Source organism: Syngnathus leptorhynchus, chromosome 18 (assembly GCF_054491065.1).
Source record: "Syngnathus leptorhynchus isolate UIUO chromosome 18, UIUO_Slep, whole genome shotgun sequence".
Classification (NCBI taxonomy): domain Eukaryota; kingdom Metazoa; phylum Chordata; class Actinopteri; order Syngnathiformes; family Syngnathidae; genus Syngnathus; species Syngnathus leptorhynchus.
Genome location: NC_141212.1, coordinates 6,186,791 through 6,467,282, shown reverse-complemented (window position 1 = coordinate 6,467,282; position 280,492 = coordinate 6,186,791). Strand labels below are relative to the sequence as shown.

Sequence of the window (280,492 nt, the reverse complement as noted above, 5' to 3'; positions counted from 1 at the left end):
AACATCTGCTATAGCGTATGTGTAAGTGTGTGTGTGTGTCTGACTTTCTCACTGCAAACTCATTGATAATCAGTTAAGGTGGGATCTATTAAGTTCACTGGTAGTAGTCTGCCATGCACTATCATGTGTTTGTGTGTGTGTGTGTGTGGGGGGGGTAATGAAAGGCAGGTTAAATTGAGGACCGTATGAGCCTACCACACTACTAGTGCTCCCTCTAGTGGCCGGGGACCATTACTTTCTCTCACTCACTTTCTCACACAGAAGCTTGACACCTAATCATTCATTTCTTCTCAAATGATAAAAAATGCTGCACTGCGAACAATTTACATGGTGAGAGCCCTTTTTGTTTTGGCGATAATCTAAATCTGGGATTATGCAGAGCCTGGGCACATCCTGCTGGGAATGAACCATCCAGAGGCACAATATTGGAAGCAAGCTAGTGTGATAATTACAGCAAAACCTATACTGCTGGTAGCCTCCAAGGACAGAAGTGACACCATTAGTAAGTCCCAACTTGCCTCATTGGAGCTCAAGTGTATCTATAATGAGGCTCATCATTCAGGGTGTGAAACAAATGTTAGCGATAAAAAGGAAGATAGAGTGTCATGAGATATTTCCAAAGTCTAATTGGGAAAGTTGCAAAGTCTGCAGCTCATCTGGCAGAGGAAATTAATAAATCAAACAGATGAAACCGACGAGCTTGAATTAGAATCCAAACATGTTTAACAGTTGCCTTCAGATATGAAAAGCAAGCTGCATTTAGGTGACGCTTTCTTTGTTTGCAGCCTCCCAGAATCAACACAACTTATTTTCTTTTGTGTGCCACGCATTTACTTTGCCATCATTAGGTTGCTCCTTTCATGCCAATGAACCTTGTTTAAATTTGAATGTGAATTTGAATTTTAGAGGATAAATGAGGGGAGGGGAGGGAGAAAGAAAGTGGGGAGAGAGTGAGGTTGTCAGTTGGCTGTCTGTGTTTAATGGAGGTCCCTGGTGTCGCCCTCAGGCTCCTTCACTTCACAATTAATGGAGGATCTCTCTGGGGAAAGCTGTGCTTCTCAATAACACCCCCCACACACCTACACTCACGCAAATACACGCACACACGTCTAGTATTAAACCTTCTGGTTTAGCTGAACTCTGCACCGTAGCCCCACCACTGAGTAAGAGCACTGTACCCACAGCACTGGCTGTCGGTTTATTTCCAGCGAGCCTGAACTGTTTCTACCAGTACCACCAGACACTTGGCTTCATATACACACAAGTTCTGGAAGTGCAAGTGTAGTGTTGAGATGCTATGGAGATGAGAGGGGTAAGAAGGATTGGAAGGAAGGAGCGAAATGCTTTTCCTTCAGAACTCAGACTTGATTATGTCTCTGCTCTGATCTGTCCACTTTGTTTTTTTTTTTGCTCGTCTCTCAGTGTGTGTGTGTGTGTGTGTGTGTGTGTGTGTGTGTGTGTGTGTGTGTGTGTGTGTGTGTGTGTGTGTGTGTGTGTGTGTGTGTGTGTGTGTGTGTGTGTGTGTGTGTGCGTGTGTGTGTGCGTGCATACAAGGTTACACTGCAAAGTTGAATTTTCACGATTATTTTCAACAAACAAGACATTAAATTACCAACACTTATTTTATATCCATAAAAGTTATCACTATTACTACAACTGTTTCCTTTTAATCGTGTTTGATTTTATTTAAAGTTTAAAGTCCAATATTAGAAAGTTTTTAATATTAATATATTATGTTTGGCAGTTTTTTAATGAGGCTATAACAGATTAAAGGAATTTTATTCGTTTCAATGGAGAAGGATGGTTTTCAGTTACAAATACAAACAACAAACAAATACAGATACCAAAAAAGCTTTAAAAAACGTTCCATCATTTTCGTACAATATATGGGATCTATTTTAGAGCAAAATGACATGCTGCGAAATATTTCATATTCAAACCCATGACATAACAGCACGTGTTCAAGATATTAACGGGATTAAACAATTACCGTATCATTTTCTTCATCTTGTTTTGTTGTCCAGCATTTTATTGTAAACGGATTACAACATATTAAATGAATCCAAAGGAGACAATGGCTAGATTTGATCTATATTAGCCTTAATTCACAGTAAATCCCTCCAGTCAATTATTTTCTATAGCGTTATCCTCATTAGTCTCTCATCTGAAAAATGCATCTACACAAACAAAAATATGTAGGGCATATCCAGACTCCACACGGGTAGGCAGGAAGAAGACGGCCACCCAAGAACCTCAGAACAGAGTCAGTCGTGCTAACAACCTATTCCTGATTCTTGATTTGAATTTGAACGTGCTAATAATAATAAGCAAGTTGTATGAATAAAGTTGACTTCTACCACCCCTCCCACCATGGGCATACAGTCACTGCTGATTGGATCGTGTTCCTTCACCTGCATATAGCCACTTTTTGCTCTGCATATTCATCCAACCACTCATAAATATTGATGAACTGGCATCGGGCGCAGCGGTTGCCCAGTGGCTGCAGGGCATTGTGGGAAATTAGCCACATCACTAATTGTGATCCACTGCCCCTTGAGCATGTCAATCAAACTCAGGAAGGATACTTTTGGGGGCACCTGTAGCTCGGAATATGTATGCATGAAGTGGCGGGAAGAGATCGAGGGAGAGGGGAAGAGTGAGTGCGCCGGTGTGTGCGGGCACATCCAGGGCCACAAGACCACACCGTTGTCATGGTAACCTCCACCATCAGTGCACATGAGGCTCAGGCTCTTGATATCAGAGAGTGATGGAGTGAGGCTGTATGAGAAATGAAATGAGCTATCCATCCATCCAAATCCATCTATCCATCCATCCATCTATCCATCCATCCATCCATCCATCCATCCATCCATCCATCCATGCATCCATTCATACATCCATCCACCCATCAATCATTGATATATTTTAGGGGACAGTGTGTCGAATTTACTGTCAACTAGTGGTAGATTAACAGAATGCAACAACCTAAATTGGAAGCACATGGTGAAGCACGTACACTATGGAATCTCAGACACACCCCAAGCAAGTCTACTGCCAATCTTTTCAGCAAAGGTGCAACCAAAATCTTTATCCTAACCCTAACCAAGCAATAAAGTCATTTTACACTTCATCCTTGTACTTTTTGTAATGCAAACACAGCAATTCTACTCAGACTGATTTTCTTTTTTCATGTATAATTTTTTTTTATGTATGTAGGGCAACATGCTGTCACTGTCTGTAGTTTAAGCAAAGACATGTTAAAATATAGATACATTTAATTATGCATGTATTATCCACTATGCGTGCATATCAAAAGGTATTACCAAGGAGAGCGTCATATATTTATACACTGTGCATAGTTGTTTCCCCTCTTTCTATCTTGTACAAAAATCAGATCCAGAATTGCACCATGCGTATGGCAAGGCGCTTAAAAACAGCAAAACATCTTGTAAAGATGTGCCAAAATTCCCCGCCATCTTGCATTTCTACCACTTGATGTGACTCCCTTTGACATATCATATTTGCCGTTATTTCACCACGTTATTTTTTTTTTTATTTCCTCCAAGAGTGCCTTGATGAATTGCATATAGCTCTGTTTGGAAATGCAAGATACAAGAGTGTATTGCAGGTGAGTGAAGTCATTAATATTTCCTCTGTATCAATATCACTGGTGGAAGAGTGTGTGCAGTAAAAAAAAAAAAAGTCGATGTGTGTCGAACGCGTGCTTTAGATTGACAGGTGGATGATCTCAGTGAGTAGGGCACCCCGGGATCGACTGCATAATCAGGGAGACAAAGGAGCAGAGGAAGAGATGAAGAGAGAGAGAAAAAGAGAGTGTATGTGTGTGTGTGTGTGTGTGTGTGTGTGTGTGTGTGTGTGTGTGTGTGTGTGTGTGTGTGTGTGTGTGTGTGTGTGTGTGTGTGTGTGTGTGTGTGTGTGTGTGTGAGTGTGAAGGGGGGATGAGAGAAGCGCAGAATAGTAAAATTCCCAGCGGGTTGAAGGGGTTGTGTGCTCTCGTCTCTGTTTATTTCCCTGCATCCGTTTGAAATGGTTTGTGTGTATGTGTGTGTATACCAACTCCAGGCCTGTGCCAATGTGTGTGTGTGTGTGCGTCGATGTGTGTGTGTGCGCGCAAACCATCAGTGTGTGTTTGTCAGATGTTTGATGGTTTGCAGCAGTAAATGGGTTCATTGTGAGAACGGCAAAGGTTCCACATCGGGAGACTTCCCAGGTAATTACACGGGAACAGGCAAGTAAAGCGCACAGGTAACAACACAGACTTCCTCAGCTCAAAAAGCCACCTCCTTATACGCACTGATCCATGTCGACTTGTTTTGTGGCTGTAATGTGGCTGTTTGTCTTGCCATGAAACAGCAGCTCTGTGATCTCAGGTGAGTTGGCGTGCGCACAAGCAAGTATCCACGGAGGTTGTTACGCAGTAAACAGGTTTATACGGCGGTGCACTGACTTAACCAAAGTCAATAAATAAAAAACAGCAACTGGAAAACTGAAAAGGTGAGTTGCAGTTGACCAACACCGCTCTTGGATACTCTTCTAGCTTTTATTCATTCTTTGTTTATCTGTATTTGTTGCGCAATATTTGTTAATTAGCACAGTAGCCAATGGTATTGTGGGATGGGCAGATTATTTTGGGCCCAGTGCCTTTTTAATTAAGCTCTCCTGAGCTAAATGTACCCACAGAGGCTACTTAAGGGCCTCCTAAGAGTCCTCAGAGTCCACTTAAACAAGCAGTGCAGCATCTAATATACTTTAAAGTCACCCAAAAGTTTTGATTGGAGTGCTGTACATGACTCATTATTTATTTTCTGACTGTTGGCTGCAGGTAAAATAAATATACGTCATCTTACAAATGATTGGCTGAAACTAAATATGTACATAAAATCTTTGGAGGTGCTATGGGCCTACTTTGGAGGGCTTATTTCAGTTTCTCAAAATTAATTGCTCACCTCTGATTTGAAAATATAGGAAAAGAAATACACACTGTAGAATTGAGATTGGCATTCAAGTGATCTAGAGGTGAGCATGTCTGGCTCACAGTTTGAGGTTCCGTGTTTGAATCTTGCCACCGGCCATCCTGTTTGAAGTTCTCTTTTTCTGGTGGGGCGTTCACGACATACTCAGTTCTACACTAAAAATTGTCCAAGGATTTGAATGTGTGTCAAATGTTTCCTGTTTCAACCTTGCATCATGTCCAGCTGGCACGGTACTGAAAATAAATAGTAAAACCGCATAATCCATGTCAAGATTCAAGATTCAAGAATTCCCAATTTTTATTGGCCATGTTTGAGCATGCCAAACAAGGAATTTGACTTTGGTACATATCAGCCTCTGTACAACATTTAGGTGACGAACAACATATAATATGTAAATATGTCTTGTCACCGTGGGATAGTCGGAAATGCAATCTCGATCTCTTTGTGTGTCTTGACGTGAAGAAGTTGACAATAAAGCAGACTTTGACTTGACTTTTGACATGTGAATCTACCATGTCATGTCTACCATGATATCGCAAATGATAATGTTTCTCTACAATTACAACTTTTTAACTTGATCAATCTATGTTGACAGCACAGTGATCAAAGAGGGTGGAGAAAAAAGAAACAATATTGAGCTCATTTGGTTTCTACTCAAGGTCAGTTGTGAAGAACATCATTTCAGGACATATTCATGTGGTCATGTATCAATACTCTTAATATCAATGTATATATTTGGACTATCAGCTCTTTCTGGGCTTAAACATTTCTAAAGACAAAGTGGCAAGATCAAGTTATGCCCCCTATAGACTCCTGCTTCATTTTGCTAATTCAAGATACACAATGCACAGATATTACAAAACGTACACAACTAAAGCTCCAGAACCTGCTTACATGTGTAAAATCGCAGCGGGTGTGTGTGCGCGTGTGTTCATGGATGTGTGAGTGAGGATTTTGAATTTTGCACCAGGTTGATCTTCCCCCCAGGTTGCACTGCCAAAGTGGCGCACTCTGCTGGTTGGGACGTGAACAACAGAAGAAAATGTAAAGACTTCCCACAAACTATATTGACAATTCTAAATTTCAAACGTAAAAAAAAAAATCAATTTAATTTCAGTCCTGAACAAAGTTCGTTTGCTAGCTCATAAATCTGTTATGCCTTATGTCGGATCACTTGCAATTAAAATGACATTAGCATCGCCATATGTTTCAATTTATTGCATTTCCGAGCAAGTTCTCTGCGTAAATCAATAAAGTGGAAATGTGTTATTATAAAATCTTACTACCAACTATTGTGTTGCACAAGAGCTCTGTTTTGATAATCACTTTGCCAGAGATGCTCAGTAACATTGAACTTGACTGAAATATAAGGACTTGTGTTTCTCTGCAGTTTTACATCACTGCAAACTACAACCACGATAAAGAACATAAGATGTCAATAAAAAGTTAGCATTATAATTTTAAATCTCACGATTGCATTTGCTTTCCCCCACATAGCTGGAAAGTATCCCTTGAAAAATAAATAAATATATTTGAATGAGAGAAAAAAACTCGTTGCGGTTCATTTCAAAATAAAAGTGAACGGGAAATTTTGGAAAGACTTGGCTTCCGTGTGATCTCGGGCAGCACTTGAGAAAATTCTGGCAAAGAAAAGTTAATGAGCATCGATCCACGCACAAACACGCACAGACGCACGCGCATCAGGCCCACTGAGCCAACAGCTGCTGAAGTTAAGTTATAAGATCAATTTTATAGCATCGGTTGCTGCTTGGTGGCTGTGGACGTCTATTAAAAAAAATATTGTTCATCAGTGACCGTGTGGAAGAGCGTCGATTGATTGCTTGGATGGCGATTTTAATTAGCAAGAAATCTAAATATTTTATTATTATCATGATTATTATTGTGATTATTATCGTGATTGTTATTATAATTATTATAATAATAATTATGATTATATTATTATTATTATTATTATTACATGTTATTATTAAGCAGAGGGATTATGCATGTCCAATATGGTTACTGAGCTGTCCGTTGGTGGCAGATTGGCCTTCGCTGCACTATTTCAGCAGCAGCTGACACGTGTCTGCCCTCTATGAGCCTCTCTACTGACTTCAGGACTAATTACGCACACAAAGAACCACAATTAAATGCACTAATTGGCAACACAAACCAGCAATGATACCCCAACGCCCATTTTGTTGTTCGTCTTTTATTTTAAAAAGAGATCCATGTGAAAATAATATCAGTTTGACTCGACACTGTGTTTTTATTTGTATTTTTATTACAAACGAATAAAGAACTTGGCAGACAACTCAAAGGTTTTTTTTTTAAGGGTCAATAAAGATTTTTCCGTCTTTCTCTATTGGGCAATCTGTTTCTCCCTGACTGTCCATTTGCCAACGACCACCTGTTTCCTGCCTCCACACCTCACGCACTGCATGCATGGGCAGAAATTAATTTGCTGCGAAACAAGGCGCTGACGCCCCCCAGCACCCCCCCCCCCCCCCCTTACCCTCTACAAACTGACAAGTAAATCCCTACAATTAGCAGATCCATATTAGCATATTAACCTGTGCTTCCAGTCCGTGGCGCATCCTTTATCTAGGTCAGACACCACTTCTCTTAATTGCTTTTTATTTTGGAGGACAAACATCTTCTGGGCCGTTTGTTTATGAATCACGCCATGATTACATGCCGGTCGTTATTTGACTGAAAAAAAGATTCGACTCCGCATGCACACAATCTTGCAGGACTGATATAACGGACGCTCAGAGCCATATGAGCAGGATGAGTGATTAAAATGAAAACAGACTCGAAAAAAAAACGACGCATGCGCAGAGGCAAAACGGCTCCAACTTGGTTAATTAATCAACAAGACACCATTTGTTCATAGCCCCTTGATTGGGACATTTGCACAATAAATTTATTTTTAGTTTAAAACCAGCAAAAAGAAAAATGTTTAATATAGAAAGTCTCCGTGACATCATTATTTTTATTTTATTTTTATTTTTTTATCTTAAATCAACATGCCTCCTGCTGGTCATTGGTCTGTCAAATCACTAGACGCGTCGTGGCAGAAAATTCACACCTGACCTCTATTCTTGTATTGTTTTCTGACACTTGCTCTAAAAATATATCAACCAACCCCTCAGCTCCCGGCAAGAAAGCAATGGGCTGATCAAAATTCTCGCCTCTGGGCTTTACTGCGTTTTGGGCCTTTCCCTGCCTCGTCAAGCGGCAGATGGACTGGCTCCTGTCCGGAGATCAGTGCGCATCTGGTGCATGCAGCGCTTGCAGCCCACGGTATAGTAGGGCCACTTTATATAAGCTCGTCTAGATTTTAATTCATTTCAATTTTCATTTTTGCGCAGGGCGAGTTCGCATCTATTTATTCTAGAAAGGAATAAAAATCCAAATTACATCAGACTGATCATTGCTCTTTTTCATTTGCTGTAGGCCCTCTTCACAACCCTCTCTCTCTCTCACTCATCAATTCTCATTCATTCATTCATTCATTCATTCATTCATTCATTCATTCATTCATTCATTCATGCCTTCGTGAAGCTGAGGTTTGATGCTGAGCCTGGAGGGTACAGGAAAAAAACAACAACCTCGAAACATTAATTAAAATATTTAAGGCCTTGAGAACTTTTTTTTATGATACTATTGGAGGCGTGTTGCTGATTCAGACGAAATTACAGTTTAGTGACGTAACATGAAATATTGCAAATATACAACACAATATGGGACGAAGAAATTTAAAAATAACATCGAATAAATCTTTTTAACTGTTCATGTTCAATTATTATTGTGTATTTACGACAACGGACAGTGTGAGAGGCGTGCATGCAGGAACAGATGGGATCGAAGGCTAAATAGTTGCTTAATTAAAGTGCAGAGTCAATGGTGGCGTCTGGGCGCCAGCAGTCTGCACTTTTAATAATATCACATGAAGAGTGGCTTTTACAGCTGACTAGCAATCAAAACAAAACAAGTCTGATTGGGGCTTATCGTCACTATACTCTCTGTCCATTCGCTGTGAATGGAAGAATGTGACAGTTAAGTCAGACGGTGGATGTTCCCCCCCTCCCCATCTCCTCCACAGTTGCTTTTGCTCCTCTCCAGGCTGTGGCCGCGAGCTTTACCTTCTCGCGTTCACGTTTTGTATTGCTGTTTCTTCCTAGGCTGCCCAAGGGCAACGACTATAGCTATAGGTGGTGTTTGTACTCCTTAAACAGGCTGCAGATATCACACGGTGCACCGATGTCTCATATTAGCCTCTTTATTCGAGTGGGACGTGTTCACCGGTGATTTTTAACATCGTCATTTACAAGGTAAAAGTCAATGAAACGAATGCAAAGATAAGAAAAAAAAAGACTCTTATCTTGTCAGGGTTTCTGTATTAACATATCCTTGCAAGAGCAGCACGACCACCCCGAGGGCGCGTGCACAGGTGAGTAAAATCACGAGGATATATAGTACAGAAGAAGGTCACCGGATTTATCGAAAAAAAAAGTCATAAAAGCAATTCAATATTAACAACAGTGACTAAAAACATAAATAATCACGAGTTTTGATTGAAATTGGAGCGGAAATGACAAAAATACAAAATACATGTAAAGGAAAATAAAAATTGAATCCAGACACACGGGTAAGAAAAATCCCATGCAAATTCAACAGTCAAAGCAATGTTGAAAATGAAAACATTCAATCGTAGTTAAGAAAACATGTTGAAAGTCCATTACAAAATGATTTGTGTTCTCGTAAAAATCAACGAATGTTTATAGGATATATGCCTAAAATGCACTCCTTTTGTTTGGAAATTCGCGTTTAAATGAAACAAAAAAAACAATACAAATATTTTTAAACGCGCAAAAGCATAATAAATCCATCCCCATATCAAATTGTTCCATCCAAGCTCTCTCCGCATATCATTTTTTTAACAATCAAAACTATTTTTTATTTCCAACACAAATATGCAAATATTCGATATAATGCTCGAAAGTAAACTTACATTTTGGGGGGGTTGAAAATCCGCACGCGTTTGTCAAAATAAAAATACATTAAAAAAAAAAAAAGAAAGCTGTTGATATGGGGCGGAAAGCAACAACACGGTGAAAGCGAGCAGAGCACCAAGCACAAACGGGTCAAAAATGGAAATGTCCGCAAAAAAAAACCGGAGGAAATTGTTGAAAGCAGCACGTGCTTCCTTATCAAGGCGAAGATACAATATTTATTCCCGGTCTCCCGGGATGCCCCACTCCGTCTATTGTCCTCCCATTCCTCAGTGCTGATGCTTAATTTTCAAAACTTCTATATTACCAAGGGACCTACGACATCAGCCGAGAAATACCCTGCAAGTACAAAATCCGTGAGCCAGCCCCGTCCGTGCAGAGGGGAGACGCTCGCCTTGCACCAGCTTTTCCCTGCCCTTACTACCCACACACAGAGCGCGAGGGGAGACTTTCCCATTTATCGCACATTTTGGGGACTTTAACACCTTTTTTTGCCATCGTTGGAGAGGAGCGGGGGGGAAAGCAACGGGTTACTTTGGAGAAACACACAATGTCAGCGACCTTCCCGGGACTTGTCCACGACGCAGAGGTACGTTTCTTTATTTACTTCGAAATGGATTCAACTTAAAGGGTATGCGTAAAGCGGATTTGGGAGGTAAATATATTTAGGTCTTTAAATTTTACAAAACAAATTTGCAAATTTAAACAGCTAAACAGTTTTTTTTTAAATGCAGGAGTTCCCCAAGAAAATATATTTTATCAGTATGTGGATGACGGAGTGGTATATCTTTCTCCGTATATGTTTCTCCATTGTGAGCAACTGGGAGCAGCATGATATACTAATATATACATTTTTATTTGAGTTTTTTTACGCGGCGACAAACTTGCGGAAAAAGAGAGGATAAGAAAAAAGCAGATGATGGCTCCAGTTGCGACGGAGCGTTAGTTTGCCTCCCGGGCGTGCAGGTGACATCTTCAGGTGGTTTAAAAGCGAGAGGGGACGCGCTTCGAGAGTGAAGGCTGTGTTTTTTCGGAATGTGTTTTTTTTTTTTTTTTGCAAGCCAGTGTGAGAAGACAGCTTGCTGATGCTAAATGACACCGTTCCCACAGCCCGCTTGTCTTTCTTATCCCGCAGATACGTCACGACGGATCAAACAGCTACCGACTCATGCAGCTCGGTTGCCTGGAGTCCGTGGCCAACTCCTCGGTCGCCTACTCCTCCTCCTCCCCGCTCACCTACCCGGCGCCGGCGGGCACGGAGTTCGCCTCTCCTTATTTCTCGGCCAACCACCAGTACACTCCCCTGCACCACCAGTCCTTCCACTATGAGTTCCAGCACTCGCACCCGGCCGTGGCCCCAGAGGCCTACGGGCTCAACTCACTCCACTCGGGTCAGTACTACCAGCAGATCCACCACGGAGAGCCCGCAGACTTTATCAACCTGCACAACGCACGGTCGGCACTCAAGTCGTCGTGTCTAGACGAGCAGCAACGGCGGGAGCTGGGCTGCCTCGACGCTTACCGGCGACACGACCTGTCGCTCATGACGTCACACGGCTCCCAGGCCTACGGCGTCGGGATGCACCATCCGGACCAGAGATTGCTACCTGCTGGCGGCCTGGGCCTCCCTGCGACTGCAGATGACCTGCAGGTACCTGCGACTTCCATTTTTTTGCATCCCCCTCCCACCAACCAAAATCATCACATTTACTGCAAACCACTCTACCAACCGTCATGCAAAGCTTTTCGTAAACGTTAATCGAGGCATATTAGAAATTTTTTTTTCATTTAGCCTAGTCCAATCAAAAACAGTCAAGTGTGGTCCAATGCATACTTCAGTCTGACATAGCACCTGTATATAGTATTGTGCAATTCAATTGTTTTTATTGTGGTCTAGTTTAGTCTAGTGATCCAGTCTAGTCTCGTCTGGTACAGTGTAATGTGGTATAGTTGTAAAGTGAGATTATTCATGTAGGATATACATAAAGCAAATAAAGTCCTGCCTGTCATAGGTAAGAGTCTAACAATACAATATATAATCAACTCTTAAATAGTCTATAGTTGGGTAATCAAAATACATGTTAACTATAGTACAGTCCAGTGTAGTATGGTCCCCCCCACCCCACCCAGCACCCGTGCCCCACTGGCCTACTATTATCATCACCCCCCCACCTCCACTACAACCATAATTCCAAATTATGAGTGGGAAGGAGGGCGCCAGATGTCTGCCAGTCTGCCGACAGCGCTGGGCCCTTCGTGCGTCTTTGGAAGCTGGTGAGGTCTATAAAGAAAAGAGAATAATGCTGCATGCATATCATCTCGAGATCATTTGCTTGCCAGCAAGTCAGGAGGGGAAACCGAAACCGAACGTGACCCTACAACAAGTAAATGTCAAGTCTGCACGGGACTGTGCCTCGGAAAGCCAGGCGTCTTTTTTTGAAAGGTTAATTGACTGGCAGTCTATACAATCCTCGTCAAATCCGCCCTTTATTTTTCCACACGCACACGTGACCTAGATTTTACATAATTCTTTTGGATGTAAAGTAGTGGAGATGAAAACTGCGTGTGCGTGCATGTGCGTGCGTGTGTCCGGCTAGCTGTTGAGGCGAAGAAAAGCGGCTAGTTTCTCTATTCTGTGGTCAAGGGCGGATTAAGGGATCGGGGTTGAGGACACAATACCCTGCTTGAGCACCATAAAGCACCGTAGTTTATCCAATTACAGACTTAACGTCAATCAACTTTGTCACTTATGCAGCGACATCTGAGCTGATTTAAACAAGCTTCTAGTTAAACACGTTGCCAAATTATTTCGACTGCGTTAAGTGTTTTTGCCAAAATGCCTTTTTTCTTCATGGTTTTTTTTCTTTCTTTTTTTTAATTAAAAAAAATGAAGAAAAGTAAGCCTTCAGTGGATTATGATTAAAATGTGACACGGATGCATGAATGGAATTGTATGCAGGTATTTATTGAACTCTTGAATCTGACTTTGACCTAAATATAAATATATTCGTCCACGTACGTCATAGCAGCATTTGAAAATAATTTATATGAGCATATCTTTTTGTTATACATTTATTTAATTTAATTGATTTCTTATCTATTTATTTCTGCTTAAATTACACCCTGTTTTTTTTTTTCGTTTTTACTGGGAAGTAAAGCTCATATTGACTGATGGTATAAAACCAGCGCAGTTTAGGTCCTTTATCGGGTAAAAGAAAGAACCAAAGGGTCCGTGAACCTGAGCTCGCACAAGGCGTGAACGGAACAGATGCGCCTGTATGGTTCCGTGGAGCCCACTGTCATCTTTTGAGCGCCTTAAAGAGATTTTCATGCCGAACAAAAGCATCTGCCACACCTTTCCCCCGTCACTAAGCTAATTCATGCAAGACCTCTGCGTTTTGTATATTGATTTTATAATCACTTTAGCTTCGCAATGGAATAAAAAGAAACAGAGCAGGAGCTGGTTTTTATGTCTAGCCTACAATACTCCTCCCCCCCGCCCCCCTCCACCAAAGGCGAACTACAACACACTCGCTTTCCCCCACTTTATTATAATCGGGGAGTTTTCTGCGTGGGCGCGGGCCTTGAGGCTCGCACGAGGGATTAAGTGTTGCTGAATATAAAGAGCGTGTTCTTCTTTCTTGATGACACTGTTGATAGTGCTGATCTGGACCAAAATGGCGGCGCTCGCAAATGCACATAGATCTACAAGTTTACAACAGGATAACCTGCAGATAGTCAAAATATATAGATTTTATTATTATTTTTTATCTAAAAACTGATATGACCTTCCCTATCCTTGTTAACCTTTATAAAGTTAAAAAAAGCCTCAATATTTACCTTGTATGTGCTTCATATCTAAAGACATTGCAATTAGTCATTCATAGCTCTCATTCAGTGTAATGTTTTATATTCGTTTAATTGCTGTTGCGATAAAAGTCACGTGCATGTGGAGTTTTTAAAAAAATGTATTTATTGAATTTCACTTTCACTAAATAAGTCCGCTTGCCCCAAATATTTTAAAATCACAGTATGTTTATGGTACAATAATAACAATCATTAAAAAAAGATACGTCTATTTTTTATGACATTATATGGATCCGATGCATTTGTTTTTGGTAAACTGCACATAGACAATTTAACTGTTGTCTCCTATAGCAATCAAATAATGCGCGCAAAGTGATTTTGAGCATCCCATCCATGTTAATGAGCGCGTCTCCACAGGGCTCCGTGGAAGCGCAGTGTGGGCTTGTGCTCAACGGCCAAGGGGGCGTCATCCGGAGAGGTAAGACCCACTTCCACTTCTCTGTTCTGTTGTGTTGTATTGTTGTATACCCCAGGCCGTGAATACTCACTTTCAGACACGACAAGACAAGACAAGACAAGAGAGCAACCAGACAAACACGCCGGAACACAACCCACTCGTGTGCTGTCAGCATGTTATGCACATCACTTGTAACCGTGTGGATACATGCTGCTTCCAATTTCCGGTCTGAAATCACTTTAGAGTCACTTCGTGGCCGACACATTGAGATGATCCCCTTTATTTCATGCTAATTGATTGATCACATATTTATTTAATACGCGGAATTAATTAAAGGTGTTACATGTGGACACGTGGGTCTTGCATACACACACGCGAATGTTATCAGATATAGAATCGGTGATGCAATTCAAGATTAAAAATATAATTCATTGTAGGGATCATCACCAAGTAAATCAAATCAAATTACAACGTAAAACCATCAAAACCATCACAGCATTTGGTGCACTTGTATAATTATTTTATAATAGGCCTACCGAATGAGACATTACCAAATGTTTACCTTTTCAAGGACAGTAATTTTTTTTTTTCCTATGGACAAAATTCGATTTGTTGATTTTTAAATGTTTTACTAATTGTGTGATTTCATGCTATTTTACATTTTGACGCCACAGTAAAACGTGATTGATTAATTTTGGTCACCTGAAAACGATGTTGGCACGGCAAGTTTTTTTTTTGCAGACCAAACTAAACAAATTCGGTCATGCTGTTTTTTTTTGTGGGTTATTGTTATACATACCGATTTATTTAGATGTTTTTTTTTTCAGTTTAACTGCATTTGTCATAAATAAGTCTCGGTTATTTTGTCTGTGTTTTTGCAAACGTACGGAGTTGTTTGCGCGCATTTTGCATTGCAAAAGATGCTGTTTTTTTAAGAGCACGCGCGTTTGTACGTGTGCGTGAGTGTGTTTATAGTCAGACCGTTGTGCTTTTCTATACGGAGAGGAAAGCGGCGTGTCTCCAGTTTAATTTTTCATCAGGCCTTCTTAGGTGTTGGGGCTTTTCTGTCGGATTGACGCGGGAATCCCTCCGCTATCACATTCGGTTAATGGTGCGCAGTATTTGGCCCTGAGCTCAGCCGCCGCAACCATCACAACCAATAATCTTTGCTTTAGCTCGCACTCCTGTATCGATAGCTTCTCTCGCCTCGGGCGCACGCTTTGATATGCTAATGAGGATCGGGGCTCCGGATTCAGCCGAGATCATATTAATGTTGTTCTTTCTGACTGCGGCTTTGCGGGCATGAATATTCACATAATACCCCCCGTCCCCCCCTGCGCCAGAAGAAAATCAGTCAAGAAAGGCGCTCGCTATACTTAAGAGTCGTCTGCGCTTTTAATCACCCTGCGAGGCCCACTTCCGGTTCCGAGCATGACATCACCACTTTCACGCGCTCCAGTTACGCGCTGTCAAGCAAGTCACGCGGTCTTGTAAGAAGCTGTAAACATTGTTGTTAAACTATGAGAAGAATGACATTTGGCCCGTGTTCTTTTTCTTTAATTTTCGGCAAACTGGTTTTAAAACAGGCGCTTGATTCCGCGTGTGATCCCGCCCGCCGCTCGCGCCGCAGCCCGAGGCTACTCTCCGTTGCTTAAATACCGTTATCGCCTCTGGGCCCGCACGCTCCACTCGCTGCACTAGCAGCAATAGCTCGTTTCGATTGCCCTTGGCAACATAAAATACAAACTACTTTGTATCAAAACATTTTTAGGGGAATTAATACGATGTGAACCCGAGGCTTTCAGAGGCGCGCGCCCCTGTCAGGGCGCGTGAATCTGACAGACAGGTCACATATTGTGGTATAAAGGAAACGGACACTCCCGTATCCACAATGTCGCTGTCCAGGTACTGAAATACAATTGTCGCTGTGGTTTTAAAAATGGCGGACTTTCTGTGGCAAGGAAAGTAACACAGGCTGGTGCATTTGTGTGGCTGGTGAATAATATATTTTGAGGGCTAAAATGTAGGTTAGAAAGGCTTAGTTGGTGGCCAAATATGTCCACGTTGGCCGCCCCGAAAAAAGACTGGCGTGGGCATCTTCGCCTGCAGCCCTGTTCTGCTTGGCCTAAATGGAATCTTTTCTTCTAATTCCATCACATCATGGCCTGATAACAAAGCGACACACCCCACTGTTAGATTTGATAATGAGGCAGATGAATAATAGAATATAGCTGACAGTACATCAGACAGCAACCTTGCGTTTCAGCTGCTTGGCACGTTAGTTTAAGTGAAAGTTTATTAATAATAGGCGTCCTCAGTGAAAGTAGTCAATATTTTCGAGGAGGAGAGCAGTGAGACTTACTCAGATGCAGTTAATAATGTGTAAGAGCCTTCGCTAGAAGGATTTATTAACACTTTTACAAGCACAACTTAGTCAACTTGGTGGCGGGGTTTGTTTGCATTAAAGCAGACAGCTCCGACCTACAAATATTAGTCTGAAGCTCAAGTGCACATGGAAATGACATTTTAATGATGAGAAATGGCTTTTAAACTCTGCATCTTGGAAATGGACAGTATATATTTACAGTTGGTGCCAGCAATTCTTATGTTTAAAATAAATAAATAAATACAGATCAAACGTTTAGTAATACTAATGTGCCAATGATTTGAAGAAAGACCCCCCAATTTTTTTTTTTACCTAAGCTATAACTGGGTTGACAGCCCACTTAACAATTAATATCAGATTTTTTTTCAATTTCAATGATTTTCCACAAGCTACCAAGTCAATATGACCGCATAGGTTTATCTTTAGAATGATGAAACTAAAAAGACAACAAGTCTTGAATTGCATGCTTTTTTAACATAAGAGTAATTTTAAATAATACATGCAGTGCTTAGTTCACTGAGTTATATTTGTCATTACATTTGCTCAAAACCTTTATTGTTTTGGCTCTCTGACTTCAGCAAGTATTGTATTTAAAGTCATGTATTTTTTTGTAATATCATTGCTCATAATACATTTAATTACCAATTAGCCTATTTACAAATGTAAACTTAATGTGATCATAGCAAATACACACAATTTAATTACTTTCTTGTAATGCATTCTTTTTGATGAGCAGTACACTTTAACAAATGTTCTACTTTCTGTCACAGTTAAAAAAAAAAATAAAGTTGTTGTGATATTTTTGTTCTAACAAATTGTCTTGCATTTGCGTGCAGGGGGAACTTGTGTGGTGAATCCGACAGATCTATTCTGCTCGGTACCAGGTCGACTGTCACTCCTCAGCTCCACCTCTAAGTACAAAGTCACCATCGCAGAGGTGAAAAGAAGACTGTCACCACCAGAATGCCTCAACGCCTCTCTTCTGGGTGGAATACTGCGCAGGTTCGTACAAAAATCACATCAATGTGACAGCTATATTACTTTTTGGAGGTGGAGGACTCAAGACACCACTTGCATTGAAGCCAATGAGATCCAAAAAATGATAATAAAAATAATAGGGATTGTTTTTACTGCTTTTTTTTCCAGACCAAAAGTAAATATTCAGTCTCAATGCAGAGTACCGATATTTCTTGTATTTTCGGCAAATAAAATGTCTTTTAACACAATGACAGAAATTGTGAGCCAAAACCACAGATGATGATTTCACCGACATGTCAAATTACCACAGTATAGCGTCACCTACTGCAGAGGAGGACTCTAACTGGTCTTCATACTTGCCCATCCTGATAATACCTGTCAGAATGATGCAATGTAGTTCCACACCATCATATTATAAGCATTATGAGTGTCAATTGATCAAACATTTCCTGGACATACAGTATACTTTCCAGACACACACTCTGCTGAAGCACTGCGCTTCAATTATGTTGAGTTAGAGGGTCCATAGTAATTGCGAGAGATTGTAGAGCACTTTTTAGACGCTAATCTATCTAATGAACATTGAAGAGCGTTACATGAGTCTTTGTAGAGCTCAGATAAAAGAGAGGATATGCTGGTAGGGAAATATTCACAAAGACTATTGGTGAGTCTGAGCCAAACCATGCTAGGATTAGAGGAACCAGAGGGTCGGCTGTATTATTGATGGGGTGGAGAGACAGACGGGCAAAGAGGAGACAGGCTTTGAGAAATGGTCAAATAAGGTGACTAAACTAAAACATGAGGAAGAAAAACAACAATGATAATATACAGCTCTGTGCAATGTCAAACAAAGTATTGGCAAATATTTTAGACACTTTTCATGGGATCAATATATATATCAGGAGATATATTTTTTGCTCATGTCTCATTATATAAAGCAAAGCTTTTTTTGGAAATTAGTACAGTTTGATGAATTTTACTTCAAACACGATGATCTGCATCCATTAGTAGGATTAGAACTAAGAAAACCTATATTGTCACATTTCTACAAGGAATAGAAAATAAAAATGACATTGATCTAAAATAGTGTGTACCTAACTAAAGATAAATGCGCTAACAACAGAGAAGAAGCTCAATGGGAATTACAAAGTGAAAACGCATTAAATATGCAAATGTGCTTGATTAAAGAAATGACGGTTATCCTCAAGGTGACATATTATAATTTATTCAGCCTTTCATTTACTATAATCCTGTTGTCATAATAAAATGAAATCTTGTTCGCTATATATTACTTTGTCAATATTGGACTCTTGCAGCTAAATCGAGTTGTATTTTTTGGAACAATTCCCAAGAAACCGGAGGTCCAAATATTCTAAAAATATGGAAGACGTGATGCTAAATTTGTTGACTCTTCTACAGAGCCAAGTCAAAGAACGGCGGCCGGTGTCTTCGGGAGAAATTAGACCGTCTCGGCCTCAACCTGCCAGCAGGACGGAGGAAAGCTGCCAATGTCACACTGCTCACCTCCCTGGTGGAGGGTGAGTTAGTTTTGATGTTTTCATTTTCCAATGGAGCTTTTATCCTTCCCTTTTTGGTCCGCATCCCTCTTATCACTCTGTGATGTGTATATGCAGGAGAAGCGCTCCACCTGGCAAGAGACTTTGGCTACACCTGCGAGACAGAATTTCCCAGCAAAGCAGTGGGCGAACATTTGGCCCGACAGCACAATGAGTCGAAAGAAACCAGCGCACGAAAGAAAATGGTTTTGGCTACAAAGTGAGAACACACACACACACTACTCCACCCATGTACACACATAAACCGTTCATGAAAATATGTCCCGCGATTGCAGAATGTAAACAAAGCCGTGCGGGTGGTTATTTCTACCAAGATACAAAAAAACATTAGCAGCTTTTTGGATGCCGATTCCCTGAGTCATTTCTTTTATTTCTGTCAGGCAAATCTGTAAGGAGTTCCAGGACTTGTTGAGTCAAGATCGCTCTCCATTGGGATCCTCCAGACCGACACCAATTTTGGACCTGGACATCCAGAGACACCTTACACACTTCAGGTAACAAACACTAATGAAAAAAGATTTGTCGTCACCATTGTTGCAGAATTCATGTTTGGTCTCCATTGGGCCATTTGCCATTTGGAAATGTGGCAACTCTGCAATTTAGTACATTAGGGAAGAGAGGTGGGGGGGGGGGCTCTTAGCAGAAAGGTCATGTGTGATGTCACCCTTCAGAAAAAGGTTTAACAATCTCCAAGTAATGAACATAATACTAGCAAGGGACTGGACTCAAATGTTAGCACAGCATGCAGCTGCTTGAAGTAGCTTATCTGATCTTCTACCACAGGGATAGACAACTTAAATAGGGGGGACATCATTTTTCTATGACTATTACCGGGGTCCTTACATTTTTTCTATCCTCTTCTCCCCAATAGTCTAATCACCCACGGTTTTGGTACGCCGGCTGTTTGCGCCGCTCTCAGCACTTTCCAAACAGTCCTGAGCGAGATGCTCAACTACCTGGACAAAAACTCAAGCGGCAAAACAAGTGGACCAACTGATCAACAGATTAACAGCGGCTCGGAAAAGTCGCAGCTCCGCAAAGCAACCGAGCCCCAGAGCAAAGACGGGAAAACTGAAAAGACTGAGTAGTCCCACCTGCCTGGTCCCCCGTGCCTTGAAGTTGTGTGTGCGTGTGTATGTGTATATTTATTTCTTTTATTTATTGATTGATTTATGCACTCATGATGTACACATGGACATTCTACCATCAGTGTGCCATTGCGGGGTTGGTAATTGCTCAATACACACATCCACTCACAAACACACAGCCATAAAAGGGGTTTGAAGTAATTTGAATGTGCTGAATCAATATAAAACCACAAGACTTGACTTTCCTCTGGTTTATCCAAAACGGGGTCACCAACCTTTATGAACATGAGAAATACTTTTTGGGTACTAATTATTGTGAAGGGCTACAAGTTAGATACACACTACTAAAATAACAGATTTTATCTATGTGAAGATACTGTTCAATAATTGTTCACAGAATATGCAACATTTTATTTCTATACATTTCTGCAAATGTTTACATTTTGAAATGCTTCATTCGAAAACATTCCAATGAAATCACCATCACAAGTGAGCTCCTTTTAAAAGAGGCCATTGGGCAGCTCATGTGGTCCTTGCCCACCATGTTGGTGACCCCTGACCTACAACTATAACCTTCTTTGATTGGCAACTTTCTGAAGACAAAATCCATTGCAACACAACAAATGAATTGTTTTGAGAGCATTTCCTTGGCTTCATTCTGAATTTCATAATCCGTGGTATAGCAAGCAGCAGAGAATATTTTTACCCATGAGCCTGGTATGAAGCAAAAGCATGTTCTGATGAGAAATTAGTAAGATTTCTTACTCAATTCTTTTGAGAACACATTGAATGTGCCAACATGAGCTATAGGCTACGCTATGACGTGTGAGTGGAAACATTTTTTTATGAGTTGTTATTTATATGGGGGGGGGGGGGGGGGTGTAAAGTGTGAGATGGGTCCAAGTCAGCCATTTTGTAACAGTGACTCAGCAATCACTATTTCCTGTGCATGTCCATGTCTACCTTTGTACACTCTCGGAAAACGGCAGCTTTAGCCGACACAAGCTCTACGACTTGCTCATGAACATTTGTAAAGATATATATAAATATTTAAATAACTTTTCTTGTAGGATTTGGACTATATATATATGTTTAACCCCTACATTTGAAAAAAATGCTGGTGTTCAATAAATACAAGTTGCTATGTGTTCTATTATTTACTCGGGCCTCAATATGTTGTGTATGCAAACACGGACACGCACACAGTGAATCTAAATTAACAACGAGTTCAAAGTAAACAAATTTAACTCATTCATTCATTCTAGTTTCCAATACTGACATTAAATCTAAAAACACTCTTCGAAATGATGTGCGGTGAGGAGCTACCCATGTTCAAAAGCTTGTTTTGCTAGCACGTGCACTCATGTTTGCTTTCATGCTGAGTGATTTATGTCAACTTAACTGTTGAAATAAATCTAAAGAAAGAAAAAAAAAGATTAAACAACGGCATCTCCATCCCACCTTTGTAGATGGTGTTTACTTGTTAGTATTCCAGTCATTTGAAAAGGAGGTCACACGCTCTATACGTGGCATTAAAATACAAAATCAGTCACATTCACAAAGATGCCTACACTGGTTTGTCACATTCACTCAATATCGGAAAGCTTCAAGTGGGAAAGTGATCTATCAATAAAGACAGTGATGTGTGAAGGAAAGATGTGCCGTGGGTGTCGTATGCTACAAGTTTGCTGCTATTGTTAGATTTCATGCTGCTACACAGATATGGCAGGAAGGATTAGACAGAAATTCTTTCAAGTAATTTAAGGACAATTAATTTGTCACAAATAGTCATAATGCTACTCAGTGATAATACGGAAGAATGATTTTTAAAATGTGCATGCACAATGTGATGAAATTCTGATTTTTAAGAGTTTTTCAGTCAGTCTTTGATAGAAGCGTCATTTATTAAGTTTTAAAAGTTACATACTTTTATATTATTTCAACGTTCATATTGTGATGTTATTACTCCCCATTTTATAGCCATGTTAACAATTCATTGACATTTTTTAACCAAATGATGAAGTAAATATTTGATGATTAGAAAAAAAACAACAACTGGAAGTATGTTTAGCATTGCTTCATTTTGTTCTAAACATAATAATGAGCACACGTTTGCTTACCTTTTTCTTTGTTGTCTTTGTTGCTATTTGACTTCGACAGGAAGGTACAGAAGAACTCGTCTTCATAGCTTGCGGGGTTTTGCTCATTAGATCAGGTTGTTCCAAATATGTTCAAAAAAAAAAAAGAAAGAAAGCTCTTTATTCTGAGATTCTTGCCCAGTTAGTCGAAATGTGAAATTGATTATTTTTCATGTTTTGCAGCCTTTATTGTTTAAATGTGGGCGTTCTATATGTATTGATGTAATTTAATAGAACTACAAAAAAAATGGTTTCATTTTTTTAGTTGTATTAAATTACATCAACGGGCTTCCATTTATTGCACATCGTGTTAGCCACCTGTGAACAACACAACCGACATTCTGCTCATGGAGATGGTCTCAATTTCTCAATACTGCAATATCATAAGTATTACATATCGCAGAGGATAAAGAATCTATGCCTGGACGTATTGTTATAGTGCCAGTCTGCATAGTGTTTGTGCAAATACCCGTCCTTTAAAAGTTTACAACACAGAAATATCCAGTATATGAAGCAAAGCAGCTTTGATGGTTGTAGCAACTCACATGAGAGAACAAACATCAACAAAGAAATATTAAGATTCAGACAATATACACCCCCTCCAACACACACTCAAATATTGCATGCAATACACTAAGTAAAAGGATGTTTGTTGTTATGTGTGTGTGAAGAACATATAATCTCTGGAGGAAATTTCCCTGCTGATTATAATCATAAGCAAATCAAAATCAAGTGAAAAGAGAAAAACAACTCATTGAAATTCTGTAAGTGCACTTTAAAATCAAATTAGGCTGAATGTAAATCACATGAATAGTTAGTTAGTTATAATTAAATGTATTTTATCACATGATGCAATTTTCTTTTTATTACTACTCTTTCTTATTTTTGTTAAGAACAACTCAAGCAAATTTAAGCACCTTTTTAGATTGTGTTGACTTGACGTCTTACTCGTGGTCTTTTACTGCCACCTAAAGACCAAATTATGAACTGCATTACCTCTATTTAAACAGCACGATGTACTTGAGTTACTGAAAGGTGCTTGAATATTATTGTAAAATCTTTCATATGGTGAAACAAAGAGGTGAAACCCTTTTTAACTTGCTCCCAGTTGAGTTTCAAATAAATACAAATGCAGCCGACGGGTATGAATACAACAAAAAAGGCCAATGAGTTGCATTCTTGCGCCATGTGTGGTATATGTTATGTATGCTGATACATCGTGTGTCAAAGCCCTTCAGGATAGCAACACAAACATGCCTCCAGACTTCCAGACTGTCAGGACATCTGTCATTGCTAACAGTCATATTCTCCTTCTTAGTGTGCGTGCGTGCGTGCGCGCGCGCGCGTACACGTCTGATGGAAAGCCAGACAAAAGCGGATGACTCTTTCTTTGGCAGCAGGTCATTTCAAGGCAACGGCACAGGCTTTACTTCTAAAACAATGTCAAAAAGGATGCCCTATCCGTGGTTCAGTTTTATATGCCAGTTATGTTACGTGACATCAAATACTCCTCCACTAGATGGCAGGGATGCAAGGAGTAATAATTAATAATTAACCTATACACTATCATATTTTGTTTGGAAATTATAAGCAACCACTTGGTACCGATAGTTGCATGAATATTGTTTTACCACTAGATGGCACCGTTTATACACGTTTAAACAAAGGAGTGTTGACTGTCGGGGAATGATACTGCGAATTCTATTTCTTAATCTTTCATTTTTAATCTGTCCGGAGCGGCATCTGCCTCAACTCTGTGATGAGATAGAGAGATAAGTTGTTCTATTTGTTGCTGCAGCTTTGTCTCCTATTCCCTGGGGGGTATCCAAACTACCAAAACATCATAAATCAATATAATTGGAGAGGAAGATGATGTGTTGTTAATCTGTCACTATGATGTCTAATAATAACGTTTCTACTAGGGGACAGTAAGAGAATATCACAAAAATGTTACATGAATGATGCTGACCCATGATGAATGCAGATGAGAGTGCAAAGGGTCACAAGTAGTTTGAGTGAGATGAGTTAACATCTGACGTGAATAGGTTGAGGGCCATGAGCTGAGTCTACGCTCATCTTGTCACTTGCAGTGACTCCAAATCACTTGCTTCTTTAGACGTGAGGTGTATTTTACACAATTTTGCAATAATCAATATCCACCTATCCAAAATATATTCGTGAGAACTAGGGACTAAACAGTATAGAAATTCTTGAGTTTATATTCCAATTAATTAACACTTAACAAAACCGTATGTTACTGTCACAAATATGAAACGTTAGTGCCACCTACTGGCAGACAAATTACCTCAACACAAATCTATGACTCAAGGTATCACATATAATTTAAACTTCTAATAATGCTATAAATTACTATAAATTGGATGTACCAATTAAATAGAAGATACAACAATAATTGTATGCGGGGAAAACATTTGTCCACTTGTATGGTTAATCACTAAGAACATTAAAAACAAATATTTGAATTTACTGAATTTTTACAGTTTGGTCTTTGGGGAGCTTTTACATGTTGTTGCAAGTATAAATACATGCAATTGTTCATTTCAAGTGTTTTGTTGTTATTGTGGAATTTTAGTGAGTGTTTGTATACTTTGTAGTTGTCATGCTACCGCTATAGTCTTTTAGAGTCTCTCTGGGGCTTCCCTGTTCATCAAGTCTGTCTTTATGAACAGGGAAGGGGGTGAGATGAGGAGAAGGAGGGAGCAGAAGGGAGAGGGAGGAGGGAGGGAGAGAAGCAGGGAGAGAGCAAGAGAGGCTGAGGGATGTGACACTTCTTCCTCTCTTACATTCGGTTTACAGACAGCGGAGAAGCAGCGACCATGCTGTGGAAACTAGTTGAGAATGTCAAGTATGAAGATATTTACGAGGTAACGTTGACATCCTTGCTTTTTGAATTTTGCTGAAATGAAACTATTAATGTGGGATTTGTCTACCAGGTGTTTTCAAGGTGCTGTAACTTATAGGCCTAAATAATGTCATGATCAAGAATGGGACCCTTAGGGTGGCATTTATTATTTTTGTGTTATTATTATAGTGTTCATTTGGAACGTGAAAGAAATGGGGGGGCGGTGGCACAATTTGAAAAACTAAGGATCTTTATAAGTAAAATATTTTTGAAAAGAAATGGGTTTTAATGGAATGAAACATTGTATTTTCAATTCAAAGACAAGAGTGAAAAGTCTAATATGGGCTACAACATCAAAAGTTATCATAAAAGCCAGTTCAGGCGTGAGATGCATGTAAATCATCTTGGCTTTTATCCCAGAACTATAATAGAAGAAAATAGCCGAATTGCTGCAGACTGAGAGGCGAAAAAAAGGGCCCCTCGGCAGAGCCCAGTGGGAGAGCCTTGTCTCGTGCCGCACATGGCCTCTCTCCCACGGCCACCGGAGTTTAAGGGAGCGCCTAATGTCATTAAACAATCCCGACGCGGAGGCCATTGTGTGAGTTTAGTGCACCTTTTGACTCCTGACATGGTTCACACGAGCCCCCCACGCGCCACGGAGTGCATGAATCGTTTATTTGGGATAATTGGTTGGGCTGACTTCCGTTTGTTTAACTTATCTTGGAAGGTGCATGTTGTAGCTGATGAGGTTTTATTGTGTGGTCATGGAGATTCACAGCACAGAGAATAAAAAATATATATATCGTGTTTGTCGCTATTGCAAATGAATCCGGCTTTATCGCGATTGGTCGTTCGCTCCAAAATCAGGTTTTTATCCAGAATGACTACCTTGATTAGTTTCTACACCTTTTTAAATACTACAATATTGAAATATAAATATTTGTTTAGATGCAATTTTAAAAGTCAGTTTGTATAAGAAAATGAACAGTTTTCCCAGATTTTCATTGTCACTTAGAAAAACGGGTTCCATTTTAAGCCCTCAACTGATCTTTGAAGGCTTTGGTAATGAGCCAAATATGTGCCAACAGGAGAAGATAAAACTCATGGCAAAAGGTGGCGAACCATATACTTTCGGCCTTACTGCCACCTATAGGGATAATGACAACACCAAATAGTTTTTTCAAAAAAATTGTAAATAAAATGTTTCAAAAAGTGTGAAAGTGTTTAAATTTACACAAGTAGTTAAATTATTTGAACACATGTATGGTCGCTCCATATTGTGGATTTTCACTCATTTCAGGTTTCAAAATTTACTCCTGCAAAAAAAAAAAAACGGTATTTGTATTCTCCTAAACAAAGCGGTTAAAAAATGTTCCCTGTGCATCTCAGAACGTCACGTGATGGCGCAAGATGCTTCACTCATGGTCATGTGTCGCATTAATACAGTTTTGATGTAAATCTCAGTCATGAATAACAATTACACGGGGGAGGGTAAAGGGTGTGAAGGTGGGCAGCTCGCTCATATTCGGAGAGCGGGAAAGAGAGAGAGTGAGAGAGAGAGGCAGAGAGAGGGGGGGAGAGAGAGAGAGAGAGAGAGAGAGAGAGAGAGAGAGAGAGAGAGAGAGAGAGAGAGAGAGAGAGAGAAAGAGGAGAGTCAGCCCCTGGAGGTGTTTGCAGCAGCATATGCCCGGGCTCTTCTGGACTAAAAAGTTGGCGGTTCGGCTGGATTTGTTGTTTTAGTGAGGCTGACAGCGGTTTTCCAGATGTTAGTCCATTCTTACTGCACTGCGGTGAGTTTTTGCTCATGGTTATTGTTTGTGGTAAATGTATTTGTTTTCAGGCTATTTTTTTTTTAAAGTTTCTAATTTTCTGTGCTCCATCAAGGACCGTCATGACGGTGTCTCGAGTCACAGCTCACGCCTGTCCCAATTGGGTTCGGTATCTCACGCGGGGCCCTACTCCAGCGCGCCGCCCCTGTCCCACGCACCATCTTCGGACTTCCAGCCTCCTTATTTCCCACCGCCCTACCAGCCGCTCGCCCACTACCAGAGCCAGGACCCCTACTCGCATGTCAGCGATCCGTACTCCTTGAACTCTCTGCACCAGAGCCAACAAGGCGCATGGGGGGCGCGGCAGCGGCAGGACGCAGCCGCGGAACGGATGGACAGCTCGTCTTTGTTGGCCCAGCCTCGGGCCTCGCTGGCGCAGCTACCTGGGCTGGACCCACGGCGGGACTACGGTGGGGTGAGACGGCCTGATGTGCTCCTGCATGCCGCTCATCCGGGACTGGAGCCCGGTATGGGGGACGGACTGTTGCATGGACTGCACGGCATGGAGGATGTTCAGGTGAGTCGAAAGTCAATTTTTCACAATGCGTGATTAATATTTTTTATTTCTGTTCTATTTTTGTATTTTTTTGATTTGTATTTTATTTTTCCAAGTCTATCAATCATTATTTTTTTTCTGCATGGAATTGTTGCTCTGTTAAACGACGAAAAACAACTAGTGTATATGCAACACTGACCCAAAAAATAATAATACTGAACTCTACTTATTTTACTTTAATTGCCAGAATCAAAAAAAATTTAATTTGTTTTTAGCGGGATCAGAGGTCAGTGAATGAGGTGCACCCTCAGGGTTGACCTCTGAAATAATGCAGCTGTGGTCTGACCCAAAAGGGCCTAAGGCTAAGAACAGGACCAGAGTCTGTTGTAAAATAAACCACCATCTTATCGACTATATAAATATCCATTACTTGAATTATATTTGGGCTTTTTAAAGTTAAACCGTGAAGTATAAAAAATGCACTGGACAGGAATAAATGCATTAGGCAATCGTTTGAATAAATTGTAGGAAATTGTGTTTCTCCTGTTTATCTATCGTTTTATTTGTAAATGTAACCTAAAGGGATTTTCACGTTCATTGCCAATATTTTATTGTTGTTAAAAGTCATTTTCATTTTGTCTGGTGAAGTTTAGTATGTGATGGCATTCGCTTAAAAAGCCCAAGGCTTAATTATGTGTGACGTTTAAGTGGGCTATTACAGCAAGAACTGTCAGTATAAGACAAGTTTGTAACGGTGGTTTGTATGTGTCTTGATACTGACAGACTATTGACGACACCAACGGAACCAACATACTGGATCAATCTGTTATTAAGAAAGGTAAACTGCATGTTGATATGTACATTATAAATGTTTTTTGTTTTTTTTAATGATGGGTGCATGGCTTGAAAGTGAGTTATTGGGCACACATGCATTATCAAATATATATATATATATATATATATATATATATATATATATATATATATATATATATATTCTATCTAACTTGAAAATGAATAAACAGCTGGTATTGCATGACTAATTTCTAATTGGTGACATTCTAAATTGGAGACTACATATATTGCATAGTGAACACCTCTGAAATAACCCTGAAATCTGTTTATTTACATTGCCGTCAGTGCTTTAAGTGTACCTAATGGGGTGACCAGTGAATGCTGATTCAGGCACTGTATTACTGGAACGCATTAAAATGGAGTTCCAGTGGTAAAAATGAGCAGTTGTTCCTGCTCAGTGGCTCCAGGATGGGGAGGCTGTAAAGCGGGATAACGACCCCTGCTCCCCCTGCAGAGCGCCGCTGACAGGCTGCCACGCATGCAGGCGAGCCGCTGATGATGCGCAATGATTCAGTCGTGGGATGTTGAGTGACTGAGCTCCCCGCGGGGCATTTAAGCCGCTGATGTAATAAATGGCACCGCTCACGGAGATCTCGTGAGCTCGTTTAGAGCTAATCTGCTGTATTATCCCCTGTGGAGCTATCAAAAAAATAATAATCACACTGGCCACGTGCATGCATGCATGCGTGCGTGCGCCTGGTTGGCTGCAGCGGCGTTATTTTAACGCCTAGTGTGAGCATTAGCATGAATGGAAATAAGAGCGCCAATTGTTGGTAAAATGGCCGTGCAAAAGCGGGGAGATGGTTAATACGATTGGATCAGTAGCCAGAACTTTGCACCTTTGGCCTCGTGAACGTGCTTGAGAAGATTAAATGAATTTCAATCTTGCGCCAGAAATGATGACCAATACTGTAATACTGAAGACCCAGCATTAAATAACATCACACGTGTTTTTTTTTTTTTATTTGTGGAAGAACGGTAGTGAAAATTATGCTTAGACAAAGCTTAGAATAATGATCCGTTTTGATTGACACGCTTAGCGCTAGTTTGCAGCATTGAGAGAATATTGGGTTATGCTGGCCAAAATATTATAAACAGCTTTTATTTGTAGTTTTGTTGCATTTTCAAATAATAATATACACGTGTTTACTTAAGACAAAAAATATTAGAACAGTTTTCACGCACCTAAATCATCCAAAATTATTATCTGAGGGCGATGCACATTTTGAATCAAAACAGAACGTGGTTTTTATTTATTTATTTATTTATTTATTTATTTATTTATTTATTTATTTATTATATAGCTGTATTGAATGTCAGTCATGCTAAATCGCCCATTGACTAATATAATACTAAATGCCCCTCTTTTAGTACCCATGCCACCTAAGAATATCGGTTCGTTGATGCTGGGCAAAGACGGCCTGATCGGTGGAGTCAGCGTCAACATAAACGAACTGTTTTGTTCGGTACCGGGTCGGCTGTCCCTGCTCAGCTCCACCTCCAAATATAAAGTGACCGTTGGGGAGGTGCAGAGGAGACTTTCCCCGCCCGAGTGCCTCAACGCATCCTTATTGGGGGGCGTGTTGCGAAGGTACAAGCACGCACGCACATTACAGCTTTGCACTTCTATGCAAATCTCATGCAAACACTTTGAGACGCACACACACACGCACAAAAATCACTTCCCTCATGGCATGCTTGCTCTAAAAGAAATACATTGCGCATGCAGTGTTATTCCAATGTTTACATTATATTCCTCGATATTTTTTGACAGAGCAAAGTCCAAGAACGGTGGGAAATGCCTGAGGGAAAAACTAGAGAAGATTGGACTGAATTTACCTGCTGGGAGACGCAAGGCTGCAAATGTCACGTTACTAACGTCACTAGTTGAAGGTGATTATTATAATCATTATTTTAAATTTAAAGGGCTATATAATATTTTTCCTCACAAAGGGCGTGGCCAGGCAGTGGTTCCAGTTGCCTGATATGTGTTGAGAGCCTGGGGAGGGGAGCCTGGGATGCTAAATCAATTTGATAAAACAATTGAAGCAACAACAATAATAACAATAATAATAAAAACAATTATTTTAGATTTCATAGTTTCTATTAGCATTGTTTGCACATTATGGGGAGAAATATTATTTTAATAGTTGAGCAATTTCTAAAAACTATTAACTAATTAAGATAAATTCTGCAGCTAACATAGGCTCAACATCTTATTGTGAATTGAGGTGAAAATGTTTTGTGCGCAAATGCCCTGCAACTTGATGAATAGCAATTCATTACAAACTAATTGCAAACCCAAAAGTGGGCTTTTCTTTGACTCACGGTGGGTCTCCCTGTGCAGGCGAGGCCGTGCACCTTGCCCGAGACTTTGGCTACATCTGCGAGACGGAGTTCCCCACCAAAGCCGTGAGCGAGTACCTCAACCGGCAACATGCGGATCCCAACGAGCTACACACGCGGAAAAACATGCTGCTGGCCACCAAGTGAGTTTGATGGTCCATTTGATAGGATTCTCCCTTGTCGTTTAAGCCTACTCTGGTGTATGTTTTTTTTATTCTGAACAATTCGAATTTGAAACATTTTTTTGAAGAAAATAAATATCTTCAAGTCAATAATTAATGCCAATATATTTGTACCTCAGCCCAAAGCAGTGGGTGCTCCTACACTTGACTGTCCCTCCACAGAGAAACATATTGTTGCTATTTAATTTGAATGACATTACCTCACACATTGGGGTGAAAAATAGGCCATTCATCACCTCCAAATGGGGGGGTTTCTGGTTGAAGGAATTAGTGAGAAATTAAATCCTCCTTTCATTTTCCAGGGCCCTCTCTTTGGTCCTCCTCTTAAAGGATGGCCTGAGGGAGCATAGCCTGCTGTGCGCTACAATATATAAGCCTGGTTCATTCTGGCGCAGTGAGCATGGCAATGACATTTGGATATGAGACTTTATTCATCGTTCTAACCCGGAATAAAATCTAATGTTTGATGATCGAAAATATCACCAGTTAATGCAAGAATTCCGTTTTAAACCTCATATTGGCTACCCCGGATAGCTCTAATATTAAGATATTTTATTTCTGCCAAATGTCAGCCCAAGATTAGCATTATCGGTCTTTAAAAGATTCATTTGTACAAAACCTTTCAGGCGGTGATATGTTTAATGTTGAACAATTAGAGCTCACTGACATTTGAAAATATAAGCTCAGGTAGTCAATGCATGTTTGACCCTTTTTCATGTCTTTGAGGCAATATATTGTACTCGTCTCCATGTAACGTTACTTAGAGTAATACATTTTACAAATACAATGTCTATGTCAGGCATATCACTAAATATATTTAGGATAGCAACAACAGCAAAAAAAAAAAAAAAAAAAAAAAAAAAAAAAACTTGGTGCTTGGTATGGCTGATGTGCTCACCGGTGGATGTTTGATGCTCAGATGTGAACGTGCTCCACCACCGTGTGTCGGTGGTGCCTCTTAGAAATTCATTATTTATCAGTGAAGTGTTTCAAGTCATCAGAAAACAACAGTGAAGGGCCTAAAGTGTAGCCCGGGGTGGAGACTTCTTCTCTCTACTCAACTAACCCCAGCTGGGCTCGGCCTGGACCGCCTGTCACTCATTTGCTGCAGTGCTGCCCTTAGGCCTCTATAGCGAGTGTGTGTGAGGGAGGGAGGGAGGGAGGGAGGGGGGGGGATGCTACAGAGATCCCTTGAATATAAATTGGGCCCAAAGCTCAATGAAAAATGATGTGTTTGAATTTAACAAGGTGTCTAAAATGAGATGTTAAAAACCTATCGCCCCGACCTTAAGGCCTTCAAATATACATCCTTTGTTGTGCCATTATTTTTGCTACGCAGGCATTATTATTTGGGGTACAGCAAAAAAGGTTGCCCTAATAAAGGTCAGATGAAATTGTTAGCTGTCTTAAAAAAGCGCTAATAAAATAAAAGCATAAGAGATTATTTTTGGATCATGTGGATTATTTACACAAACATTTGAAGGTGATCTAGATGTGATCATCACATCCCTCCATGTAACATGGACACTATGACATGTTCGCATGTGTCAAATCTTTCGAGCAGATGCATAAAACTGACCACAATGCAATTCGATATTATGTTTTGATAACCAAAGCAATAAATAAGGCAGCAGATAACAGCTAATGCGCAGTTTTTGTTTCGTTTTGATTTTTTTTTTTTTTTTTTTAAAAAGGTCTCCAGAGAAAACATACTAGATGAAACATTAGACACGTCGTGGCAAATTGTCTTCAAGTACAAAGTAAACTGCTGCATTTAAACATGAAGGCAATGTCACAAAACAGCATAGGAGAAAAATGCTCAGCCTGGCATATTTTTGAACATAAAATCAGAGTTATCTTAAAAGTGTGGGGGAAATGGTGTTCAACTTCCAATTTTTCCATATCACAATTTCTGTTGCCATTGTCTTTGATAAATGGGTCACAATATTGGCACAAATATTGGTTAACTTTAGCCAGTTAGAAGAATTGTGGCAATAATAGCTAGTATTGCAGGCCTTGTCAAATATCATTTTTAGTATTCTATACGTCCAGGGCAACTGAAAATTGAGTAGCAGCGGGCTGCAAATGGCCCCCTGACAGCAGTTTGGATACCTCTGCCATAGTGGATTGACTCCTGAATATCTAACTTCAATAAACGTTGAAGTCAACGATGACCACTCTCACAGCAGTGCAGCCCTCCCTTTCTCTGAGCCGCATAGGACTAATGCAATTCATGAAAATAGATGATTTTAGGTAGGGGAAATAGAGAGAAGCAAAACTTGAATTAGCACCAATCTGTAAAAGATCTCCCTTCCTAACATGTCACTGCATTTCTTCCAACAGACAGCTGTGTAAAGAGTTCACAGACCTGCTGGCCCAGGACAGGACTCCCCTGGGCAACTCCAGGCCCACCCCCATCCTGGAACCCGGCATCCAGAGCTGCCTCTCTCATTTTTCCTTCATCACACACGGTTTCGGTTCACCTGCAATCTGCGCTGCGCTCACAGCCCTCCAAAACTACCTCACCGAGGCACTCAAAGGACTCGACAAGATGTTCCTCAACAACCCTCCCAACCGTCACGGGGACAAGGCTGGTGAGAAAGAGGAAAAACAACGGAAATGAACCGGACGGGACGTTGTTACTTGCAACTTTACGCCACTGAGACTGACGTGCCGCTCACTGGCCTGCATGAGGAAGGAAAAGGGAGGAAGGAGTTCACAGAGGGATTGTTCATCTGCATTACCTTCTTTCACTCCCTGAGGACACGTTGGCATTCCATCCATTTTGCTCCTCATGCCAGCATCAGACTGGAGTGCTGTGTGCAGCAACAGACATTTTGTGTGCGCTTGTGTTTGTCTTCATGCAACAAAAGCATTGTGAGTATGAAGGTTATCTATCGATAAAACAGATTTGTCCGGTTACTACACACAAAAAGAAAGGAAAGGTGTGTGTGGGGGGGTGGGGTAATTTATGTGTGTACATATTTATTTATATTAATTTAAACGGTTGATTTTGTAAATATGTGCCAGCTATTTTGGAGTAGGCCTATTTATTTGTGATTTGATCTTTGTGAGTTGCCAGAGGGTGGGTGTGCGGCGGGGGGATATAAGAACTCATCCAATGTTTTTCTGTTCTTATAGAGCTGTTGTCATGGTGCTGATGATGGGTAGACATGCTTTGAATTGTCCTGTGCTTTCATTTCTATCACATTGATAATAAACCATGTGTTTTATTATGAGTGGTATGCTGTGGGCACCTTTCCTCCATGAAAACGCTGACTGCACTATTTATAATCTGTATTTAAAACATGCACTTCTATCTTTCCGACTGGATGATGTTTTAATTCCCTCAGAAAAGAAACGTTTTGAAAATGAAATCTAGGGAGCCAAAAAATGCACCAAAAGAAAGGCAAATATATTGGTCATAGTCTCTGAATATATCCCACTAACAAAGTTCAACAAAATTAGCACCAAAAAAAAAACGGTCCGTTCACGTGAAACTATCTGCTGCATTTTTAATAAAATTGAAGAGGAAGAAAATATCACAGAAACCTGTGATCTACATACCAAAATTATATTTGTAGCAGCTGATGCAAAACAGTGAAAACGAAAAAAATATCATTTGTTCACAAAGTTTGAATTACATCTATTCAGTAATTTCAATGGCTACATTTGAGGTGCAAATTTCTATTTTGGAAACTTATTTTCCCCAGGGACCCAAAGCAAGCCTTTTACCAAACAATACAACAATATAAAATAGAAGAGAAAATGTGTTTGTTTTTGTTAAATAATGTGTATAGAAGTAAAGTATTTTCTTGTAGAGAACCAACGCTAAACTGAATAATAGAATGAATAATAAATAAATAAATAAATAAATAAATAAATAAATAAATAAATAAATAAAATGACTGATTTTATAGATATTTTATACTACACAACCTTATGGTCACTCATTGAAATCATAACAAATTTCCAGTTCTGTAAATAATAATAAAAAAAAAAGGATACATGTTCTGAATCGTTCTCCACTCCAAATGTTGATGTTACACAAACTATAATAATTTTAGGTTAGCTTAATATTAGTATCACTAACATTACTGTCGATCAGAATTTTTTTTTTTTCACCCAACACTGCTATACTAGCATCTTATCAAGTGTTCTTTGCACACGACAGCTATTTTAACTACAACACTACCAAAATTGCTACTGGTAATAATAGACCAGACACTGGTATGTCATCATGCAAGGAAGCTGCAATGTATTCCAGCGCATGCACACAGCAGGATGGATTCCAGCGAGATAATTGGCTGCATTCTGGAGGCCTCTCACTCGCACGTGCGTAAGGGGAAAGGAATTGTGCCTTGGGGGGGGGGGGGGCTTCAGTGTTGCCTATCTTCTCCTATGGTGGCTATCTTGCAATGTACTAATGATGGGAGAGCACGTGACAGCGCTGGTTCGAGCAGAGCGAGATTTCGAAATCAGGCTTTTTTTTTTTAATAAACGATCCACATTGGTAAAAAAACAGTGAGATAGCAAGAGAGAAGCGAGGGAAAGGGGAGGAGAGAAGGAGCGAGTGATAGAAGCAGCCTGGGGCTTAGCGTGACCCGTGAAGTAGAACGTCGTGTGACGCAGGTGCAGAGTTCAGAACCTGCACGTCCGCGAGCAATTCCCGTTCAACAAAAGGAGAAGCTATTGAGAATCAGTGGCTACACAACAAAGACAGGGTGCCATGTTCTTCGACTGGACTTAACATTGCAAAGTGACATTTTCAAAGCCTTGGATTTTATTTCTTTTTTTTTTTTTAGCCCAACACTGCATTGCTTGATCTATGTGGTGTTTAGATAACTAGATTATAAGCATAAAGTATATTGTGCATCTTCTCTGTTTTCATGAAAATGTCAAGGTGCAATACTTTAAGGTTGAAAGTGATCCAGCTGTGAAAACCTGAGTCCATAACAACTCAGCCCATCCATGTACGTCTTGCATCCTGTGTCGCCCTGTCATTTGGACAGAAAGTGAGAAAGCACTTTGCCATCAGCAAAGCCTTGCAGCTCTTTGTCACCTAACGGGCTGTAAAAATCTTTATCCCACACGCACACACACACGCAGGTTATCCAGCATGCAGACAGCCAAGTGCAGGTCGGGAGTAATTCCTGCTCACAGCACTGTGCTGCAGGCTGTGAAGGCGCTGGATATTTCATTATTCATTAATTTACTGTTTAACAAATCCTGTCATTACTGAGCTAGAGCTGATTTCTTTCTCTCACACATGCACAAAGAAAAACACACACACACACACACACACACACACACACACACACACACACACACACACACACACTCACTCATAGTAGCGGGTGTCAGGCGTTGCAAATCGGCCTGTTTGATCCTGGCCTTCTCAACAAATGTGTGGAGAGCCATGAATAATAAAACGCAGAGCTTTGGTGGAACGAGCAAGCGTGACACTACCGCGCAAAAAAAAAAAAAAAAGCCCTTTAGCATGCAGCAAAAGTCCGCTGGGGCCCGCAATAGACGCCCGAGGTTCTTTATATGTAAAGACAAAACTAACAGTTGGCACAAGTGTGATCGATATGAAAGGCAAGGCCCCCCACTCACGCGGAAGGTAAGAGTGATTTTTTTTTTTTTCGCATAAAAGAAGGTTAGCACAGCTGCTGTGTATTTTATTCACTCGTAACATTAATGACACATGAATGTTTATGTGTTTGTCGCTGGCTCAAGTCGCCACAGGAAAAAAAAGAAACTGTCTTGTTAGGGTTGTGCTGTTATTGCAGCAGGTTATTGGAGCACCAGCATGTTCAGAGTCATGAAAATGCATTTGGTGCTAAAATAACAATAAAAATTGATGGATTATTAATACAACTGTGATATGATGCATCACATTAAGAACATAAAAGTCAAACATACAGGACAGCTTTATAGAGATCAGAAACACAAAAGAAAGCGCATCTCTCAACAAATGGCCTTCATTATTTTTATCTGGAATAGTTACATAGGTTTTATCGATGAACCATTAATCATCTTGGGCATAAATGGGATGGGGGATAAAAGCCAGAGACACTGAAACACTCAAAAGCACAAGTCTGTAGTTAAAACCTTGAAAGCGTGACACTCAAAAGCCAAAAGGGAACTGACTGACATTCCAAGGAGAAAGAAAGCGACGGGTAGCTCAATGTGCTGGCCCTCACGTACACCATGACCTGTGGGTGGTCACCGTCATTAACACGTGACATATGTAGAGCTGACGAGGAGTGGCTGGAGGTCGTTCGTGTGTCTGCAGGGCTGCGGGGCCCGGGCCAGCCCGGCTGAGTCGAGCAGCTAATCGGTGTCTGCCGTTGAGACGCAACGTGTGGATCAGTATGCATGACGGACAATGCGCATGGATGGTAGCTTAGGGCAAGGTGTGGGTGGGACTTATGGGTGGTTGCTGTATTGGGAGAAGGAGGGCGGGCGGGGGTTTGGGTAGGGGGGCTAGGAGGGATGCTGGCAGTCAGACTCCCTTAAGGACTGTTTGAAGATATTAAGTTGAAGTGACACAGTCGCCACTGCTGCTGCTGAGGCAAGGCGCCTTCTCCAGACGGCTCAAGGTCACAGAGGAGGACACGCTCCTGTCACCAAGCCACTAATGCTCATTTCGACATAGCAACATAAGTACAATCGTACCAACATACCAGCAACAAAAAAATGACAGATTGTGCCATTCAACCTTAAAAAGAACAAAGACTTGATGTGCTTTGTATCAAATCCATTTGGCTCGTGTCTACACTCAGAATGTTATCACCTAGTCATGTGACCAGTTACAGATTTTTCCAAGGAATGTACCTGTTGCATATTTTACCAAAAAGTAGTAACGTTACAAGGATGACAACAGTGCTTAAAAGGTTCATGTTGTCATTTGACTAACATTTATTTCCACGTGGAAATACGAATATGAATACAAGTTATGCCTTTACAACTGTGCTTGATAGTTGTTACAACACCCTCAGGAAACACCCCCCAACCTCTTGTACCCTTAAACAAGACAGCAGTCATTGTCATATCATAGCTTGTCACGCCAAACAGCCAACCATTCTAGGGTGTTCTGATTCACATTCAGCAAATCAGCGTTGTTCAGGTTGCATGATAAGATATGCTCGATGGTCTGAGCGCCCTCTCCTTCTCGGAGGTCAGCGGTGGGCACAATGGGGATGGGTCCGCCCTGCTTTCCAAATTTCCTCTCCAGACTCTCCTGCACAGACATGAGAAGGTGGTAGGCTAATATGTTCTCAAAGCTGTTTAACAGGAGAGGGAAGAGAGGAAAAACGGACGGACGGACGGACGGGCAAGGGATGCGTTTAGGTGAAAGTAAGGCCAGTCTCGTTGAACACCTTCTCGATAGCGTTGACGTAGGCGGTCGTCCGCAGGTCCAGGCCTAGGTTTTCATGATTTCCCTGCTGGATCTCTCCGTGGTGTAGGCCAAGCCGGAGTGCCACACTCACACGACTGATCCGTCCCCAGATTATCCTTTTACCACCCACAAGATCGCAATTGGTTGGACTGTTTTGGTGTGTAATGTTAGGATTGGTCTCCTTACGGATTAACAGGGCCACGACGAGAACATTCCTAACTTGACCCTAAAACAGCAGTAAATAAAAAATATGGATCAACTTACAACTACGTTTTTTAGGTGCATTAAAAATAACCAGGCACCACTGCCATCTACTGTGGAGAATGTGCAATTACACTATTTTAATTAGTCCCCCAAAAAATGATGTTCCCCTGGGTCACACGCACATTGCCCTGCACCGCCCTTGGGCAGCCCTCCCCAGTATTTGAAAAGCACTGCTCTAAAGTCACACAAAAACAAACAAACATACATTTTCTTTATACATAAATTGCAAAAGAATATCCACACTCAAAAAAAGGGTATTAAAATTATAATATAAAAAGAGAGGATGACTATAGGCTACAGAAAATTTGTTTTGCCGATTTTGGCCAGTCCATATTCAAATCAGGAAGCGTCCAGAGGGGTTCCATGGTCACTGCATTGTCATGTGATTTTAAAACCACACAGCCATTCATCCATTATCTGTATCGCTTTTCCCCACGGGGGTCACGGGTGTGCTGAAGCCTATCCCAGGAGTCATCAGGCAATAGGTGGGAGACACCCTGAACTGGTTGCCAGCCAATGGCAGGGCACACAGAGACGAACAACCATTCGCACTCACATCTACGAGCATTTTGGAGTCATCAATCAGCCTACCATGCATGTTTTTGGGATGTGGGGGGAAATCGAAGTGCCCGGAGAAAACCCATGCAGGCATGGGGAGAACATGCAAACTCCACACAGGGAGGGCCAGATATGGAATCGAACCCGCACCCTCCGAACTGTGAGGCTGACATGCTAACCAGTGTGCCACTAAGCCGCCACAACCCACACAATTAAAGGTTGTTGTTGTTTTTTTAATAGTAATAATTAAATATCCATGCATATATCCTGAGCTCCATCCAACCCTCAACCCGCCTCCACCTGGCCCAATATTCATCCACCCAACAATCCCTTGAGAACTGGCGGTTATTAGATGTGCTTATTGTTTGAGGAATGCTTGGGTCAAAGCAATTACAGACAAACAGGGATGGGGGGGGGGGGGAATTCATTAAGGAATTATTTCCATCCTGCCAAAGGGTGAAGTATATCAGTAGCAATGTGATAATGCCAAATATTTAGCTGTAGTACATCAAATTAGTTGGAGGAGCCAAAAATGCTAAACTATTTAGATGCTACTTAGCTCTGATTTAAGTGTAAAGAAACATTCTCGTACTAACACAAATGACAATACTTTAAAATCTCAACTAGGCCATCGTGACAAGGCTAAGAACATTAAAAGCAATCAAACCTATTTTTCAGTCTACAGTCTTAGCATGAAAATGTTTGAAGCCGCACTTAATTGATTGACCCTGTTAAGTACCCCCTCAGAGCCTACTGGCATTATGAATTGATTTACTTTCAAAAGAAACATTTGCACGGTTCCTCTTAATCCCTCCTTTTAAATAAACAGAACGCTTGTGTCACTGGGGATGGAGGAGCCAACACAAACGCTCGCTGTCCATTAGTTTACATTTTAGTTTAACAAGTTAGGTGTTGATTTGTTTGAGCAAGAGTTTGGGTTGAGAAATCTTCCACAATACACCAACATGAAACCAAGTCTGTGTCAGATCAATTTAATCTGCAAAATCATATCAAATCAACGAATCTAGCTTTCCTTCTTGTCCGTCCTTCCGCATTATAATGTAAATGCATTGCAAACAGGTAAAGCGTGACCACAGATTTGGCAACAAGAATTCTGGCGAGATAAGAGCAGGGGAGCACGTCTGATCATTTGTTATCGAAGAAGATGATGAGAGGGGAGTTGGGGGGGGTGCAGTGTATTATCTGCGGTGTTTTCAGATATAATAGAAATTCATCTTTGGCTCACAGACTGCGTGAAAGAGAGAAAGAGTTTGCCTCGGGGCAATGGAGGTCTCTGCTCGGTGTCTGAACAAAATGCCTAGTCTGATCGAGTGAGCAAGGCCGTGAACCGACCATCTGCCCCTATAGCGTTGAGCCCAGCCTCATAACACTTTTAATACTCGCTGTGTGCATGTGTGTATGCTTGCATGCATGCGTGCGTACTAAGGCTAGACAGGGATATTAGCCACCAGTCCAAGTCCGTATGAATACACAGGAAACAAAAAAACCGAATTTCATCGTGAGAGAATTGCAGCACAATTAATAGAATTTAACAGAATTCATATTTTTTTTCCAAAAATACGAAGAGCGTTGTTTCGATTAACATTGCTAGCATAATCAAGTAAGTGTGTGCAAAATCCAAGTTAGCCGGGTGTGAGACAAGGAGACAAAAGGGGACACTGGTGTGGCCAAAGGGCTCCTTGGGTTACCTTGGACAGCAGCACAAGGGCTTTTCTTGACGTCGACCAGAGAGGACAGGAGGAGGCCCGGTCGTGACACTCATCGCAACTGAAGCCTCCATCTGTACTGGTGTCTCCCCACCAGTCAAGTAGCCAAACACACACATAGGCAACAATGCGGATGCCTCTAATTGATTGTGACAGTGCTCACATTCTGTTAGGCCCCACAGTGTTTTTGCATGTCACTGACCATAACCCAAACATACACTTCTTTAAAGGAGCTACACCACAGGACATGGGGCGTGGACACCCGAGGAATACCACAAGACAAGGGTGTGGGGAGGGTGTCCAAGGGAAGGAGAACACATGCCTGCAGGGTCATGTCGTATCTTCAACATTAGGGCAAAGTCAGGGGCTGCGTAGCCGGTGGTAACAAAGTAAGCGACAAGGCTAGACTCTGCACCGGGCCAAAATATTCATCATCCTACATGGATGCTTCTCTAAGTACAAATAACTACAAGAAAATGGAGTATGGTTGAACAATATTCATGGGCAAAATGAAAAATATTTCATGGGATCATTAAAAAAATTGGTTCCGATAATAAAGCAAAAATGTTAACCATTTAAGTTATGAAGGGGAATATGTCATGAGTTCAAAATTATTCAGTTTGGTTTATTTAGTAAGGTAAGATAAATTGAAAGTTAGTACAGTCTAATATCAATTTAACGGACTTATTGGGGTAAGGGGTCATCCGTCAGTACACTACAGTACTTTTTTCCATGGCCTAAAAAAAGAAAAAAATACAGTGCAAATTTGTTTTGTACTTTTTTCATAGCCTACACTTTTTTCCTAGCCTACACACAAGAAAAACTTCAAAATATTGAAAAACTTTATCCAAAGTTTTTGGGAAGATTATGGCATGTATCTGGTCTTGTTTGACTTTTTTTCCACTTCACTTCAGGTTTGAAAAAAAATTTTTTAAAGTGTGCCAAGAACTTGAAAACAATAGTCTGTCAACAACGCAAAGACAATGGCGCTAATAGAGCGAGAATATTTTCCAGTGGCAACAATAGGTTATTCTTATGAGTCATTGCACATACACACAAACAACCACACGCAAGGAACAGATTGGGCTTGACTGACAGCTCTGACCTCAATGTGCATATTTCTGCTACCCCTCAAGGCACAGGCACACCAGCGCACACACAAACAGACAAACACACCTTGCAATTGTCTGTTCAAATGCTCAAAACCTTTTATGCATGCATTGTATGCATGTGCTTAAGTATCAATTTAGCCATACAGATTTTGTCATTTGTGTTGTTTAGGTGAGGCTGAGTCAGTTGCTATGGAAAATGCGAAACGCATTAAATGTGATTTAAATGCATGACACTTTAAGTCAAGGGTTGGCAAACTTTTGGAGAAGGAAGGAAAAATCTTTCCAAGGACAGGCCAATTAAATATGTGGTAACTACCGTGTATATCCCTAAGGACATAGTCGTTAGATTTTTTTTTTTTAAGAACTATTTTAACCTAAATAATAAAATGCTCTCATTTTTGGCAGGTTGGGTATAGCACACCATTTGACATATTCAAATTTTTATTCATATTGTTTCGATGGAAAATCACGATTATATCCTGGCTTTTTAATTGGCCTAGGTATGAAGGGCAAATTGGTTCACTAGTATTATTGGCCTCCTAGTCCACATCTATGCAGCTTTTTAGAAATTTTGTATGACATACGATATGACAATTTATTGCAAATTATTTCGCAGACCCACAGAACCCATTTTGAGAAACCCTTTTTTAGGTTACTTGAGTAATGTTTTTTTTATTGACATTTTCAAACCATTATATTGGGGAACCATCCATAGCAGAAAATAAGCTAATTTCACACTTAATGGGTGGACAGACCCTCCTATTTGTAGACAAGCAACAAGTCAATCTTCCATTTCATGTCCCATCTAATATTCAAAGTTGAAAAGAAAAAAAAAAAAGGTAATTTTTTACATGGGGCCATTCAAAGACGAACAGATGGCAGCAGTGACTCGATTTGTGCCTGTTATTTTAGACAAAACTTGAGAATATTCCCACTTCGTTATCAGGAAATCATATTTCATTTAAATGAATTGACTTGGCCATAAATATATTACCTACCCTGATGCAACTGGGATGCAAATGGTCGATTTGAAACTTGCAACAAAAAAAAAGTCCATTATAGCTTGACACACACACAACATACATACCAAACAAACAAGCAGATAACAGAGGCTGTTTGGTAGAACGTGGTGTCAAAATATAAAGCGAGAGGAGGGCTCACCATCTTCTCCATTAAGGCTGACAAATTCTCCCTGCTAATTTGCGTTTGGTTAATTAACTAATTACTAAGGATGTCTGAGGGCGAGGCTGTCTGTCAGCCTGTATCAGTAATTATTTTCATTGTTTTAATTAGACTCACACAGTTCTACATTCAATTCCTTATCCCCCTTCCAAGTTGCTCCACCCAGGAATGCTACATGACAAAAATGGATGCTCTCAAAGTTCCATCAACTTCTCATGTTGCAGCATCTAGATTTGGTTTATGATGGCAACAAATCATTTTTTTCTGTTGGTTCAAAATCTCAACATATATCAGCGGTCCAGAATGAATTGTGTACAGCCTTTAGGGTTCCACTATCCACACAAAATAAAAGTCGCATGTACAGTTTACGTCGATCAATAAAAAAGTGTGACAAAGTTAATTGTATGAAGCCTAATGCACAAGAAACAGCAGTGATTGGAATCATAACTCAAGCCAAAATCCCCAGGGCTGAATGTTGAGCACTTAACTTACTTGTAACACAATTAGAAGGCCGCTTTTAATTATTAGTAGGATTTCCTCTAAACTAACAGTTGCCACTGTGATCAATAAGCCATTTCAAGCAAAAAAGTTTTCCCATTGAAAAGAGAGCCGAGCATTGTTTGAGAGAAACAAAAAAATATTTGTGAGTGATAGCTTCATCTGCCATCCTTGGTCATTATTTCAAACAATGTTTGTTGGACGTGTGCCTCAAACTCTTTGCCTTGTCGAAAATAATGAAGGGTTCTTTTGCTCAAAGACACAAAAAGATCAGTCAGTGTAATGTAATCAATATCAAGGTCTCTATGCTTTCCCTTGTACAAACTAAAAATTGGTACTCTCAGAGATCAATGCTTCTAATAGTTTTGCTAAGACATTATAGAATTGCAAAGTATTCTATCTAATGCTGTTAATTTTTTTTTTTATAACCTGTGCAACAAAGGATGCCAATTTAACGTGTTCCATGGTCAGTTAAACATTAACATTTAAATATGTATCAAGCAATAAAACCTACAATTATGGTAAACTCAGATTTTGGTACACATTTTGTGTTTGTGTGTGTCGTCGCCTTTTTACAGCTTAAATGTTTCGTGGCAGGAAAAAAAACTTGCCCGCTCAGCAGTTTTTTGTCCTGGGTCAGAATGAGGCAGAAAGAGAGCAAGTTGTAAACAGTAAGCAGATCTCTGGCAGAGAGGCCAAACAGCAGATTTCATCCAATGAAGCCAACTTTAGAAAACGTGCAGAACTAATGAGGAAGCCGAACACACACACAAAAACACACACGCACATAAAAACAGGCATACCATACACACAGTGTCTGAGCATTTGGAGGCCCCCGGGCCCCGGGGCCAGAGCAGCCCAGATACCTGATGGGAGCAGGGACATCAAAGCTGCAGGATTAAAGAGAGGAGAGGAGAGATTGCCGTAGGCAGGAAATGCTAACTTATTATCCGCTTCCCAGCTAATCCTGTTATCTACAGAATATAGCTGTGTTTAACCCCCCCTACACACCTCCCTCTGACAACACACACATATGGCATACACACACAGAAAGCAGTGTTTTTTGGGTTCAACAGTCTCCCAGAGCGCCCTCTGGTACCACTTGGAACCCCGAAAAACCATCTGCTTGTGAATCTTTGTTGAAAATAATGTCAACGTAGGAGAGCATATTTGGCCAGAGAACTTAACCCAACAGCTTGGTTTCTAAGTGCACGACAGTTTTCACAAGCTTTGAGGTGACGTAAGAAATATTCTGGCAGACATACTTTGGGGGGGAGGAACCAAAGTCCAGTTGTGGCTCAAGATCTGCGAACCGTTTGTGTGTCAAGATTGTATGCCAAAACCTTTAAAAGTTCTTCACACCCACAATGTGTTGACCTTCACCTATGACCTTCACAAAATGTCCTAACATGCTGTACAGCCATACGATTACTTTAACATATGCCAAGTATGAATTATTTACACCCAAAATACATTTTTTAAGGTTACAGTCTCTTTGACCCGTAACCTTAAATTCTAACCTTTTTGTCCAATCATATTCTAGAGGCAGATACAACAAAATTCCCTTCTGGTAGATATTCATAAGGTAAAATGCGAGGCCACAGTGACCTTGACTTTTCACCTTTGACCGCTAAAATCTATTTAGTTCATCATGTGGGGGGGAGGGGTCAAAAGTGTGAGTTTGTGTCAAATTTGGGCAAAAATCCCTTCAGGTGGTACGAAGATATGCACACGCTAGAATGGGACGGACAGGCAGACGAATGGCTGGACAACCCGATAACGTAAACCCCCTGCAGCCTCTGATCCGTACAGAGGCGTAAAAGTGCAGAAAGGAAGAAGCTAAAATAAGTGAAAGTCAAACCATATCATCTTTATATGAATGGGCTACTGTAAAAAAAAAAGAAGAAGAAGAATACACTCCTCTAATGCATGTTGATGAAGTGAAATTGTCATTAGGCTAATCAGCGCTAAACTAATTGGGAGTCATGGACCCTCCCTATCTACTAATTCTAACCCTAAACCCTAGCCCATATCTGCGAGCAAATAGTGAAAGAGCTCGTGAAGGAAAAAAAAAAAAAAAAACGAGTGAAAGAGTTGAAACCCAGAGTGAGGTAACGAGAGGAAGAGAGAGATGAAGCCTAATTAAGAGTGCTGGGATTTATGCAAATGAGGCTGTGCTGATATGGTAATCAGAGCCTGCAGGGCCGTAACAGGCTGTGTGTGTGTGTGTGTGTGTGTGTGTGTGTGTGTGTGTGTGTGTGTGTGTGTGTGTGTGTGTGTGTGTGTGTGTGTGTGTGTGTGTGTGCGTGCATCTAAGAGGCTGACAGCTGGCTGTGAGGAAGGTCAGAGCCAATCAGGCTCTTACTCTAATGCTCACTGCCCTCTGGCCACTCAGCCATCTCTTTCTCGCTTGTGTGCTCTTCTTCTCGCTCGCTCTCTTCTCTTCTGGGTGCTTCTCTACCGAGCGCCATCATCCGAAGCACTCCTTCTCGCTTGTCTCTCAGAAAGCATCTTATTGACTGCAAACACTCAAATGTGTCACGTGCATTGTACCGATGCTGTATTGTAAATTACATGGCAGGTTAGGATCTGTTTGTTTCCACCAATAAGTATTGTGACAATTCTCCATGTGAATTGATCAAAATAGGTTAGCAGGATTATAATAACTTAATTAGTGACTTATTTCCACAAACGTTATACATCTATAAAAATATTGATATATTCTTCTGGAACAATTTATTACCTAAATTAAAATTGCTTGACTTGACTGAGGATTATGCTAATTCTACAATGCCAATGTAAACACAATTGTCTATCCCCCCCTTATGTGATCTCTTACCGCGTAGTGGCAGTCAAGAAAAAAAAAAGTTTCCTGATGCTTACGTGCCCTGTGATTGGTTGTCAACTACTCATCAGTACACCCGAAAAACAGTGAGCATAGTCTCCAGTTCACCAAATAAACATCCGATTCGAACTGCCTTAAAGCTCAATGCCAGAGCATCATTAACACATTCGGCATCACTTGTGAATAAAAAGTTCCCTCAGTTTTCATTTGTGGACCTCACAAGAGGATATATAATTATTAATTGTACACACACACACACACACACACACACACACACACACACACACACAGTGAGAGATTGAACACATACACACTCATCCCAAGGCCATACGGTCATATCACCACATCTGAATGTAATCCAGTTAACACAGTGTCCCAAATGACTAAATTAATCAGAGAAATACTATCTGGCTCATCTCTTTCCACTGCTTTGATGTGTGCACGCAAACACACATACACATGCTCATTTGAGTAGAACAGTGATCGAGCTGAGAAATGACTTTACCTTCTCACATAATAAGACCCCAATCCCATGGAGGGGAGCCTGTGAGATACTAGCAATGCTCCGACAGCCCCAAGGCCTCGGAAACACACAAACACACACTTCCGAGTGCAACAGATCAAAAAAGATGCATAGTTTCAGAGCTGCAGATAGATAGTACAAAAAAAAAAAAGAAAACCAAGCACAAAAGAAGAATCAATCCCTGTTTTCCATCCAAATGATGCTATTCTTAATTGGTGACATTACTTTGTAGGATGCTTGTGCTGCTCTTATCTTGATGGCGGATGTTAAAGCAACACAACAAAGGTACTGCGATTCACGACATCAAAGAAAGAATTTTGCATTTGTCTTTAATAACGGCTTATATTATCACTGAATGTGTTTTTGAGGCAGAGTTGGAGAAAGTTGAAGACAGTATGAGAACGTCAAGTTTCAAGTTTTGCTTAGAACCAAGCAGCACTATAAATTGCTTAAGGCTAACTAAAAAGTTAGCGTGTATGTTGGCTGGTGATCTAAGGTCATAAATGCAGATTCACAGTGAACCTTAAATACAATGGAAACTCTAAAACCCCAAGTTGTAGAATTTAGAGGGGCTCACAACGGGATTGAAAGTGCAAATAAGGGTAACATGTTATAACATGGGTAATTGCCTTCAAAATTAAGGATGGATAGTTTTATTTTTGGACACAGCACATCAGCCAGCAGATTCAAATGTTTGTACAAATGCCATCAGGCATCAAATATCTGGTGGGTCAGCATTTCTGTGGACCTTTGCCATGCCATTCAGTTATCCATCCATCCATCCATCCATCCATCCATCCATCCATCCATCCATCCATCCATCCATCCATCCATCCAAAAACATATTAGTCAATTTAAATTAATTTTATTATATTCACACTATAGCAGGAAAACAACAAGACTGAGGAGTGATTGTTTATCATATGTGAAATAAAATTCACACATATCCACAATTTTGTTTTGGACATTTCGTCCATGTCTGAACAGTTAGTTGTCTGCTCTCTGCCATGTTGAAACGTCAGCGTCAGTGACAAATTTTAAAGGAATGAGAAGAGCCGCTTTGATTGGCTGTGATCAAAGTCAGCAGTGATCACTCCCACATCAGCGCAGACCTCTCAGATCCAATGGAGCTCTTAATATTAATCAACAGTGAAAGTCCAATTATTTTAAAAAATTGTGCAGCTCATCATTTAGGCAACCAAATTTGTATGTCAGCTAATAATATGTATTTTTTTTTTAAAAATGCACGTTACTGTTGACACTGAATCGAAACTATAGAATGACAGTTGTCCCTACAGGCTATTAGCATTGTACCCCAATCCAACATCTCCCAACCGATTTGGGTTGATTAAAAAGAAGCATGTTAGCGAAACACGCTGGCTTTGAGCTAAAGTGCAATTCAGTGGCTGGAACCTCCATTAAAATAATGAAAGCAATAAGAGCAACAACAATTTCAAAACCTTTGGAAAACATTTCATAAACCATCAGGAGCCAATTAGAGGAGCCAGCGCAGGCTTGCTTGTGCTTTGTGTACGGATGTATGCGTTGGGTAGTAGAGCGTTGCAGCGCCCAGCCCGGTTGTGCCCCGCAGGCCCGACCTTCTAATCATTATCTGTCTGTCTTATTACGCTCCAAACCGGGCCACTCTTAAATAAAATATGCAAAGGTTTCTTAAATGATGACCCGAGGCTGCGCGCGCCGCCGCTGCTCTACATGCTGTTAATCTGAGAAATGCAAATTCCCTTCGTCTCACACTCGCCTTTATTAACTTTTTTGAATTTAAAATTCCACGAACAATGAGTTCTGTCAGCTTCTGAAATTATATTTTCTCTGCTCTTTTTATGTGCGCACGGAAGCGAGTTTAGAGCATGAAATTACCAGGGGAAATATGAGTGGTTTCATCTCACCCGCACAATTTAATTGGCTGCTTTGCAATTATTAGTTTTTTGCTGCTAAACTTTTTTTTTTTCCTTTATTGTTGCTGTTTCCTTAAAGTGGTAGCTCACAACAGCATTTTATTTTTTTCTGTTCGTGTGTATGTGTGGAAGGGGGGGGTTTCAATTTCCACCACTCAGTTCGCTGGCACCTCTGATTGGTCAATTCAAAAATATACAATTCAATGTCAAAATCTGGACTTCATTGATGCTGAGCGGAGATCAGAGATGCTATTACATTTTGGGGGGGAGGGGGGCTGAATTGACCTCACATTCAAAGTTCGTGAACTTCAGATTACACACACACGGTCATGCTTTATTCATTTCTACCATCAAAAATAATCCCCCTTCTCTCCTGAATATTTCCCCTCTCACATGAAAGATACAAGCTAAGGCCATAGAGTCGGTGAATTTAGGTGAGTCTACATCTGGTGATTGACAGACAGTTGATGATGTCACTTCCATGGCAACAGGTCAACGTGTGTGATACCAAACTGACAGTTCACTGCCCGGAGAGCAAACAGTTTAACTGATGTACACAGCGACACACACACACATACACAAATGACAGGTTTATCTACCATGTGATATTGTTGGTATTGAATAATTCAATGATTTTATCATGCGCAACCACAACAAATGACTTAATTATGCTAATATGGGCCGGAAACTCCAAGCTAGTGTGAACGCGAGTGTCAGTGTATGTGTGTGTGTCAGCAGGATTGACAGCGGCCTACGGGCTTCAGCACTGAAACGCTGAGCTGGAATTTCACATCCTTATCCCCAAAGCCTCAGGACTCACACACATTCATGAAGGTTTTTTTTTCGCACACATTTTCACTAACATACACACACACCTCACACTGACTTGAGTTCATTTCCTGAAGACGCTAAAATTCTTAATGAAATCTACACAACATTAATGTTATGATTTGAAGCAACATGTTATGCATTACTGCTATCACTAGTGGCAATTTAAATAATAATAAAAAATTATTCTAATAATACTAAAAATACTACTAATAATAATAATCGTAATAATGATAATGGTAATAATAATGTTTTCAAAGTCCATGTTTAAAAAAAAAAAAAATTTATTGTTCTTCACTTTTGTAAAAATAGGTGTTGATTTAGAGCGCGCACACACACAACCATTCAACTACTTACAAACAAAACAGTTCTTCAAATGTCACTAGCTCCCAATTCGATTTGGTTTATTAGTAAGAGGGTGAACACCAAGAGTTCTGGCAACTTACAAAAGTTCAGTACTAAACTTTTAATGAGACAACCATCCAGCCAAAATTTGAACCTAACAAGCCAAATATTTGGAAGAAAACAAATGCACCTATTGAATACCAGCGGATGTCTATTTGTGTGATAACTTTGTTTGTTTACAAGTTAATCTTAGATGAGGATGAACAATAGTGGTTGAGCGATCTATCTGAAAAGTCTCTTATTAGAATACCAACTTGGGAAGTAAGGGTAGCGCAAAGAAACACACACACACACAAACACAAAACAACTTGATCACCTCTGCCACATGCAACAGACTTTTCTCCTCCTTCCCTTTCCTGTTGTGCCAACTAACGAGGCTAAAAGGCAGCGAGTCAACAACACGGTCAGACGGGGAAAGTCTTGAAAAAAAAAAAAATAATAATAAAAAGGTACGAGCAGGATGAGCTTCTTGAAAGTGAATATTAAAAATGGTTTATGCATCTGTGTATAACTGGAATCACATTCAATAGCAGAATAATCAATATCTCTTGATATCTTTAAAAAGTCCTTTCATGTTTTGTTTCGGTTAGCTCATAAAATGGATGCCTTGCAGGAAAAAAAAAAAAATAATCTGTCCCGTGTTGATTAAAACACTCTGCCTGTTTGTATTGTTCCCTCGATGCCCTCATTAGTATTTACAGAGTATACATCACCAGCAAAGCCCAGACAGACACTCTATTTGATGGAGGCCATGAACATTTTTATGGAAAACAGCTGTATTGAATCTGTTCCAGGCCTTTTTTCTACCTCATGAATGCAATTTCCCATGCTGCACTGCTCCAGGCTCCTGGCACATCTCAGAGGTAGCACGCTCCCTTTTCTCTCTTTGTGTCTTTCTTTATTGCCTTCACACACCTTATTGCCATTCGCCAATTACCGACACGCGTTTTGGCAACAAACGTACCATTAATTGAAACATTTAATTAGCATTAAAACCAGCAGTAATTAACCGCTTTTCCGCTGTGCTCTTTGAGCCAAGCTCAAATTCTATTAGGCGGCTCCTGACTTTTCCCCACCTAACACTGAATTTTTGCAGAATCCACAGATGTGAGTGTGTTTGTGTGTGTGTGTTCGTGTTCATGCACACTCAGGGCCCCAGGTAAGGAGCCTCCGTGAGGAGTCAAGCACCAAGGCCAGGCCTGCTGGGTGCCCAAGGGAGAAGAAGAAGAAAGCCGTTTGAGGAGAGATGTGAAGATGAAGGAGGGGAGGGGGTCAAAATAGAAGGAAAGGCTTGAAAGAGGGAGAATAAGGTGGGAGGTGAAGGATGACTGAGAAGGGAGGAGAGAAAGAGTGACAGGGGGATTAAAAGCAAATGCAAAAAGAAGAGGTGGTGTGTGTCAATGAAGACACACACACACAGCTTGAAGACAAACAACCGTACATAGTGTGTGTTTGCACAAGACTGTGTGTACGATTGTGTGAGGCCTACTTGGAGCAGAAGCAGGGGCCTGGATTAGTGGCGTTTGCCAGGGCTGGGGGGCAGGATTAGCAGGCTGAGCTGCTGTCTGATGCCGCTCTGCCACCACTAATGGCATTATTAATAGGCAGCTAAAAAATTCATTAAAAAATCCATTAAAAATAAATGTGTTTTACATAAGACTTTGCCTCAGGTACAAGAGAGGAGGGGGCTGAGGCAGGAGGGAGAGAAAGGGGGACAGTAAACGTGGAGGGGGGGGAGATTGTTAGCTTTGAGGTCAGATAAATATCAGAACCCAAATACTGTGGATACAATAAACACACAAACACTTGTCTCACTCGCAAGATGTTCGATGCGGAGGAAAATGGAGATGAACCAACAAGATCAAATATAATGATCTCTTCGACCATTTCAGCATTAACGTTAAATAGGAATACTTCTACTAAAACAAATCAAAATTTTAGTATTAGTATTTTGTGATTGTGTACTAATTAGAATACAAAATAAATTAGTTTTCAGTCATATTTGGCAGGAATATGACAAAAAATATACACGCAGGGAGTGAGAGTTTAGAAAAGTATTGTTCCACCCATAAAAAGAAGCCATGCACGTTATATCCAGCGAATATCAACATGATTTATTATGGCCACGTGATCACAATTAGCGACTCTGTAAAAAAGCTACTGTAAATACCTATGTGGAAAAAAAAAACTGCCGAGTGATGATGCAGGGTTCATCATTTGGATATAGCGATTTCAGGCCTATTTAGAAAATGAAAATCAACCATTTCCCCCTCGAATAGACCATGCAGCCATTCAAGAGTTGTCCCGAATTTCCTAATAGCCATCAAGATAATATGTGACTTAACACCTAGCAAAACACTTAAAAATAAAAAAACAGGCCCAATTTGAGCACATCACCCAAAGAAAATCTGTCTCTGGATTTGGAGTCAAGGTTAGGATAAAAAGTTCAAATAAGTATGAGAAATAAGATGTGCGCTATCATGCTGCTCAATCGAGAAACGCGTCTGATGCAAGCTAAGTGCAAGCAGCTTCTGCGTGTAAAATCAGAAGCCAAACATTGGATTTTCATGACAGCACATAAATAGTTTTTACTCAGAGTATGTATTTGAACTTCTCAGGTATCAGTCATCATCCACCATGGAGCACTTGTATAGCCAAGTGAGGGAAAGATTAAGAATATGTCAGCAATTGGAATCGCAATCCATGGTGAGGGGGAGAAAAAAAAAAGTTGTGTCGGATTTGGGGGGCTGGGGAAGGGCATAATGTAAAAGGCAGGAAAAAGCAGCACCCGCTGAGCAGAGAGTCAGAACCCCAAGTCAGCAACATTCACACTCAACGCAAACATCAAACATCAGCCAACACATGCAACAAGACACTTTGATCTCGGCCAGACTCCGGCAGGAAGCCGGCATCTTTCGAAAATCCTCCAAATGTAAATTAATTTACGCGAGAAAGGGCCCCCAAAGCGTCGGTGTGCATCCCAACAGCAACGAAGCTTGAACCCAAACTTAGCCTACGGAGACACTTCAACCCTGGTCGGTCAATCTCAATTTAGCTCACCATGCACAGTACCAATTTGAGTTTCACACTGTCTGCACACTCAGCACTTTATTTTGTCAACTCTTTAAACTCACAGGCCGTTTGCAATATGTCAGGATAGAGGAGATAAATATTTCAAGAAAACAATACCTTGCATTGTAGCATGGTGGTGGCTGCATTATGCTTTGGGCCTGTTTTTCTTCACTTTACCTGAGGCCTTAAACAAGAGCCAAGGAATTATGAGCAGCTCCAAAAAGCAGTCAGTGCTAGCTCAAAGCTATCAAACTTCTGCTAGAAATAAAAAATATATCATAAAAACCTTGCTAGAGCAGATTAACTTTATTGGAGTTCTTCTTTAACAGGTGGCAGGTGAGTGCTGATGCTCATGTATATTAGTTTTAATCTGATTGGTTGATTCTGAACATAGCCACATCCCAAAAGGGTGTGCACAATTGTGAATACATTATCTCAGTTGTTTATTTTTCTAGAATTAATTGTATTGTTTTGTTTGTGTGTAAATAAAGTTTATTATTATTATTATTATTATTATTATTATTATTATTATTATTATTATTAGACTGACATCGTATGAAACAGCCCCTGTTGCCAGCATTAGCCAGTGCCCGCTATAGACTGGCAAAACCCATTTAATTTTCAAACAATGGTTTAATAAGCAAAAATGACCACACAGTTTCAATATAAGCAAAAAAAAAAAAAAATGTTGATTATCTAAACTGACAAGCTACTCATTGGGAAATTAGTTATTTACTCTACTGTATTCATGTTTTTTCTGAAACCAAGTAAAAATATAGATTTTGTTTAATACTCAATTACTTGAACAAATTTGCATGATTACATATTTTTTATGTGGTTTTAGTAACACTGTTAGGTAAAAGTGCAAGTGTCAAAAGGAAGACCTCAGGTCACATCACAAGCGGCGGTGTTGCTCGACGAGCTGTCTAAATATCCTTCCAACCAAACGCGTGCCCTCGGCCCAGTGACATGCTTGTCTTTGCCCTGTCAGTGTAGACGATCTGGAATATATGAGCGCAAAAATCTTCTCCTTCACACCGAGAGACACGTCGCATACGTACGGCCCTTGTCCCTCCAACCTGCCTCGAGGTCCTATAATCTTTTTACAATGTGTTGAAACAGAGCAATAAATCTGTTAGCTTACAATCTAATTTCCCTGGCCTTTTCCGGGAATCCTCATAAACTTTTGGCGCCCCCATTAACAGCCCTATTGAATCAGAGTGCTTAATCTGCTTCCAGGTGAGAGGTCAGAAAATGAATGCTTTGATATCCATCAGCGTGACGGGAGCAGAGAAAACTGGGTGAGGGAGAGCGCTGCGGAAAAGGGCAGCGTCTTTTCCCCATAGGTCAATCGCAGCCAAGAGAGTCAGTCATCCTCTTTTTTCCTCAGCGTGGCTCTCATTTTCCATTTAATATGGACATCCAATTAATGTGACCGTGTCTGAGGCAGCCTGCATTCTGATGAATTATTGCCCATCATCCTCCCTGTTATAGTCCGATGAGACAAAAAGGAAAGGAGATAGGAGAAGGTGGAAATGAAAGGGATATGTGCTTGCTCTGTAGTATGGCTGTATACATGTTCTTGGACTACTTGGTGCAATGACAAGGAAGTTTTTTAATTTTCCTTTCGAAAAAAAAAAGTCATTAAGAAATAACAGATTAAATAAAACAATAAAAAGGAGGGAAAAAAAATGAATGGAAAGAAAAGGTACCGAAATTGACCAGTGGATGGCAGCATAGTGAAGAAAGAGAAGTAATAAAAAAAAGAAAGCTAGTTTAACAATTAGCTTACTTTACAAAAGTGATGCCACACCTGAGCTGTCCTTTATATTGTTGAGACACAAATAATTTTCCCATAATTATAATATGATGTCTCATCTCCATGGAGACAGAAGACCTTGTAATCTAAATGATTACATTTGAAACCAAATACTAACCACAAGGTCAGATAAGGTTGGCTCAAGTGTGCCTGGTGTTTGTATGTTCATCCAACCAAACCATATTAGGTTAAGGCGGGATATTAAACCTAGACAGCAGCGCCTTATTGTGGTCACAGCACCGGGGATTTGTCATTGTCATTTGTACCTATCATTATCCAATTAACACCGTGTCGGCCCACAGTCAAACACACATTTTGTGTGTGTGTGTGTGTGTGTGTGTGTGTGTGTGTGTGTGTGTGTGTGTGTGTGTGTGTGTGTGTGTGTATGTGCAGAAATAAAACGTTCAAGGAATGTTTTTGTTGTCTTTTGTTGTAGCTGTCAGACAAAAATAAAAATGGCCAAGTTAATAAGCAACTTATCAAAACAGACTTTGCCCACATCTGTAACATTTTAAAGGACCAGTCAAATGTGCAATTCATTAAATATTAATATCTATGAAGAGCTCTGCAAATTCCCCTGCTCTGCTCTTAATATGTTCTCCTTATTGCATGAATCCAGGAAATACTTCTATTCAGAGCCCTCTGATGTTAGAAGCTTTCTTATTAAAAGTCAGAATTTTTTTTTTTTTTTGTGTCTGGATTTGTCAGAACCTTCAGAAAGGAGAAATCACAGATATCAAGTCACCATAATAACAAACAATGAATTCTTTGTAACAGAAAGACAGCCCAGAGTCACTTCATTTCAATGTCATTTTTATTTTATCTTCAAGGGTCCAGACAGGGAATAAATCCAAGGGGAAGGAAGGTGCTATGGATTTCCTGCTGGAGAAACATGTCAGCAACTTGGTATGCTTCCACTTCTTCCAATTTCACTTTCAGACTTTTCAAGACTACTTTAAAAGATCTGAGCAGCCATTTTGTCTTATTTCCTCAAACTCCTCATTCAGTGCTTTTAGGAGTCACGTCACGACTAGTGATTTGATAATATCACGGCAGTCAGAGATGAATATATGGAACGATTAACAACCAATCAGTTTGCTTCTCCCAAATATACGCAAAGTATTCTGGCCATAAAGGAAGATGTTTCTGCAGCGTTTGCGTCTGTAGAGATGTGTTTTAAAAGGCATAATGTTCTCTGACATCCCACAGTTAAAGTATCATAGAAGCAGCATGATCGCCCTTGGCGAGTAGGAAAGAGACTGCCTGGGGCCTTTCGCTTTGGGCAAGAGTGTGTGCGTGTGTGTTTGTGTGTGCGTGTATGTGAAGGGGGGGTGTTCAACATGCAATATTCTCAGTCATCAGCCTAAACAGTTAAACAGGATGCTCATGGGAGAGAAAAAGAAGGACCAAGCAGACGGTTCTCAGTCGCCACACGGCATTACAACCCAACACTGTGTCGGACTCCTCCTTTAATGAAGGAGGAAATTAAGAGCAAGGATGAAAGGAGATGAAGAAATCCTTGCGATAAGTCGACTCTTGTTATCACGTTATGCTTTCCCACTAGCTCCCCCAACCCCCCCTCCTCCTCCTCTGGCTTATGTGGCCGCCAAGCACGCTGCGATCTCCATTAGAGGCGATGCCGTGAAGCTTTGCCGCATGATGTTGAGACCATTGCTGAAATAATCAAGCTGATTTATAATATTCTCTGCTAAATTATTCAAATGGTTCAGGCTCAGAAGTTTCAGTAAATTGCTGCCCCCCCCCCTTTTTTTTTCTTCCTCTTGAAGCGTTCAAGTGCGAGTGGTAACAATGTGCACTGCCAGCTTCTGCAGGCCTGCGCTTAAGGTCTGCTCCTTTCTAATTAGCATAGACATTTTTCCCTATACCAAAACAATTAAAGGTGGACGACAATACTGCAACATACATGACGCCGAGATGATAATTATGTTGTTTCCTAGGTCAGTTTGGATCATAACTCAAAACGCAATACAAGCGAAATTGAATGAATATTACCCAAGATTTAATTAAAAGCAAATAAGACTGTTCGGAAATTATTTTTGTAACGCAAATTCAAAAACTTTTACTTCAACTATTCTGGATGACTTATCTTCCAACATGCAGGAATTTGTATGTTTTGATTGCCTGGGGTAACTACACAAAAATGACATGCCCTATTTCCATAAATCTTTAGAGACGTTGCAAATGGGCCAAGGATGATACTTTTGCAAATTGTTCAAAGATGCCAGCTTGGCATTTAAAATCCAGAAGGAGTATAGGCCACACCTTCTCAGCCACCTCGGAATGGAAGTCTTTCCAAATTCAAAAAATATTATGACTAAAAGAATAGTAGTGGCATGTCAGCGCCAATATGCAGTAGCAAGTGAGAGGACAGAAGGGTCAGCATATACTCGAGTATCACGGTGCCTTATGTAAGTCCACTCAGCAGATGAAGTCATTTCACACTCGTCTGTGAGTGAAATGAGAGCTCCGTGATAGCGTCCGACTCCGTCAGTGGAGCTTTTGATCTTGCCAAGCAGCGCAGAACCGATCTTCTGTCTGACTTTCTTAGAGCAAATCAGTGCCGGACCATTGGAATTATTCTGTGTGTGCCTTCGAAATGCTGCAGAGCAAAGAGTTCAAAGCTGAGGGGCCCGGATAGGATGAGCTACTAGTCAGGATGATGTCAAATCACATCCAGAGAATTGAATGTTTTTATATCTTCAACATGACCGTGGAGAGGTGTAACAGAACCCTCGCAAGTGATGAGACAGACCCGACCACAGAACACGTTTTTCTGCAACAAAAGCAGCCGGGAGTCAATCACCCCAACCTTCAGTCCCAATTTTCTTTCCCTCGTGGTTAATCCCCCAAAGTGAATCCCACCCCCCCTCTCCCAAGCACAACTGTGTTTATGTGGCACCAAGAAACATGCAAGCAGGAGAGTTGAGCCATGAATCATAACTATTATCATTAGGTTAAGCACCAGCCAAGCCCAAAGGCACTTGGAGCTCTCTGTGGAGAAAGAGCACTTTAAATGAGCCTGATTGTTATTATTGTCCTCCAAATGAGCGCGATTAGTATTGATGTCTAAATGAGCATCGAGGTTATTATTGCCTCACCGATTATTGTTATTATTGTGGCGGCTTTATGAGGGGAACGCTTGTCCTCGCATCGTTCACTTTTAATTCCACGGGCTGCCTCTTTAACTAACCGCAGCGCCACATGGTGTATTATACATACATATGTGCACATGCACACACGTGGACACAAACATATGCATTTCTACGTTAATCTCACTCTTAGTTTAAAGCGGTGAAAAGTCAATACATGGAATAATCTTCAAAGCAAGACCACCATCTAGAGGAGTCAGAAAATATTACAAGTGCTTCATGAAGCTTCATTAAATCTCTAAGAGGCTATTGCTCAACCACCACTTGTCTTTGTTTCATTGTCCCTTAAAATCTGTCTTGACATCATTTCAAACCGACTTTTATGTCTTTTATGACTTTTAAATACATATGTATTTATGTACAAAATATTGCTTGAAAATATTTTTCAATTTTTAAATGCTATAACCAGAGGGGCATTGGATTTAACGGGTTTCTATTAGATTAGAGTTACTTTTAGGTTGGAGGGCACACGCACGTGCATGTGTTTTGTACGTGCACTTGCATGTGTTTGCGTGTCATGGCAACTGTCAGATCTGTTCGCCGATTGGTGAAAATGACAAGCTCACAAAGCGCCGTGGGAGGAGAAAGGCGAGGTGGGATGGCTGGCTGTCATTCACTGCCAATCATAAGCCAAATCAACAACTGGGCCTCCGCAATCACACGAGTCAGCACACATACACATGCACGGGAAAAAAAACACAAAGCTCCAACCTGTAAAATATTTCAGCATTCTTTTAGAGAGACAAACACACATTTAAGTTAAAAATCATCGGCTGCTTGGAACACACATGCAGTGACTATGACACACACACACACACACACACAGTCACAACTCTTTACACAGACAGACATTCAGTCTGACAGAGTAATTATGACGTCCCACTCAAAAGGAGCCCAGGGCTGAGAGGTGAGAGTTATTGATCCCACACAGGAGGAAATTTATCAATGTCCAACCATTCAGCTCTGACAGGAACCCAATCCACTTAGAGCACAATGTTCAAACTGTTTTAATACCCCCCCCCCTACTTTGAAACTTTGGAAGAAGAGCACCCAGTGCAAAGAAAAGCCTGTGATTCTTTTCCATTGTGTTGTTGATGTTATATTATTATGTTCAAGTCTTTCAACATGTCAGTTAGTAAGATTTCATTGCTCCTGAATGGCCTCTAATGATTTCCCCGTGATGAGGACATCGTGACATTTTATCAGTTGGTGTTGGATCAACAGAGTAAACAGTGGTGACAGACTGAATGAATTTATTGAGATGTTGTTGCAGAACAGCATCTTCAATTAGTCCCTGCGGTGGTGTAGAAGTCTTTCTAACAGTTACCAAGATTCATCTATTTGCAAAATATAAAAAGCAGAAAATGAATTCATAGTATTATTGCATTCTAAATAAAATAATTAGATAATTATACAAAAAAATGAATGATAGTGATGAAGGAAGCCCCACAAAAATGTGTCTAGGTCATTCATCTTCCCTTCTATCGAGTCCTGCGTCGTCCGAGCACCCGTGGACATCTTGCCGCACCCCGAGGTGATGTCCACACCTTCATTTTTCTCAGACAATGAGTGGAATCATTTCCCCCTTATTCGCACGCCTCTCCATCATTATCGACACACAATTATTGATCAGGACCTCAACGGGTAAATTAGTCAAACTTTTTTTTTTTTTTTTTTAAAAGATGTTGATGCAGGTTGTTTACACTACGTGATCTATTCTGGAAATTCTCCTGTCAAGTCCATCCATTAGGTGAATGCAGACGAGCAGCCCTGTTCCTCAAGGGGTTCCCAGCACTGCGTCAACATTAGTTCAAGGAAGCATCCGGGTGAAATCTACAACACTGAAGTTAGAGAGCCAAAACAGCTGCCTCACTTTTTTTTTTTTTATGTTTGTCCCCGAGGCCTATCCTACTAAAGAGAAGTAATTTGGCTTATCTTATCCCAGAGACCTAGCAGCTGCTTTTTTATTCTTTTTTGTGAGGTCTTTTTTCTCATTTAGTCCAACAAAGATTGTCCTCATAGATTGACCTTCTCTTGTGCCCGCAGGCCGTTGCCCTCATGCCAGTAACTAGATAACACACTCTATCAGAGATTTGAAAAAATCATTGGGAAAGCAGTGGTGCTGATAGTGGCATCAATCCTAACCTGACACCAGGCTGGGTCAACCATTTATCTCCGCACACCGCCTCTGGTCACAACGGCGGCCATCTTGCGCCGCTACATCCTTCTTTAATAACCTTGACCGCATCTCTTTGCAGATTGAGAGGCACGACGACACTCATCGCGCCGGCTTTTGTTTGCCTTTTAACCCGAGAAAATCCCAATCTTCTACACGTTTTGAAACGGACGATCAGATTCCGCCACGCACACGCGAGTCCAATAAGAAGTCCAAACTCACAAACTCGTTAGCTTTGGACTTAATGGTGGCTCCACTGGCATTGATTCCCTTCGGTGTGTGACTTAAATGCTTCTATATTGGTGGAGGGAGATTCCCAGAGGCCTCCTAGAGCTCAGATCATTGTTTTTCACTTACTAACAATGAACTTATGATCAGAGCGCTGCAAGGCGTTTGAAAAATGCCCTGTAGGATCATTTAAAAAGTGTGTGTGCGCGCGTCTGTGTTCGAGGCAGCGGCAGCATGTCCGAGGCTCATCTCGATGCTCGGTGCGATGAGAGGGGAGGTTAAATGGGGCGTCATCAATCTCAATGAAGTGCAATTATTTTCTCACTTATTAATCATTGCAGGCTAATAGCTAGTGGCAAAGCTACGCCTGCCATTTGTCAAACTTAGCAGATTTCTGTAATTTTGTTCTCCCCACCCCCACCCTCCACTAATGTTTGTGTGGACGTTGGCAGATATCTATGGAGGGATGCAATAAGTCTGTGCCTCAAAGTGTCTATCGCTTACCTGCACCGCCCCCAACTAACTGAACTTCCTTCGCCATGTGAGTGATTCTCTCCATTTCAGAGCCGAGTGACCATTTCATGGTGAGTGGCTTTATTTGCAGGTTGCAGCATAGACTGACTGTGGACATTTAACTTCAGTAAAACCCACATATAGATCCAACTCTTCATTTGTTATATGGTCTGTATTTTTATTTATTTATTTTTTGCTTTAAGATGTGGCAAATCACATCCAAGTCATTAGGCCCAGTGTGAAGAATATCAAATGCCAAGGGATGATTTGCCTCTGCATGATTGTTTTTTTACACGGATGTCCAAAACAGAAACAGAAATTTTGAAAAATGATTGATGGGTATTATGAACAAATTGGAGTGCTAAAGTGTGTCCCACCTCTCACTATTTCGCACATAGTACTTGCTGTGGCAGTTTTGTTTGTTGCTGTCCCGTGAGCTTTTTTTTTTTTTTTTTTTGAATGTGAAGTATGTGCCTTTGCTCAGTAAAGGTTGGAAAACACAACAAAAAAAGAGAGCAATATTATCACAGTCTTGTGGACGAGTTGGGTGTGACTGTGACAACTCAACAACGCAGTTGGAGTGCAGCACTTGAATGGATCAAGTGCTGTTATTGAGCGACATCTAGTGGTAGGATAATGAACTGCTGGGACCCGAACAACAATATAATACACGTGACTTAGTGTAGTATGAACATACACGAGCGCACATAGGAGTAAAATTACTGTAAGTGCTGTTGAGACTTGCACATTTCACCACATAAAGTGTAGATTTTTTTTTATCTTCAATATTTCAGTAGCTCTATTTTTTTCTGTGTCGAGAACTGAATGTCATGATGTTTTCAGGCTTGAGTCGTTTTCCTTCAATATATGTAAAAATGTGGTAAAATTGGGTTAACATTTTGTTTTGCAAGGCATTTTTTTAATCATGTACAGACAGCACTTATTCATATACAGTTCTTATTCTTTTGCAATTTGGACATTAGACTGTAATACCATAGTTTAACCACAAGACGTCACCCCTGAAACAGGAATGAAAAGAACTAAGCTAAACAGAACCTGTTAAGCTCATGTTTCAAATATTGTCCACACAAATTGCATCGTTTCATCCAATTTAGTTGCAATAATATACAGTTAAAAGGCGAGAAATATTCTCTGTTCGCTATTTATACATGTTTCTCACTAAATAATTGATTATCTAGCTATAATATATTGCTATAATCTTAAATTTGAATGACACTGGTTAAAAAATAGACACACTTTGGTTAAACTTTCCCAAATTAAATAACTGGTTTGTTTATGTTAATATATTTGTTGCATTATTTAGATCGTTTTTTTATTCTAAATGTTTCCTACCTTTTCCATGATTTACTCTCATATTAATATTGAATATTGATTTTTCTTTTTTGTTTTGGATGTTCGAAATAAAGATATCAATCAATCAATCAATCAATCAAACGGTTGCTTTATCAACATTACTTTCACTTGGCAGTTTTTAGAGATGCGTTGCCATGGCAAACGCTCCAGTTCAGATGTGCCTTTGCTTTCTCGAGTGGTCCCAGTGTCCCCGCCCACATCCGCGATGTTTTCAGTCGTTGCCTCCGCCCACCGTACTGCAAGTAGACGGAACTGAAGATAAACACTGTCACTGGTGGGTGTTGGACTCCTGTTTGGTGTTGCTTGTATGGATCGTGCATTTCATGCACGACTTTAAACGTCGAATCAAGTTGCCTTTCTGCAGCAGCTTTGCACAACTTGGATCTGTCACGAAAGCCCGGGGGCAGTAAGATGGTTGTTTGTCCGCTTCTTCAGTAGTGTTTTTGAAGCAATCGCCGTGACGTGCAGGGTGCAACATTTTCAGCATGACTTTGCCCTGCGGCTAATTGACGCGTTAAACTTACGCGAGACTTGCTGTGCAGGTGTGTGGCGCCACGCGTAAACTGACGTGCGTAACCGCAGGCTGTCTCTCCATGGAGATCCCTCAGCCGCGCTGTTCTTCTCGATCAACGCCATAAGAGACATCGAGATGAATCAAGAGCAGGAGGGCATTTCTTTGCCCGTGCCTTGCCTTGGGTCTTTTCCCGCCAGAGGGGCTGATGTTAATGGGGACAGCACCGGTGCCAACCGCGGAAGTGCTACATCGGGTGTTGCGGTTCCTGCAGCCGGGACTTTCTGGCACGAATCCGTGGTGACAGGATGTCATGGGCACAGCCACACTTCCGGGAGCTGTGCGATGGACGGTGACGGTCTGCTGTCCACGAGCAAGTCGTGCAAAAGCAGACCGGTGAGTGTCGCCTATGTGTTGAACAATGAACCGAACCAACAGAACAATGCCGAGTGCATGGCTTTGCAATGCCTCAAGCAAGCTTGTGAGACAGTTGGTAGCCAACTGGAAACGATCCACTTTGGAAAGCTGGACTTTGGAGAAACCTCAGTGCTAGACATCTTTTACAACGCAGGTAAGGATGCAAGTTTACTCCAGTGATGAATGCATTGAGATGCTTTTATGCGATTTCAACTTGTTTGGTGGAAGGGAAATGTCATTCATCATGACTACTTGGTGCTGGAATACTTTCCATGTCCAGTCATGGGTGTCAAAGATCACACCTTTGCTGCATCACATCTTTTCCTGGAAGATGGACGCCTGCTTGACTGGTTGCTCTGGGCTCAGCAGACAACTTTGCATGCCGCTACTTGCAACCGTCACGTCATGTACAAAAGTTGTTTACTGCCGGTTGAATGCACGTGAATTTCAGCGAGCATCACTAAAGTTTGTCATTTTGCTTCCATGTTTTGCTTTTTCAGGTCTTGTGTAACCTCAAAGGTGTAAATTCCAGAAAAAAAGTCTAATCTCCACAAATTGATCATAGCAGTTTGAGTATTGGGTTTTTGTCTGGTTTTAGAGCACAGGTGACAAATTCAAGACGTGGGGGCCGGATTATTATTATGGTGACATACCCCCGCCTCCCGCCCCGAAAATAAATAAAATAAAATGCAGTTCAATAACAATAAATTTCTAGTCAGTCTACCATTCCAGTAACTACACAGCATTGGCGTCATAGCACTACTTCTCTGGCCAAACAAACACAGTAGGTTCACCTTTTTTTCCCCCCTCCCGTTTGTTTATCTTGTTCTGAACTTCAGTGGAAATGTTTCACAGTTCACACGGGAGTGCCAAAGCATTTTTCCCAGAAATGTTCAGTATCTGCTCGCACACAGTGCCGCCTCTTCCTGCACGTGTGTACAGCGAGTAATGAAAGCTCGGCACAGAAATCCTGCAGCAGGTTCCCGCCCAGACGGCAGCTGACTGTTAATATGGAGAAAAGGTGTTGGTCTCTCAGTATCTGGGTCGTGTCGTGCTGTGGAAAAGAAAAATTTTGGCCGGGGGATTGCAGTATGGGGATGCACAAGAAAGTGAAAGTTGCAAAAGATTCATTGCAGCACATTTCTTTCAGCTTCTGAAATCTCATCAGCTGCCCCCCCTGCTAAATTGTTTATTCTCTCTTGTTGACTCTGCAAGCTCATTTGCACATCAGGTGAGAGAGCATGATATCAGAATTAGGACACTCGGTCAGAAACTCCTCAAAATCTCAATACGCTCTCACCCAGAAGGAACTAACTTTTCACAAATCGGAAGTAAAGTCTGACATCTTTACTGTTTTGTTTTTTTTATTTCACCATCCAATGTAGTTTAACGGGGTATTGTCAGACAAGCTGGACTTGTTGTAAGGCCAGCTTTCACTTACCACAGTTTCAATCCCCTAAGCGCCGCTTAGAAAAGGTCGTGGCAGCTTGCCAACATCTTACAGAAACAGTGTCGAGTGAAACTGCTGAGTCATGATTGTGCACCGATAAGGTGACTGGCATTGGCGACTGGTAGACTGGCCGCATTTCCTGCATGATTTTATTTAGTTTTGTAGATAAGAAGAATGTATCAGGTGTCAGCAAGAACTTTTGATTCCGATTTAAAGGTAGCTGCTTTACTGACAGTCAACGTTTTCAGTACAAGAGGTGATCGCAGTCGAGAGCACCACACCCGTTATTGCAATTCCTGGAAATTTGGCTGAGAACTTCGATGTGACTGTCTGAGGTTCTATTTCCCCCTACAAAGAAAACTCCTTTTTTGAGTGTGGGAAACAATTTCCAACAGAGCACGGAGACAGTAAATCCTCTGTGTATTCAGGGTGGGACCAACTCCAATGCAGTGACTTTCACCTCTTTCTCCAGTAGCCTTCAAATTAAAACCCTCAGCGGCAAATGAGTGACACGGCTGAATCTTTCACAGTGGTTTCCAACAGTCGCCATGGTTACAACATCCTCTGTTCTGGTCCAATGTGCTTAATTATAACATGTACTTTAGTCAAGCAATGCGCTGACAAAATACAGGCCCACACAATCGGCCCACCTGAGTGACTTCTGTAGATGTTTTTTGTTGTTTTTGTAGTTGACGTGCTTTCAGTGGTATAATTACTAGTAGGTTAGGTGCGTAATGTACCCAGAAAATGATCACAGGAATAAAATGTGTTGTTAACCAACACGCAACAATTATCATCCATGCATCTATTTTGATGACCTTAGAAAACCTAATGGTAGCCTGAGACGATTTTTTTTTTTTTTTTTTTTTTTTTTTTTTTTTTTAAACATATTTCCATGATTTATTCACATGGCAGTGAGGAGACTGCGCGTGATCTGGTGCTTTAATAGCTGACAGAGTGCCTCAAGTTACCCCGCTGCCTTCTCTACACAGCTCTCTATTCATACTGCCATGTCGGCTGACACAGTGGCATTCATTCAGATGATTTGTCAGATAATTAAGATATTACAAAGTCATCTGAATACAGAATGTTCAAATTTTATCCTGCTGAGAAGACACAAGCTTTGACTCTTTCGTCAAAGGCATCATAATATTGTGCAAGAAATAATTACTTTTGGAGTTTTATCATGTTGGATATATTAATACTCGGGAATGCAGTGTGTTAAGATGGTAGCCTCCCCCTTTCAAGAAATGCTCCACCTCTTCACCAGCAGTTTAGTTCCTGCTGGTTCACCTGACACTTGATAATATTTACCTGACCTGTTGATGCAGCACATAAGAATTCACTTGGAGAGGAATGTAGTACTGGGCGTATTCATGTTCGTTCACAATATGAAATAAAGGAAAGGAGCCATTGTCTTATTGGAAAGGTTTTGTGTTTTGAAGCCTCTTGGTCCGCGACACCAGAATCGATAGTTAACAAAACCCTGGCAAAAGGCAGTTTCAAGCTATTGTCGCCACTATTTACCAACCCTGACCCCCTTACCCTTGACTAAATGAAGTCCATTTTAGATCACATATTCCCTCTGGGGATTTCCAGACATGTGAAATTAAAGGTCAAACATACTTTCCAAGATTCAATTCCCATAGGAAATGATTGAAAGAGAAACATTTGTTACAGGGTCAAATGGTCCACCGGCATTATAATAAATCACCTTTATTAAGTTTACAATGTGTCAAATAGCATTTGGATGTTTAGACCACAGTGAATATAAAAGTGTAGCTCAATTGATGCCATTTTGTAATAAATCCTAAATTTATCCTGACCGTACCTGCTTGTCTCTATCAGACATCGCCGTAGTGGAGATGACGGACGCTTTTCGCCAGCCGTCACTCTTCTACCACCTGGGAGTCCGAGAGAGCTTCAGCATGGCCAACAACATCATCCTCTACTGTGACACCAATTCCGAGTCGCTCCAGTCTTTGCAGGTAGGCACAAACGTCACACATGCACCCGGAAAAAAATAAAAAGTCGTTTAATCACGCACTCGGATATTAAAGGATATATTTGGGGGTGGCAATAGGATTGTGTTTTGTTCCAGTGTTATTAATTTTATGGAAGCAGATTAATTTTAGAAATATTTTAGAATGGAATTATATGTGGACTTGTTTGTTTTTAGCCTCAAGAGGCCATTGTGTCCTCAAATAAAATCATTTTTTCTAGTCTTACTGTTAAAGAGTTCAATTTGAATGTCTAAATTTGTTTCTTTTGTCATCCATCAGGAAATAATTTGCCAGAAGAACACCGTAAGTCTTCTTTGATTTTTTTTTTTTTTTCAAACCGTCGCACACACATAAGAACATAATACATGTGCAATCAATTTTTCCACCAGAAAAATTAAATTGACTTGTTGAGCAAAATGATTCTCCCCGCCCCCCCCAAATCGTGATTTAAGTGTAAGTGAGGAAGTGAAAGGTCTTTCTGCATAAACACTGACTCATACGCAGCGGGGTGAACTGATAATCACTCAAGTGTAAGCTCTTTTACATGCACTTGCTTTGCTTTTGTTTGAGCCCTTTAGCAGTTTGCATGGAGAACTGGAAGTATTGACTCTTTGGTTTTTGATCATTTATATTCATCTTCCCTTTTTCATTCAGAGACAATATTGAGAAAAATGAAACCACATTGCGTTGCCTTGAGTCCGAGATGCATCATTGCTTTTCAAGTGCTTCACGGCGGGCCACGCCTTCCTTTCACTTCCTTCTTATTCTAATGCCAATGTCAGACAATAGCATATTAAAAACGTCAGGAAAACACACCCACACTCCCTCGCACACTCGTGCTTAACCAAATATTTGACATTCTGTAGGTCCTTGTGTCTTAAGGACAAATAGATGTCCTGCCACTTTATCTTTATTTTTCCTATCTGTAAACACCACATGTGCTTGAATCCTCTTTGTTTATTCAGCAGAGTCAGCCCACAAGCTAGAGAGAAGTTCAAACAAATAGAAGCTACTTCTTCTATGTGGTCAATGTGTCCTTTTGTCTAGACTGAGCGCACTCGCCACATTCTTGTCCAATACCACGGCAGGAAAAAAATAATTATTTTCATCAGGTGAGGAGCAAGAACAGTTCCTAACTGTTGTATATTACTTTTGGAGGAAAGTTGCTCAAGTTGGGGTTGCGGTGACTGACTCAGACATCTCCACCCTGGTCTGCTATACTCCCGACTGTTTAGACTGCACCTTATAAACACTCAATTGTGTGTGGAGGTCTTAGCCCGAGCCTCACCTCATTTCCTTAAAGTGTCCTAAAGTGGGTAATTAGCTCAGACTTCCTCAATGTGGCCCCTTTTCAAAGAGGAGAATGTAATCTTTACCTCTCAGATGGAATGTTAGTTGCAAGTGGAAAAATGAAAGTATTTATTCCATGGAAATCTCTGTTGGACTTGCCATGCCATGGACAAGTCAAGATTGTAGTTGGCCTTTCGCTTGAAAACAGCGCGACTGTAATCAGTGGTATAAGAAATGGTTGGAAATAAATCCAAGTGTAAAAATAATTTTAAAAACACGCCACTTTGGAGTGACCTATATTTTAACATTATAACTTGATTTTTGCAAGTGTAAAAAAAAAGTTAACTCCAGTAACAATGTATTCTAAAAAAAAAAAATACTCAATCATAATCTTATTTTCCTAAGAAAATCATATCTTGGTTAATCTCCTGTTTATCTTGTGCCAATAGACTTGCTCAGCCAACTACACCTTCATCCCGTACATGGTGACGCCGCACAACAAAGTGTACTGCTGCGAGGGCAGTCTAATGAAGGGCCTCACTGAACTGATGCAGCCCAGCTTTGAGATGCTGCTGGGGCCCATTTGCATGCCCCTTCTGGACCGCTTCATCCAGCTACTCAAAGTCTCGCAGGCCAGCTCCCAGTAAGTACCACAAAAAGGCTGCCATGTGTTTCTTTGTTGTTGTTGGCATTGTTATTGACAGTGCTAAAACTGACTGATCCATGTCTTATTGCACCCCCCCTTCCTCCATCTTCTCACAGTCAATATTTTCGTGAAACGATTCTAAGTGAGATTCGTAAAGCTCGGGAACTCTACACCGGACCAGAACTGGCTTCCGAGCTGGCCCGAATACAGCAGCGGCTGGACAATGTTGAGTGTCTCTCGGTGGACATTGTCATAAATCTGCTACTGACATACAGAGACATTCAGGTAATTGTCTTTTTTTTTTTTTTTTTTAAATGCAGCAGGGTCCAATTGTGAGCACCATCTGCATCTTGTTTTTTTCTTTTCATTTTTTACCTTGATGTCTCGGCAATGTCATTTACCGACCAGCTCCTTACGCTCTGCGCTCAGTCTCATGAATCATTCACGGTAACTGCGAGCAGTGAGGTTGCACTGAATTATTAAGCACACTTTGGGTATAGTCAACTTCAGACTAACAAAAACGTGCTAAGTGTTGCACAAAGTGTTGCTGAGAGTAAGACAGATGATATCTATATTGTCCTCGGATGTCAAGTGGCTCATAATGATTGTGTCATTTATTTGTTGTGTAGGACTATGAGTCGGTCGTGAAGCTGGTGGAGGCCTTGGGGAAGCTGCCGACCTTTGACCTTGTGGCACATCCACATGTGAAGTTCCACTATGCCTTTGCACTGAATAGGTGAGTTAGCATATGGACAAACAACCCAATTAATGCCTCTTAATTGACATTTTTTCACTTTTTTTGCTATCCTGTTGTATTTTAATGTAGAAAAAAAATTATATTATGCTTATGTGCTTTTGTCTTGTGTTTTTGCTAACAGGAGGAATCAGCCAGGAGACAGACAGAAGGCCCTAGACATCATGCTGCCCTTGGTGGAGACCGAGGAGCAGGTGGCCTCGGACATCTACTGCCTGGTAGGGCGGATCTACAAGGACATGTTCCTAGAATCGCATTTCACAGACACTCAGAGCCGAGACAGCGGCACACGCTGGTGAGTGAGACGGCAAGACGACACAACTAAAATAGTCGTTTATTTAATGCGTGTAAGTTCTGGTTTTATATTTGCTTATTAGTTACACTGCATTATAGTGGTGCAAGATTTTATTTGGAATAAATCGATATTTTGTACAAGCTGATGTGAGCTAACTCTGCAGTAGAACGACGGAAAGAAACAACATGAAATTGTTGATGGCTGTCGAGTGGGAATTGCTTTCATATTGGTTCAGGTATTACAGTTAGTCCCATCTGGCTGTTATTGGCCTGTCACTACACGGCAGCGCTTCCTAATAACCTTCATACCCTCCGATGAGCATATTACTCATGAAATGAATGCTGTTGTCGTTTTGGGGCCTCAACTCAATATGACTCTAATTGCCATTTTTCGAACAAAGTGTTTCACAAAGCTCCAGGAGCCATGTAAAGTCATCTGTTATTTCAAAGAAAACATGCTGAGGAATTTAGACGATGCATATCTTGGAATAAGTGTGTTTATTAAAGTTATTTGTCCTCATCTATCAAGGTTTAAAATGGGTTTTGAGTCGGAGCCAACATTACACTCTGGGATCAACTACGCTGTTCTGCTCTTGGCGGCTGGACACCAGTTTGAGACTTCTTTTGAGCTTCGCAAAGTTGGTGAGTAGACATTTTATGATTGTGTGATTTCAGTCTTGCTAACATAATTTGGACATCATCTTGTTGCAGGGGTGAAGTTGAGCAGCCTGCTTGGTAAAAAGGGCAGCTTGGATAAGTTGCAGAGTTATTGGGATGTGGGTTTCTTTTTGGGGGCCAGCATCCTGGCCTGCGACAACACCAGGGTCATCCAGGCCTCTGAGAAGCTCTTCAAACTCAAAGCGCCTATCTGGTGAGAAGACACATACTGCAAGACCAAAAAAAAAAAATACACACTTTTGGGCTTCGACCATCGCAGGTGTCTGTGATCTGAAATGTGCTCCATTTTTGGTTCCGAGAGCTTAGTTGCCATCTGTGTGCGAGTATGTGACTTATTTAAGCATGGAGAAAATATCACAATAGGCTTGAATCATTGTGTGAACAGAAGTCTTTAGCTCTCTATATATGTATACATTGATTTCAGGTATCTTCGTTCCTTGGTGGAGACCATATTGATCTATCAGCAGTTCAAGAAGCCCCAAGAACAACCAGCCCCCAAACTGGAATTAATGGACTTCTGGATGGACTTTCTTGTCGAGGCGACCAAAAAAGATGTTTCCTCTGTACGATTTCCTGTAAGTGCAGCCAGGCGGAAACCACCTTGCAAAACTAACGATGTCATATATAAAAGTGGTTTGTATTCTTTGGTCAGGTGTTGATATTGGAGCCGACTAAAGTCTACCAACCTTCATATTTGTCCATAAACAAAGACGTGGATGACAACACGGTGTCCATCTGGCACGTCACTCCTGACGACAAGGTCTGGTTGATTATTTAAATCGGGTGTCAAACTTATTTTTGTCACGGGCCACATCATAGTCATAGTTTTTTTTCAGTGGGGCATTATGACCATCAACGGCTTATATTATATACAGTATCGGCCACGCAACAAACTGATGAACTAGTTTTGAAATCAGAGGCAACTAAAAACTTCAAATATTTGAAAAAGATGAATGGTACTAATAATTTCCAGCATTTTAAAAAAGTGACGACAATTTGTAATTTTAGTATTGACACATGAAGTCTTTGCAGGCCACAAAAAATTATGTAGTGGGCCGTATCTAGTCCCCGGGCCTTGAGTTTGACACCTATGATTTAAACCATCGCTATATGTATGGTTTGTTTCTCTTAGAGTGTCTCATAGAAGCAACTTCTCATATTTCAATACTTTATTGCTTAGTTGCACCACAGAGACATCCCACATCAGCTCTCCCTCACCTCATTTTGCTTACCCTCATTATATCCATTTCCTGAAGCTAATGAAATAAAATAACCGCTAATGTGTTTCATTAACGAAAGATCGATCGACCCATTTTTGGATAATGCCAACGGTGTTCAACTACTCTAATGCAGCTTTCAGCAAATTGTATTCCACATGGGACACTGTGATTTATTCACAGCGGGAAACTGCGCTGATGTTTTAATCGGTGCATCATTACCGTGTATGATATGTTCTGCAGAATAAGGGGATTCACGAGTGGAACTTCAGCGCCACATCTGTGCGAGGTGTCAGGTCAGTGTTACAATTGTAGGCTTTTGTTCAAAACTCCACATTATCGATCTTACACAACCTTATTTACTACTTACCGTATTTTCCGGACTATAAGGCGCACCTAAGATTTTCTCAAAAGCCGATAGTGCGCCTTATAGTCCGGTGCGCCTTATATGTGGACAACATTCCTAAATTTAAACAGGCCCGAAGTATTGTGTCATGAAATCAATCATAAGTGGCCCGCTGAAGACTATGGATCATTATTTTGTGATTATAAAGTAATTTTTTGCATCTGAAGTTGAAATAAAAGTGCTAAAATGGAGAATGATTTGATTTGGATTAAAAATCTGACATGGTGCATTAATGGTGTGCCATATAGTCCGGTGCGCCTTATATAAGAACAAAGTTTTAAAATGGGCCATTCATTGAAGATGCGCCTTATAGTCCGGTGCGCCCTATAGTCCGAAAAATACGGTAATTAGAGTGTGCGGATGTACCTAAATATATCGACCACGATTACACATGTATCATACATATGTACTATGTCGGCTACATGACTGCAAGAAACATTCGGTTTAATTCCCAGGCACAGATGTGCACATTGCACTTATGTCCCCCTTTCATACTGCGGTCTGCTTTGGTGAGGTAATAAGTTCCCAGCGTCTCGCTTTTCCACCATTCTCAGAGGAATTCCATTTTTGTACTGAAAAGTGCAGAGCTCACATGTTGCTAGGGAACGACTCCTTGTCAGAGCCCACTCAGCCTGTAGGAAGCCAGTGAGACACAATAGCAAGCTATCCAAACACATGTAATGTGCATTTAGTTTTGTCTGGATGGGTACCGGGAGTCTCTTTACATCTGCAAGGCACAAACAGGCTGATGGATGATGTCATTGACTTACCACGTGACTCATATCTGCTCTCATGGTAATATGTTGACTGTCTCTCCTCAGCATCTCCAAGTTTGATGAGCGTAGTGCTTTCCTCTACGTTCTCCACAATGCGGAGGACTTTCAGATTTATTTCTGTACGGAGATGCACTGTAAAAGGTTGGTGGTAGGATTTCTAGAACACACATAAACAAAAACTATATATTCAATAAAGCATTTTTTCATTGCATGAAGTTAATGGCAATTTTCTAGTTTTCTAATTTCTACTTCCTCATTGTCAAGTAACTAAAATAGGGCACCCGATACCTGTCACACATCGATACTTTGAAATAAGGCTGGTATCTTTAACTATACCTGATATTGGTAAAACGTGAAAATTAATTTTCTAAAATGATGCAATATTGTGGCCAATATAGCAGAGGTGCTGTGTACAATCAAATTGTCTTGCTCATGTAATAACAATCTCCACTTGAGGCACTCATGTCAGCTCAGCCCTCAGGTGCTACATTTCACACAGCCGACACACCTTGCTTCATTTTGCTGCTGAACACCGAAGCACTGAGCGTTCAGACATTTCCGAGCACCGTGATGTGGCCCGTGAACATCAATGAGTCACGCCTGCTGTTGTCATGGCGCTCTCCTTTGAATAATAGAGCGTAAAGAAGTGATTGTGTGACAGCAACGTGGTTAGAAGGAAGGTGGAGATAGCAAACTGTGTTGACCCGTGCATATGTATGTGTGTGTGGCATGTGGGCCGGCATGCACACGTGCAGCACCTACATGCAGACCTAGCTATATGACAATGTGCTAAATCCCAGGTTGTGTATGGTGAGGGTGTTAAGTCTTGTGTGGGAGGTGTGCTTGTAAACATACTTTAACACCGTCTGGATAAAAACATCAGCCAAATTACTCATATGTTCAAAATTAAAATGAAACAAAAGTGGAAAACCTTTATTGTCAACATTAATTAAAAAAAGATGATGATGCTACAAAGGCACTACGTTTTATATATATTTTTTAAATATTTATTTTTTATTTTTTTAAATCTGGGAAAATGCAGTCTATACACAGTATAGCAGCAGTATAAATTTAATTTCTTCTTTAGTGATAATAAAATGAAAACAATGACAACAGTCAGACAAAATGGCTCACTAGCTTATGTGATATTAAAAAACTCAATCAAGACAAACAAAACTAATACACCCAGATAAACACACATTTTAGTTTGCAGTAACTAATGTTTGGACTAAGCAGGCATGTCTTTGTCAGGTTCTGCGATTTGGTCAACAGCATCACCGAAGAGGCGTGGAGAGGTCCAGATGAAGGAGATTGTGATACTGACGCCTTGGAGGTGAAAAAGAGCATGTGTTTATTGCTGTTTCGAAATAATAAGCCAATATTTTTTTACTCATCTGATGTATAAATTTATCTGTGCAGTACGACTACGAGTATGACGAACACGGTGAGAGGGTAGTTCTGGGTAAAGGCACATTTGGAGTTGTGTACGCAGGTCGAGACCTCAGCAACCAGGTCCGGCTAGCCATCAAGGAGATACCAGAGAGAGACAGTAGGTGAGACATTCCCGCCACGGACCAGTCTTTTCTTATTTAGCTCTATTACCGCTTATAGTCATTTGGAAGTTTCCCTCTGAAGTGAAAGTGTGAAGCCCAGATCAAGAAAATGTGTCTGGTGCTTTGTGGCTTAGATTGAGCTAACATGAGAGACTGCTTTGAGCAAAGACTTGCAGCAGGCAAGCTCCCAGATTGAGCGATGGCATTGGCATACTGATACCCTCACCATATGTCTTGGCAGCACAAAGTAATGAGAATGTGGCTGAATAATTCAGAAAGGGTGCAACCTGACAGACTTGGTGTGTTGTTAAAAAAAAAAGCTGCCATGTTCACTTTTTGTTTTTAGCTTGTTTACATGTTATCTTAAAAATGAAGATTACCATATTTTCCGAATTATAAGGCGCACCTAAAAACCTAAATTTTTCTCAAAAGCCGACAGTGCGCCTTATATATGGACCACATTCCTAAATTTAAACTGGCCCGAAGCATTGTGTCATGAAATCAATCATAAGTGGCCCGCTGAAGACTATGAATCATGAATCAAAAAGACTAAGGATCATTATTTTGTGATTATAAAGTAATTTGTTGCATCTGAAGTTGAAATAAAAAAATAAAATGGAGAAGGATTTGATTTAGATTAAAAATCTGACATGATGCATTAATGGTGCGCCTTATAGTCCGGTGTGCCTTATATAAGGACCAAGTTTTAAAATGGGCCATTAATTGAAGGTGCGCCTTATAGTCCGGAAAGTATGGTATTTAAAAGCTAATATGTCAACATTATGTCACCTGAATTATTTTTTTCTTGTTTCCAGGTACTCACAACCTCTCCACGAAGAGATTGCCCTTCACAAGCACCTTAAGCACAAGAATATTGTCCAGTATCTCGGCTCCATCAGTGAGAACGGCTTCATCAAGATCTTTATGGAGCAAGTGCCAGGAGGTAACAAGGCATTTGACACCATCATAGTGTTTGCACTGGTAATGATGATCATCATAATAATTGTACAGTGGTCCCAAATTGCTGTATAAACATAACCGAGTGATGTATTTGTGTTTTTTAAGATCTGCTCTGTCAGCTAAAAATTTTATATAAAGGAATATGGTAGTCATTTAGTCTGTCCGTTACAACTTTAGTAGTCAGCCAACAAAAGCAAAATCACGTTTTTCCATTAGATTCTCATAGTCTTTACAAACAAACCAGCTGTAGAATAAATGTTCCACACCTTATGATTTCATTATTTATTTTGGGAAGATATAGATGAGGTGTTTTTATTGGCTCCCTGATCCCACAACAGCTGTGTTTAGCCATTGTGGCAAATTGGCAGTAATAAAGTTTGTTGGCAAGATGATCAAGGTGCATTTGTTGATTTTTGCTTTTGACTTTTACGAGTCAACACCTTCAAAAATATTCTCAACTATTGCTTCAAAGTCTTTTATTTTATGTGCAAACGGACCCCCCTATCCCCCAAAAAAGTGCAATTTTTTTCACGACGACTCTGAACCATGCTGCTAAACTCAGGTTAAAAAGAATAGACTCATTCTTCTTGCATCTGCTGTGCCTAGGGAGTCTTTCTGCCCTGCTCCGATCCAAATGGGGCCCCTTGAAAAACAACGAGCCCACTATAGGCTTCTACACACGGCAGATCCTGGAGGGCCTCAAATACTTGCATGACAATCAAATTGCACATCGGGATATCAAGGTCATAGATTATTTGCAATACATCCACAGTTTATTGTATCTCACTAGACTGGGATTTATTCTTCTCACCGTGTGTGTTTGAAATCCTCAGGGTGATAACGTGCTAATCAACACCTACAGCGGCGTGCTAAAGATATCCGATTTTGGCACATCGAAGCGCTTGGCTGGGATTAACCCTTGCACTGAGACATTCACAGGTAAGCACGGACTCATTGTGACCTCTCCGTAATCCTAATTTAAAACATGATCATTAAATATTGAGCAGGATTATGCAAAACTGTTTGGTAGCTTTTTTTTGTGTAAAAAAAAATGAAGCATATTAATAATTATCCTGATGCACAATAAACCTTAATGGACCCTGACGTGAGTAAAGGAAAAGGGACTTTACCTTGAAATGGGGCAGAGGTTGTTTCGGAAACAGGCCGGTCCCTTTTTTTTAGGTGACGTCTGCTTTAAACGAGCCGCCGCCTGTTTCTAGCACAGGGTGTACTCCTCAGAGCAGTAAATAGTCAGTAAGCTATTATTAGCGCTTCATTGTGCTTCGTTCAATGACCATGTTATTTCTGGAAGTAACCGTTCTTGCTGTAGGCTTCAATAAAAGCCCCTTTCAAGCTTATTATAACAGTTTACAAGAACATGCGCCAACTCCCCATGATGTCATTTAGAGGGAACCCAAACAAAAAACTCAAAAGTATCTTTTGGCTGCAAAAAAAAAAAAAAAACATGATGTTATTTTCTATGAGGGAATGTTTTCCAGTGTTTTTTTTTTTTTTTAAAGAATATTTAAAAATAATAATAAAAAATAATAGCTACAATTCTGATGGTGCCATACTGACTGGCAGTAAGAATAGCACCTTTACCAAGGTGGTCTTGTGGTTAGCATGTCTGCCTTACAGTTCTGAGGTTTGGATCTCGGGTCTCGGCTCCAGTCTCCCACATTCCTAAAACATGGCAACCAGTCTAATGTCTTACCCAAATCTTCTGGCATATTCTCCAACACATGAGCGCAAGCCCTATAGAAAATGGCTAGATGGATGGGTACCATGGCAACCGCATCTGAATCTTTCAACTCGTAATATGCTACTTTAATGGCCATTTTATTATTATTTTTAGGTACACTACAATATATGGCTCCGGAGATTATAGACAAAGGTCCTCGTGGCTACAGCAAGCCAGCAGACATCTGGTCTCTGGGCTGTACTATTATCGAGATGGCTACCGGGAAACCTCCTTTCTATGAACTCGGGGAACCACAGGCTGCTATGTTTAAGGTAAGAGGCAACAACAGTATTTGACTCACAAGGTTTTGTATACAAACAAAGGACAAGCTGATACATGTTGAGACTATTTCTTAAACATACAGTAGGCAGCCATCACAAAGAATGTAGTTCAACTTCACTTTTTTTAACCTACAGTAAGATACCACCGCTGGATTTGCAAAATACAAATTTGCCGTTATGAGGTGTTGGTTAAACAAACACACATGACGCGACAATGTTTTCCACTCCCCGTCTTTTTTTGGAAACACTGACGTTAATGAGCCGCTTGCCAATTGTACGAATTGTTATTCCAGTGCCAACATTGAGGACAGCACAGTGTAGTTCTTTAAAACTCGTCTGGAACGCATTATAGCACAGCCATCTGAGATTGAATCATGGAATATTCCATACGTGGATTTGGCTTGGAATTCTAAAGCTAAATGGCTCATGAAGTAAACAAGAAGATTCCATAGTCTGCTAAGGGGAAATTCCATGTCGAATGTGAAATATGCTCGGATTTTATTAAATCTTGTCAAAGGTAGAATAAGTCACCAAAAAAATAAATTCTTGTTGCGGTATTTCTTCTCTCATCCCTGTGGAATGTCTTACTGCTAATCACAGGTCAAGATTCCTCAACAGCAACGACAAGACATTTGAACACACGTGTTGCCAAGAAAATCTCGTGCTTGAACTTTCACTGTTATTTATCAGCCACATAGCCACGTTTCACTCTGTGTTCATGACACTAGGCAAATACTTTGCCATGAAGGGATTGACCCTCTCAGGCTTTGTGTGTTTGTCTGTAGGTCGGCATGTTTAAGATCCACCCGGAGATCCCAGAGTCCATGTCATCGGAGGCAAAGGCCTTTATCGTGCGTTGCTTCGAGCCTGACCCGGACCGCAGAGCCACCGCCTTCGACCTGCTCACAGATGAGTTCCTCACCGTCACCAGCCGTAAGAAAAGGAGTAAAAGTAGCTTTGCTGGTGAGTATATTTTTCACAGTTTATTTATTGAACTCCACACACATAATAATCCCCACAAACAAAATGAATCACATGATGTTGAGATTAGTACAAGAAGATTTAGAGCTTTTGCCTTTGTGAACACATGAAAATATTTTACACAAATCAAGTACTCCTTTCCGCTGACATGTATTTTGTTCATTTCTTCTACAGCTCTTTCACCAGGTACAGGTGAGTGGCTCACTTTTTTGAATCATGTTCTTTTTTTGGTCCAAAACAGAAAATAATTGTAGTTGCTTGCACGTGTGTGATGCTGCACGTGGCTCTCGACTCTTTTATTTGCAGAATATCTGCGCAGCATTTCCCTGCCAGTGCCCGTAGTGGTCGAGGACACCAGCAGCAGCAGCGATTATGGGTCCGTCTCCCCTGACAACGACCTCAACACCAACCCCTTCATCTTTAAGCCCAGCGTCAAGTGCTACAGCGAGCGAGATGTCAAGGGGCCCCGATCGCTCTTCCTCAGGTATGATGAGTCAACCCACATTGTTGTTGCTGGCTATTATATATCAAAATACATAACTATCAATTTGTTTGCTCTTTCAGCATTCCAGTTGAGAATTTCGAGGACCATAGTGCCCCTCCATCTCCTGAAGAGAAGGATTCAGGCTTCTTTATGCTAAGGAAAGACAGCGAGAGGCGAGCCACCTTGCACCGGATCCTGACCGAGGACCAGGACAAGGTGGTGGCCAACCTAATGGAAGCCCTTTCACAGGTTAGTTATAAAATTAGATGCATGCTCGTAAAATAATACTGATGACTAAGTCACACTGCTCCGGATGTTTCATTGAACCTGCAGGGATCAGAGGAAATGAAAATGAAACCTCAGCACATTTCCACCCTGGTGGTCAGCCTGGCTGACTTTGTCCGAGTGGCTGACAGGAAAATCATCGCCCGCACGCTGTCTCAACTCAAGCTGGAGCTTGACTTTGACAGCACGGCCATAAGTCAGCTCCAGGTCGTACTCTTTGGCTTTCAGGATGCTGTAAGTAGCAGAAACATGATGAGAGGAATTATATCAAGGACTCCATTTTAATTGTTGTCATTTTACATGAGCAGACTTTCATGTTTCAGCCTTGAAGTCAGACCAGAATAATGATTAAAAACTCTTTAAGGGCGGCAATAAAAAGGGTAATCTGTCAAAAATAATGATGCCACATCTAAGAAAAGGTCTTTCTGCTTTGCCTCTTATAAATGCTGTACTGCCTGATGGATCACTTTTAGTGTCTTTAATAAATTATAGAAGAATGTCAAAGTGGCCCTTGCAGCCTACTTTAGTTTCTTTTTACAAAGAAAAATGATAGGACATCACTATTATGAAGATTCAGCATTGCATAAGCCTGTAATACTGTAATGTTGGTGCTCTAATGCCCCCTGTTGGTTGAAAGAAAAAAATGACAGCAGAAAGAAGACTGGTAGCTTATTACTGAACTTTTGATGTTTTTAGGTGAACAAAGTCTTGCGAAACCACAACATCAAGCCGCACTGGATGTTTGCCCTGGACAACATCATCCGAAAAGCAGTGCAGACCGCCATCACCATCTTGGTGCCAGGTAACGACATTGCTGTCTAACAATTAATTTGTCCTATTAGGCCTGACCTGCCTCATTTTATAGAAGATCTGGAGTCAGTTTGACTTAGGAGACTCGTCACAATCAAAACTACGATTGAACCGGTTTAACTGGTTCGTTTTTTTCTTCAAGCTCCCTTTCTTCTGTGCTGTGCCTCGACTTGCAGGGAAGAGCAGTTTTTCTGCCGAGGTTTACATAATAGTCTGCAAAAGCAGCGTGAAACCACCTGAATGTCCTCACATTTTGGTTCGAGCAGCACATTCAGTCTGTTGAATTGAAGCAATTCTTCAGCGCTTCCTCTGTCTCAATAGGAGGCTTGAGTTCAAAACTTGACAAAAGTATCGGGAACTCGTGGAGGCTGCCGATACCAGTCATCGATACATTAGCAAAAAATGTTTGGCGCATCGGCATCTACATCAGAGAGAAAGGTCATTGGGTGAAATGAAATGTATGTATTTCAAAAGTATCAGTTATTGATATCAGTGAGTACTCAAAGTATAAATACTCGCACTAGTATCAGTCTGGAAAAAAAGTGCTGTGGAACATTCCTACTAAAATATTGTAAATTGTGTACGTTTGTGTTCAGAGCTGAGGCCTCACTTCAGCTTGGCCTCAGAGAGTGACGCGCCTGACCACGAGGACGTCGATGACGAGGAAACTGAGAGAAACCCGGCGCACCAAAGACGCCCGGCGCAGGTCTCCAGTCAAGATGAAACGGTGGTTACTTCGGGGGTCAGTACACTCAACTCTACTGTCTCCCACGAATCCCGTAACGCACAACATTCCGTGAACATGGAGCTAGGCAGGATGAAGCTGGAGACCAACAGGTTACAATCTGCTGTGGTTCTAAACATCAACGTGATAGTTTTTTTGTTATGCATCCTGATGTTTCCTCTTAATTGTGTGATGTCAGGTTGCTGGAACAGCTCCTGGAGAAGGAGAGAGAATATCAGGCCATCCTTCAACAAGTTCTGGAGGAACGAGAGCATGAGATCAAACTATTGCGACTGCGATCTCACACTACAGGTAAACAAGTCTTCTGTCACGTCGTATAAATAAAATGGATTCATAGAAAAACTTTAATCTCCAGCAAACATCTCCACGCCGACATGTGGTCCAGAAACGCGTATGGATCAACCTGCCAAAAAATGTGAAGAGAAAGAGCTGAGCAGCTGGCTGAGGCTTTATGGTGCAGACCAGGACTCCATAGATGTGGTGTGGATCAAATTTTGCCTTTATGAAATTTGAATCTCATGCTTTTGTTGTAGCTTCATGATGTTTTGTGCTTTAGATCCTCGGTGAGGAATACACACTGAATGACATCCTCCACAATGTCACAAGAGAAGATCTGAAGAGTCTCAGACTAAGGTAGGGCACCAGTTTATACATCCATCCATTTTCCTACAACAAGTGCTACTAATATTATCCTAGCTAATTTCTGTACACTAAAAATCTTCGTCTATGTCTTTTTGTCTTGTGCAGAGGCGGAATCTTGTGTAAACTTTGGAAGGCCATCATAGACCACAGACACAAGCCCATCTGAGGCCTTAAGTGGCGGCAACCACTCTGAGAAGCCAGCACACCTCAGTATTCTCCTCAATACCTCAGTATTTATTTTTAGAACAAGAGTCTGTGTTTGCAGCTTTCCAACCTCGCTATACCCTTTTTTTCTTGGTCGGGTGCTGTGATCGTTTTGAAAATGTCATTTTGTCAAGTGCCACTTATAGCGTTGACCCGCCTTACGGACATGACAGGCATGTTACAACAACGTGGGAGTTTTATTTTAAACCTACAACAATTGTTCTTGTCTTCACGTGACGAAACGTTTACATATCTAGTGACTGACTGTTTGTAAATTAAGCCTGAGATACAAAAATACCACATGAAAAGATTTCAGATTTGCTTATCTACAGTTATATTGTTTCACTGTGGGTGCAGCATCCATTCTATTTTGTTTATTATTTTTTTATCATTTAATTGTTTTGCAAATGTGAAGGATGTAAAGGCATGCCTTTTATTTGTTTTTCTTTTATTGAGACTAATTTAAATGGCATTTATTCACATTTCACAAATATGTAAATATGGAATAGCTAATATGTGAACATGCATAAATGTACTAGATATAACTTGTAAAGTTTTTCCACGTGGATTGGACCGTCTATACTTGTCTATAATTGTTGGATTTTCTAATGTGATAAATTATGGCGATACTAATTACAGCTAAATACCGTGTCTGATCTGCTCACTCTTTCTTTAGTTTTTTTTTGTTTTTTCTTTTATTTTTCGCCTTACTTGAGATGTTATCATTCAATCTGCAGTTTCTTAGAAGGAACTTGTGAAAGGAAAACAAATTTTAAATCTGCATACTGCTGACCTATATTTTAAATTTGTCAGAAACAATTGTGTCCATGTTGTTTCATATTTAACATAACGCAAGATGTGTTGTATTGTTAAAATAAAACTTTTCATTACGTATACGTTGCATATTATGTAGTGATGTACAGTTGTCACCATGACAACGGCAGATTTCTAGCATTGTCACAATTCCCTCCCCCTGCTTGTGAAATACAAAATTCAAGGCACGACTGGATGTAGTAGGCTGTGCGAGTGCTTTTTCCTCCTCAGTCCGGCTCGTCATCGTCTGGGCTGTCCATCCTGATGTGTCTCACAGCAGTGAGGAACTCAGGGAGTGGTCTTACATAAGTAAACAAGATGGCTGTGATGCAGCATCACCGCTCAGCAAGGTTCACCTTCGCGATTTCGCTATTGCTGCTACTGCTTCTGTGCATCTTGCAGCCCATCCACACTCGGATTTCGGCTATATCGGACTTAAAATCCAAAATATCAGGAGTGGAGGAGCTACTGGAGGAATATCGCAAGCAGCTCCAGCAGGACCAAACGTATCGGCCGATAGAGGTGGCCGACTCCTGCGTAAGCGACTTCAGATCGGCTCGGGAGAGCATCATCCGGGCCAAGGCCTCCATCGAGCAGGGGGCCACTTTTCTCATGGCTCCGGAGCTAGTGTACACCTGGAGGGATTGCGTCCACGCTTGCTGCGCGCAGCCTCACTGCACCGTGGCGGTGGTCCAGGAGGAGCCGAGGCAGGCCGGGGACAATCTCAACTGCTATTTGTTCAATTGCACCTATAAGAGCCAAAATGTCTGCTCCTTCGCTCCGCAACCTGGTTTCGCCTCGCACAGCCGCTTGGTGAACGTCACGCTACCTGTCTCGGATGATGCACAAGGTGGGACACTCATAGTAATCCCACACTTTTAATTCTCAAAGTTTGATTACTTGTTTTCAATAGTTGTGAAATGTTTCTCTCGTTTTTATGCAATTTTAATTTTCCATTGTAAAGTATGGTAAAATATCTCTTATAAAATATGACCTGGGTACGACCTATATAGTTCTCACATTATCTGAACATTCATGAACTGCTAACTCCAGTTTCTAGATTACACTAACTAATGTGTTAATGATTGACTTTTTCAAGTTGGTCTTGCCACCTTATAAACAACATGACCACGAGCTGGTGTTTTTGAAAAAGAATGCTTGTTTTGTTTGTATTCTTAAGGAAATAAATAACTAAAATGTATGTTACAATACACCATAAATTAAATAGCATGTGTTGGAACCATCCAAACTATTTTTGTGTTGCAGAGGTTGACGAGCCCCCTCGCTGTGATGCAGGACAAGACGTTGTAATCCAGCTGCCCACTGACTGGGCGGTTTTGGACGGTCGTGACAGTGTGGACGACCGCGGGATTAATAGCTTTGATTGGACTCTCGTTAAGGGGGACCCAGCCATCACTATGAAGGTCAGTGACTCTGCAGATGTGAATTAACCGAATTTCAACATGGGATATAAAAAGCTTTAAAACAGAAGAATAAACACACAGTTTGCCTTTGCATTGTGCGGAGACTCACTCCGCATCAGGTTACATTTGTTCGCTTCTGTTCAGTCAACAGAGAGGCTTGTGGCCAGAGCTTCATAACGCATGGCAAAAGAGATAAAGAGTTTATTACAAGGTCAACACGTTCTGCTTTTCATGAACATTAAAAGTCCAAGTAAACACGTTAGGCTTAAAATACAAAGCCCAAAGAGTCATATGTGGATTTGTTGTGTGTTTTGCAGACGACTCATCCGGGGCTTCTGAAGATCACTGGCCTGCAGGAAGGTGTCTACACGTTCCAGATGACTGTTACCGACACATCCGGTCAAAAGACATCTGACAATGTGTCTGTTACAGTGTTGGCACCTAAACATCAAGCAGAAGGCAATGATTTCACTTATATTTCAAATTAATTTGATATTCAAGTATCTCGTCAAATTTATTTGTATTGTTTTGTTGACAGTGTGTACCGGCCATTGCTCAAATTACCAGTTCAAATGCGATGACGGCTGCTGTATTGACATAACCTTTGCCTGTGATGGGAAGCAGCATTGTCCAGATAGATCAGATGAAGACTTCTGCCCAAACTGTAAGAAAACACTCATATTTCCTTCCCCAAATGGAATTTTGAGGTATGAGAAGGAGCCACTCACTTTTTGATTCCTTGTTTAGTTGATGCCAACAGGAAGTCTGTGACCCACGTTGAAGGTCTGCCAATCCATCAGGTTCCAGTGACACACACTGTGGATAATTCTGTTCTCCAGACTGGGTCCAGGAACACCAATGACAACAGTAGATCTCAGGACAGGAGAAGGGTCACTCCTCTACCCAGTCTGCAGCAGGATTCAAACAATCAAGGTAGGTGACATGGTTTTATTGTCGAACACATATAATTTATAATAGCACGACTTATTACAATAGCAACAATGATGCAGCTCTTGTACTACAAATTATTAGATTGACTATTGTTTCGTGTTTATCCACACACAGAAGCAGATGGAGTCCATGTCGGCAGCCACTGAGTCATGGCACTGAGCGCTTAAATTCATTCTGCATTCCATGAGAAAACAGTTCTTTGCTTGCACACTTGCTGGGCCTTGGAACAAAGCGTCTCTGTCCCCTTCTGCCATTCGATCCCTGAATGAGGACATAAAGCAAAAAAAAACAAAAACGCATTTACCGTAATCGTGTTTCTGTCTCTGTAGATCCATGTTCCACCGCTCCAGTTGTTGGACCTTGTAAGGGCACTTTTGCACGCTGGTACTATGACCATGAAGCAGGAGAATGTAAACACTTCCTATATGGCGGTTGCCAGGGCAACCATAACAACTATCTCCAGGAATCAGACTGTGTCAGCGAATGTATACAAAAAAGTGAGGAGAGGCTTTCATTTTTTTAAAGACGCCTTTGTTTTTGACTACATTGTATTACTGATATGAGTAAATATTTTTTGTTTTTGGCATTGTTGTTTAGGTCCAGGTTTTAAACCAGCTACTGTGGCTCCTCCTATCACCAAGCAGACTGAAATAGGTACTATGGGTTGTTTCTGATTTTCAGAAGCTATCTCTTTTATAAGGCAGTTGTCATTTTAATTTTTTTATTGTACTTTTTTGAAGCTGCTCCTAAGGTCTTACAGAGCCAAGAGAGTGACATCCCATTTTCCAAACAATTTCCAGTTAAGGGAGGCCATCCGGTCCCTGAATCAGGTCAGAACCTGGTCAGATGTGTTTCATGCGTCGTGTTTATCTCTAACTTGCATCCCCCACCTGCTTCTCTCCTCTACCAGGTGCCATCCTTCCACTGACTCTGGGTCTGATCATCACCGCCCTCCTGCTGCTCATGATTGCCTGTCGCCTGAGACTCGTTCGCCACAAGCTGAAGAAGGCACGGCCGCTCACCACGGAGGAGTCCGACTACCTCATCAATGGCATGTACCTGTAAACACAGAATCTCTTGACAATTCTAAGCTGGGAAATAGAAAGGATGGAGCCATCAGAGCTGGACTTTTAAAAGTTGCACTGCATTTTTCCTGTAGCCTAACGTCTGTTATTAGTTTCATGTGAGCTTGGAAACGTCCCATCCTGCTCTTCTTCTATGCCTGATTGCTTCTAAACTGAAACTGATCCGAAGGGACACAAAGCCACTGACATATTTTGATGATTTTGAGTTTGTAAATGGATGAAAGCATTGGAATGTCATCTACTGGAACTAAATAAATATAGAGTTGATCACTCATTTAGCTCACTAAGTCCACTCTAGTTCATCCCAAAGGTCGTTTGGTTAAGGTCAGGGCATGAAAGAACTGAACTCATTTGGACTTGTTTTCATTTTGGCAGACATATTTTCCTTCAATGGAGTCAAAGATAATATATTTTTGTTTGTATTAGGGATGGGTGAGTACCAATAGCAAAAACCAGTACCAGCATCATTTTACGGTATCAGTGCTCGCAATACCAGTATCGTCCGCCCTATTGTGGTTAATTTACGATAAGGAACTAGAAAATCACCATTCAAAATAAAAATTATTTTAATTCCAATAATACAAAAGTCATGTAATTTTAAGAAAATTGATATATTGAAATGTAAAGGTCATTTTAAAACTATATCATTGTTTTGGGAGCAAATTTTACGTATCAAAAGTACTAATGGTATCGGTGCTTGGTATCAGTATCGATGACTCCTCAAAAACTCATTCTGGTACTGGTCTGAAAAAAAAGTGGTATTGAACATCCCTAGTTTATATTTTACATTTTTTGACATCTGTACAAAAAATAAATTGTGCCATTTTTCTGCTCGCAATGTGAAACTGACCTGTGGATAGAAATGTAGATACACCGAGTAGTGGATTGGTACACTAAGCTAAAATAAAATAGTCAAATACTACTCCTTGAACTCTGCAATGCATCCTTGCAAAGCTTCATGGGTATGTATCATGATCATATTTTACTATACTCTTACTATACATGGGTCCTGCCTGAAAACAAAAACATCCAAAGCCAAAACACAAGCTAACTCTTTATTGTCATATGCCATTCCAGAAATCATGACAATCATCACTCAGTTCACTCAAAATAAAATGTGCTTAAACTTTTTTCCCTCAAGACATTCATTTAAGACAGCTTGTTTTGGCAAAGCAGTGTCTGTGAAAAATCACCAGAGGGGCTTGCATTTGATGTTTCTCGGAAGCGCATCTTTGCCATGCACGTATTGGTGTGAATGGTCCGTTTTCTTTGGATGGAAACCATTTGCCGGTATGTATGCTGACTGCATCGCTAGGCTGTAGTATAAGATGGTCTTGAGTGCTGCAATTATTTGGGGCTCATCAGCTAATACTGCAATCAGTGTCTGAGTGGGAGGGGAGGGTGTGTGACAAGCTCATCTATCAGCAGAGGAATTGAAACTGCAGTGATGTGAATCACCTAATAGACTCAGGCTTTAAAGTCCAACATTCTTTTTTTGACGCAGAAATATGATACTATGTGTATATGGCTGACTGCATTCAAAATAAGGAAACTACAACAAAAAATGTTATTCAGGAATTGAACAAGGGTACAGCTTAAAGCGTTTTTTCTCTCCCTCTTCATTGATACTCTTTAGTCCATCAGGCTTAGTGAATAAACTTAAATAAGTAGTTTTGTTATGCTTTTGGAATTTGCCCCCCCCCCCGTCTGTGTTTCGGTCCAGGTTTGATATTAAAAAGGTGGCTTATGGACTGTCTTCCTGTTCAGAGTTCATCCCTGCAGGAAACACAAGTTTTGGATGTTAGACAAGGTGGAAAAAAGGCTAAATAACGCTTTGAAAAATTAGCTATAAATATGAAAATGTACATACAATCCGACCAGTTGGAGTGTTGTCTACATCTCACAGAGCAGAAGATCAAATAAAAGATAGTTGCCACGTTCCAAATGATTATTCGTGGGGGTCATGCTCACTAAGCCCAAAGACAAGCCTTCACAGTGTTGCTTTTTTTTTCCCTTTCAAGTTTTGTTAGCCTAGCGGGTATGATTTACCCACCGATGTGTGAGTTTTTAAAAATAAAAAAACAAAACAAAAAAAAGAGCGAGGAAACGTGCAGCTACTTGGCATGGTATGGAAGAAGCAAAATATGTCAGCAAGCAGCAAAAAGCAGCCTCTTGTGCTCCGTTGCCTGCTCCAAGCCATGCCCATTTCACCTTTTCCGCTGTGAGAAGGAGAGGGTGGAAGGGAGGGAGGGGGGAAGAAGGGAGTCACTTCCACCTGGACCACTGCTTGTCTTTGTCCGTTAAAGGCACATAGATCACCCCCATCAGGGGTTTCATTTTGGTGCTGCCATCCTCCATCTTGTCGTATTGCTCTAACATCTGGTTCCCCCCTGCCGGGCCTACGGGCAGAATGAGACGGCCACCGGGCTTCAACTGGTCCAGGAGCTGTGAAAGGAAGATTTGTGTCTGGATCTTGGAGGTTCTATCAGACTCAAGATTTCCAACTCTGACTTACAGCTTGGGGGACCGTTGCTGCTGCTGCTCCAACATGGATGGCGTCATAAGGTGCCTCTTCTGTGTAGCCCAATCGTCCGTCTCCGACTGAAAAAAAAACAGACGGGACAATTTATATACGCGTCGTCTTCTTAGTTCATTTGACGTTCATTAGCACACAACCTTTTAGCGTTACTCTTCCCGACGTGATTAAACTGGGGTCGTCTTTATTCACATTGGTAATAGCGTCGTCAACCAGCTCTTTAATGTGGTCAATGCCGACAACTTTCCCTTCAGGGCCTACCTGTGAAGGGCAAAATGGGATGCTGCTCATGTGTGGCACAATTACAAGCCAACGTTGCATTTTATGTGTGGCTCACCATTCGTGCAAAGCAAACAGAAAGGATTCCGCTGCCGGAGCCCACGTCCAGGGCTTTAGCACCCTCGTACAGCTGCTCTTGTAAAAGCTCCAGGGCATACGCATGCTGAGTGGGCACATAGAGACACAATTGAGTGAGCTTGTCTCAAGTAGATTCAAAAGGGCTTGTCACAAAGATAAGCTAAGGTCAAAGGTCTTATTAAGATTGACTGGGTGAACTCATACCATATGCGGGGCGCTGATGGTTGCTTGGAAGCCTTTTTTGGTTAAAAGAGAAGCATGTATTTGGTTAGTATATTTATTTAAGTGATTTGATTTCGATACTCCAGTAGACATACCTATTGACTGCGGCGAGTCCATATAAGGGTTACATCTAGAGTAATGAGCCCGGTCTGTCACCAGCATGACTTCATAGACCTTGTCGGACTTGATGATGCCATTTTCTAAAGATGCAAAATGAAGAAATACTTTACATCACATAAAAGCAGAAAGTTGTTCAATCGGATGTCAGTGAATAATGTAAAGACAATAGAATTTATTACGTCAATTAAATGTACTCTTTGAATGGATGGAAGAAATGTTATATACTAATATGGATAGTCACATAATGACAGCAGAAACTTTTCAGCCACCTGATGTTTGCACCAGGTATAATATAATACGTTGCCATATATAAGGTTAATTCAGCTCTTGTATTGAATGTCAGTAGACAAGGTTTGGGCAACATTAAGCCTATCAGGGAACCAAATTTGATGCAAAAGTATCCATCCTCATTAGTAATAATAGTAATAAATCTTGTGATGTTTCGAATTAATTAAATGTGTCTTGGCTCGATAGAGGTTGGAAAGTAGAGCACAAAACAGCAACTGAAAAGATTTGGCATCACTGCAATACAGACTGCAAAAGAACATACTGTGCAGGTTTTCAGCTGTCAGTGTCATTCAGGCAGGAGTCAAGTGGACGTTACTTTGATAGCATCAGTGAATGTGGGCAAAGTGCCTGCCTGGTTGGCTATACTCTGCAATCGTTGCCTCCTCCAGCGTCCCCAAATGACGCACATAAAGCTAACAAGCTAAGTGAACCAAACGAATAACGCCTAAAAGAACGATTAGTGACCTTGAATAGCCATTTTTTTGTGTTATGTGTCCTCTACTACGCAGGCGTGCGCCATGCAAAACGACGGGAGCGTGGTTTGTTGGAAAGGGGTGGAGAAACGTAACAACATGCAACTTAGCATAGCAACCAGCTAGCCCCCACTCGTGAACTAAACCTCCAAAATTAAAGCGGCTCCAGGCAACACTGGCGTTTGCCATAACTAGCTGCTGCTGTCCCAAGCATGCAAACTTACTGCGCAGGTTGTTGACGAGTTCTGCATGGCTAGCTCCTCCAGATTTCCACGCCATTATTAGGCAGACTTTGCGGGCTAAGTAGACAGCAGCCGTCAGTGCCGCGCCTGCGCCAACTGTTTTGCCGAGGAAGGTGGCAACCTCTAAAGCAGACGGAGCTGCCGATACGTCACCAGACATTCACGGTGAAGCTACAGCGGGGCAGCTCGTCTTTGAGGCAATATGCTGTAGAGTGGTGTCATTTCATGAGAAATAAATATTGAAATATATCCCTCTTCTACGAAGTTATTTCCACGTCGCTCACTCGTTCGGTTGAGATTTACAGATGTAGTGGCGATTATGACCGCTAGGGAGAGTGCTACTCATAGGTGATTTCTTCGCTTGGAATGAAGTTTGTCCTAATGGAAGTTCCGTAGCGTAACATTCGGTGGAGCGGTTGAAGCTCATGTGTTTGACGTTGAAAGCTAAAGCTAACTACAGTTAACGTGCATTTTGAAAAAAAAAAAAAAGAAACCCTAACTATTCTGCTCCAATGGAAAGTAGTAGTGCAAAATACGTCTCTCAGAAAATCAGTAAAGTCAGATGGCGACCGGTATCGCGTTCGTCTCTTCAGGAACCCGAAATCTTTGCGACTGGCTCTTGGGATAACGAGGTTAGTCGTTTTATTTTTAATAACGTGAGTGATTTTTTTTATATGTCGTGGTGTTTAACCACGAACTAGATGCGTTTTGTGAGTGTCAGAGCTGTGTTCGTGTTTATTCGTATAATCGTCACTCAGCTCGTGTTGAAAATGTAATCAGAAATCCAGTTAGTGTTCAACCTCTGGTCAAAAGAAATGTTTTTCATTGGATCTACTCCAATTGTGTCACATTATATTCTTTCTTGATTTTAAAACGATAACTCTGTTTTTATAGGACAACACAGTGTCTATTTGGACTATTGGAAATCATGGATTTTCTTCTATGGAAGAGGGAGTCGACTTAGACCCGAAGCTATTGTGTGAACATAAGCATGAGGGAGATGTTCTTGATCTTCAAGTAAGTTGCTCATTTACCTTGTCTTTATAAGCCACTGGATCTATTCTGTCTTAATGTAGCATGACACCATTTTTTCAGTTTCTAGACCAAGACAGATTCATCACAGCATCATCAACCGGAGGCATTACCATATTCTGCTACAACCATAACAATCAGGTACAAATATTATTGATGGAAATACAATTCAAGTGCTCGAACACATATTGCATCATATGGCCATGGAATGTAGAGAGTAAACTCTCAGGTCAAACTATGGGTTCCAGATACTGGTTAATGTCGGAATTCTTCAGATTTTAATTTTTTTTTTTTTTGCCCACAGGCACTATCCGTCTCACGCCAGTGGGCAGAAGCACATCATTACCCTTGCGACAATGCCCCATGTACTAGTGTGGTGTGCAACACACCCGAGATTGTTTCTGTAGGTGAAGACGGCAGGATTATTGTCTACAGAGCTGACCAGGAAGCAATCAGTCGTATCATAGGTTAGCTCCAGAATCCGGTTCCTGCTCTGCGCGCATCAATTCAATACTGTACATTCTTTTGTACATTTTCTAGAGAATGCAGATAGCAGCACAATTCACGCTGTGACTTACTTGAGAACAACTGAGATCCTGACGGTCAATTCCATCGGCCAACTCAAGATGTGGGATTTCAGGCAACAGAACAACTCCCCGTCGCAGATTCTTTCCATGTAAGATTACACAAGTCAAAAATGTAGCATCAGTTTATCATAACAGATGGATATAAAAATAGCATTGTGATTTCAGGTCAGGAGATCTAGTCCCCCTGCACTGTGTGGACACACATCCAAATCAGCAGCACATTGTAGCCACGGGAGGCCAAAATGGAATGCTCTATGTTTGGGATGTCAGGCAAAGCAACACGCCATTGTCACTCATGGAGGCGCACTCTGCTGAAAGTAGGATTATTTTTTGTTATTCCATTTATTTATTTTTTTATACTTGTGGCACTTTTCATTTCAAATGTATTCAATATTATTGTTTGTCTGCAGTGTGGGAAGTCCACTTCCACCCAATGAACCCTGATCATCTGTTCACGTGCTCAGAGGACGGATCACTGCTTCATTGGGAGACATCAGCTTCAGACATGCCAACCTTCTTGCAAGGCAAGTCTGATAAAGAGTGGACACTGTGTTTTAATCTTTCTCTGCCGTAGAACGTCTGCCATGTCAGCTCGACTCATGTTGTCATATAATCAACCTCAGAAAACTATATGAACCCGAAGTTTTAATTGTTTTTTCCAGGTGCTAGAAACAACAGCATGGTGTCCCGCAGTGCGATGGCTCCCGCTGGAGGCAACCAGTCCCTCATTGACGCATGGCTCAGCGGAGACTCGAGTAAAGGGCGTCTGGAGACAACTCACATGCTGCCCAGCCAAACGCTGTCCGTAAACAGTTTGGATGTACTAGGACAATGTCTCGTGTGCGGGACTGATGGAGAGGCTATTTTTGTAAACAGACAGATCCCAGTTTAGAGGCTTTTCAAATCATGTTGAATCACAATGCATATTCATTTGTGAAATTCCGTGGTGCTTCCTGAAACCTTTGTTAATCATTCCCTGAATATTTTACATATTTTTGTATAAATGCCAATTCAATACATTTTGAACTAAATAAATAAACTTTTGTGATTTATGGCATTTTTACTTTTCACATTTCAGATTTTTTTATCTTATTTAAAAAGAATTGACACTTCCAAGTCATTTTATTTATACTATTATTTACAAAGTATTGCCGATATTACGAAAACAACCAGCATCCGGGTACTTTGTGAAAATCTCTTGTTCAATTCTTGTCACTTATACGTCCTGGTAGACTTTCAAAGTAAAAAAGTTGCTTAACGAACGGACTAAGCAAGTCCCCTAAAATGTAATTACTCCTTTCAAAACTACTGAATAATTGTATGGTTTCAACAATGTTTGGCTCGATCATATGCTGAATTGCTGGATCAGTTTTCATTTGCCCAACCCTTTTATCTTTAAAATAAGCGGAAGTGTTTTGTAATTACTTTGTGCAACTTGTTCCCTGTACTTGTCATTCAGCTATCCCAGGAATTCAACAGCAAACGCTATCAGCTAGTTCGCCACAATAAGGACATTTTGTTCAAACCTTCTTACTCGTTGACGGTACATTATTATTGATCGATTCAACAATAAAACTTTATCTAGGAAAGGCGCCGTTACTTACACTGGTGAGTTGTCAAGCGCGGCCGGCCAAGCGATTTAATGCAATTTGTGCTATTGCGAGCTAACATGCTAAGTACTCCGCAAGCCGTTGTTGCATTAGCTGAGCAGCAACACACATAGGCCGCGATGCTTAGCCTACTGTTTGCTTACTTAATTAAGTCATTTTGCAGACTTTGTTGAATTTTGTGATCGATGTGATTTACTATGATTTATTGATTACGCTTTTGATGCCAGATCATGCGCGTAGTGGCACTTAACCTTGTATTACCAATGACGTCAAAACAGATTCAGGCTCTTATTTTGTGATACACATTGTCCTCGGTTTTCACTTGAAACGGCATATGCTTGAGTCAAATTAGTTATTTCGCATCTAATTAACGGTGTTTGTGTGTTCTCTGCATCCCCTTTGTCCAACCTGTTGGACCACTTGACAGATGCTCTGAATGCCTCATCACGGACGGTGCACTCATGTCAGCAGTATACAAATGTGAGCTCGGTCTTTAACAAGACCCCCCACCCCACCCCGCCCCTTACGACCTTGGCTGCATCCTACACGGGGTGTCAGCTCCTCTTCAGCTCCCTCGTCGTCTTCGTACATGCTCTTACATGAAGAGAGGAGAGAAACCAGAGGGCTACAGGCAGATGCGACCCAAAACATTCCCTGCCAGCAACTACAGTGGCAACAGCCAACATATGCTGCAAGAAATCCGGAACAGCTTGCGAAACCTGTCGAAGCCCCCCGACCCACCCAAAGTGGACTTTAGCGGTAAAATGCTTCCAGAAGACCTAAGGCAACAGGGTCGCTCCTTCAATCCCAAGAACCCGCACCATAAGGCCTTGAGGGAGATCCGTGAGTCCCTTATGCCTTTCGCCAATGAGACCAGCACTTCAGCAGAGCTCAACAAACACATGGCGATGGAGCCTCCATTCGCTGGGTTTGAAGAGGTGTGTATTCAGTCAAGAAAGATTTTCACATTCTGCACGTACCGTAGTGATTCATAATCACAAGCTGCATCTTGTTTTTTGGAATAGCTATTTGAAGTATGTTCAGAATGACAAGTATGAAGATGACATCAAGTGTTATCAGTTCTATCTTCCTTTTGATGAAATGCATAAAGTTCCCGGATAAGCATTGAGTAACGGAAGCAAGGAAATGAATGCTGAAATGTGAGATAGTAAAAATTGGATTCAACAGTTTGATCAAATTCATAGTTAATGTCCCAATACCATCAGTTGTGTTATATTGACCCATTTAAAAGATTTATTTTCCTATGCTTGTGCAGACCTTTGGTCACAGTATGGGGACCTACCAGGATTCAATGAGGGAACAGATGGTTGCCACCAACCAAAACACCGCATGCCTGAAAGCCCCAGGTGAGTGAACGTTCAAGTGGGCTGCCATTTTATAAATGCTTTATGTAAAGAATCCATAGAAACAATAATTCTTCATGTGCACAGGCGCTCCTCACATTCAGCAGTCCCTACTGAGGAGGCCTAGCTGGAAAGGCTCGAAAGAATCCCTCGCTCCTCGCCATGCCATGATGTACCGCTCAGAAAGTCCCGGCCCCCCTTCTGCGTTCCCGCAGGGACACCCCGGTAGCAGCCAGAGAGTCAATCCTCCCCTGCCGCCTCAGGTCCGGAGCGTCACGCCTCCTCCCAACCGCGGGCCCATGCCTTCGGCGTCTTCCTGGGACAGCAACCCGTCGACCAAGCGCTACTCTGGCAACATGGATTATCTAGTGCCTCGCATCTCCCCGGTGCCTCAGGGGGCCTGGTCTGACGGCTATCCCACCGCATCGCCTCAGAACCAGCGTGGGATCAGCCCAGTGCCTATGGGCCACCAGCCCATCATCATGCAAAGCTCGGGAGGAAATAAGTTTACCTTCCCTTCAGGCTGGTCTCAGAATGGCTCAGCTCAGGCAGACTACATGGCAGGAGGCAGCAGGCAACCGCCTCCCCCCTACCCGCTCAACCAGAGCAGCCGGCAGAGTCCCACTGACCAGCAGATGCAGGCCGGTGGGCCCGCTTCTTCGCCGTCGTACGTCAATGGCGGGAACATCCCCAATCGGAACAGCCACAATCTTGATATGTACAACATCGGGCCTCCCCATTCCTGGTCTCAAAGCCTCCTCGCCCCCAACCAGCCGTCTTCATCGGGCAGTAGCAGCAACCAGGATCTATCTCCGTCATGGCAGCACAACATGCTAGTACGCTCCAATTCCTTCAACAGCAGAGCAGCCCATCCTGCCAGCTCGCAGCCGTCCGCCACCACCGTCACCGCCATCACGCAAGCTCCCATCCTGCAGCCCGTCAAAAGCATGCGAGTCCAGAAACCCGAACTGCACACGGCCGTCGCCCCCACGCACCCGCCGTGGATGCAGCAAGCAGCTCCCGCCGCCCCCGCTTACCCGGAGCCCTCAGTCCCCGTTCCTCAGATCCCCGTCGTCGCAGAGGTACCCAGCTACCAGGGACCCCCTCCGCCCTACCCCAAGCACCTCCTCCAACAACAAGCTGCACCGTCACCCCCGGCGTACGACCAAGGGGCAGGTAAGCACAGCGCCAGCAAAGAGGAGCCGGCTGAAGACGAGAGCGCTCTGGGGGAGAAAGTAGCCGAAGGTTCAGAGAGCAACGCGGTGACAGAAAAGGAGAAGAAGCAGATCACCACGTCACCCGTTCCCGTGCGTCGCAACAAGAAGGACGAAGAGCGCAGAGGGGAGTCGGGTCGTGTGGCTTTATACTCCCCGCAGGCCTTTAAGTTCTTTATGGAGCAGCATGTGGAGAACATCCTGAAGAACCATCAGCAGCGTATCCGGAGGAGGAAACAGCTGGAGAGTGAGATGCAAAGGGTGAGAAATTGAACACAACCAATTTGTTAAAAATAAAACATCTTTTCCTGCTGCTATTCAACACTTTCCAGTCTTTGACTTCCTTTGCTGTTTTTCTCGGCCCTTCTTCCTCCCCCTTTCTCTTCTTGCTGTCACTAACAGCTGAGCTGAGAGGTAAAAGTATCTGATTGGGATGTACTCAAACACACACTCCTCTCACAGAGCCATGTTTGTTTTGCATGCCCCTTCATGTCTTCCATTTATTTTTATTTTTTTTATTCATCTCAACTGCATTTTTGTTTTGAAATACAGTGAGCCTGTGTTAATCACATATTGGAATATGTTTTGGAAAACATTTTGCATTATAATTCCACAGTGCCTCACTTTTACTCTGCGGCATGTACATTTGTCCAAATACGGCAACAAATATGCACGCTTCGAAGCTGTTTGTGCACGCCTGGTTAAAATTGACTTTAAAAGTGACTCATAACATTGAAACGCCAATCTAATGCGAGGAACACTTTATTGCCGAGTGTATTTTTTATTTATTTATTTTTTTACATTTCTAACTAGTAATGCATGTGTGTTCCTGTGTGATTATTTTGGCCACTTACTGACTCGTGACTCTTGGCTGCTTAGGTGGGCTTGTCGTCAGACGCCCAGGAGCAGATGCGTATGATGCTCTGCCAGAAGGAATCCAACTACATTCGGCTCAAGCGGGCCAAGATGGACAAGTGCATGTTCAAACGAATCAAGACCCTGGGCATCGGGGCTTTCGGCGAGGTGTGCTTAGCGAGGAAAGAGGACACGGGAGCGCTGTACGCCATGAAGACCCTTCGCAAGAAGGACGTGCTGCTCAGGAACCAGGTGGCCCACGTGAAGGCCGAGCGGGACATCCTGGCCGAGGCCGACAACGAGTGGGTGGTGCGTCTCTACTATTCTTTCCAGGACCGGGACAACCTGTACTTTGTCATGGAGTACATCCCCGGCGGGGACATGATGAGCCTTCTCATCCGGCTCGGCATCTTCAAGGAGGAGCTGGCTCAGTTCTATATCGCCGAGCTCACCTGCGCCGTGGAGAGCGTCCACAAAATGGGCTTCATTCACCGCGACATTAAGCCAGACAACATTCTCATTGACCGAGACGGACACATAAAGCTCACCGACTTTGGCCTGTGCACTGGATTCCGCTGGACTCATGACTCCAAGTATTACCAGAGTGGTTAGTATCAGAGCTTAGTAGGAGTTAGCAATTTTTTTTTTTTTTTTTCTCCCTTGAGTTGTTCAGGTTATGTTAATGGTGGAAACTGCAACACAAAGCATGACGTCAAAGCAGAACAACATTTTGTGTGACTTGTGTTGCAGGAGACCATGTAAGGCAGGACAGCATGGATTTCAGTAAGGAATGGGAGGATCCAGCCAACTGCCGCTGCACGGACCGTCTGAAGCCTCTTGAGAGGAGAAAGGCCCGACAGCACCAGCGTTGCTTGGCTCACTCGCTAGTGGGGACGCCCAACTACATTGCACCTGAAGTCCTGCTCAGAACAGGTACTCTGCTCCACTTTGGGAAGGCTTGAGTTGGTCTTCATGACTGATTGATGGGGAATGTCTGCCTTGTCACGTAGGATACACCCAGTTGTGTGATTGGTGGAGCGTGGGCGTCATTTTGTACGAGATGGTAGTCGGGCAGCCTCCATTCTTAGCGACCACGCCCCTGGAGACGCAGTTAAAGGTATGTGGACCATCGGTGTATATGAAGACAGACAGGCCGAGATGTTCCTTAGTGTAATGCGGTATCTGTCGTCCATCCAGGTGATTAACTGGAAGAGTACCCTTCACATCCCCCCGCCTGCCAAACTCAGTCCGGAGGCGTCGGACCTCATTGTGAAGCTGTGCCGTAGCCCCGAGGACCGCCTCGGCAGGAACGGCGCAGACGAAATCAAAGCCCACCCTTTCTTCAAGACCATCGACTTCTCCAACGACTTGCGGCAGCAAGCGGCGCCCTACGTCCCAACCATCGCCCACTCCACTGACACGTCCAATTTTGACCCCGTGGACCCCGAGAAACTGTGGAGCGGCGACAGCGATGGCGAGGATGACCTCGGCGACACGGGCTGCTGGTTCCGCAATGGCAAGCACCCCGAGCACGCCTTCTACGAATTCACCTTCCGCCGCTTCTTTGACGACAACGGCCACCCGTACAGCTGCCCCAAGCCCATTGCGTACGAAGGCCTCAACGAAGACGAGGCGGATTCCGAGGGACCCGAGCCCGAGGCGCCAGCTCAAGGCAGAGATCTCGTCTATGTGTAGCAATCTGGACGTGGTAGTGATGCTTGCTTCCTGACTGGTACCGTGGTAGGACAGTGTGTGTAATAGGAACTGCTCACATTTTTTTAGAGTCGTCTTAATTGGAAGATGGAGCAAAAGCTTTTTAAAATTGATTCATATTGGTCATCCAGTTAAGTCAGTCATCAGCTAGTTGCTGTACACCCATATGACCTAATTTGGCATAAACTTCCCTCAAGCTATTTTTTTTTTTTTTTTTATTGGCTTCTCAACTGCTTAATTTATTGACAAAATCCCAACTGACACAGTTCACTTTTAGTGTGGGTACTTTGATTAAATCTTTATTAATTTATATTTTGACTGGCTGTCGCTACTGGGACCTTAGTGACGTACGTGACTGGTGGATGATTAAAGTATTGATTGCTACATTTATTCATTGCGGTGCCTTTTTTTTCTTTCCCCACCAAATAGTTAATTCTCAGACTGGCATTAAATGTGTATGTAGAAGTAGACCATTGATTGAACTACAGTAGCTTTTTGTTTTATTTTTCTAATTTATACCCATATTTATAAATGAAGTTGTACACAGTTGATGTAAATAATTATTTTCCCTGTCACTTATGTTTTGTCCCCCTAAGGGCAGGCCCTCTTCAATGTTCACTACTGCTGCCTTTTACTTATTAGTATTGATAGTTTTTACTTTATTCTCATCTCATCCAAAGCACTAAATACAAGCGTTTAGTCATTAGACACGTAGAAAACACTTATTTTTTAACTCAGAATGTAGTTTTTTTTTTTTTTTAGACTTAATGGAGATCATTGGCCTTCTGCACTGGCTTTGTGTAGTCACACAAGATTGATAATTGTATATTTGTGTGTATAGTTGCTCTTGAGAGGTTACATGTATGGGAAGAGGGTGATCAATAAAGAATGTTGAGAATGAAACTTAACACATGCAAACAAACAGTATTGTATTATGAGTGGTGTGTCAAAACGTGAAAGCCAGACCTTTAGAGATATTAAAGGCCACGAGTTGGCTGTCTCCTGTTCTTTGCATTGTTTGTCTGTCAGGCTTCTTCAAAAGGAGAGTCATTTTGTTTTATTAAACAACGGTTAATTTCTTTTTGACAGTTGAACGCTAATTGAAACATGTTCGGTTGAAAAAGTCACAGTGACAGGCTTGAACAAATGATTCAACAATAACTATTACTGAATTATTGCTATTAGAATATTTTTGTCCAACTAGAATAACCTAGAAACCAATTGTGAAACAGATTGTAGAGATATGTTAATGTGCATTCCTGGACACTTACACGTCATGTTTGACTAGTATTTATGTTTGCAAGGTTCAATTAGACATGAGACTTAACACGACACTAAAGACAAACAAGTTAACTTAAACAAGCTTATTTTAATGGATCTGCAAAACTGTTTGAATTTCCAAAGAGAACTTGAGAACCTCTCGCCCAAAGTTACCCAGTGGCATACCTCATAATGTTACAGAAACGCTTCCAACCCAAAGAAATCTGCATGCAGGAAACAAACAGTAACCCAAATTGGAAAAAGAAAACCAACAACAAAATCTGTCAAATAAATCATAAAGGTAAAAATGAAACATTGAAAAACAGGACATATAATGCCGTTCTCTTGACCGAAGGAGAAATTCAAACGCTTCTGCATCAGCTCGATTCCGCACGGGGAGCGCAAACTGACAACGATTTAGTAAAGTGTAATTTCGATGGGTGGGTGTGGCTCCGCCCATGACACAGCCCCGCCCCTGTCTTCCATATAAGGCACAGGACAAAAGAAATCCCCGCATTACAAAAAGAGCTCGCCACAACCTCTGTCACTTGGTAACAATTGTAATTGAGCAAACACTTGGGGGAGACAGACGATGAGTGTCCAAAAAGGGCCGCTGTGGGTGGGGAAAAAGGGAAGGGGGGGGAAGAGCTGAGCTCAGGCCAAGGAAATATTACAAATATGAGCTTGTCTTTTCAACTTTTTTTTTTTTTTTTTTTTTAGAATAATCTTTAAAACAAAACAACAAGAAACATGAGTGGAGCTCATGAGATGGAGAGTGGAAAAAGATGAAGGGACAGGGGGTTAGCTGAATGACGAATGAAGTGTTTTATTGTTTAATTCTGATCAAAGAGTGAGTGTGCAAGAAAAGTCATGAGAGGGGGGGTTAGAGGGTAAGAGAGTTAGACGTTAGAGAAAGAGAGAGGGTGTGGTGCGTGCGCGTATGTGTGCGTGTGTGCGTGAGTCGGTGCGAGTTGTTCAACTGCAGCACTTGCTCTTCCAGCCCGTCCCTCCGCTGCCGCTGGTGATGTCCACATTTTCACTGTTGGGCTCCTTTACAGGCGTCTGGAAGACACATACAATCATTAACGTGAGCAACAAAAGGTGCTTATGATGCATTGGTGCCAATTGATTCGCTTATCATTTGCTAGTTCAGACAACAAGTCTACTTCCTAGTTACGCTCTTGTGACTAATAGGAGGTGGAGTGAGTAATATCATGAGCCTGTGGATTCAAATCAAACGTACCTTTCTGAGAATGTCTTCCGCTAACGTGAGGAAGGCCTTCTCGATGTTGATGTTAGCCTTGGCGCTGGTCTCAAAAAACCTAATGTTGTGCTCCTTCGCAATCTGGGTTGACGACAAGAAGAGCAAGTAAGAAAGACCGCTGACCTTCAAAAGGGTGCTTGTCCAAAAATAAAATGGCGTCGTCAATCTTCAGAGTGGAGCACAGTATCAGGTAGCATTGATTCCCATAAATACCGGAGGTGGGTTTTACTAGATTCAAATCCTTCAAACCAAATTTCGGGTGGGGTTTTTTTGCGGCTTATTGAAGCCCAACAGTGTCTTACCTGCTCCCCCTTGGCTTTTTGTACAACCCTCTTGTCCTCAATGTCACACTTGTTGCCTAGTAGCATTCTCTCAACATCCTCATTTGCATGCTGAAAACATAAAAATAGTGTTAACGTCAATTATTTGGAATTCCCAAATGGTAGCATGAATTTGTTAAAGTACGACCATACAGATCTGTGGCATTTCTTAAACACTGTACACTTGCAAGTCTCACCTCATCAATGTTACGCAACCATTTGCTGATGTTCTCAAAGCTCTTGCCGTTGGTGATGTCATAGACCAGCATGATGCCCATGGCGCCTCTGTAATAGGAGGTGGTGATGGTGTGGAACCGTTCCTGCCCCGCTGTATCCCTGGATAAACACACGTTCAAATGACATCCTCTTAATAACAAGAACTAGGATAAGAGAAACCCTCCATTACATAAAATGGATGAAAAAAAAATAGAAACGTCTCTATGAGGGAGTGATGTGAATAAATAAGGTGTGTCAGTTACAACCATTTCCTTCCTGCAAAGAGCAAGCAACTCAATATACAAAATTCTACTCTCTACCGAAGGCCATTGTTATTACACACTCTGAAGATATGTCACCCTATTGTATTTTATTGTACTTTAATTACACTGGACACTAGAAGCAGAGAATAGTCATATTCATTTTATGCCCTACAAGAATACTCCTGTCAAGAATGAGGAAAAAAAAAAAAAAAAAAAAAAAAAAAAAAAGAGAAGCAATTATAAATGTTGCTTCACATTCCAATAATGTCTTCGCCCCAATGTGGTAATCTGACAAGTCACGTTGAAACTCGCATACACACACGCGCACAGAGAGGCTGCCCACACGACTACACTCAGCTCCCCTGAAAGATGGAAAATTTGTCGACATTCATCTATCACTGCTTGCAGAGAAAATCCTAGCTAATAAAATACAGATTTTGGGGACTTTCATTTGGTTAAACTCATAAGATTCTAAGATTTTCAAAATATGTTGTTTTCATGTTTTTACAAGTGCAATAACATAAAGCTGAAAATTGTGTGACTTTTTTTTTTTTTTTTTTCCTTCTATTGTTGTAGCCACACAGACATGTAACGGAAGATGTGGGTGCTCAGGTTTATCTCGACAACACTGGCGTATTGTCTCGAATGACTGCGACCTTCTTAAAAGAAGGTCAAAGGAATTATTCATACAGGAAATGTCAATTGTGCATTTTAGCAACGCACAAAACCATGTAGTGTTGTATATGTATGGCATATTCATATCGATATGAAAATAGGCTTGATATAGAGATATGAAATATTGTCCATATTGTTCAACCCAAAAACAGAAGATCCGGAAAATGTTTATGTGATGATACATCAATTCAATATCATTACTTGACTATGTGGCCAATGTGGGGAACTGAAACAACACTCTTAAGTGGAATGTTATAGGTCAAGCAAAGTAAATGCATAAAAATGTCAAAAACAGTTCTGCTTTTTCACTTCCCGACCTGAACTACAGCAGCTTGGCATAATTATGCGCCAGAAGTTTTCATGAAGCAAGCCATCGAATTATACCGCCTGTCTGTGACACACATGCGCAGTAGCGGTTCATCTGGGTCATCCGTGATGTTAACAGAAGCACTGTGGCGGTGTCACGGCTAACTGACATTAGCAACAGCAAAGGTTACGGCGCATTTCTCCCAAAAATATGAATGTGAGGCAAACTTGACTTTCACTGCACTATTTTGGTGGAAGAAACGTAATTGTATGTTTACTTACACCTATGCAATAAGTGACTCACCAGATCTGTAATTTGATCTTCTTTCCTTGTAGTTCCACAGTTTTGATCTTGAAGTCTATTCCTATAAAAGAAACACATTTATAAAACTTAGCCACCCATTTCAAAAATGGCCCTCACACATTTGCAAAGACTGAAGATTTGGTACAACATAATAGCTGTATGATCGTGACCACAATATTGAGCAAAGTAATTCAATTTTGGATGAGTGTTATTCTTCTGGAGGGGTCGCGAAGCCACAGGAGGGACAGCCGATGACTTTTGGCCCACAAGTGTTGTTTTCCTGTCCAAAGAACTGAGCTGTCACTTCAGCTAAAGCAAAAAAGATTGTGCTCGGTTTACAAGTTCAAGAAACAGCTGTGCTCTTTGAGGGGCAGGACCACAGCATAATGAAGCGAGCGGCTGCCAAAGAGTGACTCACCCAGTATTAAGCACGCCCCAGAGAGGGCGGAAGGGGAATAGTTGGGGGTTCAAAAAACGGGGTCGAGGAAGAGGCAAAATGTAAACATCCGAAAAGTTGTGCAAATTTAAAAGTGACCAAATACGAGAAACCGAGCACACCGCGCGAGTGAGTGAGCCCAAAGAGGAAAAACGTGGTCTCGTAGTGACTAAAGTGGTACAGCAACCGCATCTGTTTAGGTTGCTCGGGAGAATATTGATCAGGTCGACATCAATAATAAAACAACAGAATGCACGAGCACAGTCGGCTGTTTAAGCTCTACAGTATGTGCGGACTCAACTTTTAAAAGGATGTACAATGTTCTGTGTCGCTATCTAATTAAACAGAAATAAACTCGACCGAACAAGACCAACGGCTGGCTATTCAGAGGCCTGGAAATAAGGATGAGTAACTAAAGAGAAGGGGGGGGGGGGTTTCCACTGAGAGTATTTTGAGAAGTGCCGCTGTATCTGTGCCATGCAACTAAACAAAGAACTACACTCCAATTTCTGTTTCAGTCCAGTGCGTGGATTTGAAAAAAGATGCAGGGTTCTATAAACAAGGTGCACCCGCCATTGTAATCCTTCTGTTTGTATAGGCATCGATATGATGCTCCAACTACCAACCGAGAGGGGACTGCAGTTTCCTAGAATTGTACGACTTTTAATGGTGAAGGAAATTACCTTCATTGATATGTTGTTTTCTTCTCTGTAAAAATAAGTCTGCACACAATTGCAGACCTTTGGCTGATATGGGCATGACAGTATAATTGCTGGTATTGGGACAAAACCAGGAGATTCTTTTGCAGACAGACTTGCACATTATAAATCAATACGACCACATTCCTTATAAAATGAGTGATCTATATTGAAAGATTTTGTTGTATCAACGGTGTAATACCATTCGTAGATGCCAAATAAAAGATCCATGGCTGTCCTTTGAGCAGAAGCTGCAATTGAGATACATTCAGAGGAACAATCATGAGATAATATAGTATGAATATGTGTCATTTGTACCTAATGGAATCCACAATGGAATCCAGAGAGGTCCGTGTTTCATTCCAATAACGTTAAGCAATTAATACGCTGTAAATAATAAAGCATTAGCGACGATATGTCACTGCTCCTTATATAATATGACAGCTCAAATGTATATGGCGATTGCCCCGTTGCCCCCACTAGCCTTGTTAGCTTGCAATGTCACAAATGACAGCTTATCTAATTATACATTGCTTAACAGTCAGTCTTAACCAAAACAAGTTTTATGGTGTGTTTATAATGTCCCCGTCACCTCGTGCAGGGGTTATCTAAGTTTAATAGTTTTCCAAATTGCACAACTTGTCTCCGGGCTAACCAGTGCAGGCCTGGGCAGTCCGGAGCAGGCTAACAGCGCGATGGCTAACCAAAAGGACCTGCAAGTCAAAGTCAACAAAAGCAAATCGACGTGACAATACTGTATTTGTTGTTGTTGCTTACCTATGGTGGAGATGAAGGTTGTGTTGAAGGCATCGTCAGAGAAGCGGAACAGCACACAGGTCTTTCCCACGCCCGAATCTCCGATGAGAAGCAGCTTGAATAGCAGGTCGTACGTCTTCTTAGCCATTGAAAACTGTATGTACCCGCTCCGATACACACACAAAAAAAACAAATCGAACACGCCTATGTGGAGTCTGAAGCCAGTTCCGATGCCAACCTGATCACCAGCCCCGGTTTTGACAGTTTGCAACCTGGGATTTGTTGATTAGCTTTGACAAGCTACTTGGCTAAATACCACCACAAAATAAAACGCGTTAGAGAAGTGATATTCCAAAAGTCCAACTGTTTCCCCCTTGAAAGCGAGAGAAAAGGTAGCGACAACGTGAGATCGTCCCGCACGATTCCTCTTTTCCACTTTCTTTTCTCCCACACAGTCGGGACAAAATGGCTCCTCTCTACACCGACTCACTCTTTCTTCATACTAACGGCGAGCTAATTCAAATTCTCGGCACACCCCGTCATTCCAGTGCCCAGCTTCCAGCTCAACCGAGAAACCTTCGAATGGGAATTCAAGGTGAAAGTGAAACAAATTCACTGACTGCAAAGTTAGTGAGGATTTTTTTCCCGGAGAGATTAGGAACTTAAAGTAAGACGACCGCCGTCGTCTCTGGAATAGCAGTCAGCACGGCGACACCCTACATGACAGACACATAATTTGACCGCCCAATTTGGTCAAAAACCTTCTGGATTTGCTAACACTGCTGTCATTCAAGTGTATACCCAAATATGATTGGTAGTTTCTGCGAACACGGAGCGTGGGCGTGTCTTACAGTGACCGAAAGGGCAAACGGCACTGGGCCAGTTGCTTCGACATTTAGGCTCAGCCTCTAGTCAATTTCAATGGGGAAAACATGTCCGACGACCCAAAATGGCCGCTAGTTTCCGCGGCGTTCTCTGGGTGTGATTCATTTTTCATGGCAAGTTTGGAACTGATGCGGTGACTCTCCCAGCTGTGAGTCAGGCCAAGTGATGTCATAATTAAGTGCTTATGCTTTTACGGGCGTTTCCCCACGTATCCTCTCGGAATTAAAAGGTAATTCACCCTGTTTAACTATACACGTACTGATATTGAAAGCAAGCATTACACACATTTATTATAATAACAATACCATGTCACGAGTTGGCGTTGTGTCGAACTTTTTCCCCTGCTTTCCCTTCAGACACTCCTCCAAGAATGCAGAGTATGTCATTGCCGCCAAGTACAGACTTGACAGGTAAAGAAAAGACATACAAACTCATCCAAAAAACTAATGTTAGTGTGCTGCTGTGGCAATAAAACAAGAGTCTGAGATTAAGATGCAGTGGAAACTATGAATACTGTAAAACAGGGGTGTCAAACTTGTTTTTTTTACGGGCCGCATTGTAGTCATAGCTTCTTTCGGAGGGCCATTATGACTGTCAAACCAAATAAATGTATGAGCACCTCATATTATATCCAGTAAAAGCTATAAAACACACTGACAAATAACTCGTTTTAAAATCAGACGAGTAAAAACTGGTCAAATATTTAAAAAAAAAAAAAAAAGATATTGAAAGTGAAGACAATTTGCAATTCAAGTAATGACACACGAATTTAATGCACAATTGGTCTTCGCGGGCCACATAAAATGATGTGGCGGGCCGTATCTGGCCCCCGGGCCTTGGGTTTGACACCTGTGCTGTAAAAAATACTTGTTACATTGGTTTTAAGTCAAGAACACTAAGCTGTCAACTCCTTAGTATGACCAGTAAAAGAACTATTGGATTCGTCCTATTTCAATTTAGGCGGGATTGAATTATGTATATATAACAAGCATCACATATGCTTTGATTTGACCACCAATAGTATGCTAATCAAAATGTACATGGCATTTATGTTTGTTCTATTTGTTTATCTTCACTCTGTACTCTAACTCCACAGTTGATCCTTGCTCTCACTGATAAATCATGTCTGAACACAGATATTGTCCATATCACACTACATTCTTCACTTAGCTGCACAGGCCCTCGGGGATCATCTCGCACCGCTTGAATAACAGTGGTAAACAAACATTCATAGATGGTAATTTTTAAGACCGGAAGGCAAATCTGTCAAGTACACTAGGTTGCATAAGTTTCTTTGCTTTTAATTTATTCAAACATTATTTTATAATGTACACAGGAACATGGTGAGATTGCAGAGGAAAATGAATGTAGAAACAAATTTTTCCATTCAGATTTTTTTTATTACTCTTAGTTCATCACGATATTTATTTTATAATAAAAATAAACATAACGAGTAACAGTAAATCATTTGTATCCTTTCTTGAAGTTAATGACACAATACTAATTAGTTGTAACACATTTTTAATAACATTTATAGTAATGCTGTTTGTAACGTCCTGCTTTACATCTGACACAATGCAAAATTCTTGGGGGTGTTTTCACCAAGTTTCTTAAAAGAAATATCCCCAAACGTCACCCGCACGTGCACCTGGAAAAAAAAGTATTTTTGTCTCTTTTCAAAACATTAGTTTGGTGTAGGTCAGCATGTGTTCTACAATTCTGTCACTAAATGTCGTTGTTAGGCCGTATTTTAACCACACCGCGGTGAAATTATTAATTTTACGCGTCCTCGTTCTATACTCATTTCGTGACATCATCTTATTTTTCTTTATAAAAGTCTCGAAATATATCACAAAATAACACAGCAATATTCTCGTGTTTATACTTACTATGACTGATTAATATTACATTTATAACACCTTGTGTTATATATTTTGTTATATAGACAAATAAGCATACATATAATAAATAATATACATTTGTTTACTTCATATAAAAAAAAAACATCGAAGAAGCTGCTGCGTGATTAACTACATTTCCCATCGTGCTTTGCTCTACTCCGCAGTGATATGGGGCGTGCAGCTCGAATGACTGTGCGCGTGCGTGCGTTCGCGTAGCCTTGTGTGCGGGGGCGTGCGCGTCTACGCGGGAGGAGGGATCTGTCTCTCGGAGACCCACACCCGAGCACCAGACGGAGCATCATTGAACGGACGGACTGACTGAAGGATGTGGATCCCACTGGGCGTGTAAAAAGAAGATATGAGCGAAATATCCGTCTTTTTGCCTTTGACACCCTGGGATTTTTTGGCTTCTAGTGTGGACACGTAGCGGCAATGGAGCGTCGAGCCAACGCGTGAGAGCTGATATCATTTATGCTAATTTAACAGACAGTTCGGACGATTGAGACGATAGGATGGGCATGCTATGCTTGTTTATTTTCGCTGAAGAAATGATCATGATGTCGTGCTGAATGTTGTATTAATGAGAAGAAAACATATGGTGACACAAAGCTAGTAACCAGGAAGGTTTTGTTTTGTATTTCAATTTATTGTCATTGTGTGACTTGCAACAACAAGACGCCAGCCATGTCAAAGAATAAGAGCAGTGAGTCGGTTAAGGTAGTTGTTCGATGTCGACCTCTGAACCGAAAAGAGGAATCCAACGGTCCTTCTGGGGGGATCGTCCAGATGGACCTGCGACTAGGACAGGTGATCCTCAGGAATCCTCGAGCATCACACAGTGAACCCCAGAAAACGTTTACATTTGATGCTGTTTACGATGCCAATTCCAAACAACGAGATCTGTACGATGAGAGCGTCAGGCCTCTCATAGATTCTGTGCTAGCTGGGTTCAATGGGACCATATTTGCTTATGGACAGACCGGAACAGGGAAGACATACACCATGCAGGGGATGTGGTTGGACCCAGAGAAACGAGGCGTGATACCCAACGCTTTTGACCATATCTTTACGCACATCTCACGCTCGCAGTCTGATAAGCAGTACCTGGTCCGGGCGTCTTATCTCGAGATCTATCGTGAGGAGATCCGTGATCTGATGGATCCCAACCACGCCAATGCTCGGGGACTGGAGCTTAGAGAGAGTCCGGAAACTGGAGTCTATGTCCCGGACCTCACTTCTTGTGTCTGCAAGAGCATCAAGGAGATAGAAGAGGTGATGAATGTGGGAAACCAAGCCAGGGCTGTTGCGGCCACCGACATGAACGAGTATTCATCCAGGTCCCACGCCTTATTTCTGATCACAGTGGAGTGCGGCCAGCCTGGTCCAGATGGGAGAAAGCACATCCGGGTGGGGCGCCTCAACCTGGTGGATCTGGCCGGCAGTGAGCGGCAGGCCAAGACAGGCGTCCAGGGGGAACGCCTGAAAGAAGCGGCAAAAATAAACCTTTCTCTGTCCGCGTTAGGGAACGTGATATCTGCGCTTGCAGATGGCCGCAGTGGCCACGTGCCGTACCGGGACTCAAAGCTGACCCGCCTTTTGCAGGACTCACTGGGCGGTAATGCCAAGACTGTCATGGTGGCCACTCTAGGCCCTGCTCCTCAACACTACGACGAAACTCTCACCACTCTTCGCTACGCAAATCGAGCCAAGAACATCCAGAACCAGCCTCGAGTCAATGAGGACCCCAAAGACGCCCTCCTCCGAGAATTTCAAAGTGAGATTGCTCGGCTCAGAGCTCAGCTCAACCACAGGAAGTGGAGAAGCAAGCAGAAGAAGGAGCGGCTGGACGACGAGGGTTCAGATCCAGATGGGGATGAAGACACCGAGTGTGAAGAGGAGGAGGAGGTGGAGAAGAACGCAGAGGAGTATGTCAAGCAAGAGGAGCAGCGTCTGGAGAGGGAGAAGGAGGCCATCAGAGGAGATCGATCACTCCTGGCTGATGAGAAGCAAAGGCTTCTTGGCGAGAAAGAGAGGATGATGGGAGATCTTCGCAAAGAGCAAGAAGCCACTGAGCAACTCACTGCCAAGTACAAGGTGAGAATCTAGATCTCTGTATTGATCTTAAACATTGCGAAATCAATGTTTCAGTTTCTCTACGTTTCTCTCATATGAGGTAATGTGGGAATGTCCTCTGGGGTGGAGTGTAATGAGATCCTAATAATTCCGCCCTGAGTGTTTCATTTCTGCGTCAGGCCTCTTATATTCCTTCCCATCACATTGTCCTTCAGAGCAGTGCGTGCCTAATAGCGCTGAACCGTATCAAATCTTCTATGATTTCGCTGCACAGTGCAAGTTCTCATGTTTGATGCTGACTGGATGGCTGTGCTGAGTGCTGTCAGCCACGGGAATCAGCAAAATTCTCCCTCGCCTCGAGGGAGAAGATGATTGAGGTCAAGTATTTCCTCTCCTTACATCAGTGTCCCTCAAAACATTGTTTATCCCCGGATACCAAAACTTGGACGTTTTTGTTAGTCATGTATTATACTATGCTTGTTTTCTGTCAACAAATCACAAGTCATTTCTAGTTCAATAATCTGTTCTACATAAAACATCACGTATACCAATGTTTACCAAGCGTAGTTTGCATCCTGCATCTCTCAAACTGAAAATTGTCCTGACAGAGAGCACTTTGGCCAGGAAGCAGCTGAATCTATAAATAACCAATTATAGATAAGATCAAAATGCAATGCAATTAAGTCCCCAGCTCTTTGAACACAACAGGGCAACAAACTATAAAGTAGGTCAGGAGCAACCTTGTGAGTCATTTGGTATTCCTGCAGATGGTTTACTCCTGAAGTAATGACAATTTATACAAACATGTCATTAAGAGTACAAAATAAAATGACTGAATGCTCCGTTTATACATAATGTGGCCTTACAATATTAAATACTTTAGAGATAAATGTCTCTGGTTTTGACAAACACTTGGGCCTACCATTATGGAAAATCCCAAGGCACTCATAAATGATTACTGACCTAAAGCCTGTACAGTACTCTCCTCTGTAACAATAAGCAGCCTATCAAGAGGAAGGAACATGCATGAGGGAGGTCAAAACTAGAATCAACCCATTAATGGCGGGCATTGAATCTGGTTGAACAGGACACACATGCACACTCACATCTTTTTATAGCTGTAACATGATACAACAGCACAGCACTGTTTCAATTCATTCCAAAGAATCTCTTTGCAAAGTTTGCTGGTTGACTTATGTGTGAACATAAAAGTTTGAAACTAGTAGTCCGGTCCAGGAGGGGAAGTTGCTTTTTTTTTATTTTTTTTTTATTTTTTTTTATTTTTTTTTTATAAATATTGTTTGTCCTCACAGAGATGGATGGAAACAAACGCGCACACACAGAAGACAAAGGCAGCTCCCCTAAACAAAGAGGCTTTTTGCAAAAGCCTCATCGCTTTCTCTCTGAAGGACTCCACTGTACCCATTACACAAGTGTTTGTGTGTTTTCTGTTTTCTCGTGTAATTAAGTGGACAGCAGCACAGTGTGGTATGTGCAAGTTCACAGACTGTATACAGTTTAAACACACGCGTAATTGTTTCAAGCATAAAATGTGGGCTCCCCTTTTGGTTCCATTTTCTTTTTTCATTTTTGCTAGTTTGCATTTGAGACCTAGCAACTGTGATATCATTTTCAGTGGACAGCAAGTGACAAAATGGCCGCCCTTGGATGGATTTTGATGTAGTGCTATGTAGACTTGATTTACAGTGATGAAAAGTAATTTGCTTCTGTACGAGTAAGAGACTTTACAGTTCGCATATGAGTCGTGAAGCAAGATTAATGAGGTTTTTATTGATGCGCCCAGACGATGTTTAATTCATCATGCTGGAGCACAGCTCAGCTTGTTCTTGCTTAGTGTGGCATCATGGGGCTGTTCGGGCTGCCCACAACATCAGCCCAATAAAATGTATGTGCGTGCAACTATTTCTATACAGGCACTTTTAAAAGTCATCTTTTCACAATATGTCCCCTTAAATGTAGAATACATCTATCCATTTCTTTAAATTTATTTAAAAAAAAAAAAAACAGAGATGTGCTGTGTCATTGCATTTTCAAGGAAGTAGCTACGGGGATGTTAAAAATGCATTTGATGTATTTAAATATTGATCTCAGGCTTTTGTTTCTCTATCCCAGGCAATGGAAAGCAAGCTGCTGGTCGGGGGAAAGAACATCATAGACCACACCAATGAGCAGCAGAAAATGCTGGAGATGAAAAGGCAGGAAATTGCGGAGCAGGTATGTGTCTTTGCAGAATGTAGCGAATGGCTGCAGATTGTCATTGTTGTTTTTCTCCAAATGCTTCCAGTTCCGCAATGAGAGGGAGATGCAGCAGCAGATGATGGTCCAGGATGACGAGACGCTGGAGCTGAGGGATACTTTTACTTCTCTTCAGCAAGAGGTTGAGGCCAAAACCAAGAAACTCAAGAAGGTAGACAGTTCGAACCCTGGATCTTCAATGAACCTCCCTTGCATGGGTTATTTTGTAGGAGGAACTTAGGCATGAGGAGAAAATATAAACGCTCAGCTTTCCATTTCTTCTGACACCAATACCCCGCGAGAGGTGACCAAATTACAGCCAGTTGGACACAAATGCTTGAATATTCTCCTTTCTGATTCTCTGTTTATAGTTGTACGCCAAGCTCCAGTGCATCAAAGCTGAGATCCAGGATGTAAATGACGAGCATGTGAGGAGCCGTCAGGAGCTGGAGCAAACACAAAATGAGCTCACTAGAGAGCTCAAGTTCAAGTAAGGAAATAGTGTAGCTCGCTTTGATAATCCGAATTCCATGTGACATATATTTCAATAATAAGCGTGCCATTCTGACATATATCCTCTCGAGTCTTACAATGTGTTAAAACTCGATATTAACGTTGGCACATTGGTTCTACTCATTTTTGTGTAGGTATTTAATCATTGAGAACTTCATCCCTCCAGAGGAGAAGAATAAGATCATGAGCAGAATGACTTTTGACGCCGAAGAGGATCAGTGGAAATTCCAGCCTCTGGTTCCTGCTGAGAGGTCAGTGTTTTTAAATAGACGGATTGACGCCGCACACATATAGAATACGACCTATTTCTCATTGATTTCTGATTTCGCTCTCCACTTCCTCTCCTACATAGCAAACCCCTACAGATGAAAAAAAGGCCACCATCTGCCGTTGGATACAAAAGACCAATCAGCCATTATGCCAGGGTTGCCATAACAGTGGGCGCTAATAACAGATTCAGGGTAAGCAAAATCGGATAGTTCTAAAATGCAAATGTTAATGGTCATTTTAGCGTGTAGATTAAGTTTATATGAACGTGTGTGCGTGTGTTTAGGCTGAGAACATTATGTTTCTGGAACTGGACAAGAACCCACCAAACACTGCCTCACTGGCTCGCTTAAGGGACCCGAACCAAAGCTCTCTTGTGGACAACTTTCCTACTAATGACAGCGGCGTTCACAAATCTAACTCTTGGTAAATCGAACAGTGACGTAAAATATCAAATATGTTTGTTAAGAATTATTTTATTATACTTTATAGACATAGTATATGTTATATACAGTATATATAATTAATTCATTTTGAAACTGTACAAAAAAAACATAACTAATATGCACTTAAAGTGGTGCATTAGCGCTTAATGGTAATATCTTAATATACTTACCTGGTGAGTGTCAATTGTTTAACGTAATGCAGCTAAATGAAATTATTTGGGATTAGCCACCCCATCACTGTTCCAGCAGGCTGTAATCTCATTGTTCATGGACTGTATAATCTTGTTAACCTGTGATTCCGATTTTCAGTCATTTCTTTTTGTTGTGACATATTTTAAATAATCATTCCTGTTTTTGTAGGTGTCAAAACCTGAAGTCTCTCACTTCTTCCTCTTCTAACGTTTCCCTTTCGGCTTGTACCACTGCTATGTCTGCATCGGCGCAGTGAAATGCTGAAGCTCTTGCAGCGTGTGTTTTGATTATTATTTATTTTGCTGCGGAATTTGGTGCTGCGATATACAACACCACCTCTGGAGCAACACAAAAAATGGTGAGTGAAGGACGTTACAAAGCTCATCAAAAGAAACAAATTTAACCTTTGTTGCATGTGAGGGAGCAAAGACAGTCGGAAATGTCTGTGCGTGTGTGCGTGTTTGTCTGTCACCAAAGTGGCTTCTATCCTGTATATCAGTGTACATATTTAATGTATTTGTGTCTTCAAGGTTTCAAATGAAATGTCATGAATATGCATTCCTACAAGGAAGTAATGTCCATGTGTCATTTTTCTTCATTCACTGCAAAAGGTATTCACCTGTTGTGTAGTGGGTCAATTAAAAATAGTCACTATGCGTAATTCAAAAGATAAATATGCCTTAACATTGAACGAAAGAAAAAATTATAGGTCGAGTCACACGTTTTTACACACTTCATGAGACTGGCATGTGACCAATAATTTGATTTAACATATTTATTTCAGATCAAGACTTCGTAGAAATTCAGGCAGATCTACTGGCAAAATGTTGAAGGAAAATAATGTTATATAAATCCAGTACTGTACTATATTATTGTTCAAAAATAGAATATTTATGTCTAAAAATAATGAACTCTTATTATTATCTGAGGCAGAATTATTTTATTTCCAATTATTTCAGCGAGTACCCTTATAAGGGTTCCAACAAGCCGAACAAATACAGACCAAACTCGATTTTGACCGATGCTAATACAATATTTCCATCGGTTTTAACCATTTGCAGTGGAGATCACAATCAGAGCAAGTAATTGACCCGCTTTTGTTTCGCAAGGCCTATTGAGGCTTCACCCAATTTCACATTCATGTACGTAGGTTCCATGCAGTTTACCTTTAACGAGAGAAATGGAAATGAATATTGTTGATATGAAATGATTGTGGTGCCGTGTGTGGTGCAAATGCAAACATTTGCACCTTAATATTGCATTAGTAAATGAATGAATTTTGGTTTTAAACATCAGAGGAAGTCAAGTAAAACTATTTGTCAGGGTAGATTTCTTTCATGAGTGACACATATCTGTCCATTTGTTCTATTTCATGCATCTGTAAGAGGAAACCATTTACATTAGTGTCGATGGTAAAGGCAGGGTGAATGTGATTTAGGACAAAAAAAAAAATATGTGAATAAATATGTCTTTGTACATTGTCTCTGTGTACAGTATAAACCTTGTAATACATGTGTCGATTAAATCCGTTTTATGTCGGCCTTGTCAAATATTATATGACTATGAGAGAGCTGTGGGGGAGGAAGGAAGTGACATACCGATGGGGGGAAAAAAAAAGGCTGGGGGGAGGGATGGAAACAGTGAGCCAAAGACAATCAGGAAGTAAGGAACGACTGTTGGAGGAGGTGGAATACGGAGACAGTCTCCATGGTAACCTCTCAGTTGAGGAATGGCTAGTGGAGTAGGGGGAGTGGTCTAATATGTATCTATAATGGATGTAAAATAGCAAAAGCCAGTAATGCTGAGCTCATCTGTCTGGGTAAAAAAAAAAAACATGAATAAAAACACTGACACAAACGTTCATGTATTTTGCTATTTCATCAAATGTGTTTAAGGTTTTTTTTTAACCCATGTAAGACATATGATTGGAAAATCTGTGCCATTTACATGTAATCCCTCATTCAGCTACAGAGTGGCACATGTATGTCTAATAGCAGGTCAAGCTGACAGTCTGGTGAGTGAGCATTCCCCCGTGAAAATTATTCACTCACTTTTATCAATATCTAATGAGTTTTTTGATTATTAGGACAACAAGGTTTACGCGTATATCAACGTAAGGAGCTGTTTTTCATCGAATAAGCCGTCTTACTGAGCTCTGGTAAGCAAGGCCTCTCCTTGGTATGTTGATGTTAAGCCTCAATGCTAATATGCTATTATAACCCAATTTATCTTAACTATATCTTGGTAATGAAATTGATTAAAACCAACCGAAATCCGAGGTATATTAAACGCTATTTTATGATGTATCATGTTTTTTTGTGATAAAATGAGTATAAGTGAATGTGAGTTGATCTTGACGCTAATTGATGGCTGCTAATTGTGAAGCTAACTAAGCTAAAATGCTATTATTGATATTAGTTGATTCAGTTTGGTTTCATAAAAGCATTTAAATGTACACAGCTCACTAAAAGTGATTTATTTCAATATTAAAATGTGAAATTTTAATGTTTTCAGATACATTGAAGTTATGATAGTCTACAATATTTTTCATAGGTCTATCAAATGATTTTCTAATGATTAACATCACTTCATGCGAGTCATGTTAACTTGTTCAACTCTCCAAACCCTGATGAGTTTGGACTACCACTAAGGTTGCTGCATGTTCTCGTTATCTTGAGTTTACTTTGTGTTCTGCCACTTAATTTACATGGCCTGCCCTGTGATAGGAATTGATATACATTATAATTGTTTTGATCAGGTCATGGGTACTATAATTCAATTCAGTTAAATTTTTACTGTAAATAGTCATATTTTTAGTGATGCACCATGTTAGACCAAAAGGTTTATACGGTACAGCATAGGTTCTTCCAAATGAAAATGAAAAATTGGTACTGCATCATTTCCTTAACAGAATCGAAAATCAAAATGAATGGTAATGGTGAATCGACAAGCCCCTGTGAATCAAAATCTGAATCTGAGTGAATAATTAACACAGAGAAAATCTTACTTTTAGACAATTTATTTATCAATATATTATGTGACATCAACAATATTATACATTTGAATATTAAACGTACATGTGATGTCCTCAGTCCACCTGAAAAGTTGAATAGGGTGAGTTTAAAAATTTAAATAACATTTAACATTTTGTCTTCACTGATATGCAAGTAATGTCTTTAGTCAACCTCTTCAATGGTGGGCCCCTGGGCACCGGTTTGAGCCTGCCCCCCACAGCCTCCCGCAGGCCCCGCCCCCTGGTACAACTTGCTGATGATTGGCTGACACACTCGTTCCAACTCCTTTTGCTTATGATGGAACTCGTCTTTCTCTGCCAGCTGATTGCTCTCCAGCCAGTTGAGGGTCTGCTCGCACTTGTCCATCACTGTTTTCTTGTCGTCCTCGCTCAATTTAGCTGCCAGTTTCTCATCCTGCAGGCTGCTCTTCATGTTTAAGGCATATGACTCCAGACCATTCTTGGCAGCGATCTTGTCCCGTTGCAGGTCATCCTCAGCTTTGTACTTTTGGGCGTCATCCACCATCTTCTCAATCTCTTCTTTGCTCAGACGGCCTTTGTCATTAGTGATGGTGATCTTGTTCTGCTTGCCGGTGCTTTTGTCCACCGCCGACACGTTCAAAATGCCGTTGGCGTCCACGTCGAAGGTAACCTCGATCTGCGGCACGCCTCGCGGAGCCGGCGGGATACCGCTCAGATCAAACCTTCCCAGCAGGTTGTTGTCCTTGGTCATGGCTCTCTCACCCTCAAAGACCTGAATGAGGACACCCGGCTGGTTGTCGGCATAGGTGCTGAAGATCTGAGTCTGCTTGGTGGGAATGGTGGTGTTGCGTTTGATGAGCGACGTCATAACTCCTCCGGCGGTCTCGATGCCCAGCGACAGAGGGGCCACGTCCAGCAGCAGCAGGTCCTGGACGTTGCCCGAGGTGTCCCCTGTGAGGATAGCGGCTTGTACAGCAGCACCATAAGCCACCGCTTCATCTGGGTTAATGCTCTTGTTCAGCTCCTTGCCGTTGAAAAAGTCTTGCAAGAGCTTCTGGATTTTGGGGATTCGCGTGGAGCCACCAACCAGGACCACATCGTGGATCTGGCCCTTGTCCATCTTGGCATCCCTCAGGGCTTTCTCCACTGGCTCCAGGGTTCCCCTGAACAGGTCAGAGCACAGCTCCTCAAAGCGTGCCCTGGTGATGGATGTGTAGAAATCAATGCCCTCAAAGAGGGAGTCGATCTCGATGTTCGCCTGGGAGCTGGAGGACAGTGTCCTCTTTGCCCTCTCGCATGCTGTGCGCAGCCTCCGCAAGGCCCTTTTGTTCTGGCTGATGTCCTTTTTGTGCTTCCTCTTGAACTCGGCCACAAAGTGCTCCACCATGCGGTTGTCAAAGTCCTCTCCGCCCAGGTGCGTGTCTCCGGCGGTGGATTTGACCTCAAAGATGCCGCCCTCGATGGTCAGGATGGACACATCAAAGGTCCCGCCGCCCAGGTCAAAGATGAGGACATTGCGCTCTGCAGACTGGCCTTTGTCCAGACCGTAGGCGATGGCGGCCGCCGTGGGCTCGTTGATGATCCTCAGGATGTTCAGTCCGGCGATGATGCCCGCGTCTTTGGTGGCTTGCCGCTGAGAGTCATTAAAGTAAGCAGGGACCGTTACCACGGCGTTGGACACTTGCTGGCCCAGGTAGGCTTCGGCAATCTCCTTCATTTTAACCAGCACCATGGAAGAGATCTCCTCTGGGTTGAAGGCCTTTTCCTCCCCTTTGTACTGCACCTGGATCTTGGGCTTCCCTCCATCAGAGACTACCTTGAAGGGCCAGTGCTTCCTGTCTGCTTCTACAACCGGATCATCGAACTTCCTTCCAATCAGTCGCTTGGCGTCAAACACCGTGTTGTTGGGGTTCAACGCCACCTGGTTTTTGGCAGCGTCACCAATGAGCCTCTCGGTGTCTGTGAACGCCACGTAGCTAGGTGTGGTCCTGTTGCCCTGGTCGTTGGCGATGATCTCCACTTTGCCATGCTGGAAAACACCGACACAGGAGTACGTGGTGCCCAGGTCGATGCCAATCGCAATGCCTTTCGCTGAGACCATTTTGTTCAGGAGGCTGTCAAGATGCTCACTGTGAGGAGAAGATTACAGCCACACATTAAATTGGATAGTAAAACTTAAGTGTTTTAGGAAGAATAAAAGTTTCAACTTACACTCTAAACTGCTCTGTGAAGTCTCTGGATCTTGTGGCTCGGTGGCTCTCTTGGCTCTTGGGCCTGTATCTCTTCCCTTGTGGGTCTTCTCTGGTTGATCTCTTTAGATCTTGTGTCTGTGGCTTGTGCTCTGCCTCAGATGCTTTTATGCTGGTCGAACTGTCACTCTGGACACTTCCAGACGTTTCTCGATCAAGTGATATAACGGACAAAGACTGCTTCCTGTTGGTGATTTCAAAATAACATATACCGCCAGTGGAGTCTGGGCACCGGTAAAGCAGTTTGCTTTTGTTTTGAAAGCAAGTACGGATCACATAAGCCATCATTAAAAAAAGCTTTATCCAGAATACTCTGGAATCGTGGCGATGCAGCGAGAACTTTTGAGTCAGATCGAGACGGTTGTTTATATTTCCAAATGACGTCATGAATTCAAAGAGCTAAATATGAAATAAAAATATTTTTTCATTAAAGGTAGTGTCATTTTTATATCATTTGACATCTGTCAGTCAAATTATTAAACAAATTCGATTATGTATACTGTGTAGTAAATCAATGCATGAAACACATCAAGAAAAAAAATTCATTGATAAACAGCCAGATAGCTAGCGACAAAGATACAAGGCCACAAACATGCATGTTACATACATACATTATACATATTATACATACACATGCATACATACATACATACATACATACATACATACATACATACATACATACATACATACATACATACATACATACATACATACATACATACATACATACATACATACATACATACATACATACATACATACATACATACATACATACATACATACATACATACACACAATCACTTAAAATGATAGATACTAATTCCCCTCACATGCAAATTCACTCAGCAGATGAACTAAAGGTAAAAGAGAGGCCTCTTCCTCACCCCCTTGCCTTACAAATAAATATTTCATGACCAGCTTGCAGCTTTATTAAGACAGCAGGAGTGTCTCTGAGAACAGCATGCCAATGTTATTCTGCTATGAGTGGTATAGTTGTGACACAATAATTCAGACAAACTGAAACAATATTATTGCTCAAAATAAAACAAATTGTTTACATTTTCTATATGTACATTTATTCTTGAACTCAATCAAAACAAAATAGTGCCTCATGTTATGTTAGCGGGACCTCAACAGGATCTAGCGATTGTTAGCTCTTTGCTGCTCTCTAGTGTACAACTTGAATAAATGCCAGCATTCCCACGAAAACTATATTCACATCTTTCCAATTTAGGTTCAAATTAGAAGGGATTATTTAATGCCAAAGACGCACAATGAAAAAGTTCTAATATGGTCCAATTAGCCATGTATGTGTATTACTGTATGTACTGTATCAATGTTAGACTACTTTTTTATATTACATCCCAGTTACATTACTCTATGAAAACACTGAATACTACAAATTGAAAATGTAACTGAACTATATTAACTGACTCTAAATAGATTTGTGGTTGAATGGGAAAAACACATACCAAAATATTTTTGGGGACAATTTAGGGGTTGGTTAAGTGATTTTTATTGTACAATTAAGTGTAATAAGAATATTATAGGAGTTACAAACCTACTTTAATTGCAAGTGTGATTTTTATTTCTTTACAACGCTTTTGGAGTTCATCCTGAGTATTATCCTTATATTAGAAATCATTGTTAAAACGTATTGTGTGCCATTTTATAAAGGGTGAATTACAGGTTAAACCTTGTTAAATGCTTCCAGTGCCAAGAAGATGAGTGTAGTAATCCAGCAGAGAAACCTTATAGAAAGTTATAGGAAATTCACATCTCAAGTCCTTAATGGGACTCAAAAAGGTTACATTTGTTTCCCTTGTCCAATTCAAGAAGTTTATCAGATTCGAATCACAGTGGAACCGGTTCATATTTAAATTGAGGATGCTAAGAGTTCGGAACAGGGCCGGGTTGGGGGATGCTATGAAGTTGTTAGCGAGGTTAAGCAAATTGAGGCTCTTAGGAAATGCATCAGGCTGGAGATAGGTTAAAGTGTTGGATGAGAGGTCCATTCCCAGAAGGGAGGTGAGACTTTTAAAGATGCCATTCGGAAGAGAGCGCAAATTGTTGGCGCTCAATCTCAGATTGACCAAATGGTTAAGACCTTCAAACAGATTGAGACATTTGCCTCGTGACCAAATTGACTGCAAGTTGGTGCTGTGAAGATCTAACACTTTAACAGCGCTATGCTTCTTTTCAGAAGCTTGAATATTCATTGTGCACCTCTCGATGGGATTCCCTCCAAAGACAAGATGCTGGAGTTTTTTCAGGTTAGTCAAAAAGATGTACACACCTTGCAGGTTTTCTACTTTGTTGTTCTGAATATTCAAATATGTGACATTAGGGGCAAAAGTTGTTATCGTGTTCATTGCTGCAAAGGTCAATTTATTGTCATTCAAATTGAGATAACTTAAACTCGGCAGAGTGCGGGGGAAGCCAAACTCCCTGAGAGAGTTTCCAGTCAGATTTAATACCTCCAGGCTAAAAAGTCCACTAAATGATTGGTAGCCAAAAATACCAATATGGTTGTAAGAGAGGTCCAACACTTTCAGGTTCCTCAGAGGAGCAAAACTGTGAGCACGGATATCCCCGAGCAAATTATGAGACAGGTTGAGCTTTTTTAAATGTTCCTGGCCTTCAAAAGCATTTTTGTGTATTTGATTGACTTGGTTTTGTGAGAGATCAATAACTTCAGTTTGTGATAGTGGATTGAATAGTCCTTGTTGTAATGCAAATATCCTGTTTTTAGACAAATCCAACATGTTGATTGAGCTGTTCCTGAGGCCCTCAAAAGTGCTTCTGTCCACATCTAAAAGATTGCTGAACGAAAAGCCTTTACCTATATGTCCTGATAGCTTAAGATAAGAAATCTTAGTATCCTCAATAGCTTTGAAAAATAGTCTTAACTCACCTATGCTGAAACCATTATAGGATATGTCAAGTGTTCCAAAAGATATTCCTCTGAAAGGGTTCCCACAAGTATGTGCATCAAAGCTTTCATTGAACATAGCCTGAAGGTTGTTGGAGTCTAAATTCAAGGATTTCAATTGTTTTCCTCGGAAGGCAGCCAGATCCGGCTCACATATTTTGTTGATACGATTCAGTTTTAGATTCAAATGTTTCAAATGAGTCATATTGGAAAAAAACATTGAAGGCTGGATTCTCTTTATCCGGTTACCAAATAGGTCAAGAGTCTCCAATGAAGAAAGAGGCTTCAAAAAGTTTTCCTTCAGGATGGATTCATTAAGTGAGCAGTAATCCAGGTAAAGACTCTGTAAACTCGACAATCCCAAAAAAGCCTCCGGCTCAAGTCGAAGCTTTGCATTGAAGCCCAGCACCAATTTCCTGAGGTGTCTGTCTGATGAATGCATTGTTTTGGATCACTAGTGTTGAATACTGATTACCCAAGTCCAGCACTTGCAGCATCTCAAGGCCAGACAACGAGGTGGCGTTAATCTCATGGATGTGGTTCATCTCCAAGTACAGGTGGGTGATGTTGGGAGGAAGGGAAGGAATCCAGTATAGGTTCTTGAAGGCGCAGTTGGCTACCGAGCCAGTTACGGAGCAGGACGAGAGGCAGCCTGGCATCTGTAAATTTCAAGTGGGATAGGTCAAGCAATGAAAATGGTGAATTATAGTTTTTGCTTAAAGTCTTCAGGAGAAATCAGCTCTTAAAATATTAAGTTTTCCTACCTTTTGGAAGACAAAGATGAGCACCAAAAATGCAAATATCTCCATGTTGTTTCGCTGTTTCAAATGAGCTCCTGTCTAAGTAACTTGCTCATCAGCAATGTTAAGCTCAGAGTCAGTTTGCTGTGTTTTTATCTCGCTCGATGATTTATGGACATTGGATTTACCCACAAACGTAAACATGACGTAGAACCAGATACAGAGTCCAGGTTTGCAACAGGAGGGAAAGATCATTTTCTGATGTCCTTTTTGTTTGTTATTTTGTAAAATACTTGGTGACGTCCTGTGTTGCCATTATTATTGTAAACTTGTTTCCAAATATGACTTCTGCGTGGATTCAGTTCCCACTCAATAATGTCAATGACATCTCTGTGACCTTACATTGATTGGTGACCAGGGTGTCATTTGCCTTTTGCCTATAAGTCATTTAAAAAAGGCTCTAGCATGCCCTCGTTTGAGATATTAAAGTACAAATATTTTAATTTATCATTTTCATTATTTGCCCTGCTTTACCAAAGCCATTGGAAATGTACAGATATGATTTAATTAATACCGGTACAACTCAATATAGTGCAGTTTCAGCTGTTTTAAAAAAAAAAAAAAAGGGAAAAAAAAGCAGTGCTTATGGACTTTGGATGGAAGCAAACCAACCCAAAAAATTGAGAAATGTCCAAAAACTTTTCACTTCATACTGTACTGTATGGGAATGCTTACTGGACGATCCATACTACCCCAAGTATTTTAATCTTCCTAAATCATTGCAAAGTGACTTTCTGGGATGTGTTTGTGTGCCATTTGATCACACATTGCCGGTAAATGTCACAACGATTGGAGAATGGACACTTGCAACATCCAGTCCTCCCCCCCAAGGCCAGTTTCAATTTCAATAAATAGTGATTGGAATTTCTGCCACACAGTTTTACAAATCAGGGTTCAAATCTTGGATTTCCTCTGTAATCTGTTTTCTGAATTGGTTAGATAGAGAATCATAATAATGGGAGGGAACATGGCGCAAAGAGGAGTGACTTTCTTTCAAAAAATGCTTCTGTACAGTCAGTCAGCGGTCACCGGTACAGGCGGGCTGGCATGCAGGCAGCCGCCACGGAGGCTGCACAAACATGGCTCGCTACCACGGAAATATAAACCTGGACGGCTTTGACATGTCTTAAACATAACTTGAGGCAAGAAGAGACGACGAGAGGGGCAAAGCGAAAGCTGAGGAACGCAAGAAAAGCAGCCTAGAAGTTGACTCAACGATTGCCTCGCATTTGTGTGTAGATGACGTAAACCCGCTGCGAATACCTGTCGGTGAGTACAACCTCTCATTTAAAGTCTTTATTTGACATTTTAACCGTTTAAATATCGCATAATTCAACACCTGACTGTTTTATTTGCAACGATCTCTATTTGTGGGGAGGGTGAGCAACTTTTTAGTCAACATGGCCGCCCACGTCACCGCTACAAATGTAACCAGATTACAGTAATTTGAAATATTTTTTAATTTGAGGGTTGCTCAGATTGTATTTTAAAAACGTTTTGCATAGCGGCGTCCATCCCTTCCTTTTGTGTGATAAAGTTTGCACGACTCTCAAGTAATTGAGAGTCGTGCAAACTTTTTTTTTTTTTAATCAGGACTTCGCTATAGTTAGTTTCCTATTTTACCTTACTGGTTTCGCCTATCATATGACGTACTTGTTCAGCAGTTATTATAGGATTAAAAAAAAACATTGGGGTTCATTTCCTAAAACGGCGTTTAATCCGGATGATCGTCAATTTCTGTATGTCAAGTATGATATTTTTTAAATGAGTGGAAGTATGCATTTAGTCAATTGGAGATCTAAAAAAAAAAAAACATTCATGGCTTCCTGCGCATCAGTGAGCTTACTGTAAAGATGATTTAATTCTGTTTATCATGAACTTGTCTAGTCATATTAAGTTTATTTATATTGCCCAGGAAACGCACATTCAGTTCCGATTTCTTGGCGTTCCCTTTCAGTCTTGTTGTCACTCTCAAGTCTCAACATCTGATGTTTTGACTCTTTCCTTCCTTCCTTCCGGTATCTAAAGAACATGTCCCACCACTGCTTAAAATTTCATATTAGTGTACAATAGAACCTAATTATCTGTCATGTTCTTGTCATACCACTTATTTAAACCCCTCCCTCTTTTGGAATAAGAGTCACTAAAAAAGGAAAATGTCAAATTATTTTTTAGAATTGAGAGAATTGTAGAAAGCTTTCTTAATAGATGTTCCACTATGTTTCTATTCAGTTGTTTTTGTCTCTGGTGTTGTGGCAACAGTGCCAATGTTTTTGTGTAATTAGTTCCAGACACCTCGCAGAAGAATTTATTGCTGTTATGAGTTTTGAAAGCACAAATTTAAAACATTTGATTTACAATATAAAACACACATCAGAAAACAGTTGGTGATGTCTATAAAGTGGCAAACTCTTGTCGTGATACAAAGTGGAGGCCATTGGACAAATGTAGTTAAGCTTTGGCTGAGCAGTGCTATTTGAACATTGAGACATATTTACTCCAAATCACCAGTTTGAATTACATATTTGAGTCTGAGCGACTGTGAAGTACGCAATGTGGTTAATTTTTCCTTCTCGCTCATACAAAAGTGGCTTTTCAGAGTACCAACTTGTCATGTAATAAGAAACTTTGATGAGAGCCCTCCAGCACATTTTGGGGAAATTCACATTTTTCCATGAGAGTCAATACTTAAATTACCAGTCGAATCCATTCCATGTACTTTACGCTCCAATTCTTCACCATATTGGTGCACAACAATCTCACTGCTAATTCTCAAAATAAATAATGGCACGCTAGCTGCCTTGCATGCGTTACATGAGATGTGTTGCTGTTTTTACCTGCCTGGTGATGTGCTATCGGCCACACTGGGTCAGTCTCAATGGCAGCCCAGGGGTCAAAGTACAGGACTTGTACATAATAACTAATAATGACTCATTTGGACAACATTTAAAATGATGTCATCCTGTGTTCCACCCACTTTAAATCCTCTAAATTAGGCATTTGACTGGATTGCTGTTGTAAATGCTGCAGAGAAAACACAACACAACCTAAAATATCCATCAAGAGCACCTCAAAGTGTGAATGGATAACCTGGTTTCTCAGTGTGATGAAACCTTGACGTGTCTGGAAGGATTTGTGACTTAAGTCAATGTGCTTCATCTGTTCAAAGTGGTAGTAAAGCGGCGTCTAGAAAAGAAATACTGTAGCTCGCATGGGTATTTCTGTAACGTCTGTCCAGAGTTATTCTCACTGCATACGCATCATGCATAACGCACGCACACACACTTTGAGACCTGTCAGGGTAGGCATGAGACTACGGAGCAGCTGCAAATGGTTCTGTGCTATGTGATTCCTGCATGGGCCTGTGTGCTGTCCAATCGGTGGTAAACACACCCTTACCCCTCTTTAGTATGCCTTCTCCTGCCTTGACGCCTTTTTCTTGCTTTTTGAATCTTCCAACTTCTTCCGTGGGATTCATCTTCAAACTGTTGTGGTGGACTATTTTTGGGGTTGCCAAATCCGGTAGTTTATGGTTTATGCTGATCACCACTGCAAAAAGGTGTGTATGTGAGTGTTTCTGTCAGGCCTACAAGCGTTATGTTATGGTGGCACAGGTGTACTGGTTGGGTGGTCTGTCTTGATACGACACACTTTCAGACATTCCCTTTGCAAAATAGTGTTCCAGGGTTTTCTCATGATGAAATATGGAAGCAAAAAGTGATGCGTGATATTTTACCCGACAGTTTGCCTCGTAGTTAACGTCTACTTTTTTGGATTGTCAGCTGTCCATGTGCTAATTTAGATGAAGTGGCTAACAAGACATGCTAACATTAAGAGCAAATGTCATTTTACTTCGACAACTGTGTGAGGCTGGAATTATTCTAAACAACGGTGTAACCTTTTTGTGCTTGTACAGTATGTGTCAAGAGGACTTCAACAGACATGTTTCATTATGACTGTTGCCCATTGTATGTCCATTCACATTGTTGGATTTACTAGAGTATCTCTCTGCCTTTTGTTGTTATTTCAGATTACAAAAATGAGCCGGGTTGATTTAGTTACCAGTCTACATTCTTGAGGTTGCCATTCACTCATTGGTGCAGCTGTCAGAATTATCTTGCCTTAGTGTACTAGCATATAAAAATATACAGCAAGTGCAGACTTAGTCTACATAATACATCATTGGTAATTCCTGAGGATGACTGTATATTGAGAAAATGTTTCACTTCTTTGTTGCCGGAGGCTTGCTGACGGCTGCAATTGAGTTTGTTGCAGCTTCAGCATCGGGACAAATTGTTGCGCACTTAAAAATAACAAGGTCACAAAGCTTGTGCTGTAAAATGAAACAGTAGGTTATCATCCTGCTGCTATGCCATTAAGTTTTTTTTTTTTTTAATTCAGCAGTTGGCAGGTTCTTTAATGGTAATATACTGTCCTGCTATGTGTCAAGATTAGAATCAGAAGCAAGAATATGACTGTGTGTGTGGCTGTGTAATTGTCTGATAGCTGAAATATTTTTTAAAATACCATTTTCTTCTTTCTGTCTCTTTCTTAGACATCTTTGAGGCTCCCCTTGCCAAGTGTGACCCCCCTGACACAGAGAGGTATGAACATAAGCACTCAGGTCACATAAGCCAAAAGTATTGTAAATGGTGTGATAATGCTACTTTAACAACACACCGCTGTAAATCTTCTTGTAATCCACGCTACAGCATTTGGCAACGCAAAAGTTACGTGCGATACTGAATGAAGCCAGACGTGCTTGGGAGAACTGTGGTTTGGATTAGTACTCATCAAACATCAGTTACCCCGAGTGTATTTGTTTATTCGGACCTCAGCAAATGTCAAGTATCATAAAACACCGTGGTGCAAAAAAAACAAAAAAAAACAGTTGTGCATTAAGGCACTCAGAAGAGCAACACACATGCTATCAACTGTAAATGTCAAAGGTTCCTTTCCATTTACGCTCTACTCTCTATAGGCATCAGTCCCGTTGCCTTTTAGAGGTTCCTCTCAGAATACATGCACCTCTGTCACAGCTCTAAACCTATTTGTGTTCACTGCTCATAAACCAAGAATACATTTTATGTAGTGGAGAAAGTTTTACTGTTATGTGAAATTAAAGCCATTACATTTCCATTTTGTCAAAATATATTTTTGTCCTGTAGATGTACAAAAAAAAGGTTCCCAATTTAAAGGATTAATCAAGTTTTTGTTTATTTAAAATTGTCCAAATTCTTTCCATTTTATTTTTCAACAATAAATATTTAGTGAATTGAATTTAGGCCGAGATAAACTCTTCTGAATGAATAGACTGAGTTTCCACAGTCACACCCCAAAGACATTGCCAAAAGTTTTCCATAAGAGTCAGTGGGAACGATATTACAGCTGCAAAGGGCGGACAAAGATATTTCCTTACATTTTTACTTCCTGTAAGTGTACTGATATTTTGTTTCATATAAAATGTCTTTCTGAGATGTTATGGATCGGTGGCCATTTTTTCCCAGTCATTGTAGCAACAACACTATTCCTGTCCTGACCTAGTGGGGAGTAATAGCGGCAAGGACAATTATGTCAAAGAAGGTTTCAAGGGTCCACATTTAAAATGCGAAGTTGACTTTGCACCACAAAGATCCTAAATGTTGGTGTCATAGACACCATTGCGCAGCGTACCTCAGTTGATAATAGCAGTACACTCACCATGAGAGTGGGAGAAGTGGTGGGCTCGAGAGAGTCGTCATCTCTTAGTGAGAGATGGTTCCTAACAGCTGGTGCACTCCATGCTGAGTTTCTATTCACTGTAACTTAAAAATATTATTTTATTACTGACTGTATCATTTTATGATGAGATAGCAAGGACCCAGGAAAAAAGAGAATGAGATTTTTTTTGGTTTCTAATGCCCAAAATATTGGTTTATTCTACAACATCAATTATTTACGTCAATTATTCCACCACTGTACACTTAAGAGGATCCCTTGGACCTTTGAACTAGTTACACTAGTTAGCTAGGATTAAGAAGTATGTGGGTTGACTAAAAGGAGGAATCCTTTTTTTGTGTGTGCCTCCTGGGAAATGTTCAAATCCTCTCTGGAATGTGTATAGAGGGTGGTGGGTGAATGGGGTGTGGCCTAGCCTGTCACTATATTTATTCAAGGAATGCCAATATTTGTGTGTATTTCAAGTTTATGGGAGAGTGTATCCATTTTCTTTGCATTTCCTTTTCCCCTCCATACAGATTTTCTGTAAATGCCAACAATAGATTTTATGTCTTGGAGTAAATGTTTGAATGTTTTCGGGAATTAGTCTTGAATGAATTTTGTTGCCACTTGAATTATATCGTTCCAAATGCCACTCAATCACAATTTATAACAACCATGGACAAAGGCTGTGTGAAGTGAAATATTCATCAGGATATTTTCCCTAGAAGAATACTAAGTGTAAACTATTAAAGCAGGTTTACAGATTAAACCTGTTTCTGACTGTTTAGTCCTCCAGCAAAAATGTAACAACTCAAGACTGCTATCCCTGGTCATGTTTTTGATGCAGGATGGTGATGGAGGAGAGGGGCAGGACAGAGAGAAAGAGGGGAGATCCACTGCCCACCGAAGTAGCCAGAAGGCAGATCCTGGTGGAGCTTGGTGAGTGCATTGTTTGTTTATTTAACAAAATGACTGGCATGAGCTTTCTTGAATTTTTTTTTCTGTGTTACAGCGGACCAGGACTTTGACGCCATTTGTCTCTCGACATATCGAACAGCCTGCAAGCTGAGATTCATACAGAAGAGATGTAATTGTAAGTCTGAAAGTAAAAAGCTCTTTCCGTAAAACTCTCTTTGTTTACCATCTTTTCCTTTTGCAGTGCATCTCATCGACATATACAACGTGATTGAAGCAGTGCGTGATGCTGGTCTGAATGCAGTGGAATTGAATGCTGGCATATCTGTGACCAGGCTGGAGAACCTGGTGTCATCACTTTTCAACCAGCTCAGCAAGCGCCTGCCCACCACACACCCAATTAAGCCACGAGAGAGTACTGTTCTGTTTGTTGATTTCATACTCGCTGCCATTGAGAGGTAAATGAGAAAAACAAAGTAACTCCACATTCTATAAAAATGACAAATACTTGATGAGAAGCTTGTAGACATCTACACATCTCGTTTCAGCGAACCAGAGAGCCGACTGACAGTGTTCTCGGTAAAGGCAATTCTGGCTGTGCTATGTGGAGGGAACTTAGTGGACAAACTCCGCTGTAAGTAACAGCAGATACTGTCTTGACTAGAGATGGATGTTTTTAAAATCATTTCATGTGCAAAAAATATCAAATGATTGTCAGTACAGTAGCCAGTTAGGGGAAAGTCTCATTTTGCTATTTTATTTTAAGCACATTATTATTTTACAACCCTTTGCTTTCAATAGTTGTAAAAGCTGTACTGCAATTTTCTGTCTCATAATGAAAATTCATTGCACACTTTATACTTAAGTGCCACCTTGTGGAGAATATAAGTTACTGCTGCTGTCGACTTAATCGACGTGTATGTGCAGATGTGTTTTCTCAGGTCTCAGACTCCAGCGGTGTGATGGTCCTGTCCAAATTTGACCATTTTCTGTTAGAAGCCCTCAAGTTGCCATCAGCTGTGCATGAAGGGCCATCCTTTGGCTACACAAACAACATGGTCCGCTCCTGCTTCCCACAACAGGTCAAAAAACACGTTCATAGTGTTACAGATAATTACTCGAAATTGATTTCTCATTGCAGATTAAACTGTCTGATTCGTTTATGCGTGATGCTTTTCTTTCTGAAGAGTTTGTTTCTAATTGTTGTTGTAGAAGAGGGTGATGCTCAACATGTTTCTGGACATTGTATCTGACCCTCCTCCTTGTCTTGTGTGGCTACCCCTCATGCATCGCCTTGCCAATGTGGAAAATGGTAGATAAAAATAGATTGGAAGACGCTACATTGCCATGGGTTCATACGTTGACATTAAAAGTGATTGTTTCCATCAGAATGTTAAACTTTGTTTCTTTTCTCTTTCTCCTTTTAGTCTACCATCCCGTCTCATGTTCATACTGTCGTAGCAATGGTATAACCGGCTTTCGCTATCGCTGTCTCCGTTGCCGAGGGTACCAACTCTGCCAAAATTGCTTCTGGCGTGGCAATGTCAACGGCTCTCATAACAGCCAGCATCAGATGAAAGAGCACTCATCCTGGGTGAGTGACGACAGTTTAAGATGAAAAATAATGATACAAGCATTAGGGGCAGAATGGGCAGTGCTATAAACTTGTACTTTCCCCAAAATATCCACATCTACATATATTAACTGACTCAGAAACATGGATGAATACAAAACACCTTCAGCTTTTGATTACATATTGTATTTGGTTTGTCTTCATGCAGAAGTCGCCTGCGACCAAGCTGGGCCGAGCCCTGGGCAAAACTCTGGGTTGTGTATCGTCCAGGGAACCCTCCCACCCAGTTTACCCAGAAGAACCTGAGAGGACCCTAAATCTTGCAAATATAGTGTAAGAAACACACACACACTTTCATCGTTGCTCACTTAAAACATTTTAGCCTACTCGACGTGTGAATGCATTTCCTTGATTTACCGTGGGTGAAACTGATGAGTAATTGAACCTGTTTCATTATGTTACTGAAGCTGGTATTATTGAATTATTACAGTGTACCCACTCTGGAAGCACATAGAAACAATATTGTCGAAGCGAGACTTCAGTCTGACTGTCAATAATTTACTGTATAAAGGTTGGTTTTCATTGACAGTTGTAAATTATTCCTCAGGAGTCAACTTTTACCAACTTATTTGTTATTACCCTGATCGTTACATGTTCACAGAACATGTAGGTAGCTTTTAGGGAAATAACAAATCCAGCCAGTGCTTTTGGCGGCTCCGCCCCCTGTAGCCGCATTCACAGTGTTTGACTTTCCAAACATCAGCAGATGGGTTCATTGCATGCCTCCCAGCATTGAGCTTTTAATCAGGCCAGCACAGAGCCGCTGTATTTAGCTGTGAGTATGCACATAGTGAAGTAGCATTAGGTCGTTGTAGTTCTCAGTTTTTGTGTTTTTCAGCCTTTCGCTTAGCCTTATCGCTTTGTCTTTCTTTTTGTACCTCTTGTGATCTTTACTCCGTCTGTGTTTGCTCTGGCCGGAGTGATTCACCATTGCATGACTACACCGAAGCGTGTGAATGTGTTTCAGAATGCAAGCTTCAAATGTGTTAGCTAGGGCTCTGTTCTTTAATAAGTCGTTGCTATAAACTTCAGCCTTTGTTTGTGTCATTGATATAATTCATCATTGTGTTTGCTATGTATGTGTAGCCCTGCTCAACCTATTGGCAATCAAAGTCCGGCCATGCTGCTGTCTTCATCAGCACCAGAGTCCTCCAAGAGGTAATGTTAGTTAAAATATCAGTGTGGCATTTGCAATTGGTGCATGATTTTTAGATGTCTTGCATTGCTCGACATGAAAATTACAGCCATGGCAGTCATGGTAAAAGTTCTTAAATTGTTCTCCTCTAGTAGCCATCTGATTGTCCCAAGACTTTTGCCCATGTAGTGTATTTGAATGCTTACTTTGGTGTGTGTATAACTTGTGTCAGCAGTTTGGCAGCAGCTCATCGCATGAACGAGGAACACGCTTTGATCGCCGCTTATGTGAATCGCCTCCAAAGCAGCCCACGGTGAGAGGCTGCAGGGATACAGTAGGGCAGGACTTTAAGAGCGAGTCACTTAGCTGAGTCACTCATTGGAATCCACATTTTTTTGTTAAGTAAAGGCAAACAAGAACCAATTATAAACAAGAAAACATGATAGTTAGTAAGGAAAAAAGACAAGAAGTCAGTTTTGATGCAGTTTGTTTTCAGTGCTGTTGAGCACTCTGACAACAATCAGCCTTTTAGGGAATTATTGGTGCGTCATGTGTTAGTTTGAAACATCTGCTACTTTAAATAGCAGTCGATTTTTATTTTTTTTTCTCTCCAGGAATTCACCCTGTAGTGTTACTTTCCTTTTAAGCTTTTGTGCAAAAAGCAAATTGACAGTACATTACATTACAGTCCATTGGTTAACCAGCAGAAGCAAAATGAATATGCACTAACAGAACTCATTTAATTTTTAACACGTTTGCCTTGGGTGGTTTGTTGTTTGATTATTGACTAAAAAGGTTGCATGTTGGAAAGTGATGTTAAATTTCGAGTAAACATAATCTCTCTCTTCGCAGCATACCCAGCCCCGGCAGGCAAGATGATGAACACAAACTTATCGCCCGCTACACTTCTCGTTTGGCAGAAACTGAAAGCTCAGGGGTGAGCTCTCATAAGTTTTAATCATGCACCATCACACGGTGAATGCACACAACACTGGCAATCAATGTCTGTTCATCTTGTGTGTGTGTGTGTGTGTGTGTGTGTGTGTGTGTGTGTGTGTGTGTGTGTGTGTGTGTGTGTGTGTGTGTGTGTGTGTGTGTGTGTGTGTGTGTGTGTGTGTGTGTGTGTGTGTGTGTGTGTGTGTGTGTGTGTGTGTGTGTGTGTGTGTGTGTGTGTGTGTGTGTGTGTGTGTGTGTGTGTGTGTGTGTTTAGGTGATACCCACTCGAAGCATCAACTTTGATGTAAACAAACAGAAGAGGGAGCTCATCGCTCAGCTGGAATCCAAAAACAGGTAGGGAAAGTGTTGTAAAAATTGATTGAGGTATTAAATATATTTTCAATTTTATTATTCATATTAGATTAAGCAGCCCACATTTTTATTGGGAAATATATTCCAGTTCATTTTCCATCATCACTTAGCCATGATGTAATAAATAGAAAAAAAAAGTCCAGTTTTCTCCCCTTGCTTGGTTGGTCATGTTGTGTTTTGATTGCCATGTTTGTTTCATTACACAGAGAGATTTTGGCAGAGATCAAGCGTCTCCGCTCAGAACATGATGCCGTGTGCCAACCCAGTCCCGAAAAGGGCAGCACCAACCCGACTCTCTTGGCCGAGCTTCGCCTCCTCAGGTAAACACGCGCTCTAGGAGCTACACTAAAACATGGTCCACAGACACGTATGCAAATAAGACCTCCAGGTGTGTCCACGTATAAGTCGCTGCAGTTTAAGTCAGTCCATTCTGACGATGAATTGTCAACGTTGTGAGCCACAGTGTTTGACTGAGCTAAAAATGTGCAGTGACGCTCTGCAGAACCGAGCGGGAGGCTTCGTAGCAGATGGCAATGACAGATGGATGTTTGGAAAAGCCGGGTGCGAAAAAAAAAAAAAAAAATCATCCAACATATTTTTGCTTTTCAATAATAACAACAAACCGAACAGGTGGGATTTGCTATGGGAAACTGTTCATTTTTTTTTTTTTTTTTTACAAATTTGTGTACACAATATGCAGTAGTAAGTCTAGTAAGTAGTATTATGTCGCTTCTTGTCGTTGGTGATCTCTGAATGGAACTGAACAGAAAATATCTGCTATATCAGGAGACACCTCTATTAACACCCCGGAATATAAAAAATATTCTGCCATTTAAATCTTTCATGAATAAGACTTAATAAATCTGCTTCACTTCCAAAGTGCGAATTGTAATTTGTTGCGTTGCAGACAGAGGAAAGATGAGCTGGAGCAGAGGATGTCATCTCTACAAGAGAGCAGGAGAGAACTGATGGTCCAGCTGGAGGGACTGATGAAGCTACTCAAGGTTACACACACTCATTTGAACTATGGCCTTTTATTAAGCGTGGCATTTAGTCGTTTGTACTTGCGCGCACACACACACACACACACTCCCTTATTCCCCCACATCTTTCTCCTAAACTCTATGCTATTAATTATGTGTCATTTTACTCCCTCTGGTTTCTCTTTAAGAGCCTTTCCTTTTCTATCACTTGTCATGTCTGACTTCTCTCTTTTCACTCTTTTTCTCTTTTGCCCATGCTCTGATCCTGTAGGATGAGGAACAGCGACAGGCAGTAAGTTTAACTCTACTCATGATGGACTAAATCATTTGGGTTATTTAAAATGATTAAAGACATGACAGGATGGGAAAATAACTTGTCTGTTTAGGAACAACAGTTCCATATTTCTTTTCAAATGTTATCTCATATTATTCATAAAGTATATTGATTAATCCTTGCAAATTTTTCTTTTAGGCGCAGGCTGCGGGTTCCTCACATTCTTTTTCTTCCCGGCCGAGCCCTTCACCTGCCCGCTCGGTTGGTACCGCGTCTCCACAAATGTATTCGACCCAAGACTCCCTTGCTGGTGTGGGTGGAGATGTACAGGAGGCTTTTGCCCAAGGTAACATTGCGAAAATGATTTACCAGACACTTTATCAATTTGCATTATGTGCAGCAGCCCATTGATGAATGAACCACATAGAGACCATCGTTATTATTTTATTTTTTTTGATTGAATTTATTAATTCCATGCAGACACTGTTACAAGATGGCAAAAGGGCACAAATTCAAATGCACTTCACATTTTGGCCTACAGGGGGAGAAGTGAATGCACTTGAAGGGTCAAGAAACTTTAATTTGTATCCAACCCTGGCCTGATTAGGTTCTGTTGCATCTGTATAGTTGTAACACAAACACTACACGACACAAACCATCTCTAAGCTGCCCTACGTCCATATTTTATAAGTAGAAAGCCTTGACAAAAAAAAAAAAAAAGGTGAAAACAATATGTCAGATGTTCTAGGCAAATACGGCCACTTAGAATATAGTGTTGCCTTAGTTACATATGCACAGTTTAATTATATATTTTAAAACGCTTTATCTAATAATTATAAAGGTAATGTTGGTCCATTTCAAGTCATATGTTTTCAAGATATTCATTGTTATTGAATGTCTTCAGGCCCCAGGAGAAACTTAAGGAATGATCTTCTGGTAGCAGCTGACTCCATTACCAACACTGTGTCCTCACTGGTCAAAGAGCTTCATTCTGGTACACACACTTCGTTTGATTGTTGTTTTGTGCTGCACAACCATTTTAGCCCAGTATTCAGTTTGACTGTAATAATAACAATGTTTTCTATGAGGACCAACATAAGTCATGTTGATGTGTTTTTTTTGTTTGTTTCTTTTGGTGGTTAGCTGTGTAACTTTTTAATGTTCTTATCTGTAAATAATATATACCGCAGTAATCAATCCCATGTGACTAAAAGAAATGTTTCTGCTGTAACACATACATGCCTAAATGGAACCTTATTTCCAAGCAGATGAAGGTCGAGAGGAAGAGGAGAGATTGCTAAATGGAAAAGACAGAGGTATTGCTGTACATCTCCTGTAGGAAAATATTGATGCTTTTGAAAATTATTTTAAAATCAACATAGTGGAGGAATGTATTTCAAATGTCAAATACAGTGAACCACATTTGTGTAGGAAATGTTTCTAAACCGACACTGTAAATTTTAGCAATACAGAAAGATTTTTTTTTTTAATTGTTATATCCATATGATTTTTTTTAAACTCATTTAATCAAAGTCAAACTAGATTAAACACAACTTTCAAGTAATTTTTAGCAGCTTCTCTAATTAAGAGGCAAAAGGCTGTTTGTGTCTTACAGTAGACTTCTGTCCTCACTGGAATATGATTCAAGACTACACTCTAAATTTGACTTATTTAGAATAAACGAAATATTTTATTGATCGCCCTGCACTAGTTATATTCCTGCCCCTTTTTCTCCGGATGCATGTCTGAGCACTTGCATCCATACAACTCCACTTTACAATCTTTTCCTTATGACTTAGCCTTGTACTTCATTAGCGTGGCGTCTCATTAGTCGGCCCTCTTTATGTGCCGGGCGTTAGCAAAGATGGAGCGTGCAGACCATTTCCTGGTGTACCCCCAGGTTTGGTGTAGTCATGCGGACACTAACCTGCACCATTACCCTAATAACACTTTAATATTCTGTATACTGGCAAAATGTCCAGCTCTATGTATTCCACATAGTTTGATTTTAAGATGTTAATGAAGTAACCATCATGTCCACAAGTTTTTTCTCATGAAAGAGTCCAGCTGTGACCATGCATCTGCATCTAGTTATATAACGCTGAGGCCCATGTGGTTCTTATGAAGCCATGTGTGGTAGCAACATATTTTATCATGACACTGCTTTGTTGTTGGTTTTTCTTTGGTGTATTCTCATGAAGCATTCTTCTTCTTCCTCCAGCAGGTTAAATTTTCATCACCAACAAATACAAAGAGTAAGTATGAGCCTCTATTTTCAGCTCCAGATTAAATGTAACAAATAATGTCAGTGTTAACACACTTGGAGGAAAATTCTGTCTTTCACAAATGTGCAGGAGATATAAATGCTACATGCTAGTTGTCACGTCAGACTACACATCCCCTCAGTTTTTCTGCCTTTTCCTTATGAAGTGCACAAACTCACGGCTGACGACGAGGCACTCTAAAGTGTCTAAACCAGCCCAAAGCCTGTCAAGTCAGACTTAATTATAATCGTAATAATAGATACATTTTTAATAAAAGTAATCAATAATAATAATAATAATAAGCCAAATTGCGTGACCAGGCACTATTTTACATCGTTTTGTCTTTTCAGATTTTCACCAATTATCTTGACATTATTAATATCGTTAGAAAACACATCTCTGATTTGGCTTTATCGGGTCTTTAATTTCTTTTAAACTATAGTGTATTTTCCCAGAAAATTCCGATATAGAGAACATCAGGGGCATTTACTTAAATGTAGATAACAATAAAACGAAACATTGTTTACAGTAAATTGGACGTATTGCCACTCTCCTCAGGCAGTGTGGTGTTTCATCCCAGCCAAAGAAGAAGCTAAAATGGAGACAAGAAACTTCCCTATTAGCTAGCAGTAATTGAAAACACGTGCAAATTAAGCACACATATTGCTGGACAAGACCCAAAACTGCAGTCCATTTACTGATGTATAGCTCTGAATTAATGTTTTGTCTTGTCACTGTGATTGTACTTTTGTGTTGACATAATCGAGCATAGCTAAGCAAGGAACCTGAAGCCTACTGATTTTTACCCAAGCATGCATGTGTGTGTGCGCTTAAGTGTTTTTATTTTGTTGTTGTTGGTTTTTTTTTGTTTGTTTTTTTAGAAGTATCAAGTAAGTAAGTAAGAGAGGGTTGTGTGAAGAGGAGGCAGATTCGTTAGTAAGCTTTAATTCTCTGGATGGAAATACAGGATGTGAAAGAAGACAGAACAATCAAAGAACTGGTAAAAAAAGATGAGGAGATGAGATGATTAAGTTTTTAGCACTGTGTGCTTTGTATTTATTGATTTTTTTGCTTTGCTATTCTTTTGTTGTGTGAGTTAATATGTATATTAGAATGGTCGTGTCCTGCTGAGACATAGATCTGGAATGGGACGTTTGCTGCTGTGTTTAGGCGATGTGAAGAACTCCACGGGTGCTCGTATTATAGCGGCTCGGCTGACTGTCCAGGTACTGAATTGAGAAACTACAGTAGCGTGTGTTTGAAAAAGAGGTTGAATATATATTCAAATGTTTTTATGCAAAAGTGAAAGGAGACAATTAACCACTGCCTTAAAGACAGATGAAGCGTAAACATAGCGTTAGGCTTTTTAGAAAAACACATCTCTGTCATTTTCCCCACTTTAAGGATCAAATCCTATTGAAACTTTATTTAACTTATACATTCATTCAATTGAAACCTTAAAAGTCCGCTTTCTTTCTGGCTATGGATTCTTATTACATTCTGCAGTCCAAAATGGCTCCTCACACTTTTACTACTTGACTGCCTTTTTCATTTCAAGCTGGCTGAACAAAGCAGTGGATTTGTGGGAATGATTCAGTTCACTATGGGTTTTAAAATACCAAAATAAATATCAGAGCACAACGCCTGGCTGCGTGTGCAAACACTGAACCAAAGAACCAAACTTGTGTGCATTCAGTAATTTCAAGCTGCAGTCATATAAATCGCCAATACCGACACTGACTGATTTATTTTCAGCTATTGTTCACATAAGTATGCATGTGAATATTAGATTGTATCCTCTTCATAGAGGCCATTTGCACATACACTCATTGGCATGTCTGGATAGTCCTGTTCCATGGCCCACATTTGTGACTCACCGGAATTGGCGTAACACCTTAAATAGAACAGGGCCGTGGTTATTAATGTTATCTTTCACATGCATGAGATACTCAAATGGCCTCTATGAAGACCGCCTCGCAACACTGACTGGGTGGACTTGAAACTGGAAAATGCCATCAGTGCTGAACATGTGTTTGAGCTGGAATAAATTCTGTTTTATCATCAAACTGGATATAATGTGTCCTGTATCTTATTAGCAAATAAAAAAAAAAATCGTTTAACAGAAAAAAAAAATTCAGAGTTCTAGAATTGTCTTAAGAAATAACTATATTTATCCTGCTTCACTTTCAAGCATTCCTTTGCATTGGTGTCGTGATTATTATGGATGAGCTATTGTCACCTTTCCCATGAACTTACCCCAGAGGTCATGACTGTGTGTGACAAAGACAAGAGTGGAGCTCTTAAACTATAGATATACACTGAATGCATCTTATTGTTGCCATCTGTTGTCTACGACCATGCCAACTACCATAAATAACCTATCACCCTTTTGAACTCGGTCTAGTTATCACCCTGGATGCGCCGCTTAATGTGCGTTTTACATCCCAGAGGTCAAAGTGAGTTTAACCTGCCTTTCTAGGTGTCAGCAAATCAGCTATGATGTGATAATAATGTAACATTGTTTTTGACTATGGTTCTTCCTGACAGATGAGATTTCACATGCTGGTTAAGTCTTGCATTGCTTCAATTTACAGCTTGTCACAAATGGTAACACGCTCTCACATGCATTAGGTACACCCTTACAAAATTGATATTGAGTTGACAAAAGTACTTTCCATGTCTGCTATATGAATTTTTTTTTTTATCCAGGTGGATCGGTGAGTTTTTATTTTATTGAAGCTACTTTACTCAGGTAAGACAATGAATAGATTGCTGGGGTTTTGATGTTAACCTTAGTGGGTGACTAGTTCCTGACTTATGCTTTGGTCATTGGCAATTATAACCCTCAAGTTCTATGTGATTTGATTGGAATGTCCATAAAATCAAAGTAGAGAAGTACCAAGTCAAACATTGCCACCATGAGGTCACTGTTTTTTTTTTTTTGTAGTGATACACACAGCATTGATTATATTTTTGTGTACTTTATTGAGTAAACAATGTACATGAAAACTTGAACAATATGATGAGTTTAAACATTTAAATAACTAACATTTAACATTTTGTCTTCATTCTGAAATGCAAGTAAGTAATGTCTTTAGTCAACCTCTTCAATGGTGGGCCCCTGGGCACCGGTTTGAGCCTGCCCCCTACAGCCGCCCGCTGGCCCCGCCCCCTGGTACAACTTGCTGATGATTGGCTGACACACTCGTTCCAGCTCCTTTTGCTTATGCTGAAACTCGTCTTTGTCTGCCAGCTGATTGCTCTCCAGCCAGTTGAGGGTCTGCTCGCACTTGTCCATCACAATCTTCTTGTCATCCTCGCTCAACTTGGCCACCAGTTTCTCATCCTGCAGGCTGCTCTTCATGTTTAAGGCGTATGACTCCAGACCATTCTTAGCAGCGATCTTGTCCCGTTGCAGGTCATCCTCAGCTTTGTACTTTTGGGCGTCATCCACCATCTTCTCAATCTCTTCTTTGCTAAGACGGCCTTTGTCATTTGTGATGGTGATCTTGTTCTGCTTGCCGGTGCTTTTGTCCACCGCCGACACGTTCAAAATGCCGTTGGCGTCCACGTCGAAGGTAACCTCGATCTGCGGCACGCCTCGCGGAGCCGGCGGGATCCCGCTCAGATCAAACCTTCCTAGCAGGTTGTTGTCCTTGGTCATGGCTCTCTCACCCTCAAAGACCTGAATGAGGACACCCGGCTGGTTGTCGGCATAGGTGCTGAAGATCTGCGTCTGCTTGGTGGGAATGGTGGTGTTGCGTTTGATGAGCGACGTCATAACTCCTCCGGCGGTCTCGATGCCCAGCGACAGAGGGGCCACGTCCAGCAGCAGCAGGTCCTGGACGTTGCCCGAGGTGTCCCCTGTGAGGATGGCGGCTTGTACAGCAGCACCATAAGCCACCGCTTCATCTGGGTTAATGCTCTTGTTCAGCTCCTTGCCGTTGAAAAAGTCTTGCAAGAGCTTCTGGATTTTGGGGATTCGCGTGGAGCCACCAACCAGGACCACATCGTGGATCTGGCCCTTGTCCATCTTGGCATCCCTTAGGGCTTTCTCCACTGGCTCCAGGGTTCCCCTGAACAGGTCAGAGCACAGCTCCTCAAAGCGTGCCCTGGTGATGGATGTGTAGAAATCAATGCCCTCAAAGAGGGAGTCGATCTCGATGTTCGCCTGGGAGCTGGAGGACAGTGTCCTCTTTGCCCTCTCGCATGCTGTGCGCAGCCTCCGCAAGGCCCTTTTGTTCTGGCTGATGTCCTTTTTGTGCTTCCTCTTGAACTCAGCCACAAAGTGCTCCACCATGCGATTATCAAAGTCTTCTCCACCCAGGTGCGTGTCTCCGGCGGTGGCTTTGACCTCAAAGATGCCGCCCTCGATGGTCAGGATGGACACATCAAAGGTCCCGCCGCCCAGGTCAAAGATGAGGACATTGCGCTCTGACGAATGGCCTTTGTCCAGACCGTAGGCGATGGCGGCCGCCGTGGGCTCGTTGATGATCCTCAGGATGTTCAGTCCGGCGATGACGCCCGCGTCTTTGGTGGCTTGCCGCTGAGAGTCATTAAAGTAAGCAGGGACCGTTACCACGGCGTTGGACACTTGCTGGCCAAGGTAGGCTTCGGCAATCTCCTTCATTTTAACCAGCACCATGGAAGAGATCTCCTCTGGGTTGAAGGCCTTTTCCTCCCCTTTGTACTGCACCTGGATCTTGGGCTTCCCTCCATCAGAGACTACCTTGAAGGGCCAGTGCTTCCTGTCTGCTTCTACAACCGGATCATCGAACTTCCTTCCAATCAGTCGCTTGGCGTCAAACACCGTGTTGTTGGGGTTCAACGCCACCTGGTTTTTGGCAGCGTCACCAATGAGCCTCTCGGTGTCTGTGAACGCCACGTAGCTAGGTGTGGTCCTGTTGCCCTGGTCGTTGGCGATGATCTCCACTTTGCCATGCTGGAAAACACCCACGCAGGAGTACGTGGTGCCCAGGTCGATGCCAATCGCAATGCCTTTCGCTGAGACCATTTTGTTCAGTAGGTTGTCAAGATGCTCCTGTGAGGAGGACAACATTACGGCAACACATTAAAATCATTCATCTATCCATTTTCAATAACACTTTTATTCGAGTCTTGGTGAGCTGGAGTGATAATAAATCATTTACACCTATGGACAAATAAAATCGTAAGCGTCCCAGCAACATAAGAAGGCATTCAATAGGATGCAATCCAAATGAATGTAGAAATATCAAAAAGTTTATCGGCATTGTAAAAGTAAAGTCTATAGGAAGAATAAAAGTGTCAACTTACACTCAAAAGTGCTCTGTGGTGTCTCTGGATCTTGTAGCTCAATGGCTTTCTTGGCTCTTGGGCCTGTTCCCTTGTGGGTCTTCTCTTGTTGATCTCTTTGGATTTTGTGTCTGTGGCTTGTGCTGTGCCTCAGATGCTTTTATGCTGGTCGAGCTGTCACTCTGGACATTTCCAGACTTTTCTCCATCAAGTGGTATTAATGACACAGTCAACTTCCTGTTATTGGTTTCAACTTAAAAGAAAAAGATTAATCCAGACATAGAGGTTGCTCTTATTGTGTAAAGACTTGCAGACCACAATCATAGCCATTAACGTGTACTTTATTCAGAACGCTGGAATCGTGGCGATGCAGCGAGAACTTCTCGTTAATTCTCGACGGGAGTTTATTTGTTGCAAATGACGTCATGATTATAACTAGATGATTGTGTAATAAATATATTTATATTTATGTAATTTCAAATGAGCCAATCCAATTATAAAACCTATTTTGTGTTTTTATGGGAAACAATGCAGAGTGGAAAAAATTACTGACATAATGATAAAACCATAAAAGTTAGGAATAAACAGTTCACTTAACATTCAAACTAAATAGTCTATTTTCTGTCAGGTATTTCCCTCACAATGCCTCTGGATTATGCATAAACAATGTTTACTTTAATTTTCAAATGTATTGGTATGTAGAAGTGCTCAAAAACAGATCTTATCTTTTTACTTGTTCATCCATAGGTTAGTGCCCTGTGGCATTTCGGCAAAACTAAATTTGAGACTTTAGCCAAACACGTTTTATTTATTATTATTATTATTAGTAGTAGTAGTATTATTATTATTATTATTTATTTGTGAGTACGTTTGAACGTATTTGAGAGTGTGTAAAAACATATTTGCGACTACGTTTGAATGTACCTGCCAGTCCAAAATATTTTTGACTTTACATTGGCAGCTACGCCCTATCGTACAGTCGAAACACAAATTTTAAAAACTTGAAGACTCGTTAAAAAAGCAGACTTTAGGACCCCGCGGAGAATATCGCCGGGCCCGGTGCTGCAGCGTATGCGCTAAAGACAGAGCGAGAGAGAGCGAGAGGCGGGGGAGGGGGGGCAGCAGCGGGCGGAGAAGACCTGGTTGAGCGCGAGGGAGGGAGAAAGAGAGAGAGAGAGAGAGAGGGAGAGAGAGAGAGAGGTCGGGAGTGAACGCGAGGAGGGGAAAACGACGGCCGTCAGGGTCGGACGATACGGTAAATACAAAGATTACATTTTGGGCGAGCAGCTGTTTGGGTTTCGCAAGAAACACAACCACCTAGGATAGTCATTGCATTGAAACGGTGTAGGGTTAAAGCTGTGCGCGAAGCCTGAGAGTGAACTTGGGAGTTTTTTTTTTTTTTGAGGGGGGGTGGGGGGTGGGAGGAATGTCAAATAAAATATAGGGGGGCTTGCAATGTTAATATATTCCAACAGAGCGTAAACCGCCTGCTGGCGACACCGTCAGGTAACATGAAAACGGAACGCAGTTGTCCCTTTTAACCCAGCAGCAGATTAACGAAGACACATCAGCGCGCCGAACCGTCGACTCCGCGGCGGGCGGGCGAGCGAGCGAGCACACGGTGACGCGCCTCCGGGGTGAACGGGTGCGTTCGGTCCAAATGTGTGCGTATGCATTGTGTGTTTTACCTGACCTAACATATTTTATCGCACACACACACACAAACAAACCCATGTTTGTGACCGTCTTTAAATCCCCGCTGGGATTAGACATTTTTTTTTTTTTTTGACAAGTCACCATCTGAAGGCCGTTGAGGTCGCTCCTAATATTAATTGTTATAAAGCAGGAGTATGTCATGTTAATTTAAGGACTGCATTTCCGGCATGTGCTTATAAAATAAAAGTTTCTTCACGCAGCGAGTAAACAAAACTTAAACCCATCGAGTTTCTCTGTAAAATGCCATAAAGCCGTTTTGTTAAATCGTGTACAATGTATGAATGAGCTATATTGAAGTTTGTCATCAATATTGTCCTTTCGTTACCTTTTTATTTTTTGGACATATGAGTATATTTTAAGCTTGCTTACCAGTTATCAGCATCAAAATCAGCTTTATTGACCAAGTTTGTGCATGCCAAACAGGGAATTTGACTCCGGTTGATCTCAACATTTAAGTGACATTTAGCATCCAGCTGCAGAGACTAAAAATATTTTTCTGACCCATTTCTTTCACGGACTACCTTCACCTATCAATGAAACATTTTCCTCCCTTCTGGCAATAATTCATCTCCCAGGCAGGCTTGTGCTTGGACCTTTGACAGGAGTTTAATTTAAAAACCTCCTGGCAATAGTACTGGAAAAAAATGTGTTACATACACATTCTATAGGATCGTGAGGTCTGTGGGTGTGTGAATGTGCATGCTTGTGTGTGACCTACATGCATTGCACTTGGAAGGAGTATGGCCTACAGATTGTGCTGTGGAGACCCTTAGGGTATTGTATGGTTATTGTACACCCTTTTCTGCAAAGTTTCCACCCATGTTTTTTTTTTTTTGTTGTTGGCTTGTTGCCTGACAGTCTTTACAGGATACAGTGTGAGGAGTGTACTCCACAATCCAGTTCAAGTCTTACATTAGTAGATTTTACATCAACCTCCTGACTTGCAGTACTACGGAAACTGTACTTGCAGATGTTAGTAATGACGCGATGTTGGCATCACATCAGACGTTTTATGAAGTAAGCTGAGCAACATGCCAGCACTTTGGACTAGTGGCTTGCATATGTGCATCACAGCTGAAAGATGATGGGTTTCAATATTGGCTCAGTACTTCCTGTGAGGAGGTTATGCATGTTCTTGCATGCTTAGTTAATTATAGACTTGTAAATGTCGATGATTGTTGATGATTGTCTCTGTGTGCTCTGTGGTTGGCTGGCGACCAGTCGAGGGTGTACTCTGCTTCTTGGCCAGTCAGCAAATGTAATGAAGTCAAGCTGTATAGTTGAAGCATAGCAAAATGCTAGGCAAATTAAGCCACTCTTTCAATGTTATGAATGACAAGTGGCTAACAGTTCTAACAAATGTTTATCCGCTATGTGATCATCGTAGGCTCCAGCTGACCTCCTAATGAGGACAAGATAGAAAATGGATGAATGGAATTGGAATTTTGCAAAGGCATCAGATCAGGTGAGGCAAAGTTTGAACGTATATTTTTGTATGCTTGAGTAGTGCAGCAACAAAATGGCTCCGATCACCTCTCACCCCTGAAAGTTATGTCACTTTCACAAGGCCAATTGTTGCTAGGCGGAATTGACGGAATTCATATTTAGATGTGCCACAAAACCTAATGCTAAAAAAAAAAAGCGAAATGTTTTTATTTGAAAATCTAAAATGACAATATGAATGGTTTTCGCTGAGCATGTAAATCGGTTGATTGTCTATTGATTATTTGGTGCATTTCTGAGTGATCATTTTTTTCTCGTCAAAAGGACGCGATGCAGGCACATCAGTCATAATTTGCTGAAACTGAAACTATCAACCCAAACTTGTTTTTGCTCACTCCTGTTTTGCATTTTTTTCTCTCTCTGCTTTTAGGACAGGGGAAGGACTGAGTGACTGACTGATAGTCGGACAGTTTAAGGAGCAGTTTGAATGACGGATACACCTGCTGCATCTAAGGAACCTTGATTTTTTCCTCCATTTTTATTTTGAACTTTGTAAAATTGCTTTCGTCATGCCATCCAATAGTCCTGCAGTCACCGAACTGCCCCAGACACCAGAAAACAAAACTTCTAACGATGTGGTAAGAAAAAAGCAAAGTTTAGTGTTATTCTACTTGTCATTACAAGTGCTTTGAATTATATTGATTTAAAAAAGACGTATACAACTCCGCCTCCTTTGAAAATAACAGAGTATTTCTGACACAATCTGACCACGCACAGCTGTGTATATCACTCTCACACACAAACTCACCAAATCACATTCAGACGAGATGCCTCTCAGAAATCTGACCCTTAACCTTTTTTTCCCCTGCTTTAAAGTGCCTTTTAACTCATTTCCCAGGCTGTCAAATAGTCCAAAAAAGAGAGAGGGGTTGTGTAGAGATAGGTTTTATCTGATAAGGAAACGGTGGAAGTTATTACTTTTGATTAATGTAATTGTATATCGAAACAGCGCAGAGAGAAGAGAGAGAATGCCAGAAAGGAAAATGGAGAGGGCAAGTGAGGTCTGGATGTGGAAAGAGAAAGAAAGAGGACAGGCTGTCTGATGCTGATGGGATCCTCCTCTTCCCGCCTGGCTTGCAGTCTGGTTGCTTAGCAACTGCAGCAGCCTAAAATAACCTGCCATGAGTCAGAAATAGACCCAAGATATAGGAACAGATTGGCCAGTCTCTGTGTTGATGGTCTTTCTTTGACTCTTGCCAACACCGACACGGTTGAGTGAGCTTCTCAAGATTTAGGTTTTAACAACTCAACTGTTTCCTTTCTTAGTCTGTCCACTCGAGAGACGTGACACTACCGCACGGACAGCCAACCAGGCAGACGAGCCGATGCTAGCTGTTTGCCGTTGTGAATGATCATCCGGGAAGTGACACTAGAGTGGTTTAGTCAGCACGGCAGTTCTGTCGGAGACAGTTGCTAAGCAGTTTCTACACCTTAGCAACCACTCTCCTGTCACTGCAACACAGGGTCCAGTAGAGGAAGCAGGGAAAGGGATCAAGCATGAATAGAAAATACTCGTGTAAACGCAGGCTGTGCACAATCTGAAAATAATCATTAGACAGTCAGACAAATACACTCAGATTATTTGATCGGAATGTTTTATTTTGATGCCTTGGAATCAGATCACATTTATGAGCACACTCTTGTTTGCTGCTGTATGTTACCAAGAACAAATACTAGTAAATACACAATATAAAAAAAACAAAGTAGGTCACACAATGCCATGGTGCCAACGATGAATTTGGAGTTTGGTAATATAAAGCACACAGAAAATTCCTCATTATTTACTATAGTGTTTAACATGACCTATTTATATTGGCCAGAGTGAAGATGGAGCAGACCTGGACGGTCCAGAGGAGGCGACTGCAGGGACCCCTCCAAACAAGCGCCGGGTGGGCCGTCCAAGCAGGAAACGCAAACAGTTTCTTCCTGTGAGTACAATCTTCTTCTTTCAAGTACATTTAACTCCTGAATAACAAACCACTGTGATCCTGTTCTAATGCTTTGCCAAGGCCTGCAGTGCCACCCCCCCCACACACACACACCTTGTTGTCACTACTGTATCTCTTGTCGCTTTGCGGCACATTAGAGTGTGTCATGTGACAAACTTGGGTTGTCCCTCTTCTTTGGCATGGGATATGTTGAAACTTGTAATTAACATGGATGTATTTCCTGCATTCCTGACTCGATATTCTAGTTGGCGCCGAAACAACTGTTGCTTTACACTTTGATTTAATTGTGTGTGACCTTTTTTTTTGTGTGTACTGCCCCCCTATTTGTTTGAAATAGTCGTAAAGTAGTTTCATATGCTGCAGGAGGTGATCGAAAAGAAGCATGGTCTTTTAGACTTTGTATCACGGTAAAGAAACAAAGTTGTGTTAAGGGCCAATGTGAGCAGTGAGTAAATGTTGGCACTGAGCTTCGAAGAAGCACATGTGTTTCTCATCTCGTGTGTTTGCTCTATACTGTTCAATGTTACTTGCTACATTTTGCTTCAAAACAATTGTGTGCATGCTAAACTTGCAGTTTGTAGAAAGTTATCCCAGGGTACACCGTTGAGAAGCTGAGATATTTGGTTTATTGTCTCGGTTTATACAGTAGAGCACAACCGAGATGACTATTGCTATTAGTTTGACTCTTTACTGTAGTACAAAATACTGTCACCTTCTGTGGTGAAAAATCATGGTCACTTTGGTTTCCCCCCCCCCCTATAATTTTGTCTTCAGACTCTCATTTCAAGGTTTCCAATGTGTCTTTTACATCTCTGTCTTCCATCAGTCTCTCCTTCAGTTATTCCAATCAGCAAATATCTTCCAATAGTGGCTCCCTCTCTAATAAATACCATATGGGGAAAATTCAAATTCACTTATGACATCCATACATAAAGCATACCCGATTATAAGTTTGAAAAATACAGTGTGTGTGCGCGTGTGTGTGTCAGTGTGTCACGAGTCAATACAGCTGATTAAACACTCACAGTCAAAAAGAAAAAAAAAAGCTCGCTCCAACCTGTCATACATGTATGCACCAAGTGCAGTCATGTGTGACGGGGGTGCGGGTTCGAGCATGTTTTGCTGTCTAACCAAGTGGGCGGGCTTAGCGTGAGCTTGTCTCACAAACATCCACACAATGTTGCAATTTATTACAATGTTGTAGCAGAAATGCAAATTCCTGTGCTGATTCCTTATATGCTATTAATATTCTATTTTGTCTTATATGTACAGTAGAGGTAATGCCTTACATGTAAATGCACACACAAAGGCACACACGGAAAGTTGAAACTTAAGTATGTTTTAGGTGCTGCCAGTTTAGTTTTCAACAGGACTGTCAGTTTACAAAATGAGTTAGTGATTAAAATTTAAGATTGCTATCTTTGGGTCAACAATGCAAGAGGGCTGGTTTTGTTCACATTTTGTTCTGTGGAAAAGATCTGTGAAAATGCAGGTTAACAACAAAAGAACATCAACAGCCGTTTACATTTTATTCTTATTGAATCATCTCTAATGACTAAAGAATTACAAAAGCAAATCAACTTGGCATAGTTCCTTTGGTCAACATGGCCAACAGAACACGGATCTAATTCTGTTATTGTGGATGATATCTGGGTAGTGCAAATCAAGTTACTTGACTTGAATGTTAAAGCTGCATCAAGCAATAAAATAATGTTATGTACAGTATAAACATGCCAAATAAAAAATAAATAATAATGATAATAATAAAAAAAAAGTAATAATAGCATGTAATAACATTTTACTGTGGTTTAACTTTTTTATTTTTCAAAAAAATCTGCCTTCCAACAAGGCTAGTCGGAAGACCGTCGGAACATATACTGTAAAAATCCAAACAAACAACCCGAGATTTTTTCAGGAATTGGGGAACCAGGCACTTACATTTCACAGACGACTGCAGTGGAAAGTCCGTGTTCCTCTCTTTCTGCTGAATGAGTAAGTAGTCAGTTGTTTGTTACAATTTTAGCTATATTAGCTCATGTGCTTCAACAACTACTGCTGCGTTTATGATTCTTGGGAAATTGCTTAATGCAGCTTTAATGCCCTCCTGGGGGGTTCAAACAATAATTGCCGTGTGCTCACAACAAAGGCACTCGATGCTATTTAACTAATTTAGAAGCAAATACCAAACCAATTTACAGTTATCCATCCTTTTTATTGCCCGTTTGTTCATTTCATTTAAGCTAAGCTATTTCAAATGAATTTCACTCTTAACATTTCATTTTAATTATGATTAGCAAGTGGTGGAATTTTATGTAACTTTAATTTGTTTAGTGTTGAAATGATGTTGTGTTTTCATTTTTTTAATGATGAATTTACGCTGTGACTTTATTTAACCTTAATTCACTTTTGTTTCAACAAATGCCTGGTGGTGTGTTAACAGTTTTACTTTTTTTGTACAACAGCTATTTTGTTACTTCCATTAAAGCAAGGTCTGTGTCCACTATGTCGTTTTAGAATCTAATTAAATCGTGTTAACGTAACGGTGGAGATGTAGTGGCAAATAATAGCCGTTGTGCATTTATTATACATTCGGGGGACATCAACCATTAACAAGAAAATATATTGTGTGCTTTGGACACTCTTGCCACAATATGTCCACTTTGTATCTGCAATTCGACTACGTATTATAAAGTGTGAGCTGGTGTAGTCCCGAGGCCCTTTTAGCTGACATTTTATGTCTCCTCTCGCCTGCTCATTACAGTCCTCTTTCAGCTTGTTAGCACTCGCCGGCATTGAAGTAGGCTATATCGCCTCAAAGTTTTTCATTAACATCTCCCCTCCATTTTTTTTTTTTTACATGTCTGTAAAACCTACTCGCTTTTAGCGAAAGACTGCGCCTGGCCTTTTAGAAGGCCACATGATTACAGTTTTGCACAGTTAATGCTTGCGCTAATGGCTAAATCATTGACTTAACCATTTCTTGATCGCCAAGATTTCATTAATTGTCTTGTTTAGTACTATTAAAGTGAGACTTACATGTGTGCTTTTTGTATACTATTTTAGTAACTGGTTATTGTTAAATACAAGAATTTCCTACACGTGTGCTCATTAATGATTAGCTAAATTACTCCGCTTCTTATCCTACTAGTGTGTATTTTGTTAATGACACTGTGGGTGTTTATTACACGCGCCGCTGGATACTTGTGTCTCCACTTTCTAAGAACAAAGTAATTGGTGTGCAAGTGTTGCAGCTATTCTATATATCATTTTTATTTACTGTACCGTTTATTGTGTAATGTCCGTACATATGTGTGCGTGCAGTCAGGATGTTTTTGTTTTTTTCTTTCATGAATCCTGACTGGCAGCAGGTTACTCAGGCAGATTGTGCCATTTGTTTTCCAGGAGATGGCAACGTCTGACCCCTCTGCCCCCTCAACTCCGCCGGGGGAGCTGGAGCACTCCCCTTCCCCTCGCAAGAAACGTGGGCGTCGGAAACTAGAGCAGAACGACAGGAATAAGGGTATTGTTTTTCGAGCAAAGTAATGTGGAGATACAGTGGAACCTCCAAAGCCAAACAAAGATAGTTTCCCTCCGTATGTCACCTTATATTTTAAAATGAACTTTCCCATGACAAATAATGTAGTTCTGGAGTCATTGTGAAAAAAAAAAAAGAAGCTTATTACCTATTAACCCTACAAGCGGTGTTATAAGTGACACTTTAACTCTCTTATCTGTTATTCGATGAAAAACAAGTGTATGGAGACTTGAATAAAGACAACCTAACAATTTTAACGACACACGACTTGGGCCTATTAAATGAAGCGCATTCCATCTTGCTTTGCAACATTCTTAGCTGTCATACAACTCTATAAATAGGTTAACCGAGTCAATGTGTGTGTTTAAAGTCCAAAAGTAGCCAAAGAAATGATTTTGATGCTCTCTGAGCACAAGTCTTCTAATAGCTGTCATTTCACATGTCACGCAACACGGCAGACTTTGTGACTTTGGAGGCAAAGTTTTCCTAGGAAAAAAAAATCCGTAAAGGTTTGTGGTTCCACTGTGTTTTGAAGATGTTAGAAAAATGATCTCTATGCTTGCTGCTATTTTATTCAGTCATCAGAGTAAGGAAATTATTTTATTCGATTTGAAAGACTTTTGAAAAAAAAGAAAGAACTGAAGCAATTGTTATTATTTCATACTGCCATTCAAGTCTTGATGGGGGGGGGGGACTTGGCTGCAACTAAAATAACTTCCAGATGGCAGTCTTTGAAGGCATTTTGACTTTGAATATGAGTGCCAAGAAAAAGTAATAAAAGCCGCAAGTATAGATCCTTATTAAGCTTCTTGTTAAATCAGAACAAATGGCCCATTTCCTGTCTTTTACCTTCTATAGATGAATCAGATGACAGGAGCTGTGACTCCCCTAGAGAGGTGAGTCAAGTGGTTTCTCTCCCATGTCTTTTTTTCCCTACTCCCAAAAATGAACGTGAAATATTCTAATAGTACAAGCGGTATGTAGTCAGTGAAGGATATCCAGTATCAAGCTTTTGTGGCTGTGTGTGCAGGGTGAGACAGGGAGGTTGCGTAGGAAGCCGGTCCCCAGAGTGACTTTCCAAGCTGGAGATCCGTACTACATCAGCAGGAGACAGAAAGAAGAATGGCTCAGCCGCTGGAAGATGGAGGTGTGAGCTGCAGTCATATGGAAGCTTTATTATCTTGTCTTTTTTTCCAAATTTATTCATAATAATAAAATCAACAGACATGGTATAAATACTTCCATTAGGGAATTAGAAAAACTGCCAGGATGTTAAATTAGCCTCACACGTGAAGTCGCTGCAGGAAGTTGTGGTTTTGTCTGTAGCACAGATACTGAATTAAAGAAGCGGAAGTCACCAGAAGAAGACCAAACACGTGCTTGCATACATGCATGCAAGAAGAGATGTTAGATTCATGGGTTACGAGGACAGAGCTTGGCGTGTCTCATGCCTTGCTCAAGGGCAACTCAATAGTTCTGTGCATCCTTGCATTTATAGTATGCATGTGTGGATTCAGACTGATTGTATGGTGAAAATATTGGTCTGTTATGTTGTAAGACAGGGAGACATAATCAGCTGACAGCTTGATGTCCCATTTTGCTGACACATTAAGCGTCATGTGAGAAAGCTTAGCCGAATTACTTGAGAGAAGGAAGAGATAATCGCAGGCAGTGAAAGGGGCTTGTCGAGTGCATTGGCGAATTTGTTGTAGTCGGCTGTAGCCTTCTTCTATAATTACAACATTGTAAACTGGCTTTGATTTAGAAAACAAAGGGAGCCTGATATACGTTTTGTAATGTCAGAGAACTGCAACAATAGCACACAAACATTGTAATTGGATCAGACGTTCAGAAAAAAGATGGTGCCTTCAAACAGAGTGCATAATTATACAAAAGTGCCACTTCCTCGAAGCGAGTGTGCTCACTTCCTGACTTCTTACTTACCAACAAGCCACAAATAACATGCTAATTTGCTTATAGTCACTCAACTCTGTTGAAGAGTAAAACGTGAATAAAGAAGAAAATCAAGGAATATATCATTTGTAATTACATGTATTTAAATTCAAATAATCACAGTTGTGTACAGAAATATTGTGCGGTGTGTAGTATTTTTTTTTCTTTTTTATTTTAAAACATAGATGCTACATCTAATGGAAGAAAATAATATCTCCCGGATTTATATTGAGGTCTATAATATTCTTTGGAACAGCAGGAACCCTTTTTATGTTTGGTTTTGAGTGATGAAAAATATCATCAAACATCACGCAGCCTCGAAATTTACCGCAAAGAAAGTATAATACATTTTGAATAGGAAATTTTAATAATGCTGTCTGAATGTTTTTCACAGTAAAAACCAAAAACTTTTTGCATTAGAGGTCTTAACTACATCCCATCGCCACACCAACTTATATAAGCACCACATGCACACACTTGATGTGCACACATTTTAACACTGGCAAAGGGTCTGTTGTTCCGTATCCATGGTGTCATCGTCATACGTAAATCCCAGTGGCTTCCGCACATTCATCACTACAACTAGTAGCTCTGTTGTGGGAGTTCACCTAGTCATGTGTGAGGTGAGGAAGCCTGTAAATCAATCGCTTGGTTCGCGGCTGACCAATCAACGGAGCCTAAGCTTTAAGAATGTTTGAGTGTATGAGTCGAGGAGACGAACAGAGAGGAAACTGGTGGAGGAGGAGAGACACTGAAGAAAATGACAGAGCGAAAGAGAGCCAGGGAGGAACAATGCCATGTCCTATCTGTAAGTTAGATCATTTTTTTTTTTAGTACTTACTGTATATTGAAAACCCTTTTCATTACTATTTAATTGAAACTAATTTGATATTTGTGTGGCTAGAAAAAGAACACAAAGACTTCCACTGTTTGGTCTTGGTTGTTTGAATTGAATTGTCATTTTGATGTGTTTTTGGGCCAGCTGGGGTTAAGAAACGGTTCAACTTTCACTCACAGACTTCGTGCTTTGTGACTCTAACCAGATGTAAAAATTTGAATCCAAGTTTATTTGGATATAGTTGTACTAAGTTCATTCTGTTTCACAGGGCATGAGGAAAAAATGGCTTTTTATGAACATTCCAGATAATTTCATGTTAATTAGACAAAAACATCTGTTTTACTTCCAAATTTCTACCACCTCAATGTTTTTTGTTTGCATTTAATCACAAGGTCATCAAGAATGAAAGAACAGTCATTTGCCTGTTGTCAGTGTAAGCGGGGGGGGGGGATCTTAGCTCATCTTTTAATGGTCCTGAGTTAGTGTGTGCGTAGCCGAGTTCACTTGGAGGTCAGGGTCAGTTATAGCTGTAAAGGGGGGAGTGGTTTTGAAATGGTTCATTGGCTAGGTTACAGGGTGCGGGGGTCACAGATCAAGGGGGTGTCACCAGGAGTGAACACACTGGCCAGGTCATTGGGTTCAGAAAAGTTCAAAGCTGTAACTCATGGCAACCCTTTCCGTGTCTTTGTTTGTCATTCCCTTGGAAATGCTCAATAACTGTTATGCTCCTGTTAGTCTTTCATTTAGTAATTACACCTGATGGCTGCTTGAATGTGGTGTGACAAGTTGTGGTGTGACAAATTGCTCAAGTTGCTGATTATCGTGTATTTGTAACCCTTCATAGACTCTTCCCTCCACCTTAACAAAGGTGTGTTGTGTTCTTTTAGTGATGACCAGTGTCATGTTTCTGTCAAATATTCTTTTTGGATTTAAGGCCAAAAAGATTTTGCTTAATTATTTTGCAAAAACAAACTTGAAATCTCCCAAAATGGTGTGCGAAAATGTATACGGTCCAATTAAACTATATGAACACCTCCAATTAGCTATCAGTTAGCAATCTTGAAGCTGCTAGCAAGCTAGACTCACGTTAATTCACAATGTGTATTTACACAAGCGTCAGGATATTTAAGAAACTTGTGACAGTGTGGATTTTCTCTTACACTCCACATTTGTGTGCTTTTGAGTCAGTGAAGTTATTGTGTGTGTCGTGCCTACGGCCCGTGTAATAGGACGATTAGAAGTTTATGAGGTCAGAAGTCAACATCAGCCGAGAAGAGTTTCGGGTCAAACTGGGGGGAAGAGTGAATAGTCACTCTCACTTTTACTGTCTCTTTCAGTGAGTAATTTATGCCATCACTTTACTGTTGCTTGTTTCACACATTCATTCCTTTAGATGTTGTTTACAAGCCAGCTGGAATAGTGAACAATGTGCTATGTAAATCATTCTGATCCATTCAAATCGCAAGATTTTTTTTTTTCTTATCGTCTGGGGCCTCTGGACACATTTTGCTACTTTCTCATCAGCCATATTTAGATTGTTGAAGTGATTTGAGGTCACAGTATTTCTATTTTGCACCTTTTTTTCTTCTAGTACATGTCATCTATCCATCCATCCATTTTCTGAACCGCTTTATCCCCTGGAGGGTGTGCTGGATCCTATCCCAGCAGTTCAAAATGCTCTTGTCATTAATGTTTACCAGCTGGAAATCCTTGAATAAAACCTCTTGAAGACTTTTTACTTGTAAATACAACTTTTGTTGTCCCTCCGATTCCCCCTCCTTTTTTTTGGGCGCGCTTTGCCACACACTCGCCTTCTCACTTTGTATTATTTCTCTCCTTCCTGAGTTGAACCCACTGAACTGCATACCCAGCTTGCACTCCCGCCCTGCTCACTTCCTGTTTCACAGGATCAATTAAGGGATTGTTCTCACAGCCCGAGCAGCAAAACTTTGATCTTGAACTGTTAGCAGATGAACTGCAAAGGCCCACATTTAATATCAATCAGTGAATCCCTCTGGTGGTTAATGTGAATCTAAAAAAAAAAAAATGTTTTATAGCAAATGCATGCCAGGAGAAAGCAAAGAGTGGCCATTTGTTAACGCTGGCCTCCACTTCACCTTCACAGGCAGAGAGGCGGGCTTACAGAGAAGCTGAGATCTGCATGATGGATGACCTCATATCAGAAGGTGACTTTCAAAAAGAGGATGAACCAGCCAGTCCGGACCCTCTGCCATCCCAGCAACAAACAGATCCTGCCTCGCCAACTGTTGCCGTAACACCGGAACCAGTCGCCAGAGGAGACCAGGCAACGCCCAGAGAGATCGAGTACCAGGTGAAATGTTCAATTTGCTTTGTTAAACCCAAACATGTTTTAAATTCTGGATGCCTTCAGGATGGCAGGGGCTTTGGCATCGGCACGCTAGTGTTCGGAAAGTTGCGAGGTTTCTCCTGGTGGCCTGGCAGGATTGTTTCTTGGTTGATGAGCGGCCGTAGTCGAGCCGCTGATGGGACACGCTGGGTCATGTGGTTCGGAGATGGCAAATTCTCTGTGGTAAGTGAAATGAGTTTCTTCTATTTTAAAAAGTCAGTCATGACCAGTTGAAGTTAATTTCAGGGCTATTTTGAACCGCTTAGAATGTTCTACTACCCTTTGCCTCGTTTTTCCAGGTTTGTGTGGAAAAACTCATGCCGCTGAGTTCTTTCTCATCTGCCTTTCACCAGCCCACCTACAACAAACAGCCCATGTATCGTAAAGCCATCTTTGAGGCTCTACAGGTAACAAACACACTTGCTTCTCCTTACCTATCTTTAAGGACGAATGGAGGAAAATTACGATTTGTTTCAAGGTTTCATTTCATCCTACATACAAATGAATGTATAATGTTTGGTCTGTATCAAGGTGGCAAGTGTGCGAGCAGGACGACCCACTCCTTCGTGTGACCCAAGTGATGATGTAGATGGTGTGGAACCTCAGACCAGACAGATGATTGAATGGGCTATGACTGGATTCCTACCCAATGGCCCACAATCACTGGACCCTCCTGAGGGTACATATTCATGCACGCACACACCCATCGTCTATTCCATTCGCTCCAGGGACTATGCCTCCCCTGCCATCATGAAAAGGGGAAAAACAAATCCGTTTTATAATTTATTTTATAGTCATTTTCCTTTTAATCTCAATAATTTTGTATCATTTTGAACCAAAATGGCAGAATTTTTATAGTTATTTTAACCGAAGACGATTAACTAGCCTCTTCTGAGGATTGCGTAATCACACGGCAGTTAGACAGAACTGCTCTTTGTCTTTATGTTGCTGTTTAAGTGTTCAAACACTGTGGCTATATTAACTAATTTCCGTAGTTAAGATGGTTTATATAATATCTTGTGTTTTTTTGTCATCTGTCTGTAACGTCGTGTTTCTTTAGATTATCAAAGCGGCTTTGAAATGAGACTTTAAGGGGTGACATCAGAACCTCAACGCACGTCACTGATTCGCTCTCGACTTCCAGTATGTCACACATGCTCTTCTTTACAGAAGAACAGAATCCATATAAAGAGGTCTACTCTGAGATTTGGGCGGAACCAGAGGCCGCATATACTCCTCCCCCCACCAAGAAAACTCGCAAAAACGCAGCGGAAAAAGCCAAGATGAGAGAGGTGATCGACGAAGGAACCAGAGGTGAACACAAGTTTACTGTGAAATTGACTATTAACCTGTGATTGACTGGTTAGCTGCTCAGGGGTTTATGCTGCCTCTAAAGTCAACTCGGATAGGAATTAAAAAAAAAGAAAGAATTATGATTTTCAAAGATGAAAAGTATAGCCTACTTCCATTCCAAAGTAGTCAGAAAGCTGCGTTGCTCTACAGAAATAGAATGTTAATATTCCCATTTCAAGATTTGAACAATTCTATGACAAATGTTTTTTAAATAAATTTCATTCAGTATTAGTCACCGTGGGACGGTGGGAAACGTAATTTCGATCTCTTTGTGTGCCTTAACATGAGAAGAAATTGAGAATAAAGCGGACTTTGACTTGATAACTGAAGAGTCTGTAACAATCCTCTAGAAAATCATGACCAATCCCTTTTTTTTAATATCTTGTACATGTACATGTACATGTACAATACAATATTAATTTTATAATGTGCGTTATTCATGCACCATGTTATTCATGGTGGGAAACGTAATTTCGATCTCTTTGTGTGCCTTAACGTGAAAAAATTGACAATAAAGCGGACTTTGACTTTGATAACTGAACAGTCTGTAACAATCCTCTAGAACATCATGACAATCCCTTTTTTTTTTTTTTTTAAATATCATGTACATGTACAATACAATAATACTTTTATAATGTGCGTTATTCATGCATCATATTAATAACTCTTTGTTTTGTTTCTCCAGAGAGACTCATACAGGAGATTAAAAATAAAACCCGGAACATTGAAGGTATCATGTTGTTTTTTTAACGTCAAAGTAAATACATTTCGTATTTTTAATTTATTATATATTTAAACATTGGACCAAATACTGTGTGTGACTATTGTCAGTGGTTGTGTGTCTTTTCGCCCCTAGATATCTGTATCTCCTGTGGAAGCCTCGGTGTCTCTTTGGAGCATCCTCTCTTCATGGGAGCACTGTGCGTGGGTTGCAAAGTAAGATGCTTGCTGATAAATCATAACTATTTTTTCACACACTCTCTCAAACCGCTAATTAATATTTACAGTCCAAACATTCACATTCAATACTACGGAAGAGGATTAGGGCCAGTGAAGAACAAAAAAACGAGGGGTGACAAGATTCTGACTTTTTTTCTCAGAAGTCAGAATTCCGACTTTAAACTCAGAATTCTGAGAATAAAGTCAGAATTCTGAGTTTAAAGTCAGAAATTGGGAATTCCGACTTCCCAATTTCTGACTTTAAAGTCAGAATCCTGTCACCCCTCGTTTTTTTGTTCTTCACTGGCTCTTCCGTACAATACAATATAGATTTTGTCGGCTCAGTAAGAATTATAAAAATGAAACCCACGATTTAAATATTTCAACCTTTGTTTTTTTTCTTCTGGGCTCTGATAGAATTCCTTTTTAGAATGTGCCTACCAGTATGACGATGATGGTTACCAGTCCTACTGCACCATCTGCTGCGGAGGCAGGGAGGTGCTCATGTGTGGCAACAACAACTGCTGTAGGTCAGTAGGCCGCTGTTTATCTTGGGATTAGTGTGCACCAGTTGAGACTTTTCCTTATGTGGTCAATAATCCCAGGAATGTTACAAAAGTCAGCAGATGGTCTATTTGGCATCTTGCTGGTTTTGAAAAAAAGCCTCCCTGTTGTTTATGCTCAGGTGTTTCTGCGTGGAGTGTGTGGATCTGTTGGTAGGAATTGGCTCAGCAGCGGCAGCCATTAAGGAAGACCCTTGGAACTGTTACATGTGCGGTCCCCAAAACACTTATGGGTTACTACGGCGACGGGATGACTGGCCTTGCCGACTACAGCTTTTTTTCGCCAACAATCACGAACAGGACTTTGTAAGTCTTACCTGTGTCATCACACTCTGTATGTATATAAACATTCTGCCTGCGCAGAACATTCCAAGAATTTTTTTAACAGCACCACATTGGTGATCCCTGTAGTAAATATTTAATATTTGATAAATGCCAAATATTTACAGCATATTTCTGTCCAATTCAACAGATCTTTACGACTCTAAGCACCTTATCATTTTTTATCTTCCAGGAGCCAGCCAAGTTGTATGCTCCAGTTGCAGCAGAGAAGAGGCAGCCAATCAGAGTCTTATCACTGTTTGATGGCATCGCCACAGGTGAGCGAATAGTGTGTGTGTGTGTGTGTGTGTGTCTGCCGAGATCACGTGTTAATCATAAATAGAAATTGTTATGTTTCACACACTCAGGTCTTTTGGTGCTAAAGGATCTGGGCATCCAGGTTGATAAATACGTGGCGTCCGAGGTTTGTGAGGACTCCATTACTGTTGGCATGGTGAGACACCAGGGACGCATCATGTATGTGGGCGACGTACGCAACGTAACCCATAAACATGTAAGTAAATCTCTAGATTCACATTTATTGTCTTTCTTCACACTTGATCACTTTCAAATTTTGTTCATTAGATCGAAGAGTGGGGACCATTTGATCTGGTGATAGGAGGAAGTCCCTGCAATGACCTCTCCATAGTAAACCCTGCACGGAAGGGCCTTTATGGTACATATACAAGCCTCAAATATCCTTGCCACCATTATAATAAATTTAAATGTCGCTGAATTCCACAGAGGGAACTGGGCGATTATTTTTCGAGTTTTACCGTCTGTTGCATGAGGCTCGACCAAAAGAGGATGATGATCGGCCTTTCTTCTGGCTCTTTGAGAACGTGGTTGCCATGGGAGTCAGTGACAAACGGGACATATCTCGCTTTTTAGAGGTAAAGTACCCAGGAAATTATACAGTACAAAAAACACACATTATACAATATATCAGAACATAAACATAAACATCTCTTCAGTGCAACCCCGTGATGATCGATGCCAAGGAAGTCTCTGCTGCCCACCGTGCTCGATATTTCTGGGGAAACCTACCCGGCATGTCAAGGTGATAAAGAGACACTCATACACTATTTGATGCAATTTTTCAGTTCAGAAATAATCATATTTTTTTAAAGTAGCCTCTCGAAAATTCCTTCAACAAACAGACCACTGAGCCCCATGACGAATGACAAGCTGGACCTACAAGAGTGTCTTGAGCATGGTCGTACTGCCAAGGTAACAGTATGCACGTGTGTGGATATGTGTTTGCCTAGTATTTTATATTTATTGTACAATCAATTCATAAAAGTCTGTTCCTTTTGCGACAAACATAACTATCCGTACATCACAGAACAGATTTACAGTATGTGTGTGTTTGTGTGTTTGTGTCTGGTTCTGGATGCATATTCCAGTTTGAGAAGTTGCGTACGATAACAACTCGCTCCAACTCTGTGAAGCAGGGGAAAGATGAGCATTTCCCTGTCTACATGGACAACAAGGAGGACATCCTCTGGTGCACTGAGATGGAAAGGTACATTTATATACATGGAAACATGGACAAAATTGTTGGTACCCTTTTGTTAATAATAATAATAATAAAAGAAAAATATCAATAAATAGAAACTTTATAAAAACTGACCATTGAAAATCAGACATTACTTTTGAATTGTGCTTCAACAGAATTATTTAAAAAACAAAAAAAACAGGCTGAAAAAAAAATGATGGCACTCCTAGAAAAGATGGAAAGTATTTGGTATCACACTGAACATTTCAGTCTGTACTTCTGTAAAACTTCAAAGTGGGATTGAGATTCCGCTGCTCTGTTACTAAATTAAGAGAAAATCAAACAGAACAAAACCGTTCTATGTATTGGTGAAAAAAAGTTCTGCTCTAAATGATTACATGTGTATCCAGGGTGTTTGGTTTCCCCGTCCACTACACAGACGTGTCCAACATGAGTCGTCTGGCTAGGCAAAGGCTGCTGGGACGTTCGTGGAGTGTTCCCGTCATCAGGCACCTCTTCGCTCCTCTAAAGGAGTACTTTGCCTGCAACTAGTCATACAACAATGCTCTCTCTCTCTCTGTTTCTCTCGGGCATGCATTCTCTCTCGTGCTCTCTCTCTCTCTCTCTCTCGCACACACGCACACACACACACACACACACACACTTGTGACAACAGATAACTGTACATAGTACACAGCATGTACATGAAGGTTGGCTGACACAGATTAAACAGATGACCAGACAGACGTACATTTACACCACACACACTGCTTAAGGACCTCATCCTTGATCTAACATATTACATACTGGCTAATCTTGGTCCCCAGGTGCTATCTTGCACATACACACACTTCCTAGTGCAGTTTCTGTACTATAAATCACACACAGACTTCCTTCTGCCTGACCTTAAACTGATGTCTTCTGCTTTCTTGCATTAGTTCCAGTCTCAACGAGGCACCAACACACAACATCTCAATATATCACCAAAACGTATGATCGTGAAGTGGAGGTGCATTACCAAATGCAATGAACATAAATATCCAAACACACATCCGCAACACACCAGCTAAAACCCGCGGTGCTGGGCGGCCTGTCGTCAAGGCCAAATGGTGCCACTTTCATGTGACATTTTTACTGTTCTTGGTGCTCTTTGAGACGTTGTGGTCTCGGGTTTGTTTTAAGTTGCTGCAATTTGGGCAGATTTAAGCCAAATACATCCAGTCAGGCACAGAAGTTAAACCAGCTACAGAGCGTGTACTTGAGGGCTGCGGAAAAAAAACAAAACAAAAAAACCTAACAACAATCCAAGGTAACTTTCACAAAAATAACTCCTCTAACATTCCTCTTTTGAATGAATCTCAGTGGATGAGTTACTCGTCAGAGCAGTGAGCCAAAGTAACATCACATGTATCAAAAGTTATCTGGCTTTCAGAGTGATTCAGAAGGCTTGATAAGGAATCCCACTGCAGTAAGGGGATTCACAATTGTGGGTATGTGCCTTTCAAAAGTATTCAGTGCCCTCAAGTGGCCAGAAGGAAATTTAGGATTTCATACAAAATGTGAAACACTGTATTTTAAGTTACTTGAAATGTCTTTTGTCTTTTTAGGCATCAACATTATGAAAACAATATTTTATATAAACAATATTTATTCACAATAATATACAATAACTTCCTGTATTGTGAAAAATACAGTATTTGCAGAGCAAATCAGCATTTTCACTGTCATGTTTTATGTAGCGTGTTGCAGCTGCACATGCCATCTTTGGCTTTGTGTGTTAGTGAACTACTGACCAATCTGATTATTCTCCAGTGAGTACTGATTCACGTATTACCTGTATATGAAAAAAGACAATCATCTGATTGGATTTAGCATTGGAAATGTGAATCTGTCATAGTATGAATGGCTCCGCTCAGTGATGTTTAACTCATCCAGAAAGATTATTCAAGCTTGTTAAAAGGAATAAAAAAAAAATAAATAGCCATAGCACTATGCGAAGAGGAGATAAACTTTATGGTGGAAAACAGCCTCTCTTGTGCCTTTGACCTCTTGTGCTCTGCTGCCGTGTTGGCGGGTGACAAACTAAAAGAAGGCTTGGTTGTAAGCAACCCGTTCTTGCAGCTCCACTCTCTTTGCTTTACTTCATAGTGATGGAAAATGTTCTCAAGTTGTTGAGCAACAGCATCTACTTGAAGGGGAGACATCTTCTCTGCAGATGCGATATTGGCTTTTGCATTCCTGTGAATAAGAGATTGCCATGCGTTACGATGAGAAAACTATTTTACCTAGAAAAACGGACATATTCGTACTCAGTGGTGCAGGCCCTCTCGAAATTAAATACAACACAACAGGGACTTTGAGAAATCTTTCAGTCTGGTGCTTTTGGTCCCACGTTGACCACTTTTTTCTATCGAAAGCCTTCCAATCCTCTGACCTCCCTCAGTTGCCAGCTAACTACTGGTCACAATCTGTCTACACACACTTGCACAAACAATCACAAGTCAGAAACCAGCATTTTTTTTTTTTTTTCTCCCCATCATGTTTACTCTCCGTTTATACAACCAAACTTCAGGTGCTTTTTCAACCAACCTTCAGGTGCTTTTTCGACTCTGCTCTTTATACAGTGCTCTATACAGTGCAGGTTACATACACACGCAGAAACACACACAGTTGCTGGAAACGTCCTCAATGCGGTGCTGATTTACGACATCAACCGTTAATGCACAGAACATGCATAGTCACTGTGTTCCCGTAGGACACCTGTCGCCACCGGGCCTTTCATGGCACTACTGGTTGTGACATCATAACCCCATTCCCCTCAGATACTGCATGTCAGTCTGTCAGTGTAATCATGTTAGATTAGGGAATAATGATAATGATAATGGTAGTATTAATTACAATAATAATCTGTTATTGAGTGTGCGTGTGTGTGTGTGTATACTGTTCCAGGTCGGTGCTCAGTTCAGTTCAGTCTCAGCCAAGAGGGAAAAGAAGATAGACAAAAACATATAGTACAGTTAGTTGTAGTGACCTTGTTTTATAAGGAGAACTTGTGCGGAAGTGAGACTCACTCTCAAATAAGAAATGTGTTCAAATAACACCAACTTGCATAAAATTTGGCCAATTCACAATACAGTGGAACCTTGAAACTGAAAGTGTTGTCAAAACTTGCCCAATAAGTTACGGCCATTTAATTGCAGTTAACGCTTTTATTTTACACTTGAATAACAGCTAAGAATGATAAAACGTTACTCAAACCATTGGCTGTATTGTTACCAGAGGTTTTATAATAGATTATTTATATTCCCATTATTTCCTTTAGGGCTAGAAATATGGTTGACCCCAGGCAGTGCAATATTTTGCAATATTGCTCAAGGGCTACCGTCATTCGTAACTTTTTTTTTTTTTTCCTAGTTTATCCGTGCTGTGATTTTGGACACAACTACATTCCATTTTGTTGCAGCTATACATGTATTTAGTTTCTGTATTAATTACAAATCATGTTCACAATATGATAATTAGTTGCCAAAATGGACAGATCAGACTGTAGTCATTTCATGACGAGTCCTTTTGTTGGATGTTTAGCCCTAGTATTGCACAATTATGACTGCTTTATGTTATAATTGCAGAGCTTCTTAAGGAATTTGAATCATTGATTTGGCCGCTCTGAATTTGTGGTGTGACGTGAACATGTTTCTGTTTGAGAGTGCTCGTGAAAACCAGAGGAAGGAAAGCATAGTTCTTATTGACAGCGGACGAATGCTAGACTTGATATTGATTTTAGACAGTTAAGACGGTTTGCCTATTGACAGATTTTAGGCTGAGTGATGCGCAATTTTCAACACTGATATCAAACTCACACACATCCATAAAATAAATTAATTACCGTGCACATAGAGCGCAAACACTGCACATAGACAAACAAACAAACAAACATACAAACATAACACCTACACACCCAATGCTGCAGCGCATTCAGATGACACTCATCTCAAGGACTAAGTGAAAGATGAGCTTTTAGGAAAAGTGGAACTGCTGGTGTTTCAAAAAGGTGCTACAATTGTTTTCTGAAAATAAGAAAAAAAATATATTGCTAGGAGTATAAAAGTTTGTCTTTACAATGACTGTATTTAAGTTTGTTGTAGTAATGAAGAGGCACTATTATTATTTTACTCTTGTATGAATATGAACTAATTAAAAGGCATTTTAACTTTGTACTTGAACAATGTAAAAGAAGAACCGTGAATTAAAAAAAATGTTTCTTGTGATTTTTGGTGAATATATTTGTGTTTTTCTTTAAGCTTCTTTAGGTCCTTGAAAAGCGCTATATAAATTCAATCATTATTATTATTATTACTTGAATAAATTTAGTCTGTCTTGTGCCTATACATAACTAGGGATCAGCGAGTACCAATACCAGCATCGTATAACTATAACCAGCCTTATTTCAAGGTATCGTTACTTGTATTGGCTGATACCAGTATTGGCTGCCCTCTTGCAGACGTTATGAGGAACTGGACATACATGTCTAACAGATGCTGGTATGTGTGTACAAGCACATATTTTGATTAGAACTTTTTTTTTTTAATTTGGTGAAACTCGTTTTATAGTTTTTCATATTAAAAAAAATAAAATAAATCATTGCATTTTTAAGGGAAAACGCTATATTGGAATGTAAACCTCTATAAAATGATCTGCCATTCCTTTATTATTATGATTGTTATTATTATTATTGAAAAGTGCTAGTGGTTTCGGTATTCGGTAAATTCTGAGCTGGAATAATGACGTAACGAATTGCGATTACCGTATTCCGACGATTTTTGAACGCACCAGCTACTGGACGCAAGAGACACGCCCCTGTCGACTGACATGTCTCGTTCCCCATTGGTCGATTGTTTCCTTTAAATAGTGGATTTAAACGCTTCTCATTGGCTGCTGTTTGGCTGTCTGAAGGCAGCATCTGTGCACTGTGCCAGCTGTCCTTGCACACACCGCAAGCAAGCAAGCACCAAGGAGAGTGGGACCAAGGAAAAAAGCGAAGAAATAACCGGTAAAGCGCCGTACAAATCACAATAAATAACTCCACGATGCTTGTTCCGATGCCATTTCATTGTCGTTGAACTGAAGTCATTAAAAACCATTTGTCGTATTGATTATTCGTGCGTTATATTGTAAAGCTAATTTACCGTTATTGACAATTGGGATTAAAAAATCTAAAATTGTGCAGTAAAGATGCTGTTCGTAAAAAAAAAACACGTAATCGATCACGTCATGAGGTGTATGGTATTTTTTTTATTTGTACGTCTTTTTTCTCCATCGGTATGTGTCACTCAAATGGTTATTAATGTTTAACAACGTGTTAACAAAATCCCTCTCGACGACTGTGTATGTGCGTACTAGCGTGCCATCACCGCAATAATAAAACCTGCTTTACCCATTATGTAAGAGTCTTATTCGTTCACGGCTTATTCTCTTTCTCATCAAATATTGTGACGATGAAGCGCCATGGAGTTGAACCAGCATTGTGATTTGTCATGCATGTTCAACAGGAAAGGTGTGTTCAAGATTTTCCTTTGATTTAGATGATTGCTCTAGAATGTCTCTTTTTCTTATGCATTGGTGTCTATGATAGTGATTCTAATCTATCAGTATAAATACGGTATAATGTCATCGGGGGGAAAAAAAATGGGCCTGCACGATATTCGTGAGATGGGCAAAGATATTGGGACACCTTGCAGTTTCACATTTCTAAAAGGCGAGGCACATCAATTATGATGTTACAAATCCACATTTTGTTAGTGCTGTATCAGTTCTACGACACGACACTCCTCGGCAGAGGTCTTAATCCACCTTCTGTCATTTCTTATTCCATTAATCCTCCTGATGTCTTAGGTTGTACTCCTATCTGTATTCGAGATGCGTTTCATGACTCAGCAAAATCAACATTTTTTTGTTGTTGTTTTTTCTTTGCATTGAGATGCTATCTATGAGGCATGCATGAGGCGGAATTTCATTTTTCAATGTTCCACTAGACATCCACCATGTTGTTGGTGTGTCAAGCTTGCACAGATGCAGATGCACATTTTCCCCCAAAAATCATCTCTCCTGAAAATGCAGACTAACATCTGGATAAAGAGCGATGAGCCTAAATCCTCATCGGTGCCCCATTTTGCTGTACTACTGTTGTCATGATGTATTATTTTGTCTCTGTGCTTTACTAATACTTAGATTTTTTTTCCATCAACCTTCCAGCAGCTTCTTCTTTTAACCTCAATCTCTCCAAGTCATGTCTATTCTTATCATCGATTGGTGGTCCTATTGTTTGATGTTGTGGCTTTTTATATAGCACACACATTGCTTCAACACGTGTACGAAATAACAAAGACATGCCTTGTCACTGCAGCAGTGATTAAACCCCAGATCAGAAGTCAGCAGCTGTCTGCCACGTTCTCACTTACCACACACACACACACATACACACACACTTTATGAGTAGCTGAGACGGCGACTACGCTTGTGTGTATTTAATTTGAATATATTACGCATATTACATTTTTAGATGTTGAGCTGTTCATATTATGTGAGCTTATTACAGGGCTACATTAAAATGATACTTGACAGGTGCTGCAATATTGTGGACATGCGATATTATTTTATTCCCTTTCAATTTGTTCCTAATTTTGTTAAAGGTTGAGTTTGGAATTTGGTACCCTCCTGCCATTATGTCATGATGTGCACATGTGTTGTGTGGTATGGATGTATTTGTCATGTGTACATTTGTGTATGTCTGCATGCATGTGAATTAAAGGGGCAGCTGGTCTGAGGGTGAGTGAGCAATTCTCCCCTTGTGCATGTCTGTGCCCTCTATCCAAATTAAATATGCATTTGATCCTCAAATTCTTCAAGCGTGACTACATTTTCCAATGTCTACCCCAAGTGCAGTTATGTTACATGCGCTATTGTTGATGGTATTGAAAATACATTATAACGTCAAAATTTAACATTCCATGAAACTGTCATGCAAGTGTGTTTGAGGGTGTTTCGAAACTTCTTTCCACTGAAGGCAGCCCGGTTCCCATCTCCCGGGAAACCACCCTTTTATTCTGGCTGCCAAGCCTGAGAGACACTACTTTCCATAACTTCCTCCCCTCCCCCCCAAAAAAAAAAATTCCCAGCATAGACATGACTGTCATCAAGCCCAGCAGAAGCTACAATGGTACCAATTGAAGGTTTTTTTGACCTGTGCCAAAACTGCATCACGATTTTAGGGTCCACCTGATTTTCTTTTTGGGGTCCTCATTTTACTGTTCACTGTTTCGATTCTCCTCCACCCTGCCCCCACCCACTCTACTCTGCTTCCCCCTCTGTTCTCATCCATCTCTTTGACATGATTCCGTGTGACTGGGACTCAATTGTGTCCTTCTTGTAAACTCATTGCATACAGCCATCCATGCAAGAATACACACACATTTGTATGGATGGTAGTGGGATGTGCTTAGCATACACCATGTTTTATATTTTAAGTTCTCATAGCGCATAATGGTAAAAAGGACAGCAATTAGGTTAATTAGATGCATGATTCTGAAAAGAAATTCCTACGGGAACATTGAATTCAGGCTTCTTTTTGCTGTGGTTGCATATTCCGTGACATGCACAAACCATTTTGAATAGGCTCAACATATAATTGTCGTTTATATGCCTATCTTTGCGGGCAATTTACTTGAAAGTTTCATTGCATTCTAAATTTGGTGGCCAAAATGTAATTTCCTTTTATTTCAAACGTCTAGAAAATGTTATGAATATGTACCACCCAAATGATTGCATTGTTCCTTTTCATTCAGGAGTTTGACTGCCAACATGGGGTCCATGCGAATTCTCATTAAGGGGGGAAAAGTGGTCAACGATGACTTCACCCACGAAGCCGATGTTTACATTGAGAACGGCATCATTCAGCAGGTAGACTTGACAAATGCAAACACTCACAAATAAAGTGTTGTAAATTTCTTTTTGGACTTTTTAATATATGCTGGATGTGCATCTAGGTTGGGAAGGAATTGATGATTCCGGGTGGTGCTAAGGTGATCGACGCGTCCGGAAAGCTGGTGCTGCCCGGTGGAATCGACACCTCGGTGCATCTGCAGCAGACTTTTATGAACGCCGCCATCCAGGATGACTTCTACAGTGGCACCAAGGTACTCGATACTTGCCTTTGATTTTTCCGCCACTAACAGACAACTGGAGATGATATGAAGCAGTCTTCTAATATTGAGCATTTGGGAGATTAAAAAGCAGCATTGCAGTTTAGTGGCTTAACATCTATTGGAATGCCAAGGGAAATAGGGTGAGAGGAATTTTTTGGGGGGCATACCCAATCCTCCACATGCCTGCTCACCCCAGCAATACCCCCACCCCCCCACCCCCCAATCACCATCTCTCTTCCCACTGACCTCGCTGCCATGGCAACCAACCTCATGCTTAATGGGGGGAAAAAAAATCAGGATTGTGTTTGTGTGTTTCACTCTGTTCCTTTCGCCGCCATTTTCTCTCCATCAGGCCCAGTCCACCCCCTCCTCATCCTTCCCTGAGCACTGTGATATGTAATTGGTGCTAGATGAACCTGGATAAAGTGTATGTCAACCCGTTTTGGCCTCAGCTTACTCATTATTTTGCACAGACATAGTGGGAACCCTTCCAACATCAAACTGTTTTATTTGTGCTCCTTCCACCTCCTTCATCTCCTTTTTTGTCGCCTTTATGTATCCTCCAAGGAGATTATCCTCACAGTAGGGGATGGTGCTCTCTAAATTACTAATGGATTTGGGCTAAAACAATGGATTCATGTCTAACCAACCCTTTTTTTTTTTTTTCAACCAAATGTTTATTCAATACACTTTTCAAACAAAGGGCACATTTGTATTCAATTAGTGTATCATGACATGAGAAAATCATTTGCATATTCTTTGGGTGTGATGTGTACACTAGACTACATACTCAACTACTTAAAAGGTCAAGCACAGAAATATTCCTACTAGTTTTCCTACCACCTCAACATTATTCCAGTATGACTGATGATTATGAATGGGTTGGTGTGATTTCACAGAGGCAGAGGGAGTTAAGGATGGTTGGAACATGAATGTCATAGTAGAGCAGTGTCTGTTGTCATGGTTACAATATAGTGCATTTACTATTGAGCGAGCAGAGGTGAGTCACAGCTGAGCTGCAGCTTTCACCTCATGTGGTTTTCATCCCAGTTTCCTCTTCTTGTCACTCTCAGCTTGTTTTTTTTCGAGCTCATTGATGCACATCTAGAGTGCTTCAAAACTAGCTGGTTATAAATCCTTTGACACGTGTCATTTCTTTAGCTGATGTTTGGCGGATAAATATATATATATATATCAAAATATAAACACATAATCATAAGAACATGTCATTTATGAAACTAACTGCCTACTCTCACTTGCAGTGCTGTTTACTGAATGTTATTACAGGACATCCATTTATTGCATCAGCAAATTCAAGACATAGACAAAACATTTCGCCTCAAAATAAATAAATGACCGGGTCTGCTGTTCCTTGTATATAGTAATGATCAATTATATAATTATTATTTCTTTCATTTTCTTTTCGCTTGACCCAGGCGGCTCTGATGGGTGGTACCACAATGGTGATGGCGTTGGTCCTGCCTGAGCAACACTGCTCTCTAGTGGACGCCTATGAGAACTGCCGATCTCTCGCTGACGCAAAGGCGTGCTGTGACTACGCTCTTCATGTCGGCGTGACCTGGTGGGGGCCAAAGGTAAAGGCAGAGCAACGTGACATCCGTCAGGAAAACACCTCACGAGCTCTTTTAGCTCACTGAACCAAAATAAATGCAGCAACATGCACGTATTTTCATATATGGGTTAAATGTGTAATGACCTAGATTAGAAACCCTACACAAACTAGGTTAACAAACATATTCATTGAGCATGTCAGACAGATACTCTGAGTCATTATAGTTATTTTTCTGCCTTTGGCTACAGGATCTCTTTTATCATCTGCTGAGACAGCGAATGCCCCCCCCCCCCCCCCCCCCCTTTTAACAAACGCACTCATTTCTGTGCCTTGATCTACTACGTGCTCAGGTGCGTAATGAGATGGAGACTCTGGTCAGGGAGCATGGGGTGAACTCCTTCCAGATGTTCATGGCCTACAAGGATATGATGATGCTGAGGGACTCTGAGCTGTACCAGGCATTGCAGACCTGTAAGGATATTGGAGCCATCGCTCGCGTCCACGCCGAGAACGGAGAGCTGGTGGCAGAGGTGCACAACACACTCGCATGGCTGCAGTTTTCATGATCATCTTGTCGATTGATGAAAATAGGTTTTAGAAGGGAGAGTATATGAATTTGAATATGAATTTTCTAAATTTGGTGTGTATATCTAGGGTGCTAAAGAAGCTCTGGATTTGGGTATCAGTGGACCCGAAGGCATTGAGGTCAGCCGTCCAGAGGAGGTAAAGTATTTACTTTTTCTATTTATGAGCAAAATACATTGCTAAACAAAATTGAGCCTAAACCCTGTAATATTATTTGAAAGCCGTATTAGCGTGTAAATTTGGGATTCATTGGGATTATCCAATGAAATTTTGATTGGCTTCCAAATATGCTATCTGGATTAGATAAATAAAACACTTCATATTTACTACTGGTAAATTCTACATCTTTAGATCTGATTAGATTTTGATTGTGTGTAACATCACCTTTCCTCCAAAATCTTTATTTTGTCAAAATTGCTTTTTGCTGCTTATGATTACTTTTTGCAGTTGGAGTCAGAGGCTACGCACAGAGCTGTCACAATCGCCAATAGGGTAAATCCACACTCATATCTCATCTCTGTAAAGATGATGTAATCATGCAGTTATCTGTTTGTTTGTTGTTTTTTTTTTTTTTTTTTACGGCTACAGGCTCACTCGCCTATCTACCTGGTGAATGTTTCCAGTATGCCTGCTGGAGATATGATTGCTGCTGCCAAGATGCAGGGTTGGTGTCAGTTTGGCAAAAACAAAAACACAGATGAGTGAGGGCAATAATGCTCTTCTTATCTCTGCAGGTAAGGTGGTCCACGCAGAGACCACAGTCGCTCATGCAGTCTTGAACGGCATGCAGTATTACCACCAGGACTGGACTCACGCCGCCGCCCACGTCATCGTTCCTCCTCTCCGCCTTGACCCCAACACCCCCGGCTACCTCATGGGACTGTTGGGCAAGTACGTGTACAGTTGTTTGTTAACAATTAGGTGAACTAAACATCAACTGAAAATACGCATTCTGTTTCCAGTGACACTCTGAGCGTCGTGGCATCAGAGCACCGTCCTTTTAGCACCAAGCAGAGGGCCTTGGGCAAGGAGGACTTCACCAAGATTCCCCATGGAGTGCCTGGAGTCCAGGACAGGATGAGCGTCATCTGGGAGCGTGGGGTGGTACGTCTCATTACTCGCACATACAATAGCTGCTGTTCATATTTATTGCTTTCCCTTCCACATGCCAACCCCCACACTGTGAATAATGTATTCACACCCACATATCACTGTTCTTCATTAGGTTACAGGAAAGATGGACGAGAATCGTTTTGTGGCTGTGACAAGCGCCAACGCTGCCAAAATTTACAACTTGTATCCACGCAAGGGTCGCATTATCCCCGGAGCAGATGCTGATGTGGTGGTGTGGGATCCAGACGCAACTAGGTGAGTTAACACCGGATGGTTGAATTATGTTGTGGTAAAAAAAATCCGTCACTCCTTTTTGCTCTTTGTGCAGGACAATCTCCGTTGGCACTCAGGTGCAAGGGGGGGACTTTAACTTGTACGAGGGCATGCGCTGCCATGGTGTTCCTTTGGTCACCATCAGCCGAGGACGTTTGGTGTGTGAGAATGCCACGTTCATGTGCGCTGAGGGCTCCGGAAAATTCTACCCGCAGCGGACCTTCCCTGACTACCTGTACAAGAAGATGGTGCAGAGAGAAAAAGTGCGTACATATGTATATAAATGATCTGAGACTACTTTCTAAATGTAATCTGTTGATCTATATTGCCCCCATGGATAGGTCCAGGCATATAAAGGGGTTGACCGGGATCCCTACTCTGGCGATGTGGTCAAAGTTACCAACGCTATGAAGAAGGATCTTGGGCTGAGCCCCAATGATGGAGACGCCGCTAATAAAAGCGTGGTGAGGGTGCAACAGGGGGTTCGAGACCTCCATGAGAGCTCTTTTAGCCTCTCGGGTATGTAAAAAAAAAAAAAAAAATGCTGCATCAAAACACTAAAGCCACAGTTAAATTTCCTCATGGGATTAAAAAGCGGCATCTATTTACCTAATCCCTGGTTTGGCATGTAGCGTGGCATGATAATAACTGCATGAGATCCCATTGAGTCAGAATTTAACTATAACGTTGGAGGACATCCTACATTTCTTTTCTTTTTAGCATGCGACTATATTCAGAAGATAGAAGAAGAAGACTGTCCAACGACTTGAAGTGAATGAAAACAAGTTAACGGCTAGTTCTTCCACAGGGTCTCAGGTGGATGACCACATCCCCAAGAGGTCCTCCGCTCGGATCCTAGCCCCTCCAGGTGGTCGCTCCAGTGGAATCTGGTAAACTCTGACCAGAGGAAATCAACCGTTCAAGCCTCCTTGTTTTTGTATATTGCTGAACTACTCAGAAAACTGCACTGATTTTAAGAAATGCTTTCGTGTTAAAAGGGAATTATTCTTATTGATTGGCCAGGAGTCACCCATGTGATCAGTTTGTTGAAGAAATTTTTACAAATCTAGTTGGAAGTCTTCATTCTGAAATGATAAAACACACCGCAGTAATGAACTACGTGTGAATGTTTTCCAAATTTAAGCAGATCGCAACTAACCGATTAGTCATTAAGGTGCTTGTCAAAAGACAAATGACGGAAAGCTTTTTTTTTTTTTTTTTGAAATGGCTTGAAATGACGTTGATTTGAAATATCTAAAACTAGTACAACCGGATTCAATAAAAAAAAATAAAAAATCCCCCCACAGCGTACACTGTAGTCATGGAAGGTGGGTGAAGAATTCTATTAATTATAAAACCTCTTAACTTAATTCCTCAACTGTTCCTGTTTTTGTTTCCAACGAATGGACTGTGTTGTGTGGTGATGACATCCAACTGTTCAACATACTGTGTGATTTTTGCTGCAACATCGTCTCTTAGTGTGAAACACACAATTAACAAATATCCCAGTGTAGTTCTGAAATGATTTACCGTAATGTTCTGAATTGTGCATATCTGGAATGATACAAGAAATGGTCACTTAAGAAGAGCCTCCACAGGGCAGAAAGATTGAGCTACACATGCTACTAAAGCACAGATCCTCTCACTTCATGAAGTGTCAGTCATTTCCAGCAGTGTTGTTTATTCATGAGGTTTTTTCCCCCCCTGTATACTCTACATTTAGGATGCTTTCATTTAGTTAAAAGAATAAATGTGCCAATGTGAGTGAGTCACCCCTATTACTGCACACATGCATGAAAAGAACCACATAGACAGATATGGAGGGCCACAGGTTCACATCTGGTGCTTTTTTTTAAAAAACAAATCTTTTTACAATGGTATAAAGAGTGTTAATTTAATCGTGGAAGATTGTTGTTTTTGAAGGCACTGTAAATTGTCAGTGACGTTGTGCGTTGTCACGTTTGTGAATTGATTGTTTTATTGGAAAGTGAACCCGTTGAATATGTACCGTGGCTGCTTGTTTCTTACCACAAAGTCTTGGTAAAACAATAAAATAGAAAACGTATCCTGATGTCTCCGTTTTTTTTTTTTTAAATACTTTCAAGCACAATGTGATTCATCTGCATATATGGTGCAAGACACAACTGCGGTTATGTCAGAATTATTGAGATCAGAGTCCATTCAGACTGTCAAATTCGCATTTTAGCATTGTATCTTTCTTACCCCAGAGGATTACGTTATAATGCTCTAATAAACGTCATTGTCATCAAAACGTAGTTCTTTAGCAGTAGTTACTTAAACAAAAGCCTGACCTAAAACGAAAAACGCACGTCAATTAAATTAAGGCGACATTTCTTTTGAAGTAAAAAATGTAAAAAGCCTCAGCAGGGCAGAAATACATATTTTAGCTTTATATATTTTACAATATACAACTTTTACGCTGATAAAAAAAAAGAAACATTTGGACGTAAGTGCTGTAACCAATAACCAAAAGCGGGCCTGTGTGGGAGCCGACATGGCGCCGTAACATACTCCAGTTTCACCAAATCTAACAGGAAAATAGTGCAACTGAGCTGCGCATGCGCTGTAGTCACCAGATTAACAACTCCGCGCAGCAAGCGGTCTCGGTTTATAGCAACGGAAAAAGACCCTCCATCTCATTGACCAGCACGCCAGTCAGGTGGACTTTGTAAGTCATACTTCGCTTTTCTAAAACAAGATGTCCTCAATTACGTGTTTAGTGAGGTATTTGGACTGCTGTCGCTAATCTCTATTATCGGGTCGGTGTGGTAATTGCGGCAACGCCACACGGGGTGATAGTCCTTTCTTTAGTAATGTGTGTTTTCGTCCAGGCCTCCAGAGGGGGTAACGTTAACTTCAGACAGAACAAGTCCGCATTGACATAAATCGTCTGTATATTTGCATTTTCATCTGTCGCTAAAGCGACATTTCGACTTGCTACGATCACATTCTAAATTCGCCCATTTAGTTGCTGAGCCGACGTTAGCAGAAGTTAGCAAGGCGTTAGCACTAGCGCGCTTGTAATGTCAACTGTCTAAAACACGTCCACTGCTTCCAAGCATGTTAGACACTGTTTACATGCATTATTAATTACTTCACTCCGTTTTTATTGCGTCCCGTGTGCTCTACCCACATTCTGCTGTGTTTAAATACTAATCTGACCATACTGTATGTTCGGATTGTTTACGAGTTAAACGTTTTTACCACAATGTAATTCACAAATTATTTTGACAATTTGGGGATTTTGTCCATACGATTCAAACGTATGTGCATCAAAGGATTCAGTATCTGTAAATCACATATGCTCCATCTGCTTTGCTGTAAGACGTTTATTGTGACACATGAAGTGTTGTAGTTATAGCTTTACACATTTTCCGACATACGATTTTTTGTCTTTGGTTGTGAGTTAAAATTGATTTGGCTGTGGTGAAAGCAAAATAATAGTGAAAGTTTGGTAGATAGTGAACATAAAGGAAGCTTCAAGCTCTTTAAGTTAAACGTTTCTGTAAAACAAAACATAATATGAAGAAAAATGTACGTTTTGTATCAAATCAAAACCACATTTTCTTGCTTTCATGATAAATCTCTACAAATCATTCTATTTGAGCAATGCAGCGTCACACCTTTGTTTATACTGCCCCCTTCTGGTCAAGGCATGTACAGCAGAAGAGGCACTGCCCATTGAATTATCATAACGGACAAACGTTATGCCTTTATGGTTCTATGAAGTACAATTTTCTTCTTAAACAGCATGTTAAAAAGATTTGTGTTGTTTTTCGGGGCGTTGGAATGGAATAATAGCATTCCATTCTTTCCGTAGGAAAAGATACTTGAGATAAGAGTGCTTGGAGTTATGAGCATGGTCATGGAACAAATTAAACGCTTATTTATTTTTCCTGAGAGAGTAAAAAAAAAAGGTGCAGCACTTATTTATTCAAGTGGACACCTGCATGACATTCCTGTCGGACAGGAAACTTTTCTCTGTGTCGCCAGCATGATAATATTATGTTTGATTTATGAAAGGGATACTTCATTTTTGGATTGACTGCATATAAACATTTTCAAACCTGTCAGTCTGTGGTGTAATCGGATGTTACAAGCGGCGTGTGCTGAGTGGACAGTTACCTCCGTGAATCTCTCCTGTCAGGAAATGATTATTCAGCACAACATCCTGTGTGGTGTTATTTGGGAGCACGGGAAATGCTTTGGTGTTGTTTGAATTTTTTTCCATCCCTTTATCTCAGCTGACTTAGTTAACTAGCTTTGCTTAAACCGATAACTGAAGATTAGGCAAAACCTTTTAGTGATTGAGTCTTCTTGTTTCTTATTTGATGTACCCAGGGGTCTCGTTTGAAAGTGGTCCAGACCAACCTGCTTCTAAGTAGTTCACACCAAGGCACGCCCACTGAAGGTGAGCGATATAGATTTCTTTCACTTATAAGTCGTTCAATCCTTTCTGAATTTTTCTCGAAGCAGGAGGATGGCGGTGAATGTCTACTCCACCTCTATGACCATAGAGAACCTGAGTCGTCATGACATGCTAGCGTGGGTCAACGACTCTTTACAACTCACCTACACTAAGATTGAGCAACTTGGCTCAGGTAAACCCGCACGCGGCTGCACATGCACGATATATAATATTGACACTATGATATGTTCTCTTTAGGTGTGGCGTATTGTCAGTTCATGGACATGCTGTTTCCAGGGTGCATTTTGTTGAAAAAAGTCAAATTCAATGCTAAACTGGAACATGAATACATCCACAATTTCAAGGTCTTACAGGCTTCATTTAAGAGGATGTCCATAGATAAGGTAAGAGAAAACAAATTACAGTATCTATGTTAAACACTATTCAAATTTCTGTTTGAGCGTTAAAAGGCCTAAGAAAATCCGTGTCCTTTTCTCAGATCATTCCCGTTGAGAGGCTGGTCAAAGGCAAATTCCAGGACAACTTTGAGTTCCTTCAGTGGTTTAAGAAGTTTTTTGATGCCAACTATGACGGCAAAGAATACGACCCTCTACTGTTACGGCAGGGCCTAGAGGGAACGCCACCACCGCCCAATACAGGTACATTGCACTTACATGCTTGTTTGTGGGCGTGTGTGTATGTGTGTGTGCAGGATACAATCACTTGTGTGTGTGAAAAGATTTCACGTCTCTTCCTCTCGATGCAACCACACCCCCACCTCTAACACAGGTGACCCCATTGTCCACAAACCCAAAAGACCTGCTCGCTCAGGTAACACCCATTTTTCATTGTGACATGCGTGTTGGTGTGTTTTCAAACTCACTCGACATTTTCCCTCACATTTTTACACTCAACCTGGATTGCTCTGTTCTAATGTTTGCAGTTGTGTGATGAGATGCTATAAAATGTCATGATATTTAACACATAAATCAGCATGGAGACTGTTCCTTGAGCTAAGTGGCCAAAAAATGAGGGATGAAATCAAAGCAATAAAAATATTGAAGTGAAATCATCTCAAGACACGTTTAGATAAAGCAGAAAAAAAAAAGTCGGCCAGGGGAACGCACTTAATTTTCTAATGAGGCCATGTGAGAAACTGGAACAGTTATCACAGGACTACATCATAACGTCAGTTGTATTCAATATAAAGTAAAATGAAATGGTAAAATGTTATTTAATATGTCTTAAGATGTCTAAGACTAAGCCTCGTCAGTTGTATTCAATATAAAGTAAAATGAAATGGTAAAATGTGATTTAATATGTCTTAAAATGTCTAAAACTAAGCTTCGTACGTTCCAGGGTGCTCTAACCACTGCATATCCACAGTAGATTGATTCTTGCCAACTGCAGAAATACTCAAGTGCGCATTTGTGTCTTTCAAGGCCCCATCAGAACATCTCCCACTGCACCCAAGACTGTCCCTCCTCCGCAGAGGCAGATCAATGCACCAGTAGCCCGCAGGAACCCCGGCGTGACCCGCAATGGAGGAGACTCGGAGCTCCTAGAGCTGAACCAGCAGGTAGCAACGAGATGTTTTAATGACATGACAAGCGGGTCATCCCTTGTAAATGCATCAGCACGGCGAAATGTGCATGTCCTACCTTTTGTTATGATCTGACTTGTTCTATTTTTATGTTGCATCATCTCTGTCCACGCAGCTACTAGACATGAAGCTGACTTTGGACGGACTAGAGAAGGAGAGGGACTTTTACTTTGGCAAGCTAAGAGACATTGAATTGATCTGCCAAAATGGAGAAAATGAAACCAACCCGGTTCTCAACAAAATCTTGGATATACTATATGCTACAGAGGTAAAATGCATCCACCAAGAAGCAATTCCTGTCTCAATCTACAATTGAGACATCTGCGATTTGATTTTACAGGAGGGGTTTGCGCCACCAGATGATGAAGATGTTGATGAAGGAGCACAAGGAGACCAGGAGGAGTTCTGAGCTCATCTTTGTTTTTTTTTTGTTTTTGTTTTTTTTCTCCCCCCCTCTAACCGATTTAACCTTCGTCGTAACCACGGAAAATGTTCCCCCATCATTTTAATTAACTTTTCACAGGGTTCCTACTGCTTCCATCTTGTTTGCAGCTGTCATTATCATTTTTCTTTACAGTCTAGTTTACCATACGACGACGTTTCAACTGGTTGGTTTACTCTGCTAAACCGGAGGTGCCAGCTGCTGGACTAGACTGTCATGCATTGAAGAGCATTGAGATTACAGCACTGACAACCTGGAACCCACAGTAGTGTGTGTGTGTGTGCGTGTGTGTGTGTGTGTGTGCGCATGTGTGTGTGTGAGAAGATGCAGGCGGCTTTCTTTCACTGTGCACTTTAATTGTCAACCATATGCAGAGCCGTATTTGCTGCATATCTGCTGTTATTTGGAACAACACTTTTTGTCTACACAATATCACCCAAGTTGCAGGATGTTCTGTGTTGTTGGTGGGGTAGGTGAGATGATGCAAAAAAAAAAAAATTTGCATAGTGGATCTGTACAAGTAGCCTGCAGACATATCACAGACGTGCCCATATGCACATACATAAAAAAAAGTTCATTTCAATTTTGAAAGAAAAAGCCTTTATTGATCATAATAACCCCAAGAACAGTTTGACAGCTTGTTTTTTTTTTTTTTAGGAGGCTTGATGTATTTATGATTTTATTTATTCATCTTTTTTAATCATCGCTTTTGAAAAAAAAAAAAGATGGTTTGGGATTGATGGTCTTGAACTAAATGTAGCGAAAGAAGCCCACACATGTGATCTAATTGCCAAGCAGCAGTGATTGGCTGCAGCCACAAATATACAGGAAGATGCAATTTTATATTTTGTAGCCTTGTTTTTGTTATTGGTTGAGAAAAAGGCCAAGTTAGGGTTATCATTGTGAAGTGTATAGTATAGACAAATGTCAGGTTTGAATTTTATTTCAAAAGTGGGTCAAAGACACTACTAAATTACTAATGGTTGACTATTGATTTTAAGCTCAACATTTTAGCTGCTATCTTATGATTTTGCTGTATTTAATTGAGTTTTCATATACTGTATTACATAGCACTAAAATGCCACAGTGTGGTATGTTGTCACTGGCAGCCTGGCTGAGTGGTCTAAATTAGGGTGAACCTTTTTTGCTCGGTTTGTCTCCAAATGATCATGATAAACATCTGGACTTATTGTTGGAATTAAATAAAGCTCTGAGGTTCGTGAAAAGCAAGAAACCATTGTCACTGTATTTTGTAAGAGTATACTATAATAAAATATGCACACTATGTGACATCACGTATGCTTTTTACTACAAACCTACACACCCCAATTGTTTTAGGCCATGCAGTTATAGTCTGAAGATTTAGTAATTGTAGTGTTATTATAACCAAGTTTACCGTAGCTAAATAGAAAAAGCAAGTGAAGATAGTCGTCTAAAAAAATACTTGTTTTATTTTCATTTAATGTAGATGAAAAGAATCAAAATCTTGTGACGTGTCTTCACTAAGAATAAAACGTACAATGTAAATATGTAAACGAAGACGTTTAAAAAAGGGACGAGCGATGAACGGGTATCGTCATAGGCAGCGACGTGATGACGTCATGCACGTAAAGAGACGTGGCAGGTTGACGTTCATATCACTACTACTACTACCGCAGTTCCCAGCCTCTTCATTCAGTGACAGACGGTGCAGCAAGCTGTGTTGAGGCCCGAAACTGAACACCTGATCGGGACTGGAATCATGGCCTCGAGTGATGGTGCGTTCGGCAAATGGGAGGTGGTGAAGAAAGGCAAAAAAACTACTCCGGTAGGTGGAAAAGGCTCAGCGGAAAAGAAAGGCAACCCGGTGAACAGGAAAGCTCTCGGGGAGTCCAACCTGCCATCCAGACGTAAGTGAACACGGCCCACTTCTCTTTTTTGTTGACCATCTTAGCACAGTCAGGTCTTATTCAAGTCCGGGGCTAGCTGTGTAGCTCGATTAGAAAAAACAAAAGCTCAATTCTCAACATGAAATATACTGTTAAAATTCTGCGCAACCAAATTCGTCTGCAAGCTAGCTTGCTAACTAGCTAGCTTTAACACCGGGTAGTGCTTCATTTGAACAATTTCATGTTATTTATGAACGTGCACAGTTTACTTTTAAATGTTTAAATGGCTTTGCATTTTTTTCGAAAGGCTTGAGGTGTTGCTCCGAGACAGTTAGCAATAGACGTAATGTGTCAACACAGTCAACGTCATCATTACGAGTTTGCATCTGATTGTCGAGATGATTTTATAGGTGGTATTTGTCTTGTCTTGTTTGTCACCACGCCTGCAGGAAAAAAACCCAAACATCGCCAACAGCTTACTTTACTCAGGCCGATATATTGGAATACTTTCTCTCCTTTAACAGACTTGCATACATCTAGTAAATTGTTTAAACATGATATGGCAGGTCATAATCTCCCATTAGAAGAACATTGATAACAATGTTGTCATTTAGTCAACGAGACCAAAGTATCACAAGTGTAGCAGAGTTGACAAACCACATATTCAAGATGAGCAAAACTAAAACAAGTAACATGAAAAGTAACATTACAGTAATAATAACTAATAAGATGACTAAAGTGAAAAAAAAAAAGTAGTCGGGCAAAATATTACTTACATTAGTAGGTATTCAAAGCTCTATGAGCAAGATCAGCATTGCAAGGGGAGGGTGCAAAAAAAGGGGCGGTGATTGCCTGATGGCAAAATATCTCAGTGGGACCAAGCGCCATTGTGGAGTATTGACCGTGCCTTTATCGGCAGAGATCTAATCACCCCTGCCTCGTGTCCCTCAGATCCCTCAGTTATGTCAGCGACGTTGTTTGAAACCTTCGAGAAGATCACAAAGAAGCAGAACAAGGAGCAAGTTCCGCCTAGTCAGCCTCCAAATAAGAAGTCCTCTACGATGAAACCATCTAAGAAGTTGTCTCCCAAAGGTGCACCCACCCCTGCCACTCACAGGACTCTGGAAGAGGCCTTCAAAGCGGTGAGAAATTTGAAATGTTGTCTTCTATCTGTGATTATCAACTGTTTTCATATCATACTCCAGAAAAAAAAAAAAGCTAGCAAGCATGGAGAAGTGCTGTGAGGCACGCGATCACATGTGGGATCCCAGTCTAGCTTTTGCTCAATACTTCTTTGTTCCACGCGCGTGCTATCGATGTCTCCTGGCGTCTCGTCATTAGCTGGATCTCGTTGACTTGAAAGAACAGTTGGCAAAGAGTCAGTCTATGTTCCCCAAAAACCCATCGGTGTGGGCCAAAGATCTGGCGGGGTACCTCAACCTCAAGCTGACCGCACCAATGGCGGAGCCGACCCTCTGCAGCTACGCTCACGGTGTGTTCTTTTCGCGCAGTCGCTGAAGACGAAATGTCAATTTTCATGGATTTTTTTTTTTTGTCTCCGATCCGCAGACTACCCATACTGTCTCTCAAGCAAGGAGCTGAAGGCCGTCATTAAAGACATTCTTGGCAGTTGCAGTGACTCCCTGACTGATTTCTTTGACCACTGTCTTTACACTATGCTCCGACAACTGGAGAGACAGTCAGGTAAGAGGGGGGCGGGGGGGGGGGGAGCGATTCCACAATTTATGAACATGGGTTGTCTGTTTTTGTATGATTCTCAACTGACTGAAAGACTGGATAGGAGAAATGCACAAATATTGTTACTTGACACCTCAGTGACTTGTCAACTTTTGTTTGCAGGTGAACCACTACACGGATACAGACTTTGCATTCAAGCAGTCCTGCAAGACAAACCCAAACTGGCAACTCAGAACTTGCCCGAGGTGAGTGAAAATGGACTAGCACCCGCTTTTAGCATCTGTAGGCCTGTAGTTGTGGGCCCCACTGGTTTATTATGATGGGGAGGAAAACAATAACAGCTCACTGCTATCCCCCTCAGTATTTGGAGTTGCTGCGGTCGGTGCAGAATCATCCCGCTAAGTGTTTAACCATCATGTGGGCTCTGGGTCAAGCGGGATTTTATGACCTGAGCCAGGGACTCAAAGGTAATGCTCCACATCCATCTCACGTCTGACAGGGTTCGCCTCTTTCCTACTTTAGCAATAATTTGCTCAACTAGAGTTGGAGGTCAGTGAGGCAAAAGTGCCTCGGTGCTTTGTATGGCCCAAGAATTCTTGGCTGACTGCAAAATGGTCCCAGATGGACTCTGTGAGAAGATAACATTGTTTGTATGTTTTTTTTTTTTTTTAAGTATGGCTTGGTATCATGCTTCCTGTCCTGGGGGTGAAGTCGCTCTCCTCGTATGCAATTGCCTATTTGGAGAGGCTGCTACAGTGAGTGTCCCCGACATCGACCTTGAAACGTTATTTTATATTAGTCAAATCGACTGAACAAGCCCGATTTATTGTAACATCCTGTGTGTGTGTTCCTGGGGGGGAAAGAAAGGAAAAAAAAAAAAAAACACTGACATGTTTGTGTTTTCTGTCATTTGCCAGCCTCCATGCAAACTTGACCAAAGGATTTGGTATCATGGGTCCTAAAGAGTTCTTCCCCTTGCTGGATTTTGCCTTCATGCCCAAAAATGCTCTCTCACCAAGGTAAATGTGAGCAACGTGTTTTCTTCGATGAGGATAAGATGCTTCCTCAAATTTAAGGCGACATATTAGGCTTTTTTTCTGAACCGTCACAACGGTTACATTCGGTTCTGTGTGTGTGTGTTTTGCAGTCTCCAGGAGCAGCTGAAGCGCCTTTACCCCCGTCTAAAGGTTTTAGCGTTCGGAGCCAAACCCGAGAGCACCTTGCACACGTATCTGCCGTCGTTCCTGTCAAGAGCCACACCGCACTGCCCGAGAGAAATGAAGAAAGAGGTGAGGTGGAAATTTCCCCAATGCTCTGCACGGAATGAAACGTGCACAATATTCACCCTCGCTCTCTTGTGCGTTGCTTTCAGTTGCTCAGCAGCATGACGGAGTGTTTGTGTGTGGATGTTCAGAGTTTAGGGGTGTGGAGGCAGCTCTACACCAAACACTTAGCTCAGTCCAGGTGAGGTCCACACACGCACACACTTGCCTTGGATTTAAAATGCTCAGCTGGAAATGCTGACTTGGCGTATTGTGTTCCTCAGTTTGTTGCTGAACCATTTGTTGGGCTGCTGGAATACTCTACCACCAAAGGTACATAAAGAAAAAAAAAAGGTTTTACTGTAGACCACAAGTGTCAAACTCAAGGCTTGGGGGCCCCAGATACGGCCCGCCACATCATTTTATGTGGCCCGCCAAGACAAATTGTGCATCAATTTCGTGTCATTACTGGAATTGGAAATTGTCTTCACTTTTAATAATGTATATTTTTTTAATATTTGACCAGTTTTTACTCGTCTGATTTGAAAACGAGTTATTTGTTTGTTTTGTAGCTTTTACTGTATATAATATGAGGTGCTCATACATTTATTTGGGTCGACAGTCATAATGGCCCTCCGAAAGAAGCTATGACAACAATGCGGCCCGTGAAAAAAAAAAAAAGTTTGACACCCCTGCTGTCAAGCTGGAGCACTTTCATGCCTCATCTTATTTTGATTGATTAACAACATCTTTTTTCCCTGTTCAGCTGAGGAAGAATCTTGAAGAAACAATTCAATCTTTCAAAGTGACCAATGAAGAGATGCAAGAAAACAACCACTCTCAGGACCTTAATGACTGCAATAATCTATGTCAGGTGAGTCATGTGTTCATATCCCCCCCCCCCCCCCCCAACTATTTTAATTTGTTCAAAATGATGTTATTTTGAAGGGATGATATTTTTTTTGTGTCTAGAGTCTCCAGGTGAAGATGCGTGGACGCGGCTTCCCCTGGTCAAAGGTGCTCTTGGTCCTGTTAGTCTTTCTGGCCGCTTTCTTCGTTCAGGACGTCCGATTTCACGGCTCCTTTTCCAGTATGGCGACTTTGTCCCGTTTGGCTTCAACCTGTTAAAATGCAACATTTAGTTTTTTTTTTTTTAATAGCCATAGCGATGATGTGTTGCAGATTCAGCCACAGCTAGACGACTTCACAGCTGGGGTGTGATGGCCGTTTCTCAGCAGGCATGGAGCAAAATCTCCGTCTACTCTAAGGGGGGTTTCAGGTAACACCACACAAACCCCGTTAGGCATAATTTAAGCTACGAGACAAGAAACCTGTAGACATGTTTTTGTGTGTGTGTGTGTTTAGCTGGCTGGAGTCAAACATGCCTTATTATTACTCTGAGACCGTGCGGGCTTTGGGACCGCTGTTAGAACAAGGCCTGGAGAAAACTAAAACGGCAGCGCTCGTCATTTCTGAAAAAAGCAATCATGTCATCGTGTGGGTCAAAGAAAACACCCCGCTGCTCATAGAATGGGTAAGACATCCTGGAAATTAAAAATTTACCATGCTTATTTATTCACGGCATTTTTCCAGCTTTGGAATGCAGGAAAAGAAAATGACCATGAGAATTTTTTTTTTTTTTTTTTTTATCGTTTGCAGGTGAAGACAAACACGCCTGACAGTGTATACGATGTTTTGGCTTATCTAAAATCACTGCTCCTCTTCCTCCATCAAAAATTCATCTTGCCAGCATTTGCATTCTTAATTGACTTGCTACAACAAGCGTGGACCAACCTTCAGAAATCCTGCAAGTCAGTAGCTTCTTCAAACCTTTTTTTTAGTTGATGACCAAACATTGCATTCGATAATTACATTTGATTTGATTTTTCTTCCGTCCGTTGCAGTGGTGACGTATCTGTCTCATGTCTGAGAAATCACGCGTTCTCCTTCACCAATTCAACATGGCGGCTGCTCCAACATACGACGGCGGCCATCACGACGTGGGCTCAGGAGCTGCTGACTCCAGCGTAACATACAACTGTTCCACGTACAGAACACACTTTCACAATAATTCAACACACAAGGCCACCCTATTTAAGGTTGCCTTTCAATTGCGGGAGTTCCTCTCTTGAATTGTGATTGGACACTGCACGGTCAAGTAACTAACGTCTGGAAGTTGTTTTTGACTCCTTTTTTTTTTTTTTTTTTTTAATCAGAAAACTCAAGTGTGTTTAGTGCATACGTGTTTTTGTTTCTACCAATCCTTTTTAAGTCCTTGATGCAGACATAAATTGATTTTTTTTTTTTCTACTGTGAAGTTGAGGTTATATTGGAAAAGCACTATGAAAACTGTCAAAGTGCTTTGAAATGACCAAAAATCTTTTCTTATACCTGGCCTCATGCAAATATGGCCAAACTAATGTTAACTGCCTGTCAAAAATGTATTGAGATCCACTGTTAGATGGTTCCAGGTAGGATTGTCCATTGTCACATTTGTCTGGATTCTTATGCTGACCAGTGTTCTAGGCCAATGTCACCAACATTTTGGACGAGCTGATCCGCTTCATTGGAATCATGTGAAAGACATTCGGATGGATGTGGAAGAGTTATGTCTTATGTCAATAATTGATTTGTAATAAAGACTTAATTTCACATCACTTGTGTATTTTCTGAAGATAGCTTTGTGCTTAAATGTGAGACATTTGTGGAAATTATGGAAATTTGCACCTTGGCATACTGAGAATGCATCAAAGTGTTCATACCTTAGAAATGGTACAAGTACTCTGTAGTACAAAAGTTTATTTTTTTTTTACAATGAACTGATAGCCATCAGATGACCTACTTGATGAACCGGATGTGTACGGAAGCTGATAGTTAAATTCAAATGGAAAAAGCGTGTTTGACAAAGTGCAAAGAAATCATCTGACTCTTCAAACAACAACTACACCAGCACATTGTGCAGACAACTACAACCCTGATATTAACAGAAATATTTGTATCCATAGTTTGTTCTAACATTTCCACTGATTCCGCTCTGGAAATGGCTACCAGCGTATTGACTACTGCGCTTGCTGTATGTGCCCTGCCTCTTGCTTCGGAGTCCCACTCCATTATTTATTCCTATCAGTCCGACCCAAACACTCCTTTACCACCACAAAGTATTTTATAATCCATATTAAGTTTGTTAATAAATCTCACCAAAACAACAATGCTTTGCGTAATTCATTTTATTTTCAAATAAAGTATGTTTCCATTTTGTTTGTTGAGGTGACAAAAAATGTTATTTTCACTTCACAGCACGTCCGTAAAGGAACTTCTTAGTCATTATATCTCAATGTAACGTTTGTGACAGCCAGCAGTGTCCAATGGGAAGCGCTTCACCCAATTTAGACAATATCCGGTCGCCAACCTTTTTGCTCTACCTGCCTCAAGAAAGGTAATGTGCACAGACAGCTCATCACCACCGTGGTAAGCAGGAGTTTTATCCAAAGAACATCGCACGTAATGCTTCTGAGACTCTAGAAGTAACGCCTTTTCATTCTTTGAATTGATTTTTGCAACCTTGTTGTGTCCACAAGCAACTGACATATGCAAGGGACAACATTGAAAGGCTGCAGAAATGTCACAGTAGGATCAAAGTGCAAACATGACTAAAAGGAATGTGGAATTTATTTATTATTTATTTAAGCATTTACTCAGCATCTCAACACTCCTTGTGTTATTTTTGAAGTGCTAGAATTATAGTAGCAATGAGGACAAAAAGCATATAAGGACCTCATTTGGGAAATTGAATAAATGCTCAAATGCTTTTCCATTTGAATGAAACTGGCACCTATCATCATTATTTGTGTTTATTAAATCATTTACAAAATGAGGGTAGAGAATTTGTGTCAATTTAAGAGTCCAAATAACACATTTCTTGACTCAAGACAAGCATACTGGAGTACGTGTGGAGAGTTCATTCAATCAGGTCGCATCATCAAAACTTGATGTAAAAAGTCATGTTCTTCCAATGATCCACATTTCTCCTTCGTTTGTCCAAAAGAGGGCAATAATGTTTCAAAAGAGTGTCCAGGCCGTTGCAAAATGGACTACTTCTTTCCCATGATGAAGCTCGGGAGCTCAGCGTCATCTTCAGCCTCTTTTTCCTCCTCCTCCTCCTTCTTCTCCGCTTCTTTCTCCTTTTCGTCTTGACTGCTATCAGGGCTGCTCGTTTCATCTCCATTTTTTTGGTCTTGTTTAGCTTTCTTCGCCATGAGCTTTTTCTGCTTCAGTTTTTCCCGCTTTATCCTACGCTTTGCCGTCCTCTCTTCGGCTTCTCGTTGGTTTTGTTCCACTTTGTTCAAGTAGGCCTGCTCCTTGCTTTGCTTCTTTGACATCTTTTCCAGAAAGTCTTGTCTCTGGTACTCTCGACGTCGGAGGTGGCGATAAACGTGGAACTCACCGCTGCCCGCACCAGCGCTGGAGCCCATTACGTCTCGGACGAACTCTGGCGGAGCCCGAGGGTTCCATGCTTTCTGTCGGTCCGGGATTGCAGCGGGTTTATCGGGGTTTCGCATCAACCTCTCCAATTTAAGGCGTTGTTCTTCCGCAGGAGTTTTGGCAATGACCAGCGGCTGCCCATTTTTTGCGCCTGGTTTTGTTGTTTTGTTGCTTTTCTCATCATGCGTCGCCATCTTGCTTTACGACCAAATGCTTCCGTTTTGCGTGAGTGACCCGGAAGTTTCTGTGACGTTTTTGTAATTATTTACAAAGTATTATACGGTTCTACGAAGAACGTACTCAGTGAATGTTAAATTTAAATTTCAATATTTATATATTCATAAAAATGATGTTTAAAAATATATCGACAGGCTCTACTTGACCCGTCGTATGCTTCTGTCTTTTGCGGATTAAGTCATGATGCTTTTCTAATAATTTACTTGCACAATTTCATTACATAAAGTTATTCGTTTTTAATTTGAAATGTCATAATTGGTCAACATTGAAAACGTTTGAATTTACAATGCAGCCACCATTTATGCGCCCTTGCTCGGGTGACCCGGAAGTTTTATGCATTTGTTTTTATATTTATCGTGACACAATTCAAATTGCTATTACATCTTTACATCGAGTGACTGATTTTTTTGCTTGATTTTAATATAGCCACTTTATTTAATCTTTGTTTCTCGTTCTAAACTTTTATTTTTAATAATGTATTTGCGTAACAAGAAGGATCGACGTATCTTCCAACCAATGAACAACAGACATTTTGGTCCCGCCTCTCGGTTACAAGGTTGAGTTTTACTTAATAGTCAGTGAACTCCAGTTGTCGAAGGGAAATACACACATTAGCCTCGTTATTCGTTGTATTATAATTTGAAGGCGAATAAGAAATATGAATAGCTTAATAAGATATACTTCTCGATGTCTGCGGTTCGGAGCGGCGTACTCTTTACCCGGACAAGCCGAAGGACGCCTGTGGACGGCCTCTACGCGGCTCTTGTGCGCGGCGTCGAACCTCCAGAAAGACCTTGGCGACATGGTGAAGAAGGACAAGGTGGTGGTTTTTATGAAGGGGACCCCGGAACAGCCCATGTGCGGTTTTAGTAACGCCGTGGTCCAGATTCTTCGAATGCACGGAGTGGAGGACTACGCTGCGTACAACGTGTTGGCGGACGAGCAGCTTAGAGAAGGTCAGCACATATAGATAACAACAGCAACAAGTGGTCACCTGAAGTTATTTTAACAGTTTATTTTTTTTGTCCAAAACTGAATGACTCATCGTTATTTAATTTAATCGTCGGAGTTTCCGGTTCCACTGTAAATACTACAGTGTCGATGTCCGGAGTCGATTGTGACGTCATCAACGTTACTGGATAAACGGCCTAAACGTCAACCTAGTGTGACTTATCAGCATTTTGCAGAAGCACCATAGGGTGTGGTGTGGTGCTCTGAATTGAATCTGCAAAGTACATGTAGTTGTTTCAGAGGAATATGGCAAAAGTCTCCAATTTGTGTACGATCATGTCACTGCCCCACATCATATGTTGTTGACACCTATTGGAAATGGAAGTTTGAACCGATGTCTTTTTGCGTCCAACAGGAATCAAAGCGTTCTCCAACTGGCCAACGATCCCTCAGGTCTACTTCAATGGAGAGTTTGTGGGAGGCTGTGACATCCTTCTCCAGATGCACCAGAATGGCGATCTGGTGGAGGAGCTAAAGAAGCTGGGGCTCCAGTCTGCACTACTGGATGCTGAGAAAGACTCCAAGTAGAGGAGGAAGATGAACTTAAACGTGCTTAAAAAAGAGCGGAGACATTTACTTGGTTGAATCTTACGTGTTGCACACTAAAGACAAAATTGACTCTTCTGACTGACAATATAGATGTGATTCAATTACTGTCTGAGCTTCCCTTACGTGACAGAGTCCACATGAAATCCTGAGTAAGACTGCCACCACCTTTTTTTTTTTTTTTTTTTTTTTTTTTATAAATACCTTTGTCACTGTAGCTTTAATACCTAAAACCTGGACTTCCTCAGGATGACTTGACAATTTTGTTTATGTTGGACCAGACTGCAATGACATCACACTAGAAAACATCCATATAGGTTTGCATAAAGAAGGGGCAATTCTGTCTTGAATTGTTACTTATTGAAAAAAACTCTTGAATCTTGAATTAAATGAATATTGCTAAAATGATTTTATAATGTACCGTACATGCTTGGGACAATGTCAATGTGGCGCAACAACTGTTTTGTTTCCTCCACGCAAAATGGACACCGTTTTTACGCTAAAACGCAACAAATAACCCAATTTTGGGTCTTGTAGATTAATCACTTGTGCTTTTTTTGCAGTTGAAGTGTGGAAGCTAAAAGCTTGGAATATTGGACAATCACTCACTAAAGCTTATTTGCTGCCCAAGACTTGCATTACTACAGCAGTGGTACATTGTAATATAGTGTACATTTATATCATGATCAAATGTATTTTAGCTGAGTCATCATTAAAATGTCAAGTGACCTTTTTTGAGCAGTGTCACATCTGCAAGTAATGCATCAAATCAATACACAAGGTTATCAAAAAAATCTTATTTACAAAATACGATTTTACCAAAATCTATGGTCTTTACAGCAAAGATGGTATAAATTTAGTGTAACCTTTCAGATTTTCTGCAAGAAACGCAGAACCAGGTCTCGCAGTGTCGTGCGCAGAGGCTCGTTGTTGTCGCACACAATGTGTGTGCCGTCCTCTTCCAGCTGAATTAGCGTGTCCTCCGCCTGCAAGTGTAGGATGTGTCCGTCTGCCGTCTCCTCCACTTTGACTTCTGTGATGCCGTGCTGTAAAAGTGCACAATTCAACTTAGTATAACTGGATGTGTTGTTAAATCGAATTTTTGCCATGCCCAAACCATTCCACATTCCTCTCACCCTTAATTAGTATTTTTAAGACAAGTATTTAAAAAAATAATTTCTAAAACACAAATTTATTCCCACATTTTTTTTTTACTTTTAATTGCAGGGTATTTAATTTTCTTTTTACTTTGGCCCAACACTACTACTCCTACTCCAAATGAAGTGAAAGATAATAAATCCAACATTTTGCAGAGTTGCAAGGAAGGCTTCCAGAGGTACGGCTCCTGTGAGCAGGGGTTTGGGCGCCTGACCCGCTGGGGGCTCCTCCATCACTCGCTTCCTCTTCTTGGTAGGGGGCGCTGGAGGAGGCTTTGGAACTGACTGGTAATACAAAAATAGGAAAATAATCTGTATTGCAGTTGCAATAAAAGTTCCAATATTAACACACCTTGCACCTTCTTTCTCATATATTGTGCAAAAACAAAAAAGACATTGAGAGTGAACACTTTGGAATGGTGGACTTACCAACAGTGTGTGCTTGTTGTCTTTTGAATGCAACATGGCTGAGACGGTTGCCACGGAGATGCCAGGTTTGACCTCGGCGGGCACCAACGAGTTAGCCAGCTAGGGAACAAAGACAGATATGTGACGATTTTAAAATTGCCCGCTCTTGACGTGTGCTTAGCACCAGTTGAATATATAGCTGATTTAATAGAACATGTTGCCTCCCTCTCACCTCAGGTAGAATATAGACGCGCTCGTAACGTCGCCTGAAGGGCAGGCTGAGGACAGAGCAGCGCCTGTAGGCCATGGGAGGGGGTTGCAGCTCCAGCATCAGATCGGACCGATGCGACTGGGTCATTGGAGGCTGAGTGTACTGCTCAGGACATACCACATGGACGGGCTACGGGGAGAGTGTTGTTAGCCAACAGGCCAGTAAAGCTAGGAGCATTTTTTTTCTGTGTCATTAAAATTTAATAGGCTATAAGACGAGTGTTCCGCTAGTTTGGGTATTTCCTTTAACAGCAATTGAAGTATTACAAAATAGTGATGAGGTGGCGTTTTTTTGTAAACAATGGGACGTTATTCTTAAAACTGTTGAGGGTTTACTACAGCTAATGTGTTGGACGGTTTTATGTATTTCAACTCAATATTATTTTGTGATAAAGTCTGTCTGGTGTTGCAGAAATCTGTGCATATATTTTTTTTAAAAACTGGACAGCATTTGTAAAACCTCACTATGGTGGTGCAGTGTCTTACCTGGACCTCCTTGAGCAGCTTTGAAACTTGGTGGAAGTTAAGACGCGTGTCAATGGGACAATAAACACATTTCATGGCTAGTGGCTGGTAGGGGGCCAAAGCATCCAAGTAGGAGAAGTCAGGTTCTGTCGGCATAAACGGACGACAACCTTATTTTTTGAGTATTCTTAAAAGCAGTACTGCTTAAGTTAATGGCATGTGTTTGCAAATTTTGCTCGTCACCGGTGAAGATGATAGTATTCAAGCTGGATTTGCCCCACAGCTCCATGAAGTGGACCACATCACCAAAGCGCAGGGAGGGATGGCCGGTGAATACCACGCACGGTTGGCGGAAGTCACTACTGAAGTCACCGTGAATGCTGGGGTAGTGTTTCAGCTTGTTGCTTTGGATCAACTGAAAACCACACAAGTGCCATTTTTCTACATTACATGTGTCATTATTGTTATGCAGGCTGTACCTCTGCATGGGGGAATGGGGGCTCCGGAAGATACACTTTAGACTGCTTGTTGTGACAGAGCCTAAAATGATAAGAAAATGAAAAATGAAAGTGAGCCTATGTGCTGCTTAAAAAATATGTTTCTGTTCTACTCGACAGCAAGGTGCATAAAACAAAACTGTGTCAATGCTCTCACCACTCGGCAAAGATTTGAGAAAACTCCAGGGAGCTGTTGGCGACAGGGGAGATAAAGTAGAAGGGGGTGGTACCCAGGTTGGCACTGTCGATGAACTGGTACAGACACTCGAGCAGGTCATAAATCACCCCAGAAGAATAACACGGCACAAGCACATTGCCACCAGCGCGAATGGTCATGGCTGCAAGGCACACATGACAAATAAAAGAAATAATCGCAAGATGCGTCTTTGCTGCGCCACAAAGTAGCTAGTCGGCACATTTTAGCCAACCTAGATTGCTGCAGAATTCTCCCAGCATGCCGTCAGGGTTGGCAGTGGGCATCTGGGTGAGGCCTGTCAGAATGAGAACGTCACTGTTCTTCAGGGAACTTTGGTCCATCGGCTGAGGGAAGACAGAAAAAAAAGACTGTTTAGTTTCCGACCACAGTGGAATGATTTACTGCCTTACCTGTGGGTGCGTGGTGAGGAGGGACGACCCGGACACGTAAGACACTTTCTCATGATGGGATTGGATGATCCAGTTGGAGCTGCCCAATGAGTAGCCAGAGCTTAATGGGGAGATTTGTACAGCCCCAAACAACTCCTGAAGAGGAAAAAAAAAAAGTGCATGAGTATGTGTAAAAGCACGCTGGATGACAAAAATGAAGATAGCTTCCTACCACTTTCTGTGAATAACCCACAAGCTGCACTTTGCTGAGGGCAGAGTTGACCTCCTGCATACCGTAGCTTCGTTTCCACGTCCAAACATCAACTGCATCCTTTAGTGGACCAGGAAGCAACCTTGTAAATAAAATTCAAATTAAACTTCACGTATATGGAAAATGAATAACAGCAATTTGATTTTTGGGGGAAACAAAGGAAATGCCAGAAGGAAGGAGGAAAAAAAAAAAGTACACATTGTTTTGAATAATATTGCGCACATACCTTTGTATTTCCTTTTTCTTCCAAGAGGTGGCAGACTGAGCCTTGGGAACTCTTTCCATGAACTTCACTAGCTCTTCCATTAGAAGTCTGAACAAAACACAAATAACTAGAATTTATATTTACAGAAGCAATTTATATCATGTAATATAATGTATTTTTACCTTCCTATCTGCAGGGTGGGCTCTGTGGCATACACTGTGCCAGTGAAGCCTGTGTTTTCTGTGATGTAGGGCAGGGCCATCATACAGTGGTAGTTGGAGATCAGGATGACATCAATGGTTGATAGGTCCAGCAGTTCCCTCTGTTATTTAATTGGCGGGAGTCATAAATCAATCTTATTTACATCCCCTATTACCATTTAATATGGAGGATTACCTTACCGGCCCAAAAAAAAAAAACATTAAAGTTTGCATACAAACAATTTCGAATACATTACCTCAGGGAGACAGAACTCCGGCTGTGAGTCCACAAACACTCTGCCGGCACACTCTTTCAGCTCCTGGAAATATCAGTATGTGAGAGAGTCATTTCACAGTCCACAAATAGTCTGAGAGCACAAAAGTAAGACAAAGACAAACATTAGTCAGAATGCACCTTTTCCAAGTTTATTGTTCCATCTTTAGCGCTCCAACCTGGTAGCTTTGAGAGTCTTTGGCTGAAAGAGAACAATAGTATATTGTACTACTATAATTTAAAATGCAAGTATACTTAAAAGAAACGTTGACTATCACAAAATCAGTGGCGAATATAATCAACAAAGAAACAATAGCCTGACATCATTACTCACCTATGCACAAGGGGAAGAGGCAAGAAGTGGAGGACAGACGTGGTGTCCAGCCCACAATCCAGCATGATAGTGGTCGATTTGAATTTGAGTACATTGCAGGGTAGTGTAGGATGACCAGACAGACAATACTAATAGAAACAAATCGGAAGGAAAAAAAAAATCACCAATTGCCCAGAAAACAAGCTAATATCTGTAGAGCGGTAGCATATTAACACTGCAACATTGCATCTTCAGAGCTCCAAACATGAATGTAGTGACTTCTAGGTGCTAAGCTAACACCTAGTACGACATCTCAGTAATTCTACTCTATTCAGTCACTTTATCACTCAAACAATACGTACTTGTTACTTACCAATTTCATTTTTGAACCAATAAGTACACCATAAGCATAGGAAGGAAAACTGTATAGGTAATACTTCAGCCTTGAACCATTTTCTTCTTCGCTGGCTTAATTGGTCAACTGTATACAAACGTCAAAGACAATAGCGCTACCTATTGCCTGCCGGAGGATTGCGGGTTTATTGTGGTAAAGTCATACTTCCGGTATTTAGTTTAGTGACGTTAGGTTTGTGTATTGTTTACGCAGGGATGTATTTTAGTATGAATCTACGGATGTGTAAGTGAACAACGTAATATCTATTTAGATGGGCTAAATGCGTCAAACCGTATGGAGACGTTTATAGTTCGAATCGTACACGATGTTTATAACGGTGCGGTTAGTAGGAGTTCCGAAAGCTTTATAATTTTATTGGAAGGATTCCGATGCTGGAGTCGTGTTACCGTCGGGGATTCGAACCTGTCGAAACCACTCCTTAGTGACTCACACTTCGAACAGGACAAAGTCAAGTCATTTGAATGTTGCGACATGGATTGTGGAAACTTTGCCCAGTAGTATTCGATCACGATTTACCTCGCCAGGTAAGCTGTCATTTTTGTTTCAAGATCGTTTCTCCTGCGTTGACCAAATGTTAGTGTCCCGTCTTTTTTTTAAAAGGACAGTATTTTATTTTGAATTCAAACTTTACCTTTACTTGAGTTTATCCTTCATTGTAGTTCGTATATCCATTGTTTAGTTATAACGTTATCAATCGCGTCTCTCCTAAACAGCTACGTGGATTTATAAACTTTTATGTCACATTCATGTAAGATCACGGATCTTTGGAAGTTGTTTCTTGTAAATTTCACAACTAAACTTTGCTTATTATCGCTCCCCAAAAAATCCACCAAATTCCTAAACATGTCATCACCTGTATCATGTAGCAATACTTGTTTTCTTGCATATAAAATACGTATATCCTTTTAACTTGACACAATCCATGTATCATTTTGTCCGCAGTTCAGAGGAGGTGTAAAATTAAAAAAATCAAATATGGGAAATGTGTTCTGTAACAACCTGGAAATCCCTCCACCCAAGGGTCCAAATGCTGCAGGATGCACTGACTTTATGATGGATCACACAGTGCAGGTAAAGTTCAAGATGAGGAAGAACAACAGCCAGTGTGATTCTTTTTTTCTTTTCTTTGGTAATATATCTCTACATTTGTGTTCCCAACAGGGCAGCTTCTTCCGCCTTTACTATCCTTGCCAGAAGACGGACAAATCAGAGATGCCAAACTGGATTCCGAGCAGAGAGTACTTTGACGGACTGGCAGATTTTATGAAAATCAACAGGACTTTTGGTGAAAGAATATTCAACTGCCTCTTTGGTAATTCATCATGACATATAGTAAATTTAGGCCCATTCACTATTACACTCAGTTTTTATGTCTTTAAAAGAATGTTATTGAGGAAGAAAATTTTATGTTCTAAAAATCTTAAACTTTATGATTGGCCATGGATGAGGAACATGATTTATTATGGTTTTACGAAGTTCATTTTGTTTTCAGTTGCCAATCACTTCACTGGTTCTTTTATCTCAAACACGATATTTTAGGTTGCATTACCTGACATGTTTCGGCTTGTACTTCCGCCTTCATCGGAGCCATGCCACTCTGAAGGCGGAAGTAAAGCCGAAACATGTCAGGTAACGCAACCTAAATTATCTTGTTTGAGATAAAAGAACCAGTGAAATGAATGATTTATTATGATTTATTTGTCAAACTTTTTTTTCCAGGGTCATTTAAGATTCCAGCCAACTTGGATGCTCCATTTCACACAAATGAAAAATGCCCAGTCGTCATCTTCTCACATGGTTTGGGGGCCTTCAGGTATTATCCTTGTTGGAATTTGACACATTTAAAAATGTATATATATTTTTAGGAATGAATTGAGTTGTTTCCCCCACCCCCCCCCCCCTCCTTTTTTTTTAGGACTTTGTATTCTTGTATATGTACAGAACTAGCCTCTCAAGGCTTCATTGTGGCCTCTGTGGAACACAGGTATGTGTACACAGTACATATGAAAGATTATATTTCACTTATTATCACTGTCCACAACATGGGAATAACTCTGACCAAATTTGTTCATTCAAGCAGTGTAAATTTACAGAATGATCGTCTTATTATTTTGAACATCCCTCTTTCCGGTGATCCTGATAGTGAACATGCATACAGGAAATTAACTAACCATGTAGATTGGAGCTTCTCCTTCAATGTCATAAATCAGCAATATGCTTGCTATTTTAATTTTGTTGTGTAATGGACCAATTTGAGGAAATCTATTCTTGTGTGCACATTTGCAGCCCACATTTGGTCTGTCTTATGCACACATGTGAGTTTGATCAGTTGGAGGAGCATGTGACCAAGCACTCTTTGGATTATAGTGAAGTTTGTCAATAGAAAAAAATAAAATTAAAAAATAAAAATACCATGTACCTCTCTCTCTCTCTCTCCCACAGAGATCAATCTGCCTCAGCCACATATACCTTACAACAAAAGTGCGAAATGGAGACAGCCAATGAAAATTCCTTGAAAACATCACTCACAGACACCATGGTGAGGGAGTGGATGTACTACAGGAGTCTGAAACAAGGGGAGCAAGAATTCCCCCTCAGATATCAGCAAGTATGCTCAGACATCTAGAGCGGTAAAATATGCAAAGTTGTTTTTGACTAGTCAAGTGTAAGAAACTTCGCTCTTTTCCAGGTACAACAGAGAGCTGATGAATGCATCCGTGCACTTCATAAACTTGCAGACATAAACTCAGGGCTTCCGATGGAAAATGTTTTGCATACACAATTTGACTGGAAGACCTTGGAGGTAACTTTTTTTTTTTTTTTTAGCACAGCATCTTCATAATGCTTAGGTCAAAGACTTTTTTTTTTAATTGGCTTTTTAGTATCAATTAAGTCAAATTACACCACCACAATAATGTTTTATGTAACATGGATTTAATTGAATAGTTTCTGGGTGTTAGGTGCTGAACAGAGGAGTATTAAAAAGTCCATTTCTGTGCAAATACTTTATATTTTAAATAGAATCATAATAGCTTTACAAAGTTGATTTTAAATGAGTAGATTTATGTGTGATACCTTGTATCAAAATGTCCTGCTCAATACAGAACTCAATGGATCTCGGCAGAGTAGCTGTGATGGGCCATTCCTTTGGGGGCGCGACCATCATAGAAGCTCTAGCCAAAGAGGCAAAATTCAAGTAAGTGTAGTTCCTCACTATCTATTCATTTGCTATATTACTTCTCTTCACAAAGGCCACAGGTAAGTTAGATCCTATCATAGCTGATGTTTGGTGAGGCCCATAATCTTCTCTACATGCTTCTTCCAACTGCATCATACCTGGCCCCAAATATCAGTAACCACAAGGAGTTTGTTGAATTCATGTTGGTTAAAAATGATCTTTTTTGCATCCTTGCTAACATTCTTCTACCTTGATATCCCTTTTTAGGTGTGCTGTCGCGCTGGATGCCTGGATGTTCCCGTTAAAAGATGAAATTTTCCCTCAAGTGAATCAGCCCATCTTTTTTGTCAACTCTGAGAAGTTCCACTGGCCAGCGAACATTAAGCGTATCAAAAAATTGGACTCATCGGACATAGAGAGAAAAATGATGACCATCAGGTAACTTGAGTAGAAAACAAGTGTTGGTGGTGATTTCTTTCCTAATGGATTTTGCTGCCTTTTTTCCTTCAGAGGGTCAGTGCACCAGTCTTTCCCAGACTTCACCTTTGTGGCAGGAAACTTGATCGGCAAATTGATGAAGCTCAGAGGGGACATCGACCCAGAAATTGGGATCGACCTCTCAAACAAAGCATCGCTCGCATTTCTGCAACGGCACCTTGGTAAAATTAATCTTAACCAAAACCTGTTAATTCAAATGTGAATAGTGTCTGACATTGTTTTTTTTTTTAAGGTTTGAAAAAGAACTTTAATCAGTGGGACCATCTGATTGAAGGGAATGACGAAAATCTCATTCCAGGAACTAATGTCACTTTGCTTCAGTCAGCCATCTGACATTAAGCCACTGTGAACACTTGAGATGACCCCCACAATGTTAAGCAGAGTAACATTTTAAGAACATTTTTTTCTGCACATAACTGACCATTTCAAAGTATTATTTATCTCTTTAAATTTACCAGCATTTTAATTTTTTTTTTTTTTTAATCAAAATATGTCCTGTAATAGTTTGTGTTGTGTTACTGAAACCTCGCAATAGCTCCTCCAAAATTCAACCATCATATTTGGTGTGTATGCGTATGCATGTGAACATTATTTTTTAAATCATGAGCCAAATCAATGCACAAAATGTGGCTATATGTATCAATGAGGAGGAACTGTGAATAAATTGTACAGTACATATAAAAATGTATGTTGAACTTCAGGCATTTATTGTAGTCTATTTTTTTGTGCACAGTGTAATAAACCAGTTTTGTAATCAACAGTCTTGTTTTCAATACTCATTAACCAAAAAGGAAAGTGCAAACCAAAACATTTACTAATAACATTTGTGCTACTCTCAAACACAGAGCAAACTTCAAGAACAAAAGGTATTGGCTCTCACTCCTCTGTCTAATTCTTGACGACCACAGGCAGCTGAACTGTCTGCCAAAACATCACCTAAAAGAAAAAAAATGCACATCACGATCACTGATGAAAAACACAATGTGTGCTAAAGTAATAGCCATAGAGACTGAGGCTATAGTTATACTACAAATATTTAATAAATAAAAGGAGAAATGTCATGTTTTTTACATGACAATGGGACAGTTATTGCAGTATGTCATAAGCTAAAATTAAAATGATTACTTTATATCCATAATTAATTGAATATTTCTTGTACCATATTCATTCATCAACCCTGTAATGGGAGAGGCAATTTCAGCCTGAATCCAAGTGCATAAGATTTCAGCGTGCCATCATTAATAATGCCTTTTATCAAATATGTTTTCAATTGTTGTAAAGAAAGCAAGTTTATTAAATCAGATCTCAAAAGTCAGGAATTAAACTTGGCACTATGACTGAGCCAAAACTCAGATGCAGAGGACTCTGAGACCCTCCCGATGACCCTATGGAAGAAACTCGGGATACATGAGATGAGTGACACATAAGCTTTGATCGCCTGTTTTACTATACGATGTGTTTTGTGTCCCACACATCTTGCTATTTTTAATGCTCTTTATGCTTTCAAGATTTGTAAAATTGCTTTTCACGTGATACAGTTAACGAACCGTTTTTTTTTTTTTTTAACCCGCTTATACTTTCCATGAGGGATTTGTGGAGAATCTTTTCTGACTGTAGGTGTGATAACATACTTTATAAAAACACATTTTCTCTACACTTACCAGCACTGTCATCAGGGGACAATGGACCAGCATTTGCCGCATCACTGGAATCCTTCCAAAAATAATCACATTGTGTTTTAACCACAGAGGTATGGGACATACTTAAAACTATGTAATTGGTTATCATTAAAAACAAATCAGTCCTTCACTGAGAATTCCAACGAATAATTGAGAGAATGTGTCATCTTACCTTGTGCTCCCTATTCTCCAGCTCCTCCTCTTCCTGGCCTACAACAGAAAATTGTTAGCATCACATTTGATCAACCCAAACCATGTGAGCATCTGTTACTCAATCATGTAGCCATTGTTTCTCTTCATCGAGAATCAAAGTCCATTTTTACCGTGCATGGCCGCCTCATTAACTTGCTTGTTGTGGCCATCTGTCAAACACATGTCTTTGATAAGACAGATCACCTCCTCAACATCCTTCTGAAAAGTAGGAGCATCAGTGTATGCTTGTGACTCAAGATGGTTTTTATCACTAGAATATTAACTACCTCATCTGGACAGAGATGTGTGTGGTATCCTGCCTCCGCGTCAAACGACAAAGCTGTTAAGACACTTTTTATTATTGAATGTAAACGTTAGGGTGAACTTATGGTAAACAGCTACAAACCAGAATGTTCATCTTGACCCAAAAAACAAACAAACAAACAAACAAAAAAAACCATTCCCATCAAATATCTACAATTTACTTTCACAGGTCCATGTTCACCTACTCTGCATATTGTGGTTTTCCCTTCTGCAAATGAATGAATGACAGCTTAATGTCTAACCTGACCATTAGAGCTAAGGAGTGCAAATGGCTTCCACTCTTCTGGAAGATTGGCCAAGTGAATGTCTGTTTTTGTTGTCAAATTCATTTACTGTCAGAAGAAACTGAATTCATCAAGTCTGGAATGTCATCGGTGCACATCAAACTTATCTGTCTTTCTCCACAATTATTGATGAAGCGTTGTCAGGTCCTGTTTTGGTTGTCCATACAGTACATTTCATATATTGTGCCAATAACATTGCATAACTTACCAATGACTTGCTCAATAGGAGAATCAAAAGGAAGCGGGGGTTCATTCGGGACCTACAATAAATATCAAATCGATTTTAGATGTGCTCATAATACTGTAAAAAATCTAATGTCCTAAAAACTTTCCATAGTGGGTGTATTATAAACGATCCCTGTCACTATTAAACTTCCCACTTATCAATCTATATATTTGTGCGTCCTGACTAGGAACATAAATTGTGCAGATGCAAATTTAATGTCCGGTTGCAGTAATATTTTAAAAATTGTATTTCCTATTTTGAAGAATATTTTCTAAATGATAAACCCAAGTCAAGGTTAGCATGTTGGTTTGGCCCTCTGCAAGTGTTTCTCTTGTGGCCCCTTTGCAAAATAAATGACCCATCCATGCCTTCAATGCAGTGAAACAAACAAAACACTGCAGATATGTACGCAAGTCATGTGGAAATTCAGTGTGATGCAAAGTACCATTTCCTCCCGTGTCACACTGATGTGACAACGATTTCTCGCAGCCATTACGCCATCACTCTGTTCATCGGCATCTGAAATGCAAATATGATGTTCGATGATTTAATCTTGTTTTTCAGGCAAAAGGATTATGTATATAGCTTTACGATTTTTGGAAGTGTTTCCGCTTGACTTTTTTTTGTGCAATTTGTAGAGTTGCAGCAGTGGTGGAAATACTGCTCTCTACTGGATTATCATCACATGGCATGTCAACAAGCTTCATGGATGACCATTTCATCACAGTGAAAAGAGACCTTATGTAGATACCTGTCAAAACCTCATCGGAATCGATCACCTTCTCAGCCACGGCACCCTAAAAAAGTAACAAAACATAAATGACGTTTCTCTAACAAGCAAACCTTAGAAAAGTGCAGATTAACATACTACTACGTCTGGAACGGAAACTGTGCCGATATGTGACTCGCTGAATATGATGTCAGTGTCAACAGGAGGAGGATCTGAGTGGGCAATAAAATATTCATCATTTAAGGACACTTTTAAATGAGAAGTTTTCCTGCATTTTAATATATGAACCTGAAGAAGCATTCTCTTCAAACAATGTCTCGTCCGGAATGGTAGTAGCGCTCTAAAAGAGAAGAGATTATTGCATAAGCAATTGCAAGAGAGACAAGACAGAGTTGGCAGTACCATTTCTTTTGTGTGTGGGATGACATCATCTTCATGTTCTGGGGCATCTATTCGACAAACAATATCCAGCGTTGTTAGCTCCCACGCTTGAGAAAATTCACCATCAAGAAATTTGAATACAGTGGTGCCTCGACATTTTTGGTGTATATATATATTTTTTTTTTACAAATCTGTTTTTAGGACAACTGCTTACCCTGTAACTGCTGAACAACAGGCACAAGAAAAGACAGAACTGATTCACTTGGAACCTACAAGACAGCAACACCGGACATACGTTTGACTCCATCTCACAAAAGCAGCCTGGCATGTAGATGAGAATTTATTGCTAATAATTAAAATAATGTTCTTCACTTGACAGGAAAATAAAACTTTGATATATAATTTAGAGTGCAGTGTCATGCAATAGCATGATACCAGTTCAGATCCTTCAGAGGTGTCAACAGCCGTCTCCTGAGGGACCACGTTGTTCACGACAGCATCATGACAGACCTTAAAAAGGTGACAAAAAATCGTACTCTATTTTGGTGTCAATTGCTTGACATTGGCATTGAAACGGGAGTTTGAACCACTCAGAGATTTTCTCATCTATTGAAAGAACTAAACAGTGAATAAGTTCATTTTCCGCATGCATGATCATGAGAATTTCGTTTTTACAAACAGTCAACCAGATGATCCTGTTTTTACTCGGTCATAGTGTTCAATAGTTGAGAGCAAATTTCATTCATCTTATAATGGTCCGTGAGTAATTCATGACTTCTAACACTTCTAAAAATTTGTCAGTAAAATAAACACTCAAAGCAAACGCAAAAGCAAAGTATACAATTTACCACTGTCACATTTTCCCCACTCTTAGCTGGATTTGCATTTCCAATTTTCTCGTCATCAGTCGAAACCTTTGGATCTGGAAATAAAACATAAAATATTATCAAACACTTGACATCCATCCAGGGCTTGACATTAACTTTTTTCCTCACCAGCCACTTATGGCTAGCGGTATCCCAGAGTTATTAACCAATCAGCATTTTCACCAGCCATTTTTTTTTTTTTTTTTTTGCTCTTAAAAATTAGCTATCCACCCCCATCATCTCACCGCTGATGAAATGTTCATGTCAAACCCTACACACATTACACAAAACATAAAGGACTTACCATCAAAACGGGTCCCGATAACGTAGCAGTCGCACACGTGGTTATCCGCCACTTCAAATGGAGACAACGGAATCCCAGACTCATTCGCGGCCTCCGGAATGGTCGTGGCAGGTGGAAATTTGATCCCATCTGACAAATTGATGTCCATCACAGAGGAAACTTCCTCAACGAAGTCTTGGTCACTCTCTATGATGTTCTTTTCAAAAATCTTCAGGGGCAACACATTTTCTTGTATTTCACTATCAAGTTGTGAAACGCTGGTTTCAAAGTCAGGAATCAAAAGAGTGGGAACCGTGTTTACCCCTTCACTTGTTTCATTTAGGCTCCAAATTTCAGACACACACATTTCTTCCAGTGTGGACTCAGTAGAAAGATTTGAAGTGTGAAGATAATCCACATGGTTTTGAAAGTCCTTTGGAGTACTCGTTACTACAGAGTACAAGGCAGCATCATTCAGATCCATCCCAGCGTGAGCAGCTCGTCTTGTGTTTTCACTCTCAGGGGTTTCATTTTCTGTTTTCTTGGCAGACGCATCAATTGAGTCGAGTTTTTCATCCAGCATGTGCTTCCCGACATTCGGTTTATTTTCCAGTGTGGGAGTCATCCACAAGTTTTTCATAGTCTCATTTAACCTCTGACCTTCACACTCCAACTTCACAATGTATATGTTTTTTCCATCTTCTCTGATCACAGTCATCTGCAAGAGTTTGTCTTGTGCAATTGAAACCAATTCATCCAAAGCTCCAGCGTTCCAGGAGTCACGAGACTCATCAAAACCTTCAAGCTTACAGAGAAATGCCTGTAATGGAGTTTGTAATAGGTCAGGGGGTATTTCCCTCACGTCTGTGCCAGGAACTTCGACTCTGTCTCCATAGTCTACAAACAGAACTGACAGCACATCTCCATCTTTACAAAGTACTTCAGCACGGTACCAAAGTTGATCCTCTGCAGAAAATGCAATGCAGGGTGTGCCAGGTGAGAGAGCGCTCATGAAGTCACGTGTGTCATAAGCCGCCTTTCCGATTTCCGAAAGACTTTCAGATATCTCGTCCAGGGCGACCGAGTCAGCAAGCTGACACCAAAATTTATGAGCATCACAAAAAACAGAGATGTAAATGTCAAGTTGTTGTCCCTCTTTAAATTCTAAATGTTGATAACAGAGAGAATTGAAATTCTGTGAGTTTTCTGAGCTCTGCACGGTGTTTTCCATCTTGTGCTCACTGTCTAATGGGATGTCAGGAAATTCTGCTGGTGCTTGACATGTGACCTGTACACCATTATCCTCAAGAGTAACTCGCCACATTACATCTGACAGCTGCACAAATCGACATTTCAGAATTTTCTCTGCATTTGAGCCAATGTGGTTTTTCAAAGCGGACACCACTTCAGCATCAAGTGGATCCAAAGACGTACTTAGCAAGCAATGTGTGCTGTACCTTGGCAACTGCACAAAAGCCTGATTGAGTTTGGCTAGTTTGGAAAACGGTAACTCAGCCATGTTACCAAAATCAACATACTCGACAAGAGCCAAAGAATTAGAGAGTACTTGTTTCACAACTGCTCGGTACCACAAGGAATCATCAGGAAACACGGCTTGAACTAAGTCACCTACATCTACCTTAGTGATGCTGATTTTGGGAGCGGATAGTGGGTCGTTAAGCTTGTCCACGAGGGAAAATATTTCATCCTCTTCTCTCACAAGCTGTACATAGAAACTTGTTGGGCTGTTGTAATGTGAAATAAAAACATCGGCTTCCATATTTAGTGTGATTGAATTCTTGGGCAAGTCTTCAAGTTTAGGAAGTTTTGGATCATCAGTTTGAGGAAGTAGGTTGCCGTATTTTGGTGGTGATTTGGTGTCCAATGATGAGTTTGTGAGATTTTCAGTATTACAAATGTGCTTTCTCTGATTTTGTGTTTTATGTGGTGGTCGATATAGTTCTTTTTCTTTCAGTTCAGTCTGCAAATTTGCTCTTGAAGGTTGTGTCGCTTGATGTGTTGGTTTGGGGTCAAGTGTATAGTCTTTTTGGATGACTTGAGGAGAAACGGACATTGCTTCTTTGCCCCTGTTTGCATTCTGAGGAGCTTTCAGATGGTGGTAGGGATCTTGATCTTTAGTGCGCTTCTGTAGTTGAAAAATGTCCTTTATTTTCGAATTGATTTGAGTTCCATTTTGGTAAAGTTCAACCAAGAGACTCCCATCGGATTCCCTGGCTAAAACTAGTGCTCTGAATTTACATTCTGTCACAGATGTTTCAAACCAGTTATTCACCTCACTGGGAACAAAGAGTGGGACATCAGAGAGTCGGCACATGACCGCTTGGACAGGGACAGACATTATGTCTTTGGCCTCTTTGGGCACCGGAATCAAGTCCGATTTGTCCACTTCCGCTGTATTGCCATAATCGACAAAGTGAACCAGGATGGATGGCTGTGTGGCCTTGATTTGTGCCCTGTACCACAGCCCATCAGTGTACTTTGCAAAGCACAATTTTTGAAATAACGGTGGGGGCTTCACATTGCAAAGTTGATTGCAGAGATTGTTGACCGTCTTGTTAAGATCCTTCAGTGCATCAGCATTCCTCTCGAGTTGGCAGTAGAAGTGACCGACACTGTTTACACACGTGACTGTGACTTGCTGTTCGGTTCCGACCTTGACGTTGTGTGTTGAGTGGTAGAATGTGTCCAAGCAGTAAGATGGTCCTTGTTTGGTCCTCCCAGGTGTGAAAAGGGCAAGTTCCGCCATACTGGTGCTAATGCTCTCAAAGGGAGTTTCTAGATCCACAATGTTGACAACTAGTTTCTCTTCATTGTATGTGACTGCATAGACAGTACACTTTAATGGTAGAAAGTTAGAGGCAGCCGTTCTCACAAAGTTGAGAAACTTTTCTTTCCCCTTATCATTCCAATTTTTTTCAACTGACATGACCTCGAGGGGGTTGTAGAGACCGCAGCGAAAAGCTTGACTGGGCAGATCAAAAAATTCACGACAGATGTTCCTCACGTTGTGGAGAGGGACTGTCTTCCTTTGACCGTAGTCCACGAAAAGAACGGTCACATGAGTTGTTTCGTGTTTGCAAATCACAAGACCTCTGTACCAATATCCAGTTTGAGGGTGGTGAACAACACACGCTGTTTCTCTAAGAGGCTCGAAAATACTGCCTGCATAGTGTGCCTGCATGTCATACATCAGCGACTGCAACTTGTCAACGTCTTTAACGAGTTGACACCAAAAAGAATTTGGGCTCTCGATGCACGACACATTAACATCAAAGATACTGCCAACGGGAAACATGTTTTCCTTGAACTTTGCAATTTGAAGGTCTTTGGATTGATCCTGGGTCTTAAAAGAAGCCTCACTTTCTTTTAAGAATCCAGTTTGGGATTTTTCAGTGGAGATTCGAGATGCCTTTTTAATCTCATCATATTCGGCAAGGCCAGAAGAACACAGTAGCCTACCGATATCTTTTTCTCCTTGGGACTTGGGGTCTGTCAATGTTACCACATAGGTATCATTGTGTTTTTCCATCACATGTACATTGAGCAGTTTGTCTGCGATCATTTTGATGAAATCCTCAATGGCAGAAGAACTCCATCCGAGACCTTTTGGCCTGAGGCCTGCCAAGGAACATTTCAGTGCAAGCCGTGGTATTTGTTTTAACGCATCAGGAAGACTTCTGATGTCACTGCCATCAACCTCCTCTGAGTCTCCATAATCCATGAAGAACACTTTGACTTTTGTTTCTCCCACTTCTAACACAATCGCTCTGTAGAAATCCCCATCAGACGATTTGGCTGCACAGCAGGCACCGAGAGCAGGTGCTTCCATCAAATATTTACTGTCTGATGATTTGTACAATTTGAAAATATTCTCAATTAATTCATCAAGCTCGTTTGCACAGTTTTGCATTTGGATCCAAAACTCGGCTGGGTGGGATACGTGAGACACACATGCCATATGAGAAGAGCCGGGTAAAATGTTCTCAACTGCAAGTCTCTCCATCTTTGCTTTAACCACATTGGTCAGACCTGAAGGTCGCATGATTCCTTCAGTAATCTGAAACTGGGGTGGATGATGGATGCTGTATGTCATGTTTCCAGTTGCATAATCACAAAGTTTTTCTCTGCTCTCCAGCAGAGAGTTCTCCTGTGAACAAAACATGGTGTTGAGGTTTGTACTTTTATCACCATACAGTGTAACATAGTAAACACCCTCTGCAATACTTCTGGACTGGAATATAGCAATGAGAGTCTTGTGCAGGAGTAGGGATTTGAGATAGTTTATCTGCTTGCTTGTCCATCCAACCCCCTTGTCAAAAATTCCGTGGAGTGAGCATACATAGGTCACAACGGGCATTTTGAAGAACTCTGGAGCCAGTGGTCTTACATCTTCTATTTGAACCACTTGTTTTGTACCATAGTCAACATTCAGTACTTCCACCAGTTGGCTTCCTGGAAACACTTGCTGTAGAAGAGAGCGATACCAATTGCCATCACGTGCTCTTGCAGCACAAGGAAATCCGATCATTTCAGGACCCACGGTACGACTGACCATCCTGCCCCTGCAATGCTGTGTGATTTGCTCTGAGAGTTCCTTTAGCTCTTCAGAAAAAATCTTCAACTGACAGAAGATACGCTGTGGATTGGTCACTTCGGTGACTACAACAGTCTCCACAGCTCCTTTGGACAACTTTGGAAACATGTACAGCTCTTTCTTGTGTATTTGCTCAACTTGGTCCATGGAGGTTTGATGAAACTTTTCAGCTTCAGTTTTAGAATCTGGTAACAGAATGAAATCCAAGAACATTCTTGGTTCCAGTTTCTTTGCTAATCCCATTTCATACATTTGTCTGGTTATGCATGGTATGTCGAGAAGAAATCTTCTTGGTTTTAGAAGTACATCTTGCACATGGGCTTTTACTGTCTTGCCTCGAAGAGTCTGCATGAATTCGAGGGCCAATGGAGACCATCTATTTTCTGGAGCGTGTGGCCACACATTGGCAAGCACGCAAAGCTCCACTTGAGGTGGTAGGTGGAAATGCTCCTTCTTTCCCCAAGCCAATAACTTTGTGGTAGTACTACATGTGATCCCTTTGTCAATGAGCAAGACTTGGCAGTTGGATCCATTTCTTGTGACTATGCGGGACCTATACCATGTATCATCGATGTGAATTAAGCACAAGTCACCAGGATTTCCTTCAAACTCCTGAAATATATTGACTGGATATTGAATATTTTCGGCCAGAGACTGATAATCTATGGCACTAGCCAGGCAAAAGTTGGCCCAAAATTCTATGAACGTACAAACGGGATACGAGTCAACTTTTGTAATCAAGATTGTTACGTCAGAGCCTTGGGCTGGAGGGATGGATGACATTGCTGCAGTTTCACTCACTCTTCATTTGTCACTTTCAGTCGTTGTGTGAGAGCGATGGATGATCTGGAAAAAATATATGCACATACTGTTAATCGATTACATTAAGACCAACAGTTGGGGCTGCATGATTAAACATAAAAATCTGAAATTTGCTTCCACACGTTGTTTTCTATCCAATTCAGTTATTTATTGACAATATAATTAAGATAGGCAGTGGCAACAAAAGAACCCAGTTCAGTGATCAGTCATACTTACAGCAAACTAAACATGCCACATTTCACAAATTCTGCTTGGTTGTGTAGACTTATAAACACAACTCTGTATATATTTGGCAGATGTACTGTGGTAATTGCCAATTTAAATAAAGATTTGGAATTGTACTTTGTGAATCCATTTGATTACATTGAAGGATTGACTGCATGCAGATACAACGATGAGCTACAGAAACAGAGGCTGTATCGCAATAAATAATAAGACATTATGACGAAGACCTCTGCAGCAGGCCAGAATGTGTATTTTATTTGTCCAACAGTCATATTTGGTTCTTTTTCCAACAGCCAATTTCAACCGCTTTCCGCGACATTCCTCGTGGTAGTAAAACTACATTAGCTTAACCCGTGACAAATAACGAGCACAAATGTGGCTGCAAGCGCCTTCTGACGTTTCAAAAACGGTAAGCACTAAAACGTTTTTTTTACATTAAAAGAATGTTATTGTTGTCTTATGCACAATTTCTCACCTTTTGTTGTTATTTTGGCGATAGCGCAGATTTTATGGCAGCTGATGGCGTTGATTGTACCATCCAATGAGCTTCCGCCCAATTCCACACAGTTGCTAATTCGCTAAATTAACTGAGCAGCCTCCGAAAAGTAATGTTATTTTAGCCGATTTTTGTTTGTACTGTCGTGCACTGTTGCGCGTTGGTGAGTCTAAATTAACTGTCAAAATTTCTATAAATAGCAAACGTCGACAATAAAATGACTATCTTAATTTAACGTAGCTGTAGGTGCAAAAGTATAAGACACGCCCACTTTTTCCTCGAGCCGGAAATGACTTTTCTTTCTTTCTTTCTTTCTTTCTTTCTTTCTTTCTTTCTTTCTTTCTTTCTTTCTTTCTTTATTTATTTATTTATTTATTTATTTATTTATTTACTTATTTATTTACTTACTTATTTATTCCTTCGAATCGTCATAACTCATAATATTGGTATAAATTGCAATAAACAAATTATATCACGGATGTACAGTACAGTAGTTCATAGTATGAAGACATGACAGTGCAGCAGAGGCGAAAGTACTCACACACAGCATAGTACTTAAACAGAAGAACAGACACAGTATTTGTGTAAAAACCTGAGAAAATGGTAGGAAGTAGAAGTAGCACAAGCAAAAAATGCTTTTCTTTTTTATTTACAGTCATTTATATTGTAATTTTGAAAATCATCCTTTAATCCGATCAGTGTTAAATCGTCATCGTCAATGCTTTCTGGTTCCCTGGTTGACCTAACTGACATCACAGGATTTTTTTCTGCTTTCCAAATTTTGTAAGTATATATGATTCAAGAAACAAAACAATACCTAGACCAGGGGTGTCCAAACTTTTTGCAAGGAGGGCCAGATTTGATAAAGTGAAGGGGCCCGGGGGCCAGTGGTTTTTTCGGAAATTTTTTTAACTACAATTTCATCCAAATAAACAGTTATAAAACAAATTTCATTCTCCCAATTGTCTTTATTTTTTAAATGACAAAATAACCAAATATAAGCCACTCAGGCAGATGTGAACAACTCTAGGTCCTAGACATAAAAACTGGGCGCAACTAATAAACTAGCGTCATTTTCATTTGCCCTGTAGGGGGCAGGCAAACTCAAATACGATACAGGAAGTGTGTCATCAACAGGCGACGCTCCAATCTTGAGTTGACGGCGTACACACGCTAGTGTTAGCTAACATTTTCAATCTCTCCCACTAAAACAAGGAAACCTAGTCAACATGGCTATGCAAGCAGCGAAACGTGCGAATGTAAGTGTTTACTTCATGTTTTTGTTAATATCGTTTGAGGTAAATATTTCACACTGTAACTCAATGTGTAGTACACCGTTGTTTGCTAATTAGATAGCCCACCAACGCATTCATAATGGAGCCTACCAATCGGTAATTTTACCTCACTAAATTCATTTTTCCTCACAGTTTTATCTAATGTGAGTCATTGGTTCTTATTTTGCCCCTCAGCACTCTAACCAATTGAAATGTCTTCCTTAACACATTTAGCATCACGTCACTGGAATGTTTGTAATATGTACGTTGATTTCATAGAACCACTGTGACCAAATGGTTAGCATGTTTATATCCGCCCTGTGACCTTGAACGCACCTGTGACCCAAATGAGGACCATGGATGGATGACTGATCTTCTAATGTTATTCTGTGAATGTCAATCTACAGATACGACTGCCTCCAGAGGTCAACAGAATCCTTTACATTAGGAACCTTCCCTATAAGATCACAGGGGAGGAAATGTATGATATCTTTGGAAAATATGGACCAATACGGCAAATCAGAACGTAAGTATTTCAAGTATTTGTCAGTCAGTGACATTCAACATGCAAATAGAGCAGATATGTCTTAGTATAGCATGGTGAAGAAGTTGTTAGCATGAACCTCAAATTTCTGCAGTTCAAATCTCAGCAACAATACTTGGGATTTTCCGGAAACAAAGACAAGAGTAAAAGATCTATGAGATGAGAGGGTAGTTCTCATCCAAACAGAACCACTGTGAGGCTGCTCTGACATCCTGGAAAGAAGCTTGAGAAAGAATATCTATCAGCTTGAATTCATTGAGCGTGCTTTGCTTGCTTTCAGAGGTAACACACCGGAAACAAGAGGAACAGCCTATGTGGTTTATGAAGATATTTTCGATGCCAAAAATGCTTGCGATCATCTGTCAGGCTTCAATGTCTGCAACCGCTACTTGGTTGTTCTGTACTACAACGCAAACAGGGTATGTGCATGCCTTTTCCTTTTTCCATTTTGTAAATCAGCATAATTTAATTTCTTAGATTTACAATTCTGATGTTGCTGTTTTCTAACTTTGTAGCATGTATTTAAATCTTAACTTACATGACTATATAATTTTTTTTGTCATGTGGGATTTTTACAGGCATTCCAGAAAATGGACACAAAAAAGAAAGAGGAACAGTTGAAGCTCCTAAAAGAAAAATATGGCATCAACACAGATCCCCCAAAGTAGAATTCATAAAATGTCTCCTTCTTTTTTCTTGTTTTCCTTGCAATTTGTGTCAAGTACTTTCACATTTATAACCATGGACATCTATTTTTTTTTATTTGTGTTCTGTTAATATGAGGGGTTATTTTTATGCAGTGGTTAAAATTATTACATTGGAAATAAAGTGCAGGAATGCTGTTTTGCTTCCTTAGACTTGGTTTTAACCTGTATTTAGATTTTTTTTGTAACAATCTGACCATGAAATTAATGTTTCCTCTTCTTTTTTTAGCGATCATTGACTTTAAATTAGCTTTGACCGATATTATGTTGCACTGTATGTAAAATAAAAGTTCTTTCTCAAAATTGACTCCTTTATTGGAACATATTTTAGAGTGGAAAAAATTACCGTTTTATTAACCACACGCATCGGGGTGTAGACGAACACCTATGAACAATTTAGAGTCTTCAATAAACCTAAAATACATATTTTGGTGTGTTGGGAGAAACTCGTGGGCCCCAACATTACATTTAGGTTTAAACTTTTGAGTTCAGCACCAGGTGTAATATTTCTGAAACGTCATAGCGCCAAATCAAAACGTACAGTAAAATCATTCAATTTTTAATTGGGCAAACTTACCAACAAAAAAAAGACCTAAAACCTGATGTGTTCGGGAAAAAGTCAAGTCAGTTTGGTTTAAATCAGCCTCAAAACGTCATTTAGAAACAGATAATGCCTGATTAATATTTGCCGTCTGAGTGTCTTTCTGTCTGTGTTGGAACAAGAGAGGTAAAACAGCCCATAGAGTTCCTTTTATTAGATTAAATCACAACACAGGGTGTAGTGCAGCCATGTCATCAGGAACACAATACATGCTACAAAAGAATTCTTGTACACAGTTGCCTTTTGCTTACATTTGGCATCTTGAGCTTCGCAACAACAGACATGTAGTTAGAAATGCTCCCCCCCTCCCCCAGAAAAAATCAAAAAGGTCTGTGGTAGAGTTTTAAATGATGAGGACAAGCTACACTACTGAGGAATACTGGTAAATATTAGAACACAATTGCTAATGAAACACTAGGCTGTGTTGAAATAAGTGTAAAATGGGTAGGGTAGACTTATTTACCGAAAGTTAAAGATGGGTTCTCTGGGGAAGGCCCCCACGCTTCCACAGACCTTCGTGACACTTTGCATTCATACAATGAGCGCCATATATTAAAAAAGTACAAAAAGGCTGAGCGGGTAAATTGTTTAACGAGACTCTACTAGAAGGGCTGTCCTCTTCTGTTTCAATGAACGTACTCTTTGACAAAGAAATAAATAGTTGAAACGCAGGCCTAATTCTTTTCTACTCAATTTCCATATTTATACTGATATGCAACCTGCAAAAATCAGTCTGGAATTTATTGTGTTGAAAAACACTCATTTGTAATTCCTACCATCTAAATGCAATATTAAAAAACCCAATTGATTGATTGATCCTTAATCAGGGATGTTTTAGGGGAACTCACACTATGTTCTAAATTTGTCCCTTCAAATCGGCTCAAATCAACGGCGTGCAATTTTCTAATGATGGTGTGTAATGCTCAAAGTCTGGGGTTGAGGGTTACTACAGCGACAATGACACACGGCCACAGTATAAGCAGTCAGGGAGAAAAAAAATGGCATCCCACAATTTTCATTCAAAAAGAAATCTTTTCCTTACAGCTATCAGATTTGATAAGGCTTTCTTGTCCTCTAACAGCAGGATGCAAAAATGTTATAAGCGTTTTAAGGCAGAACCTAAAGGCATGCAAAAATATCTACGTTTACATTTTTAATTTTTTTTTTTTTTGTATTTCTGTTAAATGACAGTACAAGCATGTTTGAGAAGGAAACGCCAGACAAACCACTTGTCTGTTGTATTATCTAGAGCTAATATTTGACAGATAGAGGCAGATGCATAACCATATAGGAATTTGGTTTGGTTGATTTAAGTAAACACACACAGCTAGCATCAGTGGAACAACAAATAGAATATAGCGGAAAATCCAGTGTAGCACGTCATTGATGCTCCGATAAAATGAAAAAAAAACAAAAAACATTGCACACTTCACATTTTGGCATTTGATTTTTAAATAATTGAAATATATATTTATATATCTTTATATATTATTTGTGCGTGGCATTATTATACAGTGGCATACTGTCGTGTATATGTACGTGTGTCTGTGTCTGTCACTGTGTGTGTGTGTTTATGTTTTGTTAAAGCAAATAACATTCTCATGCACACAAGTGTTTCAAACACAAGAAGCAAGATCCATTGAAAGGTTGTCCAAGCATTTTTTTTTCTGTTATTTGTTCAGTGGAAATAGCTGCAAACTGAATGGAACATGAAATTCTTTCTGTGCAGTCCGTGGCGGCAGCGGCGGTGGCGTCTTGTTGGGCTTGCTCCGCTCGCCCTTCATCTTATTTCTGGAGGTCGCACTGCAGGAGTAATACAATGGAGGGGTCACTTTTGGCCGCCTCTTTGAATTCCTCCAGCGAGATCTGGTCGTCGTTGTTCTTATCCATCTTGGAAAAGATCTTGTCCACACGCTGCTCGGGCGTCAGCCCGTCCTCGTTCATTTTCATCATGATCACCGTGCCCACCATTTTGTAGATTGCCTGCAAGGATGGAAAGAGAAGAGCAGAACTTGGAAGGCGGAAGAACAAAAAAAGATTACTGATGATGTCAACAGATTTAGAGGAGCAAGATATTCACCATTAATGGAGAATTGTTTGTGAATTGATCCAGTCTAATAACCATCAGCTTTGGGCATATTGTCCTTATTTAAAAAATCATTTTTGTCATACATCTGATCAGGAATTTTGTGTTCCTATTTTTTACTGATGACAAATTGTGGCTCCTCTCCATCATATAAGTTGCCCATCTTTAGTGTAGAATGCCTCTTTTGTTACTTGCTGTGCACCATGAACAACAGCTGTTACACCTCCTCCCACTAGAGGGCGGACGAGGACAATGAAAATGCTTCATTCTTGCCTGATTTTCCACTTGCCTGGTTTTGGAGCTCACAGACAAAAAGCCCCAGGCTTGAAGGAAATGTGTGAATTGGCCTTCAAGATCCAAGATATCCAGCAGGCGAATATGATGAGTCATACCGACTGGCTCCCTAGTTTATCTTTTGCCTTGGTGTCTCATTGTCAGTGACTCCATAGTTTCACACAATGTCTTCATGACAAAGAACAAAACTGAGGAAGATGACTTGTTTTGCAGTATATTTGTGTGGGCAACCGCCTGATGACATATTTACGTCACAACTTGGTCGAGAAAGTCGTAAACCAGAGAAGCCCACATATTCCGATCACTTTTTTTATACCCTCATTTTAAATTTTATGAAATCAGGCATGTAAATGATCAATATGCAAATCCCTACCTCGATGATCTCCAGCATCTCCACCCGTGTTATCTTGCCATCTCCATCCAGGTCATACATGTTGAAGGCCCAATTAAGCTTCTGCTCAAAGCTACCTCGTGATGTGATGGACAACGCACAGATGAACTCTCTGAAGTCGATGGTGCCATCGCTATTTTTGTCAAAGGTCCGAAAAGCGTGCTGGGCGAACTTGGATGCGTCACCATAAGGGAAAAACTACAGGGGGGAGGAAAAAAGTGAATCTCGTTTTAACGTACTAACAAATTCAACAATTCAAAGGAAAACAGTGAACATCAAGCATGTTTGTATGACCTCTTAATAGATTTAGAAGGCAACACACTGATTTGTGAAGACCCCAATGAAGAGGTCAGTGATTGTTTTACACTTTCCACACAACACATTAAGGACCTGCCTTTTCGTTGGGCTGCCATACCCTGGAAGAGGGGAACAGCAGGAGACATATGGGGTTGAGTTGGCGTGAGGACAAAAGCAAATGAAGCAATGAAGGAGAGAAGAGGAAGCAACCGCAGCCTCTTAAGAAGCTGCAAAGTTATGAAACACATTGTGTTATGTAAAATCATAGCGAAATGGAGGAAAGAAAGTGGGACAGATGGATGAGGCGGGGGGGACTAAGATTTCCGTGACTGCAGTACTTTGACTCTTATAAGTTTAAAGTGGCAGCAGGAATTTCTTTAACTAGGGCGATGAGCACTTGATCACATTTCCTTAATCAACTACTGGGATAATTCACGAGACTGTATTTTGCATTATTGATATTAAAAAAATGGCCTAAAAAGTCAAAACAATGTAGTTCGATAAAACTCCCAGTTAGCCATGCTTCTTATTAAACTTTAGTATTCTTTGTATTTATCCGCTCCGTGTTGCCCTCTGCTAAGTCTCATTCCCATTCCGTGGTTAGGTTTCACGATTGTGTGATGAGGTCGGGTTTCCAAGTTGAATGTCAGAGTTTATACAGACACAGCTGAGAGCTAACATCAGTGGATAATTTGAGCCTGGCACGGGCCAGGATGGCGAACGCACACGTAAAAACACGTACACACACTGTTGTGAAGCAGAACATTAAAGCCTCTCTAATCAGACTGCAAGCTGGCACTGGTGCTCATCCAAACACTTTTGATTGGCAGAGAAGGGAAAGGAGACACTTGACAAGTCGCACTTCACTGAAAGCCATTTCTCACAGACTGAATGTAACATGGAAGAACAGATGCATAATTCAGTTGGTGATGGAGCACATACACACATGGTGAAAAAGCACAAAGAAGCTCATCAGGAAGTGAGAAAAGGATTTAACAAGTTTGGGTTGAAAATAACCCCCTTAGCAGCAACCCCCCCCCCCCCAGATCCACATTTGTGTTTTGCTTGGTGCTCTTTAGATAAGAGCTAAGCTGGACAGACATCTTGCAGCTTAAAAGCTTTCAGTGATGAGCTTGCAAAGGGTCAGGATTTCAAATGGGGATATTTTTGTTATTCTACGTTGCAGTTTGGGGAGTTGCAGATTGCATGTAACTGGATTATATTCGACAGCCGTTATCTGGAAAGTAAAAAGGATCGAATGGAGCCAAATTCTAAATACAGTAGATGAAAAAAAAAATCTCCAATTTGAAGCGATTAAAATTCCCTCACTCATTATATTGTTTGATGTTGCAATTCCTCTCCTGTTTGAATTTGATCACTAATTAAATTAATCTGTGGAAATACAGAGTCTTATTAAAAGTGGAATGAAAAGAATATGTGACATTTGTGGTCCTCTATTTGGAAAAGGGAAAATAATGATTTTGAATTTGTGCCTCATAACAAAATTTAATTGGATTGAATTCGATTCAGCCTCATCAATAATTCTATCCACATCCCTTGAGGGTAATTTACTCATTAAATGCCCACCAACACTGTGTTTTCCTGCCAATCACATGACCAATTAGACTGGGAGAAGATGCAGAGCCACTTTCAAGACATTTAAGACTAAAGTCTCAATGCTCCAGCCGGGAATAACCAATCATTGCCACGAATAGCAAAAATCCGCACATAACTGAATATCCAGCAAATAAGATTCAAGATTCAAAAATTTTTATTCGCCATGTTTGAGCATGCCAAACAAGGAATATGACTTCGGTACATCACAGCCTCTGTTCAACATTTAGGTGACTAACGACACTCAGGACGTGCGAAAATTGACAAATATTCTCAAAACTCCCCTGATCTTAAACTCCCAGGAGGGCAAGGAAAAACTTAAAACTCCAACTTATAGATACCACAAGCTCTCCTTTTGTCCAAAAATAATGAAGCTCCTTAATTCAATTCAACCTAATTCTGCAAATAGGTGAATTCATGAACTGGAACTATGTAAGGGTTCTCTTTCTCTACATCCATGAAATACTGACGGGTTCATCAAAAATTCCAATACTGATGTTATGGTTGGTTATATTATTTAGAAGAGGGATAAAATAATTAAACACCATACTGTATAATATAGCACAGTTCTAAACAACAGCAAATTATAACCACAATAAATAAAAAACTTTTCTTTTGAAGTGTTATTACAAGTGAGCAATCATCATATCAAATCATATTGAAATGTTTGAATAACAGATTTTTCTTTTTACTTTTCTAGATTCATTCATTCAAATTTTTTTTCTAGCATGTCAGGTTTTCTTATAAAACACAAATATCTCCAATAGACATTTTTTAAATCAGCATTAAAAATACCTTTCGGCACACATAAAGCCATCTCAGACCACTTTTGTCACTGGCTCATAGGCTCGGGAGGGACCGAGCGTGGGAATACAGTATATGCATAATCCATCGCGGGGGTATTTACACTCTGTGAATGTGTGTGTTTGAGCGGGTCTGCGTGAGAAGTCTGTGTTCCAGCTTACATAAACCCTCAGTGACACGTAAAGCAGAGGCTGAAACTCAGCTAGCATGCTGCTATGTTGCCACTGCTTGATTTCAAGGCTTCAGGGGCTCTACACAAACCTGCACACGCAAACAAACGTACGTGCAAACACACACACCAATTTCCTCATCATTTAAGTGGAAAACTCAACCCCCAAATGATCTTCGTAATAATATGCTCTGTGTATCACACGTTGTTGCAAAACAGTATTCTGATTAATGTTTTGTTTGTGGAATATGAATTAAACAGGCAAAATCTGCCTGTTTTTATCCATATCAGGGGGCGGCCATTTTGTCAGTCGCTGTCGTCCTAAAACAGGGGTGTCAAACTCATTTTTTTCGCGGGCCGCATTGTAGTCATAGCTTCTTTCAGAGGGCCATTATGACTGTCAACACAAATAAATGCATGAGCACCTCATATTATATACAGTAAAAGCTACAAAACAAACTAACAATTAACTTGTTTTCAAATCAGATGAGAAAAACTGGTGAAATATTTTAAAAAATATATTTTATATTATTAAAAGTGAAGACAATTTGCAATTCTAGTAATGACACGAATTTTATGCACAATTTGTCTTTGCGGGCAATATAAAATGATGTGGCGGTCCGTCTCTGGCCCCCGGGCCTTGAGTTTGACACCTGTGTCCTAAAATGACATCACAGTTGCCAGGTCTCAGGTCACAACCAATCACAGCCGAACAGTTTTCTGAAGCTCAGTAGTGATTGGTTGTGACCTGAGACCTTGCAATTGTGATTTCATTTTCAGTCAACAGCAAGTGGCAAAATGGCCGCCCCTTGAGATGGATAAAAACCGCTAAAAATTGCTGCTTAACTCATACTCCACAATTGTAATATTAATCAGAATGCCATGGTTAGATTCGTGGCTGCAGAGCCAACATAATATTGTAAATACATATTTGGGGTTGTCTTTCTCTTCAACTATCAATGATAATGAGCACTATGGCACTACTCTTTAACTATCATAATTAATGAGCAATAATGCACTACTCCAACAATCGCACAAGTTACCAGCTAGTGGAGAAAATATTTTGTTGGATTTTGTGTGCACATTTGACTGTGCCGACAGGTTTCTCTTTTTGACTTTAGCGATCTATTTATCAACAGGACAACATTACGAATGTGAGCAATATTCACACTGTTGCCGTTTCCTGTCTCCTATGTGCTGACTGTGTTCTAATTCAGATACAGATGGGCGACCAAGCAGGGCAACAAGCAGAGTGTGACTCATTGCTTGGCTGCCAGGTTTGGTAGGTGAACCTAGGGTTTACTCTCCGCTTGTTGTGACGCAGTTTGCTTGGAAACATTCATCCGCAAGCAGCTTGAGTGAAGTGAGAAGGCCTTTTTTAAACACTCATCATCAGCTTGTAACCATCTCACGCTTATCCGTGGACAAAGACAATGCCAGAGAAGAGCAGAAGCAAAAGAGGGTAGACTGAGAATCCATGCGTAAGCGTGTGATGTGATGCAACAGTGACACGCAAGCTCTTGTTCTAGATTATCTGGATGTCCATAATGTAGCTGGATTTTTCTTACATGTCATAAATCCATAATAGTGTACATATTATAATGTACAGCATGTCCTGTCTTTGCATGCGTGTATGCATAAAATGACTATTTTTTTACATAGTATTGTCATATTTTACCTTCATGTATTTTCTGCTTATATTAGCAAATCACTGTTTCACCAATTACCCAAATGTGTATATGAGCGAATTGATTTAAATTGGGTTAGCCAGTTGATTTTTATGGGTAATGATTTTGTTTTGTAGATTACAACCAAACTAACAGTATATGATGTGAAACTAACTGCTCCATTGACCTTCGTGAACAATAGGCAACCACTGTTGTATAAATTAATTTCCATGTTCCAATGTATTATAGGTTAGATTATCTTAAATACTTTTTCTTCCATATTTTCCTATTGCTTTAACAATTTTAATAATTATAGTATTCAATTACAGTAGAATTAAAATATTCATGAACCCTAGAGTGTGCTCAGATGCAGTGCAAAACACTAATAAAGCATCTGTGGTTTCTAACCACTTGCGGTGGTGTTAACATTTCCCTTCATTATGGGATACTCATAATGTGGTAGGCTGTTTGTTATGAAGTTCCCATGAGGGAGCTGGACGTGCATATTAAAGGTATTACAGGTTTTGTTTCCCGCAATGTAACATTTTACAACACATTTTATAGAAGTTTCTTGCCTCAAAATATTGAGCTCAATGATAGTTTTTTTTCAAGAATGGAATTTCTATAGGAGGGAAATATAATTTGATATACAAGTGAGTGAAGAGGGAAAAGTTGGAGCAAGATGTTAATGAACTGCTGATGTTCTGGAAACAAGATGAATGTAGAACTCATTTTTCATGGTTCTTAAATGACCTTTAAAAAAAAAAAACGATCTACATCTTAATCAAAACATCCATTTTTCAAAGAATGAAAATGTGACCTTTTTGGAAATGATATTTTGAATTTGACATTACTGCCTATGAAACGAGATAAAATATATGTTCTGAACTTATTCCTTTCATTCAAATCTCACAGGCGCAATGTCTAAAAATCCTGTATGCTATGAGTGTGAATGAATCACAGTCATGGTTGACTCGTCTGAGTTCATCGGGCAGCATTTTCGGTTCTCGCTGAGATGGGTGTGAATGTAAGTGTGAATGGGTTGTTTCTATATGTGACTTGTGACTGACTGGTGACAAGTCCATAGTAGGTTGTAACAGGCTCCAAGCGGGTTTTTCATGTGTGGAAATTAGATCGATGGATGAGTGTGATGGATCGCCTGTGTCAACGTGTGAACATGAGTCTCTATCTGTATCTCACATGGCACCCTTAGCATCCTAGTGACCCTGAAATGAATAAATGTTAGCCAATGTATGAATGCAATAACATTTTTCAAATACAGTAATCTAGAAAAAGCACATTTGCTGACCCAAGAATAAATAAATTATATAGATGGATTCCACCCCGCTATGTTCCACTGCAAAATCTGTGTTTTGGTATTTGGGTTCACCATATTGTTAAACAAATGCCTCTCTGAGGTACTGCTGTCCATACTCATCTTGCTCAACATCTTCTTAATGATCTTTGAGCATGACAAGTGTTTCAGGAAACATGGCCAACTCTTGTTCCAAATGGTTTACAAAGGAGCTGATGTATCTGGCATGTGAAATTTCACACACTGACGTATAAGAGCCTCAGTGAATGAAATGTCACAACTCGACAGCCATCCCTTTTGGCTACAGTGGTGTCAACAATAGCACTGCATAACTTCCAACTTCATTTTGAATTCTAAGTCAAAGTTTTTCCTTTGGTGTTATTGACCAACATGTTTTTACATAAATTAAGATGGAAATCATTTGTGGCATATTATCCAGCCATTCAAATATCCATTCGTAAGACTACTTCTCCTGCTGAACAGTATCAGCAAGGCTTCCTTGTTGAACAAAATATTTCCTATTTTCATGACCAAATAATAATAAAATAAAAAAGGGCAATTTGCGCCGATGTGGGTGTGAACAAAGTCGCCCAGGATGGCTCAGACAGCATATCAAGAGGAATGTCGCCACTTGCTTGTAAATCCATTTTCTTTTGCCTGATTTTGTAAAAGAGCTGCATTTTCTCTTTGGATCTTGTGTTGCATGACTCCATCAGAGTTAATAACTAGTAAATAATGCACACACACACATTCATATTTTTCCTGTTTTTGACCCTTGGTTTCCTGTTTTCAAGCAACACTACACCCCCCCCCCACATACATACGCACACAGTCATTCTTCACAGGAACAATGTGTCCTGTTAATGTGAGGTTACAGCATTGTTTTTCCACTTATCAGCTTGCTGGATTTAAATAAAGCCCTATCATGGATTCCCTGTTGCCTAGAAACACAATAGGTTGCATCAATAATGGGATATTCCATCCAACCAACGTGGCTATTTTGTGCAAATTTACCTGCCTGTGCTTTTTGTTGTTGTTGTTGTAATATTCATATTTACATACATCCTCTATTAGTTTGTAACTATGGGGTGAATTCTGATTTTTGAGTTGTTCTATTTTAAATAATCTGAAGAATGTTATTCGAATCAATGAGCGGAAATGGAAATTTCACATAGTGTATGTGGTGAGGTTTTTCAATTGAAAGCTTCCGAGCCATGACGCAAAAGATTGTCTCTTTCTTTCCTGGTTGGGAGTTGATGCGTGAACTCCATTGGCATTTTAAAGGAAGTGCACTTGTGACCTCAGTGCCCGTGCAGGAGGGTCTTATGTAACTGAAGCACCCTCTGGCATTTCCTGGCACCGGTTATAAAAGATTAATGCTCATTCTTACGCTGCTCACAATGCAGGCTGCTATCTGAATTCTGAAGAATTATACACAATGGGATTAAACACAAATGAAAGAAAAATTATATATACACCAATGTATTCAGAGTAACTATACAATTACACAGCAATTAAACGCATGACATTTTATCAAACTATAATATGCGGTACTTGAATTCACTTTTTAAAATGGTGTCTTTCTGGTATTTTTCCATACAAATTTGAGTTCTCTAAAAGGCAGGAAGCCTACAAAAAGTTATAATGTTTCTCAAAAAACTCTCTCACTTGTATGAGAGGTGTTTTTTTTTTTTGTCAGTTCAATTGTGAAATTGTCACTGTTTATAAGACTAAATGAAATGAATAAGTCATTGAATAAATTCACAGCCGCTGTTTAATGAGATACAGTAGGCCAAACATTAACGTGAGTAGAGGCCAATCTGATATCTGCATCCCTGTTGGTTTTCTGCCCAGATACAGAAGCAGCAAATGGGACCATACCGATAGTTATCAAATATCATCAATTAATGTCCTTTATGCTGAGTGGTAAAAAGAGTGGAACAATAAATCTAATATATAATATATTTTTACTCACAGCAATGTTAATCATTAAATTTAGTTAAATTAAGTTAATAATGAGCTAATTATACTTTTACCAGATTATTGTCTGTAAAACAAACAAACAAACAAACAAACAAACAAACAAACTAACTAACTAACTAACTAACTAACTAACTAACTAACTAACTAACTAACTAACTAACTAACTAACTAACTAACTAACTCGCTCGCTCGCTCACTCACTCACTCACTCACTAACTAATTTTACATTTTATTAACAAAATTTATAAAATTAATAAATTTTGTTAAGTCACTTTGTGGTTTTCAACCAATCACACGTCATTGCTAAAATGTGACCCCAAGGTCAACTGAGTACAGAATGCTCCTATTATGATTTTAAAATTGGAGATGAAACTCTGCTTTTGTTCAGTCCAATGAATGTGTGTGTGTGTGCTTGAGTGCACAGGATCAATTCCTCCTTTGATTTTTCTCTATTCTTGGACCTTGGAAGAAGGCAACCATCTATTTTGGGATGAAATCATTTGAGCAAAAGTTTTCTATGAAAAATCGAATACGTCAAGTATGAACTTGCTATGTGTGATCATATGATTCACCTTGACATAGAGCTGCTGGAACTCCTCTAGGTTAAGACGTCCAGTGGGACAGTCTTTCAGGAAACCCTTGTACCACTGCTTCAGCTCATGTTCATTGAATTCTGTATTCTTCACCAGGTCTTCCATCACCTCGGGGGTCAGCTTGCTGTTCTGTTTCCCCATTTTGCCTGCACACAAACACACACACATTCGCACACACATACACACGTACACACACACACACACACACACACACACACACACACACACACACACACACACACACACACACACACACACACACACACACACACAAATGTCTTTATTACAAAAATACAGTGGTGATTCGTTAGTAATGAAAACCGAGATTGCTACAGAACTCTGAATGTGTTTGAATAATTTCTTGGGCTGTGTTTGTGTTTAGTAATAAGTTCAGCAGTGAGACATATACTTTTTCTTGCTTTGTTTGATCAGCTGCTTATCCTAGTTTTATTCGTTTTTTTTTCATATTTAGAAGCAGCCAGTCAGAACCAATGAAATCACTTCATCCAGACTCATTATTTAAACTTGCATTTTCTGCCAAAATATCCACAAATGAGTAGAAATCTTAGATGTGGGGATTTGTTGTGGTAATTATGGTGTAGCAATAATGGGAATCCCTGCGAGTTAGATGGCAACCCGTCAGTGACAACAAAAATAAAGCCATCTGCACAAGAAATGGAAGCCATTTGGTGATATGCAGGATATTTACACCCTTACTATCATGTTGAACAATTGAAACACCCAGACAAGACCGAGGCTCACAAGTCGTGTCATTTTATGTAGACTTGTAATTATAGATAAACACGAGCCATGACTGACTGTCATCAAAACTAGATATTGGATTCTAAGATGCTATTTCAGCCATGACATTTGAGCTAATCAAGGCTCTATTCTTTTTGGATTTCTGTTCACATCTTAAAAGGAGCAGATTGCAACAAAACAATGCAGAGAGATGCACGACATTTTCTTGATAAAATTACATAAAATAAATTGGTAATCTCATGTATTTGTGTAAAAACAATATAACATGGCTGATAGATTCATTTGGGCAGCAATGATGTGATAATGCAGTCAATTCCAGTTGCATAAAATGGCCGCCTAGAAAATAATGTTCTCATGAATAAATAACTCCATTGTTCACTTTGGACAAAACCATTAGCTACTCTGTAAAATACATTTTCAAATGAGAAATATGATGTGTTTGTATTACATTATGAGTCGACTTGTAAACTTGAATGAAAAATGTTTGAGTATTTTCAATGGCGTAATTGCACGCTCCCTCCATTAATTGACACAATCCGCTTTTATGTATTATGCTCAAAGATATAAAAAAAACTATCAATGGAAAAAAAACTGACCTAAGTTCCAATAAAGGAACTTCCTAATCACCACTATTGAGCATTCACTTGTGCAGTGAAGCACAGAAGTCCCATCTTATATTATATCAACCTTGAGAGGACACTTAAAAAAAAATCCTGAGTTATGGTGCAGAAGTGAAAGTGAGTAAACAGAACATATAACAGCGTTTTGACTGTTATATGTTGTCAAACTAGATGGGCAGAACCTTCAGGCGGCAGTTGTCAGAAGACAGATGAGATTTTTTCGGGGGGAATAGGTGTGTGTGTGTGTATGTGTGTGTGAGCTCTTAGTAGACTCTAAAGAATGGTCTGCTACAACAAATACCACCAACATAGGACATATACTATTGCTCAAGTTATATATGTGGCTTGCTCGTCTAGTGGTATGACCCTTGCTTGGGGTGCAAAAGGTCCAACCGCTGATATCTAATGGAAAACTAATTGCTTACAAGGAAGGACAAGGACAGAATATCCAACCTTAAATTACAGAATTGCAGGATTTTATTTTAGTAGATAGCGTAGATGTATCTTGATTTTCATGCAGAGTCAAGCCTCCTTTAGCATGTTTGAGAATTTGGCACCACTGCGCTGCGCTATGCTGGGCGTGTCTCTTGAGCAAGCTGTTCTGTACATCCACCCCACTGTGTTACAGTGGAGCTATTTTACTACATTACCAAAAGTATACTAGATAGACCTCACACTGAGTTTCACCCAAAACATAATCAGCGATCCAAAGCAAATCTCATAAAGACGATTTGACCATGGAACACATTCATTCCAAAGATTTTAGAGTTTCTACTGTTTACCGTGGTGAAGTGTTCAGTCAACTCAGTTCATTGTTTTGATGACTCTATTTGTCTTTTTACTTCTTGTCAGTCATCACATTAAAATAAACCTTGGAATGACATGACTTTCTGCATGAGTGAATACATATTTTTGATGTGCACACACGCACGCACACACTTTCCTCTTCATTCACAATACAGGCTGAATCACAGACGTTGTGTATTCGAGTTCCTTGTTGCTTTGTTGCATAGTATGGAAGAGGCCATTTAAATGCTTTATAATGAGCGATGCTGTCACTTTGTTGTAATTGTTATGATATAATTGCTTCAGGAATGAAAAAGATATTTAAGCAACATAACATTTCTTTCTGAAGTGAATGCTTCAGTGTGTGCATGTGCAAAACCAGTGAACACACCTTCTTATCTTGCTTGGTGATATTTTCATTTTATTATCACCTCAAGGGAAATATTCGATGTCTATCTTAGTTTAGAAAAGTGCCAGTGGAGGTCAGTGCGCAATGCAGAAGAGCACAATGACTCCAGACTAAATAGTTTTTTTTTGTCCTCCTAACACTTGAGGATAGACTAAAAGGGGGGGAATCAATGACGCTCAGTCGTCAGCATGTATGCGGATGTCAAGACAACACAACGTGCAGAAAGACCATCACCACTGTCAGGCTGTGGGATGGCTATTACATAATACAGGCTCCCTTACCATCATTCGCTTTATGACCTTGAAAAGGAGCCCTGACAGGGAAGGGAAATAAGCTTGGCCAATGTAGATTGATGATGGTGCACTGTAAACATATGTTTAATAATAGGCGTGTCTTAGTATGTGCATATCTGTGCGTGTCAGCATGCAGAATGATCAAGAGTGTGATCATCATGGAAATAGATGAGGAGGTTTGGTCAACCTGCATTGGTTGGCAAAAAAAGTGGCAGATGGGCAGATGTAGGTGATGGAAAACACTTCATGTTCATCTTCCTTTCTCGCTCTCACACACGCGCACGAACGCAAGCACGCACGCACGCAGAGTTGCAACTTGCATTGGATTTGATGAGCTATATTGAATGTACGAATTGTTATTATGCAGGACAAGTAGTCAAGCTCTTCACTTTAGTTGAATCGGAACAGTGCAGGACGAACTCGTGACAAGAGATTCTCACGCAATTGTACATTTTGTGACCTAAAAGCCCATTGCTGGATAAACATCTAAAATTACTCTCAAAGAAGCAGAAGGGATGACGTACCACATTGCATCATGCATTCAAACATTAACATGTCAATAAATAAATAAATAAATAAATAAATAAATAAATAAATAAATAAATAAATAAATAAATACACTAATGTAGAATGGAACAACATACCTTACCTGAAAAGTCGAATAGGGAAGTCCGATCTAACGTATGGAAAGGTCCAAAACTGCAAGGACGAAAAAAAGAAAAGAAAAGAAACGTCCTTAGTCGAGCCACAAGCTTGTTTTGTTGTAGTTCTTTCTATCGTTCTTTTCTTTTCTTTTCTTTTCTTTTCTTTTAAATGCTGAGTATTGTAATGTTGAGACTGATAGTGAGCGGTGGAGGTGCGTAGGATGCTGCTGCTAAATGCACACTGCCGTGATGCACTGAGCAAGAGACACGCAATGGGAGAGGGGGAGATGCGCTTATCTCCTCTGTGTGTGCTCATATGGTTCCCTAAACTGCGCGTGACGTGAAATAGCATAAAACAGCCTTTTCACGCATACACGAAATGTTGCGGTGCGTAAATAATTGCTTACTGTTTGCCAAACATCAAATATGACACCGGTTTATTTCAAAATCGGCTCAAGAATGACGTCATATTTCTCACAGGCACTTTGGCGCCAATCAAGGTTCTCGACAGTGAAGCCATTTCAAGCTAGATGCTAACAAGGAGGAAAGTGGCGTCCTGTTGTGGGAGGCAGGTTTAAAGGTCAGTTGAGTGCGTGAGTAACTAACTATATTAAATATTACTACTACTATCTACTACTGCTATTATTATTTTGTTCATATGTAGTGATGGTAGATTGTTTGATATGGATATGGTCCAAAGTTTTGTACTTGAAAAAATAAAATTCGTACTTGAACAAATAAAACTTGAAACTGAAAATGAACGTGTTGAGTTTGAAACTTGACAAATATTTCGAGATAAAAATAGTTTTGCAAATGAAAAAAAGAACTCAAATCTTGAAAAACAGTGAAAGAGAAGTGAAACCTCAAAATAAATATTTGAGCCAAAAATTTACCAAAAAGTTACCAAAAAGAAGCAAAACTATTTTCAACTTTTTCTGAGTTGAACATAGTTTTGAAGTGAAAAAAGACCTAAAATTTTGAAAAATAAATAAATAAATACTTTAGCCAAAAAATTACCAATACAAATCAAAACTATTTTCAACTCAAAAAATCTTTTTATTTTGAGTACATTTTTATTTTTTTCAAGTTTCAAGTTCAACACCTTTATTTTCAGTTTTAATTTTTATTTGCTCAAGTATGAGTTTTGTTTATTCAAGTCCAAAACTGCAAAACTACCTTCATAGTTAGACTTAAATGTAAACAGTTCATCCTTTTCAACAGTATTGTTACTGTTCAACACATTTGCCTTTCACCTATCAATGAAAGACAGGTCAGCACTGCTATCTTTTTTACTTTGTATTTGATGTGTAACAGAGTATAATCAGCATTTCTATTTATTTTTTGACAGGTTTCAGTTGTGAAGAAAATTTATTTTACAGTGCAGGGATCATTGAGCCTTGAACCAGAGATGGAAAGTTTTCTCTCCCCCAAAAGAACTAGGAAAGACTGTACAGGCACCAGAGGTGGGTAATTTACCAAATTTTGCTGGTCGTACATCCTTCATTAGTTCCGTCATCGGTCCGTCAGTCAGTCTATCGTCAATCAAAACAAAACGTCATAGTCCAACAGATGAAAAACCCAATTTGATTACATTGTTGGAGTGCAGTTTATGATGGCTTACTTTAACTGGGATCAGCATTCCTCCCCAACATCACGGGGTCCTATGGGCCTGCTGGACACAAAATATTTGATTGGCGCCTGTGTGACAAAGATGTAAACACTGCTCTATAAATCCCTTAAAGACAAACCTCCTGTTGATTGCAGTTTACCTTTTACAATGGATTGCCCAATGATGTGGAAGTCAGATATCGGATAAATATCTCTTGTGACTTCAACCAATATGACACTATTATTGCGAGTACATGCAGCCAATCTGCTTGCACTGCATTTGCAAGTAATCAAAAGGAGGAGGATTTTACTGATACTATCTTAAACAGGGACCGAGGCAGGATGAGGGAGAGAAATCACTCACTCATATTGAGGAGTTTCAATTATTTGTCTCTTCACCTGATAAGAATATTCCCGTTATGTTGGCCGAGGATAAAAGAAAAATGGACGTGTGATAGTCATGATGTGTGTGACAGAGAAACAAATCACCAAGCTAACGATAAAGGAACAAGCGACATCCTCTCTCCCATTGAATGTGCTGAGATGTCACTTATCTCTAGTCATGCTACACCAGTCAAATACATTTCAACCGGGACCAAAAACCTCCATAACTTCGGACGAGCAAGAGGAGAGCGTGATGAGACGGCAGCTGAAACAGAGAAGGAAAGAGACCGTGATATGTCTGTGAGAATCAGCACGGATTCTGCTGAAGCAGATAATGATGCAGACCCTTACAGAGTAATCGAGCCCGCAGTCTGGAGCAAAACTGTCAGGAAGGCTGAAGAGAATTGCTGTAACTGTGAGAGCATCGCAGGTGAAGAATTACCTTCATCAGTTATAGTCTGTGAACTGGAAATACATCTTCCTCCCATGTCTGATATTACAGCCAGCTTTTGATCCGACAGTTAACTCTCCTAACCAGAGCAGACCACGACAGCATGAAGACAAAAATGAGAAGTTGAGTGAGTCAGTTTTTGTTCCTTCCTTCAGAATGCACAACTGGCTATGAAGGAAGCTGTCATCCGACATCAAATTCCATTCCTAACATTAGTCCGCAACTCATGACAAAACCTCTTCCAGCTGGAGATGGAAGACAACATAACTGTGTTATTAGAGGACATGATTTGAAAGAATAGTCCAGCTGTTTGCCTGTCAGATACAACTACCTAAAGGGCCCAGCATGTGCACCATTCCTTGCCTGCAGATGCCACAAGAGATGAGCCAAAGGAAATCAAAGAAATGACAAGAGGAATAAATAAAATAGAATAAAATAGAATGAGGATTTGAGGTTACTAACAAAGGGGTTAACAGAGGTCACCGACACTGTACATGACATGACAGCTGATCTGTCTCAATTAAGCGTCATTTTAGATCTTGGGATGCAATTTGAAATTAAAATTGAAATTGTTACTCTATACTTTCTGTATATTTAATGATGATGTCCGACACACACAGTAACCTTGTTTTTTTCTTGTCACAATTTAAAACTTAAATTTGTCACCAATTACAAAAGATGCTTTGACAGTTTTGTAATATTATGGTTTCATGTATATTTCCATTTAGATTCTGATGAAACCGGCAGCATGGAAATATGTGTCACAGATCCAGAGGCTTGTTATAAAACCACCTTTGGAGGTGACCAGGAAGTGCCCATTGGCTGCCATATTTCCCCAGAAGCTTTAAATCCCGCTGCAGAGAAACACAAAGGTTAATATTCTTTTTTTTTTTTTTCCCTGTGGAGCTTGATAATTATGATTCAACTTTGCTCCAGAAAATCTAAATGTTTGAAAAAATTTTTTCGTAACCTCTTGTCAGCATTCAGAGGTCCATTTTCCTTCCTCAGTTACCTGCAGAGAAACGATAACACTGGTATGAATGGAGGCACATCGTACGAGGGGGCACAGATAACAAAATAGGATTAGCCACTCATCCCTGACTGTGTCTCACTTTCAATGTCGCTTTCAGAGACCCAGCAGACAGAGCTGAAAAGGACAGCATGGTCACCGTCCTTCGTGTGGCGACCTCTCAAGCAACCGCAAAGCCACAGTGAGTTAGTGATCGCAATCTTAATTCAAATATGATGAGAATTGTTTCTATCACAATGATGGGTTTCCCCTCAGAAAGCAATTTCAATTAGGTTTGAGCTTTTTTTTTCCCAAAACAATAACATTACCTTTGATGATAGCACGTTTTTGTTACACTGCACAATGGTATAAAGACATTTAGACAAACATTGGAGTCTTACTGCTTTAAATATGTGTCCGCTTATGTCACGTAAATTCAGTATATATTCATCTTCTGATGTTATTCTTCACTTAACGCCTGCTGACGTGGTTATCCTTGTGTTGGAATTGTCGCCAAACAAACGCATAGAAAAAGCCAAACACACGCCCACAATTAAACTTCTAACGAGAATACAATGCTGACAGCAGCAGGAGAGGCTTGATGAAAGTAAAAGTATCGACGTCGTCAAGACTACTTACCATTCATGCAATAAAACAAATGCAAACGCTTGAAGCGCCGATTCATCCTGTTACTACGTTGTGCTTTTGTGCGCAGCATCATTTTGGGAGGCCAGCAAACTGGAACCCTTGGGGATGTGCACACGGCCAATCCGACTTGGACTGGCCAAAATGGCCAAGGCCAACTTTGTGTGTCGTTTCCACCCGAACAAATGAAACATATCAAAGTCGGGTGAGAAGAGTTCTCATATGTTGTGTGAGTGTTGCAGGAAGTTTGTTTTTTTCACACATTTGCATGCACACTGATAGAAGATTCTGATACACAATACCAGCTATTGCTGCCCGTTCCAGATATTTATTCTTGTTTAATAGTCCTTTTGAATTGCTGTTGTGGCTTCAAAATGTCTCTCGTATTGCCCTTTATTCATTAAATAAGGTAATATAAAAAAAAACAACGTAGTTGGTGGTTCATGAAATCCAAAACATGTATCCCCATAATTGGCTTTCATGTACTTTCCCGTAGATGTTTTTATACAATATGCAACTTGCTCCAGTTGTGCGTGGGCATGCATAGTCAAGCTACTGTAAGTGCGAAATTCTCTGTCTTTGTGGTTTTTGTTTGTTTTGTTTTTCATTATATGACTTCTACAATGTAGCCTTGAGGAATTTTATTGGGGATTAGCTGGAGTTAGGGAATTAGCTATTAGTACAGACTGTGTCTTAAAGGAGAAGGATACAGTAGTGTACATATCGGGGACACAGGTAAGCAACTACAGTATCAATTAGCTTTCTGTCTCGTTCAGTTTTTGTCTTTTAGCAAATTTTTGCATTTCACTTTATAACAAATGAACACTTGATTTTGTTTTTGATTCATTCAACAGTTTAAATTTCTTAAATTCACAATATTCATAGCAACAAACCATTGTCTTGTCTCGAAACAGAAACTCTTGTCTCGAAACAGAAATAAAATTGCGTTGGACTCTTTCAAACAAAAAGGTACGTTTCAGTCCAAACTCACATTTCTTACATCAAAACCAAAACAAAGCAGCTAGTGTCACTTGGATTTTTGTTGTTTAATTTTTTAAATAATACAGGCTTCTTGTACTTCAGGTGATAATTCACACAAACAAAAAATATCTCTGGTGAAGTAAGAAATTAGTTTCCTCGCTCCTTTGTAGAGAAAACTTGGCAGCCATGTGTGTTTCTGCTTGGTGTTTGTTTTGATATTACAATATATTTGCATTGCCGGTAGTTCTCTGCACAACCAGTGTGTACGTGTAGTATCAAGCTGTCATAAGGCAGCATCTTTGCACAGCAACCAAATTAAAGCTGAAGCACACATTACTGCACTGTACTGTGCTGTGTGTGCAGCCAACCGGTCATGTATTTGTTGCTCTGTGCAGATCAATAGCAATCACAGGATCACAGACACTAGTATATGACCCACTTGGAAACTAAAAACACAACCCAGAATGTCCATCGCTGTTGCGGATGTGGAGCATTACAAACTAAATTAACGTACAAAAAATGCAAACACTTTTACATAAACATAGTCCGGTGATTGGAAACATCTAACATAAACAGCACATTTTTTTTTTTTTTTAAATCACAGTTGTGCACAACTGAAACGTAGCTCGCGGCAGTGGGAAAGAAAATACATTTAAAAGTGTGTTTTTAATTTGAGGTTTTTGAACAAAATGGCCTAGAAAATGGGCTACTTTTGAAAACTACAAGTGGAATCTTTATTATTTGCACAAAAAATAGTTTGGGTAATAGAATAACAGTCAACCATTAAATGTGAAAAACAAACAATATTCATGTTAAATAAAGAATATACTACATACAATAATATACTCTTACGGTATGTCAAAATTGCAATATCACACAGACCAAATCTTAATTGTGACAATGTAATCACTAACAATAGTAAAAAAAAAGTGAAAACTAAATTATTTTGTACTAATCCCACACATTTCTCATTATAAACAGGCTCTCTTCTTGATTGATACCCAGTTTGTAAAATAAGATGAGAACACACATTTTTAAATGAAAGTGGGTCTTCGACCAAATCTTAATCTTATCAGAGATTTCGTTTTCAAGGGCTGAAAAAAACACCTAGTAAATCATTATTAAAGCCCATAATATTGTGCGCTTTCGCGAGATGAGCGATGAGGATGAGTTTAGTGAGGTGAAGTTCAGATGAGTGAGTGTGTGGGGGCCGGAATCTGGGCCGGAGCCTATCAGCTAAAACAATGTAGGTGGTGGCCATTTAGTAATGGCTTGGATTAACAAATGGCAAAATCTCTCATAATTCCATTATGGTACTTCATTACATACTGTGCATGCGACAACACCATTTAAATACACCCACGTATTGGACACTGGCCATTTACATCCCATTTGTTGTTCAGATCAGTTTAAGCAGCAGAAAATTCCTATTCAGAAATTAAAAATTATAAAAGTATAATCCTTCTGATATACCAGTGGTGTCAAACTCTGGCTTGACAAAAATGAGACACCCTTGTGAGATACGGTAGAATTGATGAAGCTCTGAGGAGGAAGTCATGTCTTTAAAACTCATTGCAATATGTTCAAATGCTTGATCAAGCAAAATGATATTCAAGGTGCCAGTGAGTGGATGTGAAAATGAGGGGCTATCATAAATCCACTGCAACCGACGACTAATCGGCTACTGCCTCTCATAGAGGGCGTTCATCTGTGTTGGACAAGCCAGGGAATTTGTGCCCTCGCTTTTGGACTGTTTTCAGTCCCTCTAAAAATAACAGTCTCAAAAGAATTGTTAGATAAAAGAATGATGTCATTATTGTAAATATTATTTTAAAAATGGAACACTGTGTCTTACTTCATGCAAGCATAGCCCAATTTGTTGTTAACCTCTGTTTTTTTAGCATCACCAGTGTTGGTCTTTAGATTGTGAGGTGATCCATTAAAGATGCCCTATTGATCAGTTGGGATTCAGCATCTGTTCTTTATATGGTGTCGACTCTGGTACTTAATTAGGTATATTAATTTCAAATGTGGGAACACAGAGCAGGGAGGAGCATCGATTCTCTGTGACTAATTTTCATTCCACATGAGCACCGATTCTCTCATTGATCTCCCCGGTGCTGGTACCATGGACACTCTGCCATAAGGTGATAGCAAGCAGGAGCAAACTGATACAGAGTAGACAACAAAATGATACAAGAAATATTTGGAGTGGATATTTTACCAACACTTACGACAGTTCTTAACAACTGAAAACCACCAGAGTGGATTTGCAGCATATCTCTAAAACAGTTTTTATCACCTCTCTTAAGTGAGCAGAATCATGACAGCCATCTAAATGAAAGTTCCAAGCCTGTCTATTTCTGTCCCTTAATAAATAATCTCTTCCAGTAAACTTCATAGGGGTATCTATTTATATAAATATTTATCTATTCATATAACCATTTCAATTTTATCAAAGAAGTACTTCTGGATTAGTCATGAACCATTTCAGGAAATGCTGCTCTTACTATAAATTGACATTTTCTCTCAAAGCAAACCTTTCTTCTGTTCACTTAGAAACATGCAGTATTTGTAGTAGTTGTGAGTTCAAGCGTGAACAACAGACTAAGCCTAAGAAGGTTTGACATCTACATGAGGGATTGTCAATACCACACTTTCTCAGTTAGTTGTTTTACCGCACCCTTGCAGGGATTAGCTGCTTTATCGCAGAAAGAAAGAAAGATGCTTGGCGAATCTGTCTGTATCATCATGAAGCAGGCAACGGCATACACGGAATGCTATTGATGTTTTTTAAATTGATATCTGTGTTGGTGCAGAGGCTAATAAATTGCATTGATCTGGTCCAGAAACTGAAAGCCTGGAATGATAGGAGCATTAGTGCTACGGATTATATAAATAGTGAGCCACGCATAAAAAGATAATTCTAGAGGAAAGACCAGAAATGATAAAGTGAGTTCTGTGACTACGAACTCTCCAAGTCCAAGACTGCTGGAAAAAACAACTGTGATCATCTTTAATACTTGTGTATATCACACTGTGAGTGCTGATCAATTCGTCTTAGTCTGTTAGATTGATGTGCTGATGAGTGGTTGAACAAAGAACTGCCTCTTTTTTTTTTCTTGTCATCATCTCCCTCCTTTCCAGAGAGAGATAGACCTTGCGGGAACCTTTGCTGCAATGCAGCATAAGAAATCACAAGAATCTTCACTACATTTTTCTGATAAGAGGAGCTTATGTATTTTATAAAGGTCAGAGGTTACAAGATGATCAGATGATCTCATAACATAATTGAGTCAAGCAGTTGCTATTTTTCATGGTACTAAATCTCCATCCTGATTATCTGTCCATCCATCCAAACATAGTCAATCAACTGTTTTCCATCACTCATGTCCTTAGTCCTCCTTAGGACGTACCCTAAACATCTCACTAGGGAAGTATCCGAGAGGCATCCCAAGCTAGCCAAATCATCTGGCGCCTATCAGTGCGGCAGAACAGCGGCTCTACTCTTAGTCCCTCCCAGATGACCGAAGTTCTCGTCATACCCTTTAATGTGAGCCTAAAAACTCTGCAGAAGGCACTTGTATCTGTGATGTTGTCACCACTCGTGATCATTGGAAAGTGTAGGAACGTATTGTTGATCAACTTTTAAAAGATTGGCTTAGCTCCTTCTTCACCACCAAATCATAAGAATCGACATCACTGCCAATGTAGAGGAATGTTTATGTGTAACCATGAAAAAATAAATCATTTATCTTCTGCACGGTGATTGCCATGGAAACAAACCACACCACCTCCCCTCCTCTCCCTGCTTTTTTCTGCTCCCTCTTTCTTTTTACAACCATTACTCGTATGAAATAGACCAACGTGGAATTGTTCTCACTATCAGAGGTGTTAACTGTAATCTATCCCCACTGGATAATAGTAATTAAAATATCATTGATTCAAGGGATGCAAATTGTTATATATTCACTTAAGTAACGAATTCCCCATTGCTTATTGAACCAACATATTCTAAGGACAAATCTCAGGACCTATTCCAAATTGATGAACTGTTATTTTTCTCCTGCTTACTCTTGTTAAGCTTTTTATTCCTTAATTGCAATTAAATTATGATTTCCAAAGAGCAGATCCACCAAATTTCAACAGACGTACATTCTACAGTTTTTGCATCTCATTTAAATAACTGGCTGAAATTAAAATGATCCTTTTTAGCTGTGACTAAATAGATGCCGCTGACAGCATATCCTCCGGCTTATATGCTCAACATACTATACTTAAAAAACAGATCTCACAGGGACGCTGTTATTTAACAAGGTCTTACTTTGATCCGAGTGAAGCGGAGATGGATGAGTTGAAGATAAAAAGACAAGTGAGGAAAGAGAACATGACATTTGCCAATTATATATACAGGAATAGCCTCCGAGTACATGTACGGGCCAGCTACAAATTCAAAGCTCACACAATACAATGACAGGTATATGGGTAACATTTTACTTACAATAACGATGGATAAATTTTTTTATGAATTGGTTGCATTACGTGTTGGTTTATTGCCTGTAGTCAGTTTTGGCAAAGGTAAATATCCAGGGAACAGTCGGACTTTCTGTCACATATATAGATGGGTAATTTTCCCATCTAGCTTGCGCCAAAGCCACAACGCAACGTTAATGAAGTTATGCTGCCGCCAGATAATGATACAGCGTCTAAAGATCTGTGCAGAGGAAGTGGCTGGAGCATGCCTGCAGTGGTATACTTCCATCGTCAACTACCGTATTTTCCAGACTACAAGGCGCATCGGACTATAAGGCGCACCTCCAATGAATGGCCCATTTTAAAATTGTGTCCTTATATAAGGCGCACTGGACTATAAGGCGCACCATTAATGCATCATGTCAGATTTTTTATCCAAATCAAATCATTCTCCGTTTTATATTTTCTATTTCAACTTCAGACGCAACTAATTACTTTATGATCACAAAATAATGATCCATAGTCTTTTTGATTCATGATTCATAATCTTCAGCGGGCTACTTATGATTGATTTCATGACACAATGCTCCGGGCCAGTTTAAATTTAGGAATTTGGTCCATATATAAGGCGCACCGGACTATAAAGCGCACTGTCGGCTTTTGAGAAAATTTTGGGTTTTTAGGTGCGCCTTATAGTCCGGAAAATACGGTACTTGCTTCCAATGTTCAGCGTGTTGCCCAGGTAGCTCAATGTAGGACTACGTTCAGGCCAAGGTTTTTAGTTGGGGTTTTTTGGGGGGGAAGGGGTGTCATGTCAGATTTGTTCTTTGTTCAATTCTTGCCTGGATGAATAATTTTGTAAGGGAAGGAGAAGGGCAGTTGTTGACCTCGGCTTCTTACAGAGCACCTGGAGCTATGAGAGAAGGACAAGGAGAACAAGAAGAAAAGAAAAGAGAACATTTCTCGGTTTAAGGTGAAAAGTGATGTGTGTTACATGATCAGAGCTGAATAGTTTCTTTTACATTTAACATTTAATCTCATTTAATAAGTATTAGTGTTGTTGAACATGAATATGCATGATTCGTACAAGCTACAATACAGGTGGTTATTTCTTTACAAGGTCACAACAAGACATTTTGAGGTTTCAAACAGCGTGCGGTGTAAGAATATGCTCGTATGGCGTACAAGAAGGCACGCTTAATTATAGCAGTACTAACTGTTTTGCCCTTTCATTATTCAATATTCACGGTCTAGGAATGTTTTTCAATAAAAATATTTATTATTACTAGAATTTGCAATTCCTAAAGAAATTGCGTGTGAAGGTGAAGAAGTTGAAGAAATACTTGGGGAATGCTGCAAAATAATGTTGAATATGCTCGTATGGCTTACAAGAAGGCACCCTCAATTATAGCAGTACTAACTGTTTTGCCCTTTCATTATTTAATATTCACGGTCTAGGAATGTTTTTCAATAAAAACATTTATTATAATTAGAATTTTATTACTGTGTTCAAACATAGCTGAGTGGCAATCAGTGCTGGTCTCTCCTAGAGCTGTTTTTTTAGGTGTGCTCTTTCAAGTTTTAAACACAATGTTATGCAGAAGGACACACACACATATGCACGCACAGACACTATTTCACCTAGTATTTGGAATCGTAGTAAACCAGACCCTTAAATGTCCAATTAAAAGTCCCTCTAGTACATTTTCAAATCTTTTAGCAGCAGCTGCGGACTGAGCAGCATTTCATCAGAACAAATCAATGTGGGTGTGCAGTCCTGTCGTCTGCAGACTTAACGGGGCACCTCATTTACAGTACAGACAACATTACTCTTTTTATCTTTGTCCCAGAAGACTCAAAATCTATCAAGGGAGACATACATTTCTCCCCCCAATTACAATATGCCGGCCGTAAAGACATATGGGCATTCTCACATGAAAATGACTCTGAATAATTTCTCCTGACACAAGCACAGTAAGCAAAGTTGAACTGATGTATGGTTCTGGAAATGTTAGAAATAAATGTTAGTGCAACTTGCAAAAAAAAAGGCCCTGGTTCTTTATCATATACAATATGTATAAATTATGACAGTATAATCTACTTGGAGCATTTAAAAAAAAAACTGTAATGATAATCCATCATCTGAGTCAATGCTATTTCCATCAATGTCTAATTCATCTCATACATTGTAGACAGCTAACTTAAGTAAGGACAAACTCATTGGCCACCCGCATACATTTTCTATTAGTTCCATGCACAAATGAGGCATTCCTCCCTGATGAGCTCTTAATGATCTGAGATTGCATTAGAAATTGGCTATGCCGCAGAATGTCAGACAGACTACCTCCAGTAGGATTGCTATTTTTAGAAGTTCCAATAATGAAATCCCTATTCAGATCTTCACTGTATAATTTTTAGCAATGATCTCACAATATCACATGCCATGATGCTATTTTGGACACATTTTTAGTCAAATATAGTTTAAGTTGCTTTTTTTTTTGTAGGAGTTGGAGAACACTGAGCCCGCTCTCCTGTTTTATTAAAGATTATTGACTAGGATTAGCATAACAGCCACACACGTATTCAGTATTCATTTGTATTCTGAGCGGCGCTACCGGATTGTCAGACGTAAACCACAACCGGGGCTTTTTCTTCTCACAGGGGACTAATGTAATCTACTAACAATTCAGGTGGAAAATAGATTAGCAGCAGATTTCCATAATGAAAGGCAAACATTTACTGCACGTTTTGCCCCATGGTAGAAGATGGCATAGACTCAGAGAGTGCACTGACTGTAGCCGACTTAATAAATCTAGAGATAACGGACGTTTTTGTTGTTGTTTGTTTGTTTGTTTTCTTTTTTTGACACAGCAACTAATCAGATGGTCGAGCATTTGGATGACTAAAACTATTTCCTTCAACGTGTGCTGAGTGTTGCAATAGTAGTTTACAAACAACCAGGTATCATTCATCTGGAATCAATACTTGCAACAAAACTGTACATTGATCTCATCTTGAGAGTGTTCATGTATTTGGTATTAAGTGCATGTTTTTAATTTAAAAAAAATACTGTCGGTGTAAGTAGAGTTCTTTTTTTCTTTGTAACAGCAGGAGAACTGAGTCATCACCTTATGGATTTTTCAGTTAAATGCCATTTCCAGTATTTCTCCTTTGAGTGCAGTAGTTTAGAGTCTGTGTTCCCCACTGAAGTACTTTAAAACAAATGTTAAAAAAAAATATATATATAAAAGTGATGCCTGGGATGGGATTCAAAAGGATTTCTGGACTGTAAGGATGATGTGCTACCTTGCTCCATAAACATTTTTTTTTAATTCTTTTCCAGACATAGAACTACTTCTACAAAAATATAAATTTCAATGTAGAAAAGCTTTCATGTTACAGATTATTTTCCCTGCTGCTCACTTAGAGACCCCATTCATTACTCTCCATCAAAAATTGGTTCATCCATTGTCGAAGCAATGAGCCTACTTATCAGTTCTTAAAAACGGTTATAAGATATGACTTCAGATTCACTCAAGCAGCGAACAAGTAAACGCCAACATGTCATGTTGACTTTATACAATGAAATGGAAGACCTCAGTCATACTACTAGATCAGCTCTCAGTGCAATAATATAAATGAAGACAAGCTCTCAATCATTTTTAATACCTAAAACAGTTATTGGATCTCATTAAAAACACAAAATGTGATGCAGTGCTCCACCCAGGCTTAAAATGTCAACAGCAAAATCAACGATACAGAAGGTATTGTTTGATCCAAATTTAGGGTCATATTGTGACACAAGCCTTCATGAAGACAAGCAAATCCTACATGAACCGAAGACAGTGAAATTATTATAACGTCTTAGCAATCAATCTATTTTCTGATCCATTTATCCAATTAAGGGTCATGGATGAGCTGCAGTCTATAACAGTTGAATTTAGTACACCCTGAAATAATCATACAGTATGTCAAAGCTTAAAGTTACAGATAAACATTAGCTAGCAGTGTTACCAGCATTAGCTTCTAATAACCAGCACATACTTGAATATTTGGCTAAACTGTTGGCGTTATTATCATTAACCGCCAATCCGCCACAGCAGTTGACATCTGGAATTCGGTGACTTGGTGATGGAATGCTCCCACGGCAAATGAAGACGCAATCTAATCTGTATGCAAGCAGTCGCCGTTCATCTGCAGTCCTGACACAGATGGGTGAACCTATCTTACTAAGGGAGTGTCAGAGTTTCCAGACGCCATAAACAACAGCACAGATGTCACTTTGTTGCTCATTGCTTATAGTCACTAGACAGGTCTTAAAAAAAAAAGATTCGTGCCCTTGCATGCTAATTTACAGCAGCTGTATGTCCGTGGTATATCATACAATATACTGCTTTTGCATATTTAATAGATATTTTTATTGGACAGAATAAAATCCGCACAAACTCACCACACAGCTGTAGTTTAAAGAAGTATTTAATGGAATGAAAAATGACTTTAATGGCAACAGATATGAGTCAGACATGCTCACTACTATACAACCACGTACAAGGTGTGACTCAGTCACCATGGACATACTTTTAATGTATTTCCTGGGCAGACAGAGGAAGATAAACATTTAACTTTAACATAACTCTTTGTTCAAGGTAGGTGTTTGCTAAGGTGTTATCGTTCATTTTCCTTACAGCAAAATGACTTTTCCTCTTCTTTCAAATATTGATACAGCAGGGTGTCACACTCACAGCTGGATTCGTCCACAGTCGGCTCAGCAGGTGGTGACTTGCAGCAAGCCGGCATTAGAATTCATGACCTGTTGGTCATTCGTGTGGCACCTACATCTTTACTCATCTACTGGCCGCCTCACTCTTTCACTCACTTTCTGCACCACTCATCTTCATTAATGCCTTTTGATGAATTCGCCCGTCGTGCTTTCCCGGAACATCATGATCATGCGCTACACTTAATTAGTTTGTAAGTGTCTTCCCATTCATTTGTATAATTGCTTCTCGGTGGTCTTTATTCAAATAGCATTAAAGCAGAAGGAAGTACTTCTGTTACCGTAAATGAACAGTTTCAACATCGTATGGATGGTCCACTGGCTTTTGATGAGTTGAAGAGGATTGCTATCATTGTCACGGCGACCCCAATTAGTTGCTTCAGTGGTCTTTCGGTGGACCTGTGTGGACCCCTCTTATGTCTTGTTAGGGCAAATTCCTTCCATCCGTCCATTTTGTATACTACTTGTCCTCATGAGACCAGTTCAAGATACATTCTTGAATGATTGCCAGCCAATCATACAGCACAAAAAAATTAACATTTCACACTCGTTTTCATATCGGCAATATGGGGTCTTCATTTAACCTAACACACGTTATGGTTATGTGAGAAGAAGCCATTTCAACATAAAAATAACAACAACAACAAATGGTCAAACTGAGTCTCAGTATAGACTAGCCTGCTGTAAATATTCATTTTTACTCCAATGGAAAGTTTCCAACTTGCCTTTCTATACATGCACCTTGTTGATTCAATTTGCTACAGCGATACGACAAACTGCTACACAAACAAATAAATTTACAGGGATAAATAGGACATGTGTAACAAGATCTAACAGGGAGATCAATACTGATTCTATTTTTGTATAGAACAAACTTTGCTATCATTCTGCTGGCATACAACATAGTGACTTTAAAGTAGACAATCTAGACACCAAAGTCAGTATGAACTATCTGATTGTGAGTAATTTATGAAGTATTTATAAATTTTCCTCAGCGCATGTTAGATAACGCTGGCACAGTCTTATCTTTTTCTGTAGCCCAGCCAGCAGCTCTCATCTGCCGGGACTGAGTGGCCTCTTGCAGGCCTTGTTAGCCCTGCAAGTGGGGCCCTGAGCCAGCTGCACTGGAATAAATAGAGCTGCAAATTCACCAGAACATGTTGTCCTGGAGGATGAAGCTTTTGCCTATATGACTCTGTGTGTGAATGTGTGTGTCTTTTTTTTTTTTTTTTTTATAAATGGAAAATGTCTCTTCACTCCTCTAGGCTGTTTTTTGCATGCCGCATTCCCCAAATGCATATTCTCACCATGGCAACACACACACATGTATACTGTATTGTATGAGTATCAGCTATAATTCTCTGTCACGTCACAACTGAGCTATTGCTTTGAATGAAAATTAGGCTAATTGGAATGAATGTTTGCAGGCTGTGTGTTCTGTTTCGATAAATTACCTTAAAAGGTTTAAGCAATCACAATGGAAAATATATTATTCAGAGCTACTGATGTTCTGACGACACCTGCATTGCTATGCAGTTAAAGTGCACGATGTGGATAAAGCTTTGAAAACAAGCAGAGCACCGTGATGAACGATGTGGACAATAACACACGCAGCACTTAATTTGATTTGCACAGTGAAGTTTTGATGTATTAGTCCGGGGAGTGAAAAACAAAGGAGATGATTGCACGTTATTTCTGCAGCCCCTCTGCGGCTCTCTGGGAAGGAGAATAATTCATACTTCTTTGAGCAGGCATTTATCTTTATAAACCTAGAAGCATATGGAGAAGATGAAAAAGCAGAAAGGTAAAAACTTGCATCAATGTCCAGGCAAATGTTGAATTATGAGACAGTTTGACCACCCGGGGGGCAACAGTACATGGAGATGGTCAAGATGGATTTTTGTCATTCTTTTTCTGCAAATAATACAGCCATGTTTTCATTTATTATCTCTTTGTTTTATTTTGTAACTCCTCATTATTGTTTTGTAGACTTTTGTTTCTTTTGATTGCTTGTCTCATTTTGCTACATTTTTATTGCATCTCTTTTTCCTTTCCATTCAACCAAGTGTTTAATTTACCCTTGTAAAAGAATTTGTTGTGCCCACATTGCTCTCAGTTTAACATGAATTCAAACAAATGTGAGTGATGCAACATTTTTATTATTTATTGTTAAACCAATGAAATTAATAAGCAGTGGTTAAAAGCCCCCCCCCCCCCCCCCGCCGACAAGCAGTTACACAGAGTATAAATTTAGCTGTTGCGCAAAATATCCTCATTTAATCCACGTATCAGAGTTACTTTAATGTTTCGCGATGGAATTGAGAGGCTTGGAGCACATTGCAAGACCCGCTATTGAAGAAAATCCTCCCCCTTGTGTGAAACGAACTCCATTAATTCTGAGTGAGTGGTGATGCCATTTGGAGTTCTCTCATAACAGAGGCCGTGATGTAGAACCACTTCACTGCATTTGGCTTTTAGTGCCTCAGTAACTGCATCTCTTATATAAATGCAGCCTTTGAGGATGGATCTGAAAATGGATAGATGAATAAATGAAAAAAATGGAAGAAAGAAGAGGTTGCAATAGGGGTCATTTTTGTTGTACAATATTAATAATTCACCCGAACATAATCATTATGTAATGGTTTATAGATTAATATGTCCAGTGGATGGAAAAAAAATGTACACACCCTTCATCAAATAAATGATTTTCTAAACTTTTTCCAACATTGATGCAATAACTTATACGACTAATTTCTTTTTAATCTTGGAGAGGTTGAAGGTTGTGCAAACAATGTAAAACTATTTTTAGTAATGTGTAATCCTGAATAGAAAAAAAATCATGACTTTTCTGAGAAGTCTCAAATTGAGGCATAGTTCGAAATTCACTGAATCTCTGAAATGTAGAGTTTTCATTGAAGCATTTCATAATGCACTTCTGAGACAAGATGATGTAAAATAAATTGTTAAGCACTGCATAAAACTCAAGCTGTGTCTTACTTTGTGACATATTAACATTTACATATAATAAAATTAAATATAATAGAAAATAAAAAAAATATTCACTTTTCTATTTTATTTGGCTTCACTGTAAGTCTTCTGTTGTTTTGGAACAACCAAATAACTAAATAAATGGCAATCAAAGCAATATAATAGCTTGTCTTGTAAAAAAAATATACACATTGTCACATTAATACCGCCAAAGCAGTTCCGATTAAAAAAGCGGAAACTATAATTTTGCAATCGTATTGGCTCTCATACTAGTGTATCTATTATTGTGGCAGATGAGAGCATAACAGTTCTATAGAGGATAACAGAATCTGCCTCTGGGTAGTCATAATTCTCTATGATTAGGCTGTAAGAGCAGCAGTGAGTCAGACTGTGACTCATTTTAAGACCGTCCCAACGACTGTATGACTAAATGTCATAAAACACAATGTGCCTTCTCTCTGGTGTGTTTTCCACGGTGGTCCCACATGAGCTGAAACTCTACTAATGTTCTCCTCTTTTCTCCGATACCATCAGGTGACCCTGCACCATTCCAAATCACTGCAGAGAAGAATCAGAAAGAAAAAAAACTACAGCTCGACAACCCTTCACAGTATGTTTGTATTTGGTCTATTATACCCAAAACAAATAAATGCATATCATTTTTCAATTGAAGATAATTCAACCATGTGTAAAATCTTATTATGCAGGGTGTGTTTTAGAACAAAAACATTTATTATGCATAATCACACACATTTGTGTCACGACAATACAGTCGTTATACACTACGTCAAACAGCTCATTAAATAACAACCGCTTCTTGCATTGATACAAATGCATAAGCACTCTTGGGTAGCCCAATAGGCCTCAACGGGCTTTCAACTACACTCAAGCCTCTCAAGTCAGCATATGACTTATATTAAGATCGAATCACATCAAGTGACTGAGCTTCTCACAATTATCACAGTTCCTTGGGTTCATTTGCATCCTGATGCAAATGTTATCAATATTGCATAACAACTTATTTTATTTGCTCCTCTAAATCGGACAGGAAATTGATTCATTCATAGGTTCACACAGTGGAACCACGGTTAACAAATCAGTTCACAAATATCGCTTCAGCGTACAAACAGGCCATAGTGCTGCTCCTTCCTCACCTAGGCAACCTGGGGGCAGTTTAAGATAGACAGACAGAAACACAAACATTAAAACATTCTCTTCAATGAGATATTGCAAGTCCCTCCATTGATAATCAGTACGTTAATAACATCAGTTGTTCTTTTGCTGACAATAATGACTATATAATTGCGTATTTTTATGACCATGTTATGTCTGTTGACGTGTTGCCCCACCATTTGTGTTCATTTTATTGCTTACAGGTTTATAACAATGTAACATAGATGCTGTTCAGTATTTTCTAGTTTAGTTTTTGACAGTAACAAGGACTGGTATAACTCTGCATTTTAAACTCCTTCCACTGTGATCTTATCCTTAACCCACCCAAACATGGCCTGAGTGCCGTAATTTACTCAAGTTATGAATAGAAAAGTCTGCTATAATTCCTAATCTTCCCTCTGACTAATAAGTAAACCCACAGGCCTTGTTAGCATAGTTTCTCTTTAGTGGACCCCAGACGGCATCAGAGTAGCTAATTAAATCACATTAGATGTGGTTGGTAGCAATGGAAAGTTCTTTATTTCCAATCCAAACATGTTGTCTGACATGATTAAAGACACAGCAAGGTCACCTTGGCCACATGGTTTGTTTGAATGTGGGCCAAGTGGGATTGTTTGATTGTGCTTGAGCTTTATTAGGCCTTATTATTCATAAACAGACCTTTTCATGCAAAGACTCCAGAGGCGCTGATTCTAAAACATGCCAAAATAATAAGGCTGCTTCCCTTCAAGTCTTTCTTTACATCTCAGTTTGAGCCATTCAGATCCCACATAAGACATCAGCTTTGTGTCCCTATAGAGTTTCATATAATGATTCATCTGATGCCTCAGAATGCAGTTTATGTATGTACCCAGACATAGATAAGGATAAAAAGAAACCTTTTATTTTATTATTTCACTTCCTCTCCTTTTTTGCTTCACTCTATAGGATGCTCATTGTGTTGTTGGGCATGTAAGGCAAAAACACACAAATGCATCCAAACACTAGCAAATGCAAACAATGAGGCAAATTTGCACAAATACTACAATGATACACATATACCGCACATCAGAGGAGAAGAAAACGCAAAGTGGGCTTTGAATAATTGAGCCAGCCCGATAAAAATAGGCAACAGACTTAATTACATTTTCAAAGCCATATCTAAGAGTTCACGGCTGAAGGTTGAGAGCTGCTAAATGCAGTTTTTAGACCCATTGAAGGAATAATTTCAAATTATGTTTATGTTCACCTTAAATGTTTCACTGGGAGAGGCTGACCACTCCGAAGCAGTGTAGCAGTTCAAATCTCAGTCATGAGCTAATGAAAAGATTTTTTTTCACCAAACATTACTTCTATACATATGTCTGCCCTGATGATAAGTACTGGTATAAGAAGCAGTGTAAAGAAAGAGGATTAGAGAAAATTAGGAATTAGAGAAGAAAATATCCTACGTGGGTCAGAAAAGGGACATGAGTTTGTGGGTGACATTGCCATACAAAGAGAGGAATGAGAGATGGAAGAAAGAAAGGAGGGAGAGATGAAGGTTGGCTGAAGAGGAGAGCAAAGAAAGGACGTACATACAAAGGACAGAGGGAAAAACATGACTGTAAAGAGATGGGAAAGAAAATGGAGAAGTAATTGAAAGTAGGAATGATTGAAGGGAAAGGCATAAATAATAGAAAATGAGCAACAATGTGTGTGTGTGTGTGTGTGTGTGTGTGTTAGAGTGAAGGTGTACAAAGGGGGGGATAGCCCTGCAGATCTTGTCTAGAGGGGAAATTGCATTGCTAAGGATTTATTGCTTCAAGTGTAAGTGGGCCCAAGCAGCGCCAGGAGAGAAAATCCATTGAGGTCTCCTCACCAGTGCAGCGGAAAGCAGGCTTCTCATGCACGGGTGACTCCTGTATGCCTCGTGCTGCTTTCACCCAGATGAAGCCTACCTGGCTATCATCTTCCAACCTAATGCCGGGAGCCTGCTAATAAAGATGTAAGGTGTCTTCCAGAATGCTTAGTAAGTTGATTTACAGCTCATGATTCCTCTAAAGTGGATTATGGATCATAAGATTAAACTCTGAGGATATGTTTTCCCTACATTTCCTTTTGTAGGGCATTACAGAACTATCATGTGTGGTCCCTGCAACTAACAATAACGTGTGACAATGATTACAATATATCATTGGCTCCTATTGTGTTGCGCAATAGATTGCATAACAGCATAGCTACAAAATAAAAAAGAGCTCTGTTATTGCCTCAATCATAATTATTACACATAACCAGGATATAATAACCACATGCAATATCTATTCAGACCCAATAGAAGACCGAAATCTTTATATCCTCATATGTTTAAATTGATGAAATTTAAGAGAGAAATAACATGCTTGTTCGGGAAGTGCATCACCGACTCCATTAAGTATACAGAGTTTGAAAAAATAAGAGCGTAGGGAGTTATAATCAGGCTCTGACCTTGTGGAGTTGACTTATTTGAGTTTCAGATTTTATGGTGACTCATTAAATTTCCCTGCCCATGCTCCACCCACATGCAATTATTTCTGTCTTGTATACATGAAGGTTTCAACTTTGCAGTAATTGGACAAAATCTCCAGAAAATGACCATAAAATGGCTGCGGATTTCCTTCCTATCACCGATAATGCGTTCTTGATACTTTTTCTATGTCAATTCTATAACTGTAGGAATTTCTGTTTTTCAGGTGCAACTGCCCTCAACAGTCGAATTATAAGAAGAATACAGGAACAGTCAATGTAGCTATAATCAAAATAACAAAATGTTAATGATCATTCCAAAACGGCTTTCCTGGCGCAGCCGAGAGGAGGTTTCTCAGATATGAAGGCTTGCAAGCGTGGGTGCGAGCCCCGCCCGCCACTGCAGTGCGAATCCCCTCGCTCTCTGACACGCAGCAGCAGATTCACACTGCAGAACAAAGCGGGCCTGGCTCTGCATACCAATCAGTGAGCGAGGACGACACTCCATGACTGAGCAAGAGAGAATGCACGGAGTGGAAAATCTGAGAAAAAGGGGGAGGGAAGATGTCGGGGGGGAAAATAAGTCCTCCATTTCTCATCTTTTCCTTTACAGTCTGCTTGTCAGACATGCAGGCTAGAGCATCCCAGTTCATGGAAAGGGATTCTCCCTGGCAGGCTTTCCCTGTGTTGGGGGTTTTGCAGGAAGGGGGGGAGGAGGGGTAGATAGGAGCTGCACGCGCCTGCTAGTCAGGTGGTGGCTGCTTTGTCTTGATAACGGAAACAGTTGCTTCTAAAAATGGAAGCTCCATTGATTGAAGTCTTGTGAGTGTGTCTGAAGCGAGTAGCTAAGGGACCAGCAATGCTCATCGGGAGCTAAGCTGGAATAACAATTTGCTTATGCGAACAAAAAACTGGAGAGCAGAATGTTAACCTAAAAGAATGTTTATACATAAATAAATAAAATATTTTGAAATTTATTTATGTATAAATAAATTTCAAAATATTTTTTTCAAAACAAAGTATCCTATGTATACTATTACCATATACTAACTAGCAGTTTTTGTGTTTTGATGTTATTGACATTCATGATTATTTAAATTTCTGACCACAATTGTAACTTTTTATTAGGAATGGGCAAGTATCGATGTCAGGTATCGGTATCTGTGCCAATACCAGCCTTATTTCACGGTATTAGTATTCGCAACCTTGGTGGTTTCACTGCCAGAAAAAAAAAGTCCAGTCACTCACTGTATAAGTTGAAAACATAACTTGCACAGTATAACAAAATTTTATGTGCAGACATAGATGGATGCTGACATTTGATAGGCAGCGGTTTTTCATGCTTGGAAAGCCAAGCAGAATAATCAGTCATGGGTAAACTCTCTGGACGGCAGCGACAACATTCATCTTCATCAGGTGTAAGGACCAAAAAGGTGTATACTGTCACACTTAGCCAGGAGCCTGTTTCCACCATTTCTGCCCACACCTTTGACAGAAAAGATAAGCTCATGTTGAGATTGTCGGTATTGGTTCACAGACTGATGTGGAGCAGAAATATTATATTATATTATATTATATTATATTATATTATATTATATTATCCATCCATCCATCCATCCATCCATCCATCCATCCATCCATCCATCCATCCATCTTCTGAACCGCTTAGTCCCCACGGGGGTCGCGGGCGTGCTGGAGCCTATCCCAGCCGTCATCGGGCAGCAGGCGGGGGACACCCTGAACTGGTTGCCAGCCAATCGCAGGGCACACAGAGACAAACAACCATCCACACTCGCACTCACACCTAGGGGCAATGTAGAGTGCTCAATCGGCCTACCAAGCATGTTTTTTGGGATGTGGGAGGAAACCGGAGTGCCCGGAGAAAACCCACACGGGCTCGGGGAGAACATGCAAACACACAGGGAGGGTTGGAGGTGAAATCGAACCCGCACCCTCCTAACTGTGAGGCGGACGTGCTACCCAGTGCGCCACCGAGCCGCCTATATTATATTATATTATATTATATTATATTATATTATATTATATTATATTATATTATATTATATTATATTATATTATGGCAAATCATGATATTGCTAACAAATAATTTTTGCCTCAGCATAGCTAGAGCGTAACAGCAGCCACAAAATGCTTTCGGTCCACACATACGTCTTGAGCATACTCATTGGAGCCGAGTAAAGCAAAATTTATTGTAGAAAGAAGCATCGTAGGTCAAAATCATTGAAAACCTCGTTTTTATCACAAGCAATTCATAATTGCCTCTTCTTTCAAGACCTTTATTTACACTCGTGTTTGCCTCATTTTTATTCATGCCTCGCAGCGCCTTAGCATGGCCATTTTTCTGCTTTTAACCTTGAGAGCAAGCAGAGACATTTCCGTGTAGAATCTTTTTTTTTTTGCCTGTGGAGAATATACAGATCAGCAACTGAAGCTGCCCTTCCTTTTGTAGATTTTTTTTTTTTTGATGGCATGGGGGCGGTTTGCTTGAGGCCATTGTCAAATGAAAATGCCATCCTTCAGCAACTCAGTTAGCTTCTTATCTCTTCTTATCCCGGACTAATTATTTTGTGTTCATTCCCTTAACTTTGATATGTGATGGCAACAAAAACAAGGGTGAACATCATGTCAAAATATCCTTGAGCAAGACACTAAACTTTATTTTGCTCCCAGTATGGCCTGGCACCATCGTCCATGACAGCATCACTTTATTTTTTCTGTGTCTTCTTGGGGGTGTTCTCAGCAAGTGTAGCAAATTTGGGGTACTAATTTTAACAGCAGCCCTATTACACTAAGTCAACCCATGAGAATAAGTCTTAGCCATCAACTGCTTCTAACCTACAATGATTTTAACCAGATATTGACTTTTTCACAGCGTGGCTCAGTCTTAGAATGATGGTCTACCAACTTGAAGGTGGTGGGTCCAATCCTCAAGCTCGGAAATATTCTCGCCCTGGGAGAAATTTTGTGCAGAACCACCACTGCTTCCTGATTGGAAGACAGATAGGACTTGTTCCAGGGATGCTGGAAGTCATAAAGTATGAAAATGACAACAAATCAAGTAATCTTAATAATCTTTATGTTTGGCACAAATGTTTGAGCTCTCCACATGAACTGCAATCAATTATTAAGAGCAAAGAAAATCAAACAGCGTCTGATTGCGTGTCATTCCGTGTCAAGCGACACTTGACAACCTCCTGCTGATCACTTTTATTTTGATGAGTGCTTTGTGTGTTGCAAGGGGTTGTGCGGAAAGACATAAATAACACACCGAGAACTCATTACTTCATTCATCAAGGTAATTGTTGTCTCCGTTTTGCTGTTTGTTTAAATCAACAGAAATTAATTGTCGGCGAGTATGTTTTTTTTTTTTCTTTCTGTTCCTGAGTGTTATGCAAGAAGACTTCATTCCCAGCCGTGATTGATCCAGCAGGGACTGCATTACATAATTCAAATGCAGAGCGAAATATTTCATGTATATTTCAGGGACTGATACATTATTCAGTAGATGAAGTTGGCTGTTACTTTCTCCTCTGCTATCACTTTGTCTTCTTAGGGTTAATGAAGAGCACATCTCAGAGAGTGGGCAGCATCTCCCCTTGGCACTACGAGAATGCTGCTCTTAGAACATTATTGGTTTTGAAAGATTGTTATGCCAGAGTGAGCAGTTGTCAAGGCCTCCTGTCACAAGTTTGACATTTTCCACCCACAAATGGCTAATCAGCATGCAAGCATGCTCGAATGAAAAGGCAAATGGGGTTGGTCATCGCTACAAAGCAGTAGGATTTCACAGCTACTGTATATAGTGCTCGGCAAATATATTAGACCACGTCAATGTTTAACAGCATTGGTAATTACCGGAATCCTTTTTTTATGTTTCTGTTCATCATTTTAATTGTTACTTATGCATTTCCACATGTCGTCCCCCTCAAAGCAGAATATTTTTAATGACACATGCATGTACATTGTATTCTTTTATTTTACAACCTCTTTTTCCTTTTATGTAGTTTTCTGTCTGCTCTAACATTCTGAGAGAGTGACTACCTCCCCGGGGGCCAACACCACCAAATTAAATAAAAAGCCAAGAGCAATCGAAGGAGACAGCAGGACAAGTCAGTTGGTAAGGGAAGAAAAACTGAAGCTGGGCAAATGCTCAACACAACACCTTTTAATCTGGAATACATTTATGAATTCAATGCAGTTAAAATATATATATATAGTGGAGACTCGGTTTTCGAACACAATCCGTTCCAGGAGGCTGTTCGAGAAGTGAATCGTTTAAGTTATTCTTAAGCTACTCAGCCAACATGAATATTTCTTTGGCTGATCCACCATAATTATAAATCACTAAGTGTTACCCCACCCCCCTCCCCCACTAAAATTAGTTACTCAGAATTGCAACACTTCCAACTATAGCAATGACTCCATGAATAAATATCCATATTTAATAAGAGTTTGTGTGACCTGAATAATGATTTGCCATAAACTTTGTTAAATCTACCAAGCGTCTTTGTATTTCCAGATGGATGGCTGAATCTCTATTCTTTTTATTTGACAGTGTGATGCAGTACCGTTCTAATATGCATAACGATTCGCTTAAGGGGATGCATGACCTTAGCATAAGAACATCTCATTTTTGCCAAGCAGTTCTGGCATAAGCATTGTTTCATTTGATTACGATTTGTTTTGTTTCACCATTTTAAACCCATATAAAAGATAATATTCTTTCAAATTGTTCACAAAATAGAATAATTGCATCTATGGATGTTCCTGTCTTAATATTTTATGATGTTCATTTTAACCATCTTCCATTCGAGGACAGAACATGCTGACTTTTGTGCTGCTGTGATTTATTAACTTTAATCATTGCACACATTTTTCTTTTGATAATCTGCCCTCCCTTTGCCTTGATCCTCATGGGGTATTTTCCTTGTTCGCCTACCCCAATACATCACTGGCAAAGCTAGGATTATTTATGCTCGAAGGTTTCCATGGTTGCAAGTGGTTTGTTCACACAACCCCCAAATTTTTACAAACCTAAAAAATTCTTTGGGAAATGCTGATGATGATTCATCAAATGTTGTCTTTGAAGGATACGTGAAAATGTGGGGAAAAGTTCCAGGAAAAATCTGAAAATACCCAAAAGGCATTTATCTGGCATTTCGGGGGGGGGGGGGGGGGGGTTAGGGGGGGGAGTGCCTCCTCAGCCCCCCTCTAGCTCCGCCCTTTCAATACATGCCTTTACACAGATTGCTACAATAGGTGTTAAATACTAATACTGCATACATAGATATTGCAACTGATCACAGCATCATATACCATTCACCTGGACAATCCAAAATTACCAGGTAAAAATATGGCAATCTATTCAAAGTATCAAATTGTGGTCATGTAGCAACAGATCAGTGAAAAGGGTTGAATGAACTGCAAAGACAAACGCTACAGAAGACAGAAAAATGGTGGACAGGTCGAGATGAAACAGAGGTTATGACCAGGATAATTAGATGAAACCGTCCACCAAGATCCAACAACTGCTCCAAAGTCTGCCGAGCCTGTTAGATCTGAGAAAGGCTGTTTACTGTCAAGGCGTGTCTGAATGTGTGTGTGTTTCTGTGCGTGCGTGTGTGCGCGCTCGCGCGCGTGGACAATTTTAGTGTCTATATTCAGTCAAATCCAGTGAAGCAGGCTATGATAAAACACTGAGGTGCACTACTGCCACCTTGCGGCTCACATGTATTAATTCAACACTATCAGCGAAAGCTGACTTTGTTGGCATTGGGAGTGACGTCTGTTGGTAGTGTACAAAGTATAGATGTTTTTTTCAGTGTCCTGAGTTTACTGTCCATTGGGCTGTTTAGTGTGATAATAGTTTATTTAAAAGGAGCAGAATTATTATTACAATGATAATGATGTTCATGATGCTGCAGCATGAATAACCAATTCTTATGAGGGGGACTTGTTGTCCTGGATTTACGTTATTTTTCTATTGTAGTAACAGGAACCGATTTTGGATGTAAATAATTATTAAAAAAAAACACTTCAATTCCATAATCGTCAGATACATTTGGGCCTTTATTCCCATTTCTAAAAATACACCGCTAGATGGCACTGTTGGATAAAAAAATATATATATACCGGTACTTATATTTTCAACGCTCTTTTAGGCTTAGAAATGTCTGTTTCCATCCATCCATCCATCCATCCATCCATCCATCCATCCATCCATCCATCGTCTGAAATGAAACAAAATATTACTGGGTAGTTAAAAATACATACATACATACATACATACATACATACATACATACATACATACATACATACATACATACATACATACATACATACATACATAATTATTATAGTGTATTTTTTCCACATTTTACAACCGTTACCATGTGTGTTCATATGTATGACATGTTTTCATCAAAATATCCCAAGTATGAAAATGTATACACACTTTCCACACTATGTTTTGTCATGTGGAAATCAGACCCTTTTTAGGGGGGCCTTGTCTCATGCAAGTGGATCCAGCTCATATCCCCATACATTGTGTAGTCTGGTTTTCATTCTCTCGGCAACTGGAGCTTTGCCACAAGTGAGGTTTGGCGGGCATAATTACATATACTGCAAGTGTGGCACATAGACATGTCATTAAATGCAATTTGCCCCCGCCCCCTGATCTTCACTGTGGAAGTGGTTATTTTGTAAAACCCCACTGTTTTGGATAAAGAGAAGTAAAGAACGGCTTGCTCTCAAAGTGAGACACATTTTTAAAAATAATTTATGATGCTATTTGCTTTCACACTGGGAGAATGGGCAGCCACGCCACAGACCATTTGTAAACAAGCCATTAAAAAGTATTTTTTTCCCTTCATGTCTCTTTTCAATAAAGAGGAAAAAGGTCCCCATCCTTTTCCAACCCTGAGGGCAAAGTATGCACACACAATGTTCAAACACGTTCAGTGCTGTAATATGTGGAAAGGGGGGTGGAGGGGATTCTCATCTGCATTCCAGATTTTTTGTTGCGTGAATGAAAAAAATGTCAATTAAAGTATATAGATATATATCTATATCTATATATATATAGATATATGAGTGTGTGTGTGTGTGTGTTTGTGAGAGAATGCTCCACTTGTACTGAGACAAGTGAGTGGAATTTAATTGGCGAATTTTGCACTGTCCCTAATATGGACCAATCAAAACATGAATAGGCGGTGTTTAAGTGGTGGACCGTTTTTTTTTTCTGTGTTTTTCTGTAGGCAGAGGGCGGGGTCTTTTGCTGTGACTCAATGCTGGACAGACCGAGTTACCAAGGTCGCCGCAAAGGGCTACTCACACACTTTTTCATTGATCACCTGCAAGAACTACTCCCAAACACACAGATCGGTGAGTATTTTCCTCACCCTTTACGCGACTTTTCCACCCGTTTGGATGGCTGTACTTGAAAGCGCCGGTTACTTGCTAAATTATGTGTACCCCGTCAATTCCCTCACTGTCAAATGAGCTCACATGGGAAGAGATGCCGGGGGGAGGCTAACCCGCTAGCTGCCATTAGCCTCCTCAAGATCTGCAATGACTCAAACGTTTTGTTGCATTGCTGCACGGATTATTTAAGTTTTTCTTGTGCACATTGACCACCTGCGTTGTATTATCGGTGTATTTATCACTCTGCACTTTTGGTTAACTAGATAGTCTGTAAACTTAGCTGATAAGTAGCATCTCAAATCCAGATACATGTGATTTGTTTTTAGGTTTCTTTCAAATGATGTCTGTTAATCCTACCTGCTTCGAATATTTACTAGCAATTTATCAACATTTGATTTGGAATCGATGCTCTTGCGAACTAACCTTGTATTGTGAACATCCCAAGAGGATGCCAGAATTGGTTTGAACGTGCAGATGACTTGTTGCTCTGCAGTGAAAAGGGCTCAAAGTAGTCAAAAGCCAGTGGGAAGCATCTAGTATGCTTGTTGGTGGAGATATATGACTGCAGCAGCTGTCTCTCATGACGTGGGCTACCCCCTGGGATATTGGTGAAAAGCACATGTTTTACTACATTCATGCTGCATTATTTTCACTATGGCTCAGCTCTTATTAAAGGGGACATTGTGCCTCCCACACACAATTCAAAACTGTTCCCAGGAATCTTAATGGCTGTAGCATCAAAATACAAAATAAATGCTAGTAAACTTGACACACCCTGTTTGTTGTATTGCTGAAATCGGTCAGTTTGCCTTGTGCAAATGCAATAGCCCTCATCTTGTCTCACATACTGCAGGGCCAATGGTGAGTACAGATTTCTTTACCATGATGACTAAGAGGAAGTGATAAATCTTCAAGACAGCATGGATTCTATATTCCTCCGTGGAGGCAGCACAAGCAGCTGAATTAATATTTTCTGGACTGATGAATCGTTGGGATGCAGGTGCTTTTTCAGAAATGTCCAGATAAAGATTTACTGGTTTGTGTAATTTCACAATTGGTGTGTGGGCAGACACTCCACAAACTTAAGTATTTGTATACAAAAAAAAAAAAAAAGACAAGTTCAGTGGATCCTCTTAAACCATGTGACAGAATTTTCACTTCTTTGAAAATGTGTGAAACTGCGATATCCCGGTTTTTTTTTTGGTTTCGATCTCAATTACACGCTTAGATGTGAGACTAGGATTCAATAAACTGAAATCAAAAAACCAAAAAGTCTGCCAATTTGATGGTAGGTACACAGGATGTCCATAAAACTTTTCAACAACTCAGAAAAGGCCATTGTCATTTAAGCCAAATGGTTGTCATGGTGATAATTTAAGTCCCGCAAGGTCTTCTGTTTTTGTTTCCGCTATGTAGAAAATCTTAAAATGCTAGAAACACAAGGTCCATCCACAGTAGCTATTGTCCACCCACATTTGAGCAACATTCCTTAAATGTTGCAATTAGAGACACATTTAAATTGGTGAAAGAAAACAAACTTGTGCACACACACATTAGCTTTGGGTTGCAGCTGTTGCTGCATGCTCCCTCTCCAACAAAAGGGTGTCAGTCCTGTAAAAGGAGAACCATAAAAAGCACAATTTATATAGCATAGCATTTCAGTCAAAAATGTACACAAAGAGCCCACATTTCATTTATTGGCACATTTTATGACTGTGTCTATTCTGATCAGTTTGATTAAATTGAAGCTTTGTTTATATTTCTTTTTTCTAGCCTCTTATATTGCCATCTCATTGATCATGCTAACAAGATTGCTAAGCAATTTCTCATTTTTTTAATGGTTTTACTAATGACAAGGTCACATTGTATTATTGTTATGGGGAAAAAGCTGCCAGTTAAAACAGTTGTGAATCATAAAACTAACTTGCCTGTAACCAACCACCAACAGGAACTTGGTTTAGTCACAGATTTTGGCAAGTGGAGTTAATAAATGTGAGGTTGGGGTGAAGCTTATCTCTTAATAGCTTAACATTTGAACTCTTAAACACACAATCCTGACAGTTCATTACGACTAATGTTATTGTTGTTTTTTTTTCTATTGCTGCTATTCTCCCATGTTTGTTATTATTCATTGTTGGCGGTCCTCAGTCACCTCCTGTTTCCATTCTCTTCTGAGGAAATTACTTGTGTATAGTAAAGCATACATATGTCGCAATCTGACCGTGACAATCAAACTGACTCCACTGCCGCGAGTTCCTCTTATACCCCAAAGTGTCTGTGTACTTGTCTTTACCATGCTGTGCGCAACTGCGCTACCTCATGACCTTGCACACTTCCTGCTCATGTTTCACTTTTATTCGCCTTCTTGTCAAGCGAGACAACTGCTGTGAGTCTGTTCAGTCTTTTTTATGCTCTCCTTGCCCACTTGTGTACAGGTGAAGTACACGTGGTGGTTTTATGTTCACTTGTCGGTGTGCTTTGTAAAGTCCCGTGACTGGACAAGCGATATCATTTTCCTAGTTAGCTGTATAAACCGGCTACAGAAGAAATTGAAATGAGAAGTACGACTGGAATAGAAAATTGAGTGACGTTTGGTGTAAGGACTGTTTTGCAAGTTGTAGTTTGTTCCCAAATTAATATTTACAGTTTTAAACAGGTGCTTTCAGCTGCAGCAATTTTGGTGTGCAGATTTTTTAGTATAGTTTTGGACATTGAACTTATTAGTTCAACAATTAGACTCATAATCGGGTTGTAAGCTGATCAGAAGCTTTTCAACAAAACTCAGAGGATGCCAGAGCACAGGAAGCTGCAGACTTCAGTTGGGCCACTTACCTACAAGTCACACACTTTAATTGTACCCACTTAACTAGCTTAATTGTTTTCACTTAACAAGAATATTGTGACAAATACTAAAAATGTTGCTAATTGACTCGGGTCCTAATTAAAGCAAAATTATTCATGTCAGATGACAGGAAGGACAACGACTTAAACTTGTATGAGTCCAGTTCCAATCTCAACTAGGTACACATTCATTTTATGCATGTTAGTCGTGTTAGTTCAAATTATCCTCTTATCATAACCACCATTTTCCAGAAGCCATAAACAAGTTTGTTTTTAGAGGCAACGCCCACGAGTCTGCCCTGGCATTGCCTGTTTTTATTGAAAAGTCCCCAAAGGTTCTTTTCTGTGTGTGAACAACAATAATAATGACAGCTATGTGTAAATAATGATTCACTGCTTACTCTCGAAATAAAAACATTCCAGAACCCCCCAAAAAACTGTATCCACAGGTTTAGTTCAGTTAAAACAAGCTTTTGATGATTCTGATGGAATGCTATCATCTTAACGGGTGCGGACTAAGCAAAGGGACAGAAACCACTTTAGTTGAAAATTTTACACTACACCGTCATCTCAGATTGTAACATAAATAGTAAAATCTGAAATAACAAATATATTCATCAGACATACTAATCCTTTGGTTTTTGTAATCTCAATATGCCACCAACACTTTCTGATCAGGTTGTGAGTTACATAATGCATTTCAATGGGCTGGAGGTGGAATCAAACCCACATCCTCCTAAATGTGAGGCGGACGTGCTAACCAGTGCTCCATCGTAATAGTAATTATTCATAAATTTTTTATAACGATTCATGAATACAAATAGATTATCTTTTGTGTTGCAGTAATCGAATCAGTTTCCCAAATTTTCAATCCTTCTTGTGTGTTGTTTGTTATTTAGTTGTTATTACTAAACAATACCAAATAAACACTAGTAAATGGGAAAAATGCTTTGTAATGCAAAATCTAATTTGATCTCATTTTTTTATTAATCGATGGAAAAATCAATAGATCATCGATTCTATAAAAAAAAACAAAAAAAAAACAAAACATTAGTGACAACCCATATATGAACGCTAATTGAACCAGGTCAAATGTGTCGATCTTTTTTTTTTTTAGTCCGGACTAACAAGTATGACCTCAGCCTTTATTTCTTACCGACTTGGTAACTTGACTGACCTCCGCTCAGCAGAGGAAAGTTGCTTCATGGACTCATATCTACACAAGCATACATCGGCTTCACACACGCCCTAGTCAGGCACAGACATGGTTGCCTTTGTATCTGCAGTCCTGTTGACATGCATGGCTTGGTAGAACAGAAGTGGCATTGAGCAGAGAAGTTGGAGGAATTTTTACGCTGCAATGGTTGCAAGTGGTCAGACAGCCACTCTGCCGCCTCCTCTTCAAATACCAAACCACCCTCCTTGACTTTCCCTCCTTGCCTTTTGCCCAGGGTTATTTTCCCTCTCCCTATTGTTCTTTGTAACGTGTCTCGCCAGGGTCTCCATGCTCGCTTTCTCCTCGTGACACAATACAGTATTCCCAAAAGCCTTGCTGAGATGTGCAAAGCAGGATTACGCAAGAAATGGGTATAGAAAAATGATTTGTCAAAAAGCAGTACAATTCAATGTCATGTTTTTAAATGAAGCCTTTTAGTTTATTACAAAAAAAAAAAGAAGCTGGATAAAATTCCATATCACACTGAATGGCGAATGCATTTGAAATCTATTGCAACCTTGAACAAACCCTGACGAAAAACATTTGCTTCGTTCGCCAACGCTAACAAGCCTTCGTACCTCAGTGAGATATGAAGAATATTTTTTCTTCCAAATATCAGAATCCATCTCTATATCGGTCAGAGCCTAAAAAACATATTTCTTCCATCCTTATTTAATATAAGTAAAAAGCTTAAAATTATTATTTCAAAACAATAGTTGTTGTTTTTTGTGTGGCTAATCAGGACACAGTATTTTAGCAAATACAATTTCTTATTGCGTCACTTTCCTTTTCAATTGCCCCTCTTCATCCCCTCACCATAGTCAGGGTCTGTGAGCGGCTCAAATGCGAGTTTTTAATGACTAGGTTTAAAATTACGCATCAGGCTTGATTCTCTTCTCACTAACTCAAGTGTGTGGTTATATAATGACCAATGTGTGCTTTACACAGGAAAACCTAGTTAATAAAAAGCTGTGTTAGTTGTATTTAAGAGACCCCCCCATTGTGGTTATAGAGGGACTGTGTTAAAGCGTGTGGCTATTAGAGTAAAACAGTAGAATCTTGTTGTGGTGTGTGAAACGGATTGCAAGAGGAAATGATAACGTGTCCGTGATACAGCCGAGTGAAGTAAAGCTGCCATTGTGTTGTTGCAAGGCAGGTTTCCCCTTCTCGCTCTCTCACTTAGAGCACACCCTCCACCCACCCAACCCGTGCCCATATTAGGGCAAAATGCAAGCAACCTCATGGCAGGCGGCCCTCAACCCCCCCAACACACTACACTGTCACATTTGCTCCAGTGCAGGGAACCCAAGAGAGACTCTGCTCCCCTAACCCAATTTGAAGGCCAATCTCCCTTGCCAGTAAATAAAAACAAGTCATGGATTTAAAAAAAAAAAAAAAAAAGAATGCAATTCGAACGATAAACGTTATGAATTTCCTCGCTTGTTTTTGTTAACCCATTTAAAAGCCCCTGAGCTATCAGCCAATCATCAACTGTTGCCATGCAGAATCGCAGAAATGACTCGTTACAGTTGTCACATCCAAGCACGTGCTCATGCTTCCACATTTCCTCATGGGAGTACAACAGCCTTCCGGCTGATTGAACCTCTACTCATCTGACCCTTTTGTGACCCCTTGCGAGTGAAGACTACAACTCAAAATGAGCCACATGGGTCCTCTTCTACCCAAACATCACCCCACACATCCATGTCATGCTGACGCTAATGTTTGGTTTTCTTCCTGCAGTAGGGAGGGGGTTGTTGTCTCACATACTCTAGAACTGGCAGTGACTTGTGCACAAAGATCCCCTCGCGTGACCTGAAGCTATGCCAATTATGCAAGTTCCTTCGCTGGATTTGGTGCTCCATCATGTAAATAATTGATTTCCATGCTTAACATCTGCAAACACAACAGCTGTCACGCTCTGTGACTGCTGTTTCCAAAATACGATTGAGCTAATGCGCTAATTTGACTTCAGTATAGGATAATCTCGTGCAAATATTCCATTTTCTGACGTTGACCCTTTTGTGCCTACAGCCTTATTTTCAAAACTATCCACTCCCCAGTATTTAGATATTGTGATTTCAAACAACACTCAATGAGGTCCTTCCGTTCCTGACGTCAATAATTTCACCAATCATCAATCTTTTATTGAGTCCCTTCTCACTTGCCGTACGGTGACCAAGCCAATCTACCGTATTTACAAATGCGTACATATTTTTACATACTAGCCGTTCTTACTTTCTGCTATAATGCATTATTTTTGTTTTGTTTGCTCTCAGTCTGTGTGAATGAAGCAGTAGAGAAATGAAAAGAGGAAAAGAAAGTAAGCAAGATAAAAATCGGAAGAAGAGTCTTGTTTCCAGATGGATGAAGATGAGCTGCCGTGGAAGTGGAAAATAGGACATGCTTTAAGGAGTCAAATGTGTGATGATGGAGCGTCTGCTGCCTTCATTGCTCCAGCCAGGCCTCCACTCGGCATTTTGGCAATGATGCTATGTGAATGTGTGTGTGCCCATTCTTCCATCTGACTGCAGCATCCCACCTCTTTTCCACTTGTTCTTGACCAAAGAGCCACGGGGGTAGGAACAGAACTATTTCCTGTGACATATGGCAAGCCCCTTTCAGGATCTTCCCTCTGCCTTTGAATTCCAAGCAAGTGATTTTTTTTTTTTAGCTGAGCACGACAATTCATCTTGTTTTTGTTCTCACCCCTGAGGAGTTGTGTTTCATCCCGGTGACCATTAGAAGCCCGACCTTTGATATTTGATACCCCAGTGGACATAAAGCAGACAGAGGCTTAATCAGCTCTATTTTGGATACAATGGGGTCAATTTCAGTTTTGAATAATTCAGTGTGTGTGTGTGTGTGCGAGTGTGTGTTGTGCTCTGTCTGAATGCTTGCATGAGTCAGGAGAAAAAGGGGAAGTGTGTTAATGTGGAAAGTTGATAGCTTGTTAGCTATGGGTGGCAGATACACATATTGTATGATTTTGTTTTTCTTTCCAGTATCATTTTCCCTCAGACCGCATTGATTTCGACCCACTTGTTTTTCCTCTCGTTTCAGAGAAGAACAACGCGGATGATATTGATAGCAACCTGAGGTCCTGCACCGGAGAAGGTAAAATATACAGCTCAATTTAAAATTCAACATGCAGTGCTGCAAAATTGACAGAAAATGAATCTAGAAATCAGCAACTTTGTCTTTAAGTCACGATAATGTTCACTTTTTTCAGTTTCCTTTGGATGACTGTTCCAAAGTCATTCTGTTCAGTTGGAAAAGCTTTTCATCCCTCATTTGTGTATGCCCGCTCGTTACTATCCTCAGCACAACACACAGACCTGTGACTGTGACAAAAAGTGACTGACCTGTCAGGTTCAATTTCTCCCTGCATGGTGAAGTTCAGTTGAGGTTGCAACACTTGTTCCGCCTCGATTCAAAATCGAATCGGAACAGTGTCATTGAGTCTGTGTTGAGGAACATTATCGGGAATGATCAAATTAAATATCTCCATAATGTGATCTTCACAATGCAGCTATTGTACAGTTCAAACCAATTCGATTCCATTTTATTCTGCTGAGTGGGTAACTTAGACTTAAAATGACAAAACAGAGTGGCAAAAGAGTCGTGATAGAGATACGAATTAATTTGTGTTATCATTACTTTTTTTGTCTTGTTTCCTGATCAGAAAATTTTGGGTAACTTGTAGCAAAATGTACTTGACCTGACAAAATGTATGAAGTAATTAATCATCAAATTAATAGAAAACAATTTAGTAATCGTGTAATCATTTAGAGCCATTTTTTAATTTGGAATTGAGCCTCAGCCTAAATGAATATTCATGCCATGCATATACAGATCTGCTATTTCATCGTGGTGCTTCTGCCTTTTTTTGGTGGTGTGAATCCAACGCATTAGTTGATTATCAACTTCTAGTAAATGTACAAGTGCTGAAATCAACCATACAACAATCCACACTGACCTTTAATCACATATTCTTTTGATAAAGCTAGATGGCACATAAGGCAATTCTAACTTGACACACCTTTTATTTTTGTTTGTTTCACAATTCAAACACACTTAATGCAATCCAGATTTTCAATGGCCCGAGTATGTAATGAGCTTGAGTTTTAATTGTTTCAAAGATATAGTATTAGAACTGCTGTTTTTCTCAAGTGTCACATGTTTTTTACTTTTCACATTAAAATCTCTTCTAAATCATTCTCAAAAACCTTTACATCCCATCCCAGTGACATGTTGCAATCACATTAAAACTGTCTGGAATTCCTCTTTCAATGCACAAACATAAAGTGACATTCTTTTTGTTCCCAGGGGGACTGTTAACTTTAATTACAATGTTTAGGAAGTGACATAATGGGAACAGAGCGGAAAGACTTGCACTTCTTTTGATATTTTTGGAAAGGTGTTAGAAACTATGATTGGCAAAAGTTTTTTGTTTTTTTTCTTGAAGCAATGATAAATCTTAGAGAATTTTTGTGGTTTGTTTGACAGCTTAGCCAGAAGTAGGGAAAGAAAGACCCGTTTGCACCTGAGGGCAATTATAATAGTGCCTGACTCACAAGTGCATGTTGTAGCTGCAAGCTCTCGACAGCAGTTGAAAGAGGGCCCACCTTGACGCCATTTCATCACCACCCCCCCCCCCCCCCCCCCCCCCCATTAAGAATCTATAAATTGAATCAGCACTGCCCCCTTCTGGTATAACTCCGTATTTTATCAGTTCCCTATTACCCTACATTTGTGATCAAATCCAAGACTGGCCAGCCATAAAAGCTGTATCTGTAGAAACAGTGTGAAGAATGCAGTCGTTCGGTTGTTATGTCTATGTGACCGAGCTCAGCTCGAGGAATGAATAGCAGGCTTGACTTTTAAGCCGTGGCTTGCTTGGAGGCTGGATAGAGAAATGCAGTGTGATCATCATGTGCACACTGTAAGCACAGTGTGCCTTTTGTTGTTACTTCACACTATCATTTGATTCTGGCAAGTTGCATCTTTGTGGTGGTGAAGAAAGACTCACTCTCTCTTGAAGCTGCTAAATGTGCAGTTTCATCCTACTTTGATAGACTGTGTCTCCATTTAATTCTATTCTAGTTACTCAATTGGCATTTTGATTACGACTCAACCCGCTCATTGTGAATGCCCTGTGTGGAATGCTATTAAACTTAGTGATGCTGTTCCTATTTTTATCCACGTGACGTCCGAGATGACGTGTCCTCTTTTCCGGTAAATGTGACCTTATGCAGTCCCTTCAAATTGCTTCTTACTTATTGGACGTTTGTTTTCTCGTAAAATATCGTAGTGTAACTACCATTTGTTTAAAATGGCACAAATCCTGAGAGACTTGTTTGGGATCCTTGCAGTTTAGTCCAGAAGCACCACACACACACACACATTCACACACAGTCGACCCGTCCCCAACCCAGAAGTGACAACTGAGCATAAGACATAGTACAGAGAATATTGTTGCTCATGGCATTTTTTTTTTTTTTTTTTTTTTTTAAAGTTGTTTAAAGTGAAGTAAAGCTCCCCCCCCCCCCCCCCCCCCCCCCCCCCCCAACTACCTTATAATTAATTCAGAATTGTGACTAGTAAAAACATAGCAAATTGTGTCAAAGATGGATGTTTGCATGGTAAATCTTGATTGTTGTTACATACTTTTTTTTTGTTATATACTTATGTATGTCAGTTAGGAGCTAAATTTAGTCTGTTTTTTTTTAGTGGAATGTTGTTTTTTATATAGTATAGTCAAAAGCAAACAAAACTATTTATTTTTTAAAATAATTGGAAAATAAGTTTTATTTTTTTTAAATATTTTTTGGGGGAAAAAGCTGATCTGATATTTACACTAGAGTATTAATTGACTTATTTATAACCATATTAGGAGGCATGTATATTAGGCAAGCTTTATTTTTATAGCTCATCTCATACACAAGGTAACTCAACGTGCTTTTTGAAGTACTGCTCTTTGTGGTTTAGTAAATATTACACTGTAATATTTCTTTCTTTTGGCTGGAAAAAAAAAATACATATCAAAACAAGAAAATATAAGAACCAAAGAGGCACCATTGTATTTTGTGGTTACGTTTTACCAACAGAATCTTGTGATTTATGTTATTGGTAAAGAATAAAAACTTTTCATGCACTGTCTGTATTCGTTTGTTTATGTGCTTGACAACTATTTTGCCCATCAGGTTTGCTGGAATGGGTAACCTGCTAAAAGTCCTTACAAGGGATATAGAGAACTATCCGCACTTTTTCCTGGACTTTGAAAGTAAGTCTGGCAGAGGAGTGCGGGAAAAACAGCGATAAGATGGAAAGAGGAGATTTTCCCTTTTTTCTTTGCGGGTTTCCCTTCAGGCTTTCTTTCCGCACAGACGTGAAACTCGACTCTGTGCTCCAATCCGTTGTTTCTCGCTGTTCAAAAGCTTTTTAACATCACTTACACTTTTCTTCCTTTTTCTTCCTCTTCCTGTGTGTCTGTTCTTTTTCTCTCTCTTTTTTGCAGAAGCCAAATGGGGAATCTGTTAAAAGTGCTCACTTGCACCGAGCTTGAACAGGGGCCAAACTTTTTCCTTGACTTTGAAAGTGAGCACAGCCTGTCTTTCTGCAAGGCCAAAGTCATTTTTTCCTAATTCACCACTCTTTAAACGCAAGAGCTCAAGGGTCAAGCATATTCAGCTTTGAATTGTCCGACTATTCTCTTTCGGCCAATGCTGTTTTAAAAGCAGCCTTTGTTGTCTTCATTTAATTAAAAATTCATTTCATTAAGCTTTCTAAAATCTAATCGCTCAATGATAGATTGACATAAATGGAGTTGACCCTTGACCTTAGCAGTTTGCTTTTACTCTCTGGTGCATGTGCGCTACTCATTTGGGAAACAAAATATTTCTTTAATCTATTGATGGTGTGTTGTTTTTGTTGTTATTATTATTATTATTATTGTTATTATTATAAATATTGAATAGCAAAAAAAAGTAGTCAGCTATCGCAACACGTGCCAGCTAAAACTAGCTAATTTACATTTGTTCAGTCATCTTCTGATCCATTATGAGCGTCGCGGGAGAGTTAAATACAATTTGGCTTAACAATTTAATTGCACTCTGTAATGTGTAGTGACACAGGCTTTATTTTCTAACCCCGCCAGAATTACAGAATGTCTCCACTGTGGTATTTTTGTTTACCCGGTAAAGGGGAAATGATGGGACAATGGGTAAGGTTTTCAAATATAAAACAGACAGGATAGTATAAATGTCAGTGATGGTCTATATTTATAGCAGCTAGTTTGACTGTCTGTGGTCATGACGGTTCAAGATTTAAAATGGCAAAGTATCTCTGTTAAAACTTACAGGATGCTTGCTCACACTTTGGTAAAATATTCCCTGAAGTCAGAGCAAGGCGTGTTTACGGGATATGTATACTCACCAGCCGCCACTTTGGTTATATCGTGAAGTAATGTGATGTGAAGTAATTGATCATATGGGAGTGTTTACTTTGTGTATGTTTCTATGTTAGATGCGCAACCCACAGAAGCAGAGTGTGAAGTCTGGAACCAGGTGAACGCTGTCCTTCAGGACTCCGAAAGCATCCTGTCAGGTCTACAGGCGTACAAAGGAGCCGGTCAGGAGATCAGAGATGTGAGAGGACAGCGTTTTTCAGAAATCCCAACTCAGACCACGTTCATTTTTTTTGCACCCTTAGACATCCATCATAACAAAAGTCCCATCCTGACATTGTGTAGCGAGTCATCCATTTGTCACACACAGTGATGAAAACACATTTAAACTCAGCATTGATGATCTAAAGGATTATAAAGAGAAATAACTTTGTGTTAATAGACATTCTTCTCTAGTAGATAATTCTTTTGTCTTTTCTCTTCAGGCAATTCAAAACCCAAGTGACTTCATGCTCCAGGAGCGCGCCTGGAACTCCGTGTGTCCTCTTGTTATCAAACTCAAGAAATTCTACTGTTTCTCTTTGAGACTAGGTGCGTGGAACCGTGACGACGTTTTAGTAGTTCAGTAGAAAATCAGCAGTTGTGATTTTGTATTTGTGTGCAGAGGAGGCTCTAAAGAGTCTGTTGGAGTCCCTGACATGTCCACCCTGCACACCCACTCAGCACCTGGAAAAGGAACAAGCGTTGGCTAAACAATTTGCGGAAATCCTCCACTTCACTTTACGCTTTGATGAGCTCAAGGTACCCAACGAGACGATCTCACATCGTGATGTATGATTTTTGTCTTCCACGGTTTGACTCTGTGTTTGTTTTAATTCAGATGAGAATTCCCGCCATCCAGAATGACTTCAGCTACTACAGAAGAACCATCAGTCGAAACCGGATAAACAACATGAATGTAAGTTCTTTTCAATATATTGGAAATTATATGAATATGGAATAATCAAGGTAACCACATAACAGACAAATTTTTTTTCTGTGATTGTGACTCTACAGCTAGATATTGAAAATGAAGTTAATAACGAGATGGCCAATAGGATGTCTCTGTTTTACGCTGAGGCCACGCCGATGCTAAAAACACTCAGCAACGCAACCACAAACTTTGTGACTGAGGTGAGTAAAGGTGTCAGTCAAAATTAATCTATTAATCGACAACAATCCGGTTATCAAATTAATTGCGACATGTTTTGAAAAATCGAGTAATCCGTTAGAGACATTTTTAACTAACCATTGCTTCTTCTGATTTCGGGTTCTCTAAACTAATTATTCCGCCTTCAGTCTATTTTTTTTGTTTTTTAAATCACTAAATAATGCCAAATAACTCAAAATGATTGAATGCAAATTAAATCTAATGCAAATGAAATTGTATATAATTATTCCAATCATTTATAGAATAATCCATTTTTAAAATATTCAATACTGGCAGCGCTAGAGGTAAATTAGCTACATTTTAATAATTCCTGCATTGCAAGTTATGTCTATAACCGGTATTTGTGTCGTATTGTAGAACAAGACTCTTCCACTGGAGAACACGACGGACTGTCTGAGCACCATGGCCAGCGTCTGTAAAGTCATGTTGGAGACACCGTGAGTTCATATGTGAAAGTATTATCCTGCATAATTTCAAGACTTGTTAATGTTTACACCAGTATGTGGGTATTTTTCAAGATGTCATCTCCTGTGTACAGGGAATATTCAAGTCGTTTCAGCAGCGAGGACACTCTCCTATTCTGCATGAGGGTCATGGTCGGCGTTATCATTCTCTATGACCACGTTCACCCCAATGGTGCCTTCAACAAGTCCTCCAAGATCGACGTGAGTCCCCCCCCCCCCCCCAAACGTAACCACGCACTGCACATCTCGCTGGATTGTGACGCCATGATTATTGTCTCACCAGATGAAAGGCTGCATAAAAGTGCTGAAGGACCAGCCTGCAGACAACGTAGAAGGCCTGCTGAATGCGCTCAAGTAGGTCACATGTCACTATTCAGGTTTGTCGGGGGGGAAAACGAATTAAATGTGGTACTCATTCAAGCATGCTCAAGTTACCATAGCAACCATTCTCCTTTGACTGTTTTTTTTTAAATCATAAATCACTGATCAATCAGAGACAAGAATGACTTATTTCACATAGTTGGTGACATTTGTTTTGAATAAATTGTGTGTTTCTTATATTTTTCTTCTCTTCAGATTCACCACAAAACACCTGAATGACGAGTCCACACCAAAAAACATCCGGACGATGCTCCAGTAATTTCAAAAATTTTAATGGCATAAAACTGAAGAGGATCTCTGACCTCAAATAAGATGTATATGTTTACATGATTTCAAAGAGCTGGTAACACTTTGCATAGTCATTCTCTCCAAGTTAAAGGCGCACAACAAGATTTCCCGCTTCCATTATTAAAAGCTGAGAGAGTGTTTTGCATTTCTGCCTTGTATAATGGAGGTTTCCTCTTAAAATGCTTCATTTTATTTTACATGCTTCCATATATGCACACAAAATGGTCAGCTGTTGACTTGCTATCCAATCAATCTGTGCATGGAATGAAATCAATCAAGAACATGTTTAGCTGTGAAGGCACGCCAAGGACTGACTGCTTGCCACACAGTCAATTTGCATGCTTCGCTTTCACTGATTCGGTTCTTTTGTGTAAAAAAGTAAGGCCAAAAATCTTATTTAAATTATTTGTGATGTATTTTAAACTAAAAACAACCCCTTCTTTTATTCATGTTCTTATTTCACTTGTGTTAATATACTGATCAGTTGCCAGTTTTGAAAGAATTTTTTTATGACTTGTTTCACTTTGAGGGGAGTGAATTACTGTATTTGTAAATTATTACCAAGAATTTTTTTTTAAATGAATTTGTATTCTGCTCCCATCCCCTAACTGTGTTTTTATTGCCTTAAAAACATTTTGAGCTACTGTACTCGTTCTACTTGTCTTAAAACAAATCTGCTGTGTCAAATGTCATGTTGATGACAATTGTCATTGATCACGGTATCATTACATTGATGTAGTGACTCTGAATCAGCTCGGTTATCAATAATTCTTTTATCGCGAATCCATCTGATTTCTGCTAATGTTACATCAGGGAGCTCCTCAAACCAGAGCAGACAATCACACCATTAAATGAACATTTTTGACTTAACTTCCACTTTAAGCCTTAAAGAGCATGTATAATGAAACATCCATAAATAGGAATTACTTTTGACCGATCTGTTTATGATTTGATTCCAATTTAATCACCATTCATTTCAAATGTGTCTTGTTCATTTTGGTCACTGTCTTGTGGTATTTAATATGTATGTGCACACATGAGCCATACTTTGTGTTCATCTGTGTAACGACAACATTCACCTTTGCTGTCATGATCATGAAACATACATGAAACTCTCATGTTGAATGCAAGATTGGGTCAGAACATGTTTTTTGTTGAACTCGCTTATTATACAAATTGCTTCGGCTTTGTATTGTGTTGTTGAAAGGATTGTGTGAATTGGATAATAAAGGTGGTACATTTCTTACTCAAAATATGATAAATATGTTGAAAAATATGACTTATTAAGCTATGAACATAATTTCTTCGTCTTTAACACATTCAAATGAACTCAACACTAGCACCTATGTCCGTAAATCTAGTTGTACTTTCTTTATTTCCCTGCAGGTGGCGATGTGTATCAGTCCACATATTGTGTGAGTGACACAGGGAGAGTCCAGGGTGGCATGTCAAACAGCCGAGCGCCTGGAAGATGAAATCATGTTCGTTGACAGAGTGACATTTATAACAATTCAATTAGGACAAATGAAAGGTCAAATGAAAGGTCAAACTCGGTTGCAGGTATAATAGATGTGTCAAGATTAATCGACAATAAACCGGTTACCAAATTAATCTCATATTTTGATAATCATATGACTTTTTTTTTTAAACTAAAGATTGCCCAAGTGTTAGACTCGAGCTTTCAAAAGTAATAATTATATATTGGACAAAACTATTGGGACACCAGGCGCTCCACAAAGACGAGATGCTACATCTCTGTTGTAGTTCATCCCAAAGATTATTTGTTACCAAACTCTTCCAAGCATGATTTAATGGGCTTTGCAACTGCATGTACTTTCATCATATCCAGCCCAGAGGAGAGATGGAGTTGAAAATTACTTACTGGGAATGCTCCTGTTGGAGCGCAGGGATGCCCTGAGCGCTTCCATGCTTAGCTTGGGTACCGCTGTCCTCACTGGACCAGGACGCTTCCCGGCATTCCACTGGGCCTGTCGTAACATGATTTCTGCTGCCTCGTTGGACGCAGGGTTGTGAGTGTGAGATGCCCAGTGGGGTCGAAATTGGGTCGGAGGAGCCGCCAGAGGAGGCGGAAGAAGAGCCTGGTGGGATCTGCTGTTTGAAGCGAGGAACATCTATCAAAGAAGAAAACATGCAACTGCATGACTATGTTTTGACGTAAAGCATTTCATTTCTTCAAGGGAGGAAATTAAATGCTAATATTTGTCTGTAGGTTAATGGTGACTGTTTTACAACAGGTACAATTCATTTTCCCCAAAACTAAATCTTTAATACTGCATTGTCCTCCGTTTCACTTTCTCTTAAATCCTAAACATAATTTGCATCACCTCCATCTGTGAGCTTGTCATGTTAACATTCATCCTCATGTAAAAAAACGGCTCCATAAGGCATGAAGTCTGCTGGCGGAGGATCTTCAACATTTCGGTCATCACGGTCACAGTGATGATCGAAATGGTCATCATTGTGCCGTTGCCGTGATAAATTGTTGTCATGATAAAGGAAAGGTGATATACCAGCGATTTAGCTTTGCGTAGTTTGTAAGTGGCTTCGGAGATCATTTTCTGTCTCCTGTCGTCTGGCTTCTCTGTTTTACTGCTACCTGTGGTTGCTCTGCTCTTCATCTGCCTGGAGAAACACAATAGATTTGATTGACATGCGATCAGAAAAAAAGTTTATTATTGTTTGGAGGACAGTTTGGAAGAGGATTAGGGCCAGTGAAGAAAAAAAAAAAAAACGAGGGGGGACAGAATTCTGACTTTAAAGTCAGAATTCCGACTTTAAAAAGTCAGGATTCTGAGAATAAAGTCTTCCGTAACAATGGCTTTCTACAAAGGTGTTTTTTTTTTTTTTTTTTTTTAAGCTTAACTTTTTTATGTTGAAATCTAGAACTAACTCTGATACCGTGGGCCGCTTGTTGCCTTACGTTGCACTGGCTTGTGCGACAGGGTCCATATTGTCCAGGTAGTTAAAGCGAATGATGTCTTTGGGACGTCTGTCCGAGTCTCTCCAAGGTGGAAGCACAGGTGGATGCTTGTCATTTTTTAATCTGCTGAACGTTACTGCAACGTACGGCTTGGTGGATTCTTGAAGCTCCTCATTTAGGGAGACCCCTTGTGACATGTCCTGTCTACTACTCATTCTTGCAACATCTTGAACGACCGCCTGCTGCTGGGACCTGACGACCTTTTTGATTGGTGCATTAAGCAGCATTTCTTGCACAGTGTTGATGTAGTGTCTCTTCCACACACCATGCTCAAACACTGTAGGTGAGAAACTGAGGAACCAGCCAAGTTTCATACACTTAGGCATCCACAGCTGGTCCAGATCCACGATGCTTTTCCAATGCCAGCTCACCTGTCATCATAGGAATGAGCCAAAAATCATCAGGCATTGCATAGTCGCATGTTTATTATATTTATTATATTTCTGTCCTACCCGTGCACATCGACAGAGGCTGCGTGGGTCCAAAAAGGAGAAGATATAGAGACAGAGTGCTCTCGGGAGCATGCACGTGAAGTCAGCGGCCTGTGGGGGAAGCTGTCGACTCACACAGAGGTCGATAAAGCGAAGCTGCTCTTTAGAGCAGCCCTTGACGAAATCGTGCAGCACCAACCTCCTCTGCCTGTCAGACCACCTTTCAAACTGATGTTGAGCACATGAAAAGCCATCAAATCAAAAGAAGAAAGACAACCAGCGGAGCGTGAAGCGCAATGCACACACAACGCTTTTATCGTACCCATTTTCCCAGAAGGCTTCGTCGCTCCTCAAAAACCTGAAAGAGACAGTGACAAAGATGACTTCATCTGAAACAAAATGAGTTTTTATTTTGTGTTTTTTGTTTCAGTTGCTGTTTAATGGTTCATGGTAATGCATTTTTATACTTTGCAGTCGAATCAGTTGTTAATTTGAAGTACATTTATATGAGGAAAAGCCTTTCAGAAAATTGATGGATGTGTGACATTTACAGTTAGGCATGCTTAAAAAAAAATATCACACCCAAAAACCTCTTACAGGGCATGAACCAAAACAATTTACATGAACCCAAAAACCTCAAAATCATAACCCGCAAAAATCCTCTCTCATATTACAATAACCTCTCCCTGGACAAAACAAATTCTCACGTGCACACACTAAAAACCAAAAAAATCCCTGACTCTTTCAAAGAAACCAATAACTCACCAAAAACCTTCAGACATGCACCAAAAACTGTCACATACACCACCAAACCTCTTATGAAATTGCTGTCTGCTACAGAGGGTCATTAGTGTACATATTTTTGGGTGTATGCAAAAGTCAGATGCAATTTTGGGCTTGCGTGCTGCCTCCCATAACAAGGTCAACTAATTAGTGTCTTGGTGTTAAAAGCATTGCCATGAGAACTATTCTGACCTTGCTGTTGGACAGTGAGTGGTTCAGGGGTGTCCAGGCACTCATCTTGGTTTGCATTTTAGCAGGACTTGCAGAGGATCTCGCTGCTTTCGGCATCTTCTTATTCATCTGCAGACACAGCGGTGATAACAAGCTAGAACACTCACATGGTCACTGTATCTCCGCTTTTCTTTTCTCACAGAGAAACTCAGCCTTATGTTTTATTTTTAAGCCATTGTCCCATGTAGAACACTTTCCCTTTGTTTAAAATGGAAAATTCCAACCCCTGCTTGATGTTGTAAACCTTGCACATGCTCTCAAGCACACCCATGTGTTAAGTGTATTTTGTTGCTATGCACTCTCTCACATACACATGACCACACTTTGTGATTTAACTCACCAACATTTCAGGAAGGAGGTAATAAATCCAACATCTAAACACGATATGTTACGTCTCCCGGCTTTTTTCCAATGGTTTCAACATCCATCTACCTATAACTCTCCTCCGTCTTCCCACTTCTCCTGTGCATGGTTTACATGTCCCCATAGTAACCGTGACTGTGCTTTCCGTACACAAACTGGCAGCCAGAGCATGTCGCACACCGAGGGGGCCCTGCAAAGCAAACCACAGTGGGGTGTGTGCACAGTGCACTGTGCAGGCGTCCATGGCTCTAATGATGACAAATGTTGTGCAAGTGGGCCTGACGCTGCAACTGGATCAGCACTATACACTGGATGGTGCAAAGCATGTGTGTCAATATATTTGTAAGTAGGAATATCAGCCAAATCAATTTATGTTATGTTAATTATGTTTGTGGTCATTTTTAAAGGGAATAGTGTAATTATTTGACACATTGAAGTACTTTCCTTTATTTCATGTTCTATTAGTGTACAATTGATTTAAAACTATTTTATTTAAATTAACGGGTAGCTTAATTTGATTTCCTAAATAAATGCTCATTGAGTTAAGTGGAATACTCTTCACTTCACTGTAGGTAGTCCGTTTTTAAGATGTAATCATTCTTCTTCTTCTTCTTCTTCTTCTTCTTCTTCTTCTTCTTCTTCTTCTTCTTCTTCTTCTTCTTATTATTATTATTATTATTATTATTATTATTATTATTATTAATTATACGTGCTCGTGCCCGATTGGGCGGTCGCGCGCAAAAAGGACAGAAAACCTGCTGGGAAGAAAGAGACGCGGCTGTGTCAAGTTAGCAGACACACTGTTCCAAAGCGGAAACGCTATCCACTTCCTGTCAACGTAATTTAGCTATTTTTTCTTTATTTTGAAACAGTTTTGTACGTTTGTTAGTCGTTTACATTATATTTTCCTTCATATAATTTTATTTTACCACCTGAATATTGACAGGTAATAATTTCCAACGCATCCCTTGAGTCTGCTTGTTACTTTTATTTCCTCGGTTATGACCAGAAGTTATGTTGGTATACGTTTAATGACGCTAGGCAGCGGCACGGATGAGGAGGAGAGGGGTGCGCTGCGGTGGGGATGAGGACAGTCGTGTGGTAGGGGGCGGACAGGAGGAGGCTCCGCGTTGAGAGACACTCACACATTGTTGCCAACTCGAGGATCGGCGAGAACGTTACATGTGACTTTTTATTCCAGTGTCCCGGTAAGATTCAACCGTTCGAATGTTGCTTGAATGTCGCGTACACCTGCCAGTGAATTACACTGACTGCGGTGAATTCATTACGTTAAGTTGCACAGCACCCCCATGGAGGTGGCTACAAAAGGTTCACCCAAAATACTATCCAGATTTATTTTTTTTTTAACTGGTTTTGTTTGCAACACGATTTGGACAGACAAATTGGCTTGAGTTATTTGTTATGAGTCACTAATTGTGGACGGAGGACGAGCAGCGTGATGACGAACTTGTTAGCAAACGTTTACGCCCTCACGTCATCGGCGTTGTCATTTTTTTTTTTATTGTAGTAACATTTTTATTGATGCACAGGCAGGTGTGTTTAGTAGTTATTAAAAATGTGAGCATTCTCCCTTTAAACGTCTCCATTTGTATGTATGAAATGAGCATTGAGACATTAAATGTAAGTAGCATTGTAATGAGTGTGTATTCACATTGCTAACCTTTAGCAATTTACGTCATACAGAACATTTGTTGTATTTATGTTGGATCATAAAAATAATCATTTATCTTTTGTGCATTCTTCCTCAGATTACCATTGAACATTATAAGTCATCAGCGATATTTTTCCATTATATCCAGGAGGAGGAAGAGTCGCATGAGTCACTTGGTCAAAGCGCAGCATCTTAAAGGATCACAGCATCTCAGAGCTGATGGCGTTTGCTGTGACTCAACCGCAGTGGGTGCAGACTTGAACCATGGCTGACTATACTGCCGGACCCTCACTGTGTTCTGGTGATCTGGAGAGAAGGAATAGTTTAAACGGACACTCCTGAGATTGTGCCTCTTCCTCAGCTGTCATCTGAGCTTCTCTGCTACCTGTACAGCAGACCGGTCATGGGTCCCCTATGGGTGCTGTCGGTGTCCATGTTGACAGTGTGCGTCGCCATTCCCATGGACGCGGCGGCGGGGAGCCACAGCCTGTTTACCTGTGAGCCCATCATGCTGCGTATGTGCCAGGGGCTACCCTACAACACCACCTTCATGCCCAATGTGCTCAACCACTACGACCAGCAAACCGCCGCTCTTGCCATGGAGGTACGCTACAATATTTTAAAAATGGAATTGTACAATATTATTTCTGAATGATGAATCGGGATTAATGACAAAATTCAAGCATATGCGGGAGGCTAATTTTTATCAATGATATACAAATGTCAATCTTTATCATCAGTCTTGTGAAAATAGTTTAATTATTTTTTACGGAACAAGAAAAGATATTGAAAAATAATACTAAATTTGCAAAACTGATAATGTTTGCTATTTATGTAAAAATAGGCTTCATATTACATTTAGCGATTTAAAAAAAAATTGCTTTATTTGTTAAATTAATTTTGAGTTTCAGCCTCAAACAGGCGTAAACACATTTTTTTATTCTATACATCAATTTTATATGAATACATACATACATACATTCAATTTTCTACGCTGCACTATTTTTATTAAATCTATAATAAAAAAAACATAAAAGGTGAGTTGACATGGACTCGTCGTTAATTAGTCAAAATAAGCGGGTTTGCGTCTCAATTTGTGACTCAAAATCTACATTTTATGTCAGATAAACACATTGAAAAGCAAAACTAAAATTTAAATGTTTTCAAGATTTTCCAACAATTCAAATGAAGACATATTAACACTTGTTAATGTGATGCAACGTGCTTGTCACTGATGCAATTGAAGCAAGCTAGCTAGCAACGCATTTCGGCTGACCAGCTAGTACGGATAAACACCTTAACCATTGCCTCCATGGTGGTGATTAAGCTACAACATTATGACAAGTATCGTTCTCATAAAGAGATGCTGATGAGTAATTAACAGTAAGATTTCTTTTGTCCATCATATGAAAGAATTTTGATGTTTATTTTTTTTAGATGAATTGAATTCAAAGCAAAGCAGTGATATTCAAACAAATTTTTTCAAATAAAATTACCTTTAGTGAAGTATAAAATAATAGTAAATATGTAATCCTCATATTTCGACCAAAATACTAAAAGTGGTGGTGAAGGTAGATATGGTCTTCATCGAGGCTTGTTGCCTTTAACACGGTATCAAAATGATAGCCTACTTTCGTCTGGAGCCTGGAGTGATTACAAAAACAATAAGAAAATTAATACTTAATATTAGCCCCCAAGGGCAGCGGAAACAGTGCATTATTAAACGTATGTAGTCCCTAAAATAGTTGATGGTGTTACACTTAGAGTACGTTCCTTGTGAACCATGTTAAAATCAAGCGGCATTTTGAACGCCATTTTAAGCCGTTTGCTGTTTCACAGGGTCCTAACATACAATATGTGCTTGCTTTCAGTTTGTTTCCATCAATGGATTAGAGCTGGAAAATCCACAATTTATTGTTTTCTTTATCCTTGGGATAATCCGTACATTTCACAGCCATACCACAATCAAGGAGCAGATGCATTCCCTCATTAAATAAATCCCATATTTGATATATTGTTGGCTGATCCTGCTGGAAGCAGCAACTACTGACCCCAAACAATGACAGACCCCGTCCCGGTGTCACCTCTGTTTATTTCAGTTGATCTATTCCGAGTATTTTGATCCCTTAGGCTTGCTTTCCTTTCCTAATGTCACCCCCTTGACCCTGTGCCAGCACATCGCAGCAGTGGTGTTGAAATGTCGCCGGCCATCTGTGCGCCCGCTCCACCTCGACTTGCTCACTCTGGCTACATTGTCCAAGCCAGGACAGAAAAGTAAAATCCAGAGTTATGTAACTAGAACTCGGTTCGCGTGGCTCTCGGGCACTGTTTCGCACGCTGTGCTTTTATCTGCCCTCACCACTGAAAATAATGATAATCTCTTTTACTTTGTTGTCTGGATTAGTTTTTTTTTTTTTTTTTTTGAAAATCGCATGTCTTCAAGAAAAAAAACAAGTGTCGTTGATTCGAGTACCGATCGCAGTGTGTGGTAGGACTGTGAACAGCGAGAGCACGTCCGCCTTTGACGGTGTTCACTTTGATTGGTCATGGATCCACAATTAAGTCTCTTTTAGAGGCCAATAATGCTGGTTGCGTCCAAAAGAAAAAACCCGCAGAGACTAAATGAGTTCCAAATCACGAGAACCGTTGCCCCGTTCAGCTCTTGTTTAGTGGATAACTCGCCCTAGATCCAGTTCATGGGAGAATTCAAAGCCTTTAAGATGTTCAAGGCAGGCAAATGAGAATTGACAGATGATTTTAAAAGGAATTAAGTTCCTTGAATAGTCAAGACAATGATGATGAATGCCGTGCACCGTGAAGAAAGTGGGAGTTGGACTGGAACCAACGCCTGTCGTACTTTTTTCGAGACCCATTTAAGTGCTGCTCCGTTTCCGGGGTCTTGGCTGGCGTATTTTATTCTTTAGGTTCATGACATGTAGATCCTCAGACATTTATTCTAGAATTGCTTAGGGAAACCCCGGAATTGTTTTTCACAAATTTGTGTTGTGTTCAAAGTAACAGAATTTTTCATTTTTGGTATTCCTAGCTCTTCGCTCAACCCCTTCACCGTTGACCGGAGAATGACCTCACAGCCAAAGTGGGGCGGCGCCCCCAGGGCTGGGAATTGGTTATTTCTGGGCCACAATTATACTGTATCGAAGTCTCCCAAGATAAGTGGGAGCGTGGCGGATTTGACTGGCATTTAAAAAAAAAAAAAGAAAAAAGCTGGGTAAAATCCCTCCTTTGGAGAAGGATGAATATGGACCAGCGTGGCTTCATCACAGCGAATCAACAGATGGCCTTACTGTACAATAAGCTCCCAGCTCATTGCTGGATGATAATAAGCGATTCATTTTTTTTTTTTTTTGGTAGAACGCCCCTTTACTGGTACACAAGCTTCCAGAATGTCACTTGACATGATTGATATGAAGCCCAAGCCGAGCCTTGTTTTCATGTAGAGCGAATGAAATGAAAAAAAAACCAAGTCTGACTTATTTTGTGTTGTGCACTCCACAAAATAGTGTACAGCGACACAAAGACTAGCCTGTTTTGAAACTGCTCCATCACATTTCAACCCGTGTTCATGTCCCTTTCATTGAAAGTTGACCTCCATACTCAGGTTTACAGCACGTCCAGCCAGACTGTGTCATGTTACAAGTGTTGTACGGAATAGTCCGGTTTTGAACAGATACTCCACCCACGCTGTGCCAACAGGTTTGTGAAGGAAAAGCACCGATGCGCCTTGCTAGTAAAGACGTATCGTTGCTAAACACTGGCATAGAAAAAGGTCTGGTAAATCCAAGCCAGCGTGACCTAGGCTTTAAAAGACTCTCTTGTTTTATTTAATGTCCGACAGCGTGTTTATTGGCTGCTGACTGAATGAGAAGCTCATCCAGAGAGCAAGGCGCTACTTCTGTGAGCGTTTGTAACACGGACGTTACACACTGTGGCAGGGTCAAACTCTTTCTTAGCGGTGAATGACACGGCCCGACTTAGTCGACCCATCCCTCTGCTCTCTCACCCCCCCCCCCCCCCCCCCATCTCTTTTGTCCTTCCCCTCCCCCTACGCAGGGCTCACCCGTTGCCCAGGAAACT

At 40.4% G+C, this 280,492-nt stretch overlaps 27 protein-coding genes, 1 non-coding gene and 2 pseudogenes across 66 annotated transcripts in view; 19 read left to right on the top strand and 11 right to left on the bottom strand.

Annotated features, from left to right (window-relative positions):
* The first annotated feature begins 10,463 nt into the window (after positions 1-10,463).
* Positions 10,464-20,305, top strand: tfap2d (transcription factor AP-2 delta (activating enhancer binding protein 2 delta)). Its single transcript, XM_085937849.1, has 8 exons — positions 10,464-10,601; positions 11,148-11,663; positions 14,237-14,297; positions 17,499-17,664; positions 19,060-19,178; positions 19,275-19,416; positions 19,598-19,711; positions 20,089-20,305. Exons 1-8 carry the CDS (start codon positions 10,563-10,565, stop codon positions 20,303-20,305), a joined length of 1,374 nt encoding a protein of 457 aa, XP_085793975.1. The 5' UTR covers positions 10,464-10,562.
* Positions 20,306-25,277: 4,972 nt separating this feature from the next.
* Positions 25,278-33,640, top strand: tfap2b (transcription factor AP-2 beta). Of its 4 annotated transcripts, XM_085937546.1 has the most exons (8): positions 25,281-25,328; positions 27,070-27,096; positions 27,191-27,652; positions 28,415-28,501; positions 29,875-30,077; positions 30,261-30,379; positions 30,834-30,975; positions 33,358-33,640. In XM_085937546.1, exons 1-8 carry the CDS (start codon positions 25,281-25,283, stop codon positions 33,635-33,637), a joined length of 1,368 nt encoding a protein of 455 aa, XP_085793672.1. In that variant the 3' UTR covers positions 33,638-33,640. The 4 variants fall into 4 exon arrangements, with proteins under 4 accessions (XP_085793675.1, XP_085793672.1, XP_085793673.1 ...); XM_085937549.1 differs by lacking the exon at positions 27,070-27,096 and having other exon boundaries at positions 25,278-25,328; positions 28,415-28,469; positions 29,858-30,077; XM_085937547.1 differs by lacking the exon at positions 27,070-27,096.
* Positions 33,641-62,809: 29,169 nt separating this feature from the next.
* map3k5 (mitogen-activated protein kinase kinase kinase 5) lies at positions 62,810-82,651 on the top strand. Of its 2 annotated transcripts, XM_085937161.1 has the most exons (31): positions 62,810-62,903; positions 63,172-63,711; positions 66,856-66,995; positions 67,290-67,313; positions 68,750-68,943; positions 69,063-69,231; positions 69,576-69,682; positions 69,825-69,995; positions 70,524-70,636; positions 70,706-70,865; positions 71,097-71,247; positions 71,325-71,432; positions 72,133-72,185; positions 73,117-73,212; positions 74,323-74,404; positions 74,491-74,624; positions 75,440-75,567; positions 76,191-76,327; positions 76,418-76,523; positions 77,440-77,597; positions 78,392-78,569; positions 78,762-78,779; positions 78,894-79,071; positions 79,152-79,320; positions 79,405-79,590; positions 80,053-80,158; positions 80,763-81,003; positions 81,090-81,202; positions 81,267-81,391; positions 81,468-81,544; positions 81,659-82,651. In XM_085937161.1, exons 2-31 carry the CDS (start codon positions 63,279-63,281, stop codon positions 81,717-81,719), a joined length of 4,116 nt encoding a protein of 1,371 aa, XP_085793287.1. In that variant the 5' UTR covers positions 62,810-62,903; positions 63,172-63,278; the 3' UTR covers positions 81,720-82,651. The 2 variants fall into 2 exon arrangements, with proteins under 2 accessions (XP_085793287.1, XP_085793286.1); XM_085937160.1 differs by having other exon boundaries at positions 62,866-63,711.
* A 114-nt stretch (positions 82,652-82,765) lies between these two features.
* lrp11 (low density lipoprotein receptor-related protein 11) lies at positions 82,766-87,222 on the top strand. 2 transcript variants are annotated; one of them, XR_015068853.1, is made up of 10 exons: positions 82,766-83,420; positions 83,837-83,994; positions 84,312-84,453; positions 84,533-84,658; positions 84,742-84,757; positions 84,834-84,927; positions 85,275-85,442; positions 85,543-85,599; positions 85,686-85,775; positions 85,856-85,907. XR_015068853.1 is itself a non-coding variant. In XM_085937163.1 (9 exons), the coding sequence occupies exons 1-9, from the start codon at positions 82,889-82,891 to the stop codon at positions 86,008-86,010; spliced, it is 1,614 nt and encodes a 537-aa protein (XP_085793289.1). In that variant the 5' UTR covers positions 82,768-82,888; the 3' UTR covers positions 86,011-87,222. The 2 variants fall into 2 exon arrangements, 1 of the variants encoding a protein (XP_085793289.1); XM_085937163.1 differs by having other exon boundaries at positions 82,768-83,420; positions 84,742-84,927; positions 85,856-87,222.
* pcmt1 (protein-L-isoaspartate (D-aspartate) O-methyltransferase) lies at positions 87,072-90,886 on the bottom strand. Of its 2 annotated transcripts, none has more exons than XM_085937166.1 (8): positions 90,251-90,886; positions 89,241-89,345; positions 89,128-89,159; positions 88,904-89,008; positions 88,707-88,827; positions 88,546-88,631; positions 88,242-88,475; positions 87,072-87,806 (listed from the first exon to the last, which is right to left on the bottom strand). In XM_085937166.1, exons 1-7 carry the CDS (start codon positions 90,426-90,428, stop codon positions 88,296-88,298), a joined length of 807 nt encoding a protein of 268 aa, XP_085793292.1. In that variant the 5' UTR covers positions 90,429-90,886; the 3' UTR covers positions 87,072-87,806; positions 88,242-88,295. The 2 variants fall into 2 exon arrangements, with proteins under 2 accessions (XP_085793292.1, XP_085793291.1); XM_085937165.1 differs by having other exon boundaries at positions 88,306-88,475; positions 90,251-90,881.
* On the top strand, positions 90,516-92,935 carry nup43 (nucleoporin 43). The gene is made up of 8 exons (XM_085937164.1): positions 90,516-90,900; positions 91,163-91,285; positions 91,364-91,441; positions 91,605-91,767; positions 91,841-91,976; positions 92,053-92,204; positions 92,298-92,411; positions 92,550-92,935. Exons 1-8 carry the CDS (start codon positions 90,781-90,783, stop codon positions 92,777-92,779), a joined length of 1,116 nt encoding a protein of 371 aa, XP_085793290.1. The 5' UTR covers positions 90,516-90,780; the 3' UTR covers positions 92,780-92,935.
* A 389-nt stretch (positions 92,936-93,324) lies between these two features.
* lats1 (large tumor suppressor kinase 1) lies at positions 93,325-99,565 on the top strand. The gene is made up of 8 exons (XM_085937073.1): positions 93,325-93,495; positions 93,925-94,435; positions 94,774-94,864; positions 94,949-96,336; positions 96,955-97,537; positions 97,681-97,863; positions 97,941-98,047; positions 98,128-99,565. The coding sequence occupies exons 2-8, from the start codon at positions 94,097-94,099 to the stop codon at positions 98,623-98,625; spliced, it is 3,189 nt and encodes a 1,062-aa protein (XP_085793199.1). The 5' UTR covers positions 93,325-93,495; positions 93,925-94,096; the 3' UTR covers positions 98,626-99,565.
* Positions 99,566-99,992: 427 nt separating this feature from the next.
* Positions 99,993-105,879, bottom strand: rab10 (RAB10, member RAS oncogene family). Its single transcript, XM_085937088.1, has 6 exons — positions 105,163-105,879; positions 103,252-103,312; positions 101,685-101,823; positions 101,470-101,559; positions 101,147-101,248; positions 99,993-100,965 (listed from the first exon to the last, which is right to left on the bottom strand). Exons 1-6 carry the CDS (start codon positions 105,287-105,289, stop codon positions 100,879-100,881), a joined length of 606 nt encoding a protein of 201 aa, XP_085793214.1. The 5' UTR covers positions 105,290-105,879; the 3' UTR covers positions 99,993-100,878.
* On the top strand, positions 105,232-115,275 carry kif3ca (kinesin family member 3Ca). Of its 2 annotated transcripts, XR_015068850.1 has the most exons (11): positions 105,232-106,255; positions 106,383-106,436; positions 108,092-110,021; positions 112,134-112,235; positions 112,306-112,428; positions 112,628-112,746; positions 112,904-113,020; positions 113,122-113,230; positions 113,323-113,462; positions 113,843-114,032; positions 114,459-115,275. XR_015068850.1 is itself a non-coding variant. In XM_085937075.1 (10 exons), the coding sequence occupies exons 3-10, from the start codon at positions 108,612-108,614 to the stop codon at positions 113,928-113,930; spliced, it is 2,208 nt and encodes a 735-aa protein (XP_085793201.1). In that variant the 5' UTR covers positions 105,232-106,255; positions 106,383-106,436; positions 108,092-108,611; the 3' UTR covers positions 113,931-115,275. The 2 variants fall into 2 exon arrangements, 1 of the variants encoding a protein (XP_085793201.1); XM_085937075.1 differs by having other exon boundaries at positions 113,843-115,275.
* A 1,421-nt stretch (positions 115,276-116,696) lies between these two features.
* Positions 116,697-120,608, bottom strand: LOC147042642 (heat shock 70 kDa protein 1-like). The gene is made up of 2 exons (XM_085937074.1): positions 118,881-120,608; positions 116,697-118,798 (listed from the first exon to the last, which is right to left on the bottom strand). Exons 1-2 carry the CDS (start codon positions 119,303-119,305, stop codon positions 116,851-116,853), a joined length of 2,373 nt encoding a protein of 790 aa, XP_085793200.1. The 5' UTR covers positions 119,306-120,608; the 3' UTR covers positions 116,697-116,850.
* A 151-nt stretch (positions 120,609-120,759) lies between these two features.
* LOC147042641 (toll-like receptor 5) lies at positions 120,760-122,727 on the bottom strand (annotated as a pseudogene). The gene is made up of 2 exons (XR_015068851.1): positions 122,621-122,727; positions 120,760-122,515 (listed from the first exon to the last, which is right to left on the bottom strand). The product of XR_015068851.1 is annotated as a toll-like receptor 5 (transcript).
* Positions 122,728-123,548: 821 nt separating this feature from the next.
* dtnba (dystrobrevin, beta a) lies at positions 123,549-138,962 on the top strand. Of its 10 annotated transcripts, none has more exons than XM_085937086.1 (22): positions 123,549-123,925; positions 127,212-127,260; positions 129,204-129,295; positions 129,369-129,449; positions 129,516-129,729; positions 129,820-129,905; positions 130,199-130,353; positions 130,484-130,583; positions 130,699-130,865; positions 131,053-131,177; positions 131,991-132,062; positions 132,272-132,352; positions 132,892-132,976; positions 133,250-133,329; positions 133,554-133,667; positions 134,255-134,351; positions 134,602-134,622; positions 134,803-134,950; positions 135,509-135,598; positions 135,873-135,920; positions 136,829-136,859; positions 137,750-138,962. In XM_085937086.1, the coding sequence occupies exons 3-21, from the start codon at positions 129,205-129,207 to the stop codon at positions 136,831-136,833; spliced, it is 1,860 nt and encodes a 619-aa protein (XP_085793212.1). In that variant the 5' UTR covers positions 123,549-123,925; positions 127,212-127,260; position 129,204; the 3' UTR covers positions 136,834-136,859; positions 137,750-138,962. The 10 variants fall into 10 exon arrangements, with proteins under 10 accessions (XP_085793212.1, XP_085793207.1, XP_085793211.1 ...); XM_085937081.1 differs by having other exon boundaries at positions 136,826-136,859; XM_085937085.1 differs by lacking the exon at positions 137,750-138,962 and adding an exon at positions 137,431-137,588.
* Positions 138,963-139,871: 909 nt separating this feature from the next.
* Positions 139,872-142,257, bottom strand: LOC147042639 (heat shock 70 kDa protein 1). Its single transcript, XM_085937076.1, has 2 exons — positions 142,164-142,257; positions 139,872-141,909 (listed from the first exon to the last, which is right to left on the bottom strand). The coding sequence occupies exon 2, from the start codon at positions 141,880-141,882 to the stop codon at positions 139,963-139,965; it is 1,920 nt and encodes a 639-aa protein (XP_085793202.1). The 5' UTR covers positions 141,883-141,909; positions 142,164-142,257; the 3' UTR covers positions 139,872-139,962.
* A 1,002-nt stretch (positions 142,258-143,259) lies between these two features.
* LOC147042638 (DNA (cytosine-5)-methyltransferase 3A-like) lies at positions 143,260-163,032 on the top strand. Of its 14 annotated transcripts, none has more exons than XM_085938460.1 (25): positions 143,342-143,397; positions 143,692-143,787; positions 145,246-145,323; positions 145,732-145,939; positions 147,182-147,289; positions 150,713-150,830; positions 151,704-151,741; positions 151,876-151,992; positions 155,762-155,968; positions 156,029-156,187; positions 156,304-156,411; positions 156,536-156,683; positions 157,175-157,318; positions 158,043-158,087; positions 158,214-158,293; positions 158,714-158,826; positions 158,982-159,165; positions 159,374-159,458; positions 159,549-159,694; positions 159,766-159,856; positions 159,925-160,073; positions 160,155-160,240; positions 160,311-160,410; positions 160,587-160,705; positions 161,089-163,032. In XM_085938460.1, the coding sequence occupies exons 4-25, from the start codon at positions 145,871-145,873 to the stop codon at positions 161,228-161,230; spliced, it is 2,556 nt and encodes an 851-aa protein (XP_085794586.1). In that variant the 5' UTR covers positions 143,342-143,397; positions 143,692-143,787; positions 145,246-145,323; positions 145,732-145,870; the 3' UTR covers positions 161,231-163,032. The 14 variants fall into 14 exon arrangements, with proteins under 14 accessions (XP_085794593.1, XP_085794592.1, XP_085794591.1 ...); XM_085938461.1 differs by having other exon boundaries at positions 143,353-143,397; positions 143,692-143,806; XM_085938467.1 differs by lacking the exon at positions 143,692-143,787 and having other exon boundaries at positions 143,260-143,397; positions 160,341-160,410; positions 160,635-160,705.
* A 2,626-nt stretch (positions 163,033-165,658) lies between these two features.
* Positions 165,659-174,471, top strand: LOC147042637 (dihydropyrimidinase-related protein 5-like). The gene is made up of 14 exons (XM_085938474.1): positions 165,659-165,728; positions 168,520-168,634; positions 168,721-168,870; positions 170,316-170,474; positions 170,803-170,982; positions 171,107-171,175; positions 171,485-171,529; positions 171,626-171,701; positions 171,772-171,928; positions 172,000-172,141; positions 172,263-172,405; positions 172,479-172,686; positions 172,765-172,942; positions 173,232-174,471. The coding sequence occupies exons 2-14, from the start codon at positions 168,536-168,538 to the stop codon at positions 173,315-173,317; spliced, it is 1,692 nt and encodes a 563-aa protein (XP_085794600.1). The 5' UTR covers positions 165,659-165,728; positions 168,520-168,535; the 3' UTR covers positions 173,318-174,471.
* Positions 174,472-174,778: 307 nt separating this feature from the next.
* LOC147042636 (microtubule-associated protein RP/EB family member 3-like) lies at positions 174,779-180,187 on the top strand. Of its 3 annotated transcripts, none has more exons than XM_085938070.1 (9): positions 174,779-175,112; positions 176,786-176,855; positions 176,918-177,045; positions 177,111-177,256; positions 177,352-177,511; positions 177,642-177,683; positions 178,295-178,431; positions 178,571-178,723; positions 178,796-180,187. In XM_085938070.1, the coding sequence occupies exons 3-9, from the start codon at positions 176,925-176,927 to the stop codon at positions 178,862-178,864; spliced, it is 828 nt and encodes a 275-aa protein (XP_085794196.1). In that variant the 5' UTR covers positions 174,779-175,112; positions 176,786-176,855; positions 176,918-176,924; the 3' UTR covers positions 178,865-180,187. The 3 variants fall into 3 exon arrangements, with proteins under 3 accessions (XP_085794196.1, XP_085794195.1, XP_085794198.1); XM_085938069.1 differs by having other exon boundaries at positions 174,781-175,112; positions 176,921-177,045; XM_085938072.1 differs by lacking the exon at positions 177,642-177,683 and having other exon boundaries at positions 174,785-175,112; positions 176,921-177,045.
* Positions 180,188-180,540: 353 nt separating this feature from the next.
* On the top strand, positions 180,541-186,377 carry tmem214 (transmembrane protein 214). The gene is made up of 17 exons (XM_085937935.1): positions 180,541-180,786; positions 181,717-181,907; positions 182,107-182,257; positions 182,335-182,469; positions 182,626-182,708; positions 182,825-182,930; positions 183,137-183,218; positions 183,381-183,482; positions 183,611-183,752; positions 183,836-183,927; positions 184,010-184,058; positions 184,492-184,599; positions 184,698-184,815; positions 184,908-185,004; positions 185,091-185,259; positions 185,385-185,536; positions 185,630-186,377. The coding sequence occupies exons 1-17, from the start codon at positions 180,639-180,641 to the stop codon at positions 185,754-185,756; spliced, it is 2,052 nt and encodes a 683-aa protein (XP_085794061.1). The 5' UTR covers positions 180,541-180,638; the 3' UTR covers positions 185,757-186,377.
* A 559-nt stretch (positions 186,378-186,936) lies between these two features.
* Positions 186,937-188,446, bottom strand: prkrip1 (PRKR interacting protein 1). Its single transcript, XM_085937938.1, has one exon. The coding sequence runs from the start codon at positions 188,399-188,401 to the stop codon at positions 187,817-187,819; it is 585 nt and encodes a 194-aa protein (XP_085794064.1). The 5' UTR covers positions 188,402-188,446; the 3' UTR covers positions 186,937-187,816.
* Positions 187,067-187,345, bottom strand: LOC147042634 (small Cajal body-specific RNA 13). Its single transcript, XR_015069103.1, has one exon.
* A 415-nt stretch (positions 188,447-188,861) lies between the features above and the next one.
* Positions 188,862-190,730, top strand: glrx5 (glutaredoxin 5 homolog (S. cerevisiae)). The gene is made up of 2 exons (XM_085937159.1): positions 188,862-189,400; positions 189,811-190,730. Exons 1-2 carry the CDS (start codon positions 189,103-189,105, stop codon positions 189,981-189,983), a joined length of 471 nt encoding a protein of 156 aa, XP_085793285.1. The 5' UTR covers positions 188,862-189,102; the 3' UTR covers positions 189,984-190,730.
* Positions 190,731-190,778: 48 nt separating this feature from the next.
* Positions 190,779-195,355, bottom strand: ints9 (integrator complex subunit 9). The gene is made up of 17 exons (XM_085937157.1): positions 195,020-195,355; positions 194,668-194,795; positions 194,475-194,535; positions 194,317-194,379; positions 194,042-194,181; positions 193,881-193,967; positions 193,616-193,736; positions 193,405-193,539; positions 193,227-193,338; positions 192,956-193,136; positions 192,781-192,841; positions 192,545-192,716; positions 192,323-192,447; positions 191,799-191,966; positions 191,588-191,686; positions 191,306-191,443; positions 190,779-191,047 (listed from the first exon to the last, which is right to left on the bottom strand). The coding sequence occupies exons 1-17, from the start codon at positions 195,026-195,028 to the stop codon at positions 190,871-190,873; spliced, it is 1,977 nt and encodes a 658-aa protein (XP_085793283.1). The 5' UTR covers positions 195,029-195,355; the 3' UTR covers positions 190,779-190,870.
* Positions 195,191-199,489, top strand: pla2g7 (phospholipase A2, group VII (platelet-activating factor acetylhydrolase, plasma)). Its single transcript, XM_085937158.1, has 11 exons — positions 195,191-195,585; positions 196,004-196,132; positions 196,223-196,373; positions 196,781-196,874; positions 196,977-197,045; positions 197,504-197,669; positions 197,751-197,864; positions 198,166-198,257; positions 198,507-198,677; positions 198,750-198,898; positions 198,970-199,489. Exons 1-11 carry the CDS (start codon positions 195,523-195,525, stop codon positions 199,068-199,070), a joined length of 1,299 nt encoding a protein of 432 aa, XP_085793284.1. The 5' UTR covers positions 195,191-195,522; the 3' UTR covers positions 199,071-199,489.
* On the bottom strand, positions 199,424-210,117 carry tdrd6a (tudor domain containing 6a). 6 transcript variants are annotated; one of them, XM_085937156.1, is made up of 17 exons: positions 209,840-210,117; positions 209,068-209,163; positions 203,724-207,870; positions 203,402-203,475; positions 202,989-203,063; positions 202,768-202,822; positions 202,575-202,660; positions 202,461-202,512; positions 202,311-202,384; positions 202,194-202,239; positions 201,888-201,961; positions 201,425-201,476; positions 200,896-200,948; positions 200,740-200,827; positions 200,589-200,626; positions 200,399-200,450; positions 199,424-199,673 (listed from the first exon to the last, which is right to left on the bottom strand). In XM_085937156.1, exons 2-17 carry the CDS (start codon positions 209,098-209,100, stop codon positions 199,591-199,593), a joined length of 5,082 nt encoding a protein of 1,693 aa, XP_085793282.1. In that variant the 5' UTR covers positions 209,101-209,163; positions 209,840-210,117; the 3' UTR covers positions 199,424-199,590. The 6 variants fall into 6 exon arrangements, with proteins under 6 accessions (XP_085793282.1, XP_085793276.1, XP_085793277.1 ...); XM_085937150.1 differs by having other exon boundaries at positions 203,724-209,163; XM_085937151.1 differs by having other exon boundaries at positions 200,740-200,824; positions 203,724-209,163.
* An 834-nt stretch (positions 210,118-210,951) lies between these two features.
* sf3b6 (splicing factor 3b, subunit 6) lies at positions 210,952-212,685 on the top strand. The gene is made up of 4 exons (XM_085937717.1): positions 210,952-211,119; positions 211,542-211,660; positions 211,959-212,097; positions 212,257-212,685. The coding sequence occupies exons 1-4, from the start codon at positions 211,090-211,092 to the stop codon at positions 212,344-212,346; spliced, it is 378 nt and encodes a 125-aa protein (XP_085793843.1). The 5' UTR covers positions 210,952-211,089; the 3' UTR covers positions 212,347-212,685.
* Positions 212,686-213,264: 579 nt separating this feature from the next.
* LOC147042627 (visinin-like protein 1) lies at positions 213,265-228,218 on the bottom strand. Its single transcript, XM_085937341.1, has 5 exons — positions 228,118-228,218; positions 227,716-227,765; positions 224,176-224,342; positions 215,737-215,952; positions 213,265-214,966 (listed from the first exon to the last, which is right to left on the bottom strand). The coding sequence occupies exons 1-5, from the start codon at positions 228,129-228,131 to the stop codon at positions 214,769-214,771; spliced, it is 645 nt and encodes a 214-aa protein (XP_085793467.1). The 5' UTR covers positions 228,132-228,218; the 3' UTR covers positions 213,265-214,768.
* A 41-nt stretch (positions 228,219-228,259) lies between these two features.
* LOC147042625 (uncharacterized) lies at positions 228,260-232,754 on the top strand. The gene is made up of 5 exons (XM_085937342.1): positions 228,260-228,290; positions 229,090-229,173; positions 230,882-231,025; positions 231,284-231,364; positions 231,878-232,754. The coding sequence occupies exons 2-5, from the start codon at positions 229,119-229,121 to the stop codon at positions 231,994-231,996; spliced, it is 399 nt and encodes a 132-aa protein (XP_085793468.1). The 5' UTR covers positions 228,260-228,290; positions 229,090-229,118; the 3' UTR covers positions 231,997-232,754.
* LOC147042626 (uncharacterized) lies at positions 229,446-230,587 on the top strand (annotated as a pseudogene).
* A 19,900-nt stretch (positions 232,755-252,654) lies between the features above and the next one.
* Positions 252,655-271,178, top strand: fam49a (family with sequence similarity 49 member A). Its single transcript, XM_085937993.1, has 13 exons — positions 252,655-252,800; positions 255,943-256,069; positions 263,229-263,282; positions 266,372-266,451; positions 267,693-267,814; positions 268,059-268,164; positions 268,238-268,374; positions 268,454-268,531; positions 268,630-268,746; positions 269,141-269,220; positions 269,322-269,448; positions 269,531-269,601; positions 269,824-271,178. The coding sequence occupies exons 4-13, from the start codon at positions 266,382-266,384 to the stop codon at positions 269,885-269,887; spliced, it is 972 nt and encodes a 323-aa protein (XP_085794119.1). The 5' UTR covers positions 252,655-252,800; positions 255,943-256,069; positions 263,229-263,282; positions 266,372-266,381; the 3' UTR covers positions 269,888-271,178.
* Positions 271,179-271,315: 137 nt separating this feature from the next.
* fbxo16 (F-box protein 16) lies at positions 271,316-274,849 on the bottom strand. The gene is made up of 8 exons (XM_085938126.1): positions 274,794-274,849; positions 274,324-274,435; positions 273,671-273,706; positions 273,370-273,576; positions 272,858-273,288; positions 272,448-272,559; positions 271,799-272,048; positions 271,316-271,380 (listed from the first exon to the last, which is right to left on the bottom strand). The coding sequence occupies exons 1-8, from the start codon at positions 274,847-274,849 to the stop codon at positions 271,316-271,318; spliced, it is 1,269 nt and encodes a 422-aa protein (XP_085794252.1).
* A 964-nt stretch (positions 274,850-275,813) lies between these two features.
* Positions 275,814-280,492, top strand: part of fzd3a (frizzled class receptor 3a) — an 11,809-nt gene continuing 7,130 nt past the window's right edge. Inside the window, exons 1-2 of one of the 2 annotated variants that reach the window (XM_085937525.1) lie at positions 275,814-275,933; positions 276,495-277,001. In XM_085937525.1, the coding sequence (XP_085793651.1) occupies positions 276,801-277,001 (201 nt within the window). In that variant the 5' untranslated portion in view covers positions 275,814-275,933; positions 276,495-276,800. The remainder of the gene's footprint in view (positions 275,934-276,494; positions 277,002-280,492) is intronic. The other variant, XM_085937526.1, reaches the window with a different exon arrangement.

Excerpts from the sequence above, each read along its gene's own strand:
- rab10 (XM_085937088.1), bottom strand. The coding sequence starts at position 105,289 with ATGGCTAAGAAGACGTACGACCTGCTATTCAAGCTGCTTCTCATCGGA. Across the intron at positions 101,560-101,684 it reads GGTTGCGTAACATTGATGAG|CATGCAAATGAGGATGTTGA; the intron begins GTGAGACTTGCA and ends TTATGTTTTCAG. Across the intron at positions 100,966-101,146 it reads CGGAAGACATTCTCAGAAAG|ACGCCTGTAAAGGAGCCCAA; the intron begins GTACGTTTGATT and ends TGTGTCTTCCAG.
- pcmt1 (XM_085937165.1), bottom strand. The coding sequence starts at position 90,428 with ATGTCTGGTGACGTATCGGCAGCTCCGTCTGCTTTAGAGGTTGCCACC. Across the intron at positions 89,160-89,240 it reads GGACTCGCCGCAGTCAATAG|GCTTCCAAGCAACCATCAGC; the intron begins GTATGTCTACTG and ends TAACCAAAAAAG. Across the intron at positions 88,828-88,903 it reads CTGTTTGCTTTGCACGAATG|GTAGGCCCTGAAGGGAAAGT; the intron begins GTGAGCCACACA and ends TGCCCTTCACAG.
- LOC147042627 (XM_085937341.1), bottom strand. Across the intron at positions 224,343-227,715 it reads TTCCCTATTCGACTTTTCAG|GCAAAATGGGGAAACAGAAC; the intron begins GTAAGGTATGTT and ends GTTTGTGTGCAG. Across the intron at positions 214,967-215,736 it reads AGATGCTGGAGATCATCGAG|GCAATCTACAAAATGGTGGG; the intron begins GTAGGGATTTGC and ends CCATCCTTGCAG.
- lats1 (XM_085937073.1), top strand. The coding sequence starts at position 94,097 with ATGAAGAGAGGAGAGAAACCAGAGGGCTACAGGCAGATGCGACCCAAA. Across the intron at positions 96,337-96,954 it reads TGGAGAGTGAGATGCAAAGG|GTGGGCTTGTCGTCAGACGC; the intron begins GTGAGAAATTGA and ends TTGGCTGCTTAG. Across the intron at positions 97,864-97,940 it reads TGAAGTCCTGCTCAGAACAG|GATACACCCAGTTGTGTGAT; the intron begins GTACTCTGCTCC and ends CTTGTCACGTAG.
- LOC147042625 (XM_085937342.1), top strand. The coding sequence starts at position 229,119 with ATGGAAAGTTTTCTCTCCCCCAAAAGAACTAGGAAAGACTGTACAGGC. Across the intron at positions 229,174-230,881 it reads AGACTGTACAGGCACCAGAG|ATTCTGATGAAACCGGCAGC; the intron begins GTGGGTAATTTA and ends ATTTCCATTTAG. Across the intron at positions 231,026-231,283 it reads CGCTGCAGAGAAACACAAAG|AGACCCAGCAGACAGAGCTG; the intron begins GTTAATATTCTT and ends TGTCGCTTTCAG.
- tmem214 (XM_085937935.1), top strand. The coding sequence starts at position 180,639 with ATGGCCTCGAGTGATGGTGCGTTCGGCAAATGGGAGGTGGTGAAGAAA. Across the intron at positions 180,787-181,716 it reads GTCCAACCTGCCATCCAGAC|ATCCCTCAGTTATGTCAGCG; the intron begins GTAAGTGAACAC and ends CGTGTCCCTCAG. Across the intron at positions 185,537-185,629 it reads AACCTTCAGAAATCCTGCAA|TGGTGACGTATCTGTCTCAT; the intron begins GTCAGTAGCTTC and ends CGTCCGTTGCAG.
- sf3b6 (XM_085937717.1), top strand. The coding sequence starts at position 211,090 with ATGGCTATGCAAGCAGCGAAACGTGCGAAT. Across the intron at positions 211,661-211,958 it reads CCAATACGGCAAATCAGAAC|AGGTAACACACCGGAAACAA; the intron begins GTAAGTATTTCA and ends GCTTGCTTTCAG. Across the intron at positions 212,098-212,256 it reads TGTACTACAACGCAAACAGG|GCATTCCAGAAAATGGACAC; the intron begins GTATGTGCATGC and ends GGATTTTTACAG.
- kif3ca (XM_085937075.1), top strand. The coding sequence starts at position 108,612 with ATGTCAAAGAATAAGAGCAGTGAGTCGGTTAAGGTAGTTGTTCGATGT. Across the intron at positions 112,747-112,903 it reads ACTAGAGAGCTCAAGTTCAA|GTATTTAATCATTGAGAACT; the intron begins GTAAGGAAATAG and ends ATTTTTGTGTAG. Across the intron at positions 113,021-113,121 it reads CCTCTGGTTCCTGCTGAGAG|CAAACCCCTACAGATGAAAA; the intron begins GTCAGTGTTTTT and ends TCTCCTACATAG.
- map3k5 (XM_085937161.1), top strand. The coding sequence starts at position 63,279 with ATGAATCAAGAGCAGGAGGGCATTTCTTTGCCCGTGCCTTGCCTTGGG. Across the intron at positions 69,232-69,575 it reads TGACATACAGAGACATTCAG|GACTATGAGTCGGTCGTGAA; the intron begins GTAATTGTCTTT and ends TTTGTTGTGTAG. Across the intron at positions 71,248-71,324 it reads TTTCCTCTGTACGATTTCCT|GTGTTGATATTGGAGCCGAC; the intron begins GTAAGTGCAGCC and ends TTCTTTGGTCAG.
- lrp11 (XM_085937163.1), top strand. The coding sequence starts at position 82,889 with ATGGCTGTGATGCAGCATCACCGCTCAGCAAGGTTCACCTTCGCGATT. Across the intron at positions 83,421-83,836 it reads TGTCTCGGATGATGCACAAG|AGGTTGACGAGCCCCCTCGC; the intron begins GTGGGACACTCA and ends TTTGTGTTGCAG. Across the intron at positions 84,928-85,274 it reads GCAGGATTCAAACAATCAAG|ATCCATGTTCCACCGCTCCA; the intron begins GTAGGTGACATG and ends CTGTCTCTGTAG.
- ints9 (XM_085937157.1), bottom strand. Across the intron at positions 191,444-191,587 it reads ACAACAAGCACACACTGTTG|TCAGTTCCAAAGCCTCCTCC; the intron begins GTAAGTCCACCA and ends TTGTATTACCAG. Across the intron at positions 191,048-191,305 it reads TCCTTGCAACTCTGCAAAAT|CACGGCATCACAGAAGTCAA; the intron begins GTTGGATTTATT and ends GCACTTTTACAG.
- LOC147042638 (XM_085938459.1), top strand. The coding sequence starts at position 145,871 with ATGCCATCCAATAGTCCTGCAGTCACCGAACTGCCCCAGACACCAGAA. Across the intron at positions 145,940-147,181 it reads ACAAAACTTCTAACGATGTG|AGTGAAGATGGAGCAGACCT; the intron begins GTAAGAAAAAAG and ends TATATTGGCCAG. Across the intron at positions 155,969-156,028 it reads CCAGAGAGATCGAGTACCAG|GATGGCAGGGGCTTTGGCAT; the intron begins GTGAAATGTTCA and ends GGATGCCTTCAG.
- fbxo16 (XM_085938126.1), bottom strand. The coding sequence starts at position 274,849 with ATGGGGACATGTAAACCATGCACAGGAGAAGTGGGAAGACGGAGGAGA. Across the intron at positions 274,436-274,793 it reads AGACGGAGGAGAGTTATAGG|GCAGATGAATAAGAAGATGC; the intron begins TAGATGGATGTT and ends ACCGCTGTGTCT. Across the intron at positions 273,289-273,369 it reads GCCTCTGTCGATGTGCACGG|GTGAGCTGGCATTGGAAAAG; the intron begins GTAGGACAGAAA and ends CTATGATGACAG.
- LOC147042637 (XM_085938474.1), top strand. The coding sequence starts at position 168,536 with ATGGGGTCCATGCGAATTCTCATTAAGGGGGGAAAAGTGGTCAACGAT. Across the intron at positions 172,142-172,262 it reads TCATCTGGGAGCGTGGGGTG|GTTACAGGAAAGATGGACGA; the intron begins GTACGTCTCATT and ends GTTCTTCATTAG. Across the intron at positions 172,943-173,231 it reads GAGCTCTTTTAGCCTCTCGG|GGTCTCAGGTGGATGACCAC; the intron begins GTATGTAAAAAA and ends GTTCTTCCACAG.
- dtnba (XM_085937081.1), top strand. The coding sequence starts at position 129,205 with ATGGTGATGGAGGAGAGGGGCAGGACAGAGAGAAAGAGGGGAGATCCA. Across the intron at positions 130,866-131,052 it reads TGAAAGAGCACTCATCCTGG|AAGTCGCCTGCGACCAAGCT; the intron begins GTGAGTGACGAC and ends GTCTTCATGCAG. Across the intron at positions 134,951-135,508 it reads ACAGGAGGCTTTTGCCCAAG|GCCCCAGGAGAAACTTAAGG; the intron begins GTAACATTGCGA and ends GAATGTCTTCAG.
- LOC147042639 (XM_085937076.1), bottom strand. The coding sequence starts at position 141,882 with ATGGTCTCAGCGAAAGGCATTGCGATTGGCATCGACCTGGGCACCACG.
- tfap2b (XM_085937546.1), top strand. The coding sequence starts at position 25,281 with ATGCTGTGGAAACTAGTTGAGAATGTCAAGTATGAAGATATTTACGAG. Across the intron at positions 28,502-29,874 it reads TTGATATGTACATTATAAAT|AATATCGGTTCGTTGATGCT; the intron begins GTTTTTTGTTTT and ends ATGCCACCTAAG. Across the intron at positions 30,078-30,260 it reads TTGGGGGGCGTGTTGCGAAG|AGCAAAGTCCAAGAACGGTG; the intron begins GTACAAGCACGC and ends ATTTTTTGACAG.
- glrx5 (XM_085937159.1), top strand. The coding sequence starts at position 189,103 with ATGAATAGCTTAATAAGATATACTTCTCGATGTCTGCGGTTCGGAGCG. Across the intron at positions 189,401-189,810 it reads GGACGAGCAGCTTAGAGAAG|GAATCAAAGCGTTCTCCAAC; the intron begins GTCAGCACATAT and ends TGCGTCCAACAG.
- tfap2d (XM_085937849.1), top strand. The coding sequence starts at position 10,563 with ATGTCAGCGACCTTCCCGGGACTTGTCCACGACGCAGAG. Across the intron at positions 10,602-11,147 it reads GACTTGTCCACGACGCAGAG|ATACGTCACGACGGATCAAA; the intron begins GTACGTTTCTTT and ends CTTATCCCGCAG. Across the intron at positions 14,298-17,498 it reads AGGGGGCGTCATCCGGAGAG|GGGGAACTTGTGTGGTGAAT; the intron begins GTAAGACCCACT and ends ATTTGCGTGCAG.
- pla2g7 (XM_085937158.1), top strand. The coding sequence starts at position 195,523 with ATGTTGCGACATGGATTGTGGAAACTTTGCCCAGTAGTATTCGATCAC. Across the intron at positions 197,670-197,750 it reads TCCCCCTCAGATATCAGCAA|GTACAACAGAGAGCTGATGA; the intron begins GTATGCTCAGAC and ends GCTCTTTTCCAG. Across the intron at positions 198,899-198,969 it reads ATTTCTGCAACGGCACCTTG|GTTTGAAAAAGAACTTTAAT; the intron begins GTAAAATTAATC and ends TTTTTTTTTAAG.
- prkrip1 (XM_085937938.1), bottom strand. The coding sequence starts at position 188,401 with ATGGCGACGCATGATGAGAAAAGCAACAAAACAACAAAACCAGGCGCA.
- fam49a (XM_085937993.1), top strand. The coding sequence starts at position 266,382 with ATGGGTAACCTGCTAAAAGTCCTTACAAGGGATATAGAGAACTATCCG. Across the intron at positions 267,815-268,058 it reads CCGGTCAGGAGATCAGAGAT|GCAATTCAAAACCCAAGTGA; the intron begins GTGAGAGGACAG and ends TTTTCTCTTCAG. Across the intron at positions 269,221-269,321 it reads AAAGTCATGTTGGAGACACC|GGAATATTCAAGTCGTTTCA; the intron begins GTGAGTTCATAT and ends TCCTGTGTACAG.
- tdrd6a (XM_085937150.1), bottom strand. The coding sequence starts at position 209,100 with ATGTCATCCATCCCTCCAGCCCAAGGCTCTGACGTAACAATCTTGATT. Across the intron at positions 201,477-201,887 it reads GTGTGACACGGGAGGAAATG|GTCCCGAATGAACCCCCGCT; the intron begins GTACTTTGCATC and ends TATTTATTGTAG. Across the intron at positions 200,828-200,895 it reads CACATCTCTGTCCAGATGAG|AAGGATGTTGAGGAGGTGAT; the intron begins GTAGTTAATATT and ends CCTACTTTTCAG.
- nup43 (XM_085937164.1), top strand. The coding sequence starts at position 90,781 with ATGGAAAGTAGTAGTGCAAAATACGTCTCTCAGAAAATCAGTAAAGTC. Across the intron at positions 91,977-92,052 it reads CCGTCGCAGATTCTTTCCAT|GTCAGGAGATCTAGTCCCCC; the intron begins GTAAGATTACAC and ends TTGTGATTTCAG. Across the intron at positions 92,412-92,549 it reads CATGCCAACCTTCTTGCAAG|GTGCTAGAAACAACAGCATG; the intron begins GCAAGTCTGATA and ends TGTTTTTTCCAG.
- LOC147042642 (XM_085937074.1), bottom strand. The coding sequence starts at position 119,305 with ATGACGTCATTTGGAAATATAAACAACCGTCTCGATCTGACTCAAAAG. Across the intron at positions 118,799-118,880 it reads TTCACAGAGCAGTTTAGAGT|TGAGCATCTTGACAGCCTCC; the intron begins GTAAGTTGAAAC and ends TTCTCCTCACAG.
- LOC147042636 (XM_085938070.1), top strand. The coding sequence starts at position 176,925 with ATGGCGGTGAATGTCTACTCCACCTCTATGACCATAGAGAACCTGAGT. Across the intron at positions 177,684-178,294 it reads CAAAAGACCTGCTCGCTCAG|GCCCCATCAGAACATCTCCC; the intron begins GTAACACCCATT and ends GTGTCTTTCAAG. Across the intron at positions 178,724-178,795 it reads ATATACTATATGCTACAGAG|GAGGGGTTTGCGCCACCAGA; the intron begins GTAAAATGCATC and ends TTGATTTTACAG.